Source organism: Rhinoderma darwinii, chromosome 9 (assembly GCF_050947455.1).
Source record: "Rhinoderma darwinii isolate aRhiDar2 chromosome 9, aRhiDar2.hap1, whole genome shotgun sequence".
Taxonomy (NCBI): domain Eukaryota; kingdom Metazoa; phylum Chordata; class Amphibia; order Anura; family Rhinodermatidae; genus Rhinoderma; species Rhinoderma darwinii.
The window spans coordinates 93,654,015-93,942,372 of NC_134695.1; the positions used below are offsets into that span (position 1 = coordinate 93,654,015).

At 44.0% G+C, this 288,358-nt stretch overlaps 13 protein-coding genes across 26 annotated transcripts in view; 5 read left to right on the top strand and 8 right to left on the bottom strand.

Moving 5' to 3' along the window:
- The first annotated feature begins 2,836 nt into the window (after positions 1-2,836).
- On the top strand, positions 2,837-21,676 carry TERF2 (telomeric repeat binding factor 2). 3 transcript variants are annotated; one of them, XM_075838531.1, is made up of 10 exons: positions 2,837-3,042; positions 4,988-5,083; positions 7,422-7,552; positions 9,458-9,544; positions 10,974-11,120; positions 13,008-13,183; positions 13,970-14,383; positions 17,118-17,203; positions 17,841-17,887; positions 19,490-21,676. In XM_075838531.1, the coding sequence occupies exons 1-10, from the start codon at positions 2,895-2,897 to the stop codon at positions 19,646-19,648; spliced, it is 1,491 nt and encodes a 496-aa protein (XP_075694646.1). In that variant the 5' UTR covers positions 2,837-2,894; the 3' UTR covers positions 19,649-21,676. The 3 variants fall into 3 exon arrangements, with proteins under 3 accessions (XP_075694646.1, XP_075694648.1, XP_075694647.1); XM_075838532.1 differs by having other exon boundaries at positions 2,838-3,042; positions 14,165-14,383; XM_075838533.1 differs by lacking the exon at positions 13,970-14,383.
- Positions 21,677-22,010: 334 nt separating this feature from the next.
- On the top strand, positions 22,011-26,012 carry TMED6 (transmembrane p24 trafficking protein 6). Its single transcript, XM_075837126.1, has 4 exons — positions 22,011-22,305; positions 23,975-24,101; positions 24,818-24,966; positions 25,438-26,012. The coding sequence occupies exons 1-4, from the start codon at positions 22,048-22,050 to the stop codon at positions 25,669-25,671; spliced, it is 768 nt and encodes a 255-aa protein (XP_075693241.1). The 5' UTR covers positions 22,011-22,047; the 3' UTR covers positions 25,672-26,012.
- Positions 26,013-28,104: 2,092 nt separating this feature from the next.
- On the bottom strand, positions 28,105-32,942 carry NIP7 (nucleolar pre-rRNA processing protein NIP7). The gene is made up of 5 exons (XM_075838537.1): positions 32,282-32,942; positions 31,471-31,557; positions 30,718-30,856; positions 30,404-30,544; positions 28,105-28,434 (listed from the first exon to the last, which is right to left on the bottom strand). Exons 1-5 carry the CDS (start codon positions 32,335-32,337, stop codon positions 28,315-28,317), a joined length of 543 nt encoding a protein of 180 aa, XP_075694652.1. The 5' UTR covers positions 32,338-32,942; the 3' UTR covers positions 28,105-28,314.
- COG8 (component of oligomeric golgi complex 8) lies at positions 32,474-51,039 on the top strand. 3 transcript variants are annotated; one of them, XM_075838534.1, is made up of 5 exons: positions 32,474-32,937; positions 34,703-34,910; positions 35,819-36,652; positions 37,046-37,214; positions 37,620-38,124. In XM_075838534.1, exons 1-5 carry the CDS (start codon positions 32,609-32,611, stop codon positions 37,853-37,855), a joined length of 1,776 nt encoding a protein of 591 aa, XP_075694649.1. In that variant the 5' UTR covers positions 32,474-32,608; the 3' UTR covers positions 37,856-38,124. The 3 variants fall into 3 exon arrangements, 1 of the variants encoding a protein (XP_075694649.1); XR_012850676.1 differs by lacking the exons at positions 32,474-32,937; positions 34,703-34,910; positions 35,819-36,652; positions 37,046-37,214; positions 37,620-38,124 and adding exons at positions 42,015-42,546; positions 44,711-45,286; positions 48,978-49,453; positions 49,786-51,039; XR_012850677.1 differs by lacking the exons at positions 32,474-32,937; positions 34,703-34,910; positions 35,819-36,652; positions 37,046-37,214; positions 37,620-38,124 and adding exons at positions 42,015-42,546; positions 44,714-45,286; positions 48,978-49,453; positions 49,786-51,039.
- Positions 51,040-54,059: 3,020 nt separating this feature from the next.
- Positions 54,060-67,991, bottom strand: VPS4A (vacuolar protein sorting 4 homolog A). The gene is made up of 11 exons (XM_075838535.1): positions 67,863-67,991; positions 62,072-62,183; positions 61,645-61,789; positions 59,741-59,802; positions 57,673-57,792; positions 57,156-57,312; positions 56,929-57,077; positions 56,399-56,480; positions 55,094-55,313; positions 54,876-55,016; positions 54,060-54,689 (listed from the first exon to the last, which is right to left on the bottom strand). Exons 1-11 carry the CDS (start codon positions 67,881-67,883, stop codon positions 54,588-54,590), a joined length of 1,311 nt encoding a protein of 436 aa, XP_075694650.1. The 5' UTR covers positions 67,884-67,991; the 3' UTR covers positions 54,060-54,587.
- A 3,920-nt stretch (positions 67,992-71,911) lies between these two features.
- Positions 71,912-92,476, bottom strand: SNTB2 (syntrophin beta 2). The gene is made up of 7 exons (XM_075837127.1): positions 91,896-92,476; positions 80,358-80,559; positions 80,048-80,243; positions 79,372-79,514; positions 76,000-76,196; positions 75,082-75,263; positions 71,912-72,713 (listed from the first exon to the last, which is right to left on the bottom strand). Exons 1-7 carry the CDS (start codon positions 92,434-92,436, stop codon positions 72,621-72,623), a joined length of 1,554 nt encoding a protein of 517 aa, XP_075693242.1. The 5' UTR covers positions 92,437-92,476; the 3' UTR covers positions 71,912-72,620.
- A 9,315-nt stretch (positions 92,477-101,791) lies between these two features.
- On the bottom strand, positions 101,792-115,867 carry UTP4 (UTP4 small subunit processome component). Its single transcript, XM_075838543.1, has 18 exons — positions 115,782-115,867; positions 113,320-113,480; positions 110,910-111,101; positions 110,735-110,819; positions 110,555-110,644; positions 109,346-109,557; positions 109,080-109,251; positions 108,911-109,002; positions 108,458-108,554; positions 107,756-107,820; positions 107,385-107,507; positions 106,975-107,136; position 105,942; positions 105,231-105,337; positions 105,055-105,150; positions 104,790-104,975; positions 103,402-103,512; positions 101,792-102,717 (listed from the first exon to the last, which is right to left on the bottom strand). Exons 2-18 carry the CDS (start codon positions 113,476-113,478, stop codon positions 102,601-102,603), a joined length of 2,067 nt encoding a protein of 688 aa, XP_075694658.1. The 5' UTR covers positions 113,479-113,480; positions 115,782-115,867; the 3' UTR covers positions 101,792-102,600.
- On the top strand, positions 115,867-121,354 carry CHTF8 (chromosome transmission fidelity factor 8). Of its 2 annotated transcripts, none has more exons than XM_075838541.1 (3): positions 115,867-115,973; positions 118,999-119,116; positions 119,830-121,354. In XM_075838541.1, exons 1-3 carry the CDS (start codon positions 115,951-115,953, stop codon positions 120,055-120,057), a joined length of 369 nt encoding a protein of 122 aa, XP_075694656.1. In that variant the 5' UTR covers positions 115,867-115,950; the 3' UTR covers positions 120,058-121,354. The 2 variants fall into 2 exon arrangements, with proteins under 2 accessions (XP_075694656.1, XP_075694657.1); XM_075838542.1 differs by lacking the exon at positions 115,867-115,973 and adding an exon at positions 118,108-118,161.
- A 2,617-nt stretch (positions 121,355-123,971) lies between these two features.
- On the bottom strand, positions 123,972-150,120 carry HAS3 (hyaluronan synthase 3). 3 transcript variants are annotated; one of them, XM_075838538.1, is made up of 8 exons: positions 150,023-150,120; positions 149,309-149,416; positions 142,000-142,107; positions 132,825-133,673; positions 129,719-129,778; positions 127,645-128,250; positions 125,414-125,515; positions 123,972-125,226 (listed from the first exon to the last, which is right to left on the bottom strand). In XM_075838538.1, the coding sequence occupies exons 5-8, from the start codon at positions 129,746-129,748 to the stop codon at positions 124,297-124,299; spliced, it is 1,668 nt and encodes a 555-aa protein (XP_075694653.1). In that variant the 5' UTR covers positions 129,749-129,778; positions 132,825-133,673; positions 142,000-142,107; positions 149,309-149,416; positions 150,023-150,120; the 3' UTR covers positions 123,972-124,296. The 3 variants fall into 3 exon arrangements, with proteins under 3 accessions (XP_075694653.1, XP_075694655.1, XP_075694654.1); XM_075838540.1 differs by lacking the exon at positions 129,719-129,778; XM_075838539.1 differs by lacking the exons at positions 142,000-142,107; positions 149,309-149,416; positions 150,023-150,120 and adding an exon at positions 142,148-142,193.
- An 11,820-nt stretch (positions 150,121-161,940) lies between these two features.
- On the bottom strand, positions 161,941-207,172 carry LOC142661210 (cadherin-1-like). Its single transcript, XM_075838544.1, has 16 exons — positions 207,052-207,172; positions 206,119-206,227; positions 178,445-178,653; positions 176,270-176,395; positions 175,911-176,066; positions 175,684-175,828; positions 173,844-174,019; positions 171,879-172,007; positions 171,609-171,791; positions 170,016-170,260; positions 168,398-168,540; positions 166,909-167,133; positions 166,304-166,516; positions 164,541-164,671; positions 164,312-164,455; positions 161,941-163,478 (listed from the first exon to the last, which is right to left on the bottom strand). The coding sequence occupies exons 1-16, from the start codon at positions 207,106-207,108 to the stop codon at positions 163,272-163,274; spliced, it is 2,598 nt and encodes an 865-aa protein (XP_075694659.1). The 5' UTR covers positions 207,109-207,172; the 3' UTR covers positions 161,941-163,271.
- Positions 207,173-223,571: 16,399 nt separating this feature from the next.
- On the bottom strand, positions 223,572-262,641 carry LOC142661213 (EP-cadherin-like). Of its 2 annotated transcripts, XM_075838551.1 has the most exons (18): positions 262,491-262,641; positions 261,641-261,755; positions 239,725-239,933; positions 239,503-239,646; positions 239,214-239,342; positions 238,427-238,576; positions 233,304-233,448; positions 233,047-233,219; positions 232,829-232,957; positions 231,775-231,957; positions 229,267-229,511; positions 228,750-228,892; positions 226,943-227,167; positions 226,629-226,844; positions 225,391-225,521; positions 225,137-225,280; positions 224,500-224,720; positions 223,572-224,084 (listed from the first exon to the last, which is right to left on the bottom strand). In XM_075838551.1, the coding sequence occupies exons 1-17, from the start codon at positions 262,551-262,553 to the stop codon at positions 224,514-224,516; spliced, it is 2,751 nt and encodes a 916-aa protein (XP_075694666.1). In that variant the 5' UTR covers positions 262,554-262,641; the 3' UTR covers positions 223,572-224,084; positions 224,500-224,513. The 2 variants fall into 2 exon arrangements, with proteins under 2 accessions (XP_075694666.1, XP_075694665.1); XM_075838550.1 differs by having other exon boundaries at positions 223,572-224,720.
- Positions 260,695-288,358, top strand: part of LOC142661214 (blastomere cadherin-like) — a 63,808-nt gene continuing 36,144 nt past the window's right edge. Inside the window, exons 1-3 of one of the 3 annotated variants that reach the window (XM_075838555.1) lie at positions 260,695-260,713; positions 263,745-263,816; positions 267,049-267,224. In XM_075838555.1, the coding sequence (XP_075694670.1) occupies positions 267,210-267,224 (15 nt within the window). In that variant the 5' untranslated portion in view covers positions 260,695-260,713; positions 263,745-263,816; positions 267,049-267,209. Of the gene's footprint in view, positions 260,714-262,766; positions 262,948-263,744; positions 263,817-267,048; positions 267,225-288,358 lie in introns of those variants that run through there. The other 2 variants (XM_075838554.1, XM_075838553.1) reach the window with 2 other exon arrangements.
- Positions 274,407-288,358, bottom strand: part of NUP210L (nucleoporin 210 like) — a 31,985-nt gene continuing 18,033 nt past the window's right edge. For 3 of the 4 annotated variants that reach the window (XM_075838546.1, XM_075838545.1, XM_075838547.1), the window contains exons 23-41: positions 285,732-285,859; positions 285,144-285,276; positions 284,984-285,046; positions 283,957-284,136; positions 283,598-283,678; positions 283,334-283,465; positions 283,076-283,228; positions 282,907-282,998; positions 282,659-282,833; positions 282,407-282,576; positions 282,034-282,254; positions 281,615-281,751; positions 280,996-281,122; positions 280,530-280,679; positions 279,780-280,021; positions 279,247-279,439; positions 278,783-278,887; positions 276,122-276,184; positions 274,407-274,590 (exon numbers count right to left, since the gene is read on the bottom strand). In XM_075838546.1, the coding sequence (XP_075694661.1) occupies positions 274,496-274,590; positions 276,122-276,184; positions 278,783-278,887; positions 279,247-279,439; positions 279,780-280,021; positions 280,530-280,679; positions 280,996-281,122; positions 281,615-281,751; positions 282,034-282,254; positions 282,407-282,576; positions 282,659-282,833; positions 282,907-282,998; positions 283,076-283,228; positions 283,334-283,465; positions 283,598-283,678; positions 283,957-284,136; positions 284,984-285,046; positions 285,144-285,276; positions 285,732-285,859 (2,640 nt within the window). In that variant the 3' untranslated portion in view covers positions 274,407-274,495. The remainder of the gene's footprint in view (positions 274,591-276,121; positions 276,185-278,782; positions 278,888-279,246; positions 279,440-279,779; positions 280,022-280,529; positions 280,680-280,995; positions 281,123-281,614; positions 281,752-282,033; positions 282,255-282,406; positions 282,577-282,658; positions 282,834-282,906; positions 282,999-283,075; positions 283,229-283,333; positions 283,466-283,597; positions 283,679-283,956; positions 284,137-284,983; positions 285,047-285,143; positions 285,277-285,731; positions 285,860-288,358) is intronic. The other variant, XM_075838548.1, reaches the window with a different exon arrangement.

Consider the following 288,358-nt stretch of genomic DNA (forward strand, 5'->3'; position numbering starts at 1 on the left):
TATATTTACCATATATGGCAAATGTACTCCCAATATATATTTATTTACATATGGATGCAATCCTGTATCTTCAAACAGATGTGAAATAAGGATCAATAAAAAAAAATTAAACTTAAAATTCCAGTTTTCGGTCAGCACAGATGCGTGTTAAATTTATTCTCGGTCCCGAAACTTGATTAGAAAAAAACAAAATAGTGGCTCATATAACGTGTCATAGCCATCATGGATCCTGTAAAAACGGAAGCCATGACGCCATTGAGAACAGAGCTTAAAAGGTCACAAATGCAGCGGCGCGCGGGAAAGAACTTGAAAGCCGCTTGCGACATTAAAATAGCGTGGAGACTGGTTCACATTTGACTTTCATATATGATCATGTCTGACAAAGGCAAGTGCGCCAAAACGCGGGTCCGGGTGGACGCCAATCCATTGCCCTATTTTTGTATTCCGTTATGGGTCAGTAGGATTGTGTATAGATGTTGATACCCGTATACTTTTCAATAATGCAGATTGTTATTTATTTGTAAGGGTATGTGCACACACACTAATTACGTCCGTAATTGACGGACGTATTTCGGCCGCAAGTCCCGGACCGAACACAGTGCAGGGAGCCGGGCTCCTAGCATCATACTTATGTACGACGCTAGGAGTCCCTGCCTCGCTGCAGGACAACTGTCCCGTACTGAAAACATGATTACAGTACGGGACAGTTGTCCTGCAGCGAGGCAGGGACTCCTAGCATCGTACATAAGTATGATGCTAGGAGCCCGGCTCCCTGCACTGTGTTCGGTCCACTACTTGCGGCCGAAATACGTCCGTCAATTACGGACGTAATTAGTGTGTGTGCACATACCCTTACTATCACATTGCACAATTTTTGGTGAATTTCTATCTGCATTGTTATGTCGCACTTGACACTGATATGATCTTTGTTTATCATACGACTTCATTATTCTCTACATATGAGCTGGTGTTTTGGTCGTCTTCGTCTGTGGAACTTTTAAATGTATATTTATTTCTTAGATTTGTCAATAAAGATTGTTTCATATTTTTTGATACCCCAAAATTGCATATTGCATCTTCTTAAACATGAATGGAAGTTTAGGAAACATAGTAGCCAATCCCGGCCACCTTGTCAGACAGTGGCGGGAGATTAGCGGCAGAAGGTAGTACAGAGGTCAAGGAGGCCACATACTAGAGATAGGTGCGGGTCCCAGGGGTGAGGGACCCGCATCTATAGGAAATTTATGGCATATTTTGTGGATATGCCATAAATGTCTGAGATGGGAATTCCACTTTAACTGAAAACATGATTACAGTACGGGACAGTTGTCCCGCAGCGAGGCAGGGACTCCTAGCGTCGTACATAACTATGATGCTAGGAGCCCGGCTCCCTGCACTGTGTTCGGTCCGGGACATGCGGCCGAAATACGTTCCGTCCATTATGGACGTAACATGCTCATGTGAACCAAGCCTTAGGACACATGTCTGACAGCATTGTTGAGATAAACTGCTGTCTGTTTCCAAGGGCAACCAGCAGAATTTTGAAAGCAGCTCTGAAATGCAATAACTAAAATTGGTCTGAATACCGTAAAGCATTTTGTAAATGGAAACTGTTAAATGTATAAAATTATAACGTCCATTTGCATAGTCTTACGTAGATATGCTGATAATGGGTGTATCTAATGTGATGAAACAATCGGTTCCAATCAATTGAAATAAGTACTTTGTAAAATTTATTAGACATGTTTTAAGTATACAATCCCACGTAGCGGCCAGAACCACGCCCATATGCAGTGGCGCATGGTCGAACGTTTTTGCCATTAATACCTGGCAAACCCATGTGATCAAAAACGATGCCGCAAAAATGCACACGTTTAACCGCAAATTGGCATAATTTTACGATTCAGTTAGGGCTTGTCCACACGTAGTGGAATTGCTGCGGATTTTCCATCTCGAATTGTGGACGGAAAATACGCAGCAGAATACAGTAGTAGCAAAGTGGGTGAGATTTAACAAATCTCATCCACACTATGCGGTAAAATTCCGAGCATAAATTGACCTGCGGTGCGTATTTTTTGTACCGCAGCGTGTCAATTCCTGCTGCGGAAAGTGGACACAATTCCTGTGTTTTTCAGGAGATGTCACCGTCTCCCAGCATTGTGAAAAACGCAGCAAAATACGCACCATTTTTGTCAAAAATTAATTTTTGACGCAGTGGAAAGTCTGCTATTTTCAACGGAATCGCGGCAGAAATTTTCTGCAGCAATTCCGTTGTGTGGACAAGCCCTTATTATTATTGATCGTTCATTTTTAAAATGAGAAATATGTTTTTAACCTATTTAGTCGGTAAAAAATGCATAGCTGCATGTGGTTTAATGACACTGTTTTTGACAAGCTGGCACACTACTGCAATGTGTGAACACAGCCTTAGTGTTTATTCACACAGCGCAGTTAAATTGCGGATTATTGTTGCGAAAACCGCAAAATTTCAATTTCACCTCACAATGTGAATAGACCCTAGCAAACTTCCCAAGAGCACCCTTTTTCCTACAAAAAGGGCGGCTATATGCAAATTAAATGGGCAGTTCTGGTTTTAGGGGCGTTCCTGGCGAAACGGGGGCAAAGCTTATATGTCCAGCTGTTGTAATATCAAAATAAATAAAACAGCAAATTACATCTGCGATTGTATCTAGTTGGTGTCTTTGTAGTTACTTATTGCAGAAAGTCGGGACAACTCAAGCCAACACATGCTAATTATCATAGATAATAACTTCATAGTCAAAATATGTACTTCCGCCCTTCCCATCATGGCTGATGTTTCCTTCCAGGTCATGTGACATCATCGCCGGAAGTGGGGCCCTTTCGCGGCGATTTTTTTCGTAATAGAGCGCAGAATGGAGGTGAGCTCGTATGACAGTGGTATTTCAGCTTTAGAGCCCGTGGTAAATCAGTGGGTGCTGGAATACTTCTTTCATCTTTACGTGGATGCCTTCAAGAACTGCCGAAATGAGGATTTCGTACAGATTCGTGATATCGTATCAAGTAAGTGGATGTAAAATTGTGCGCCAGTGCTTTACTAGCAGGTACCAAAAGGGGGCGCTCTCTGACAGTCAGATTTGTTTCAATTAATAGGGCAAGAACATCTCAGTAATTTGATGGAGACTTGTAGAACTTCTGTAGGATCCAAGTCCTTAAATTTTGCTCTTCACCCGACTCCAGCTCTGTGTTATCCAATTGATAACAAGGGGCGGGGGGGTACTTTTTTTTTTTTTTTAGATCTGACTGGTCATTATACATTTTCAGATCTAAGAAACTTTATAATAGAAATCCAGTTTGAGTTCGTCTAATATTCACACCGCCGTCCAAGACACTATCCGTGAGCGACCCTTGGCGAGTTTAAAGGAAAGAATAAGGATTCGGCACAGAGTTGTGAATGGACGCCACAACGCAGATGTGAACAAAGCCTTATACGCTTTCATGTAAAGGTGATGTATCACTAAGGCAGCTGCGTTACTGACGTTACAATGTATTTATTTTTTGCGGCACATGACCGTGGTTTCAACGGTCCGGTCCGTGCATTGCCCGGGAGCCTGGACCGCAAAAAGATAAGACATGTCTTATTACGGCCTATATTTTGTTCAACTTTGTTTACTTTTTACACTTTTTTTTTTTTTACCTGCAGCTCTGATCACTGCTAGAATACATTTACACTACCTAGGTAGTGTAACGTATTCCAACTGTCAGTGTGACGTCACAGTCACTCTGACAGTTAGTCTACGAGGACCAGTCAGAGGCTGATCCTTATAGGCTTCCTTACATGGCAGACCAGGAGGCCGTTGTCTGGCCCCCCGGTGCCATCACAAGCATCAGCAGCCCCTACAATTGCATGGGGGCTGCTGATGTGCTACAAACCCCCTACATGCGGAGATCGCAATCGAGCTCTGCATTTAACGGGTTAATTGCCAAAATCAGGGGCAATGAGCTAGGGACAGCTGACCTCCCGGTTCCCGATGCACACTGTCATCGACAGTGTGCATCGCGAATGGCAGTGACGTCCTCTGACTCTGACAGGAAGTCTATCAGGAGGCTGGTCCTGATAGGCTTCCGTACATGGCAGACACGGAGGCTATTACTTGGCCTCCGGTCGCTATGCTAGCCATATGCAAACCTCACGATTTCACTGTGAGGTCTGCCGATGTGCTAGAAACGCCTAAATTGCGACGATTGCAATAGATCACCGCAATTAAGGGGTTAATTGCCGAAATCAGCAGAAAATAAGCCGCTGATCGGCATACAGTGGAGTGTCAGCTGTCAGGGACAGCTGGCTTCTCGGTGCACACTGTCGCCGACAGTGTGCACCGGAAACTGCGCAGTAACTGTACGTCCCTGTGCGCTAAGACACTGGCCACATGGACGTGCAGTTGCGTCGTGGTGCGCCTAGTGGTTAAAGAGGACCTGTCACCTCTGCTGAGATGTCTGTTTTAATAAATAATAGTATTCCCTGTGAAATAACAATTCTGGAACGTATTTTATTAGAACTCTATGTTGTGCTGTTCCTCTGTTATTCCTCCTAGAAATATATGAATAAATTGACAACTGGGTGTTACTAGTTGCGGGCGTGCCCCTACATAGACTGACAATGTTCAATCAGTGGTGACAGAGTGAGACATTGCAGGGACACACCCCATTTATTCAATCTGTTCATTCATTCCCAGGGGGAATAACAGAGGAACGACACAACGTAGAAGTAAATATGTTCCAGAATTGTGATTTTTTTTTTTTCCATGGGGAATTCAAGTAAGTGGAGACCTGATGCGAGGCTGTCATTGGACAGTCCAGTTTCCCACTTTTTTGTGCGTTGTGGACGTGCTGATTTTCCCATTGATACGACGTGTTGGTCTGCGCTATATGGCAGGTAATTGCTGTGTATCTGAATCATCTATTTACTGTTTTATTTAATGTCTTTTTTTTATTTTTTATTCTCTAGTTTTAATCCAGCGGCGTTTAAGGTGCGTGGAGCAGAACTCCCAGGTTTTACGTATTATGCAGCTCCTGTCCTGTATTGAAGAAGGGGCAGATCCAGGTGAGAAAAGAGAATTTGCGGAAAAATCTAGAAGTGGTGCAACTTTTTCCCGAAGGAAAGGCGGGCGACTCCACGTCAAAGTTATACTTACTAGGTCCGCACTTCTCTTTTTTTTTTTTTATCAATTCTATATTTATAGAAAGAAAAAATTCACAATTCTTTTGCATAGCAAAGGAGATTACGACATTTTAGATAAGCTCCACAAGTCATATGGCAGCAAATAACCGGTACATACACCAGAGATGTAATAAGCAAATACAGCAATATGAAGTACGGAAGAAACAGAACATAAATGTAAAAACGATGTACCAAGGAGAGAACTGTGACCGTGCAAGTTAAGGGATTGAGAGACAATGGTAGAGAAACGGAGGAAGTAAGCAAGGGAATAGACTAGGTACATGGGGGGGGTAAATCAATCCAAAGCAATAGCGTCCCTGGCAGCCCTCCGAGGTCCTCTCAAATCTAGCATGATTCCTATCTTCCCAACTAGCAAGCTCCTCCATCCTACAGAGGTGATCAACCTTATCAACCCACATTCGAATAGAAGGTGGGTCAATAGACCTCCATTTAAACGGGATAAGTAATTTTGCCGCGGTAATCATGAAAGTCACTAGATTAGGGATGTCGCGATACCAGAATTTGGACTTCGATACCGATACTTCGTTTTGTATTGCGATTTCGATACTTTGCCAACAGTAATAATAATAATAAAAAAAAAAAAAGTTCTTCCATTTTCTGATGTGAGGCGCGTGGGTGTGATGATGAATTTTGAATGTGCCTCACATTAATAGTAATTAACACTATCATGTTTCTATGTCATAATGGGTTAATGTGTGAGGTACATGATGGGGTTAATTACTATTAATGTGAGGCACATGGAGGTTAAATTCATCATCGCACCTCGTGCCTCACAATAATAAGTGATATTTTATTTTATTTTTTTTACAGCGTACACATCATAAATGATGCAAAAAAATTGTCGTGCAGGTTATTACGGCCGCGCTTGTACTGAATATATGTGTATTTTATGTGTTGAGACTTATTTTAACGTTTATTGTAAAAAAGGTGTGTGTTTTTTGTATTTAACATTACTTTGTTTTTTACTTTATTTTGTAACTAATGTACTGGCATAGATCTATATTACAGTACATTAGCCTGTGTATGGATAGTACACAGGCAGTTGTTAGGACATACCCAAGTATGCCCTAACAGGAAATATGGTAGGACAGCCCTGGGGTCCTCCAATGGACCCTGGGCTGTCTGCCCATATATGATATGTCCCTCAATCGCGTCACAGAAATTCCCTGTGACGCGATCCAAGGGGCATCCCCCCTTCTCATTTTCCCCCTAAGTGATGCAGTCCGCTTTGATCACAGCATTCCGGGGAATAGCGGCGGAGATGAGGTTTAGCTGATCTCCGCCGTTGTAGAGCGGGGCTGCGGCTGTGTGATACAACCATTGCCCCGCTCCTGACAGGAAGTGCGTGTGCAGTCAGCCTGAGGAGATGCGGCCGGCACTGCACTAATGAGCGGCGGTTCAGGCACTGAGGACAGAACATGGGGGTGTATTGTAGTGCGCCCGCCATGTTCGGTCTTCAGTGCCGGCAGTCATTAGTGCAGTACCGGCCGCATCACCTCATCCTGACCCCGCGCACTTGTTATCAGGACTCAGGAGCGGGGCAATGACTATGACACAGCCGCAGCCCCGCTCTCATACATTCATGTGTTACAGTACTGAGCTGTGCGGCCGCACAGCCAAGTATCAAAATACATGAAATAACGGTATCGAACCGTTTGGGGATGCACAGTATCGAAGTTTCGTTGCGTCGTGCATCCCTACACTAGATCATGTTTTGCGGGTTGAATTGTTGGATCAGGTTTCCACAAGGGAACCAAAGCGGCTGACAAAGTCACATGTTTGTTGCATACAGCTAGAATGGAGGAGGAGATTGCCAGAAAGGAATAATCTTTGGACAGCTCCACCAGATGTGCGAGAGTGAACCAGTGTGGTCTCTGCAACGCCAACAGAGATCATCTGAGGAGAAACCTAATTTGAAGAAAAATTCCGGGGTCCTATGCCACCGAGTGAGGGTTTTAAATGAGTTTTTAGGTCCACACTTTTCTGATGATCAATAAGGGTCTTCCTACGCCCGCTTCCTTCACCGTGGCTACGATTTAAGGTCCCAAACAGCGATTGTCACAAGCTGCTCAGGAACCTGTACAAGTCATAACTTTCTGTGCATGCATAGAAGTAGGTTAGGGGTAAACTTTCTGTGCACTGGTAATAATGGAATGCATTTGTTGTTTTTCTTTATACCAATGCCCATCTGTATCTTCAGACTGTACGTTTGATGAAGACAATAATGAGACTCCTCTTGAATCGGCTATTGGAATACTGGACTTGATGAATCAGGAGAAGTTGTTCCCTGCTGATCTCTTCCAAACGAACAAGCAAATGCTTAAAGAGGCAGTAAGTTTTCTGGATGCAAAACCAGTTTTCCTATATTGACACAATGAAACTTTTTTTGTTCCCTTTTACAATGTGTATCAGCTGTTTAATGTTCTTTATCCCTTTCACTACTGCCATACGGCTATATACGTTCTAACTGCCGATGCTCCGTGCAGTTAGCACGTGTATAAACGTTGACAGCCTGGAACGGGTTTAATGAGAGTGCAGCGCTGCTCACACTAAGGCGGCACTGCACTCATGTCGGCCGGGGCTTTGAGAGCCTCGGAATACACTCCCCACTGTAGATAGTGCCACCCACAACCCCCTGTAGGCATAGCAAAACCCTCTGTAGATGGCGCCACCTAAGCTCCCTCCAGCATCGGAATCCCCGGCCAGTGCTCTGGCCGAGGATTCCCCTCCTAGTGGGAGCTCCCGCCGTCTCTCCATCCCCGCTGTAGATAGCAACCCCCCCCCCCCACCGTAGGTAGCGTCACCTTAACGGAATCTAGGAGCGGAATCTCCTGTGTCAGATCGCAATATATATATTTTTTTGTGATTTGTCTGCTCATAATAAAATTAAAAACACTGAATTAACTAAACTAATCTGGAAAATCAAAGCCTCAAGTCTTGTAAAAATAGTCGTGATATTCAAAGCGGTTCCAAAGATATTATCGTTTAAAGAAGTGCATATTGAGAATTTGACCTGGACACAGAGGCCTTGGTCGTGAAAGGGTTACTACTTTTCATAAACCACGCCCCATTGGCAAACATGAGGACCATGTACGGCATTCTACAATACACCACCTGATTCCGCTTCTTTACGTAGATGGTGGGTCATTTTTAGGGGCAGTAGGAAAAGTCTCATCCAGGACGTACTCCTCTGTGCATGATCGCTTAAGGGCGAATTTACATGTGTCGTTTTTGGCCGTGCAGTAAGAAAGCGCATCTAAAAATCCATGCTAAACAGTCTCGATTATACCGCGAATAGCCAGAGTTTGTGATGCGGTCTTCTCCTTGCGCGTTTTACAGATGAAGCATGCCCAAAAATGTGTCACTGTAAAAACCATGCTGCCGAAAACCGCATTGCAAAACTGTGCGGTATTTGCCATGGTTTGTTTATATGCGTTTTTTTACTGCCCGGCCCAATATCTCCTGTAAATGCACTCTATGTTGTAGAATACCCCCAAAAAGCTTTGTGTTTGATGTGGAGAGGCAAAATGAGGTCAAGATTGTGAAGTCTTCCTTTGTGAAAGAGTCTTTCATGTACACACCGGGTGGAGACTGAAATATTCGGCCGCAAATTTGACCAAGAATTTGCAGGAAAATCTACTCCAAATCGTGCTTGTTTTGGTGTCGCTATTCAGGCGGATTTCCCGCTACAGAAAACAGCCGATTGGGGAAAAAAATTCTATACTCTCCTTCCCATGGCGCTCCTGAAGCAATGCGCCCTTTCTCCCTCCGCTCGTATCTGTACAGCCGGCCTCTTGTGATGACATTTGGTCAGATGTGATCGCTGCAATCCCGCAAAATAAATGCAGATTTAAAATACTCTGAGTAAATTTATCCACAGCGTGTCGTGGGATTCGTTCAAATCTCATCCACTTTGCTATTACTGTAAAGGCTGATTTTTCACATACCCAAAATCTGCAGCGTATCCACCACGTGTCACCATTCCCTAATGGAGTTTTTCCATTTTTTGTGGAATAAAAGTTTTGAAACTCCTTTAATATATTTTCTATCAGTTCCTCAAATTTTCTAGATCTCTGCTTGCTGTCAGTAGATGGAAACATTCTTGTTTACATTTAGATAATTAAACCTAATCCACAATTATTATTATTATATAAGAACATCTGCTTGCATTACAGTAGGTTGATATGTATTGTTTCTTGTGACCGTCTTGTTTTAAATGTCTCGCTTCTTTTCAAGGCAGTGGTAGCCTGTATACAAAAGCAGCAGTTTACCAAAGCCAGGGGAATCCTGAAGAAGCACATTACTAGCAGCAGAAATACAAGAGTGAGTATCCGCCAGCGTTATTACCTGTATATACATTTTAGCAGATGTTTTAGGAGTGAAGTTCTGCCTTGTGCCCATCTTTCACGGTTTCATATTAAAGGGGTTGTCATGTCAGACTATTGCCAGTATATGCCATCAACGTCTGTTTGGCATGGGACCAGTTGCTGTGATCCCTGCTGATCGGTTTAATGAAGGAAAACGCTATTCCACGTCGTCTACCGTTGTACGGCTACATGGTCGGCCAGTTGTGGTCACTGACCAATCATGCAGGCTGTTGGCACTTCAATCTAGCGTTTGCCAGGGTCACTGATGTTGGACCCCCCACTGATTGGACATTGATGTCATCAATGTCCAGTCATGAGACAACCCTTTTAAATTGCTTAAAGGGGTTCTACGGGCATTTTTTTTAAATTAAAGGCTTATCCTTAGGATAGTGAGCAAAAAAGCAAAAAACACGGCGCCACATGGTGTAGGTCAATAAGTTAGGCGGGTGAAGGAAAGATAAAACCATGCTCACCAAACGCCAGAGATAAATTCGCATTAGTGGTCCACATGTGCTGCTGCCAGATCCGAGCCGGTTTACATAGGTAACCGCTTGATATGATGAGTAGGTAAATAGGAAGATAAGGATCTATTGGAGGCGCTGCTGCATGGTATAGTCAAAGGAAAATCACGAAGATTCCGTCCGATACAAATGAGTTTTATTTGAACAGGGTGGCTACGCGTTTCAACGCCGGACTGGCGTCTGTCTTCATCAGGCACTATCAGATGCCTGATGAAGACGCCAGTCCGGCGTTGAAACGCGTAGCCACCCTGTTCAAATAAAACTCATTTTGTATCGGACCGAATCTTCGTGATTTTCCTTTTGACTATCCTTAGGATAGACATCAATATCCGATCGGTGGGGGACTGAATCCCGGCACCCCCACTGATTAGTTGATTGCTGGGGCTGCTCCGTTCGTCGCCTCCACAGTTTATAGGCACCCGTTGTGGATGTGCCTGGGGTTGCAATTCCAATCCAGACACAGCCGGTACAGATGTATGGCGCTGTTCCTAGTAAACACTGAAATGGCTGCGGAAACTAACACACGGTCCTCGACGGGGGTGCTGAGAGTCGAACCCCCACCGATCTCCTATTGATTACTTATCCAAAGAAAAGGCCATCAATATAAAATGCCTGGGGAACCCCTTTAAATAACAATTTTTTTTTTTTTTAGACGGATCTGATCTAAATAGCGAAACTGCGCTTCTCCCGACCAGGATCGGTGTTGCCAATTTTAACATGGCCCCATTCAAGTCACGGTTTCTGTGTCCAGTTATTATAAGTTGTTCCCCTTTTTTCCATCTCCTTTTTAATAATCCTCGGTGCATATAGCTCTTTAGGATAATCTCCAGCATTGTCCTGACAGCAACTCATGTCTTCTTACAGCAACTGCGGGCGGATCTACTGAATATCATCCAGGAGAGGAACGTAAAACATCCATTGATTGCTAATTTTACCTTGTCTACAGTTAAAGAAAAGGTTTACGATATGTTCGAGAATCAGATTGACAACATTCCCTCCTACCTGCTGACAGTAAGTCCATGCTGATTGCCAGTATAACTGTTCATCAGGATAGAATTGCCCAATCCTTGCCCCCCTTTAAAGGAGAAATACAGCGCAATCTAAACTTTTTTACATTGTAGCTAGGTCGGTCCTTCTAGCCCCTTTAAGGGGTTGTTCACACTTTTGTAAAAAAAAGTTTAAGCTCTATGTAATAAAAAGTTCTTCAAGTTTTTTTTTAATGAAATTTGGGCGGGATTTACTAAGACTTTTTCATACTCCAGTCTTAAACTATAGTACGTTGGTGTGAAATACGCCTAATTTATTAAGAGGCCCACACCACTTAATAAATATGGCGCATCTTTGACTGGTCATGCGCCAGCAGTTCATATCTACGCCTGCTGTGAGCCGGCAGTAATTTGTGCCATAATTTACGTCAATTACTGGCGGAAATATTGATAAATCCGTCGGTCTGTGGAGGCCCCACCCCTCCGGCTAAACCGCACCCACTTTCTCGTCCCTTTTAAATAGGGGCTAGGTAAGTGAAAAGTTGCAAATATGATGTGCGGCTTTTTGACGCCATTAAAGTGGCGTAAAACCGTTGATAAATTCCCCTCTTTGTTCCTATTTCTTACCATGTTCAAGATGTCTGCTTGTGGTCGATGAATGAAAAATGTTTTGTTTATATCCGTAGAGTTAAAACCTGTTGAGATCCAATACTACGCACAGCTGAAGACTTGCTTCAATGTATCCTCTATGAGCTATACAGCTTGGATTCCAGATCATATATGCTGATACATTGTTTCAAACTATTAGTACAGGAGTAGAATCGGTGCTACTGCCATGTTGCTCTCAGGATTATTTAGACTGATACCCCCCTCAGCTGTGAGCAGTGTTAGGTCTATGTTTTCAGCCTCTGGATTTAAGCCAAAATGTTCACTGACCGCAAGCAGAGATCTAAGAAATAGTGAGTCATTGAACTTTGTATAAGAAAGCTGTCTGGTGTTGCATTATACAACAAAAATACTTGTATTCCCAATAAAATAACAGTTCTGTAGCATCTTTTCTTACAACACTGTATTGTGCTGAAAATTTATAACTGGATTTTTACTATTCACCTTGTCAATGGGCTGGGTCCCAACACACGCGGACACTGTCCAATCCGTGCTGACAGTATATGATTGTGTAGGAACACACCCAGTAAACAAGAAAAACCGTTACACCCGGTTGTAAATGTATTAATACATTTCCAGGAGGAATAACAGAGGAATGGCACAATGCAGAGTTCTAAGAAAAGATGTTTCAGAATTATTGTTTTATGGGGAATACAAGGATTTACTAAAATTGACATGTCAGGAGAGGCGACCGATCCCCTTTAAGCTTTATTTAAGACTAGACATCCGGTTAATTAATAGTTTCTATTCGTCATTCTCTAATGTATTGTTTGGAATTGCGCCTGCATGTATTGTGGTGATCAGAAAAGAGGGACTATACCACCAAACCATATATAGTCCAATAAGAGTATAAGGCTACATGCACCCGACCGTTGTTTTATTGTGTACTATCCATTTTTATAACGGATAGCACACTGACCCATTCATTTCTCTGGTCCCATTCACGCTACCACGGATCCGTGTAGGCACCGTGGGACCGAGTCGCAAAACTCAGCTGGTCCTATTCCTACCTGTGTTTGTGGCTCGGTCTCGCCCGTTCAAGTCTGGCAGCGTAAGAAAACCTATGAAGCATACAGAGCGGATGCGGAGAACGAACTGCTGACACACGGACAATTTCTGGTAAAACGGACAACGGATCCATTGTTTACGGGCTGCAAAATATAAACGGTCGTGCATGTGGCCCAAGATTAGAGATCAGATAATTATCCTGATTTATTTAAGGCTATCCTTTTATTCCTGTTTTAAGGTTGCACAAAAAGAACCTACAGATTTGCAAGGGGCGTCCAAGGAACCCCTCACCCCAGAAAAGCAAGCGGAGGGAAGCATGGGAAATGTATCTTCCCAGGATGAGATCTCGACATTAGAGCATGAGTTACCAGCATCCCAGAGCAAAGATCTCACTAGTCCTGAAAAGCAAGCAGAGTAAGTATAGTCCACGCATAAGAAAGGAATATTCCAGATTCGTTATTGTATTATCTGTTGTAATCTGGATTTAAAGGGGTTTCACATAATTATCACCTGTCCACAGGATAAATATCTGATCTGTGGGGGTCCGACTGCCGGGACACCCACCGATCACAACAACGGGCTTACTGTGCCGTTCCTGGGAGCTCCGTAGGAATGGAGCAGTAGATCGATCGCATGCTCAGCCACCGCTCCCTTCATCTCCATGGGGCTGCGGAAGATAGCACTCGGCAGCCCCATTAAAAATAAATGGAGCGGTGGTCGAGCATCCTATGGATTTCTAGGAACGGCAAGGTAAGACTGCTCTCGTGATCGGTGGGGGTCCCAGCAGTCGGCCCCCAACTGATAAGATATTTATCACCATTCTTCCAATGCATCTTAATGGCAGGCCAATTGATTTGCTAATTTTTATTTTAGTTTATATTCTGAATTATGAAGGGCATAAATTACATTTGTAAGATCCCATTATGGCAGCATCTCGTCATATCCATTTAACTAGGGTTATCCAGAAATAGATCCATGGAAATCCCAACCCCACCCCCGTCACTTCACCAATTAACTATGAGGCAAAAGATATCACAATGGACTACACATCCGCTCATTGGTTCCCCATTGATATTGAGATCATGTAGAGTTTTGACCAGCCTGGCGTGGTAGACGTCCTCTGCACCAGGTATTCTATAATAAGGTAAACTCCACATGGAAATGGGAATTTATGAGCTTTATGTCCTTCTTGTCCCCTAGGTCACAAATAGACTGTGGTCCCCCTTATAGCCTGTCTGCTATAAGATCTAAGTTCTTATTACTCGTTCAAGATGAGAACCCAGAACTTAAATTCAGACACCTATGTGAGACCTACTTCAGTAGGGAAAACACCTGTCTCCAAAGTGTCTCTACTAAAACGCAAAACAATAAGAGCCCCCGTGCTTGCTCCCCCAGAGAGGAGGCTTCAACCGCAAGAGAGACGGGACCGCAGAGAGGTTTGGTGACTCTCCACCAGTTGGTCATGGAGCAGGACAGTCAGCAGGAAAGCGAGAACGAAGAGGAAGATAACCAGGAGGAGCAGCGTGCAGAGAAGCCGCAGCAACAGAAGCGCCGCAATTCATCTGTACGAAAGTTGTTCAACACGCCCGTCACAAGCAAAAGGAGGAAGACATCGTAAGCACTGCGGCCATTACCTGGTGTGATTGCTATAGATTTAAGGGGAACCTGTCACTATGACAGATATATATATATATATATATATATATATAGTGTGTGTGTATAACCATCAATGTGGTTCCATAAAATAATGTTCAATTTAATTGTTTTCACTAAACTCCCCCCCCCCCCCCCCCCAAGTGCCAAATAAGGGTTTTATTTATATATATATATAAATTAAAAAAAAACTCACTTCTATTTTCTATAGTCACATGACCAGTTCTGAAAATTATTGTGACCTACACACCACAACTCAAGTACAGGGAAGATTGATGCTTTACCCACCGCTCTGGCTGTGGCGTTCCATCTTCTTCGCTTACATATGCGCGCTGTCCCTGTACTGCAGCGCAGTCCCGTTTACTTGAGTGCCACTGGCCTTTTGTTCTGCTGATTGGGGTGCCTTGTTGATATTGGGGTCCTGGTGGTTAGACCCTCACTGATGTAACATTGATGGCCTATCCTAAGAAAAGACCATCAATGTTTTACTTTTGTAAAACTCATTTGAATGGGTTGCGTCTCCACAGATATTTATGGCATATCCACAGGATAGATGCGGGTCCCAGCTCTGAGACCCGCACCTATATCCCGAACAGGGGAGCATAGATGCACAATAGGATGGGAATCTGGAGACATCCGTGCTGTGCTACATCGTTTCTGTAACTCACATTCACTTCTATGGGAGTTAAGGAAACCACATCGCTCGGGGAGCTGGGCTGTTTCCGGATTCCCATCCCACCCGGATGCGGCGGTTAGCGGCTGCTTCACCATGGGCTTCGCCTTGCACAGTAAATCAAATCTGTCTTTTTTTTTTTTTTTTTTTAATCATCTGAGCACCCCTTGTACATGATCAGGACAGGTTTTTTTTTTTTTTTTTTTCATTATCGAGATTTATTCGTATTGCAATAAAAATTACAGTAAAAATGTAATACAAAAACAATGCGTAAATGACAAGAAAATATCAATAGCATGCAAAGTATGCGTGAAGTATCAAGTAACAAGAGATCTAGGAGCATATACAAAAAATGTCCAAATATAATGACGTGTGTAAATAATAGGATACATACAGCTGTATTACAAACTGTGTATATATACAAAAAGACACCCAGTATCAATAATGATGATAGCATTAAGAGACCCAAGGAAGAAGGGGAGGAGGGAGAGGAAAAAAAAGCAGGGGAGACATTGCCAAGAAGTGATCATTTAAAGGTAAAACAGGTTCAGGTATTTCAGGACAGGTTTTTCATTCACTGACAGCAAGCAGACATCTTGATAATGAGGAGGAATTTAGCAACATACGGCAGAAAAACATTTTTTTTTTTTTGGGTTGGACTTAGTAGAAGGGGTAGGGATAGAAGGCGGCCTAAAATTTTTACTATAATTTATGCCAGTAAATGATAGCGTACATCTACGATGTCTTGTATCTGGCTTAGATTTCCCTTTCTAGTGCATGGACAGCCGAAGAGGAGACAAATCTTTCAAGAGGTGTTGGCCTCTGAATAAATTGATCACATTTTGCTACAGCGCGTTAATTCGAAGACTGGTGAATAAAACGCCAGTTTAAGTAAATCTCCCCCAATGTATATTAAAAAGTTGCAGAACTCAGAAAACCGGCTTTATGTCCGTACTAGACATAAAATTGAGGTTGTGTTTTTTTTGCGCTATTCATTCCAGGGCGCTGTGCATATGAAATAATGAAGGGTTTAAATACACAACGTGAGATGATAAAAAGTACAATAAACATTCGCTTGTGAGGGGGAAGGAGATAGTGGGGGAGGGAAGAATTTGCTCATACTACACAGCAGTGGCCGCAGGGTTATTGTAGGGCGTAAGCTTTTCTGAAGAGGGGGGTTTCAGGTTGTCTTTGAAGGTTTGGATGGTGGAAGAGAGTCTGATGTGTTGGGGTTGTGTTCGAGAGTACGGGGGATGCACGGGAGAAATCTTGAAGGCAATGATGTGAGAAGCAGAAAAAATGGTCCTGAGGACCTGCGATCACGTGCGGGTAGGTATCGGGAGCTTTGGCCGGATATCTATGACGGAGACCGATTGAAGACCGGAGAATTTGTGTGGATAGGTATCTGGAGATCAGGACTGAGATGTATGGCTAGGACAGATTAGGGACTGGAGATTACGCGTGCATAGGTATCAGGAGATTAGGACAGCGATATATGGTAGGGACCGGTGATTACATGTGAATGGGTATTGGGAGATTAGGTCTGAGATATATATTGGGGACAGGTTGAGGATCAGAGATTGTGTGGGTAGGTATCGGAAGATTAGGGAAGAGATATATGGTGTGGACCAGAAATTACGCGTAAATAGATATTAGGGCAGAGATATATGGGGTGGACAGGAGATTGTGTGTAAATGGGTATTGGGAGATTAGGGCAGAGATATATGGAGGGGACAGGTTGCGGACACTCTTGTAGGTCCAATGAAATTGGTTATGTAGTAGTGTATATGGAAGCTGCTGTATAGAAATAAGTTGCCTGCAGCTGCGGTCCCTGTGAGCGACACTCGGGGACTGCGTTTCAATATGATGTTTATTAGAAACCTTCTGTATGAAATATTTCTAACCCCCTGTATTACTGCAGCTATTGGGCACGTCACTTTAGGTCTTGTCGTTGTGCTGCTATAAGATGACTTTTCCTATGACTGATGGTATTGTCAGTATTGATGTTTGTTTCCTGTGCAGAACAGACAGTCGTGTCCTAGGCCAGGCGAGGGTTAATGAAGAGCAGGACACGTGGAGCGACGAGGATAACCTGTTTAAGGAAAACGGTGAGTGTTGTGCTCCACTGTTACTGTAAGAATCGGCTTCCTCATAGACATTTGGTAAAGGCCCTGACTGCTAGAAAGTGTCAAATATAATAAATGACTTGGTTGCCCATAGCAGCAGATCAGAACTGCGCTGGCAACCTGAAATCTGCATTGGGACTTGTTGCTATGGGCTATGTCTGAGACTTCCCACTTGTATCCACTCCCCTCCTTACACCATGACTGTCCTGTCACTTGCAGCTCAGTAACGTAATCACACGAATAAACAGGTCCCTACCTCCTGCAAGAGCAGAACTCTCCCCACCTGAAATACTCTGCACTGCTGGGTACATTCTATCCCCAGTTGTCCACATTCTAATGCAGCCCTGTCCTCACTGATCTAATCACATAAGTGGACAGGTCAACAAACTCCTGTGAGATCCACACACCTGTCCCCTGAAATACTCTGCACTGCTGGGACAAGTCATAACCACGAGTGGACAAGTCACTGCTGCCCGCAGGATCAGAGGACTACCAGTTGCTTTACAGACCAATGCGTCCTTAAATAAGCACGGTCTGCAGTGAACATCAGGAAATGTAACTTTTGTTCTTCGCGACTTTTCATTAATTTAAAAAAAAAATTGTGAATGTTTTTTTGCAGGATTGTCAAAATCTGTCAGCAGTACAAGCCTTTCTGGTAGACGGAAGGTAAGTTCGGCTGTGCTGCGGTGTTCTGCTCAGTCTAGATTGTGCTAGTAGACATAAGTATGTGCTTCATACTCCTATATGTTAGAGGATTGCATGTACAGCGATTGTGCTAAATCAAGGGCGACTCTTGGTACAGTGATGGGTTCGCTTTAAAGCAGCCTGTATTCTGACTATGGAGATCCAGGCACAGACTGTCCTAAAACTGCCTGTGTGATCGGTAAAGGTAAGTTTACTACTTTGTCCTCTTATTGGATGATCTCTCGTTCCCCATATTTTTAGAGAATTGCTATTCATTCAATTGTGTAACATGCGTGTAGGTTCACCATGAGTCACCTGTAGCCTTCATGACAGGTTTGTTCATGCCCCCAGTGGCAGCGGGTGGTGATGGCTGAATCCCTTGCTGTGTCTACAGGTGGATGTAATGCAGTGTTTGTATTAAGTGTTGACCATGCCACTTAGGCTATGCTCACACAGAGTTTTTTGCAGGCGGAATTTCTGGCTCAAAATTCAGTTTGGAAGTTTGAGGCAGATTTTCCTCTCCCTGCACGCCGATTTTCGCAGCGTTTTTCGCCCGCGGCCATTGAGCGCTGCGGGCATAAAACGACGCAAAATATGCTTTCTCTGCCTCCCATTGAAGTCAATGGGAGGTCAGAGGCGTAAACGCTCGAAGATAGACGCCTCCGCCTCCCATTGAAATCCATGGGAGGCATTTTTGGGCCGTTTTTGGCGCGGTTTCCGCGTCCAAAAACTCTGTGTGAACTTAACCTTAAAGTACGGTCCGCTGAGATGTCTCCTCAGTATTTGCCGCATGATGTTGCAGGTAAACAGAAGCTTTACTCCCAAAACCTTGCGGGCATTAACCATCAATTTTCAGCCGCCTAGCGCCCGCTATATGCCCTCATTCTCTAATCACAGTGTGGGCAATTTATTAACACTGGCTTTTCGTATGCCAGTCTTAAAAGTTCAAGTTGGAGTAACTGCCTCTTAATAATGTCTCAATTTTCGGTCAGGCCGCGCTCCACAAATGTGGCGCAACTACCGTAGCCATTTAGCCAACCCCCCTCCACCCCCCACATCGGCAATAAAAGGATAAAACTGCATACTCGCCCCGCTGCTTCACTTCTCTCCTCCGGGTCCTCTCGTCATCCCAGCGCGGCGCATACAATGTCCTGATGCTTCCCGAGGTCTGTATGCTGTATAAATCGTGCTGGAGTGATGAGAGGACCCGGAGGTGAGGGGAGTATAATTTATTTTGTTTTTTAATTTATACTATCAAATGGGGGGCGGGGAGGTGGTATTATGAGGGGGGCTCGGGCTGGGCCTCTACCTTGCTATGACCCTAGGAGTTGGCGTATATTTCCATTATAAGTTATGCCAGTTTTCTGGCCTAAATTATAATAAATTTGTTGGACCACTGTGGCCCTGCCCCCTTTTTGGAAGCCACGCCACCTCTACGAAGGTGTTGAGGGTCGTGTCAAAAGTCATAATTTGTCCGCAAATTGTGACTTTCAGGTTGTTTTGCGACTTTTCTACGCCAGAATGGTTGATGGTGTTTGTGTTCTTTTACAATGGAAAAAGTTTATTTTTCTTGTGTAATTGTAGAAATGGTCAGAAGAAGAAACTGAATGGATAAGATTGGGCGTAGAAAAATATGGTGAAGGCAAATGGTCTAAAATCTTGAGCAGCTATCCGTTTGAGCAACGCACGGCGACCACGATTAAGGACCGGTGGAGGACGATGAAGAAGCTCTCCCTGGTGTGAAGCGGCCTCCGCTATAAACGTGGACGTGTTTAGTGCCATTATTCGCCTCTGATGTGACTTCTGTAAATATCTGTTACATTGTCTCTGGGAGACTGTACTTCTCGTAGTGTGCTGGACACACTCTCCTCCGGATGACTACAAGTGCCAGCGAGCAGCCACCACAGGGCCACTGTTATTATTCTTTCTGTTATTAACTTTGAACGTTATGTTTTAGGCTGACGCTACAAAGCAACCTGTCAGATGTAGGGCGGCTAGTGATGTCAATATAGTCTTACAAGTCCCTGGCCAAAAAATGGCGCCTTGGCGGATACTTCCCTGTAACTTGTCTGACTGAGGTGTCACGTTAGCCCCTCATAAGTTATCCTCGTACATTATGTCACATTCAAAATCCTCTCCATCTTGTTTCTGGGAAAGTTGGGTGACAATCTATTTGGCCTGCATTACCGGTATTCACAGCGGTGGTCACTCAGCTATCCTAGAGTCCTGATGGTAACTACCCAGTTATTCAGCGGGACTAAAGTGGGAGATCTACTACATAGTCAGATCGTTTTGCCATTCAGGACTCTAGGAAAGCTGAGTAATAGTCCTTAGTGAACCCCTAAGGCCGATTCACACGAACGTGGGGAAACTCGGGCATGGAAAATGTGACTCTTTTTTTTTTTTACGTTCGAGGTGCCCCCGTGCGGGTTCCGTTTTTCTGTGCTTTTTAATTTAATAACCTTCAGTTCATGTCTAATAATGAATACGTTGCAAGGCTTACCCAGTGTGTTTGTGCTGCGTGACGTATAATACAGGAGAGGAGACGCCGGGCAGGCTCTGCTTCATAGGTGCCAATAGACGACCACGCTCTGCTCCTTGACTTGAAATCAATAGGAAGCGAATAATTAAAGGGATTGTCCCATCAGGACTACCCCTGCACACATGCCCTTAGTGCATGCGGATGTGATAGAGGGGGAAATGTGTAGAGGATTCCTGGGGGTGAGAAAAGCCGGACATGCTTCTTGGGTAATCTTCTTAAGACCAGCCTTTTATGGCGTTATCATACTGATGCTGATCTGCCATTGAACTCCGCAATAAACCCGTCTTCCTAAGCTCCCCCTAGTGGTGGTTGCAGGCAAGTAGAATTTTACTATTTAAAGGGGTTTTTCCGTGATCCAAAGAATATTGACTGAATGGAGGAAACGGCATAAAATAATGTATACACACCTGGTATACCCGCTGCCACTGTACCCGCTGCTCCGGTAGTCCCCACTTCTTTTAAGTGGCTTTTCAGCCATTAGTATTTTTCACCTATCCACTGGATAAAATGCTAGATCAGTGGGGGTCCAACCACCGGGGCCACCACTGATCGCCAGAACGGTTGGACCTCGGTCCCCGAATCCCACCCCATCTGCAAGATGGCGACAGAGTGGATAGGTGAATAATGCAAATACCCCTTTAATCTGCACAGAATTTTGCACCCAAAAAATTCAATTCTGTTTTTCCTGATCTAAGAACACCTTGACCTTGCTTTTGTAGTTTGCTTCTCGTGTAGGCGGACTGTATTGGATGATACAATGTTTTCGACTCATCCTAAAATCTTCTTATGTCTGTGTCCGGCTCCATAATCCCAAATAACCACAGTATAGAGATGATGATGCTGTTAGTTCAGGTCATTAGCGCTGCGGTCGGGTCGGGACTTGCGGTCATAATACGGGTGGACAAAAACGCCCATATTACCCTGGTGTGAAACTGGCCTTAAAAAAAATAAAAATATACACATTAACTAGTGACTGAGATGTTTTATGTTGCCTGACTATAAAATTAGAATTTGTATGGTCTCCAAATGTAAAAGTTGCACATTGCGGAAATGCATATTTAAAGCTATTAATTTTGGGGGAAGGAATGGGTACAGACTTTCATATTTTAGGATTTGTATATGACCAATTGCGATGCAGAATAACATTGGGCAGTGCAACATTTATTTTCTATGTACAAAATATTTTATAGTTATGTGTTCTTCAATAAACTTTAAGAGTTTATTGTCAAGGAATTACTCATTTCTTAATGTGTATTGAAATTCTAAGCAATTTTCAAGCGTGGTCTCCGACTGTACTGGGCATGTACAGTAAAACGCAACATCTTTCACAGCACACAAAGTACTTTATATCTACAGTGGATGTGACTGTCGTCACAGTCCAAGTGGAAACCATTTGAATCCGGAATGCATCTTTGGATGTAACTAGAGTATAAAACATGATGCAACTCCAGGACAAAACTGAACACTGCAAATTATGTGCATAGATAGTCAATGGTATATAGGCTTTACTACCTGATCAGTTCTAGTTTGGGTTTGTCGGAGAGGCCGGTCTCCTTATCATAACAGGGGCTGCCCTTCTGTCAGTGGGCAGGCCGGGTTAATGATTGCTGAGGTGTACCTAACCCACGGCACTCAGATGCTGCCTCTGCCCGTTTACATCATGCTCTATCTTGCTGTTCTCCTGTCCTTCTTATGCCCATGCTCGCTGCAGAAGACCGAACCATTGAGCAGTCCCAGCTCTGAACCTCTATTCCGTGGGGCGGATCGCTATGACTTTGCCATTGTGGTGGGTCCAGCAGGTACCGAATGCTTCTGGCACTTTGCACATCCGAACGGCTATTTCTACTTCGGGTATGAGGTAAGTGGACGGCTCTTCTTATATGTAAACTATTCCAGACCCATTAATAATCCATATACACCGAGCAAGTGCAAGATGGCAGAATCTTCAAATAATCCATATCGATTCTAAGAACATCATAAATGTCCATTCTTCATTAGCACTGGCCACATTTTAAGCCTTCAACTGGGACTTGTAGTGCCACAAGAGATGGTTTTGTCTGATCCCTTTTGTCCTCCATATTGAATTGGCCATTAGATAAACTGCTCAGGTTGAATGATGACTTTCTCAACGATTTCACGAGACGGATCTCAATTTCTTTATGCCTTTTGGGTGTCCATAGACATTAGATCAGCGATCACCCCGACTCCTTCTGCGTCTTCAGCTTGATCCATTTATTAATGAATCCTGTTAAAATTGTTGCCAAAATCGAATGTCCAGCTGAACTTGCTACAATAGACGTGTAAGGTAATGGCCTGCGTTTTAGAGTACGGAACTTTTCATTGCATTGTTACGTGTGCTGATGCAATTGCTGAAACCTTCGCATCTGCTGCCAACCAAAATGTTCTCAGCAGCACCTTATCACTTATAGCAAGGTGACCCTCGCCTGTCCCAGTGCAAACACCCTGTCAGGTCCTAAATGTGTAGCAGAGTCCGCAGGCAGCAGAATTCGGAGAATTCTACGTAAGGTTGGCCCAGGGCACCGACATCTGCCCAGTCTCATACAATGAATGTGCTGCCAGAACGTAGAGGGGGCATTTTGGGAGTTGTCCACTTACAACTCCTTCTACTTCTGCAGGTCCCGTGAAACTAGTTGTTGCTTTATCCCCACCCCCAATTGGTCGGATCGTTGACCGACCTGTACGATCAATAGATTTGGTCATTTTGCCAAATCTCAAGAACAATGGGTATATCCAATAATTATGTTACCGTCTGCCATCTTGAATATTACCGAAAGTGCCTGTCTGCCCAAATAATACAACACGCAATTGTGAATGTGGATGTTCCCCACTGAATAACGGACAGCACACAAGCCATGTGTGTGCTTTCTGTATGTTGCGGATACGTGCCTAGGAAATGCCTGGGAAATTTGATCACCTGACCTTCCTCTGGGTATGGAATGTGAAATACGGATAACAGCTGTTCTATACGGTTATACGATACGGTTTATGGAAGCAACTCTGAGGCGTTACAGACCCAAATACGTACACTAGGCTCTAGTTTGCGGTACAACCAACGATGACCGTTGTGTGGATGAGGCCCAAGGCAGAAGAGCTTACATGACAGCAATGCAAACACCGCCTTATGCGGTTTCCAGTCATTGCAATGGAAGGAGAAGTTGGGCAAGAATCCAGAGTGAGAGCGAAAACCACCAACTAGGCCCCATGCACATGACCGTAAAACCTCGGTTTCACGGGCTCATACAGTTCTATTGGCCGCGGGCACCTTTCTGTATCGCTACGAATGGCTGTCCGGGCCGTAGAACTGCCGGGAGTTATTGAGCATGTCCGTCTTTTTGTGTTTTACCGGCCATGCTCCCGTGCACGGCCCAAAAATGCGGGCGGTCGTCAGCAGATGCCCGTACCCGCAATCGTGTGCTGTGATTACGGACACAGTAGTGTGCATGGCACCTCAATAGGATCTGTATTTGTCTGATAGTCGCTAGTGTTTTGTTTTTCTTCTCCCCCAGGTTCAATGGACTTCTGGCATCATGCAGGACAGACGTGTGTCTGCCTCAGCCTACAATCCTGAGCGTTTTCTGATTGAGTCCTCCAAGGAAGTACGTGGACAAATCAACTTCCAAACCAAGGAGACCGGTAATAAGAAAAGGACCAGTCCGTTTAAAGGGAACCGGTCATAATTTTTTAGCCCCCTAATCCACCATCATGCCATAATACCTGGCGTGCATATGTTTATATAGATGCCCCTGCATTGTATGTCTAATGCAGCATAATTTAGAAAAACAATCTTTAAAACCATGCAGGCTGTATGCAAATTACCAGTGAAGAGTCAATTAGGTGTGGCCAAGATGCTTACGAGTCAGGCAGTCCGTACCCTAAACACACCTTTCCTGGCTTGATTGATGCCCTCCAGGCTTGCTTGTAATGCCTGGGGGGATGTAATCCAAGCCAGGAAGGGCGTGTTTAGGGTACAGACTGCCTGACTCTTCAGCATTGTGGCCACGCCCAGTTGACTCTTCACAGGTAATTTTCGCCCGCTGTTTTCTAGGTTATGCTACATCAGCCAGTACATACAGGGGCATCTTTATAAACCTATGCATGTCAGGTATTATTGCCGTTTAGGGGACTGAAATGTCATGACAAGTTCCCTTTTAATCTTTGTTTTCCAAGTGTTTGTCCAGATTCCCATTCCAACATTAGAAAGGTAAAGGGGAGACATGGGTCCAAGTATTACATAAGTGTGGAACATACAGGCTACTTTCATGTCTAATTTAATGAAGTTGTGTTTTTTTAAGGCTCTTCATGCAAAATGCATAACCCCCCCCCCCCCCCCCCCCCGTTTTCTTCCTTAGGGTTTTATCAGCTCTGCATAAATAACTGGCAGAATAACTTTGGTTCGGTCCAGGTTTACCTCAACTTTGGGGTGTTCTATGATGGACAAGGACCTGAGCACCCTCAGGACCACAATCAGAAGCTGAATGACACCCTGGTGACCATCGAGGTAAGCTCCGCAGCTAGCACGATCCAGATCATAGTGCGGACTACCCACGATCCAGACGACTGCCGGGGGTGCAACGCACTTCTGGCTTTAGGCCCTGTTCACACAGAGTTTTTTTGCAGGCACAAAATTCTGGAACTTTGAGTCAGATTTTGATCTGCCTGCACGCCGTTTGCCGCGTTATTTGTGCGTGGCCATTGAGCGCCGTGGGCAAAAACGCTTTCTCTGCCTCCCATTGCTGTCAATGGGAGGTCAGAGACATAAACGCCTGACGATAGAGCATGTCGTGGGAAAACAACACCTCCGCCTCCCATTGTCTTTATTAGTATTGCATATTTTCTGCAGAGATGGTGTCGTGCTGTGAGAGGGGAAGTAGAGGGGGCTTTTTTTTATATAAATAATTTTTTTTTTCTTTGCTAGCCCCTTAAGTATGGCAGTCTACAACTATTGATTCTGTTGTTTTCCGCCCTCCAGGAAAGTGCCCGTATTGTACAAGGTCGAGTTCTTCATATGTGGAGATATTATAACTTTGCTCGTATGAGGAAAGGCTCTGATTACTACATGCTGATGTCCAACTATCACTATGTGAACTGGTGGTCAGCGGGTACCAGCGTCCTTATTGTGGTCTCAGGCGTCCTGCAGCTCTATTTCCTAAAACGTCTCTTCAATACCAAACCAACCACAGAGACCCAGAAACCGCGCTGCTGAGGAGATCTCACTCACGCTCAAAGATTTCTATACCTTGTAATATTACCTGGACATTCACATAATAAGGGTGGGATCAAAATTAAGCAACTAAGACTTATGCACATATAATACAAATGTATATCCATGTTGTATGTACCATTGAGCTCGCTACACACCCCACCCCTACTATACCACAACCAGGGCCAAATTAGAAGATAATCTGTCCTGAGCCCCCTCCCTATTTTGTTGGCAACCGTAATATACTTGTATTCACTATTCTGCAGGCTTCAGAGCTGAAATCTTCCATCATGCCCAGTGTCTGCACACTTGCCTTACTGATTTGCATTCTAGGGTGTATAGTATTTAGAAAAAAGAAAAAAGAAAAAATGATCCAGGAATATAAATAGGCACTCTTGGGTTAAGTAAAATTAAATATAGTATTTTATTTTAGAATCCAGATAATACCAGCAAAATAAATTTTTACAACAACAAAAGTGTATATTTTCATAAAAAGAACCTCCTGGCCAGGAAAAGAGACATACAATGGCACCCTTAATACATTGGAGATATTACCAAATGATTATACAGCGTACTATTTATATACAGAACCGTTTTGAAAAGATAGAAAATTCCAAACGAAAAACCGCTGGGTAGTGTTCACACTTGCGGTTTTCAACCATATCTGTTATTTAAATCGCAAAATAGCCAGAGTTCCTATCAGGAGTAACTGGTAATGATGTTTTTTGAAAAGAGTCTTTTTATACGCATATAACTCCAAAGATAGGAAGGTTGCCCCTTGTATTAAGGGGATGTGGTTTACAGCGTGCTTTTTCCTCTCTTAAGAGAGGAAAAAGCACGCTGTAAACCACATCCCCTTAATACAAGGGGCAACCTTCCTATCTTTGGAGTTATATGCGTATAAAAAGACTCTTTTCAAAAAACATCATTACCAGTTACTCCTGATAGGAACTCTGGCTATTTTGCGATTTAAATAACAGATATGGTTGAAAACCGCAAGTGTGAACACTACCCAGCGGTTTTTCGTTTGGAATTTTCTATCTTTTCAAAACGGTTCTGTATATAAATAGTACGCTGTATAATCATTTGGTAATATCTCCAATGTATTAAGGGTGCCATTGTATGTCTCTTTTCCTGGCCAGGAGGTTCTTTTTATGAAAATATACACTTTTGTTGTTGTAAAAATTTATTTTGCTGGTATTATCTGGATTCTAAAATAAAATACTATATTTAATTTTACTTAACCCAAGAGTGCCTATTTATATTCCTGGATCATTTTTTCTTTTTTCTTTTTTCTATAATCTTTATCAGGAATGGCACCGTGCTATATTGTATTGCAATTTTGGGTTTGTTAGGTATGGTTTGGTTATAACCACATCTTTTTTCTGTATAGTATTTAGACCCTGTTCACTGATATACTGTACGTTTAGCGTGTACGCCAGGAAGGCTCCTGTCATACACACTAAACATGTCCCTAGGGTTACATTAGCTTGATGGTCCTTTTGGCCTCGTGTACTGCCAAAACAAAAAGTATGAAATGGCGCAGTAGACTGTTATCGTATACCACAGAATCCCGTAAAAAGAATGTATATGATACGTAATGAGCTTTTCCTGGCCTATACATTAAACGTATGCCAAAAATGTGATGTGAATGGGGTCTTACATAAGTAATTTTATATAGGGGATGCTAGCTGTCCCAATGCATTGTGGGAGCTCTGCTAAGGCCTGGTTCACATCACATTTAACATGCTCCAGAAAGTTCTTGATATATAGGTTAAATTGTCACGTATGCCTAACAGTGGCGTCCGTCATCATAGAACTTATATATGTAATGAAAAGAATATATGTTTAACGTATACCATACAGTGACTTAGGTCACCATAGGCTTCCATGTTAAACAAAACTGCACAGTATACATTTTTGCGTGATGGAATAGTATAGTCTACTACACTATTCCATTATTTCAAAAAATATATATATAGTAGTCCGACAGAGGCCAAGAGGACACTCTCTTAACCCCAGTCTGTCTAATAGACCCCTGTGGACAAGTTTTGCGTGTACGATGGGTGCTTTCCCGACACTCGCAAATTGTAGGGCATAAACATAACGTGAAAAGGGCTTGAGCTATTAGGGGTATGTCTTTCGGCAACTTGTCAATTATTTCCACTAGCAACCAGCAGAATTGTGAATACGGCTCTGAAGTATAATACAGGCTGTAACTAGCTCCGATAAGTAATGCCATGTATTTACAAAGTTACACAACATTTTAGGTAGATCATTACTATCTATAAATTGTAGAGTGAAGAATAGAAAACACATATGCCATGCTGCAGCTCTTATTAAAATGACAGATAAAAATCATCTGTGTCTTGTCTTCAGTATGAAAATAAATACGCTGCAAGGAAAACTTCATGGTATCAATCAATACAAAATGTGTTTCTAGCAGTCTGTTTAATACGATGGTAAAAAAGTGACAGTCTATAAAACAAGATACAGGTCCAGCTACGGCAAGAAACTGGGATCTTCCACACAGTAACGCAGATCGTGATGTCATTAGGTTGGTGATGTCATCCGGTCAGTCTCTTGTGCTGGTCACTATGGCAGTGGATGAAAGGGGCTTGTAAAGTCTTTATACAGGTCTGTGATTTAGGTCAGGGTGTCTTCATGTCTGATGTATTCTCCAACGTCTGCTTGGTGGAAAACGACAATCTGCATTGGATCCAGTTTCCTACATTCTTGCGTGGACTTTGCAGCTACACCAAAGCCCTGTAAGGAGCAGAATATGTAGAGAATGAGCAGTTACTGTAAGGCAAGGACTATTGAATAAGCGCATCACATTTTTGCCCTACGTTTAACGTATGCGCCGGGAAAAGCTCAATATATGTTCGGCTTCGTTATCTGCGCTAAGGTTCCGTTCCGACGGAACGGAGGACTGACAGACACAAACCATATGTTTTCCGTTTCAATCACCATTGATTTCAATGGTGACTGATCAGGTGTCAATGGTTTCCTTTTGTCACCGTTGTGCAAGGGTTCTGTCGTTTTGACGGAATCAACAGCGCAGTCTACTACAGTATTGATTCCGTCAGAACGACGGAACCCTTGCACAACGAAGACAAACGGAAACCATTGACACCTGATCTGTCACCATTGAAATCAATGGTGATTGAAACGGAAACCTGTGGTTTCCGTTTGTCTGTCAGGGCTCCGTTCCGACGGAAAGCTATGATGGAACAGAGCCCTAGCGCAGATGTGAACGAAGCCTTAAACGTAGGCGGTGACTGATGCCTTATCAGTGGCATTAGTCACCATAGTCTTTAATGGTATTAGTTAAACTGATACCATTATAGTCTATGGGTGACAGATGCCACTATTAGGCATCAGTTTAATGCACACATCGCCCATAGACTGTAATGGCACCTGTTTAACGTATAGGTCATGAATGGCTATTGGAAAATCCAAGACTTATATGTTAAATGTACACCAGGGACATATGCCATACATCACCCATTGGCTACCATGTTATAAAATCATATACTGCACAGTATCCATTTTGTTTTGCGCGATCTCTCGTGATGCAAAAGCCTAGTCTACTACTCTATTTCACCCTCCAAAAAAAAAGAAAAAAAGCTATAATAACGTATACCAGCCCAACAGGACATTCTTTTTGCCTCCATTGGGCTAACTAAGCCCTATGGACACATTTTGCGCGTACATTAGGAGGTTTCCCGATGTACACGTTAAATGCAGGGCCATATCGTGATGTGCATAATAGGTGATAAATGTTGATTTTGGGAATACCCCTTTAGTAGTCTACAGGGTTATTCCCAGAAACAAAATTAGTCACCTATCCACAGGAGTCAGCAGTGAGGAGGAGCTTGAATGGAGTAGAAGCTTTCACCTTGCCGCTTCATTCAATATCTATGGCGCTGACGGAAACAGCGAGCACTGTACTCCAAGGTGTCTGCCAGTCTCAGACATTGAATTAAGTGGTAGGGCGCATTCTTGTCTACCGCTCCATTCAAAGTTCTCACTGCAGCCTGGGTCTGGGCATGGGTGCGAGCTGTGGGGTTGCCAGTCCTTTGAATAGGTGGTGATTAAACATTAATTCTGGGAATACCCCTTTAAAAGGAACACTCCAGGCAAAACTGATGGCACTTATGAATAGTGCAGCGCCTGACTCAAGGATTCTTTTTGGTGCTCCTTAAATTTATTTTGTCATGCTCCTCCCCCTCCTCAACCCTTACACTATAGACCATAGTATATCAGTTTTACCTGGAGTGTTCCTTTAACAATTCGCATACAAATGCCAGTCCTTTATTAATGCAACACTTTCTGACCTCAGAAACTTTGATATAGAAAGGGAACAATGGTTGATAAAAAATATACTTTTGTTTTTACTCTAGAAACTGTCAGCAAGCTGCTGTTCACAAATCTTTCATGCTAAGCGCATATTCTTCTGATTTGGCCTGCACCCGGTTTAGGGAAGGAATACAAAGACTAACTCCGGCTGCTTGCCTGCGCCCTTATTATGTGTCTAGTACTATAAGTGAAAGTTGTCCTAATGTGAATGGGCTGTAAGAGTGAAAGGATCGGAATCGGTAACGCTCTATGTATATATCTTATGGTTCAGGATTTTAAATATTCCAGCACCTTGATGATCCCAATGATGGATTATGCAAATTTTACCATAGTATTTTAAACAGAAATTATATTCGGAAACGGCAATACTCACCAAGGGAACATCGGCCATGGAGTAGACGATCACCCCCTGGTATTGTGCCGTGTTCTCTGTTATTCTTCCCAGACCGGATTTAAGAACGTGGTTGCCATACAAGTAGGACTGTTCAGCTCCTGGCTTCACCCACACCTTGTACTAAGGGGGTAAAGAGACATGAATGAAATACAGGCAAAGCTGCGACACAGGATGATGAGGAGATTAACTAGATACTAAACAAATCTATCAAAGAATCCATACAAACGTTTCCACAAGAAATCTGAATGACTGCGACGGAAACACACATGGGTACATAATGCGTCGCCCGTCACCTTTGCATATGGTGCCAGGTAATCCAGAGCCGTAACGTGAAGACGAAACTTCTGAGTCTTGGTAAACTTTCCAAAACAGGTTCCAAGAGACACCAGTTTGTCGCGGGCGATATTTGTTGCCAGTTTCAAGATTTTCTCACTGAAAGACACATATCAAGTATTGGATACGAACAGATTGACAAAACGTCACTAACAATTTAAAGGGGTATTTCAGCCTTTAGCATTTTTCCCCCATCCATTGAAAATGCAAGATCGGTGGGGGTCTGACCACTGGGACCCCGACTGCGCGGCTATTTCCGTCAGCCTCATAGACTCTGAAGCGCATGCCCTGTCTCCTCGCCATTAAAACTCCTCCAAGCTGCCGTCTTGTGGCTGGGGGGCACGGGAGATCAGGATCCCCATTCTAGCGATCTGTCATACCCCCACAGATCTAGCATTTTTCACCTACCCAGTGGATCAGTGAAAAGTGCTAAAGGCTGGAAAACCCCTTTAAAGGACATGTAAATTTTTGCAATAAATTTGTATATAAAAAAAAAAAAAACAACTTCACAAATTGATTAAAATAAAGCTACTGTTTGGTGTATACAGCTCCTATGCACTCATTTGTCTTCATGGTTACAGACTACAAACAATCTCTGCATGTAGTCTAATCCTGTAGTTCATGTAATGTGAGGCCGGACAAGACTCAACCTCATCCCCGGGACAACCCCTTAAAGTGTTAAAACTGTACTTGCCCTTTAAATATCACATTACCTCACATAATATACACGGTCATTGTGTAGCCGGAAGCAATAGGTTCCATCAGGTCGGTCCACAAGAAGCTTTATATTTTCTCCAATGCTGAGGATCACAAGTAGGAAGAGGTTAAAAACATATTAATTCCAATAATACGAATATCAGTTCTGGAAGAATAAAACGGCTGACGACTAGGAAATATGGACGTCATAGAGGAAGGGGTCATCAATTAAAGGACTGATCCATTTCTACTTAAAAAGTAACCACTGAACAGTTCGGCAACATTCAAATCGACTTTGTGTTTCAGTTTCAACATTCTCAAGATCTATACTTGCTGTCAGGGAATGGTAACATCCTTGTTTACATCCGGAGGCTGAAAAACTGTACAGACCAAATACTTTTCACTGATGAGGAGTGTCTGCTTCATTTGTATCTAGTCTAGACAATCCTCTGTGCTCTCTCTTCTCTGCTGATAGTTTGCTACAATGTATCAGTGCAGGTAAAATGTATAGTTCAACCTGTTTAGATCAGAGATTGCCAAGACTGGATGGTGAGGCTTATAGGTCTGTAAAAGATTTCAACCTTTGGATATAAACAAGAATGTTTTCATTCACTGACAGCAAGCAGAGATTTTGAACATGTTTTAAGAATTGAAACACAAAGTATATTATAGTATTATTCTATGAAGGGTAAATATAGGATCTTGACTATAATCACTGAATCTAAGATTTTAAAAAAAGGTAAATGAATGGACGTCGCAGTGCACCATGGGCTACACTATTAATATGCCAATACCCTCAAGAATTTAACCCTTTAGGACAGCACTCACTATTTGGAGAGCTTCTCGAACATAGTCTTAGTTTCCTCCTCGGTGAGCGGCCTCATCTTTCCCCCACGTGTGACACAAGCGGATACTCAGGGAAGCCTCGCTGTGCACTCTGGGAAATAACTACACAGCCAATTGGGCTGGACAGTGTTAATTTTCAATAAAGTTTATTGACTAGTTATGCCTCCACCAACATGGCGCGTTTTGTCGTCGTCGCAACCAATCAGATTGTCCCTGTTTATTTTCTGTATGGTCTGTTGACGGGAGTTAGTGTCTACGTCAATTTTGATAAAGTTTTGTTGAAATCAGATTCTGTCCACCTTCAGGAACATGGCGGCGGTGGACGTGGAAGAGGAGAGCCTCCTGGCGTCGGTGTTTAGGAATAGTTTTCCGGAGAGCTGGAGGGACAGCCCGGACTACGCCGCTTATCTGCTGGAGCTGAGCTCGTTCGGGGTAGAGAAGCTGCGGAGGGAGCCGGAGAGGCTGGCGGAAGAGCGGGCGCAGATCCTGCAGCAGACCCGGGACCTCGCGTTCACTCATTATAAGACCTTCATCCGTACAGCCGAGTGCACCGAGCTCATATACCGGGACTTCGGGCAGGTGGAGGACAGTGTGTCCCGGCTACTCGGCAAACTGCCCGGCTTCCAAGAGAGCTGCAGGTCCTGACATCACTTCTATGTGTCCGGTTATCTAATGTCATCTCTACCACCCCCATCCTCCTGATGTCACCTGTGTCACTACTTCCCCCACCCCCCTGATGTCACCTGTGTCACTACTTCCCCCACCCCCCTGATGTCACCTGTGTCACTACTACTCCCACCCCCCTGATGTCACCTGTGTCACTACTTCCCCCACCCCCCTGATGTCACCTGTGTCACTACTTCCCCCACCCCCCTGATGTCACCTGTGTCACTACTACTCCCACCCCCTGATGTCACCTATGTCACAACTACTCCTACCCCGTTACCTGTGTCACTACTACTCCTACCCCCTGACGTCACCTGTGCCACTACTGCTCCCATCCTCCTGATGTCACCTGTGTCACTACAACTCCTACCCCCTGATGTCACCTGTGCCACTACTGTTCCCACCCTCCTGACGTCACCTGTGCCGCTACTCCCCCACCACCCTCCTGACGTCACCTGTGCCGCTACTCCTCCGCCACCCTCCTGACGTCACCTGTGCCGCTACTCCCCCGCCACCCTCCTGACGTCACCTGTGCCGCTACTCCCCCGCCACCCTCCTGACGTCACCTGTGCCGCTACTCCCCCGCCACCCTCCTGACGTCACCTGTGCCGCTACTCCCCCGCCACCCTCCTGACGTCACCTGTGCCGCTACTCCCCCGCCACCCTCCTGACGTCACCTGTGCCGCTACTCCCCCGCCACCCTCCTGACGTCACCTGTGCCGCTACTCCCCCGCCACCCTCCTGACGTCACCTGTGCCGCTACTGCCCCGCCACCCTCCTGACGTCACCTGTGCCGCTACTCCCCCGCCACCCTCCTGACGTCACCTGTGCCGCTACTCCCCCGCCACCCTCCTGACGTCACCTGTGCCGCTACTCCCCCGCCACCCTCCTGACGTCACCTGTGCCGCTACTCCCCCGCCACCCTCCTGACGTCACCTGTGCCGCTACTCCCCCGCCACCCTCCTGACGTCACCTGTGCCGCTACTCCCCCGCCACCCTCCTGACGTCACCTGTGCCGCTACTCCCCCGCCACCCTCCTGACGTCACCTGTGCCGCTACTCCCCCGCCACCCTCCTGACGTCACCTGTGCCGCTACTCCCCCGCCACCCTCCTGACGTCACCTGTGCCGCTACTCCCCCGCCACCCTCCTGACGTCACCTGTGCCGCTACTCCCCCGCCACCCTCCTGACGTCACCTGTGCCGCTACTCCCCCGCCACCCTCCTGACGTCACCTGTGCCGCTACTCCCCCGCCACCCTCCTGACGTCACCTGTGCCGCTACTCCCCCGCCACCCTCCTGACGTCACCTGTGCCGCTACTCCCCCACCACCCCCCTGACGTCACCTGTGCCGCTACTCCCCCACCACCCCCCTGACGTCACCTGTGCCACTACTGCCCCCATCCTCCTGACATCACCTGTATCACTATTTCTGAGATTGCATCAATTCTACTCCCATCTGCATTACTACTACGACCATTATTTTGCTGTCACCTGTGACACTACAACTCCCATCCGCATCACCACTAATTACATTCCTCTGCTGTCATGTGTCAATATTACTCACTTTCGCCTACGGTCATGTGTGTCATAACTTTACACACAACTGTACCACTACTACTCCCATCCTCTGCTGCCTTGTGTGTCACCCTGCGTTATTTCTCTCACTTTGCAGGTTGCTGCTCCTATTCGCATATAATGTGACCTGTAATATGAATGTTGTTTCTTATAAATCGGTAGGGGGTTTGTGAAGCAGGCGGAGGACATCAGCTCCAGCCGGCGGATGAACACACTGACTCTGAACCGTCACACAGAGATACTCGAAATTTTGGAGATTCCTCAGCTGATGGACACTTGTGTCCGCAATGGCTACTACGAGGAAGCGCTGGAGCTGGCGGCCTATGTGAAGCGGCTGGAGAAGAAGTTCTCTACTATCCCTGTCATACAGGTGCGGGCCGGGCCCTTACCATTTACATGTATCCTGTATATTCACTAATAAATGGTGTCATATGAGCAGAGGTATAACAGAGGCGCGTGGATATTACATACAGTTTCTTGCTGTGGGAACCGGGTTGTATTACCTTGACCTGCTCCCTGTCCAAAGCAATTCCATGCTGTTCAGGGTCCCGGACAGTGTTGCAGACATTGCTGATTCCTATAAAGCCATTATTGTTTAGAAACTGGATTCAATTGGAAGTCTGACAACTATTTTCTCGCGCTCTTGCTGTAGAAGAGGAGGACAATTAAGCCCCTATTACACTGACCGATTAAGCGAGCGCCGATCAACGAGACATCGTTGATCGGCGCTTGTTTGCTCCTGTCACACGGAGCTATGGATGGGGTTGAGAGGTCGTTACTCCGATCACTCGTCCCCATACATTATTATCATGTCGGCAGCGCGACTCCCTGTTTACACCGGGAGATGTGCTGCCGACAACGATAATATTTTACTTTTCTAAAACGATACGACCAGCAGATGATCCAGCGTTTTCTCGTTTATCTACTGATCGCTGACCTGTTTACACAGGGCAATTATCGGCAACGAGGGTCCTATGGACGCCCAGTGTAAAAGGACCTCAAGTCAATCATCGATTTATGCAAATTTTAATTGTTTCCTAAGCAGTTTTTACGTGTCTTGTGATCTGTGAGGGTTGTGAATAGATTGGGGCAGATTTACTAATGTGCCTGCGCTGAGAACGTGTAGAAAAATGCATCAATCCACTGACCGCAAACAGAGATACTGGAGAACTGAAACAAAGTATATTAGAAACTTTCAGATCTTTATTATTTTTTATACAAAAGATAAATGTGTAGAATTTGAGCCTCTCATGCTGTGTGTATTCTCCTTCTCTGTAGGGCATTGTGAATGAGGTTCGCCAATCTGCGCAGTTGATGCTGACCCAACTACTCCAGCAGCTTCGCAGTAACATCCAGCTGCCGGCCTGCTTGCGGGTGATCGGCTACCTACGCCGGATGGACGTGTTCACTGAAGCAGAGTTACGCATAAAGTTCCTGCAGGCCAGGGATGCCTGGCTCCGCTCCATGCAGAGCTCCATTCCTCAAGACGACCCTTATTTTCATCTCACCAAAACCATTGAGAGCTGCCGCGTGCACCTGTTTGATGTCATCACCCAGTACCGAGCCATCTTCTCCGATGAAGACCCCCTCCTCCTCCCACCTCCTCCTGCAGGCTCCTTGCCGGTCAGCGAAGGCGCCATATTCCACGGGTGGGTGTTGCAGAAAGTCAGCGAGTTCCTGCAGGTTCTAGAAAGCGACCTTCAGAGAGGAGTGGGCAGCCGCCTGGACTCTCTCTTAGGCCAGTGCATGTACTTTGGACTTTCCTTTAGCCGTGTGGGTGCAGATTTCCGTGGGCAGCTGGCACCCATATTCCAGAGGGTGGCTGCAGAAAACTTTACACGGGCAGCAAAGGAGGCAGTGGAGAAATTTGGGGAGGAGATGAACATGTATACACTGATCTCTACTACTGCAGTCCTGGGTTCCAGCATCCCACCTGTACCAACACCTTCTTCCCAGCCAGGGACCCTGCAGCCGCCTATGGTCCTCCTGGACTTCCCGCCCATAGCATGCTTTCTTAACAACATCCTAGTGGCCTTTAATGACCTGCGACTTTGTTGTCCAGTGGCTTTAACTCAAGAAGTGACCAACGCATTGCAGGATGCTTTGGAAAAGGTATGTGTACGTGTCATACTCCACAGCAGATAATAGAAAACATACTGGGATACACTTACAATACAATGATTACAGATTTTGGCAATTGTATTTTCCCACGGTCATACTGACTGTTTCCTAATCGGATCAGTGCACAGCCATCTAATAGTAGGGACAGTATGCAGACATTCATGTTAACTTCTCAGAGCATTGATTTTTAACCTGTGGATCTCCAGCTGTTGCAAAACTACAAATCCCATGTTGGGGCATGCTGGGAGTTGTAGTTTTGCAGCAGCTGGAGAGCCAAGGGTTAGTAACCACTGTTGTAGGGTCTTCGGAGAGCATTTGTTCACTTCAAATATGGAAGAACTTTACTTTTTCTATATTTTATCGGTCCTTTTGTCTTCATCGTAGGTCGTTAAATCCATCCTGGCGTTCCACCGAGCTGAGGAAGCTGCTTTCAGCTCCCAGGAACTTGAACTCTTTATCCAGTTCTGCACTGTCTTCCTGGAGGACCTGACCCCATATCTGAACCGCTGCTTGCAGGTCCTCTTTCCTCCGGCACAGAGAGCCCAAATACTTGGTATAAATATATTTTTTAATAATGTTTGCTGTAGGAGATGCCAAATAATGGGTTCCTATACTAAATGACAGCCTGTTTTATACCCCATTTTCCTCCTGTGCTGCATTCAAAGTTTTATAGGCTCCTGAGCTAACCTCTCGCCACACCACCTGCTTGTTCAGTGTCTGTACAGGGCTGATTGTAGTAGTATTGTTTTCCTTCCAGGCATTATACAATAATCTAAAATTAATCTCCCAGAATATCATGTAGCAGGTAGCATTGCATATTAGGTTCTCTGCTGAGCTTGTTGACTGTTTCCAATAGAAAGCATAAGATTTGAGTGCATCTCTGGACTAAAAAGCTGTAACTCAGGACCGGTATAAGTTTAGTAATTTATTCATTTTATTACTTCTCTGTCCCCCTTAGGTGTCGCCCCTACTCAGCTCTCCCGATACGGCAAACTGGGCTCTATCGATGTTACTCCACTACATAAAGCCTTGGAGGGCATATTACCTCAGAAGGAGCCGGACATTGTTCCCCCACCTCAGACTGACCCTGAGCCAGAGAAACGTCAAGAGACCATAGAGAAGGTGGAAGTGCAGACACAGTTAGAAGCACAGATCGTGTCGCTAGAGCCAGACCCCCCGGCAGGAGAAGCGTAGTGACCGCACTACTAAAATGATCGTGAATGAACTGTACATTGGGCAGTGGGGTCTATGGTGTCACTCAATAATCTAATTTAATGTCAGGCCTTCAGCCATTCCCTCCGACGTTTGCATCCAAATATTATCAAATGTCTGTTTTAATAATTGATTAAACAATACTTGCACTTACACTAATGAGACACCATTCAGAACCTGACGGTGCCCTAGCAACCAATCACCAGTGATGTATCTAAAGCTGCATTTCATAAATGAGAGCTGCAATTTTATTGGTTGCCACGAGTATCACGTTTTCCTACCCTCAAATTCCTATAAACGTCCAACATCCAAAGGTGTCCAATCAAAGCTATTAAGGGGAAATTAGACGTCCCCTTGTAAGGTATAGAATAATTATATGTATACACCCAATTTGATCAAAATGTGCGCTAAGAACCTCTCTATTGTAAGTAGATTTATCAGTAATGCAGATTTATTTATATTTAGTGGCTTAGGTGACATTAGTGTTCGCAGTTTGCGGTCGCCGTTTTCTTGTGTGCTGTATCAATTTGCAGTCACAGTCGTTCTTGCACCCGTATACACGTTTTGATGGAATGTGCTGTTCAAACTTTTGTGTTTTATGTTATTCATATATGTGGGGTTAGTGACTGCCCCCATTTTTGATATTGCACTCCTCCCATTCTGCCCTGGGTGATTTTGATTAGTTTAATGTGGGCTTAGTCCCAGTTCTTAGTCCCAGTTCTTAGTCCCAGATATATGTGGGCTTAGTCCCAGTTCTGGGTGTGTGTGCAGCTTAGGTTCCCACCTCAGAGGTCGCCTTGTCGTGGCAGGTGGGCTCACGCAATTTGATAAAAATGTGCGCTAAGGACCTCCCTATTGTAAGTAGATTTGGCAGTAATGCAGAGTTATTTATATTTAGTGGCATTAGTGTTCGCAGAGTGCTGTCGCCATTTTCATATGATTATATATATATATATATATATATATAGATATCTCTTACATTTATTTTTGCCTCTTCATTTTCTGGGCTCCATGATCTCAGGCATTGGCATACAATCAGTGTTGGGGGTGCATTTGGTGGCACCCCTTTATCTACACAGCACCACATGGTGTAAGATAAAATGCAAGGAGAGGTGATTGCGGTCACCTATAAGGGTTGTACAAGTCGGGCACAACACTGATGAAAGCGTGTACAGTTTAAAAACAGCTGCATCTCCCCAATCCAGAAACCGGTAGCGTAAGCACGGTACCGCAATAGGAATTAATGTAAAAGAAGTAAAATGTATGGATATACAGGAAGGCGCTGCTGGTCAGAATTAAATGGCGATAAATTCCTTGAATAGTTTAATATAAGGCAACGCGTTTCGACACAGGACATGTGTCTTCGTCAGGCCAAGGAAAACTTACAGGTCATCAGTATATCATCGGTGTCGGTCCGACACCCGGACGCCGCACCGATCAGCCATGGACTTCCGTGCCGGAAGCAGATGGCTCCTGTCACGGAATAGCCGACCTGCAGTATTCCAGCTCTTTTCCTATTCAAGTGAATAGGAGCAGAGCTGCAGTTTGGCCGCTATGCAATGTACAGAGCCAACTGCTTCCAGCTCCGTAATTGCATATTGTGCAATGACATCTGGTGCCCGCAGTCTGAGCAGCTGATAGGTGTGGGGTCTCGGTGTCGGACACAATGATTTGTGGACAGTGGCATATTTTCCCAAACACAGCATGCTCTGGGTATGGTGTTTTGTCAGGTGTTTTTCCCCATAGTCTTCTCTTTAAACAGAACCTTTCACCTGCCCTTATATGTGCGGCTGAATGCAGCCTGTAATAGGGTTTGTACAGCCCTGCCTGTCTCACTATAAATTGCCGTTATATATGGCGCCAGTTATTTAAATAACACCCCGAACTGTCAATGTGGCATGTAATTGGCAAGGGGGTGTATAACATTGCTGCGACACTATCCAATCAGCTACGGACAGTAACAGCAAGAGCTGGAGATGAGAGCGTGCACGCGTAGCTCTACCGCAACCACGGAAGAGGAAAAGGTGGTGAATTCTTCTGTCCATGGCAGCGGGAGTATCTGCGGCATCAGAGCTGGGCGCACGCGCACTCCAGCTCTCAAGGACGACAAGACTGATCTCTTGCGAGAGATCACGCAGTCTTGTCATCCTTGGCTGAAGAGTGCTTGCCCTCTAGTTCTTGCTGTGACACTGCCCGTAGTGGATTGGACAGTGCCACAGCGATGCTAAACGCCCCCTTGGCAGTTGAGGGGGTTATTTAAATATCGGGCGCCAAATACAACAGCACTGATATCTAAATAATGGAGAATAGGAAAATGTGTAAAATTTCCCCAGGGTTTGTGCAGCCCTGCCTATTACATGCTGCACATGTATGCGCAGGTGAAAGGTTCTCTTTAAGGCTGGATTCACACGAGCATGTTCGGTCCGTAAAGGACGGAACGTATTTCGTCCGCAAGTCCCGGACCGAACACACTGCAGGGAGCCGGGCTCCTAGCATCATAGTTATGTACGACGCTAGAAGTCCCTGCCTCGCTGTGGGACAACTGTCCCGAATTGTGATCATGTTTTAAGTACGGGACAGTAGTTCCACGGAGAGACAGGGACTCCTAGTGTTATAGATAACTATGTTGCTAGAAGCCCGGCTCCCTGCAGAATGTTCGGTCCAGGACTTGCGGACGAAATACGTTCCGTCCTTTACGGACCGAACATGCTCGTGTGAATCCAGCCTAAGACTTCAATATGCCAGAAAAAAAAATAAGCACACGTACAATATTACACTAAATGAAAAACGCCTTTAAAATGCATGCTACATTTTAACAATGCTAGCGTATTGTAATGTTAGTGATTACCTCAAGGCTGCTGGAGTCTGCTGGAGAGAGTGTGCACGTAAACCGCAACCCCAAGTCCGCAACAACTCTGATCGACAGCGTCTGAGGCGTTTGCCAGAGCCGACCGCAACGTGGGATGGACTTTGCTGCTCAGAACCTGGGTTGCCTTAGCAGAGTGTAGTCAGGGACGAGAGGTCCAATGGAGGCAAACCTGAGCTGGAAACCAGATAGCCAGAGGGTACTGAAAGTTCAAAACAGAAGGCAAGCGGATAAAAGGAATAGCAAAAGGGCTAAACCGTCCGGGAGCAGATAATCAAAAATCAGTAAACAGGAGACAAGCTGCGGTCAGTGTACACGAGGTGCAGAATTAGAAGTGCAGGTGATGTCAGACGCTTGATCAGAAACCAAAGGAGGAAATTCTCAAGCAAAGGACAGGTGGAAAAGACAGGCATAAATACAACCCCACCGCTGATTGGCAGATGGACAGGGAAAAATAGATAGGCCCAAGGCAAAGGAAGAACCGCCCGGAAGCTAGAGAAGTCGTCATAGCGACCTTAAAGGAACAGGTGTTTTCCTAACATGTATTTAGAAGCATTTTTTTCTGCTGTTTTAATTGCCAGAGAAATTCTGTGTGAACGAGTTAAAAGGTGTGGCAAAATCCTTTGGACATACATAAAGTTTATCTGCTGAGCTGCAGTTAGGACTCTTCACATCACGTTATTGCCCTATGCTTGTTGTGTATATCAGGAAAGCTCCCGACGTACGCCATAAATGTGTCCATAGGGCTCCGTCTGCCTGACAGAGGCCAAAAGAGTGGCCTTTTAAACTGTTGGGCTGGTATACTTTTTCTTTTAAGGATGGAATAGCATAGTAGGCTACACTACTCCATCCACAATAAAAGTATGTCGGGAAGCTTCTGACGTCACCGTCCTTAGATGGATACCCTGTACATAGCATCAGGTAGCCCTCTGCCGAGGGGGGGGGGGGCGTGTATCCTGTTGTATTCCAGTGGGATACGTAGCAGCCTTCCTTTAGAGGTATACACCGGGAGTTCTCCCAACGTATACCTGTGATGGAAGACAAAGCCCAGACGTGAAGGGGGCCTTAGAGCGTCCTAAAAATGGACGGTTTCAAGTTGCTCTACAGCAAACGACATTGTAAAACTGCATATAAAAGACGTGAATACGTATTTTTCTTTTGTGCAGGTGTAAACGTGGCTTGGTCTTTCATGAATACACAGTTATGTATGAACACCATTTATTTAATACAATTACGCCGGAATCTCCAGCAGCAAGCTTCTATGTGACCCAAAACAAGCAGGGCCTGCTTGTACAAAAACAAAAGGAGACATTACTATACCAATGGCAGCCAATCAGATCGCTTCTCACATTTTCTAACCTGTTCCAGAAAAATCTAAACTAGACTCCGATTGGTTGCTAAGGGAGAATAATTTTAGACTTTAATCTCGCTTTCCTTTTCTCCAGGAAACTTCAAAACCGGACCCGCAGGCTGTGAGCCCCTGTACCAAGGCAGCCAGCAACGCAAATACGATGCAGGATTAATATATATGCAGGATCAATATGTCTACACGGGATAAGAGAAGAAACATCCACGCTAGTATCGTATATATAACACACATACAGGCATTTTGTAGTCCTGCAGTAATATACGAACACAAGAATAAACGCAGAGCGGCAGCATTATCACAACCGAATAGGCAATGACAAAGTTACGAGAGAACTGTAAATACATAAAGAAGGAGGAGTCGGGAAACTACATCTCCCAGCATGCTTCGCGGCATGATGACGTGTAATGAGTGCGCCGCAGAAGCGTGGGAGCCGCACAGGTGAGGTTGTGTGTCAGGGTCAGTCCCGGTGCTGCTAGTTTGGTAAAAAGGGAGAATGGCTTCACAATTAGAAATTCTTGTATGTATTTTCTGTATAAGTTAGTACGTTATTGAGCCTGCTGTAGACGTACATACACGTTTTTTTTGTGAGGTCACCACTGTGATTACAACAAAACCCAATGAACTGTGGGAGAGGGTGCATTTACAAACTACTTACATACATAATTCTGATGTAATTGCATGAAATTTGATAATCATATTTACTAGGCTGGTGACAGTTTTATAAGCGCAAATGAAATTGATCTCGTCTGACATAAACCAGCCTGGCTTTCTAGTCGCATCGGGATTTGATGACCAATAATTTGTGAAAACTTTCGCCACTTTTCCTTGAGGTGTTTTCAGAGATCTGCCCCAGCGGTCGATGGGACGCAAACTGCCCTAAATATAAATATATTCCGACATGTAGCTAGCTCGCCGTAGACATCAGATTTTTTTACTTAGTTTTGGATCTGATAGTTTGGATTTTAACCTTTCTGACCTGTTGTTTTCTGAAAGATAAGCGGCAGCCTGGTACAAATGATGCCTCTTCTCTCCCTCCCTGCATAGAAATAAACCAAGCCAAAAGATTTCATGCAAATAACGGTTGTTCTACAACTCCCTAATATACTTTGTGTATTAATTCCTCGCCGCTTTAAAGATCTCTGCTTCCAGTCAGTGAATAGGAACATTCTCGTTTACATCCAGGGGCTGAACACCGTCCTAATCATGTGCAGTGCTTTGATAACCCCTTAATGACCTGGCCTGTTTGGGCCTTAAAGGGTTATTCCCATCTCAGACATTTATGACTTATCCACAGGATATTCTATAAATGTCTGATACATTCGAGTATCAGGGGTCGCCCGGTGAGATGGCTGTTAGCCACCGATTCCAGGTGGGTACTATGTGGGGAGGTGGCCACCTATATGTTCTTTGGGAGATATGGGAACGGCCAAGCGGAGACTACCCCCTAATCAAACATTAGCCCCTAGATACAAATAATAATGTTTTAATTCACCAAAAGCAAGCAGAGATAATGAAAATAGGGAGACACTTAAGCACAAATGATATATTAGAGAGTTGCAGAACTCCTTATACAATAAGTAATCTACATAGAAGCTGAAAAACCTTTTAATGGGGTGGCGAGCGGTCAGCCAGAGCCTTTTGGCTTGGTTTATTTCTATGCAGGGAGGGAGAGAAGAGGCATCATTTGTACCAGGCTGCCGCTTATCTTTCAGAAAGGTTAAAATCCAAACTATTGGATCCAAAATAAAGCCAAAAATCTGATGTCTACGGCCAGCTAGCTGCATATCGGAATATTTAGGGCAGTTTGCGTCATATTGACTGCTGGGCAGATCTCTGAAAATACCTCAAGGAAAAGTGGTGACAATTTTCACAAATTGTCATCAAATCCCGATGGGACTGGAAAGCCAGGCCTGTTTACGTCAGACGAGATCAATTTCATTTGCGCTTATAAAACTGGCACCAGCCTAGCAAATATGATGCCCTGTGGGCAAATCGACTACAGTGAAGTTTATCCAGTGCCCTTAAATGCAGATTTATCAAGGTGATGTAGCTTTAAGGCCAGAGCTCCGCGGTGACCTACTACTTGAGATGTTATCACGTGATGTTCTCTCAAAAAATCCAATGTTTTTTTTACGATCGCAAAATCACGGACACACGACATCAATGTCTACGTACAATGTCATGCGTCCCCATAGACTCCGATATCGCACATAATTTTAGTTTGTACAATAATTGTCCGTAATATGTCACCTGGCCTAAAGCTGACACAGTCAAATCGCCTGTAAATATAAGTCCTTGAATATTCTTCTTTTTTTCATATTTGTCTCTGCTTTTCTGGACTCCTGAATGGCAAATCTGCCTCCATCCAATACCATATCACTGCATAACTGGACAGATTTGCTGTTCAGGAGTCTAGGAAAGCTGAGTGACTGAAAAATGAATGAATATAATTTTTATCAGCTTGATAGACTAGGATGACTTGAGGGTGATTTTTGATGGTTTGCAGGGAATTGCTACAATATGGCTGCTGAGTAGACCGGAGCTCTTTATGTAGCGCTCTGCGTTGCACAGTCAAGGTCTGTCATTGGTTGTTTTCTTTTAGCAGGTGAACCGATCATGTTGTTTTCAAGAGGTTGCAGGGTCTTCAGTCTCCTCCTGTCTCGCTCCTACTCTCACGGTCCCCGTTTTGGTGTCGTCCAGTCTTTCCGCCTCTGTTCCTCCTGGGCTGGAGTGAAGAGACGCAGTTATTGGAAGTACCTGAAGAGGTGTATCCTGGGAGCCCCCTCCCCACCCTACAAGCAGGTAGCTCAGACAGGAGATCCAGTTTTGCGGGTCCAGGCTCAGAAAGTTCCCCAAAACCACATCTCACACCCCGATACTCAGGCTGTTCTGAAGCGACTTGTGCAGCTCCTGAAGTCCTGTGGTTGTGTGGGGCTCAGTGCGCCTCAGTTGGGAGTCCCTTTGCGTATTATGGCTTTGGAACTCCGAGAAGAGATGTGCCAGTTGGTGCCTCATGATGTGCGGGCACAGCGTGAGATGGATCCCTTCCCACTCAAGATCTTTATTAACCCCACCATGCGTATCTTGGACTCTCGAAAGCTCAGCTTCCCAGAGGGCTGCAGTAGCGTGCATGGATTTTCAGCTGTTGTGCCCCGATACCACTCCGTGGAGATTTCAGGTAACCTATAAGAACGTATATAAAATTACCATTACTTAACCTTCATACTACTTTTCATTAATATTTTCACTTCTGGTCAACAAATTGTTCCAGATTTTAGATCCTTGACTTGGCACACTGTTTTCAAATGCCTGCTTGCTGTCAGTGAATGGAGTCGTTCTTATTTAGATATAGATATTGAAAACTGGTTCTGTACATGTCCAGCTGACATAAGTACAACTAAGTTTATCAGAGCTTTCTCGTGCAATGAGTCCTGCGCCCCAGGGTGTGTTTTCAGCGGCTGAATGTAAGAAACAAATGTGTCTGATGTTTAGTTGACGGTAAGCAGAGATCTTTAAGCCTTACTCCATTTAAAGTTGGAAAATTCAGATGAGACTGTAGTGAACCCCAATATCCCACTCCTCAAATTGTAGATGTTCTCTTTCCTTTTTATCTCAGAGAAGATGTCACCTGTGAGCCACTGGATTTATATTAGAGCTGTCACCTCTCCTCACAAGTCTGTTATAGGAAATCCTTGTGTTTCATATGAGATAACAATTCTGTAGCATCTTTACTTAGAACTCTGTGTTATGCCGTTTCTTTGTTATTCCACCTGGTAATGTATGAATAAGGCCTGGTTTTGTAATGCAATATTTTAACTATAGTGTTACACCTGTCTTGTGGCCTGCAGCAGTCACTAATTAGTTAAAATAAATCAGTAGGGCTACAAAAAGTCTGTGTAGCCCAGAACTTATTGACAACTGAGTGTTACTATTCCCTTTGTCAATAGAATGTACAGTGAAGGAAATAAGTATTTGATCCCTTGCTGATTTTGTAAGTTTTCCCACTTTCAAAGACATGAACAGTCTAGAATTTTTAGGCTAGGTTAATTTGACCAGTGAGATATAGATTATATTTAAAAAAAAAACAGAAAATCACATTGTCAAAATTATATATATTTATTTGCATTGTGCACAGAGAAATAAGTATTTGATCCCTTTGGCAAACAAGACTTAATACTTGGTGGCAAAACCCTTGTTGGCAAGCACAGCAGTCAGACGTTTTTAGTAGTTGATGATGAGGTTTGCACACATGTTAGATGGAATTTTGTCCCACTCCTCTTTGCAGATCATCTGTAAATCATTAAGATTTCGAGGCTGTCGCTTGGCAACTCGGATCTTCAGCTCCCTCCATAAGTTTTTGATGGGATTAAGGTCTGGAGACTGGCTAGGCCACTCCATGACCTTAATGTGCTTCTTTTTGAGCCACTCCTTTGTTGCTTTGGCTGTATGTTTCGGGTCATTGTCGTGCTGGAAGACCCAGCCATGAGCCATTTTTAATGTCCTGGTGGAGGGAAGGAGGTTGTCACTCAGGATTTGACGGTACATGGCTCCATCCATTCTCCCATTGATGCGGTGAAGTAGTCCTGTGCCCTTAGCAGAGAAACACCCCCAAAACATAATGTTTCCACCTCCATGCTTGACAGTGGGGACGGTGTTCTTTCGGTCATAGGCAGCATTTCTCTTCCTCCAAACACGGCGAGTTGAGTTAATGCCAAAGAGCTACATTTTAGTCTCATCTGACCACAGCACCTTCTCCCAATCACTCTCAGAATCATCCAGATGTTCATTTGCAAACTTCAGACGGGCCTGTACATGTGCCTTCTTGAGCAAGGGGACCTTGCGGGCACTGCAGGATTTTAAACCATTACGGCGTAATGTGTTACCAATGGTTTTCTTGGTGACTGTGGTCCCAGCTGCCTTGAGATCATTAACAAGTCCCCCCGTGTAGTTTTCGGCTGAGCTCTCACCTTCCTCAGGATCAAGGATACCCCACGAGGTGAGATTTTGCATGGAGCCCCAGATCGATGTCGATTGACAATCATTTTGTATGTCTTCCATTTTCTTACTATTGCACCAACAGTTGTGTCCTTCTCACCCAGCGTCTTACTTATGGTTTTGTAGCCCATTCCAGCCTTGTGCAGGTCTATGATCTTGTCCCTGACATCCTTAGAAAGCTCTTTGGTCTTGCCCATGTTGTAGAGGTTAGAGTCAGACTGATTCATTGAGTCTGTGGACAGGAGTCTTTTATACAGGTGACCATGTAAGAGCTGTCTATAATGCAGGCACCAAGTTGATTTGGAGCGTGTAACTGGTCTGGAGGAGGCTGAACTCTTAATGGTTGGTAGGGGATCAAACACTTATTTCTCTGTGCACAATGCAAATAAATATATATCATTTTGACAATGTGATTTTCTTTTTTTATATAATCTATCTCTCACTGGTACAATTAACCTAGCCTAAAAATTCTAGACTGTTCATGACTTTGACAGTGGGCAAACTTACAAAATCAGCAAGGGATCAAATACTTATTTCCTTCACTGTATATCTACAGTTTGATGCTGTCAGAAATGATTGGACATTGTCAGTGTGCAGGGACACAAGTCTTTGACAAGGCAGCATGGTAACACCCAGTTGTCAATTTATTCATACATTTCTAGGAGGAATAACAGAGGAACGGCACAGCGCAGAGTTAAAAAAATATGTTTCAGAAGTTATTTCATGGGTAATACAAGTATTTACTCAAATTGACACATCAGGAGAGGTGACGGGTCCTCTTTAAGTATTATGTATCCTGCCTGTTCATGTGTCTGATCAGTAGTGGATTCTCTTGTACAAAGCGTCAGTGTAGACCTGGTAACTTACCGCTATCTGGTCACTGTATGGTGATATTATTGGTGTTGTATAGTGTTGCGTAAACTTGTCCCTGACTTAGAAAGCAGATGAAGGCCTGTCCTTCAGGCCCCCTGTACACGGCCGTGCTCGTAATCGCAAACCGGTGATTACGGGCACGCCCTGCCGCAGCCAGTCACCTGCATTTGCGGGTCGTGCTCCCATTATAAAGTATGGAAGCACGGTCAGTAAAATCAAAATATAGGACATGTCCTATTTTTTGCAGGTCGTTTCTACGGCCCGGACACCTTCCCGTAAATATATGGGAAGGTGTCTATGGGCTATATAAATGATTGAATCCAGTATTTTGATCTGTAACTACGGAACATAATTGCAGCTGTGTGCGTGGGGCCATACTGTGTGATTAGTTCTTTCTATGTTCCACTTTACCTTTCCCGTTTATGATGATGGTTTTGCAACCCCTATCTCCTATTGCAGCAGATCGGCGCTGCAATGTAGATAAGAGTAACGTGTTTTTTTTTAAAAAACGAGCATTTTTGGCCAAGTTATGACCATTTTTAAATGTTTCTAAAGTACAACTGGGCGTGTTTAAAGTAAAAGTCCAACTGGGTGTGTATTATGTGCGTACATCGGGGCGTGTTTACTTCTTTTACTAGCTGGGCGTTCTGACGAGAAGTATCATCCACTTCTCTTCACAACGCCCAGCTTCTGGCAGTGCAGACACAGCGTGTTCTCAAGAGATCACGCTGTGTCGTCGGACGAGCGAGGACACATCGGCACCAGAGGTTACAGTTGATTCAGCAGCAGCATCAGCGTTTGCAGGTAAGGAACTACATAGACTTACCTGCAAACGCCGATGCTGCTGCAGAATCAAATGTAGCCTCTGGTGCCGATGTGTCCTCGCTGGTCCGACACGATGCAGGACCTGGGGCAGGAAGTTATTGTACTGTCTCTGTTTATTTGACTGCTACTTTGTTACTGAGCTTGTATTCACTGTGCTTCCCATCTGTTCTTTGTAGGTCTGAATGAGAAAGGAGAACCCACCAGCTGGAAGGCACAAGGCTGGGCGGCCCGGGTAATCCAGCATGAGATGGACCATTTAGACGGAGTTCTTTATGTTGATAGAATGGATCCTCGGACCTTTGTGAACGTTAAATGGATGGAAGTAAATGACTGAAAAACTTTGGCCATACTCTTGTGAATATAGCAATGGCAGGTGGAGGATGCCCTCTAGTGGTAAGGGGAATCACTACAGTTTCTACAAAATAACTGGTGCAATTCCTTATATATTCCCCAGCACAACCTGCTTCTCCAGACAGATAACAGGGCTTGGTTATGAAAAGCAAATCCTGGGTGTCTCATCCTTTATCCTTCCTAGATTTACTTTTACAAAAGCTCTGTGATGGGTGCGGAGAGTCAGAATCTGGATGGGAAATCTATTAAAAAGACCTAAGCCTGATGAACGCCATATCGTTACAGTGTGGGATCCTTTAAGGCCCCATGCACACGACCGTGTTCGGTCCGTGATATACGGTCCGCATGTCGGCTGCATGTCCCGGACCGAACACAGTGCAGGGAGTCGGGCTCCTAGCATCACACTTATCTATGACGATAGGGGTCACTGCCTGTCCGCGGAACTACTGTCCCGTACTGTAATCATGTTTTAGTGTGTGACAGTAGTTACGTGGATAGGCAGTGACACCTAGCGTCATAGATAAGTATGATGCTAGGAGCCCGGCTCCCTGTACTTTGTACGGTCCGGGACAAGCGGCCGACATGCGGACCGTATATCACGGACCGAACACGGTCGTGTGCATCAGGCCTTAGAGCTGTAGTTTGTTCTTAATTCATGTAACTTAAGTGTCATTCATTTTGTGATATTGATTTTAAATCTAAATGCACCATCTTTATTCAGTTTTGATAACTGGTGTGATAAATATGGACTGTAATCCAAAAGTGGTTTTCCTCTAATCATTATTTATCACCTATCCACAGGATAGGTGATAAATATCTGATCGGTTGGGGTCCGGCCGTAACCGTTATAGGCTTAGCTTGACGTTCCTGGGAGCCCCATCGGAATAGAGCGGTACTGCGCATACTCATTCACCACCTGCTAGGAGCTGGCCTAGATTTTTACCATGCTTTATGCCAGTTTTCTGGCGTAAATTACAATAAATTTGTCAGGACACTGTAGCCTCACCCCGTTGTGAAGTCACGCTCGCTTTCCACAAGAGAAGCGAAGGCGGCGTAAAGAGGCCAAAGGCCACAATTTTGATAGAATACTTGGAGGGTAGAAATGTTGATAAATTCCCCCCATGTGCTCTGCTGCTTGTTCTGCCTACAAATTGGGACCCCCTTTATTATACTGCATTAAGGGTCACTGATTGTGCTGCTTTCATGGGTGATTCCAGACATTAGCGCCTCATGCACACGACCGTTGTGCCACTTGGGCCGTTTTTGACGACATCCGAGTGGCACCCGATGGTCTTCACGGACCCATTCACTTTAGTGGGTGAATTGGGTCTGTGAAAAATGATCTGAGTCTCCGATTCGAGGAAAAAAAAAAAAAAGAACATGTTCTATCTTTCCTCAAATCGGAGATTCAGATCATTTTTCACAATCTTTCCTCGGATCACTGATGGGACTCGGGCGGCGCACATGGTCGTCTGCATGAGGCGTAATACTTTTGTTTGTAACAGGCGAAGATTAATTCGGTGCCATTAACAAAGATTTTAAAAATTATATTGTACATAAATTGTCTTCAAAATGACAGAAAAATACTATAGCGCTATGGTCAAAGGTCACGTACACCTTTTGAAAGGCTATTTTTTTTTTTTTCTAAAAAGATCGTCATTCAGTGTTTTTGGCGCAACTTTATAAATACTTTTTATTACAAATTCGTTTAACTTATATGAGATAGAGCTGCTTTGTATTCTCTATAGAGAGCAGTTGTATCTAGCGCTATTCACAGAATCAATCAGTCCAGCGGACCTGGTGGGTTCTGGGACAGCGGGTCCTAAATGTCTGACACGCAGGATCTTCCTGTAATATATCACATCTATGTTATGAATACAGAGCAGCTGTACCTCAAAAAGTAAAATTTATTTTTAATAAAAAGTATTTACGTTTGCACTAGACACACGGATACACCTTTTTATTAAAAAAAATTTGCCTTTCAAACTTTTACATAGCCTTTACCACCACGGCCAGGATAGTTGCGTCAGATTAAATTTAATGTGTTCCACCAACTATGAACATTATTTTGTTTCCTAAATTTCATAATATCTTTACTTTCCACTTACAAAGTGCCAAATCCCCTGCATCTTCTCCTACGGCTAAATGATACAATTATCCATGTCTGCAATTACCACTAGAGGGAGCTTTGCTGCATATGGATTTATTATTGCATTTATTTAAAGGGTTATTCCCATAGAAGTGATGGCAGATCGCTAGGATAGTATCGTTTTACGATCGATGGAACCCCTACCGATCCCGAGAATTAAAGGCCGTAGGGCTGCTTTAACTCTGCATCCCCCACCTGGCTTAGCAGGGAACTGCAGCACAGGCCCATTCACTTGACCTCTAGGATCCTTAGCTCTGCGTCCTAGCCATATGCCAGCACTTTATAAGATAGGAATAACTCAAGCTTTATAGCTGTGTGAAAGGATGCAAGGAAGTTGGAGATCTGCATTAGAGAAATAAAATTCTAACCACTATAGAGATTTATTATGAAATGGACAGACAAAAAAACTTACATTCATAGTTGGAGGTACACATTAAGGGTTTTCCAGTAAATGTATCATCAATATCACCAGGTAATCTGTATTATCTTGAGAACCAGGCTGCAAAATTGCCAGTCCATTCAATCATGGCTCTGTTGGGGCCTGTTCACATCAGCGTTGGGTCCCGTTGATGGGTTCCGGCAAAGGAACCCATAGTTTGTTTGCATTACCATTGATTTCAATGTTAATGCTTCCATTGCTTGTGGTTTCCATTTGTTTCTGGTTTTTTTTTTCCGGAATAGCGCAGTCGACTACCCTATTGTTTCTGCCAAGAAAAACCGGAAACCTTACAGAACGGAAACAAACAGAAACTTACCAACAGAAGCATTACCATTGACTTCAATGGTAACGCTAACGGAAAGCTATGGTTTCCGTTGATGGGTTTCCCTGACTGAAGCCATCCAGGGAACCTAACGCTGATGTGAACAGGCCTTTACAGTATACGTGCACCAAGGTGCAGACTAGCCCTGTAAGAATTTATTTCCATGCCCCTGAGGATGAAGATTACGCCTCCGGGCATGGAGTACAAATGATGGTAAGGAGAATGAGAAACATTTTGTACTTGCAACCACATTAAAGGCAATGTAAACCTTTGAAAGCAATTTAAAAAAAGTCAGTATGTTTTGTGCAACTTTATAATTCGTTTTTATTAAAAATAATTTAAACTCTTTGAGATACAGCTGCTTTGTATTCTGTATATAGAGCAGCCGTATCGTGCGCCAAGTCCTGAATCCGTTAGATCCACCTGTAAATCTATCACATCTAGCAGGTGCATCCTGCGTGTCGGGGATACACAGGACCGGCTGACACTGAACCAGTCAGTCCCGTGGACCTGATGGATACAGGATTCAGCATAAGATACAGAGGCTCTGTATACAGACTACAGAGCAGCTGTATCTCAAAGTTTAAAAAAAAAATAATTAATTGGAAAGTTGCACAAAACACACTTTTTATTAAAAAAATATGTAATTTTGAAGGTTTACATAGCCTTTAACCAGTTGTGCCCCTCGATAGTAGTGTTGTCAACCAGTCTCAGAAGTGCAATCTTACTGCAAGCCTCTGGTTCACGTGTCTCTGGAATAGGGGAGCAAGGATAAGTAGAGGCATCCTGCTCCCAAAGACCATTCCCTGGAAAAGAAGCGTTAACGTATTCGCTGTAACATTAAATCTTCATTTTTAGCCCCAAGAATCAATGCAAGTCTATCGTCGGCCATGATCGTATATTTTTGACACATGGGGAGCATTGATGCACTTTTTGACACTCTACAATCTCATTGGTTACCCCTCTGCTGTTGGCGCAGATAGCAGCGTTATTTAACCCCTTAATGACCGCCGATAAGCCTTTTCACGGCGGTCATTAATGGGCTTTATTCTACAGCGCCGCCATTCTACGGCGCTGCTGTAGAATAAAGTAAACAGAGCAGGGAGCTGTCAAATCTCCCTGCTCTCAGCTGCCAGAGGCGGCTGGGGGCGTCCCTGCTCTGCCGGGTGAGATCGATATTAGTATCGATCTCACCCGTTTAACCCTTCAGATGCGGTGCACAATAGCGTGCACCGCATCTGGGTGGTTTTGGAGAGAGGGAGCTCCCTCTCTCCCACCGACACCCGGCGATAAAATCGCCGAGTGTCAGTGTCTTCTATAGCAGCCGGGGGGTCTAATAAAGGCCCCCAAGTCTGCCTGCTAGATCATGCCGCAGGCATGACCTAGCAGATGCCTGTCCATTTTAAACGGACAGGCAGTAATACACTGCAATACAAAAGTATTGCCGTGTATTACAATAGCGATTGGAGGATAGTGAAGTCCCCTAGTGGGACTAGTATAAAAGTAAAAAAAGTTTAATAAAAGTTAATTTAAAAAAAAAAGTGCAAAAAAATAAAAATGAAAAACCCACTTTTTCCCCTTACAAAATGCTTTACTATTAGAAAAAACTACAATAAAGCAAAAAAGTTACACATATTTGGTATCGCCGCGTCCGTAACGACCCCGTCTATAAAGCAGTTACATTATTTAACCCGCACTGTGAACGCCGTAAAAAATAATAAAAAACAATGGAAAAATTGCTGTCTTCTGTTAATCCTGACTTTAAAAAAATGTGATAAAAAGTGATCAAAAAGTCGCATCTACTCCAAAATGGTACCAATAAAAACTGCAAGTCGTCCCGCAAAAAAACAAGACCTTATACAGCTATGCCGACGCAAAAATAAAAAAGTTACAGCTCTTCGAATGTGACAATGGAAAAATGTAAAAAATGGCTTGGACATTAGGGCCCAGAATGGAAGCAGGGGGAGGGGGTTAAGAATGAGCATCAGCCTCGGACATGATTTGAAAGAGACAGATAGGATATATTTACACAGCTGAACACATCCCCAGTAATGCACACATCAGATACCGGCAAGGAAGTAGGGGGGGGGGGGGGGGGGAGGATGCGGATTGCAGTTGGGGGTAGAGGGACCTGGGATTGGCAACATATTAAAACCAACCTGCCAATGCACCCAGGAGGGACTGAGGGGAAAGGGACGTTACAGTCAATTAGAAGTCAGTTGTAATTGTAAATCAGGCATTGAGGGAAAGTTGGAGCCCCCAGCAGTTTGTTAGAGGGGGAGGGTACAGGGAAGGCCATCACGTTGAATGTCTGATGACAGATGAATGTAAACCTCAGATACAGAAGCTTCTTGAAGGAAAGTGGTGCCTCCCTGGCAGTGCACGGCCCTAGGGAAGGGTAGGAGTCCAGGATATGGGAGAGGGTGAGCAGAGCCTGCATGTTCTTGTGATGTTATTGGTGGGGGCACTTAAGAGATAAGAAGGCAAACCTGATGCCCCCCTCCCCTCGCGGTGCACAGAGCACCTCATCCCTCCTGCCCAAAGTCTTCTGTAAATTTCTTGACTTTCAGTAGGTCCTCCGAGTTCACGGTGGGCCGGGTGGTAGCCAGAGATCTCAGCATATCAGACTGTAAGGGAAGAAAGGGAGTTACTATAGTACGATGTCTGTATCCTTAGCCCAAGATAGGTTTGGGAGACATGTAAATAGCTATAATGACCCTACGGCCACCCGCAAGGTCCAATTTCATAGATGGCTGTATGGAAACTATTTCTTTGCATTGGTTAAATGTATTAGAACACAATTGCTTACTCACCATGCATACTATAGGCTCCAGCAGTTTATCGCTGGGGACTTCCATCCAAGTCATCTCCATAGCCCCTGGATCTCCAGGAGAACATGGTGTTAGAAGATCATCTACTGTGACTCCAGGGTTGGTGCGAGACGGACCTCGTACCTAGCAACAAATGCCACTACATCAGTACACTCCACACCAAAACGGCTGCACATGTAGCACGGTCGCTGCACTTTTACCTTTTTGAAGTGAGTGGCTGATTGCACCTTGCGCACAGGCTGCATTAGCGCATCTCTGACAATAATACTAATATCTGCTCCTGAGTATCCGTCGGTTTTGTTGGCCAGCTCGCGGATGTTTGCGTCACTCAGGTTTTGGATCGTATTACCTAAATGCAGCCGGAACATCTGAGATCGAGCGCCCTCTTCTGGCAGAGCGATGTATATCCGCTTCTCAAACCTGAAATTCAAGACCTCTGCGTTATTGCCAGGCCGGTCTTCAGTGAGGCAGGTGGCTCTACGGCTTCATTGCCTTATTACAGCATCCAGGTTTGTCATTTTTCAGATTACACCTCACGATCAACATGATACCCACTCGTGTCTCCAAGAATCCAGACAAGCTCATCTTTTCTTCTGAAATGCACAGGCTCATTTACAGGAGGTCAACTGACTAGGAGGAGCCCTTTTCTCAGGTGAAGAGGAGTTGTATGGAGTGGCGGTCCATAAAACTCTATGGTAGGTACGAAAACAGCCAAACGCTCTAACTTAGTTGAAAAATTCCTGAGGACCTGTCTGCTCTCCTGACTTGTGTATTTGAGTAAACACTTGCCTTCCACATAAAATTTCTTATCTTAGAACTCAGTGTTGTGCTGTTCCTCTGTTATGCCTCCTGGAAATGTATGTACAAATGGCCGTTAACATTCTTCGTGTGTATGGGGCATGTCCCTACACACTGATTGTCCTTATTGACAAGAGGAAGGGTAATGGCCATTTTACTCATTCATTTCCAGGGGGAATAACTGAGGAATGGAACAATGCAGATCTCTAAGCAAAGCTGCTGCAGAATTGGATCACTCTGTTTTTTGTAAATACTTGTATTTCTGATGAAACAACAAAGACAGATCCTCTTAGAGCGTAACAGGAATAAACAACCTTCGGTACTCAAGCTGTTGTAAAACCACAATTCCCAGCATGCCCTGACAGCCTGTGGATGAAATAATAAAGCCATTAACTGTCAGGGCATGCTGGGAGTTGTAGTTTCACAACAGCCGGAGTACCAAAGGTTGCTGACCGCTGGTCTAGAAGATGCATAAAACCGAAACTAGATTTATTTGCATTAGCCCTCAATTGGCACTTCTGCGGATATATTGCACCCAAATGCTAGAGCATTATATACAGAAACCCTGATCTGTTCTAGTTAAAAAAAACCTTTTTAAGACATAACTAAACAACGCCAAAACACCACCTACTTGTAACCGGGAAAAGTAACTAAGAGGTAGGCAAGATGTAGCTAATAATCATTTACCCAATATCCTGTATTCTCACCTCCTCCTGATGGCAGAGTCCAGCACCCAGGGTATGTTGGTGGCTCCTAGAACCAGGATACCATCATTGTTATTCCCAACACCTAAAAAGCAAAACATAATGTCAATTAATGTAGAAAAAAATGTATCCTGAATAATAGACTGTGACAAAGGGAAGCTCATGCTTGATGACCAGAAGGCCTAGCAAACTGAATTCAGCCTGGCATGGGGGGCAAACAAAGCCATCAGCAAATCTGAACTAGAACCTGTTTTTCTAATTAAAATTAAGAGGATCGTCTAGGATTAGAAAAACATGGCTGCTTTCCTCCCAAAACAGTGCACGTCCCTCCACAGGTTGTGTGGGGTATTGCTGCTCAAGACCTTTCACTTCAATAGAGCTGAACTGCAATACAAGACACAACCCATGGACAGGCGTGGCGCTGTTTCATGCAGCCAGGTTCTACTAGACCTGTGCAACTCCATTAAGTGGAGACAATAGAATAATAATCCAGTGTGATGTCAATTCTAGGCGTCATTTATACGGGTCCTCACCTTGCATCTGCACCAGGAATTCTGTCTTGATTCTTCGAGCAGCTTCACTTTCATTTTCATTGCGGGAGCCACAAAGTGAGTCGACCTCATCAATGAAGATAATGGAAGGTTTGTGCTGCCTCGCCAACTCAAACAGGTTTTTCACCAGCCTGTAAAATATCAAATTCAAAATGACATGACGCCAGCCTCAACCCCCTGCCGGTATCTGTACTACGCGTTTCACTCACTTCTCACTCTCTCCCAACCACTTGGACATCAAATCAGAGGAGGACACAGAGAAGAACGTAGAGTTATTGGCTTCAGTTGCTACAGCTTTGGCCAGGTATGATTTTCCTGTTCCTGGGGGTCCAAAAAGCAAAATACCACGCCAAGGGGTACGCTTACCTAGAAAAAAAAAAAAAAAGGGGAACACCGGTCAAATCTGTACATGCAGGAAGACAAATAGTGGGTTACACTATAATCACAAAAAGAACCCCTGCTCTTCCGAAGAATATGGCCCATTTATTATGTACTTATTTTCCGGGAAACATTATTAAAAAGTGTACCGGTCATTATAATTACTTTAGCATTGATCAGTAATGTGTGTGAATATCTACGGCTGCAGGTTTTGTTGCCAGCGCTGTGTCCACTATGGCCGACTAACAAAAAACAAACAAAATGTGGTCCATAAAATAAGACGTCATTTTTTTTAGGAAAAAATTGCCCCGAGGTGAACCCACAGCACAAGATATCAGACTGACTAACCTGTGAAGAGATGGGGAAACTTAATGGGTAAAATCACAGCCTCTTTCAAAGCTTCTTTTGCTCCTTCCAGACCGGCCACGTCATTCCACCGCACATTTGGCTTCTCCATTACGATGGCACCTACAAATATTGAAAACGGGCAATAATGAGATGATGGTAGAAGTCGCAGGCAGCAGAGAAATGATAACACAGAATGGCTGCTATACCTCCGCATTAAAAGGGTTCATTGTAACTCTGCCCTCTGGTCCAATCTTACAGCAGCATGAGGGGGGGCGCTAGTCCACGCTGGAGCCGTATCATTCCCTTAGCACCTGTACGGTCTAGCGCCTACTAGTGTCTCTTCATGCCGATGTAACTGACACTTTAAGAATGACAGCAGCGTTACAAGATAAATGTGGAGCTGAACGCAATAAACCCGAGGAGGAATTTGTAATCTTCCCCTTTCAGCATTGACAAAAGTTGCACCTTCTTCTCCATCACATCCCTCGATCACACAGGTCCACCTGTATTCTATGCACTTTGCTTTCCCTCAAATCCGGATCTCTCCGCTCCACAAGTCTTCTCTCACCTCCATCTACAATGAATGGCCACTTTATTAGAGATGCCCATCTAGTAGCGCGTTTCCCCTCCTTTGGCCTTCAGAACCGCCTGGTGCCACAGAAATCTTGATCCATCTGAGCCGCCAATGTTTTGCCACTGCTTAGTGATTTTTGCAGTCTTTTGCCCACTGGCGTCTTGCCGCTCTGTTTCCCTTAGACATCAATGGCACTCGTACTGGTCGTCTGCGGTTACAGCTGGTCGGGGCTAAGGAGCGAATAAGAATTGCGCGTTCAGACACGTTAGTTGGAGAACCAGCGTTTTAATCGGCTGCAATTTGCTTGATTGCGCGCCGCCTTATCGCCAGAACGATTCTTGACATCCTCCTCTGACCCCTTTCGTCTAAGAGCTCTTGATGTCCACAGGATCCCCTTTTGCTGGATGTTTTTCCTCGATCACTTCACTCTTGACACCATTGCACGAGAAAAACCCACACGGTTGGCAGTTTTTTATTTTTTGAAATACTGGCCCCCGTCTCGTCTAGCTCCGATGACGATGCCCTTTCCAAGCCGCTCAGATCGCTCGTTTTTCCCATTCTAACGTGGATTCACACTGAAAGTGATCCACCGAAAAAGCGCTCGCTTGATTTTATGCTGCATCCGGGATCACGTGTCTTATTTCCATACAGGGAAGCTCCAATCGGAAAAGGGCAAATGTCTCTAATAAAGCGACATGACAACTCATACTGCTCTAGACTAAGATCCACCTCTCCTACATTCAACACAGCAGACTGCCAGGATAGACCTACATGACTAAAACCAGTAAACACAGGGCTACATATACTCGAATAAATAACCTACAAAAGCTGCGAACAGACAAAACCCCTAAAAAAAACATTATTTGTGAAAGTTCTAAGTAATTTTTCTAAATACGCAGGTGCTCGTTTCCTGGACGTTCAGGACCTGCGCGGGTGCAGATGAAAGATCGGTAAGTAGATGACGAATACTTTCATCTGCGCTTACACAGGTCCTGGCCATCCATGAAACGAGAGCACGTGCAGTGTTTTTCCATGAAGAGAGCAAGAGATCACTGATGAATATATCGGGTCACATGACCCTCTGTCTCCGACGGCAGCAGCGTGCCATCAAGGCAGATAGCTTGGCTTAACACATTTGTAAAAACTATCCCTAAAACAGCCAACCCCTTTAAGATTTAAAAACAAACAAAAAAAAAAAAACTTGGTATTTTTCTTCCAGAAACAGCGCCACACATGTCCATAGGTTGAACCTGGTATTGCCGCTCAATTCCATTAAGTGAATGAGGTTGAGCTGCAATACCACACGTAACCTGAGGACAGGTTCATGGAAGAAAGCAGCCATGTTTTCCTAACCCTGTAACACCCATACTGATCTCTGGTACTCTTTCTATCATGCGTCCACTGTTCTCAGTCTGATACCCTCTGACAATTCGCCTTCCCCCACCCAGTTTTTTCCTACATTTCAGAGAAGCTTCCTCACCCCACTGGACATACCCATTAGTTGTTCTTGTAGTTTCTTTTTTTCTGGATTCTCCCCTTCGCTGTCACTGTCACTTCTGTGGAGACACAAAATAACAACATTGATGAGTCAAGGTTAAGTCTATGGTCCATGAAACTTAGATTCCACCCTTGACCCCCACCGAGTGACTCACAATACATTTAGTTTGCAGCAGAGAAGTGGCTGTAATGCCCAGTTCCTGTGGGAGATCCGGTGGCGGAGCATGCTCACTTCTGTATCAGAAGTGAGCATGCTCAGCCACCGGATCTCCCATTCATTGTAATGTGCTTCCACTTCTCAACAGAGACACGGGACCCTGCTCTGAAGATCAATGGGGGTCCCAGAGGTTGGACTGCCATATACACACAGTCGAGTCCCATTATTATGACCATCTGCTAATATCCAGAGTAACCGGCGTGTGCAGCACGGACAGCAGTAGACGGGCTGGGGGTGACTCAATGAGGTGCTGGTCGGTGGTCTCCGGTATCTGGAGCCGTGCGGACTGCAGAGCATCCCACATTTTCTGGAGGGTGCGTGGGGGAGGATCCATAGAGCGAACAAGACGATGGAGGTCCCACAGATGCTCAATTGGGTTCAGGTCTGGTGAATTAGGAGTACAGGGAAGTATTTGGAAGTCTTGGTCGTGCTCTTCCAACCACTGTCGGACATTTCTAGTCGTGTGACATGTCAGATTCTCTTGCTGGAAGATTCCAACTGCCCCAGGGAAGACAAACCGCATGTATGGGGGGGGACGTGACCTGCAACAATGGATTCATACCCAAATCGGTTCAGAGCCTTCCACATGGATGAGTGGCCCAGAGAATGCCATGAAAACATCCCCAGACCATAACGCTGCCGCCACCGGCTTGTGTTCTTCCAGCAATGGTTGCCGGGTGTTTGTTCTCTGATGTTTCTCATCTGACACACCAACATCCATCCGTTCGATGAAGCAGAAAACGTGATTCATCGGAGAAGGCAACCCTTTACCAATGATCGGTGGTCCAATTCCGATACTACCGTGCAAATTGAAGCCTTTTTTTTTAGATGCACCTTTGTTACATAGGAGCCGTGACCATCCGCCTGCTTCGCAGCCCCATAAGCAGTCTGGTTTGGTGAACTGTTCTTTTAGACACACATGTGGTGGCCCCCTGGTTGATTGTCACGGTGAGCAGCTCCACTGTAGTGTGTCGTTCGGCCCTCTCGCACCTTCGTAGCCGACGTTCACCTCTCACATCAATAGCACGTGGTGCTCCACAGTTTCCACGTTGGTTATTCCCAATGGTGCCATTTGTCCACTCACGATACACTTTCACCACAGCAGCACCCGAACAGTTCACAAACGGAGAAATGCCGCCACCCTGGGCCCGAAAGCCAATGATCAGCCCTATTTGCAACTCCCCTTTTACCCATGGGAACAACGAGTGATATGTGTTCAGACAGCCTATAGCACACCGTATATACCCAGCAAGCCCACGACATCACTTCCTTCATGGGCTACGCGCTGCGGACGTCAAAAGTTGGCGGTGGTCATAATAATGTGACTCGAATGTGTATATGTAAAGCAACAGAGTGTGCACAGAGGTGAGTATTGTACAAAGATGGAAAAAGAGCCAGGGGCCTGCGGGGAGAACACTTAAGGGCTTTATGTGGCTCCTGGGACGCTAGTCCCCAATATTGTCCTTAGTTGTTTTTACATATTAGGAGGGAAGGATATTTGTGACTAGTATAATACCAGGACAACCAGTATTACTTGGTTGCCTGTACGGAGGAGTCGGTGGCATGCTGGGACATGTAGTGAATGTTACAAGCCCCGAACTATATCCTTGTGCTAAAACCTGTGAAAGAGTGTTTTATATAAAAGAGGGATCCCCCCGAAATATCCCGTACATGACGAGCTCACCCTTTCTCATTATGGGATTCTTTCACAGGTTTCTTGCCTTGCTTGTCCTTCGTTTTTAGATAATCCTTAAGCTTCTCGGCTCTGTCCAGGTACTGCATGCACTTGGCTCGGATGCTCTCCTTGGCCTTGTCACTGTGAGCTTCATCTGTAGACAAAAAAATCAATCAATCAACGTATTGCTATGTAATTCACTGCCCTAAAGCAACTCCCCGTGTGATCCATTAAACCAGGACCAGCGTATAACCCTCCAATAATTTTCTGCATAGTGTGGCAATCCCGGCACCGGTCAACATTTTCTCTTCTCCACCCTACAGTAAACATTGCAACATGCGACTCCCATGGTGGTGCTGCACCCGCGGCTGCAACCACAGAGGTGCCCATATTTGTATCTATGGTCAGCACCCCCACAATGTACCCAGAGACTCACACTTGATGGCGTGCAGGAAATACTCCACCGCATGCTGGTATAACCTCAAAGCCTCCTCATAGTTCTTGTTCTTGTCCTCCTCTGTGGCTTTCGTCACCAAATCAATGGCTTTCTAGAAGGACGAAGAAAAGTTCTGATTAATGAACATTCCACGTAAAAGACAATCCAAGTGTCCGCAGTGCAGGAGGCCGTGTGAAGAAAACACTGGAAACACCATGTTATGCTCCAATAGAAAAAGGGAAGTGGTCGCGGAGAATCATAGAGAGAACAGACAATTGCAGAACATGGAGGAGACACCAAGAAGGTAACAAGGAGGTAAGAGACCGAGACAAGAAGGACGGAGACCTGGAGAAGTAAGAAAATAAAGGTTAGGCCCAGTTCACTTGTTCCAGATTTGATGAGGATTTTGGCGCATATTCCGCACTGAAATTCTCATCAAATCCACGAACATTCCGCCGCCAATGCATGTGAATGGCGTTTTTGTAACTCCGTTCACATGCTCTAGAAAAAAATCAGCACAGATTTTCTTGTCTGTGCCGTGGAGGAAACATCACCTGCGAGAGGAACGAGCACGTTTATTTTTGTCGTGGACTACGCACGGGAAAGCCGCAAATGAACCCGATTGAATGTGGTTAATCCTTGTGCGGATCCCGAGCACAGCAGAAATCTCAACGTCAGCCTCGGATTTCTGCAACAAATCCTCTTGTAAATACATGTGTCATATGCCACTGGCAAATCCGTGATGTGTGAACAGAGCCTAAGGGTGAAGGACGGAGAGGAGGTAAAGAACAAAGGCCGAGGAATGGACCCGAAGGAATAAAAATAGTGACCGAGGTGAGAAGCAGGGAAGGAGAAAAGTAGGGAAGAGAGGAAAGACAGTGGGAGCACAGAAGGAAGCAGATAAAAAAACAAAGGGAGGACAGAGACAAGGAGCAGAGATAGGAAGTTAGGAATAGAGTAAAGGCCCTTTTACACCGCCCCATTTTGGCGGGTACAACGAGCGGCGATCAACGTGACAGCTCGTTGATCGGCGCTCGTTTGCTCTTTTCACGAGGATCTATGTATAAGGACGAGCAGTCGTTACTCCGATCACTCGTCATACGTTATTATCATCATGTCGGCAGCGCGTCTCCCGGTTTACACATGCGCTGCCGACAACGATAATATTTAACTTTTTTAAAACGATGCGATCAGCAGATGAATGAGTGTTTGCTCGTTGATCGGCTGATCGTTGTCCTGTTTACACAGAGCAATTATCGGCAACGAGCGTTCTGTGATCGTTTGCCCGTGTAAAAGGGCCTCAAGGGTCCTTTTAGACCAACAGTAAAATTGTTACGATCGAACGAATAGCAATTTCTTCAGAGTTGAACGAGCTGTGTGTTACCGTGTATATTATCGTTTAAATATTGCGATCAGGAGAAATAACAACACGCTTACTGGTGTGTTGTCGAAAAACAAGCGATTCCTTTTTACACTTGCAAATTTATTGACGACAAAAGATAATATTTTTGTAAGCAAAAAAGATACAATCGCTGATTTACGAATGAGAGATCGGTGTTCATTCGATCGCTGATCGTGTTTACACCAGCTCTGATTGATGGAGCAAAAGTGCACAAACGATTTTTCGGATGAGGATCTACACATCTAAAAGTGCCTTAAGAATAGAGGTAGAAGCGGAGACGGGGTAGGATGCAGAGGAGGAAGAGAGCGGAGATGGAGGAAGTAAGACAAGAAGATAGGGAGCGGAGACCAGGGACAGGGAGCGGAGACCAGGGACAGGGAGCTGTAGAGTAGGGAACAGAATCAGTCCGTCCTGTATTTAGAGCTGTACAAGGAAGCTATATGACCACACTGCACTGTAATATGGTGATTATTCATAGATAAATCCAACATCAGTGACATTCAGCAGATCTTACATTCACCCCATTAGGTTATCGCCTGTCGTGCCTGTGATATCACCAGACGGTCATCATAAAGCATGTGACTCCGATACTCACTACCTGAGTCACCAGAGATATATTTAGCGAGCTCACATGACATGTCCCTTTAACTAGATGTCTGGATGCAACCAGATCACTATGCGGTCAGACAACTGGAAAAGCAGGAATTCAAGTAACCAATGAGTCTGAACGTCGCCCAATTCCTATAGGAGGGTCTAGCCTCTTACTCCTGGAATTTCTAGCACCGCCAATAGATAATAACGATATAATAATACAGGGGTCCATACATAGTTCTACAATGATCTACATCGAGGATCTTGTGTATATCAGTACGATCACACCATATAGGAGAGACTATAAATGCCTGGTCTAACAGGCCCTAAATTACAGAAGACATGGAAGGTTTGTTTCCAAAATCTGGCCCCCTGAGAGCTAATCTTGAGGGTTTATTAACCCCCCGGAGCCCCACATTGCAAGTTCTTCACTACATATACAGTCCCTACAATCACAGGCAGGAGGTAAACACAGACGACAGTCCCTCCTGTTCATCCTGCGGAGATTCTCCAACTACGGTTCACATACCCGGCCCATTGATGGCAGCCTGTATTCTGTAAATGGTGTTTTTTGAGCGTTTATACAGTTGTATTAATAATTGTATAACACCCCTTTCTGTATATGACCGATTCATCAAGACTGGCATCACGCAAATAGTGCGCCAGCCTTTTACCCAGTGCAGCGTGCAATAGATTCATCAACAGAGCGCGCGCCCTAACCCTTCAGGGTTCTGTTGTAGGGGATATACGCCTGGTCGCAACATCATATTTATGAATTTACACCCAAAAAACAAGCACAACACATTTCTAGATCTGCCCCATTGTTATAATTAAAGTAGATGGAATGTATACTAGTCACATGACATAATATACCCCTCCTGCCCAAAACTCATTGAGACCCAACTGGCCAAGCCTTTCCCATGAAGGCCACGTAATGATTTTTGATCTTATGGCAGAATTATCAGAACACTTCTCCGAAATCTATCCATCATTTAAAGGGTAACTAAACGTTTAAAAAACTTTTGATGTCATAGTGACGTGTCAGAAGTTTTGATTGGTCGGAGTGCGAGCACTGTGTTCCCTGCAGATCGCTAAGACGAAGCGGCAGAAGCAATCGGGAGAGCGCTGTTCCGCTTTGTTCCTGATCGGCTTTCCTCAGAAATCCGAGCGAGCGGTGTACGGACTCATGGACTTTTTAAATCGAGCCTGTACATTGCGCCGAGGAAAGCCGATCAGAAATGAAGTAGCACAGCCCTCACCTGAGCTTCTGTCGCTTCTTTTTAGCGATTGGTGGGGGTCTCAGTGATTGGACCCTCACCGATCAAAACTCTGACATGTCAAAGTTTTTTTGAAAGTTTAGTTACCCTAAGAAAGAGGAGGGTCATGTGACTTTCCCCCAAATGCTAGAAAATGACACCATAACTGAATGTCAATAGAGCTGGGACTCCATGTATTAGGACATCTGCCATAGGAGCGGTCACGGCTGCTGGCTGCAGTACGTTCACAGCGGTCACTTGATATATTTGTGGTGTGAAGATCTCATGAATGTTGCATGTACACACGACTCAATGGATTCCTATATAGCGTGGCTGTCAGATAAGAAGTCATAGGCCTGAGCTACATGACCAGCCACGTCCACAGGAATACACGGAGTACCACTTAAAGAGGATCTGTCACTCCTCCTGACACGTCTGTTCTAGTAATTACTTGTATTACCCATGAAGTAACAATTCTGCAGCTTTTTTTTTTTTCTTAGAACTCTGTGTAGTGCCGTTCCTCTGTTATTCCTCCTTAAAATTTCTGAATATATTGATGACTGGGTGTAATCAGTTGGAGGGGGGGGGGGTCCCTGCAGTCTGGGAACGTCCAATCAGTGCTGACAGAGCGAGGCTGTGTAGGGACACACCTCTTTGAATAGTAACACCCAGTTGTCAATTCATCAATTTCTAGGAGGAATAACAGAGGAACGACACAATGCAGAGTTCTAAGAAAAGATGCTACAGAATTGATATTTTATAGGCAATACAAGTTTTTACTAAAACAGACGTGTCAGGAGAGGTGACGGGTCGTCCTTAAGGCTATGTTCACACGGAGTATTTTGGGGGAGGAATATCTGCCTCAAAATTCCGTTTGGAACTTTGAGGCAGATATTCCTCTCCCTGCACGCCGATTATCGCGGCGATTATCGCGCCGTTTTTCGCCCGCGGCCATTGAGCGCCGCGGGCATAAAACAGCGAGAAATACGCTTTCTCCTGCCTCCCATTGAAGTCAATGGGAGGTCAGAGGCGGAAGCGCCCGAAGATAGGGCATGTCGCTTCTTTTTCCCGCGAGGCAATTTTACTGCTCGCGGGAAAAAGACGCCGACGCCTCCCATTGAAATCAATGGGAGGCGTTCTCGGGCCGTTTTTGCAGAGTTTTGCGACGCGGTTTCCGCGTCAAAAAACTCGGCAAAATACCCCGTGTGAACATAGCCTTATAGAAGCAAACAGGATAAACTGCTCTCATGCCACTGTGGGGCGTCTTTTTCCACACTCTCCCGGGCTGCACTATGACCGCGGGCAATTTGCGCGGCTAAAATAAACATTGGTATATAAGGGGTGTCGCACCTTACAGCTCCAATGGAAGTATAAAGCTGCACGACGGTTTTCTCATTCACTTCCATCAACCGCTGCGCGTTGTATCAAGAGGAAACGTCTGTGCGTCACAAATACAACTCAATTGGCGCAGCCACAAATTCACACACGACTAAAGAGGCAGCGTCGTCCTGGCGTTTGCTCTTCTGGATCACCCGACAGTTGTGCGACTCGTCGCGGAGTGACCTCAACCAATGTCCAGGACTAGACTGCGACCTGTGCGACCCCAGTCAGACAACACGCGACGCAAATTGCACGACTTTCGTTCCTCCGATAGAAGTGAATGGTAAAAGTTACGCCTCCGACCCCGCTCACTTCTGTAGAGTCACGTCTACAAGTCATCGTATAGTCCCGGCCTGATCCTGCTCTGCAGGCGATCATCTTCCAATATGGATTCCCAGACGTGGAGACCTTCTTAGCGCACCACTGGCCGTCCTGCAGGTTACTACGCGGATCTCTACATGAACGGGGTGCTGCACCTCCAACATAATCAGCACCGCACAACCAACACAGCACACACCCATGTGTTTATTATGGAGCCTGAAGGGTTAATTACTACAGGTAATGAATGACACGCGGAGACTGAACACTGCGAGCCCAGGGAAAACGGTCATGGACGCAGAATATCTTATCTTGGGAAAGCTGGGTGACAACCAACATGGCTAACCACTGCTATAGGGGTTATCACCCAGCTTTCCCAGATTCCTGAATGGTCAGAGAACTTTTCATTTACAGAGTGCAGAGGATATTAGTGAATATTACGGCAGATGTGACACTCAGGGGTCTGGGAAAGCCGGGTGACAACCAATATAACCTCCATCATAGGCAGCTAACGTGGGACATAACAGTGAATTACTTGGTAGATTTGCCAGTCAGGAATATGGAAAAGCTGGGTGACAAGTCTCGTGTAAATCGCCACGGCAACCATATTGTCTGTAACCCAGCTTTCCCAGAAACAGATATAAATAAATGGGGTTTCTGCAACCGAGGGCGGCGCAATGTCCTGTGATTACCGGGGATGTTTGGTGTTTAGTATTTCCCCGCCCCGGCTCTGTACTTATTCACTTTAGATCCATCATTCTACCCCCCACGCCTTGCATGTGATATAGAGCAGCCCGGCCGCCTCGACACTTTAATATAACGCCTCTCCGGTCCCCGCCATTACCTGCAGGGTTGACGTTGTCATCTCATCTCCCGGTCCCGGTGTCTCAAGGGTTTCTGTGGATTCCGGGGCCTGTCACTTCACCGGAACCGGAAGTGACGTCCCGTCGAAACCATTAAGAGACAGCGCCATACGAAACCGGAAGCAGATACAAAGATCATGTGATAGGTTGCGAGAATACTGCAGCTGTCGTCATGGCAACAGTGACGCGCTGGTCATGGTTAAACTACATTTCCCGGCATTCTTAAAAAATAAAAAATAAAAAATCAGACAGTACAGTTTGGAATAATGGGAGCCCTCCTCTCCTAGAGACTACTGTAAAAAAAAACACCAAATTATCTAATGTTCAGAATCTGTCATAAAACAGATGTTATAGTGGAATTAGAAGGGAAGACTCAACAATTCTATTATGCCCTCCAACCTGTAGCTCTCCAGCTGTTGCAAAGTACAACTCCATACCTCGTAATTTTCAATAATCATAGAGAGACAACTCAGGCGTTGCATGCCACGTACCGCAATACATTTTTTAACATTAAGTCACGCCTCAATCCCCGCCCAATCCCTGACCATACACTCAGTTCCCTGCGCGCCCCCACACGGTAAGTGCCCTTTTTTGTATGGCACACAGTAATAATGTTCACACAGTAATAATGCCCCCATAGTGCCCCCCACAAAATATAACACCCCTACACAGTTGAATGCCCCCGCAGTGCCCCCCACACAATATAATGCCCCACAGCAGTGGCGTAGCTATAGGGGTCGCAATTGTGACTGGGGCACCAAAGCCAGGGGGTCCCGCAGCCCTCCGCCTATAAAAAAATTACTATAGTAACACGGGGCTCTGTTACCATAGTAATAACAATATACTTACCCTCCTCGTTCCCGAGCGCAGCGTTGGTCCTGACGTCTTCCTGCGTCATGACGCTGTGGGCTGCTCACAAGCTTGCGATGCTGGATGGCGTCAGGACATCTGCTGCACCCGGAGTCGAAGAGGAGGGTAAGTAGAACATAACTGTCTGTGTATCTAAGCCTACCACGAGGTAGACTTAGATACAGGGCCCAGCAGACAGGATCAGACATGGTAGGCTTAGATACATGGCCCATGTGTGATCCTGTCTGAAAGAGGGCCTTTAGGCCCTGTTCACACTGAGTTTTTTTACACGTTTATTGACGCGGAAACCGCGTTGGAAAACGCGCCAAAAAACGTCCGAAAATGCCTCCCATTGATTTCAATGGGAGGCGGACGCGTTTTTTACCGCTCGCGGTAAAAAGAAGCAACATGCCCTATCTTCGGGCGTTTATGCCTCTGACCTCCCATTGATATCAACGGGAGGCAGAGAAAGCGTATTTCGCTGCGTTTTTTCCCGTGGCACTCAATGGGCGTGAGCGAAAACCGCAGTGCAGGCAGATCAAAATCTGCCTCAAAATTCCAAACGGAATTTTGAGGCAGAATTTTCCTCCTGCAAAAAAACTCAGTGTGAACAGGGCCTTATAGAGTAAAAGGAGGAGGCAGGTGAACAATGGGGGTCCCTTTTGGTTTTTAGATTTTTAGGTAAGAAAGTTAATGGGAGAGAGGAAAGGTAAGGGATAAGAGACTTATTTTCTTTCTGGGGGCCATATGACATTCCCCTATGGTTCCTTACAGACATCACTCCCGTTCACCCCTCTTAGGCCTAATTCACACGAATGTGTCAGTTTTGTGCGCGTAAAAAAACGCAGCGTTTTTCCTGCGTTGCAGTTCCGTGTGACATCAGTGTACGGTGCTTGTCTGCGTTTTTTACACACGTATGTCATCCGTATGTCACGCGTATCACGTCAGCAAAATAAACTGAAGGTGTTTTTCTATTTTTCAGAATTTCTTTAACAACTGTTGCGTAAATCACGGACAGCACACTTCAATGGGTGCGTGATGCGCGAAAAACGCTCAAGTATAGGACAGTAACTTTCATGCAGCAGACACACGCTGCGTGAAAAACACAATGTCTGAAAGGCCCCATTGACTTGCATAGGTCCGTGTGACGTGCATTGTTTTCACGGGCGTATCACGGACGTGAAATACGCTCGTGTGAATAAGGCCTTAGGCCAGATTCACACGAGCGTGGGGAAATTCAGACATGATAAACGTGACATTTTTCACATCCGAGGTGCCCCCCAATGCGGGTTTTGGGAGGGATCCATGAAAATGGAACAAAATAGGACATGTTCTATTTTTCAACTGACAATTCACACAGTCCGTTGAAACAAAGGCCGTGTGAACGGCCCCATTGAAATACATGCGTCCGTGTGAGGCCTTAGTGTGGGCAGAAACGAGCACGTGTGCAAGAGTCCTTAGTATACATGTAATATTTTTCTCACTAGTGGTCCACTTGTTTGTATAATGTATATGCTGCACTTATTGGCGAGCTGGTAAAGAGCTTGTGTCCGTATACAGCAGTCAATTTGAATAAGCAGAGCCGCAGTGTAAAGCACAGGGAAGGGACAGAGCAGCAGCTTGTGGCTCTAATGAGGCGGGGAGTCGTTTTCAGACTCTCTCAGACTCCTAGGACGATAACTTGATCGAAGATCTGCAGGACTTGTGTGTGTAAATGTGCTGAAACCAATAGCAACCAATGAGAAACTAGCTCCACCCATCTGGTGCGAGTTACAGAAAAAAAATACATATTACAGGTTGCTTCACTTTCAATTGGTGATTCCTAAAAACTGGCCACTAGGTGGCACCATGACACTACTGCATCAGGAAAGCAAAGGCAACCATCTTATGAATGGCCCCCGAATCTATAAATAAGAAGCGATGGACACGACAGAACCCTGTGCAGAGTCTGTGGCCGGATTCAGACGAACGTGTTTTGCGTCCGTGCAGCCCGCGTGGTTTTCACGCGACTCAATACAAGTCTATAGAGCAGTGCAGACAGTCCGTGAGTTTTGTGCAGCGTTAGTCCGCTGCGTAAAACGCACGACATGTTCTATACTTAGGCGTTTTTCGCGCATCACGCACCCATTGAAGTCAATGGGTGCGTGAAAATCACACGTGCCTCACGGAAGCACTTCCGTGGGACCAGCGTTATTCGCGCAATAACAGTAAAGGAATGACTGTAAACAGAAAAGCACCACGTGCTTTTCTGTTTACAAACATCCAAACGGAGTGTCATAAAGATGGCGGCTGCGCGAAAAGCACGCAGCCGCGCATCCATATGAACAGGGCACACGGAGCTGTCAAGTGCCATCAATATTAGATCGGTGGGGGTCTGACTTTCACCCCCGATGATCCGCTGTTTGAGATGGCCGTGGTGCTGAATAGGACAGTGCAGAAATTCATTGAACAGCAGCTACGAAAGCAACGGTGTGTGCAAGCACGAACAGAAACCTGAGGTAAACTATGAAGAGGCTGCAGCGCTTGAATGAGGGCCACTGCCCCTTTAAATAGCTGATCTGCGGCGATACCGAGAGTCAAACCCCCACCGATCTTAGGATAGGCCATCAATTTTAAAATCCTGGATATCCCCTTTAGTGATTGTATAATGACAAGTTCTGCTACTTTCCAATAAAGTGTTTCAATGTGTCTTCATATTCAAGATCTCAGCTTGCTGTGAGTGCATGGGAACATTCTTGTTGCATCCAGAGACTGAAAACCCCATAAAAGACCAAAACTTCTCACAGCTGTGAGCTGAATATATCCAAGCACAAATCTCTCTTCTGTCCTGATAGTTTGCTACAATGTATCAGTGCAGGTAAAATGTATCAGTCTTGAGTCCAGACTGTCTACCTTACAGAGGCTTGTCTAGACTGGATAGAGTATTAAGTCTATTAGTATTTGTTCAGCCTTTACAGGATGTAAACAACCATCTCCACATTTACGAACAGCAAGCAGAGATCTTGAAATTTTGAGGAATTGAAGCATAAACTATATTAGAAAGTTGCAGAACTTTTCATTCTACAACGATTACGTCTTATTGACATAAAACTGGATGTATAGAGGAGTAAATGCGAAAACACGATTAACATAAGTCCTAAGTTTTACTGGGGAGTTCTAGAAAAAAATAAATGAGCATAAATCCTTTAAATGACGTATATTTTCATTTAAGCGAGTCATCTTTTCCAGAATACATAACAAATATTCCGGCCCAGTATAATCTTTGGTCAAACTTGACGGTCATTTGGTCAAAACTGAGACCCGGGTGCAGCCGTAGAGTCCTAAAATGGGCGTAAATGGCCGCTCGCGAGAAACCTGCGTCTAGAAATAGTATACGGGTTATGTAACCGTGCAGATATATGTGTGCGTAGATCTATACATATGTGTATATATATATATATATATATATCTCTCTATATCCTCTATAAATATGATTTGTGCGTAATAAAAATTTAAGGCAGCAATAACATAAAAGGCACTTTGGTCATAAAAACAATATGGCTTCATATTCCCAGAGGAAAACTTCAGTCATTGTAGTGAATAAGGACACAAGGCGCAGTGTCAGTAATTCTGGGGTAAGGCGGCCTCGCAAACAGATAAAACAAACCGCAAATGTCTCATTACAATGTAGAATTCTGATTGGTTGTCACATCTTTGGGAGGAGGGGGGTCCCGTTGGTCTGTGCTGTCACTGGTGAGCGGCGGACATGAGACCGGATGACTCCTCAGTTAATATATGTGTAACGAGCGGACATTACATGGTCCCTCCTTACGTGTTGTGATTGTCGCTGGAAGGCACAGATTATAAGGACAGCCCCGTGTGGTGGGTGTCCTGTTGAGGGCAATATAGGGTCACGCCAGCAGACCCATCCTGGTGACCTTAGCCGAAAGGAATGTGTGCAACAGGAAAACAATGGGCTTCGGACATGTGTGCAGATCCAATGCCTGAAAAAGAGGAAAGACGAATACCCTATTATTTATGTACATGACAGAAGGTACAAGAGTACAGATGTAGCAGAGTCAAGTGTGTCAGGTGCAACAGAACCTAGTCAGATGTAAGATAGCGAAGCGTGGCAGAGCTAAGTGTGTCAAATGCAGCAGTGCTAAGTATGTCAGGTGAAACAGAACCAAGTCAGGTGTAACATAAATAAGTGTTCTGAATGTAGCAGAGCCGAGTTAGATGTGGCACATCTAACCATCTCTAATGTATCAGGGCCAAGTGTGTCAGGTGCAACAGAAGCAAATCAGAGGTTAAAGAGCTGTGTGTGTCAAATGCAGAAGATCCAAGTATTAAAAAAAACAAAACGTTTTTTTGGACACCTTAGGCCCTGTTCACACTGAGTTTTTTTGGCGCGGAAACCGCTTCGCAAAACTCGTCAAAAACCGCCCGAAAATGTCTCCCATTGATTTCAATGGGAGGCAGACGAGTTTTTTTACCGCGAGCAAAAAAAACACATCGCGGTAAAAAGAAGCGACATGACCTATCTTGAGGCTGTGTTCACACTGAGTTTTTTTGCAGGAGGAAAATTCCTCCTGCAAAAACTGCTCCAGAGGTTTTTTGCACAGCGGTTTGACAAAAACTCGTCAAAACACTCGTCGAGGCGTTTTTTTCCCGTTTCTGACTGATTGAAATGGGGTTTTGGAGGCAGAAACCGCCTCAAGATAGGTCATGTCGCTTCTTTTTACCGCGACGCGTTTTTTTTGCTCGCGGTAAAAAAACTCCTCCGCCTCCCATTGAAATCAATAGGAGGCTTTTTCGGGTGGTTTCCGCACCAAAAAACTCAGTGTGAACAGGACCGGAGGCGGTTTCCGCCTCCAAAACCCCATTTCAAATCAGTCAGAAATGGGGAAAAAAACGCCTCGACGAGTGTTTGTCAAACCACTGTCCAAAAAAAGTCTGGAGCAGTTTTTGCAGGAGGAATTTTCCTCCTGCAAAAAACTCAGTGTGAACACAGCCACGCGGTGTGTTCACACTGAGTTTTTTGCAGGAGGAAAATTCCTCCTGCAAAAACTGCTCCAGCCGGTTTTTGCACAGTGGTTTGCCAAAAACTCGTCAAAACACTCGTCGAGGTTTTTTTTTCCTCTTTCTGACTGATTGAAATGGGGTTTTGGAGGCGGAAACCACCTCAAGGCTATGTTCACACGGGGTCTTTTGCCGAGTTTTTTGACGCGGAAACCGCGTCGCAAAACTCGGCAGAAACGGCCCGAGAACGCCTCCCATTGATTTCAATGGGAGGCGTCGGCGTCTTTTTCCCGCGAGCAGTAAAACTGCCTCGCGGGAAAAAGAAGCGACATGCCCTATCTTCGGGCGCTTCCGCCTCCGACCTCCCATTGACTTCAATGGGAGGCAGGAGAAAGCGTGTTTTATGCCCGCGGCGCTCAATGGCCGCGGGCGAAAAACGGCGCGATAATTGCTATTCACACGGAGTATTTTGGGGGAGGAATATCTGCCTCAAAATTCCGTTTGGAGCTTTGAGGCAGATATTCCTCCCCCAAAATACTCCGTGTGAACATAGCCTAAGATGGGTCATGACGCTTCTTTTTACCGCGACGCGTTTTTTTTTACTCGCGATAAAAAAACTCATCCAACTCCCATTGAAATCAATGGGAGGCATTTTCGGGCGGTTTTTGAGGAGTTTTTTGGCGCGGTTTCCGCGTCAAAAAACTCGTCAAAAAGCTCTGTGTGAACAGGGCCTAAAAAGAAGCGTCATGACCCATCTTGAGGCGGTTTCCGCCTCCAAAACCCCATTTCAATTAGTTAGAAAGAGGAAAAAACCGCCTCGACGAGTGTTTTGATGAGTTTTTGTCAAACCACTGTGCAAAAACCGTCTGGAGCAGTTTTTGCAGGAGGAATTTTCCTCCTGCAAAAAACTCTGTGAACATCCGACGCGGTATTTTTGCTCGCGGTAAAAAAACACGTCCAACTCCCATTGAAATCAATGGGAGGCATTTTCGGGCGGTTTTTGAGGCGCGGTTTCCACGTAAAAAAACTCGTCAAAAAACTCTGTAGTGTCTAACATGCAGCAGAGACAAGTCAAATGATACAAAGCTAAGATGTGTCAGATGTGTCAGATGCAGCAGAGCCGAGTTCTCCAAAAGCAGGTTTTTTGCAGGGTTTAGTTCATCATTCACCGCAATATCATGATATACCAGTTATGTTAGTGAACACAAACCCCACTATGACGACACATTCAGCTCTGCCACATCTGTAGATCTAAAATAGTTCCCTGTGATATTAGAAGTAGTGATGCGATATCAATACTCCCCCGTGTATGTCATATACTATTTATTGCTATACTTCAACATCTCTTACCAGTTCTCCTTCTGGTCCACCAAAGTCCAGATAAAGAAGTTTGGTCCCATCGTCTGCTGACATACGGAGTTTCTCGAATGGGTATCTGTGCATGACGGGACCCGAGGGGCCCCCCCGGCACACTGTGAACCCTGTGTCATAATGGATGGAGAGCGAGACGGTTTCCCCGCGTAGAGAACAGCCTGGTAATAGAGGCGATACCAATATCCATGACGTTACATTAGGACATATTATAGGACAAACGATCATTACTCAGCTTGGAATATTGTAGATTATTTTTTCCATTTATAAATTATATTTTGGATTATGCAACAGCGTAAAGGGTTAAGAATGTTGTTAAATATGCACCATATGTCTTAAAGGGAACCTACATATTTTTCCTATTAAAGTGGAAATAGTATAATAATAAAGTAATTAGAAATCCGAACGTATTACGCTACAGATTAAGTCACAACAAGGCGCCGGGAACTCTTTCAGTATTCCCAGCATCCTTTGCAAAACGAGGGAGTACTGGCCGGGAGATCGCTGTGAAGCCAGAAGAATGTGCGCTGGTATATTCATTAGCAGTGAGCATTTAAAATGCTGGCCGATTTGGAAGAACTCACAGCTGAGCGTTTGCTACAATTGTATCCAGTCTAGCCAATCATCTCAGGATTAAAGAGCCGAGACTCCAGACAAATACATTTTACCGGCACTGATACATTGTAACAAACTATGTGAAAAAGAGAGAGTTTTGCTCTGACGTATTTAACTAGACTGAATACAGTTGTAGCAAATCCTCTATTTTCCGCATATGCATGTAAACAAAAATGCTTTTATTCACTGGCAGCAAGCAGAGTTATGTATGATAGTCTTTGCATTCTTAAAAAAGAAAATTCAGCTTTTTTCTTACACCCCCCGTAGTATAAATGGACTTACTAATTGTGACCTCTCTTGTGAGTTCGGCTGACGCGTGACATCCCTGCACCAGCGCTCTTGTCCAGGCAGAGAGATCCCGCTGATTCTCCACGCGGAAGACGCGCATATCGATTCCCTGAGGACACCCCGTACGAGTGGCAAACGTTAGATGTGGCCCCAGAGGGGGCGAGTTGTGCCCGGGTCCTGAGTGTACTAATCTGAGAGGACAAAGTGAGACAATAATGCTACACGATAACACTACTATATAATATACTACATAACTATGCAAGCAGGCCTGCTGCCCAATCAGATCGCTGCTTTCTTCTTCTAACCTGTGATCCAGCTATGTCAATATAAATCCGATTGGTTGCTTTGGGCAACTTCATCATTTTTTCTCTCCACCGGTCATTTAACAGGCCTAGGACGGGCAGACTCACGTCAAGTCTAAGGCAAATTCTGATAATCCGGGACAGGACTACAAGACAATCTGAAATCTCACCAGAACAGAATCTGGACAGAGAGATCCAATCATAAGGCTGTGTTCGCACATGGCGGATTTGATGTAGGTTTTCCATCCGGATTTGCGAATGGAAAAACAGCAGCGGAATAAAGCAGTAGCAAAGTAAATATGAGTTGAATAAATCTCATCCACATGCTGCGGACATTTTCCACGCAGAAATTGACCTGCGGTGAGGATTACATTTTTGCTGTGGTGCCGCGAAGCCCATGACATCACGGTCCATATATAGACAGTGATGCCAGGAGGAGAGGTGTCCCAAGCAGAGCGCTGGAAGCGCTCTGCTCCGGGACGCCATCTCTGGGGAAGCCCCTGACATCACTGTCCATATATGGACAGTGACATCAGGGGCTTCCCCAGAGATGGAGTACCGGGGCAGAGCCGCTTCTAGCGTTCTGCCCGGATATCACTATCCATATATGGACAGTGATGTCAGGGGGCAGAGCAGGAGTCAGGCTTTATTCAGACGAACGGGAAAAACGTCCGTGCAACGAGCGTGATTTGCACGCGCGTTGCACGGACCTATATTAGTCTATGGGGGCGTGCAGACATGTCCGTGATTTTTACTCAGCGTTAGTCCGCTGAAAAAAAGTCACGACATGTCCGTTCTTTGGCCGTTTTGCGCGAATCACGCACCCATTGAAGTCAATGGGTGCGTGAAAACCACGCATGTCGCACGGAAGCACTTCTGTGCGAATAGCGTGATTCGCGCAACAGCTGTCTAAAGGATGAATGAAAACAGAAAAGCACCACGTGCTTTTCTGTTTACAAACATCCAAATGGAGTGTCATAATGATGGCGGCTGCGCGAAAAGCACGCAGCCGCGCATCATATGCTGCTGCCCCACACAGCAGGTAAGTGGCTTTTGCGCACGCAAAACGCCGCGTTTTTACGTGCGCAAAAACGCCACGCTCGTGTGAGTGAGGCCTCACAGGGAGAGTGCTAGTAGTGCTGTAGGCTGTGTGGTAGTACCTGGGAGGGGGGGCTGTGTGGCACTGTCTATAGTGGGCACTAAATCTATGGTTGTACAACCTGGTGGCCTAACTTCTTTAAGGGGGCATAAAGTGACGTTTTCTGCCATTTTACTGCCGCCGTGACCACATAGAGGAGCTGAACGGAGCCTATGTATTGAAAGCTAGATGAGCTCGGTGAGGAAATAAATATATACATGTACAAGATGCCTATTACAAATGGGCGAAGCAATAACAATTTTCATGGTAGTTCTTCTTTAAATCATCTCTTGGTATTTTTTTGAGTTTATTTACTAGAAATAAGAAAATTGAGATTCAAATCGAAAATCGCTCATAGGGTTGAAAAAAATCTAGATTTTATTTTTTGGCAAAATCGCCCCTATAGATTGTCATTTACCGACACCTTTAGGTAATTCCATAACAAAACACAAAGAGACGATAGAAAAGAAAGGTTCTTTGTAACACAAGGGATTTGTCAACACTACAGTTCCTGTTCTGCGGAGCAGGAAATCTCTTCTATAAATACTGAGAAGTAGAGATAACGCATTATGTGCCGCATCTCACATTTATCTTTTGAATCCCTGTGTCCCCCTTGCTGCTGCTGCTAATCTGTGCAGTTGGGGGAGAGACTCTGAGTAAAATCAGTCTCCTTCCCCCTCCGGCAGCTGACGATCTAGTCCCTCCTTAGTTTACCTGCTGACGGACTTTCTTGGCTATACATGTTCTGGTTAAGATGTATGTCCACCTTTGAACTCCATTTTATTTGAAGGATTTAGTAATCACTGGACAGCGCGATTATCCCGTCCATAGCTTTCAAGATGGCAGCTGTCAGGTGATTTAGTCTCATGACTGCCACCCTGGCTGCCTGCTCTTCTGCGCCGGTGCTGAACACATTAAGCGCATAAGCAGATAGAGGCAGCAGAATCTTCTGTATCTGCAGATACACTTAAAGCATTCTGCGCCGCCGCAGAAGAGCAAGCACTCTGGGAGGTGGTCACATGGCCAAATCACCTAATAGCCGCCATCTTGAATGCTATGGACGGAATAAATGGGCCGTCCACTGTTTACTAAGCCATTCCAGGGGGAGCAGGTGGCCCTGAAGTGAAGCGCAGGGGTAGGTGATGAAGATATTTACAGTTGCCTGTGTCAGAACACAGCAACTTAGGGCATTTTAAACATTTCATTAGACAGTGGCCGACCCCTTTAATCTATCTAAAAAGTTGAGTCGCTTTGTAAATATATTACTTATCCTGCACTGATCCGGAGTTATATCCTGTATTATGTTCCAGAGCTGCACTCGCTATTCTGCCTGTAGAGTCACTCTGTACATACATGACATTACTTATCTGACACTGATCTTGAGTTACATCCTGTGTTATACTTCAGAGCTGCACTCACTATTCTGCTGCTGGATTCACTGTCTACATACATTTCATAACGTATCCTGAATTACAGCGAGTATTATACTGCAGTGCTGCAGACACCGTGTACATACATTACATTACTTATCCTGTACTAATTCTGAGTTACATCCTGTATTATACTCCAGTGCTGCACTCACTATCCTGCTGGTGAAGTCACTATGTACATATATTTCATTACATATCCGGAGTTACTGCAGAGCTGCATTCACAATTCTGCAGACTTTACGGCTAAAATCTCTCAGCGTTCTCTGTGGGCCCAATGCCTGTACAGGGCTTGCTCTAGAGAATTGAATAAGTGTTCTTTTTACACTAGGCTCTGTACAGTCATCTGACAACTTGGCTGACTATTTCCAATGGCAACCAGAAGAACTGTGAGTGCAGCTCTGGAATACAACACAAGCTGCAAACCAGTATAATAAATGCAATGAATTTACAAAGTTACTCAACTATTTATGAATATTAAGATCTTAAAAACAATCACCTTGTGGAGATAAGAGGCAGCTTCTGCTTCGGGTGCGCCCACTCTTCCCGTGTCCTGGGCATTGCCTCAAAGAGAAGAAAATCCCTCTGCGAAACAACGGCAAGTGTTGCACGCCATAAAGCCCGTCCATCATCCTGAGAGCCCTGGGAAGGAGAATAGTGGGGTCAGGACAGAGCGTAGGATCTTCCCCCCAAAATACTATAGGGAAAATACTATCTAGGGTATATAAGCAGGACAGTAAATTATTACCTAGCTGCAGGATAGGTGATGATTGTTTGATCGCTGGTGGCCCCTTTGCTGGGACCCCCACCGATTGTGAAAGGGCGGGTCAAGGATCTGGAATGGAGCGATGGTCGAGCAGGCGCCCGCTGCTCCATTCAATGTCTATGGAAATGGTGGAAACAGCCAAGCGCTGTACTCAGCTGTTTCCGTCATTCCCATAGATTTTGAATGGAGCGGCGTAGCGGATGCTCGACCACTACTCCATTCAATGTCCTCCTCATTGCGGTCGAGTAGTGAGAAGGAGCAGAGGGTTCAAGACCCCTGTTCTCGTGATCGGTGGGGCCCCCAGAGATCAGCCAATTATTACCTATTCTGTTAAGAAGTGATAAGCGTTGATTCTAGGAATACCCCTTTAAGTCTATGACCAGCTTTAGATAGAGGGTTGTATATTCACCTGTTCAGCCACCCAGCCTAAATATCTGAGGTCATCGGTGGCTGCTCCCAGCATGCACTGGGTTTCTGCCAGGACCTGCGGCAGCAGAGCAGTGATGTTATTGTGCAGGGCCTTTGACCAGGACAGAGTGGAGGCTGAATCTCTACAGCGGAGCACCAGGGAGTGACATCCATCCGGCGAGCGCAGTTCTACCAGCCTGTAAGAGATGTAGACATAAGAGGCATGGAGAAGAGGCGCGAGGTACACGATTACATGCACCTCGTACAGGGACAAACAGGAGCATTGGAGTCACGCACACATTGTCACTGACCGTCCCTCGGGGTCGTACATGCTCAGATTTCTCGCAGCGTAACACATTTTTAAGGGAATGACCTTGAAGTCCCTGGCGCCGTGTTTGGGAGAACCAGATGTATCACTGTGTGCTGGACTACTGAGGTCACAGTCGTCCCAGGGAAGATCACCCACCAGGGACGCTTTCCGAATATAGGGGGACACATCCTGCAGGAAACGCACTGTATGAAGAGAGAAAGAAAATCATGTCACATATGGCAGCATCATGGGATCAATATTGTGCAATTATACTGCTGTGCCATTAAGGTAAAGACGAGAGCAGATTTTATTTTTAGAGGACCTGTCTGCTCTAAAGTCATGTCTGTTTTAGTAAATACTTGTATTCCCCCCATAAAATAACATTTCTGCGTTCCTCTGTTATTCCTCCTAGAAATTTATGAATAAATTGACAACTGGGTGTTAAGATTCCGTTTATTAAAAAGGTGCGTCCCTACACAGTCTAAGGCCTTATTCACACGAACGTGTCAGTTTTGTGCGTGCAAAAGTTCAAATGTGGAATCCGCATATGGTGCGTGGCTGCGTTATTTTCTCGCAGCCGGCATCATTATGACACTCCCTTTTTATGTGACGACACAGTAAAGAAGGAGGGGATTTTATGTTTCCCTTCTCTTCTTTACCAGCTGTAGCGCGAATCACGCGCGTCACCTGGAAGTGCTTCCGTGTGCCGTGCGCGATTTGCGCGCACCCATTGACTTCAATGGGTGTGTGCTGCGCGAAACACGGGCAAGTATAGGACATGTCGTGAGTTTTACGCAGCGCACGTACGCTGCGTGAAAATCACTGACAGTCTGAACGGCCCCATTCACTAACATAGGTCCGTGCGCGTATCACGGACGTATAACACGTTAGTGTGAATATGGCCTTAGACTGCGAGCACTGATTGGACAGTGGTAGACTGTGGGGACACTCCTTCAACTGGTAACACCCAGCTGTTAATATATTCATACATTTCTAGGAGGAATAACAGAGGAACAGTACAATGCAGAGTTCTAAGAAAAGATTCTCGAGAAAGAGTTATTTTATAGGAAACACTAGTATTTCCTAAAACAGACATGTCAGGAGAGGTGACAGGTCCACTTTAATAAGCATTTCCATCTAAAATGAGTGACATCTAATATGACCACCATTACATCCTCCGTATAGGGTGCCATCTCGCTATCCCATTCCCTTGAATGGCAAGTCTACCTGGCGAAGCAGATATATAGCGTAGAGGGATGTATTACTGCATAGCAAAGAACATTTGCCTTTCAGGAACCTGGGAAAGCTAGGTGACAACTCCTGTGACCGCTGTAATGGTGGCCACATGGATTGTCACTCGGCTTTCCTACACACAGATATTACGGAATTGGATTTTTTTTTATCCACTTGAAGCCTCAAGAAATTTAAATTTACGGGGGATTTTTGGACTCCATGGGGAATTTCTTGTTAAATATTTTCAGTCATAATAAATGTGAAGCTAATGCGAGACAAAGGGGAAAAAAGGAGGTTGTAAAATTCCTGCTGTTTTTTCCTTAAATGGGGTCCCCAGCCTAAATAAAGCATGAAGTGACTGCCAGACGTCGTCCTCACCCTTCTCGCCCCTCACGGATGTCAGGGGTTAATCTGGCCTGAAGCTGCTATCTGACGGCAGATTATATTGCTGCAGAATAAGGCAGGATTAGGGAGAGTCGCCATATAAGGGAGAAGGATCGCATGGCGTAATAAACGGAGAGGCGCAGAAAAGGGGAATGGGGAGCATAGAAGGGTCTCTCTCCAGGACCCGCTGCCCCTGGGGACACATTTGTCAGGTGAAGTCATGAGAAAATAATGCTGAAAACACATTACCACCAAAAAAACTAAAAGAAAAAAAAAAAAAAAAAAGACCACAACTTGCTAAAAATGCCATTTAAACAGTTCATCTGCTCCCGGAAAAGCTGGGTGACAGGCAACATAGCTGCCATTACAGTTTTTATATCGGATGCCACACAGCTTTCCAGGACTCCTGAAGGGCAAATTGCGTAGTGAAAGGGAAGCGAGGGATCAGTGGGCGACTAGGCGAAATTTGGATGGGCTTTCTAAGTGCTGACATTGGGGGCCACAGCTTGGCAAAGATAGGAGGGCATTGTTTGTTTTTATTGTATTTATATAAAAACTACAACTCCCAGCATGCCCGGACAGCTGAAGGCGACCACTCCTGCAGCATGTCCATACAGGGTAACAGATGTCTTTAAATCTTGATCCTTTGCATAGGTGTCACCCAAGAAACCTATTTTAAATTAATGGGTCTGCCCGATTAAGGCATATAGAGGTAATGAAGGCGGCGGGGGGGGGGTCTCCTGTTCAGGACCCTCAGTTTAGAGCGGTCGCTTACTCCGGGGGATCCATTTATTTCAATAGGGGATGTGTAATATAAAAGTTTCCCTTCCGATGATTACTTAGGAGACTGTGGGGTCCCACTGATGGGATCAGCTCATTGTTGGGGACCCCGTACATCACAACTAACGCCTTTGCCTCCATTTTCTTATTGTAACTTTATAAGGTTGTGGTTTTTAAAGAAGAACTCCGACAGGGAGACATGCTGTTCCTTGCTAGATATCAGGCCCTAATTCCCCTCCCAATCTGTTGCCATTATTTAAAGGGACAGAGGCCCCATAAAGGTTTAAAATAGGGTCCAAAGAGTTCCCAATGTACAGCACCCCAAATCAGAGTTCAGGGGTGCTGAATGCAGACGACAGTCCTTCTCAAAAGGACGTGTGGGTCCCCTGACTGACAGGACGCTCTTCTAGAAGGTCCACAGTGTCCATTTCAGAAGGACAGTAAGTGACATTCAGCACCCCGGACTTGTGAAGCTGCCAGCGGGCACTCCGTATACAATATGCCCAACCAGAACTTCTACTGAAGAGTGCAGAGATCCGGATGTATCACTTGTTGGCCACAGTCGTTGTTGCTAAGCAACCGTCTAAACATATTCCGGATGCTGATTGGCTGTCACTAAAATGCTCCACGTGTGGTCAGGGATCGGAGGCTTCACACCGTACAACCAGAGATGTCACGTCAGCGTTCCCATCACACAACTGAGTATCTGTCATAGGTTTCCGATGACCCCACAGATGCCCCTGTAGGAATTTTCAATAGTGTTGACTCACCGGCTAATCCCGTTAAAAGGAAAACAGATACCTGCACAGTAAATGATGTGGGCACAAGACGCGGGCATCGTAACCCAAAGACAGAGGTAAAAGGATGGCATTAGACAGCAGTAGGGCGATGTTCAGAAGAAGAATATCCGTTAAGCTGAGGTGTCCATAATATTGGCCGTTATAGTCGTACAATGTGCCCATACATGTGCGATCAGACAAGATCACCGGCCGATGTATGGCCTGAAATGTAAATATAACGACGTCGCCTCCACTCCTCCTATGTGGGTTGCTATTTACAGAACGATCGTCCGTGATCGCCCGAGTGACCCATATACATCCAACTTCTTTCAATAGTCGAACAAAAATTTCCATCACAGCTGACCTGTTTTTTGTAGATCACTGTCGGCCATCCGTCGGATAGAACGGCCATGCGATGAAATTTATAATCGACCATCGTTCGTTGCGGTCAAAATCGTCCACTTTCATCTATGGTATGTGGCAACATTTACGCCAGGGCATCGATACGATGCCCTATCGATGTTGAACAAATTGGCACAACTACACAATGCCAGTCAGGAGGGGGGAAAGACTTTAGCACCAACTTGCAAGGAAAAAGGAATGTGTATGGAAATTTATCGTTCCGCTTATAATGAACGCACCAATATCGCTACTTGGCGGTCAATTTGTTTCAACCGGCCTGGAAATATTTATTATAGAGAGGATCAAAGTACAATAAATAAAATAAATGTACAATACAAAATCTCTAAGGCAAAAAATTACCTTTCCCCCAGAGGAGACGACACTGGCGCACAAACCCGAAACGGCATGGGGTGTTATCAGAGAGGGTAACACCCCCATTACCTACAAGCCAATATAGTCAGGACCCCCCCCCCCCCCCCCCACTATTCGCCTCTTACTCTGGAGGTCTCACGGCAACCATGCAATACTACATTTTGTCTGCAGCATTCCTGTGAACGTGCGTGCAGTTTTAAAATATGGGATAGTTGCCAATAACTCTCAAAACCACCGAACATGGAAAAACACTTTATTTAGAACTTTTTTTGCTTCAATGCGTCTTAAATAAAAAAAACATGCAAGCAATTTTGTCTTGATTAGGAAAAAAACACATTTGTTTCGGGTATACAGCTCCACTGCAGATTTAGGGTATGTTCACACGCAATAATTACGGACGTAATTCGGGCGTTTTTGCCCCGAATTACGTCCGAAAATAGCGCCTCAATAGCGCTGACAAACATCTGCCCATTGAAAGCAATGGGCAGACGTTTGTCTGTTCACACGAGGCGTATATTTACGCGCCGCTGTCAAATGACGGCGCGTAAATAGACGCCCGCGTCAAAGAAGTGACCTGTCACTTCTTTGGCCGTAATTGGAGCCGTTATTCATTGACTCCAATGAATAGCAGCGCCAATTACGTCCGTAATGGACGCGGCGCTCAAGCGCCTGCACATGCCGTTACGGCTGAAATTACGGGGATGTTTTCAGGCTGAAACATCCCCGTCATTTCAGCCGTTACGGACGCCCTCGTGTGAACATACCCTTAGGTTTGCAACGATCATTTGCTCTATAAATATAAGATCATTTACATATTACAAATATATTCAACACTTTTTATATACGTCCCCCCCCCCCTGTGTTTTTTATGAACACTCCCAAACTTGAATCATGTACGAATGTTTTACGGCGCTGAATAAACACGAGCATCTTGTTACGTTTATGGGTCCGTCACATGCAAAGCGCATGCTGGCTACACACGGGCACCACACACCCAAGTGCCAAGAGACCCGGCCGCTCCCAGCCTGCCAGAGGCTAAGCTACCCGTCTCCAGCTGGGGGAACACAGAGTTCTGTAATCATTCATCAGACCGGTGGTCTCCAACCTGTGCAGCTCCAGTGGCGCTGAAACTACAACTCTCATCATGCCCTGACAGCCTGCTTGTATGGGCAGCTTAAGAGAAGTCGTCTGTTTCAGTCTAGTCTAAGCTGTAGGGGTATATTCAAATATTGTGGTCAATTCGCGGTTAATTTCCGTAGTAGGAATTTTGACGCGATTTTGTGGTAATCAAGGTAATAAACCAAGATCGCCGCACTGTCTGATTATATACATTTAGGGTGGCTTCACATGCAGCGTTTTTAGGAAAAATTTATAATATTTTTGCGGTAAAAACCCGGCGGCCAATGCGGAAATACAGAACAAACTGCAAACATTGCATTTTTTTAAGTCACATTTTTTTTTATTTTGCCTTATGTTTTTTTTCTAATCACAGCAAGTCTTGGTTTGGCGTTTTTTCCAGCAGTTAGTGGAGTTTTTTTTGCCATAGACCTCCATAGGTTTTATTTCCCTCTCCAAAAAAGAACGCCTCTGGCACGGCTTAAAGGGGTTTTCCACAACCGGACAATTGATGATAGGATAGGTCATCAGTATATGATCATTGGGGGTCCGACACCCGGACCCCGCACTGATCAGCTGCTCCAGCTGCCGGATGTTATGCAGTATTCGGTGCCGGAAGTAGATGGCTCCGTACATTGCATAGGAGCAGAGCTGCAGTACTGCTCCTATTCTGTGACAGGCGCCATCTGCTTCTAGCATGGACGTCCGGTGCCCAGAGGCAGCCGGAGCAGCTGATCGGTGTGGGGTCCAGGTGTCGGACCCCCACCGATCATATACTGATGACCTATCCTGTGTATAGGTCATCATTTGTCCGATAATGAAAAACCCCTTTAATCGTAGGACCAAGGTGGCAACCTATTGGCACCCCGCGATCACGTTGCAGGGAAGCAGATGGTGTGACAGAGGGGGTCTAGCGGTTTAGATGCAGCAGTCACTATGATTGTGGTATCTAAGTGGTTAGGCGGCCAGAAACGGCATTATATCCGATCCCGGCAGCTAGAGGAGGGTGTCAGCTGTAATATACAGCCGCCGCCTATGGAGAAGTTCGGCTCCTGAACCTGCTCCATACTTTTCCTTCCGACTTCTGCTCTACAGATACGGCGAACATCGGAAAGGTTTTAACAAGCATTGTGCTTCCATTTTTTTTATCATTTTCAGAATCTCTGCTTGCTGTGAGTGAATGGAAACATCCTTACTTAGATCCTGGGGCTGAAAACAGCCCTAATACTTCTCACAGCTGAGGGTTTGCTACAATTATGAGCTAAACAGCCTTGGACTAAAGGATGACATATTTTACATATACTGATACACTGTAACAAACTATCATGACAGAGAGAGATATGTGCTGCTGATATATTTCGCTTACAATGAATTGTCTAGACTGGATAAATTGAAGCAAACTCTCAATTGATTTGCAAGACCTATGGATACATTTGAGGTTTATGAACCAATTCCCATTGCATTCTTTAGGGTGTCAAGTCGCCCCATGGGGTGGATCAATCGCCTGTCTGCCTTAATTCCATTATTTTCTAAACCTTTTGTCTCGATGGAACAAACGTGCCACAATAACTGAAGAAATTGCGTATAATTCTCGATACGTGAGCCCCATAGCGGTCTACTGCTACTAAAAGATTTTATTATAGGCCCCCAAAAATGTATTATAGGCCCCACAGAATCCACCAAATCAGGCAGCGGGGAACTGGATAATGAAATAATCCCCTAATTAGGATGTAATAACTCGTGTCTGCGTTACAATGTAACAGCACGAGCACCCGAAACGTCCGACTTTTCAGCCTCAATCATTTTTCCTTCACCTGAATAACATACAATGAACCAGATTATGCTGTATATAAAGGTGACAGCGGGGGATGGGGGGGGGGGGGTGTTAATATTAATGCCGGGTTAAAACCGATTAGTATTGTCAGAGCAGACTCAGCAAATCCCTCAATTCTGTGAGGCAAGTGGAAAAAAAACAAGGGACAATTCTGCACACAAGGGGTTAACATGACGGCAGAAAGTTCTGTTTTTTTGGCAACTCCGTGGAGCCGGGAGAAAGAGGAGACTAAAGGAAACACGGAACACACCCCGATTTCTGGAATGAACCTGTCCATAGATATAAGACAGAAGGCTGCCGGATCGGGGACGAGCGGTCATTCAGCCTAAAACCCCTGAGAACTTATCAGCCCCTATTAACCTTTGCGGTCGTCCCATAAAGCCCTACACAAGTAGGAAAAAGTCAACCCAAAAGTAAAAGGGCGTATGGCCATTTACATGAGAGCAGTATTAGGTCTGTACATGATTTTCAGCCTCTGGATGCAAACAAGAACGTTGTCATTCACTGACAAATTGCAGAGATCTTGAAAATAGTGAGGAATTGAAACAAAATATATTAGAAAGCTGCAGAACGTTTCATTATACAGCGATTAAGCGTCAATATTTATTCCCTTTTTTAAAATGCGTGTCCACCTCTAAACAGTTTACACACAGAATTAATCTACTTAAAATTAGGCGGCGTTCACACTACCGTCAAGATGTCACTTTTTCTGACCCGTCATAAGAGAAGAAAAAGTAAAATGATGGCATGCCGAAACGGTTGTATGACGGACACTAAAGGCGCCAAACGGGGGCCATTGACCCAGTGGTGCGAATCGCGAGGAATAGTGCTGAATGCTGGGCTATTCTCATCAAATATAACAGAACTGCGGACCGATGCTCTGAACTGAGCCTCTGACCATAGTGTGAACAGTGTCTAGCTTTCTAAGTCCATGACAATACTTATCTTCGACATATCCTGAGTTACAGCCTGTATTATACTCCAGAGCTGCATTAACTATTTTGCTGACTCCAGAGCTGCAATCTTCCAGCATTCCTTGCTACCTTAATGTCTGCACAGAGCTACAGAGCTTCCTCTGGTCATTTATACATCAGTCTCTGTAAAATAATCTGCTAAAAATTAACTGTTCCCTGTATTATAAGGGTAAGTTCACACGTAGCGTAAATACTGTGGATTTTCCGCAACGGATTTAGTTGCGGAAAGTCCGCAGCATAATACAGTAGCACCAGAGCGGATGAGATGTGAAAAACGTTGTGGAAATGATAAGTGGAAAAACGCTCAGAAATTAACCTGCGGTGCATTATTTTTTTTTTAAAATCCGCAGCGCTTCAATTATACTTGAGTAATCACTGCTTTTGTGTTGCAGGTTTTCCCCAATGAATTCAATGAGGAGGTAAAACCCGCAACAAACAGCAGATGTTGCATTTTTGTCTGTGGAAAGGCAGCGATTCCGCCGCAAAAAAAAGGAACTAAAAAAAAAAATCTTATACTAGGAATTCAGTGTTTCTTCGTCCAGGCCAGCCGAGGGATGCGTCGCCATAGCTACGGGTATGTACAAAACGTTTCTTTCTTTTTATGTGCAGTTTTCCGCAGCGGACATTCCGGACTAAAAAAACTGCACCAAATTGTGCGGTGCAGTTTTTTGGCTGGAATTCGCTGCGGCGCCCAGGGCGAATACGCTGTGTGCTTTCACACACATAGCCTAAGTGTTCCGCTAAGTTGTCAGGGAGTCTGACAACAAGATTGTTGACTGTTTCGAATAACAACAAATAGAATTATAAATACAGCTCTGGAGTAGAATACAGGATGGAACTCAGGATCAGTACAGGATAAGTAATGTAATGTACGTACACAGTGACCCCACTAGCAGAATAGTGAGTGCAGCTCTGGAGTATAATACAAGATGTAACTGAGGATTAGTACAGGAGAAGTAATGTAGTGTATGTACACAGTGACTCCACCAGTAGAATAGTGAGTGCAGCTCTGGAGTATAATACAGGCTGTAACTCAGGATCAGTACAGGAGAAGTAATGTAATGTATGTACACCGTCACTCCACCAGCAGAATAGTGAGTGCAGCTCTGGAGTATAATACAAGATGTAACTCAGGATCAGTACAGGATAAGTAATGTAATGTATGTACACAGTGACTCCACCAGTAGAATAGTGAGTGCAGCTCTGGAGTATAATACAGGCTGTAACTCAGGATCAGTACAGGATAAATAATGTAATGTATGTACACAGTGACTCCACCAGTAGAATAGTGAGTGCAGCTCTGGAGTATAATACAGAATGTAACTCAGGATCAGTACAGAATAAGTATGTAGTGTATGTACACAGTGACTCAACCAGCAGAATAGTGAGTGCAGCTCTGGAGTATAATTCAGGCTGTAACTCAGGATCAGTAATGTATGTACACAGTGACTCCACCAGCAGAATGGTGAGTGCAGCTCTGGAGTATAATACGGGATGTAACTCAGGATCAGTACAGGATAAGTAATGTAATGTACGTACACAGTGACCCCACCAGCAGAATAGCGAGTGCACCTCTGGAGTATAATACAAGATGTAACTGAGGATCAGTACAGGATAAGTAAGTTAGTGTATGTACACAGTGACCACCAGTAGAATAGTGAGTGCAGCTCTGGAGTATAATACAGGCTGTAACTCAGGATCAGTACAGGATAAATAATGTAATGTATGTACACAGTGACTCCACCAGCAGAATAGTGAGTGCAGCTCTGGAGTATAATACAGGCTGTAACTCAGGATCAGTACAGGATAAATAATGTAGTGTATGTACACAGTGACTCCACCAGCAGAATAGTGAGTGCAGCTCTGGAGTATAATACAAGATGTAACTGAGGATCAGTACAAGATAAGTAATGTAGTGTATGTACACAGTGACTCCACCAGCAGAATAGTGAGTGCAGCTCTGGAGTATAATACAGGATGTAACTCAGGATCAGTACAGGATAAGTAATGTATGTACACAGTGACTGCACCAGCAGAATAGTGAGTGCAGCTCTGGAGTATAATACAGGATGTAACTCAGGATCAGTACAGGATAAATAATGTAATGTACGTACAGAGTGTATATACAGATTATATCTAAATCTAAACTTCATAATGGTAGTTTTCAAACACATACAAAGATATTTTTTTTTTGCTGGGATCTGAATACATATTTCGGTCACTAGGATAAGAATACCTGAAGAACTGACAAGACGAGTTTTCCCATCACAGATAGATTAGTAAGAGAAAGCCTTAGGGCATATTCACACGCAACATATTCAAACGCGGCAGATTTGTTGTAGAAATTTCGACGACTTTGCCATTCATCTGAAATCTGTGTGTTTGCAGAAGAAACGCCCTAATACAGATCTATGGAGCAAATTTTCAGCCGCAGAAATTTCTGCAACAAATCTGCCGCGTGTGAATAGACCCTTACAGGAAAGCTGCAGGGGTTTAACTAGAAGTCAGGCATTCACAAAAACTAGGGAAATCTTCTATGCAATCTGAAACCAGTAACTCATGGGTGTGGACTCCTTCATACAGACTTCATTTCATGCAATACAAAGTTGCAGAAACAAGAATAATTGTTAAACATTATGTTCAGTCTCTCAGTTATATCTGTTTCTGGGAAAGCTGGGTGACAATCAACATGGCCACCGCGACAAACCTATAAAGATAAACCCAAATGCTATTTAATCCTTAGGTACAGTCACAGTTTGTCAGGTGACAGTGGACACAGCGGGAAAGGTGGAGGACACAGGAGGTGTCATCAGACTACGTTATATTGAGGCGACTATAAGATGCTCTAATAGCGCTAAGCTGGTGGACGCCACCCAATGGCCCCTGAATACACAATTTGGTGGCCGACAGGAAGTGTTATCAGGGTCAAATGACCTGTTCAGTGATTGGTTAACTGGTCAAGTGATCCCTCCTGGCAAATCAGAAGATATTATTACAGCGACTGTCTAAGGGTACGGTGACTTAGCAGCAGCTGCATGTGGACGAAACCATACCCATATGTGGTGGTGGGTAATCGCCGCACAATTTTTTCTGGTAATACCACCGTGTTACCGGCAAAATTGTGCGGACGTTCGCCGCCTCTTATGGGCGTGGTTTCGTCCACATGTATCCGCCTCAACGTGGGAATGTACTCTTAATGCTATTAGGATGGTCTGGTGACTGTTCCTCCTTCATGGGGTTGTCTATATTAGGAAAATATGGCTGCTTTCTTTCAAAAACAGCACCACACCTGCCCACAGGTTGTATGTGGTATTGCAGCTCAGCCGCATTTACTTCAGTGGAGGGAAGTTGCAATACCAGACTCAAGCCATGGACAGGTGTGGCGCTATTTTGGAAGAAATCAGCCGTGTTTTTCTAATCTTGGACAAACCCTTAGGGAAAGTGGCAAACAAGACCCCAACCGAGAAAGATTTTGATGCATATGGAAGAAGTGATCCACCGGATGGAACAGATTTCATCGGAAATAATCGCAATAATTGATCAATGCCAGTTACCAGCCAAAGATGGGAGAGAAAGTTACAAAAGACAACCAGGGAAAGGTGCCGGGCACAGAACACAGCAGGGAAGTTTCCTAAAGTTGGCAAAAACAACTTGTAGCATCTTACCTTCTAATGTTACCTCCTTGCCAGCTTTCTTCAGAACTTGCACAGCCTGGTCATGGGTGGCATTCCTTAAATCTGCCCCATTGACGGACAGAATGGCATCCCCTACCCTGAGTGCCCGGCTCTTATCTGCTGCCAGTCCTGGGAAGATCTTGGAGATCAGGATGGGCATACGGTTCTCCTGTCCGCCCTTGATGCTGATGCCCAGTCCTCCAAACTCTTGTTTCACCACCCTCACCTTTCTCACTGGCTCTGTGCCCAGCTCCGGGCTGTCCAGGGGGAACCTGGCACCTGGGCTTCCCAGACCTGACTCTGAGCCACAGTCTGAGCCTGGCTGGGGGGAACTGGCACCAGAGCGCCCGGGGCCCCTGCGGGGACTGCCTGGGGCCAACTCCGTGCCATTGCTCATGCCATTGAGTGCAGGGTCCTGCTCCGAGGTCAGGCTCAGGGTCTCCCCGGAAAGCTCAGCATGGACCCGCACCCAGTGGTCCTGCAGCAGTAACTCCAGGAGCCCAGACTTGGAGGCTCGGGTCCACACAGCCATGGTGAGAGGAGAGACAAGCCGCCTCCTGTGTACACTTCCTGCCAGTGTCAGCAGCAGCAGCTCCCCTCCTCCCCGGCCTCATCCAGCGGCACACGCTGCGCAGCGACACCTAGCGACTGTTATCACTCATGACAGCTGCGGGGCCAGTGCCTGGCACAAGTCACCCATCGGATGTAATGATGGAGCCCCCCCCCCCCCCCCCCCCCCCCCCCACATATTGTCATCATCTTCACTGCCACCCATGAGGAAGAGTATTTGGTTTTTACAAAACATTTAGGGAATTTCCTCCTAAAATTAAAAACAAATCAATAAATCTTAGATTTAACGTTCTATTCTACAAAATGTGTTTCATCAGATATATGTACCGCAGGGACTGTAGGTTTTGTAAACCAGACAACCACTTTTTAAACAGGCTCTGTCCACTTCTCTGACTTGTCTGTTTTAGTATATATTTATATTCACCATTAAATAATTCCAGAACATCTTTTCTTACAACTCTGCACGGTGCCGTTCCTCTGTTATTCCTCATGGAAATGCCCCTACACAATCTAATACCACATCGGGTAGCGTGTCGGTGCGGTTTTCGGCCTCATCATAGCTGAGTCAATGCCGCTCCATGGTGCCTTACCCGTACACTATCCAATCATCCCTGACAGTATCACACTCTGTAGGTACATATCCTATTGACAAGGGGAATGGGAATGACAGATGTATATTTATTCATACATTTCCAGGAGGAATAAAAGAGGAGCGGCACAACGCAGAGTTCTAAGAAAATCTGCTCCAGAATTATTATTTCATTAAAAGTACCAGAATTTACTAAAACAGACATGTCAGGAGAGCTTGCGGGCTCAGCAATCATCAGTAAAGCTGCTTCTGGCTATAAATATATATATATATAAAATGATGGATAGGACAAGACTTTGCAGCTACGAGACCCTGCATGTCCTGCCAGCTGGACGGGAAATAATGTAAAGACAATAAGGACCTAGATAAGAATGATCCCAAGAGCCACGAGGGGCTACTGGTGAAGTCAGACTGAAGCCCGAAAAGGGAAATTGGTTCATTTAAAAGATTTTCCAGGAGAGTAAAAATACATTACATGATCAAACGAATGGCCGACCGTGTAATATATGGACAGGGGGAGTCTGCCAGAACGGGCTCCAAGAGGGGGGTCCTGGGCGTCAGACCCTTCTCTATGACATCCATATGTTTTAATAGAAACAAGCCACCAGATGCTACCCTATAAGAAAGCGTGCACCAAATGTTAAGTAGCACTTCCCTCTCAGCGGACCACATGGCAACATCTATGGCAAACGTCGTCCTTCTGTTCAAGGGCCCGGGGGTCATTCATCAAGTAAATGCCTGTTTCTGTTAGACTATGTTCACACATCGCGATTTGTTGCAGATTTTTTAGATAAACCCAAATGTGGATCCAGGAGAAAGGAGAAGTAATAGTTTTACCTTAATATCTCCAATTCTGAATTTTGAAACCACTTCTGGCTGTGGTTAAAACTGCATCAAACTCTGTAACAAATCCCGATGTGTGAACATAGTCTTAGAGCATAGTCCCAACGGTGTATCACCATGGCGGTTCCCTTCTACCGCCACCAATCCATCAGTGCAAAAAATTGGGAACCGTAGCAATCTCAGTGACGGAAATCTTTACATGCGGCCAGAATATCTGGTTAAGGGACACATACAGAACTCCGCAAAAGCATAGACATCCGGATGTGCCACCCAATGGCTCTGGCTGGCATTACTAAATACCAGTCCGAACATATTCATCTTGCGCCCAGCGATCTGCAGGGCCACAAAATGAAATCTCTAATGAAAAATTCCAATTTCTTATTGGAATTCCCCTTTCAGATTAGTCCTGGGGCCCGTTAGTTCTGGACATGACTCCACTGACGTATCTACAAAATACCCCATCAACGATATAAAAGTATGTGAGAACCACACATGTCTCTCCAGTGCCAAGAAGGACGGAGAAAATAATCCAGACACATAGGCTGGGTTCACACTTTTTGCAGGAGGAAAATCTGCCTCAAAATTTAGTTTGGAATTTTGAGGCAGATTTTGCTCTGCCTGCACGCCGATATTCGCGGCGTTTTTCGCCCACGGCCATTGAGTGCCGCGGGCAGAAAACGCAAAGAAAAACGCTTCTTCTGCCTCCCATTAATGTCATTGGGAGGTCAGAAGCGAGCCGCGTTTTCCCGCGAGCCGGTTTTTCCGCTCACGGGAAAAAAAAAAGCCTCCGCCTCCCATTGAAATCAATGGGAGGCATTTTCGCACGTTTTTTGGCACGTTGTTTTGATGCGGTTTCCGCATAAAAAACTCCACGTGAACTGGCCCTTGAAGCCGACATTCTGGAGGTATCAGGTGTTTCTTTTCAGCCTGAAAATTCCAGATGTCTGTGTTTTACTGAGGACCAGATACCGGAAACTGCCTCGGAATCAGCACCCAAAAACTTCCAAAACCGCCTCCCATTGATTGAGGCGGAGGCATTTTTCCCGCAACGGTTTGCTCTTTCTTGTTGCGGCTCCGCTTTTGACCTCCCATTGAAATCAATCGGAGGCAGAGAAAGTGTTTTTCGCTGCGTTTTTTTTGCCTGCGGCGCTCAATGGCCGCCGGCAAAAATGCCACGAAAACTGAAGGAATTTTGAGGCACATTTTTTCTGCCTGCAAATTCCTCTGTGTGAACAGGGCCTCAGACTGCACAAAGGGTCACTCAGATTTGATGCCGCAGACGTAGACCATGCTATGCCACGGCGGGCCCACTGCACCAAACAAAAGCACTGACTCCACTTATCAAAGCCGCCAATGCAAAATATGTAACAGTCCCCCCAAATATCATGTGTAAATTATAGTACTGGTCTCCTCATTTCCCTAAAGAACAGGCTTTTGTAACTTGATGGAAGTTTTGGAAATAATGGAAGTTTTTTTTAAATAAATAAAACGCAGAACAGAGATACGTCTGTGTGAACGCGCCCCTACACCACTCCATTATTCTTCCAACCAAATCCTCCACATGACAAAGTTGCCACAGTCGTAATGCCGCCCTGTTTACCTGGCACCGTCCTGATTACGTGTCACATTCTCCCAGGTAGTTTATGAGAATTTCTTGTAGTGGAGCCTGAAGGTCACGTACAATCATAAACCGAGCAAATGTTTATTATTTGCATTGCTCTATCTGTGTAGCGCTGGCAAATTGCGGCTACGTCAGAAGAACCACAGCCGGTGTACGGGCTCGGGTAGAATTCATCTGTATACTCCCCAACAAATATTTGCATTGCTGCTAAAGAAAACAGATATAGCGCTGAGCGGAGGAAGCTTCCCAGGGAATCAGCAGAACACTGGGCTATAGACTAGATCTATGTGACTACAGGACCATCGGCAATTAAATGAGAACACGCTTGTCAACAGCGCCACCCTTGTCTATAGGCTGTGTCTGGTATTGCAGCTCAATTTAAGTGACTAGGGAGGGACAATTCAAGGGACGAATACTACTACACAATGCGCAAGTACTCACTTTGATAATTACAAGAAATACTAAAAATCAAACCCTCCGAACACAGGAAAAGGGAAGTGGTCCGTTTTTTAAGAGACATATACTATGCATATTTACTTTTCATTAAAGTGAAGCTCTGGTTTGGAACAAGATTAGGGAATTGCATAACTAGCAATTGCCTAATACAATCTCCCCTAAGGCTAGGGCTACTCGGCGACTTTGGCCACGATATGGGTTGCATGGCCGAAGATCGCTGTGTCACGCCGCCTGCATCACAAGTCAATGTGGTTACGAAACCAAAGTCGCTAGGAATCCAAACCCGCGAAGAAAATCTGTGGGGTCGCGGTAAAATCTGTGGGGGTCACAAAGCGACCACATTCACTTTCTGCGATGTAGGCGGCGCAACACGGCGATCTTTAGCCGTGCGATCTGTATCACAGCCAAAGTCACCGTGTAGTCCTAGCCTTAAAAGTGGAAGTAGTTAGATCAATGGTCTGCAGCTTTATGGCATGCTGGGACTTGTAGTTACAGAACCCTCAGACAGCGACAGGCTGCAGACTACTCGATGAGGTCATAATCTTGTAAGGAATTCCCGATGCTTTCCTTGCAGGAGCTTTCTACAGAAGCCTGTAATGTCTCAATGTAACGCCCCCCGCACACGGCCATAGCCGCGGACTGTCATTTGCAGGCCGGGCTCACATTACAAAGTATAGGAGCACGGTCCGTAAATGCAAAAAAATAGGACATGTACCGTAATATGGGAAGGTGTCCGTGGCCCATAGAAATGAATGGAGCGGTATTTTTATCCGCAATTACAGATCCGTAATAAATTACGGTCGTGTGCATGAGGCCTAATACGAAATAATCAGTTTCCTATAACAATATATTAGGTAATTGCTACTTATGCAATTTTCTTGTATCTTTAAAGTGACTCCGAACCAGAGATTCACTTCACATTCAGACTAGAACACGAGCATGCTATAGATATACATTTAGAAAAATAATCTTAATTCATACCCACAATGCATTGCTCAGTATGAGACTTTCGCACCCGGTTAAACATGGAGATCTATTATCTGCCAAGTTGCATTCTTTCTTTCATAGCAACGCTTCCTGTGAGGTCAGCAGAGTCGCAGATTTTGCAATCATTTTGAAAATTCTCAGTTCTCCTATATAAATATTTACCGCAGTTTTACTGCCAGATTTTTACACTTCTTTTATATGGCGGCAATTCCATCACATACAGAAATAGGACAATTCTCCTACCTGTTCAGGCCCACATTATTGTCCACAGGGGGCAGTATTATCATCATTAGTACTGGTGTACTAAATAGGTTTCTACTTGACAACCATGTTTAGAAATGTGCAGTTGTCACGTTCCCGCCCCCTTGTCTGCATTACTCAAGTTTAACCTAGTTGAAATAATGAGACTGGACACGATTGATGCTTTCACGTTACTCTATGGAGAAAAAGTTTCATAACTTTACATAAATCTAGCTGTATGAAGAAAAAAGTGGCACCATAGTCGCATGTAAAGCGCAAGGCTGCTTAATGTACGGCCGTGTCGCAATAGTCGCATGGCAGTTTTCGGTTTACACCAGAGACCTTGCTGGCATATTGATAGGATATGTCGATGATATCTGACTGGTGGGGGTATGACTGCTGGCCTTAGATCCCTAGAGCGAAGGGGCGGTTGCGCTAGAATTCCTAACCTAGTTCTTTGTTGGAACTGCAACACAACCCATTTACTGAAATGGGTCTGTTCTGCAAAACCTAAGCAGAAGCAGCCCCTTCATTCTCAGGACCAGCGGGGTCCCAGTGGTAGGACACCACCTGATCAGACCTTTATGGCGTATCCGATCATTAGGCCAGAAATAACTCTGGTGGGAAAAACTTCTTAAAGGAACAGTCCAGGCAAAAAATTATCATTGATATGAATGTCTCTGTTTAAAATGTTATGTCAGAGATTTCCAGTAATTGAAAGCTCCGTGTAGTGCCAAAGGGTTTTGGGTGGTCTATAACTTGAGAAATCAGCAGACGTGATGCACCACTGGGATCTTAATTGCGGTAATTTTTAGGTGGATATCGCCTTCAAGAGAACTATCATAACCTAATAGACAGTAATAGATACAATCCGGGCAAACTATGCCATGCCTAGTAAAAGGCCTGAGGGGGCGGAGCATGACACCGAAATTCCAAGAATAAGAGAATCCTTGTGTCAGGCTCCACCCCTTATGAAATATCCAAAGAAATAATGTTTTCGCTTGAATTCCCCCAGTTGGGACAACCTATACCCATGTATCCCCTATTAGGACCCCCCCCCCCCCCACTAACCATCACAAGTGCCCCTCTGGCAGACACACTGTCACCAGCTCATTGACTGGGGACCCTTGAAATGAAAAAAGGTTTTCCAAAGAACTGGACCTTCCCTTTAAGAGCTTGAACACATCTGGACCAGGAGTTAAATACATTGTTATGACACTATTGTGTACAAGACCTTAGAAAATAATACAAATTATTTCCCTATCAGGTGGAGATGCCCTTTAAGGAAAACTAGAGGTTAATCCTCCCTTAGGGGCATAGCTATAAACTCCCGCCAAGTCTTTCTCGAACACTCAGCGTACAACAGCTGGTTTCCCAGATATAATAAATAGGTGGATTACCCACAGTGGGTATCTCATATGTCAGAGCTGCTTATCTGGGAAGCCCGGCACGGACATGAGGCGTTTCTTCCTTCCTTCCTGAGGATGCACTGGCTGAGATCTGTGATGTTTACTTCATACAAGACCTGCCGCCATGTCTACTGATCACTATAAACATGGACGAGCTGGGAATTGTGTATGAGAACGAGAGATTCCTGGATCTCCGAGATAATATTAAAGACGCAGCCAGCACAATATGGTCCCAGTCATTCCTATGGAAGACTATGCCAGTAGCCCCTTACCACACAGTCCCTCACCCATGTAAGGTATCTTCGGATACACCTTAGTGGGTGCGGACCCACATCTTTCGTTATGTTTTTTTCTGGCATAAAAATGCTGCAGCCAGATGTTAGCTGCTGAAAGTCAAAAGTGAAATATTATTTTTTCAGTTCTCTTTCTTTTGTTTTGCATTTTTTGGGTTAATTATAATCGCAGCATACGACTGGTCTGGTGTCTTTTCGTCAATAAGTGTTTTGTTTTTTTTTTCCCCATTGACCTCCATTGTATTTTTTTTCCCGAAAAAAAAACACGTTTATGCGTTTCTTCATGGCCGGTTTTTTGTTGTTTTTTTTTTAGAATAAATCACGTGTTCCAAATCTTTGAGATTTCCAGCAAGGGAAACTAAATCTCGTTTGCCTCGTAATCTCGCGAGCTTACGCGTGGCTTGCTGGAATCTCACAGAAAAGAGTCAGAAGTGTCAGGATTCTGAATACACATGACGTCCAGGCTGGAGGTCATGTGTATTCATTATCAGGACACTTGTGTATGTGGCTGCACATCGTTCTAGTAAGAACACTATGTGCTGTGTAAATGAATGGAGAGGAGTGTATGATGCTGATTGGTCACTGATTGGTCAGCGTCATACACGTAAACACGCCCAGTTAAAAACACAATACACGCCCAGTTGGACATACGAAAAAAAACACACCCAGTTGTCCATTTCAAAGCTCATTTGCATATATATAAAATAGCTCATAACTTGGCCAAAAATGAACGTTTTTCAAAAAAAAAAAACAAAACGTTGCTGTTATCTACATTGCAGCGCCGATCACATGCTATAGGAGATAGGGATTTGAGAATCTGGTGACAGAGCCTCTTTGAACAAGGGACGTCTCACCGGTTTTAATTTTAGGACTTTTATTACATTTTCCCATACATAGAGGGTTAATAGCGGTTACCATTGCCAGTAGGATCACAGGTCCCTATCGGAAATAATAGTTTTCTATCAATATTTCGGGCTCACTTCTGCCTCCCATAACGGTCGGTCCGCTTGCCGGGGTCACTGCACTTACCGACCACTAATTGTTAGTAACCTCCTCATTATTTATTTACAGCAGTTACGTCACACTGGTTTCTTCATTGGGATTGTAAGCGGACGTTCCCCTTCACAAACAGGAATAATGGCATCTTATGCGGTGATTTATATGAGCAAATGTCAGAGAAGAATCGGCATCAGGCGCTATTTATGGGAAGATTATCACCGGTGACCCAATAATAGAGAACAGTCTTAAGTGATGCAGCGAAGAGGAAGAAACAGATAAAGGATTGAATGGACGCTCGTAGTTTCAGTCCGTCTTCTCATTAAAAACCCCCCACAGACACAGAACATTGAGGTCTTTCTCTCCCAAACCACATAACAGGTTGCCGAGGAAAAGCTGACCACAAGGGGTGCCACCAACATCCGCCATTATTGCCAGGGAAAATAGCGGAAATCATTTTCCCTGCAACGTTAAACAGAAATCACCGTGCTGCCCCCCAGGAGAGATTTTGCAGCAGCTCTCATTTCTGCTAATAAGGGGAAGGGGGTAATGGCACTAACAAGTGCAATCTAATTGGTGAGGTTTGTTTGAGAGCTCGTAGACGTCAGACATCCAGGCCCACTATGGAGGGTTTTATATGGCCATATTTTAGGGTTTGTATTACAGTTGCTGCGGATCTGCTGTACTTAAATCACAATAGAACCCCATAGGGGTCCATGTCCGGTAGCGTGGGGGAAGGGGTGTTGGGATTTGTCAGCATTTTGCAGATTTAATGCTGAAGTTATAATGTGGCCGCACAAACAATAAGCTGGAAGGAATCCGGGATGCAGGAAAAACACAGACCTGTAAGGCCTCATGCACACGTCAGTATTCCGGTCAGTATTTTGAAGCCAAAACCAGGAGCGGCTCCAAAACACGGAAGAGGTGAACATCTTTCCGTTATAGGTTTTCTCTGTTTATCTTCCACTCCTGGCTTTGGCATCCAGATACTGACGCAAAATACTGACGTGTGCATGAGGCCTAAGCCATGCTAGAATGGTATAGGCCGGGCTCCCACGTAGCGTAAACGCTGCGGAATTTCCGCAACTAAATTCTATGCTGAAATTCCGCAGCATTTAGAGTAGCGACAAAGTGACCGAGATTCAGAAAATCTCATGCTCACGCTGCGGAAAAAAACCTCACAAAAGTAATGCGGAAAGTGTTCTGCGGTGCGTTTTTCAATTCCGCAGCATGTCAATTTATTCTGCGTGTTCGGTGCGGCGATGCTGCGTGTTTGGCCCATAGACTTCAATGGGGAGCAGCGTTTACGCAGCAGAAACGTGGGAAAAACCGCTGGGAATCCGCAGGTGCACATATACTTTCTTTGCTATAACCAATGTTTAACACTAAATTCGCAGGTAAAACCGCTGCAGAAAAAAACTGATTTCTGTGACAGATTTACCAGCGTTTTTCTAGAGATTCTGCTGCAGATTTTTCGTTGCAGAAAATCTGCAGCGTATCCTATGTGTGGGAACATAGCCTAAGGGTATATTCACAGTGCGGTATTGCCGCGTGGCCAAAAACCGCACTGCAAAACCGCATGCGTTTTTACCACGGTTTTGTAGTTAGCACGGAAATCGCGGCAAATCGTTTTTTAGTGCAGTTTTCGGCTGCGCTGCAAAACATGCAGTAAAACCGCACCGTGTGAATACACCCCAAGGGTGCTGCCACACACAAGTATACGTGCCATCCCAATACCTGGCCCTTAGTGCTTCAGGTAGATATTGATTGACCACAACTGCACACGCTAGTTTTCTTAAAAGATCCAAAATCCTTTAACCGTTTCCCTGCCAGGATAATTTTGACAATTTTGATATACACAAATAAAACGGGAATACTAAAATAATAAAAATCACTTTATACCTGGCATACCCATATATTTACAGACTGTAGACACCTGGCACATTGTGAAAATGCCACCCAGTCCTTTACAATCTTGAGCGCCTTCATGCAACTTTACATTAAATCCTAACATTGTGTAAAAGAATGCAAACGTTCACGCCTGTGGGTAAAAGTCTGACCCAAGCAGAGCCCGAGATGCCCAACACCTACTGAGAATAAAAGTTCAAGATGTGCAGCGCTCATACCTGCCACTTGTGACTACGTCTACATGCACAAATCTTCCCATTATCACCAGAAATCTCCCATAAAGGTCCTGAATAGGCTCAGGGGGTGATATATATGAGCGTTTATAGTCATGTCGTAGGTCACACGTCCTTGGCAGTGAAAGGTTTAATCTGCACCTGGTCGTGCTCTTCTGGCGATGATCAATGAGCTATAAAAATGAATCACAGACGTCGCGGTTTCAGACACTGCGGTGCTAAATATTTCCCATTAAAGTGTTAACACATGGAACTATTATTCGTCAATGAGGTCACAATCCTTCAACCATAGAAAGGCCACATTTTAATAATAGATATTTACTGTTAGAAATGGATAAAGTTGAAATTGTCAGTCCACGAAAAAAAACAACAAAAAAAACAAAAAACATGCAACGTTTGCCATACTGGGTCCATTCCTGAGCGGTGCCGCGTCAAAGTCCATTCACCTGCAGTCCAATCTCCGGTCTCCTGAGCCCCCCCCCCCCCTCTCCATTACAATAAGACAATATTATTATAAAAGATAAATCTGTATAGAGAATCTGGAAGGAGCTTTAAGTTGCAAACTTCTTCTGTTTCATTGGTGGAGGCAGCTGAGCCAGGATGTCATGGAGCGGCCTCTCCACCAGGACCAACTCCCCATCATCCAACAAGTCCATGAAAAGCAAGGGCTGCAGGGCGTCCAGAAACCAGCAGAAGGGGTAACATTTTAAACAAAAAAAAAGCAAAAATAATAAAATTAAAACATGAGATCAAAATAAATGTATATAATAATAATCCTTAAATAAAGGTGTTTCTGGTTTTATGTAACTTCAGCTCAATCATTGTATAATGGGAAGTTCTGCAGCTTTCTGATACACTTTCCAATTCCTCCTAAATCTCCACTTGCTGTCAGTGAATAGGAACATTCTTAGGGCATCCAAATGGAGCGACCCTGACCCGGTCACGACACGGCCAACAACCGTGCCGGCACCATGTTCGGTGCCCGTTAATGGCCATGCGTTATTGCGAATATAACGGCCCTTTACCTGAAAAATTGTGCGGCATTCATGAATAAACCCTTTATGGCTGCGCGATTTTGCAGCTGAAGGGCCGTTTTACCTGCAATAACGCATGGCCATTAACAGGCTATTTGACAGCCACTCCGAACATGGTGCCGGCACGATTGTTGGCCACGTCGCTACCGGGTCAGGGCCGCACCATTTGGACTTCCCCTTAAAGGGACTGAAAACCCGTAAAGAGTCAATACTTCTCACAGCCAAGAGGTAGTTGCGTAATCAATGTTTTTTTTTTATCTGCCACCCCACAATTAACATTGACGCCTTAAAAATAATAATTAAGGATCAACGTCCTACCTGAAACTTTCTGGTTATTTTGAAGGCATGGGCCTGACTTCTCCTTGCACTCTCCGAAAGCTGCTTTAGTGACTTCTGGTTGACCAGGGGTGTTTTATCATCCGGTAAGGGCTGTGGAGATTCAAAGAGGATCATATATAAATGTATGATACAATGCTGAAACATAAAAACCACTTGGGCATACTTTTTATGACGCCACCACCGCCACCCCCCCCCCCTTAAGGCTGGGTTCACACGTGGCGGAATTTCACTTAAATTCCGCCGCGGACACTCCGCAGCGTTAATCCGCAGCGGTGCCGTTTGTCCATTGACTTACACTTTAATTTAGCAGTGTTCGTTTAGACGAGGCGTAAAATTCCGCTGCGGAGCATAGGCTGCGGAGCGGAATTTGGTGTCCGCAGCATGCTCTGTCTGTTGCGGAGCAGTGGCGGACTCATGGCGGAATTTCTCCATTGACTTCAATGGAGAGTCAAAATTCCGCAATGAAGTCCGCAGATCTTATGTGTGCTGCGGAGCGTATTGGTTTTACTACCATGACATTTCTTCATTCTGGCTGGACCTATGTATTTCTAGGTCTACAGCCAGACTGAGGAAGTCAATGGGGCTCCCGTAATGACGGGAGCGTTGCTAGGAGACGTCTGTAAATAGTCACTGTCCAGGGTGCTGAAAGAGTTAAGCGATCGGCAGTAACTGTTTCTGCACCCGGGACAGTGACTACCGATCTCAATATACATGTATCTGTAAAAAAACATATAAGTTCATACTTACCGAGAACTCCCTGCGTCTGTCTCCAGTCCGGCCTCCCAGGATGACGTTTCAGTGTAAGTGACGGCTGCAGCCAATCACAGGCCAAGCACAGGCTGCAGCGGTCACATGGACTGGCGCGTCATCCAGGGAGGTCGGGCTGGATGCCGAAAGAGGGACGCGTCACCAAGACAACGGCCGGTAAGTATGAAATTCTTTTACTTTCACTAGGGAAAGTGCTGTCCCTTCTCTCTATCCTGCACTGATAGGGAGAAGGGAAGCACTTTTCCCGCAGTCCGCAGCAGCTAGTCCGCATCAATTTTCTGCACATTTTGTGCAGATCCGCAGCAGAATCTGCGACGCAGATTCTGTGCGGCATTGATGCGGACAGTTGCGGAGGAAATCCGCCACGTGTGGTCATGCCCTTAGTGTTGCATTTAGGTTTGTGGTTTGGTCAAATTGTCATATGTGTGAAACTTACAATGAGTTCTGATGGGCGGACGAGAGCAAAAAATCTTTACATATAAACCCATTCTACCAAGCAACAGTCTTAATAAATGACAGGCTAAAAAAAAATAAAAAAAAAATATTATATTTTTCAGTAATGCAGATTGCTATGACGGGCCTCAAGTTCTGCTGCTTACCAGGGACTTATCCAAGATGCAGAACATATAGTTATCATGCATAAGGATGTCTTCAGGCCTCGATGGGTTAAATGTGATGCCGGTGATGGGCGTATCGCGTTCAAGCCAATCACAATGGAGACCGTTCTGCAGAACTTTTCGACTCCAGTCTGTGTACTGTTTCTGAGTGACGTTGAACTCCAGGACCTAGAAAGTGAGAGGCGCAACATATGAATTGTGTCCAATAAATAGAGAGGAACACGTCTCAGTCCCGAGCAGAACCCACCTGCTGATCGGCGTGAGCAATGACCAGGTTATTCGTGGATGGGTGGATACTGATGGCCGTAGGGGGAGACGTATATTGAGGAACTGAACATTCATACTGGAAGAAAGACATCAAGAGGTTAATATAAAAAACGTTGAGTCCTTTCCTAAAACCGCATCGATATCGATTCTTCTCACCTTTTGCTTCTTCACGTTATAGATGTCAATCTGACAGTTTACAGAAGCCACCGCCAGTAATGAACCATCTGAACTTGCAGTCAAAAGATGTACAGGGTGGGAAGAACCTGCCGAGACAAATACTTTCTTGTTAGACGGTTCTACAAGGCAGCTGTACTTACTCGCCAGATAGTTAACCGGCTTTAAAGGGTAACTAAACTTTTAAAAAACTTTTTGAAATGTCACAGTGGCATATCAAACGTTTGGATCGGTGGGGGTCCGAGCACTGAGACGCCCACCGGTCGCTAAAACGAAGTGGCAGAAGCGCTCGGGTGAGTGCTGTGCCGCTTTGTTTCTGATCGGCTTTTCTCGGAGAGTCATACGGGCTCAATAGAAAGTCTGAGTCTGTACACCGCTCAGCTTACCGAGGAAAGACTATTAGAAAAAAAGTCACACAGCGATCACCCAAGGGCTCCTGCCGCTTCATTTTAGGGACCATATTGGGACCACGGCTTCAAAGCCGTTAGAAAGAGGGGGGCATGGCAGCGCTTAATAGGAGTCGGTAAAAAACACAATATACTGGAATACATAAGTATTGCAGTATTATTGGGCAAGCGACCCAACAATCACTTGTACAAGTCCCCATGGGAAATAAAAAGTGTAAAAATAAAACCATTAACACTTTTTTTTATATAGACAAAAAAAAGTAAAAATAAAAGTTAAATGAAAAACACTTTTTGCATTTTTCCTCCAGAAGTTACGAAAATAAAAAAATGAAATGAAAAAACATAATTGTTATACCCGCGTCCGTAAAAGTCTGATATGACATAACATTATTTAACCCACAAAGTGTACACCGTAAAAAAAAAATCTAAAATTACAGAATTGCTGTTGTTTTTTTGTCACCTTGTCTCCCACAAAAAAATGGAATAAAAAGGGATCAAATAGTCGCATGCACTGCAAAATGGTACCAAAAAAAAACCAAAAAAAACTACAGCTCGCCCAGAAAAAATAAGCCATCACACCACTCAATCAACGGAAATATCAAAAAGCTATGGCTCTCAGAATACGGCGGCATAGAATTTTTTTGGGTTTTAACAATTCGTTGAAGTAGTGAAAAAAAATAATTTAACTATATAAATTTGTATGGACTCACAGAATAAAGTTAACATGTCGTTTTTACAGAACGGTGAACGCCCTAAAAACAAAACCCAAAACATAATAGAGGAATCGCAGTTATTTTCCCATTCCACTCACAAATATTTTCTTTTTCAATTTCCCAGTACATTATATGGTACAGTAAATGGTACCGTAAAAACCGCAACTCGTCCCGCAAAAAATACAAGCCCTCATATGGCTATATTGATGGTAAAATGTGTTATCGCGGGGACGCCCTTAAACTCCAACTCAATCATCTCCTAACATTTAGAACCAATTAAAGGGATTTTCCAAGAATCCTAAATTATCATTAATCCACAGGATAGGCGATCATTTTCAGATCGCTGGAATCCCCACCGATCATAAAAACAGGGGTCCTCCGGATCCCAGCGATCAAACAAAAATGAACACCTATCCTGTGGCTAGGTGATAATTTATGATTCTGGGGAAAATCCCTTTTTACTCCGTTGCTACACGAAAACCGTCACCAATAACGCCTCAGTTATCCCCTAAGTGCAAATGTATCAGCTATACACAATACCCAGCTCAGTATTTACAATTATCCCCCCAAAAGTAGGAACAGGTTATTTTTCTCTACCCAGGTGACATTGCCAGTACCTGGTGGTGGATCTAGTGTGTGACTATGCTGGCAGCCGCCCTCAGACAGCTCCAGAACATGGACACATCCCCGCTCCGATCCCACATAGAGCTGTTTGGAGTCCGGAGAGAAGAGAAGATGCAAAGCTGCAAGTTGAGGCACTTTGGGAACCTGCGTGTGTATAGAAAACACATATTAAGTGTACGTATACAATATCAAGAACGTGACGTAAGAGATGGTACATACAACCGCTAGCCAATGACCAAATGAAAAAAAAAAATATTAAAAAATAATAATAATATTAAAAAAAAAAAAAAAAAAAAAAAAAAAAAGAAAGATATATATATATATATATATATATATATATATATATATATATATATATATATATCGTTCCAAGATTCAAGCACATGACTTACCCGGCTGATATTTATATTATTGTTATCATAACGCAGCCTATGGAGAAAGAGGCGGGAAGATGTGGCATATGAAACCCATGAACCACAGCGGGAGACTGTGCTGCATCGGATACACTCCGATCCCTGAAGAGAGAAAAGAATAAATCAATAGTGTGAACAACCCCAATAATCTCTTACATAAGAGGCAATGCGTTTTATTAGTATACCTGACCACCAGCAGGCCACTATTTTTGTCAGAGAATACGTGCAGGACTCTGGTATTTTCCTGGATTTAGTATTAGTCCTGTCTCTGGATGTAAGAACTATGCAAATCCTCCACCATAGCCCTAAACAGTGGAGACTCAATGCTGCCCCCTAGTGGCACTGCTCACCTTTCTCTTCAGCTGCAAAAGAAGTTCTTGTTCCTGGCTCACTGTAAGGTGGTCCCCATCGACCCCTATAACACACAAATTATATATATATTTACAACATGGTTCCAAACGCTAACACTTTCATAAGGAGGAAACTGCACAATTCATTCGTAACCTGTGCATAATAAGAATTATATAACTTATTGCAACAAAACTGCTTTCTAAAGTTTCGTAATCTCCGTATTTCACCCTGCAGAAAACTTTTGGGCAATAAAAACTGTCATGATGTAAAGCATTAAATCTGATCTCCAGGATCCCTGCTTATTATACGTGTAGCAAGTATCTGATCATCTTTATCCAAGTGTTAAGTTAGTTGTAGTTAGTTTATTCCACTATATTGAAAATAAGCCCTCTCTCCATTGACTCCCCTTTCAGCTTGTGCTTATACGTAATTAAATGCAAACAAGCAGAGCTGTAGTGTAAAGCATGGGGGAGGCAGGAGTTGTGATGAGGCAGGAGGTGAATTTCAGACTACCTCAGACTCCCATTATACTAAGCAGCTAAGACTATGTTCACAGCTAGCAGAAGTCTTTTCTTACGTTGCTCGATTCGTTTTAAAGATAAAAATAAAAGTAATGTCGAATTTCTTCCGAAGTTTTAAAAGCACAACATCTTCTTTACTATGAGTATATAGGTTATCTAGTCTATAGCAACCCCACATACCTGAATCATTTGTCTGTCCGAGTCGCCACAACTCTAGATGTTCAGGGAACTGGAAGAGGAGCAGTCGGGAGGATTGAGCGCAAGACACCAGATGGCGCTGAAGAAAGATTTGTATTTTTAATACAAAAACAAACTCCTTCGAAAAACCACTGAGCTTATCTAAGGACAGCGGAGGTGATCTATGGTAATTCTTGCGCAGAACTAGAAATCTCGTCATATAACTTAGGAAAATCGCCACACTTTGAGAGACATTGGAACTACAAGTCTCAGAATGCCCTTAGACGGGCACAGTATGGCAGACATTTGTACCTTTACAATATATGAGACCATCAAGAGTCTTGCCTGGCATGCTGGAACTTACAGTACTACACAGCATGTTACTTAGGCCTGGTTTACAATATACGTGTCACAGACCGGAGGTTATATCCCATTTCTAGTTATAATGAGACTTACATGTGGAAATGTGATTTTTCTCAGAGCAGCATCATAGGATTTTGTTTGCACCTTTTCCATCAAAGGCCGGGAGACAATCTGACCGTCGACACCTGTAAACACAAGGAGAATCTTTAGAAATGAGACAGAGCCGTGTGATATTTAAACTAATCTGTAGGGGGCGACATACCACCAGAGATGAGAGCGGTGCTGCTGTGCGCCACGGCTCTTACGTCGTGAGTGTGATATCGAAATGGCTTTGTGCAAACCCACTGCTGCTCTGGTTTCCCTGCTTGAACAGCCAGATGCTGGAACTGGAAGATGACCCCCTGAGCCGTGCCCACCAACAGGCTATCCTCCGTCTGCCATGACAAATAAGCAGCACAGGTCAGTAATTTTTTTTATACAGCACTTTTGCCGCTTACAGAACACATATCTAATCAGCCAGACTATCACCTTGCACACCGCGAGGCACAGGAGGTCGCAGCTGGCCACCGTATAAGTGCGGATAAGCGTTCCATTCTCCAAGTCCCAGAACTGGAGTTTTCCTGTAGAATCCACGCTGATTATTTCTCCACAGGACAGGACGGCCACGCTCCACACAACGCACTCACGCTTCTGTCCACTCACTGGCCGGCGGTCCAGCTTTAGTACGTGGAGAAGACGACCTGATATAAAACGACAGCACAAAGATGTCAGACCAACATGAAAGGGTTAACTAAAGGCCTGGTATAAAGACAGCAAAGCTGCACGGGAAATGTCCAAAAAAATTACAAGATCTAAAAGTCTATAGGTGCAACGTGCTTGATTATTATAATCAGAACGGTCTGACAAAAGGATCTACTAGAGACCAGCGATATCATAGAAACACAAGTTTGCATGGTTGTGGTCTTTGAGTTAAAGGAACCCTCCATTCAAAACAGAGACTGTGTTATGCCTAGTGCAGGGCACTAGGGGGCGGTGCATGACACCTTTCTCTCGGATACCATTCTCTCTGTGTCAGGGGTCATGCACCACCCTCTTTCAGGACCTGCGTAGGCATTACAGTCTCAGTTTTGAAGGGAGTGTTTCTTTAAAGGGTAACTAAACTTTTAAAATGTGATAGTGACATGTCAGAAGTTTTGATAGGTGGGGGTCCGAGCACAGAGATCCCCCACTGATCGCTAAAACGAAGCGGCAGACGCGTTCAGGTGAACGCTGTGCCGCTGGTTTCTGAGCGGTGCACAGACTCAGATTTTCTATTGAGCCCATACGCCGCTCAGAGGAAAGCCAATCAGAAACTAAGCGGAACAGCACTCACACGAGCATCTCTGCTGCTTAGTGATCAGTGGGGATCTTAGCGCTCGGACCCCCACCGATCAAGACTTGTGACATGTCACGATCACATGGCAAAAGTTTTTTAAAAGTTTAGTTACACCTTTAGATCCACTCAACTGTAAGAATGAAGGGTCTCCAGCACTTTTCTGGGCCCTATGCCTCAGTCTTTTTTGGCAAGAGATCTGTGATTTAATGTTTAAGTTCTGACCATATCTGCCCCCGAACCCACAAAAAAGTATAACCCCCACCTTATACCACATTGGTCTGGCATAAAGTGCCTTCATCAATGTGGGTACACAGCCCATCCCCCAATACAGAAGCAATACTCTCTCTCTCTCTCTTACTGACCTGATGAAACATTGAAGACTCGAATGACATTGACAGAACCAGTGATAATCTGAGATCCCAATGGATGCCAAGCCAGACACAGGATCCGATCTGTAGAGAGACACGGAGAGAAGAAACAAATGACGCTTGTCCATCAGTCAAAAGCAGCCGACTACATGACATGATCGATAATTCCATCACCTTTCTGCCGATCCAGGGTCTTCTCAAACACAATCTTCTCGGGAGTGATGCTGAACAGCTTTACGGCGCCATCTTCACAGCAAACCTGCAATGTAACGAAACGCGGCAACATGGAAGTGAGTAGAGATCGCACAACCACTGGAATATTAATCACTGGTGGGGAGGCGACACTTACGGCGAGTTGGGTGCCGCTGGGATTGGCTGCGATGCCCCAGATGGGTCCTCCGAATGCATCCAAGGAATATTTAACACAAAGCTTATCCAGGTCGTACTCAATGATCTCCCCATTCAGACCGGCAGAGAAGAGGCGGTCACCAGCGGCCCAGCATATGGATTCTGTGGACCTCCTATCATCACCAGGAATAATCTGCACAACAAAAACAGATGCAAAGTATTAAAACTAAAAGATAATTTACTATAAAATTAACTCATTAAAAAAAAAAAAAAGTTTTTAAAGAGGCTCTGTCACCAGATTCTCAAATCCCTATCTCCTATTGCATGTGATCGGCGCTGCAATGTAGAGAACAGTAACGTTTGTTTTATTTAAAAACGCTCATTTTTGGCCAAGTTATGAGCTATTTTATATTTATGCAAATGAGCTTTGAAATGGACAACTGGGCGTGTTTTTTTCGTTTTTTCGTTATGTCCAACTGGGCGTGTATTGTGTTTTTAACTGGGCGTGTTTACAAATCGGTGACCAGTCAGCGTCACACACTCCTCTCCATTCATTTACACAGCACATAGTGTTCTTACTAGAACGATGTGCAGCCACATACACAAGTGTCCTGATAATGAATACACATGACCTCCAGCCTGGACGTCATGTGTATTCAGAATCCTGACACTTCTGAATCTTTTCTCTGAGATTCCAGCAAGCCACTCGTAATCTCGCGAGATTACGGAGGTAAACGAGATTTCGTTTTCCCCTGCTGGAAATCTCACAGAAAAGATTCAGAAGTGTCAGGATTCTGAATACACATGACGTCCAGGCTGGAGGTCATGTGTATTCATTATCAGGACACTTGTGTATGTGGCTGCACATCGTTCTAGTAAGAACACTATGTGCTGTGTAAATGAATGGAGAGGAGTGTGTGACGCTGACTGGTCACTGATTGGTCAGCGTCATACACGTAAACACGCCCAGTTAAAAACACCATACACGCCCAGTTGGACATAACGAAAAAAAAACGCCCAGTTGTCCATTTCAAACCTCATTTGCATATATATATAAAATGGCTCATAACTTGGCCAAAAACGTTACTGTTATCTACATTGCAGCGCCGATCACATGCAATGGGAGATAGGGATTTCAGAATCTGGTGACAGAGCCTCTTTAAAGGAACAGTGTCATCACAAATTATTTTTTTATATGTTAAAGATGTTAGTGCTTTATTAAAAACGTTTATATTTATTTGTGTGTTTGTGTTTTACTTTTTCTTATTTTTACACTTTTTCTTCCCTATGGGGGCTGCCATTTTTTTTCCATTTCCATTAACGACACATACAGACATGGAATACGGCAGCCACAGTCCCATAGGGACTGCGAACGGCTCCCGTCCCATTCACTTGTGTGTACGGCGTCTGTGTGGGAACTGCGCATGCGCCGCTCCCACACAGTCCAATTCGAAATTGGCGCCGTCCGACGCCATTTTCCTGTGGACCGGAAGTCGCGGCCGGACAGTAATATTACTACTTCCGGTCGCGGCTTCCGGATTTGTGCACTTGGACCAACGGCAGCAAACGGAGCGGACGGGCCGGAGGGAGCCGCGGCGGCAGGAGCAGGTAAGAGATTTCAATGTATGCTCGTGTTTGTGTGTGTTTACTACTGTATGTAAACCTACTACACTGTGTGTTAGCTCAAAAAATGGCGACACACAGTGTAGGAGGTTACACCGTTCAAACCCCTCGTTTATCCTGGCACTAGCCAGGATAAAGGAGGGGGGGATGCTGAGAGCTCACTAGAGCGAGGGCTTTTAACCCAATGTTGCAATGCTGCAATTTTGGGAATAGCTCCATCTAGTGACCAAAAATGGGTAGTATTATAAATTTAGAATTAATTTATAATATTTCCTGACGCGTGAAAAAAAAATAAAAAATTTGAACAATGTTTAATCACCCACACACTAAATGTTTAATTTAAAAAAAACAAACATGTTTTTCTGGCAACACAATGCCTTTAAGCATAAGGCCGCATCATAATTACGGACCCATTCATTTCTATGGCCATCGGACACCTTCCCGTATATTTACAGGTAGGTGTCCGTGCCGTAGAAAGCTTCCGTAAAAAAATAGGACATGTCCTATTTTTTTTTATTATGCGGTCCGTCCTCCCATACTTTATAATGGAGCACGGTCCGTAAATGCGGACATAGACCGTGATTACGGGCGCGGTTGTATGCATGGGGCCTAAGCTGTTTCTTGATTATATCCATATCTGGGAACATGGAGTCTCGAAACTCTTCACGGCAAATCCACTTAGTTGTAGAGGTTGTCAGGTTTTGAAAACGGATGATGGGGGTTGTAGTTTAGAAACAGCTGGACAGCCACAGGTTGGAAACCACTGCTATACGCTTTCATCTTCGTACCTTTTCCTGGTAGTAGTTGGCAGGAAAGTTGTAAACTTCCACAGATCCATCGTTACGAGCCACGGCGAGCCTCTCCCTGTGTTCGGAGTATGACATACAGCGCACGCCGGACGGCACATAGTCAAAGAACCGGACGCGGTGCACCTTAAACTCCCCCATATCTGTAGAACGACACAAGAAGCAGAATTTAGCACAGATGTATCAGCCAATGAGATCACGTCAATGTAAAACTGTGTCCGAGCGAATGACCTGAAATACATCGATTATCGGCGGCGTTGTAGAAATACTAGGGCAGAGGCGTTGCCCACAGCAACCAATCCTGGATCTTATTTTTCAGAGCTGCTTTGATCAATGAAATCAGCGACCTGATTGGCTGCTTGAAAACGAAACAATTTTTTGCACTAGTTTCGATAAAGCAACCGGTGGCTTTCCAGCTACTGTGTAACTACAACTCCCAGCATGCTATAATTGATTAACCCCTTAAAGACAATTTTGACCTTAAAGGGGTTGTCCACTACCGGACAGGTCATCAGTATATGATCGGTGGCGGTCCGACACCCGGAGCGATCAGCTGCTCTGGCTGCCTCCGGGCACCAGATGTTGTGAACGGTATTCAGTAGTCGGAGCCAGAAGTAGAAGACTACATAGTGGCTATTCTGCAAAACTGCAGTTCTGCTCCTATTCACTTGAATAGGATAAGAGGTGCAGTACTGCAGCTCGGCTGCTATTCCGTGACCAGAGTCATCTGCTTCCGGCATGGACGTCTAGTACTCGTTGGCAGCTGGATCAGTGCAGGGTCCAGGTGTCGGACCCCACCAATCATATACTGATTACCTATCCTGCAGGGGAGCCGTCTGGCGAGTAAGTACAGCTGCTTTGGAGAACTGTCTAACCAGAAAGTATGTATTTTTTTTTAACTTAAAGTAAAAATTAAATTTATTATGTAGGTTGTCACGGTCATGACAATACTATATATATATATATAATGTTATTTTGTTTTGTAACTTAGATCTAATAAAGTTTATTGTAAAAAAATTTACATTTGTATGTATTTTTTTTTACTGAGTTTTTTCATTGAAAGGGGTTTTCCCATGAGACATTTATGACATATGTCACAAATGTCAGATAGATGTAGGTCCCACCTCTGGGACCCGCACCTATCTCCAGAACGGGGCCCCCTAAACCTCGTTCAGTTGCTCTGTGTTCAGCTGAATTCCAACCATGAAAAAGGTTATGTGGTCGCGAGTTACGTAAACAGCGTAGCTTGGTGACCTACTCTGTTTCCGTAACTCCCATAGTAGTGAATGGCAGTTACGGAAGCAGCGGTGGGACCCGCATCTATCTGACATTTAAGACATGTCCTGTGGATGCCATAAATATCTCATGGGAAAACCACTTTAACATCACTTTTTGATTTTTTTTAAATTCATTTTACATTAAAAAAAAATTTTTTTTTTTTTTGGGTTAGACAGTTCTCCAAAGCAGCTGTACTTACTCACCAGACGGCTCCTCCATCTTTAAAGGGTAACGAAACTTTTAAAAAACGTTTGACATGTCATAAGTTTTGATCGGTAGAGGTCGGAGCACTGAGACCCCCAGCATCGGCTTCCCTCAAACATTCTATTGAGCCCGCACATCGCTCTGAGCAAAGCTGATCATAAACTAAACGCCACAGCGCTCACCCGAGCGCTTCTGCCGCTACGTTTTAGCGACCGGTGGGGTTCTCAGTGCTCGGACCTCTACTGATCAAAACTTCTGCCATATCAAACATTTTTTAAAAGTTTAGGTACACTTTAAATCCCATAGGAGTATTTTTGAATTTAGATTTTTTTTTTGTAACTATAATGTACTGCCATATATCTATATACTGAGAGGACACAACTGCCTGTATACTAACAACAGGTAATATGGTCAGACAGTCCTGAGGTCCTTCAATGGACCCTGGGCTGTCTGTCCATATATGGTATGCCCCTCATCGTGTCAGATGATGCAACCTGAGGGGAGTCCCCCTTCTCATTTTCCTTTTGAATGCTGCAATCAGCTTTGATCAAGAAGTTAATGGCAGAGATTACATGTTTCCATGATCACCGCCATTGCCCCGCTGTGCTCGCGTTATCAGGACGTGTATGCCCGTCACTATGCGACAACGTCCAGCATCGTTAACCAGTTAAACCCCTCATGAAAGTTGCATTATGATTGGCTGTTATGGGAAAGAAAGATGGTTTTTATGAATGAGGCCCAATAAGCACTACCCTATACAAACACACTATATATATATAAGACAGATTGGTTGTGTGTGTATGTATGTATGTGTATATATATGTGTATGTATGTATGTATATATATATATATATATATATATATATATATATATATATATATATACACGCTAAACCGAAGCGGCAGAAGCTTTTGGGTGGGCGCTGTCACGCACCGGCTTACACGGAGTACATCACACTCACACGGTTTCTAGCAGCACTGTCCCCGGTTCTCCTCACGTTGCTTCTCTTCCTTCACGTGTGTGGCACAGGGAACCGGAAGCGGAAACACGTCACGCTGCAGGATCCGCCCCCTCTCCGCTGTAGCGCCAAGTTCAGTTCCTGCTGGAGCGGCCGGTAGTCACTCAGGAGAATGGTTCAGGTTGTCGTGTGTAGGTCAGTGCGGCTCAGTCCTGGTATCCCGCTCCCCCGAGTCTTCTCACTGCCTAACGAGTCATTCCGGGGCTGGGGTAGAACTACTATTTCCAGCATGGCCGGTCAGTCTGTGGTAGATGCGGAACTACAAGTCCCAGCATGGCAGTCTGATTTGAATTTGCTATAGAACTACAAGTCCCAGCATGTCACGTCTGATTTTGCAGCTGATGTAGAACTACAAGTCCCATCAGGTTATTTGATACTATTATTATGTATATGTTATGCCCACCAATGTGTCATTCTGTGGGTGGTGTGGAACTAAAAGTCCCAGCAAGTCCTGTTAGTCTGAGATCCTGCACAGAGGGGGACACAGGACATGGTGATGCTTCTATTCTGCATTGGATGCTTCTTGGCATTAGAGCAGACCGAAGCTTGCTGTCAGTGAATGGAAGCACAAAAAATATTTCTATGAGTGCAGATGCCCCAGTCCAGTGGTTCAAACTTCTTCAGGCCAGGGAACCCCAAACCAGCTAGAGACCCCACTGTGGAGCTCTACCCCTGCTCTATACAGGTGACATCACAAGACCGCGGCAGTCGTTAAGTCTACAGTGACGGCAACTCTGCGGGCTGTGATTGGCCACTGTGGCGAGGTGACGTATGATCGCGTAAAAGGAGAAAGAAGCTGATGATAGGCGGAGAACGGCGGTGCTGGAACACAGTGGGGAACCCTCATAAACACTAGTGATGTGTAGTTACTGTATAGCAGGATGTGGCGGTTTACCCAAGATGGCGTACGTTGAGGAATACGGCACAGCTACTCCACTACGCCAGTTAATAGCTTGTTCTCACCACCACTAATCTGCACGGAAAAGTGGTGAAAAACTTTGATAAGACGGTCCCACACAGCGCGGCCGGGTTCCCACGTAGCGTAAACACTGCGGAATTTACGCAGCATTTACAGTAGCAGCAAAGTGGATGAGATTTTGGGAAAAAACGCCCACACTGCGGGGGTAAACCGCAGCGTAAACGTTAATAAATTGACCTGCGGTGCGGAATTTAAATCTGCAGCCTGTCCATTTATTCTGCGTTTTTGTGGATTTTCTGTTGCTGGTTTTTCCCCATTGAATTCCATAGAGATGCAAAACCCGCAACAGAAAGACAAGTGTTGCGGCGGAATCGCAGCGATTACGCCGCAAAAATCGCAACTCCAGAAAGTTAAAAAAATATATACTTACCCAGAAGTCTCTCCTTCCTGCAGTCTGGCCTCCTGGGATGACGTTTCGTCCCATGTGACCGCTGCAGCCAATCAAAGGCTGCAGCGTCACATGGCCTGCAACGTCATTGTAGGAGGCCGGACTACACGCAGAAAAGTGGGAGGGGATAAGTATGAGCGATTTTTTTTAAGTGCCGCTTTTTTGCACAGCAGAAACTTTATCAGAAATGCGATTTTTCGTACGGAATGTACTGCGGGTTCCAGGTCGGATATGCTGTGTGATTTTTACGCATCTTATCCGACCCGTGAGAACCAGGCCTAAAGCCGCTCCACTTTTTTCCAAGGATGAGCGTTACCTCTCCTGACACGTCAATTCTGGAGCATCTTTTCTTGGATCTCTGCGTTGTCGTTCCACACGTAACGGAATTCCTGCAGAAAATTTCTGCAACAATTCCACAGAAAGTAGCAGACTTTCCGCTGCGGAAAAACCGCACCATTTCCTGCGTGTTTGGCTGCAGAAAATGGTGCGTATTTTGCAATTCTGCACATTTTCCTCAGCGGGGATTGACACGCTGCTCTACGAGAAATACGCACCGCAGGTCACTTTCTGGTCGGAATTTTTACGCAGCGTGTGAATGAGATTTGTTGAATTTCACCGACTTTGCGGCTTCTGTATTCCGCGTATTTCCTGTCTGCATTTACAAACGAAAAATACCCACCAATTCCGTTACGTGTGGACAAGCACTTGGGCTGGGTTCACAAAGGGCGGATATGTTGCGTAAGAGCTCGCAGCGTATCCGCCCGGTGCGCCGCATGGAATTCCAGGTAAAAAACCGCACCAAACTGTGTTGCAGTTTTTCACCTGGAATGTCCGCTGCGGAGAAGTGCAGCACTTATCCGGCCCGCTAGCAGTCTGTGATTGGCTGCAGTGGCGGTCACATAGGATAAAACGTCATCGCAGAAGACCGGCCTGATGGAAGAAACAGAGACTCCTGAGTAAGTATAAGATTTTTTTTATAGAGTTGAGTTTTTTGCGGTTGAATCACTTCAAACCCGCCGCAAAAAAACACAAGAACTGCTATTTGTTGCGGGTTTTACCTCCCCATTAAATTCAATGGGGAAAACCAGCAACAAATAAGAAGCGATTACGCAAATACAATTGAGACGCTGCAGAATAAAATTCCGCACCGCAGGTCCATTTCTGAGCATTTTTTCCGCTCATTATTTACGCAGCGTGTGGATGAGGTTTGTTCTATCTCATCCACTTTGCTGCTACTGTATTTACTGCAGATTTTCCTCAACTAATTCCGTTGCGAAAAATCCGCAGTATTTACGCTACATGTGAACTCACCCTTATTCCTCAGAGAAATGTATGAAGGAATTGATAATGCGGCGTTACCAGTTGGGGGGGTGTCCCTACACAGTCTGACACTGCCCAATCAGCGCTGACGGTCTGACACGCCCCTTTGACAAAGGGAATGGTAACACCCAGCTGTCAATATATTAATTCCTTTCCAGGAGGAATAACAGAGGGATGGTATAAAACAGAAAAGATGCTTCAGAATTGTTATTTTATGGAGTGTAAAGCAGACATGCCAGGAGAGGTGACCGGTCCTTCTTGATATTCATATATTCACTGCAGGGCCCACCTTTTGGTGAAGCTTCTGCATTGCGCATTCTCCTTGCGGTCACGGACGACCACCATTAATGGGAAACAGTTTGTGGTACCGCATAGAGCCACTGATTCTAGTCCAACAATAACATTGCGTCCGGCACTGATTGATTGCAGACAGCAGCAGACGATTCCTCTGTCTAACACTCCTGTCATTACAGAGATGACCAGGGGCAGCCTGCCGAGTGGTTACTTATGGAGCTGCAGGGAGAGATAGAAGCCCGGAAACAGGACGGACTAGCCGGGAAAGTGATGGGGGATCTGCACTACACCAAGGAGGTGAGAAGTCATCACATCGATCAGCGCTAATGTGAATAATCTTACAGGGCATTATTGTGACAACATCACCAGGAACTAAGCAGGTCGGAAATCGGCATAGACCAGTTGTCTTCAACCTGTGGCTCTCCAGCTGTTGGGCAGCTACAACACCCAGCATGCACCAATAGCAGCAGGTCGTACTTACTATACAATAAGCTGATCATCTCAAAGAATGGTTGGAGCTGCCAAGGCGACATCTGCATTATGTTTGTATGATGTTTATAGATTTCCCCTCATTCTCCAAAAATTAATTCATTGGCATCTTATGAAGTTGTCCCTTAAAGTATTTTTAGCGTTTTTTTAAGCTTTTAGATGTTTTGATTGATTTTGTTAGAATAATTACTCAGTGTAGACTTGTAATGAAGTTGGAAAATAATTAATTCTTTGGATATATTCCAAACCATGTGAAATGCAAAGCAATAAATAAATAAGTGGCAAGGCTGGGAAAACCCAGACTGCAATACTCAATAAGGCCACAAGGTGTCGCACATGATCCGGAATCTATGGAACTTTAGCTAGGACTAGTTTTTACCTGCAGTAAATTTAAAGGGCAATCTACATAGCTACACTGTCAGGTCACGTTTTGATAGAAACTCTATAGGCTGACGTCATATATTACCCCCAGAGATTATATAAAATATACCTGATTTCTGTGTTTTTCTGTTCTTCTCCAGGGGATCCCTATTCTTATCATTGGGCATCACATCTTATATGGAAAAGTGGCACGTCTGGAGAAGCCGTTTGCTGTCCTCGTGAAGAGTAACATTCCCTCCTCAGAGGACGCCATGGACACCGGAGATGTGACCGAGACAAAGTACAATGTCACCGCAATGATTAAGAGGAAAATCATTTTTAAAACCCGACCAAAACCCATCATCACTAATGTGCCCAAGAAGGTATGAGGAGCCGGAGACAGTCCTTGTGCCGTGTATTTTGTTATTGGGGCATCTGTAAAATGTCCACATGCAATGGGGCTACTCCGGGAAACAGGTTCCCTTTAAGCACAATCATTTTTAATGGGAGGAAGAGGTAATGTGGATTTCTCACAGCAACCAATCAGTTCTTTGATCCCGCAGGATCTATTAATCCCCCACTGACCCTCAGAAATGACACCCAGGAGTGGGTAATAATTAGCTGAGTAAATCCAAATGTCCATTGAATATTCATGTAAAAAGTTTCAGATTTTGGTTTTCTCTTCAATGTTTTGATATTTCTGTACATAAAATTTCGGGGTGTATTTTTCTAATTATAAAGAATGGCAACCCTCACTTTTTTTTCTGGTTCTGTATGAGGCAGCTGTATAGGAGATGTAGTATTACATACCGGCCAATCAAAAAATGGCCGACCACGTTTTAGGTTGCCAGGTCCGCTAGAGCAAGAGCTGCTCTAAATGGGGGTCCGGAGAATGACATGTATAGGGCATATAGAAAGGAGTTGTCATAATGAGCCCTTTAAAGACGACCCCCAGTGATCAGACGTTGATGGTATATCCGATTGATACGCTATGAATGTCTGTCGTGTGAAGACCCCTTTAATGACTGAACCGACAGCAGATTAAAAAAATCTTGCAAACTTGGAATCCAATAATCACCTTTAATGACAAATCAATGGCTCGCAGCACAAGGACGTATCTTATGGAGTCCAGATACTGCTGGATGTGCAGATATGAGTCCATGGTGTCCCCTTCATGACGTGGGAGCTCCTACTCCAGCATAGGGTCTGTATCAAAACCTCCAAGTGCAGTAAAGCGAATAATACTTCTAGAGATGGTCGTCATTTAGTATTTGAGTATAGTCTGGAGGTCCGAACCTGCAGACCCCAGGCTTTATATGCCGCAGGAGCGCCGAAATCATGGACGTTCCTTCGTTACTGTTCCATTGGATCGATCTGATAGCAAGCATCAAAACGTACAGGTAATATCACCCAGCTTTCCTAGTATCCCAAGGTAAACTCATTCAGGACTCTAGGAAAGCTGGGTGAGAATCTCAATGGGAGGTTGTAGTATATTTGTGGATTACTTACTTTAGCAGTCTATACAGAGGGAAGAAGTTTTTAGAATGTACACATAATCTATCGAGAGGAACGTCGTAGCTACTTGGGTTCTGAATTGGTTGTTTTATTCTATGAACGTTTTATAAACAACAATTTCCGAAATGCAATTCACAAAATAAATTAAAACATTTGTAAAAGACTTCAAAACTGTACAAAGCCGACCTGGAACTTGTTCTGTTTCATGCTACATGCAGAGACTGGGCCGAGCCCTGCCATGTGCAGAGATTTTGCTTTATGGCACATGCTGCAAGACGACCGCTGACCGGTCTTACTGGGCTGTGTATGCAGCAGATGACAATGGAGCCTGTAAAACAAGACGGATCACTCCAAGACTTTGGCCATCTACATATTTAACCTGATAAGCGGAGTCTTAATGCTGGGGAACCCCTACACGCTTATCTCTGGGGGAACCTCAATGTTAGTGCCTGTATTCCCTACAGAGCAACCATTCATTTCCATTAGAAGTCCTAGAGCCATGTTTGGTTGCTCTTGGCTATAGCCAATAGAGACCCCCCCCCCCCTCCAATGATGGGCCACACTTGCCGTAATGGGTTAAATTGAGGATTGAGCAAAGAAGAGTATATAGTAGATAACCTCTTAATTGAGGATTTAGTGTCAATGAAATGGCTTTTCTGGTTCTGTAGACCTAAAACGTGGGTAAATCACTCTATAGGTACTTATTGGTAGTCCACTTACTAACATAAATTATATATATATATATATATGGAGTAGGATGAACGCCGAACCTTTCTTGTGTCTGCCTGTATTACTGTAACCCTGAGAGCTGGTAGTGTCCTGTATAGAGATATAAGAGGTGGCTGGTGTATATACACCAACAATACGATGCACATTATAAAGGGACGAAGTACAGGGCATGGGATATAAGTCAGAGGCCTGAGCAAAGGTTCAAGTTGCGTTCTCTTATGGGGGTCATTGCATAGCCACAGTGTCACATGCTAACAAGTCCATTAAACCATCCCAATATTATTGGCTACGTGACCAGCCAATGAAAAGAGGGGTTTGAGTGGATCCACCACAATGTTTTATCCTTCTGAATATATCCATGTAAGGCGACCATAGGATTAGACTTGTCAGCAGATCTTGATGGTCTGCCCATCCATACACATTAGATTTACGTCAGACATACTGATTTCAGCGGGATAGGCCAAACATCTAATGTGTATGGGAATGTCCCGACTCCTCCAATGGAAGATGTTGGAGGAAAGAAGGATCGGGCATGTTGGATTTCAACATGCCCGATCCTTTGTTCTCACAGACATAAGCCTCTGCCGAGTGTACGTGTGTATCGGAGGGTCAGGAAAAATAGCTGTCGGTGGAACGAGCGGTCGGCTAACCGCTATCTAAGGTGTATAAAGCTGCCCGATCCTTGTCTGTCATCTCAATCTGGGTAATAAAAATGAATTACCTGCGTTCTTAGATTCAGCTAGCTGCCAGAGATGTCCAGAACGGGTGGAGTCTAGGGGTGCTGGTTCTGAAGACACTGGTTTATATGTGGACTGGGAGATCTCGGGGGACTAGGCAAAAGATCCCTGGGCACGTGCCCTGTGCTGGCAAAGCTTTTGGTGGAGTCTGTCACGTGGCTGTCCAGCGCTTAGTGCCAGTTCTGAAAGACACTTCTAACTAACCAGTGCCGCTGTCATATAGGGACATGGTCCTCATACATCTTTCTCCGCTAATGTTTATTGGCACCACAGTGGACCTCATCAGAACCTGAGAGATTTCCGGACTTCTCCGCACTTTGATTTCTCACCTAATAGGTCTCCAAGGTTGTCACCACTCATATACACTTTCAACCTCTAATTTAAAGGGTCTCTCAAAATTCTTACAAGACCATCTTAGTGAAAGAAGCAAAGTCAGTGAGCAATTGTCAGGGACCCTACTTGTACCTATACACTATGTAACACAAGGGAATTTATCAGCTATAGTGTAACAGGATTCAGATCAATACACCTGCTCTATGGATAGGATACAGATGTGTCCATAAAGCACTTTAGCTATATTTTTCTATAGAGCAGCCTGTATACAACAATAGTGATCTCCTTTGTGGGAGCTGTAATGGCGGACATATTGGTTGTCACCCGGATTACCACGGGCGTGTTTCGTCTGTGAGATACAGACCGTAAGTCGGCCGCATTTCCCGGGCCGAACACAGTTCAGGGAGCCGGACTTCTAGCATCATAGTAATCTATGACGCTAGGAGTCCCTGCCACCCCGCGGTAATACTGTCGCGGACTGTAATCGTGTTTTCAATGGGGGGGGGCAGTGACTCACAGCATCATGTGTTCGGTCCAGGAATTGCCACTGACGTACAGTCCGTATTTCATGGACCCAATAGGGCTGTGTGAATAAGGTCTAAATGAAAGCCAGTTGTGCCTATATTATATATGGACCATCCAGAAGTAAGGGCGGTATTATCAATCATATATGTATCTTATTGCACTAACCCTTATATCTTAATAAATCGATCACATCTGGACTGAATCAAACATTTCAGAAAAAATAACCTTCAATCAATGCCATGCAAATCTCATTGACGCTCGGAATAATCACGACTACAGATTTGTCAGTAGTCGCAGCCTTGTACGATAGGCTCCATTGTATTGTGTCGTGTCCTTTGATTATTTTGACATCCAGGCATTTAACCATGTAGCACTTGTTATTTGGTGTGGGTTACGTTTGCACCTTTTGGGCATCATCTTCATTTAAGTAGCCTCTTCCCGCCGGCGGTCGGGCTCTATAGAAGTTGAACAGGTTGGTGGCACCATACCATCAGAACGTTTATGGATATGTTAAGGCTATGCCAACTATGGCTCTTATTGCTTTGGCAAATTGCTTTATTTCTTTAGATTTGCCTGAGGTATATGTTTGCATAGTAAGGTCTCTGTAAGACATTGCTGGTGAGAACTGTCTCCTGTCACACGGACCCTCCTCATATTGTCCAGAAAGAAGACCTCATAGGACCCCACTTTACCATTTTCTATCAGAAGCAAGGCCTACAGGTCTTCTATTTGGTAGGCTCCGCCATAACCCCCATAATCTATCGAAACTTTTTCGACTGTCCCCATCATTCACACTTCTGATAATGCCAAGCTGTAGAGCTCCTGCTTCTTCCCGCAGCGCCTGGCCACTATTGCCAGATACAAACTGAGCAATGCCAGCCAGTAGCAGCCATAAAGGATTGCTCCAGTCACCAGGAATAAAAGTTCAGTCTCGGTGAAGGGATCTTGACTTTGGCAGTATGCTGTATACACAAGACCACCCAGAAGGACACAGAACCAGACTGACACTGGCACCATACCCATGAAGTTCACCACCAGCTTCTTCCTGCCCGAGGTTCCCCATCCAGACTTATTGATTGTGAGCACCGCAAACATTTTAGCCGGTAACAGGCTGGTCATGTAGAGGAGAGAATACAAAGACATAAAGATCATTTCGGCATTGCCACGCAGGAAGCAGGCATAGGTTGCCTTGACTATGCCAACTAGCTGGACAGTCAAAAGAAAAAGCATGATGTTCCAGATACGGCCACGGTAAAAGAGTTGGACTACTGTCGCCACCAAAAAGAAAGGGAAAAAGCCGGTGACCACAGACTCGTAAGTCATCCAGAGGTGATGCTTGTGGAACCACAGTGCATTGTATAACCATTCCCGAAAATATGACTTACTCCACCGAGTTTGCTGATTCAACCAGCGCAAATACTTGGTGGGGGTCTCAGTCAGGCACTTGGAACGCGCTGTGTATTTAGTCCTATAACCCATGCTCAACACCCGATTGGTGAGATGACGGTCGTCTCCAAAGCTACACTTCTGACCCAGGAAGGTCTGATGGTACCAATCCTCCAAGAAGTACTGCAGCAGGCTGTTTCGATACATCCCCAGTGGGCCGCTAATGCACTGTACACAACCAAAGTAGGACTGGCATGCTCGTTCAACGTTAAACGCCATCCAATATCGGACGCTGCTCAAGAAGGAGATCCAGGAGTCGTATTTGTTTAAGATCTGGAGGGAGAACGACATTTCGAGGCAGATGAGTTATATCTAGGTTGAGGTCACCAAAGTGCATAAAAAGCAAATCCAAGAAAACAAAACACGTGGAGTACCAGTGCAATACACTAGAGGAATTTTTGGATGGGGATCAACCATTAATATATAACATAACTGGAAGAAGCGGACGACTAAATCTTACCTGCACGTCTCCTCCGACTCCACCGACTTTAGTGTCCTCTTCCAATATACGCAGCATCTCTGCGGTGCACGCTGGATCAAGTACTGTGTCAGAATCCGAAACCTACAACCAGAGAGAGGACGCACGTAATGATAATGAGGAATAGCACAGAGAGTGAATGTTTTATTAATAACAATCTGGTGCAGAAAGATGGGTCCCAGTGGAATTGAAATCGTCAATTTTTCGAGTTTTTGACGATCGAAGATGTGTGAATTATCGACAAATCACTAAGTGCTTAAAGCCTCATGCACACGACCGTAAGGGTGTTTACTGTCCGCAAATACAAGTGCACACCCGAAGCCGTCCGCAATTGCGTACAAGAATAGGACATGATCGATATTTTACAGATAATTTCTATGGCCCGCCCACACATCCGTAAATATATGGAAATGTGTCCATGGCCTGTAGAAATTAATGGGTCACAATTTTATCCGTAATTACGGATGAATACTACGGTCGTGTGCATGAGGCCTAAGATAGTAGTAGGATCCGATATGGAGGACTAGGCTCTACATGTCTGGAGACATATGGTGCCACTATGTTGACATTCATGTCTCACAGAACTGATTCTCCTAAACACTCGCCAACAAAATGAACACCTGAAATGTGTGTAGATGCTTTACAAGGTCTGAGTGTTAAAAGTAAATCCTATACTAGTTCCAGTGGGATCATATAGTGAAGGAATCGGCAACATTCAGCTCTCCAGCTGTTCCGGAACAACAACTCCCATCATGCCCTGACAGCCTAAAGCATTATTCCAGCCAAAGCCTGTCAGGGCATGCTGAGAATTGTAATATTACAACAGCTGGTGTGCCGAAGGGTGCTGACCATTGATGTAGTGTGTGAATGGCGCCATACAGTCTCCAAATAATAGGTCTATACAGTGCGTAGAGAACACTGCAACATATTACCAATCATAGTGCCCAGAACCATACGTATGGGGTCCAGCCAGATTGGTGACCATTTAGACATGACAGCCACAGTGCCTCTATAATAGTGCCTGACAATGTACACATTTAATGCCAGCCACAGTGCCCATATGAGAGTTTAGGATATTTGGTTACTGATTGGGTAGCACGGTCCTAACAAAGTTGGTTCTGTACCGCGCACACTGGTATAGCTGTAAAGCATGCGATTATTATTCGGTGACCTCCTGTTGTATATTGGCGACCACTCATACTAGAAAAAAATGTGTGTACGACCTGCAATATCCTATATTAAAAACTATTACGGAGCATCGCATCACTCGGTGATATTCAATAACATTTTACACCATTAAAGCAGCAGATACACATTTTAGTGCGGTAGTGCCAGAAATCAATATACAGCGACATAACCGCGTATGATCCAAAAATTATCCTACAGAGAAGGATGTTCAGGGCCGGAGACGTCATGTTCATATACTAGGAAATATTCCTCTAATCTGTTATCTTTCAGTGAAGGGCAGGACGTAGAGAGCGCAGGACTTCACGGTCGCTATATCTATATTTTGTCTGACATAAATGAGAAATCGGAGCTTTCTGGAAACGGTCTCAGGGTCAAAATACCTAACAAGGGGCTGACAACTCACATATTAGGACTATACTATAGTGACACGTAGTGGACTCCAGAGGATTTGGGCCCCCGGATCCATACTGGGGTGTTCTGGTTATAAGAAATACAATTCATTCTCCAGGAAAATGCCTAATTTTAGGTCCGAGAGCGCTGTCCTGTCCCATCAGGAAACAGATCTGCTATGCACTATGCCCCTGGAGCTGTTTAAAGTGTCTGCGGGGTTCCTTCATGCTACTACTGACTACTTGTGTTTTTAATTTGCACCTCTTCATCATCTCAAAGAACAGTTTCGGACCCCAATTTAAGTTTTAGGGCAGAGGGTATTTAAAGGGGATGAATGAGACTAGAGAAGAGGGCATGCCTTTTTGCCAGAAACGGCCACCCTTGTCCATGGCCGGTATTACAGGTCTGCCCCATTCAAGCTGCATTACCAGACACGCCCCATCTGCAAGAGTGGCGCTGTTTCGTGAAAACAATGGATATTTGCAGCACCTTTATCGAGAAGAATTCAGCCATCAGAGACGCCAGGTAAGTACTAAAAAGGGAATTAGTCCTTAAAATATTCCACCCAAAACAGAAAGGTAAATTGAAGGTTAAACGTTAATAAATGCATGAAAGGAACCTTCTTTTTTTCTTACCTGCACATAGTCCACGCTGTCCGCAAGAGCCCGGAACGCAGTGTACATCACTTCTCGCTTCCCTCCCCATTTCTGCATTATACAGGTATATGGGAACTTCTGCACCAGCTCCTGGACACCCCGCTCGCCCTCCTGCCTTGCTTCTTGTGTATCATGGTAATTGTTGTCCCAGATATAGCAGCAAGTGCCCTCTGATCCCATGACCTCTCGGAATATATCCATCATGTACCTATCATCCTCTGAATTCCCGTCAATCACCATGACGACTCGGAGGTGAGGATAGGAGATCCGTCGGGCTGACTGCAGACATTTCCTCAGGTATTCTGGGTCTTCTTGATAGGCCGCAATGCATAGTGCCACCCTGGAGGTTCCTGGAACGCCCTTCCCATCTTTCCGCATTTGTTTGTGCTCCAGATAAGCGAAAAGGCTCTGAGTAAGGAGATGCAGACCCAAGATCGCTCCGTACAGCCCAAAGGAGAGGTGATGGCGGTCAGTGTGAATGAACTGGTACCCGGTCACATAAGCCGCAAGTATGCCCCCCAGCACCAGCACAGCAAATAGGCTCGTGCCTAGGATCTTCAGGGCCGTCTGCAGCCGTCCAGGCATCTGTGCCACAAGAATAAAGCAGAGATCAATAAAACAGACACGCACTGACAGATAACTCCTGCACCAAGTCAATACATGCCACTCTACCAGTCTACGTGCAGCGTCTACCAACTCTCAGTGCGGTAATTGTTTTAATTATATATTCATTTTACTTCTTACTTTGCAAAAATTTGCGCACACAGAAAACTTATGTAATACAAATGGCGCCCCCTATGTCCTGAAATAGAATTACAGGTGAATTTAACAAACAAATCCCTTGAGCTCTCCTACTTGTATGTGAAAAAGCCATGGCGGAGATTTTTTTTTTATAATTTTTTTTTTTCATGGAAACCTCAATTCCCAGATGACTGAGCTGCACAGGACAATTGCAGCCACCGTGTAACCTAACATTAGCAGTCAGGCAGAGACCTGTCATCCAGCAGCCATGCCTTCAATCTTGTGTTATTATCAGGCGATTTAGGTCAAATTAACTCTAGAAGTGTTAATTTACTGAGGACGCTGATTCTAGACACATTATACAACTCCTACAACACTAAATGAGGTCAAAAGAACAACTAAAGCAGGAGCAGGCTACTGTGGAACTACAAGAGCCAGTATATTCAGTCCATGCATGCTCAGTTAACCTCTATCTGCCAATTAATGGTTGCAAAGAGTTGACTACAGAAGTGCAAATAGCTTATACTGCTATACGTTATACTCAATTATAAAAGTATGCAGTTGGCTCCTAAGCTCCCCCTAGTGGTGGCTGCAGGCAGCCAGAATTGTATTATTTAACTCTATGTCTATGCAACGGAAAAACGTAGCCCCGACTGCTATAAAGATATTTTAAGATATGAATCAGCGCTGAATGTTAGACCTAAAAATTACTTCACATGTATTTTCTTGTATCTTATTTGATTATATGCAAGATCTAAACAACTTAAAGGGGTTGTCCACTACTGGACAACTGATGACCTATCCAACGTACATGATCTGTGGGGGTCTGACACCCAAACCCCATACCGTTAAGCCGCTTCGGCTGCTTCCAAGCACCGGATGTCCATGTTGGAAGCAGATGGCTTCGGCCACTAAATAGCGGCCGAGCTGCAGTGCTGTATTCGAGTGAATAGGAGCGGATCTGCAGTTCGGCACCACGGCTTCTATGCTATGTATGGAGCCAACTACTTCCGGCTCCGTACATCGCATAATGGGCCATAACATCCGGTCCTCAGAGGGGTCCATGTGTGGGGTCCGGGTGTTGGACGCGCACCGATGATATACGGATGACCTTTCCGGTGGATAGGTCATCAGTTGTTCAGTAGTGGACAGCCCCTTTAAGACTGATGCAAGAAATTTTGTGTTTCATAGGATAATAATTGACCATCCTCTTGTGCGGTTGAATCGTTAACTTTTATTGTTCCGTCTATGGCGGATTTATATTTAGTGGGGTTTTATTTTGTCCTGTAGGAGTTAAAAGATCTAAAGTTACCTCTGGGAATGTCATAAGTATAGGGGTCATTAAGCAGTCGGGTCCTCACTGACCCTTTCCCTGTAATGGAAGAAAGAAAAAGAGTTTTGTGGAATAGACTTAGTAATCACCGGGCCTTAAGGAGGTAATGAAGAAGTAGAGGAAATGAAAAGGCTACCTGTAAGGGAACATCCTGGGGAACAAAGAGACTTCAAACGCCTAGTATGACGAGGAGGGGGACGAGGGTTCCTAATGACAGGTTACATGTGAGGGAGTCTCCAGCTTCTCTTTAAATGGGACTTCTAAAACATCTAAAGTTCGGACGAGTAGCTACAAAGCCTAGAAACAGTAGTGCTTAGATGCTGCAGGGTGCATCAAATGGGGACATGGTCACCCCTATATCCCAGATATGGAGAAGAGGCTTCTTCAGGACTGTATAAAGTTTATTGAAGAGAGTATAGCGCGTGCCAGGGGTCAGCAACCTTCGACACTCCATCTGTTGTAAAACTACAACTCCCAGCATGCACTGACAGCCAAAAACTTTATTATTCCAGCCAAAGGATGTCAGGGCATGCTGGGAACTGTAGTTTTACAACAGCTGGAGTGCCAAAGGTTGCGCATGCTCATATGTAGTAATTTATGTGTATGCATTCCTTGTCCATTTGTAGCCTCGACATGATAGATTGTAAGGCTATGTTCACACATAGCGATTTGATGCAGATTTTTGAGCCAAAGCCAAAAGTGGATCCAGGAAGGGAGAAGAAGTATAAGTTTTTCTTTTATATTTACCATTTCTTTTGAAACCACTTCTAGCATTGGCTCAAAAATCTGCATTAAAATCTGCAGAAAATCGCTAAGTGTGAACATAGCCTAAAATTTGAGCATGTACTGCGATCCCTTCAATAAACTTTATATATTTATGGACAAACCACTTAAGGGGGCTGTCTCATGAAACTAATCACTGCAGGCGAGACTTACGAAATACAGGTGATCAGCTGTTATCACCAGGGGAAGCTCCGGCTCGAAATACATTTCCATTATAATATTCAATGTCTGCCATTGAAATGAATGGCTGACCATGTAATACATAGACAGGTAAGCCGCTCTTACTTAGCAGCTTATGAACTGGATATTAGACAGTAGTCCAGAGCAAGTGACACCCCCTCTATGACGTCCTATAGAGGGCACATGTGTAAGGGTTGTCTTTATGAGACCATCCCTTTAAATTTATCCCCATTCTAAGCAGGAATCACTTGATTTAGATCAATAACCCCCATGTTAAAAAGAATATAAAAACCATCCCCTCTTAAAATAGTCGTCCTCTTCTTGATTCTGGGTGACAACCAGTATGGCTATAATGGTGGCCATACTGGTTGTCACCCAGCTTTCCCAGCAGATATAACTTAGAAACCTATATGTAGCAATTAGATGGATTTTACGGGGAAATACAAAGACAATATTGGAAGAATAATACAAATTCCAGGTTGGCATGCTGGTCGGTATAACTGGATTTCTAGCTTCATTCTGTAACTGCTGTGGATGGGTTTGATTTTTACAATTATTTTATTCAATTCTGTCCCTGCAGTGCATCTCGGATAGTTTTTCAATATAGTAAACTACTAGAAATTCTCAAATTCTGCAGAGAACGTGACATAGAATATCCCAGCGCCACCATATCATACGCAGGCTGGGAATTCACTGTCCGCTCAAAGGCACAATTTTAGGCAAAGGTCACAGATAGGAAAATGTTTTATAGAATGGCTAAAGAAAGGCAATTATAAAATCTGTTAAATAATATAACATAAATATATATATATATTATAATAATAGTAAGTAAAAATAATAAATAACGTAATAAATAATCATAATAACATTAATAATGTAGAAGTAATAATCATAATAACAACGTAATAATAAATAATAATAATAATGCAATAATTATTAAAATGTTGCTATGAAACCCAGAAATTTCTATTTACATCCAAAGTACTATTTTATATATATATATATATATATATGTTCTATGTATACGAATGGAAACAATGGACCCTCTACTTTCAGTCTCTAAAACTTTTTAAAACTATTTAGAATTTCCCTAAATCTGAGAAATGAACTTTGCAGGTTCCAACTCAACCTATTTAAAGTTGACCTCAAGTCTATTGTGAGTACATGCTGAGACTTGTAGTTCTATAACATCTGGTTTTATATTATATAGGGATTGCACATTCAATTCCATGCTAGAGACTAATATTGAGTGCAGGGGAGGGGGTGATAAGTATTGCTTCTCTTCAAGGACATCAGGCTAAATATTCTCTATACATATAGCTGCAAGATTCCAGCTCTGTCCTTAGTGGCTGCTGTCCAGGACACAATGCAGAAGAGCAGGGAACACAGTGTCAGGTCTAGATCTGTCAATGCCTATACACTGGCAGTCAGCTATATCCCATCATGGCATGCAGCAAAGAGCCCATTCATTTACTCCATCCCATACACTGCACCCTGATGGTCTCACCTTGCATTTGCCCCTCTATGTGGATCAATTCTCAATTGCAGCAATGATCCTCTTCTATCTCCCAGCAGAAGACAAGAAGTCTGGGTGTTATGTGGCTTTCTTCTTCATGCATCCTGGATCCTCTCATCACTACTGGACCTATTTATGTCACCTCTGCCCTACTGCAGCTCCAGCAATCTCTGCACTTTCTGCATACACTGCAGCACTCTACATTGCACATACCTCTTCTCACAGGGATCTGTTTAATTCTTGCCTTGCTCTATCCTTCCTTATAAAAATCTTCTATCCTATGCTCTATATACAGTAATCCCCCTGCACTCCTCCGTAATCATCTATCAAGCACTCTACATTGCACTCTAGTCTCATAGGGATCCATTCATTTCCTCATCTGTCCTCTATGTATTGAATAGTCTCATCTTTCCTGCTCTCCGCACTCTACATTGCACTCTTCTATCCTCATCTCCCCTGCACTCACCTCTCATGTGCTCCTTCTCCCCTCTTCTTTCCATCAGCAGGTTGCTTTAACCTTCAGCTTTCCACCCCCACTCCCAGCCCACCACCTACAGAACAGTCACAGACCTCCCTTACCCCCCTTCCCATCTTTGAGTAACTCACCTTATGATCAGGCACCTCCTTTTCTCAGTTCCATGTGCTGCGCTGGGTCTAGGAGGTGTAGTAGTACTGTGCACACTTCTCCATGTGATGATGCATCTGATCTAGGAGGTGTAGTAGTACTGTGCACACTTCTTCTCCATGTGATGATGCATCTGATCTAAGAGGTGTAGTAGTACTGTGCACACTTCTCCATGTGATGATGCATCTGATCTAAGAGGTGTAGTAGTACTGTGCACACTTCTCCATGTGATGATGCATCTGATCTAGGAGGTGTAGTAGTACTGTGCACACTTCTCCATGTGATGATGCATCTGATCTAGGAGGTGTAGTAGTACTGTGCACACTTCTCCATGTGCTGCGCTGGGTCTAGGAGGTGTAGTAGTACTGTGCACACTTCTCCATGTGATGATGCATCTGATCTAGGAGGTGTAGTAGTACTGTGCACACTTCTCCATGTGCTGCGCTGGGTCTAGGAGGTGTAGTAGTACTGTGCACACTTCTCCATGTGCTGCGCTGGGTCTAGTTGGTGTAGTAGTACTGTGCACACTTCTCCATGTGCTGCGCTGGGTCTAGGAGGTGTAGTAGTACTGTGCACACTTCTCCATGTGCTGCGCTGGGTCTAGGAGGTGTAGTAGTACTGTGCACACTTCTCCATGTGCTGCGCTGGGTCTAGTTGGTGTAGTAGTACTGTGCACACTTCTCCATGTGCTGCGCTGGGTCTAGGAGGTGTAGTAGTACTTCTCCATATGCTTCTTTGCCTGCAGGATTGAAGTCAGTTATAAGATCCCAGTGTGTGAATCTGCAGGCACTTCCCTCATGCAGCCACTGGATGCTGGAGATCATCACATCCTATGGGAAGATTGTCATTTATTAGGCAAATGCACATAAAATGTTATTTTTAGAGCAGGGGACAGGCAGCTGTCAATAGAGGGACTTTGACAGCAGGTGTTTATTTTATTGCAAGCAAAGTCTGAGAGTATATAGGATATTTTCGGATTGTTAGAGGACTGGTCACCTCTCCTGACATGTCTGTTTTAGTAATACTTGTATTCCCCATGAAATAACAATACATCTTTTCTTAGAACACTACGTTGAGCCATTCCTCTGTTATTCCTCCTAGAAATGTTTGAAGAAATTGATAACTGGGTGTAACTATTCCCCTTGTCAAAGAGGCATGTCCATACACAGTCTGACACGGTCAACGCTGATTGTGCAATGTCAGGCTGTGTAGGGACACACCCCCAACCGATAACACCTAGTTGTCAATTTATTCATACATTTCTAGGAGGAATAACGGAGGAACGGCACACCGCACAGTTATGAAAAGGTGTTCCAGAATTGTTATCTCATGGGGGTACACGTATTTACTAAAACAGAAATGTCAGGAGAGGTGACAAATTCTCTTTAAGGATAGATAGATAGATAGATATAGATATTGACCAATACGGACACCAAACATCAAGATTATTCTGAAACGTTTAGTAACTCATATTTTCCAAAAGTGATATTACCCTTTAAGATTTGTATCTTCACATTAATGTTCATATGAGGCATATGGAGGTACAGTATGGGCCCATAGAGATCTACCGGTGCCAGATTACGGCATATATAATTGTAGCAAACCCTCAGCTGAGAGCAAGATTAGTTGTCATTCATTGACAGCAAATATATAACTTGAAAATGTTGAAGTATTGAAACATAAAATACAGTATATGAGAAAGTTGTAGAGTTTTTCATTTATACAGAAAATAAGTTTTATGAATAAAAAAACGGAAAACAGAGCATTTCCTGGAATGGATCATTTCCTCACACCTAACAATTTGGGATTTATGGAAAGGGCTGGTCATGATCTTCCCCATTACAAAGCAGAGCTCCAGTTTTGTAAATGTACCGCACCCTCCTGTATCACAGCGCTATGACATAACATTGGGGTTTACATCTCAAGGCCTGAGGGGACAAATTAAGATTTCAATTGATGCTCCCCTGTGTTTTAACTCTTACAGTTACAACATTGGTTGGCACCAGCGCATGCCAGTGATTAGCCAGTACATTCGATGGCATTTATCAGATGGCAAGATATTTCATGAAATAAGGAAACACCCAGTTACTGAAGACGAGGACTGTAGCTAAAACACGCTGTTCATGCTGTTCTGCGATCAGGAATGGATCGTATTCTGACATGCATTTGCCCACATAATTTATGTGCATTTCTCTCATTTAACTTTATTGGGTGAAATCCGCGGTGAATCCGCACCACGATCCGCTGCAAAATGTAATGAAAATGTGGAATTGCGGTGAATATGGAAAAATTCTGCTGCATGTGGACTTAGTGGAGCCTTTAATATTTCATAAGTGGGGGTCATACTACTAGTTTCCAACAACTCATTGGAAGTGGCCACGTACATATGGTCACTATCCATTATAGTGAATGAGAGATATGGAAACAGCCAAGCATGCGCACAGTTTCCTCCATTATCAGATTTGTTGTGGGACCAGCGGTCGGACCCCCACCGATCAAACATTTATGGCATGTCCATCGATGTCTTATATAAGAAAATGCCATTTAAATAAACGTTCTGCAATGTGTCCCTAAAATTCAATTTAAATGATCAACAATTAGTTCATTAAAAAATGGCTGCCTCCGTTGTGAGTAGTTGATCTTAAGAAAAACCTTGAAGTGAATGTCCACCCTTGAACACTATTTTATTCAGTAGTTGAACACTATTCCGCAGCAAAATCCATAGAGAACACATGCAGGTTTTGACATGGATTTTCGAGCCATGTCCACAGCGAAAATTGCTGAGTTTATCTACTTTATAGTATCATGTAGTTTCTAGGTCCAAAATTCTGTACTGATTTCCTAATATATCTTTATAGCAGTCAAAACTCTGCAAAGATATATAAAGTGAAATAACGCAATTCTGACTGCCTCTAGCCACCACTAGGGGGAGCTTGGGAGCTTACTGAATACTATCAATACATTGAACTCAATAATAAAACAGTATGCAGTAAGTGGCGGCTGCTAGAATCCAGAATTTTATTATTTAACTCTATGTCCATGCAGGGAATTTGGAGCTTTGTTTTAGAAGGAGCCCTGACCACTATAAATACTTGTTGAGAACTTAATCTGAACAGAAATTTTAACGTAAAAAAGCTGGATATTCACTTTAAGCATCCCTTCTAAAGTCATATTAAAGGGATTGTTTACTTTGGATATCCTTTTTTCAAACCGTTACACAATACACTGATATACAGATTACGCCATTACATCTTTTACGCTTATTTGAGCTGTAAACAGTGCAGGAAACGTGATACATATATAACTATATAACACTAACATTGTCAGGTTTTTATCTATCAGAATTGCGTCCATCCCAGCGGTGCAGAATTAATCATTTCCAAAGATAGAAACAGGTTTTGATTAACTTGCACTTTACAGCTGAAGTGTTTGTGTCTCTTTCACCATGCAGGTTTATATTACGAGATTTTGGATATATAAAAAAAAGTCAAAATCTCAAACTCCTAAAGTAGGGCGTTTTTTTCTGGTCTTTTAATGGAAAGAGAAATAAATTACTTCAGTTCCCTGCAATAAACTCTTGACATTCAGAATTATAATAATAACCTTTCCGCTGCAGATACCCTAATGTAGGCGTAACATTTATTAATACAGTGGAGCGGCCATGTATGTTTAACAAATCACTCGCACAAAGGAAGCCTGGTGTGGTCTCCATGTGGACAAGGAGATGCAGTGTGGTCACCCACTAGCTTTGGCTTCTGTTGCTTGGCAACACATCAGATATATTCAGGCAGCTACTCAGTATACTCAGGGCATTCTCTACTCTCAATGGATTCTCTACTGAATGTTTCAAATTAAAAACTCAGTTTTCGACTGGTTTCCCTATAAGTCATATATTGTACTCTTAAGGTCCCATGAACACAGCCGTGCCCGTAATCACAACCCGCGATTGCGGGCACGACAGGCTGCTGACGGCCGCCCGCATTTTCAAAAGTATGGGAGCACGGCTTGTAAAATAGGGAGCACGGCCTGTGAAATATGAAAAATTGGACATGCTCCATAATTCCCGGCACGGTTCTACGGCACGGACACCCATCCGTAGCGCTACAGAATGGTGTCCGTGGCCAATAGAACCGAATGGGTCCGTAAAATCCCGGACCGTAGTAGGGTCCGCAGTTTTACGGTCGTGTGCATGGGGCCTTAGGATGTTACATAACTTGGGTTTAACTATAATTAAAGTTCTGTTCTTGAGGGCCGTCATGTTATCAACGTCAAAAAGATTTATAGAGGAGGCAATAAAGGTTCGCCAGCAGAATTTTGACATCTTCTTGGGATATACTCCTGTACAGGAGGTATCAGGTGTAGGGTGGTGGTCATCTGAAGTATCAAACGCATTAAAAACAATAATTATAATAATAACAGCATTACAGGTCGTGCGTAATACAGAACGTAAATAAAAACAAGATACGCAATTGGGTCATTTGTACTTCAGTCACATTTTGTAACCCTGGATCTGACATGTTGGGGCCTGAGGCTTGGAACTTGACATTAGGCTTGTGATATTATAATCACGCTTGGTCCAGGTTCACACAGGGAGATATAGTGGGATGATGAAGAAATAAACCAACACTGTACAAAAAAAACTGCATCATGTGATTAACTGGGACCTCTGCTCTGGCCTACATATTTGACCCTCTGTACCCTAGAGGGGTATTCTGGCAACTAACACTGGCGGACTATCATTAGGTTGCGGCAGCATTGTCAGATCAGTGACCGTGCTGCAACACCCACCGATCTCTAGGAAAAAGGGCCACAACTTCTTTTACTTTCTCCAGACACCGTTTCACTTTTGACCTGGCACTATGCCTGGTATCGCAGCTCAGCCTCATTTAAGGGGACTGAATATTATTATCAGTGTAGTCACTGCAGTATGTGAGTACACTCGCTAATATACATTCCGGTCCTCCGTTACCCTGATTATGAGATTTTAATAGACTTTTTATAGCGCTGGCGGGGGACCGGAGGAAGCTACATCGATTACATAGAGTACAGCGGGGTCGTTCACATGACGAAACGTGTTGTCATGAAGAAAGACTGTGCAACTAGACTTCTGGTCCCCCGCCAGCGCTATAAAAATCTCATAATCAGCGCGACGGGGGACCGGAATGTATATTAGTGAATGTACTCACATACTGCAGTGACTACACTCAGCGTCGGACTGGCTCACCGGAAGAACGGAGGATTCTCCGGTGGGACCAGGCAGCGAGCTGCTTTTATCCTGCAGCATCAATGATCCTGCAGTGGAGCAGAGAGATATTGTCTCTCTGCCCCGCTGCTTACTCTTGTAGGCAGGGCCGCCAAGAACATAACATTTATGGGCCAGGCGGCACATTGAACAGAATGGAGAGAGCTGCGCGCATGCTGGGACCCACATCTAACAGACATTTTTGGCATTTCCTGTGGATGTGCCATATATGTCTAAGATGGGAAAACTTCTTTAAGTTATATGGTCTGCAGAGTGCTTGTGTAGGACTGGTGTCTACTATATGGTCACTATATGGTGGTGGTAATTTTGGTCTTTGGTTTACTACACAATTAAGAGTGGCCGCATTACTTCTATATAGCTGATGGGTGGGCCCGAAGAAGTATTTCCTCTGGTGGGCCTAAGGTACTCCAATCCGACACAGAGTACACTGCTAATAATTTTCGGTCCCCACATAACCCCTTTAAAGTGTAAAGGAGGAAAGGCAAAGGGGATGCCACCTTACCCAAGCACCATGCCCTGTGGAGTTGCCAGGAGTTTCCTAAGATCACATATAGATAATACCATCTCTGCTGGTTAACAGTGACAACTCTAGTGAACGTGGCTTGGCAGACGTGGCTTGGCACAGGCTTCAGCCGTGATTTAGAATTGGATAACATGGAGCTGGTATAAGGCAAACGGCAGATATACTTTAATGCAGTGCTCTCCAATCTATGACTCTCCAGCTGTGATGAAACTACAACTCCCAGCATGTCCTGCTGGAAGTTGTAGTTTCATAACAACTGGAAATCTACATGTCGGAGAGCACGGTTTAATGAAGCTATTCGAGGATATGTTACTGAAACAGTTTGCAATTGAAAAGGGCATTAATGATGGCAAATCCCAATTTTGCAAATAGCTGCGTGTGAGATGACCTTCAGAGAATGAAGGTCATCAGTTCATTACACATCGTTGCACTGTAACAGGGATGGAATAGAGGAGCATGGTCTATAGACATTCATCCTGATAGGGCATTTGTTGAGCAGTTCAGAGAGTTGCACTTGTATCGCACCAAAAACTGCAGCTAAACTGGGCATATGGACAAAGATAGTCCTGATGGAACAGCCCCTTTAATTGAATGGCATGGATAATTTATTTCCACAGTGATATTGGATGCGAATATGTGCTGGGCCAGTCTCTGTGCCTCTAACTTTAGGCCTCATGCACACAGCGGTGCATTTGTGTCCGCAATTTTTCAGCATTTTTGCAGATAAATTGCAGACCCATTCATTTCTGACACAGGTCCATGTGGGGGCCGCAAATCCGGACCACAAAAACTCAGGATAAGGCTATATTCACATGACCGGATGTCAAATCCGCCGTTTTTGCACGGCCGATTTGCACCTGTGTGGGACCAGTTTTCAAGGATCCCTCATAGACTTGAGTCTATTGAGGGATCTGGGAAAACGGGCAATAATAGAACATGTCCTATTCTTTCCCGGGCCCTTCATACGGTCCATTTAAAAATGGCTCTATAAATAGCCCCATAGACATGCATTAATTTTAATGCAGCCGTGTGACGGCTAGTAAAAAAATGTCCGTCACACGGCCGACTTTCCCTGTCGTCTGAATAAGCCCTAAGTCATTTTATGGTGTGGATTTGCGGGTTCACTAAACTGGTGAAACCATTTTTTTTTGTGGATCCGTGAATCCTGTTGACACACGGATGGGCAACAAGTGTTTTTTGCGGTCAAATGGATCGCAACGGATCCGTGGTTTGGCATACCGCAAAACCACTACGGTTGTGTGCGTGAGGCCTTAGTCTATATATCTTTATCTGTGCCAATCACATAGTTTGTGTGTACGGGCATGTCATGCCTGACAACTCACCTAAGGCATACCTCCCAATGACTGCTGGCTATAAGAAGCTCAGATACATGGTATGCAGGTGCGGTGGATTTATAGAGATGATGTCTGATTATACTGTAACCAATTCCTTGACAGAATTAGCATTTAATGGTGCACCCTTACCCTAAGTGAATGAACCAGCCTTGTAGATCTGATCCTGCTGTGAGCGCTACGGATTTCTGCAGCCATTGTACAAGGAGATATCTAGGTACAGCCCAGCCAGGACCTTTCCCCTCGATCACATAAGCATAGAACTACATTTCCCAGCATTCCTTTGTGTGGGGGGGCATTTTCTTCCAACACAATGTGGCGGCGACTTGACTCTAAGGCTAGATCCACACAAACGTCCGACTTTGTGTGAATGCGTTTTCACGGATCCCCATAGACTTGAGTCTATCGAGGGATCATGGAAAACAGAACAAAATAGGACATGTTCTACTTTTCAACGGACGCTTCACACGTTCCGTTGAAATAACGGCCGCGTGAACGGCCCCATTTAAATACATGCGTCCGTGTGATGGCCGTCGTTTTAACGGACGTCACACGGACATATTCTACGTTCGTGTGAATAAGCCCTTAGTCCGCACATGTCTTACTGTACCTAATAAGAAGCAGAAGAGACATGAATGTGAGGGCTGACTGACTGATAGAGAGGGCAGAGGTGTTAGGAGATCCCACAGACCGGGTGACCAGACCGCAGCTCCATGAGATAACAAGTTTGACATACAAAACTTTATATAGATGTGGATTCTGGAGCAATGGGAAAATTTCATTTGCGGCTGGAGGAATGTTTCATAGCTAATATTATGAAGCAATAGGGGAATACGCAGTATTCATCCCGACACTCCGGTAAAGTTACTGTGGGAGTAAGTGACAGCACAGTGTGATCTCGCGAGATCACACTGTGCTGTAAGTACAGCTGAACATGAATGAAGAGAAGTGTATGACGCGGATTGTCAGCGTCATACACTTCTCTTTACAACACCCACTTGGTGAAAGGTAAAAACACGTCCACTTGGGCATTAAGAACAAATTTGCATAACACTTAAAATGCTCATAACGTCAAAAATAAACGTTTAAAAAACAAAACAAAAAACATCACCACATTACTTCTCTACATTAAAGCGCCTATTAGATTAGCTAGAAGATAGGGCAGTTATAAACTGGTGACAGAGCCTCTTTAATTTAATGGGGCTGCACTGCAATACCACACACAGCCTGTGGACAGGGGTGGCGCTGTTTTTGGAAAAAAGCAGCCATGTTTTCCTAATCTTGGACAACCTCTATAAGCATTGTCCATCTGCCCCAATCCTAATACCCCTCACCCTAACCCCCCCCCCCTGAATTACAGCACCATTGCTTTCACTACTTCTGCACCCTTTATGAAATGGACACTGGAATGTCATATACTACATTTGCTTTGTACATATATTAATTGTATTGTAATCATACAGGGTGTACTGTATGTAACTTTCCATAGTAAACACTGAGCAGTCCACCGTGTCTTGGCTTTCAATACTGAAACGTGGCATCGAATACCCGCTCCCCCAGACAAAGCAAAGCATCCGAAGTGAAGGTCTTTTGCGTCTACACAAATTTAATCGAGAGCTCCAACCTAAAAGAACTCCAATCAGAAGCACAGGCAGACGTGCAGTAGACAAAAAAGACAACTATACCAGGAGCTCCGTGGTAACAGCCCAACAATAGCCACAAATCCAAGACGTCAACACCGGACCTGCTTTGCATGCAGAATAGACAGGACCTGGCACAAGAGCACGGCCCAATAATTGTAGGGTGTAGGGGACAGATAGAAGAACTGGGTGACCCCAGATAGCCTTTGTATATAGATTTACTTTTCAGTATGAGTATATTGTATTCTACCTCCCGGTCTGGTGGAATTTGTCTACCAGTGGCTGCCAAGGCATGCTGGTACTACTAGTGCACCAGCGGCTAGATCCAAGAGCTTTAACTTATAGTAGTATAATTCAATTTGTATCGAAGTCACTTACCATTTGTGGCACACGGTGGGTACATATGCAGATTTTTCCTTATTTACTTCCGTACCTCATATCCCTCCATACTGCACAGTACTTGATATAGAGAAAACATCTAATAATCTGTAATAAAAAAAAAAGTAGTATTTTTTGGTTGCCTTACCTTCTGCATGGAGCGGCCCAACTTTCATTCCCTCCTCCTACTTTCCTACAGGGATATAAATAAAATTATTTTCTTTTTTTTTTTTTTTAACACAAAAATCTCCTTGTTCGGAGTCTGAAACTGGATCCAGGAGAGGAGAGAGGAACAGGCAGCTCATTCTCTCATCCTCCTAAACCTGGAAAAAACCCTCCGTCCATCTCATCCATAAACATCAAGACATACACCTCCAGTGTATGACAGCGAGGACAGCGCCGCTGCTTGAGGAATAAACGAATAGTCTACAGGAATCACAGAGCCGCTTGTCTAAGGAGTGTTAAGGACGTGTGTCAGACTCCTCGCTGGAAACTGTGGGAGCCAACGGATTAGGATTAACATTTTCATCGGCGTTCTGAAACTAGGCAGGCAGAATATAAAACGATGGCGGACTAATAGTCCCAGCATGTGGGTGCTCGGTGGTTAGCAAGGCCACCTTATAGTACTGAAACTATGACCTTGAATTTGACCAGGGTCACATGCATAAAGTTTGTATGTTCTTCCCATGTTTGGGTGGGTTTCTTCTATGTGCACATGTGTCTAAGATAGGGAGTTATACTGTAAACCCTACTAGGGGCAGATGAAACACAATCTATGTGCAGCACTGCAGAACATGTTGGTGCTATATAAATAACAGAATTCGTTTTTGACTCCACACACTTTATTATTGCTAGACCACTGATTATTACTTCTTGGTCAGCAGGGGAGTAACTATAGGGTCAGTCGCATCGGCACTGGCACCTGAGGAGGCTTAAAAGGTACCTCTGCCCCATGAATGTGAGACCAGTACTACTAAAGACACGGGATAGTTCAGTGGCCCTGTTACAAACTTGAATCGGGGCCCTGGCACCTCTCTTGGTCAAAGTATCATTTAACTAAACACTAAACCTAGAAATGCATAATAAAAGAAAACAGGAGATAAACTTGCTTGCGCTGTTTGTCAATCTGCAGGATCCTCTGCCTGTTCCTGTAAAAATCCTGCAGAAAACACAGGGGTTAATTTTATGTTGATCTGTTCCATTTTCAGCTAGGGAACTGCTCAAGGGGCAGGGCTTAATAAAAAATGAGTGTGTTTTATTGATCTTTGTGTCCTACTGCAGACAGGGCAGAGGGAGAGGCTCCTGCTACAGCCAGTTGTCTTTTCGACACACACAGGAAGCTTAGAAGGAGGAGGGTAATGGCTGATCTCCTGGGACACATTTAGAAGCATTTATATGTTTCTCAGTATTAGTTGCAATATGAGACAAAATAGGATCAAAGGAAAAGAGAAGATTAAGCGAGGAATCTGGAATATTTTTTTTCTTTTTTGTGCATTCTATATGTGTAAAGGATCTGCCTGACACAGCTTCTGTGTCGACGCCCGTGGTTACTCATTCTGCACCTGCTCCTAAGTCTGGTCGAGTGACCCCTTCTTCCACCAATCAGTCGGGGAGGCTGAGGAGTGGGAGAGCCTATCACAGCCTGGCTAGACGGAGCTAGCTCCCACCCTCTGTCTATTTATACCTTCACTTCCTGCTCCTCCTTTGCCTGTGTTTCTTTCAGTCTGTTTCCTGGCTCTGCTGCTGCTGCTTACTACTTGTCTTCTGCTTCATATTGACCCTGGCTTGACTGACTATTCTCCTGCTCTGCGTTTTGTACCTCGTCCACTCCTGGTTTGACTCAGCTCGTTCACTATTCTCCTGCTCTGCGTTTTGTACCTCGTTCACTCCTGGTTTGACTTGGCTCGTTCACTTTTCTTGTTGCTCACGGGGTTGCCGTGGGCAACAGCCCCATTTCCCTTCGCTTCTGTGTACCCTTGTCTGTTTGTCTGTCGTGCACTTAGTGAGCGTAGGGACCGTCGCCCAGTTGTACGCCGTCGCTTAGGACGGGCCGTTGCAAGTAGGCAGGGACTGAGTGGCGGGTAGATTAGGGCTCACCTGTCTGTCTCCCTACCCCGCCATTACAATGTGTTTAGTGTTCTACATAAAAAGGTGAGTAACTTTTTAAATACATGACATTACATATCTTGTACTGATCCTGTGTTACAGCCTGTATTTTACTCCAGAGCTACATTCACAATTCTGCAGGCTTCAGAGCAGCAATCTCCCAGTTTATTTCAACATGATACCATATAAAAAATAAAACCCATGCAGTGGCTACCCATATCTTCCATTAGTGATATCAGTTTATCGCCAGCAGGCACTTATTTAGAAAAGGGTTTGCACGGATGAGACAACCACTTTAATATCATATTGTATCAGACGAGTCTCATAATCGCGTCGAGATTGCAGATTATGCTGAAAACAGACTTTCTTGATTACTCAATGCTGGAATAAAGAAAATCTACTTAAGGCCTCATGCACACGACCGTAGCCATGTGCACGGCCGTGATTTTCATGTCGGCCGGGGGCAGAGTGTCACCCGCATGCCGCCCGCAAATCGCGGGCTGTGCACATTTGCTATGAGCCTGGTCGTGTGCATGGTCCCATAGGGATGAATGGGACCGCAATTCTCCCGTGGATTTTCGGGGTAATTGCGGCCGCAGAAGCACATTCGTGTGCATGGGGCCTTACTGTCTATTTGGAAGTCTATATATTGTATCCCTGAAATTAAGATTAAGGAAAAGGTTCCATATACTCCCTACATAAAATAGGCAAGCATTTACCGGAAATGTCTGCGGGTGTCAACACTAACACAGAAGTGTCTTCAACCCGGGTTATTAAGAATATGCAAATATAAAAGTCTTCTTCCTGTAATGGGAGAACAGATTTACTGTCATTTTATAAACAAAAAGCCTTTACATGCCAATACACATTAGACAGGTTTTAGTTGCTTAATCGTGCTGTGGTCTTAACTCCTCCTATTAAAATGCCTGTAGGTGATGAGCGGCTGACAGACACATTTGGTACCACTTATCTCCAGGAGAAACAATAGGATGATGGATCTTACTCCATAAAAATTTGGATTACTGGCAGGATCCATAAACAGGAATTTATGTCTACAGGCAGCCTTACTGTTTCTGGTATTTTGCAAATCTTCCAATTATTTTGCAAGTTAAGGTCCTCTTATATGGCCCGTCCTGGGCTGTGTAAATGAGCGCCGATCAACGGGACATCTTGTTGATCGGCGCTCATTTGCTTTCGCAAGGAGCTAATATGGAGACGAGCGCTCGTTACTCCAATCGCTCGTTACTCCAATCGCTCGTCCCCATATGTTATTATCATGTCGTCAGTACGTCTCCCTGTTTACACAGAGAGATGTGCTGCCGACAACGATACTAATTTTAAAACGATATGATCAGCCAACGAGCCTTTGCCCGATTATTGGCTCGTGTAAATGGGCCTTTTGGTAACCAATTAAAGTTGACTTGACAATAGCACAGCTTATATGTAAATTAGATGACTCTCAGTACTCTCTTAGGGTATGTTCACACGGTCTATTTTCGGCTGATAAAGCGGAAGCAGAACGCCTCCAAACATCTGCCCATTGATTTCAATGGGAAATACGGCATTCTGTTCCGACGGGGCGTTTTTACGCGGCTGTTTTAAAAAAATGGCGCGTAAAAAAACGAATGCGAAAAAGAAATACATGTCACTTCTTGAGCCGTTTTTGGAGCAGTTTTTCATTGACTCTATTGAAAAACAGCTCCAAAAATGGCCGTAAAAAACGCAGCGAAAAACGCAAGTTGCTAAAAAAAACTACTGAAAATCAGGAGCTGTATTCCCTTGAAAACAGCTCCGTATTTTCTGACGTTTTTTGTTACCCGTGTGAACATAGGTAGGTTTCTGGTTTTATGTAAATTGTGTTTTCAACGGGGAGAGAGGTATAAGCCACTGCCAGACACCTCTGGCAACGGCTTATCACCTGCGGGAAACCGAGGATCGGGAATATTGAAATCCAACGTTCCTAATCCCTTTTCCCCTCTGACTTCTGCCGTCAGGACATAGTAGGGACACCACCATACACATTAGATATATGGCCTGTCCAGCCGAAATCGATGAGTTTGGCCGACTGTCAACTAATGTGTATGGGCACTTTAAGGCTCCTTACGCATCTTTCATTCACTTAAATGTCTTAGAAAGGAAAGTGTGATGGAAAACACGTGTTTCTCCAGCTGGAACAGATTACATGCGTTGTCATGGAAACAAGCAAAGAACAGAAGCTTCGGCCTAGTTGTCACTGTGCTCTGCTACTATGACAACTAATCAGACAGCGTGGCTGTATAAGGTCGACAAGTTGTAATAACCCTGGATGAAATCTGTCCTTGTTGCCAATAGCAACTAATCAGTGACTACATGACAACTGAAACAGCAGAGCACTGCACTTGGCTGTTTCCATCAGCCCCATAGATATTGAATGGAGCTGCAGGGCACATGCGTGACCACTGCGCCAGTCAAACTCCTACTCACTGCGGTCATGCAGTAAGGAGGAACGTGGGGCTCGGGACCCCCGTTCTACTGATTGGTGGGGGTCCCAGCGATCGGACATGTATCATCTATCCTGTGAATGGGTAATAAATTTCCTTTGTGGAATAACCCCTTTAATTTCCCATGTGGTGGCACTGCAAGCAAATTAAACACTGGCTTCTTGGGGTCCAGGCAGTGGGGCGATCTGCTATCAGATCATTTTTGACAGGCCGGGTTTTTAAAAAAGCAGAAACCCATTTAAAGTTGTTTTTCTTGGAAGAAAGGTTCTCTTTAACTGAGCGTCTAGTGACCTCTAGAAAAGTCAGGATTTCTTTATTGATCGCATCCAATGTCAACAAAGAAACTGCAGACAATGACTGAAAAAATAATCATTAAGCGCAGAAGATGTAGTATCCCATTTAAGCAGGGAAGATCGATCCGATAGTAAACATATCTTTATGTGCTCACAATCTCGGTAAGACACTTTACTGAGACCACCAAGAACGCAGAGGGTTTTAGGGGCACTTATAAGAGGTGAGAAACAGATTTATTACTGGCTTCAATTGTAAAATATTTTGAGACTCCAACATATTATTAAAAAGGAGCATCCACAGTGTGGCTATCATTATGGGGGCACTATGGCTGTGCTTATAGGGGCACTGCAGCAGAATTTTACTAGAATGTCTATAAAACTAGCCTATGTGTATGGGGTTCTCATGTCTCTACCCGGATGGCAGGTCGGGAAAAAAAGGGATTAGGCACGTTTAAGGGCCTGTTCACATCACCGTTCTCTTTCCGTTCTGGGGTTCCGTCGGAGGTTTCCGTCGGGTGAACCCCGCAACGGAAAGTGAAAGTGACAGCACAGCTTCCGTTTCAGTCACCATTGATCTCAATGGTGACGGAAACATCGCTAATGCTTTCTGTTCGTCACCATTCCGGCTGGTTTCCGGTTTTCCGACGGAATCAATAGCGTAGTCGACTTTATTGATTCCGTCGGAAAACCGGGAACCAGCCGGAATGGTGACGAACGGAAAGCATTAGCGATGTTCCCGTCACCATTGAGATCAATGGTGACTGAAACGGAAGCTGTGCTGTCACTTTCACTTTCTGTTGCGGGGTTCACCCGACGGAACCCTCCGACGGAACCCCGGAACAGAAATGAACGGTGATGTGAACAGGCCCTAACTTCATCATTCCTAATCCTTCATGTTAGACACTCACCTGTTCCAATTGAAATAAATATGCACCCTCGGCCGAGCATATTAAAGGGGTTGTCCAGCCACAGACAACTAATGACTTATCCACAGGATAGGTCATCAGTATTTGATCGGTGGGGGTCCGACACCTGGACCCCATACCGATTATCTGCTCTGGCTACCTCCGGGTATCGGATATCCATGCCGGAAGGAGATGGCTCCGGTCATAAAACAGCGCCCGTACTGCAGCCCTTATCCTATTCAAGTGAATCGGAGCAGAGTTGCTGTTCTGCAGCACGGCCACTACAACCTGGAAACGGGACAAATAGCTGTTGGCCCTACAACCTTTCGGCTCACAGTTATCTCATGTGTATGGTCGGCTTGAGACTCATGTACTATCAAAATTAAACTATGCAGGGGGGGCACTATGTAGCGCTACAATGGCAGCAATTTACTATGAGTGGGCAAATGGACATCAGTAAGCTTAGACTGAGACACAGTGGGGGGGGATTTATTAAAACAGTTTTTTTATACGGCAGTCTTAATAGGAAACAAGTTGGCGTAAGATGCGAAAAATTTATTAAGAGGTCTCTTAATAAATTTGTCACGTCTTCGGCTGTCCGTGCACCAGAGGAGCTGGCATAGATTTCCGCTATAATTCATGCCAGTTTCTGGTGTAAAATCATAGTAAATACCGCACGCCACTTCAGCTATGCTCTGCCACTGTTTTAAAAGTGGTGAGATGGCAGAAACGGCCCAAAAGTCAAATTTTTGTGAATTTTCTATGCCAATTTTCTGGCATAGAAACGTTGTTAAATTCCCCCCAGTGTGTTCTAATGGGTGAGACTAGAAATTGTGGGGTCATGTCAAGCAATATAGCAATCTTCAGCTATTTTATAATGACATAACTACAGGAAGGGCTGAGTACTGGATAGTTCTACCCATTTTTAAATAAAATCTGTCGGGAAGATCTAAATTCAGGGTAAGGAAACTGCAGCAAGAGTCCCCCGAAATAATGGTTGGGGGTTGACTTCAGCTTTTCAAGTTGTCGCTACACTTCCCCAATCTAAATTGATGGTATGACTATATTGTCTTGGTGCAAAGCATTGCGGTCCCGGGTTTTCGGACAGCAATACAGATATTTAGTGGCATTATTTTACAATTCTATACTTGACGACACACTCTATAATGAAGAATCTATAGTGCGTAAAGCAGATATTTGACCGGCAGTATTTGCTCTTGGAATGACACTTTCCTTGTAACAGGGATTTACTTTTCTAATCTCATCCATCCCCGCAGTGCACCTATTAATAGAACCTCGGGGAGCCCCTCCTCTGCCCCCCTCATCCTGAAGAATGAACAGAGCGGCAGAAATTGGCAGTTTATCACAGTGGGTAATTAAGAAATTGAATTTGCGCAGGAGTCGAGCTTAAAATACTCATACACAGGCTGCTGCATACTACAGGAACGGAATTAACCCTAAGTGGGCCCTTTAAGGCTAGTTCACACAGGTGCATTTTTCCTTAGTAATATACATTTTTACTTACATCGTATGTCTTTTTGTCATTTTAGGTGTTTTTGCGGCAGGTTTTCTATTAAATCGCGTGGGATTATAAAATCATACTGAATATGACCTTAAAGTTTTGTACCAATACCTAAATTATAAAATAAGACACGTAGATAAGAATGAATGGAAGATAAAACTGGCCACGGCCATCTGTATTAAAGATTTAAAAAATACATAAACTCGGACACTTTTTTAACCATATAGATAGATCAACTCAATACATCCAACAACTTTTAATTTTATTAGAAATCCAACCATATGGAAAAGTTGTTATACTGATTTTTTTGTATTTCCCTGATATAAACAAATAAAAATGTAATGTTTAAAAAAAAAAAAATAATTCCAGCATCTCAGTCCAGCCATAACCTCGGACTAAGGCCCCATGAACACGACCGTAAAAAAAAAATCTCTGTAATTGCGGACTGTAATATGGTCTGCAATTACAGACCCATTCAGTTCTATTGACCGCGGGCACCTTTCCGTATCGCTTTGGATAGGTGTCCGTGCCGTAGAGCTGTGCCGGGAATTATGGAGCATGTCCTATTTTTCGCATTTTACGGGCCGTACTGCCATACTTTGTATGGGAGAATGGCCCGAAAATACGAGCTGCGGCCGTGATTTCGGGCACGGCCGTGTGTATGAGGCCTAACTGGAGTAAGGAACTACCTATCCAATCACGCAGTAAGCGACTTACCTAACAAAGAAGCTTTTACAATACAGTAAAACAAAAAAATAACAACAAATATTCAAAGAGACCGATAAAATTACGGGAAGGGAAAACGGGGAACATCAGACCAGCAGTCCTGAGTTTAGGAGATAACAAGTCCCAACCCCAGGACCGCTCATTTTATAGATGAACCTGAGGATCTGTGGCCTTGTACAAACCAATGAGCCTTCTGTTACTGGGCAGAGGAAGATTTCTTCCTCAGCAACAGTCACATGGGTCAAAGTTCTTGACCCAATCAGCTGCTTTTGCTAACCTTAAGCAAAACTGCCCACCATTAGGCGGGAAAAGAAAATTAATTTTGGCGGGAAACTTCACACCAAAACCAACTTACCATAAGAAAGAATCCACTATGGTGAATAAAATCCCATGTAGATCCCTCCTTATTGTTTGGGATTCCTCCAGTATGTTGACATGCAGCAGCTGGGGGAAATCTCATCACATCGACCACATTGTGGTTTTGAGGTGTTTTCTGGAGCCTGCGTCAAAAGGTTCTGTCAACCTTTCCAGTATTATTGACGACAAGTATAGGGTGTCAGCAGCAAAAAAAACTGCAACCCCAACGAACGACATTAAAATCAATGGAGTCCGCTTGGATCATTTAGAAAACGGACTGGTCATGGCGTCTGTTACAAATTAAAGCAATAACGCAAATGTGAGCAGAATCGTTGGACAACCCTTGTCTGTATGGACTCTCACTGATAAGGGCCTGGCGCATCCCTACATTAGCGTGTCCCTCATTATCAGCCTGTTCCCTGGAGGATGCGCTTACAAAACCAGGGTAATGCAAACCTGTGAATTTCAGGTGTGACATCTTTATGGAATTTCAGCTCGCGGGACATAGCGGCCGCACCAGTCGATCAATATTTGCTGATTCCCTCATGTGATGTATCTATGACACCTCCAACGACTAAGCCTTCACCCTTTACTAATAGGACGGTAAAATAAATAAATAAATATATATAATATATATAATTTTGTTTTAAAAATATAAATTATTTTTTTAAATTTATTTATTTTTTAAATTACTTTGTTAATAATAAAAGTCACAATAGTTTGGCGATAGACAGGTATTTACTTTATGAAGCTAAAAAATATAAGTTGAACAATTTTGTAGGGTAGAGATAAGGATAGACCTCGACTTGTGCAACTTCTTTGGAAGTGACATGAGCCGCCATATTATGTTGCGTCCTGTTGTATGTTGAGTCATACAAAACATCACAAATCTGGCCATGGATGAAAGGCCAAATGACAAAATCCAATCATAAAGCTTAAAGGGTTTGTCTATCTTGAACAATCCTATTCTATATGCTGTATTAGGTAATATCTAAGCAATGGAAGTAAGGGGTGTCTTCTGATCGGGACCCCATATTTCAGCGGAGCAGAAAGCCACTGCATAAAGTGACTTGCTCTGGAGGACCGCTATCATCCATGCATTAGGGCTCATGCACAGGGCACTGCTATACAGGCTTCATCTTACTCCATGTGTAAGTACATAGTCTCTCCTAGATACAAAGCTTGATCGTGGAACATGCCGCCATTTTTTTTCTGTCGGGTTGGTACGAAATCCAATAGAAAAAAACCTCTGTAGGCCTTCATATGACATCAGAGGCATACAGAAGTGTAGTAAAGGGCTTGTGCACCTCTTTGGAAGGCCTATTTCCTACAAAACTAGCTGTAATATGCCCATGTACATGTCCTGATAGGCAACCATTGATCTCAATTATAGCTGTATAGAAAATCACTTTCTAGGGACCCTAAAGAAAAAAAGTAGCGTTGGCTTATACGGCTTACTATATTCAGACTTCCAATCTGGACAGACTTTTGGACTGGGTTTACAGGCTGTAGGTAGAGCAAGCATATGAGTGCCATGTTGTGCCCAATGCCCAGTCCGATTTGGCGGCATTGATGACCCCCTTAGCCGGGAGACTCTCTTACAGCTCTTAATACGGTCCACACGGCCAAAGGGGTTACTGAGAGGGAAAAAAATGATGGTAATCGTTTTCAAATACTGCTAATATAACTATATAAAAGATAACAATAAAATTATATTGGATAATAAAAGCTGCACCGATCGACCTAATGAAATACACTGGTACACATTCACATATATTGATTTGACAATATCTTGACCACTGCTTTCCTGTACCGTCTTACTCAGTTATCTTTTTATTTTTATATCTACATCCCATATAAGAAGGAGTATAGCAGCCAATAAAGATTCCCAAGGCCGAGCAATCTTTGCTATTATAATTGGTGCAATGAGCCAGTTTCATCCGATCCCATTACCACGGTGTTAAAAGGGCACCGAATACAATTCTATGGATAGAAAATGCATGAAACGCTAAAAGAACACTATCAATGTGTTTGATATAGTGTGTTATGGGGGATTGATAGATTATTTATTACCTATAGATTATTTATTACCTTCCATCCTGAGTCCATGTATAATCTTGCAAACACTTATTGAGATCATGCAGCACTGTCTGTACGCTGCCGTGTAAGTTCTTGGAGATATAAATTCATGAACATTGGCACCTACAGAATTACTGGCCCCTTAAACACAATGTCAAAAAGGCAGAGCATTTTTTTTTTAATACAGTTGTGCGCCCCATCTCAATGGCTCCCTAGGCAGTGGCCTACCGCACGTGCCAGCCCTGCTGGAGCCCCCTTCACATGTATGGGTGGTCTCCTTCTCATTGAAATTACCGGGAGCTGTAAAGACCGATGAGCGAGTGAACCATTCAGATTCTTGCTGATGGATCCGCTTTACGTGGCCTGTTGTAGCCTCGGGTCAGACAGATTATTGGGATATTAAGTGCAGGCACTTCTTCATCCTCCACACTCCTTGCTGGGTGACTAAGCATCAGCATGGGATGCTGTTGGTATCACACCCAGGATATTACTCCGGCTACCATCAAAGCTTCTTCCCCCACACTTCCTCCGGCATTTCTGTTCTTACTTGCTATTTCACAATGTCCGACGCGCAGACACGTAGAGAAGATGACAAATCCAAAAATGTGACGATGCAGCAAAAACGGAGCGGGCTGCTTGTTGAGCGATGCTGAGGTGGACAATTTTTTGTTTTTCAAGAAAGTCAAAAGTTATGACTCCAAGACGTCTTCCCATGTACTATAATGGTAACGGAAAGCCAAAACATGAACCTAATTTCACGTGTATATGCCTTTAAAATCTTTATATTCATTTTATAGTAGGGCTTCACCATTTATGATGATCCATTCGTGGTCAGATTGGCATACTAGCGGGCTCAGTCCCTGAAAAATTTTAATTGTGCCGAAAAGGTTCAACAGGACACCCCGCTCCCATTTGAAGCCAATCACTTGCCACTAGGGTCTTCTTTATTATGGGTTTATTCAATGCCAAGATAAAGTTTACAATGCAATTAAAAGTGGATGTGCACATGTTCTGTACGGATGGAAGGTGGGCCTTCAGAATCATTTTCCTTGGTGGGCCCAGTCCACCACTGCTCCAATCTTCTATCTACTGCTGATTCTGGGTGTCTCCTCCTAAAACCCATTTTGTCTCTCCTTTTATCGGCCAAATTCCTACCTTGTCTCATGCCCCACGCCATTTCCAGATTGTCGTAATATGGTTGCATTTTAGCGTCCATATTACGGACACCTTACCTGGACCACTTGTGGTTTTACTGAACCAAATTTTTTTTAAAGAAGTTTAGAGCAAGTAGTCTGTGCATATAGGGGGTGGGCCTGTGGCAATTACTCATACTATAATCCAGCCCCAACTACGTTCTTATGGTCTGCATTTTTATTATAGCAATTACCATTTAATTTTTTTCATCAGCTTCCAGTAACTCCCAAAATTGAGAAAGGGAAGCATGCAGCAACTGGCACAAGATGAGGAGAAGGAGGAGCGTGCCACAACAGGCTGGGGAAATACCGGTTCATTTTTCCGGTGAATATTAGTAAATTGTAGGCATCAGGCTTCAAGTTCTAGAGAAATATGTATTAATCTAAAAAAATAAAAAAATAAAAAAAAAACATTCCAAATAATGTATCCCAGACATGACCATTTCGACACTGTGGGGATTTCTGATTTATTCTGAATACCATAGTTGTGGCTCACGATGTACGCAACCTCCTTAAAGAGGCTCTGTCACCACATTATAAGTGCCCTATCGCCTGCGTAATCGGATCGGCGCTGTAATGTAGGTAACAGCAGTGTTTTTTATTTTGAAAAACTATCAATTTTGACAGAGTTATGACCTATTTTAGATTTATGCTAATGACTTTCTTAATAGACAACTGGGTGTCTTTTTACTTTTTGAGCGTTGTGGAGAGAAGTGTATGACGCTGACCAATCAGCGACCAATCAGTGACCAATCAGCGTCATACACTTCTCTCCATTTATTTACTCAGCACATAATGATCTTGCTAGATCATGATGTGCAGTCACTTACTCACACATTAACGTTACTGAAGTGTCCGGACAGTGAATAGACATCACTACCAGCCAGGACGCGATGTCTATTCACAATCCCGACACTTCAGTAACGTTTGTGCAGGAGTTAATGACAGCAAGCGTGATCTCGCGAGATCACGCTTTCTGTCTTTCCTATATACGTCCTCTTATGATCTCCTCATTGTGGCTTATAAAACGGCATCATAAAACTGCACTGTGTGAATAAGGCCGAATACCTTTTCTAAAACAGGCACAAGCTCAGTTAAGCATCTGTTCTATACGTGCACCACAGCAGCAATCACTACGACAATCGCGGAAATAAACTGCGATTTAACTGCATCGTGTGAATAGAACCCTAGACAAAATTGATAATTATATCGCACAGCAATTTCTGCGGCAAACTATACTACCGTCAGAATGAGGAGATGTATCAGAACTAGGGAAAACTGGAACGGTTGCCCATGGCAAACAGATTTCAGCTTTCATTTTCTAAAGGGCCTCTGAAAAATAAGAGCTGGGATCTGATTGGTTGCTATGGGTAACTCTCCACTTTTCCTTTGCACTAGTTTTGATAAATCTCTCCAATGTTCAAAAGATGTTTTTAGCTGTATGAAAAATAGTCGATAAATATAGCGAAAGTCACGTGACCTATAAATGGCTGCACGAGGCAAAACCATAGACAAAACAGGTGACGTCTCCTAAACTCTTATACAAGACATAAAGTGATTCTAAGCTCATAATAAGCACACGATGAAGGTGAACTGAGCGCCTCCAGCACCCCTTATACACCTCACGCTGGGCAAAATGCCCCTTACGTGCCTCAGTAGGTTCCTTTGAAGCCAGACGCCGCCCTGAGTGGATTTTATTAATGATTAGTGAGAGGCCTCTCGGCTGCAAGATGAAAGGCTTCTCTACAACCTGGGAGGACTTCAAACATAGGTTGTATTGTCTCACTGCCACAATGGGGGCTCTCACGGATCTCCCCTTAACCGCTACTGCGTGAACGCCCCACCTCCTACCCCGCTATTACCAGTGAAGCTGATCAATGTCTGTGTGTGTACACAAAGTCACCAAAACATTCGTAAGGGTGTATTCAGACATTGCGGTTGATGTGCGGTAACAGCCACGTCCGAAAACCGCATGCAATTTGTACGGCGAATTTGAATCACTGGAAATGCGGTTGCCATAAAAAAGTAGACACATAGAAAAACGCATCAATTCGCAGAAAGGCCGGGTTCACACGTAGCATAAATACTGCAGATTTTCCTCATCGCGGAAAATCCGCTGTGTATTACAGTAGCAGCAAAGTGGATGAGATTTGAACAAATCTCATCCACGCACTGCGCAAAAAGCAATTTTTAAATCTGCAGCATGTCCGTTTATCTTGCGTTTCCGTCTCAGAATTGTATCTGACAAGCTTATAAAAAAAACGCAACAAAACCCGCTACAGATAATCTGCGCCTGTTTCCGTATGAAAATGTAAAATATGCATCAAAAAACGCATTAGTGTGGATTTTACCTGCGGAATTACCTGCATTTATCTGCAGATTTCCGTAACGTGTGTATGAAGCCACAGAGGTCCCGTCTGAATTTCTACTTTAACGCAATTTATTCAAGTGAATGGTCTTAAAGGGAAAATCCCATAAATAACATTTATCACAGGATTCATACGTGAACACAATTCATAGTCTATGGTACTGACGGAGATAGCCAAAATATAATGATTGGTGAGGGGTCCAACCACTATACTCGGGTATCTCGGGCAGTTCCATAGATAGTGAAAGGATCGGTGGCGACGCATGCGCACTACAGGGGACTTTGGGACCCAGGTTCTCGTGACCGATTGGGGTCCTAGTAGTTGGACCTATAGGGATCAGACATTTATCACCTGTCCTGTGGCTATCGTTCAGCCCTTTCATTCTGAGGAGAGGTGGGGGGGTCCTGGCATTCAGACTGCCACCGATGATGATCACTTTCTTTAGTGGGAAAAGCCCATTTTTTTTTACGTCTCCACGAGAATACTGCACCTTACACAAACCAGCACCTTCTAATTTGCGTGGGTGATTTTGCAGCCGGACATACGTACTCTGCCGCTTACATACCACGTAACCATATGAATGTGCCATTTCAGAAGGCACCATCTCCATCTTGAATACCATTGTACAATAACGCCAATGTACGACTGCACAAAATGTTTAATCACCATGGTTCCTATCTGTTCAGTGACAAACACATTTGGCAGAGCAGAGCTAAAAGTGCGATGCCAGATCATTTCCCTTTACAACCATGAGGTTTAACCATAAGGCAATGTTCACACGCTTAACAAAAAACGGCTGCAAAATACGGAGCTGTTTTCAAGGGAAAACAGCCCCTTATTTTCAGCTGTTTTTTAAACCACAAACGTTTTTTGATGCGTTTTTTTATGTCCGTTTTTGGAGCTGTTTTTCTATTGAGACAATGAAAAACGGCTCCAAAAACGGCTCAAGAAGTGACATGCACTTCTTTTTTTATGGGGCATTTTCTTACACGACGTTCTTACAAGTGGCGCGTAAAAAACGCCCTGTGGGAACGAAACGCCATTTTTCCCATTGAAATCATAGGCAGATGTTTGGAGACGTTCAGCCCCCGTATTTTCAGCCATTTTTTGGGGTACTTACTGCCCGAAAAACGGCTGAAAATAAGCCGTGTGTACATACCCTTAAAGTGTAATTACATTAAGGCCCACGTAGTGTAAATGATGCGGAACTTCCGAAAAAGAATTTTGTGCGGAAATTCCGCAGCATTTACAGTAGCAGCAGAGTGGATGAGATTAAGAAAATCTCATGTCCATGATGCGGAAAAAAACAGCAGCGTAAACGTTAATAAATTGAACTGTGCGAAATTGTCAATTTATGCTGTGTTTTCGTTGATTTTCTGTAGCGGGTTTTCGCCATTGAATTCAACGGGGATGCAAAACCAGCAACAGAAAGCCAAGTGTTGCGACTTTTGCGGCGTATTCGCAACTATGGAAAAATAAAAAAAAACATACCCAGAAGTCTGTGTTTCTTCGTCCAGTCCACAATGTGGTGCGGTTTTTCAGACAAAATGTACTGCGGGTTCCAGGTTGGATACGCTGTGCAGTTTTTACACAGCGTATCCGAGCCGTGGGAATCCGGCCTGAATGTGACCCAGTTCTCCTGACACATGATCAGAGGAAATGTTAGTCTTGTCTGTTCACGCCATAATTTATCTGACTCATTCCTTATTCTTCTATATTAACCTTTTAGCACTTCTTACATTATGAACCCAGAAAATAAGAATAAAAGATAAAGACCAAGTCACACTCCGGGGTTGGCGAAGTTCATGCAAGTTAGTGCCCCCCCCAACGCCCATAATATTATGAATGGCTGTTTCCATCTCGGATATTTATGGCTTATTGACAGAATATGCCATAAATGTCAATACATACAGGGCCCACCTCTGCGGTACCTATCTCTGGAATGAGACCCCATGAGCCCTGTCCTGGTACCCGGCCAAGTGGGATGAGGTGGTTGGGAGTACGGAAACAGCAAAGCTTGTGGAGCTACGTTGTTTCCAGAAGTCCCAAAGAAGTAAATGGGAGTTACGTATACAGCGTAGCACAGCGAGTTACACTGTTTCCATAGCTCCCGAGTTCCGAAAACAGCGTAATTCACTGTGATACGCTGTTTCCGTAACTCTTATTCACGTCTATGGGAGTTCCAGGAACAGCTTTACTCAGCAAGGTTGGCTGTTTCCATACCCCCGGCCACCTTGCAGCTCAGTGGCTGGGGACCAGCGACAACAGGAGAAGGTAGGATGAGGGTCAGGTGGCCCCGTTAGGGTATGTTTACACGCCCTATTTACGGACGTAATTCAGGCGTTTTACGGTTTGAATTACGCCCGAAAAAACGGCTGCCAAAAGACGGCGCGTAAAAAGACGGAATTTCAGACGTAATTGGCGTTGCCGTGTGAACATACCATTAGAGATAGTTGTGAGTCCCAAAAGTGAGACCCGTATCTATCGGATATTTATGTCATATGTGGATAGGCCATAAATGTCCACAATGGAAATACCCCTTTAAGTAAGATGGTACCTTCCGTTGGCGCCCCTCCCCCATATGGTGTACCGTCATACAGTGTATGAATACCTTTACCATAAAGCACCTAATTATAAGCACAATACAGTATGGTGCCCAAATAATAGTGTCATACGTTGGACAAATAACACTATTGCCTAAATACCAATGCTATATAATGCTGCCACCATTATACGCTGTAAAAATTATATACTGTACAGTAGCCGTGCACACAATATAAATACTGCCATATAGTACTAAAATAATTCCGATATACAGGGACCAACTAACAGCTCAATACATAAAGTAACCTAAAAACAAGGATATATAATGCCTAAATAATACTGCTATACAATTATTTTTAAGATTCGTAGTTGTAACAAGCCTTGGGTGCCAGGCAAGGCACACCCCAAAATCTGACCCTGCCTGGTGTTAGAGCAGGAAAGTGTCCAGTGAAGTCTAGTACTCGTAGTCACCACTAGGGGAAGCTTAATGCATCTGTATAAAAGTGTATGCAGTGAGCTCCCTCTGGTGGCTGCAGACCCTCCTCTCAACTGAGAAGTGGTAAATTATATGGTGTCTAGCGTAAAACTCCCAACTTTCCGGTTTTTGGGTTTTTTTGTACATGAAATGCAAAGTTGGAGGTGCTTATGACAATTTGCATAGAGGTGGGCATTTTTTTGGGTTCCTACAAGGGGCTTTAAAGTGTTTTACGAACCGGGATGCAAATGTTGGGAGTGAATTGATCTAGGCAATGCTCTGTGAGCTAAATACATTAAGGCCTTATTCACACCAACGTGTGCGTATTGCGCGCACAAAAAATGCAGCGTTTTGCGCACGCAAAAGTTCATTGTGGTATCTGTATATGGTGTGTGGCTGCGTGATTTTCACGCAGCCGGCATCATTATGACACTGAAACACGGGCAAGTATAGGACATGTCGTGAGTTTTGCGCAGCGGACATACGTTGCGTGAAAATCATGACCTGTCTGAACGGCCCCATTCACTTACATAGGTCCGTGCGATGCGCGTGATTTTCACGCGCGTTGCACGGACGTAATATACGTTCGTGTGAATAAGGCCTTACAGATGGACAAATCTCTCTTGCAGTTTGCTACAATGTATCAGTCTGAAGTCCAGGCTGTTTTGCTCACAGAGCATTGTCTAGACTGGATACAATTGTATCCACTTCTCAGCTGACAGCAGAACTAGATATGTAGGGGTTTGCAGCCTCTGAACGTAAACAAGAGCGTTCTCATTCACTGACAGCAAACAAATATCTCGAAAATAGTGAGGAATTGAAACACAAAGTATATTAGACAGTTGGAGAACTTATCATGAATTAGTGATTAGGCTTTATAAACTTAAAACCCCTTTAATAGTTGCCGTATAAAGGTCTTGTGCACATTTGAATTAACTTTATTTATGAAAATCCAGAGGACCCCTTTAATTGTTTTCACTGTTGTAGTCATATGCATGTATGAGACTAGATCGCCATCTTGTGGTAAATAAGAGCACTGACGATGACTATGTCTTGGGGTTCACACAGGATTTCAAGGCAGATTTTGAAATGCCAGTGTTTTTTGACACTTTTTTTCCCCACGTTTTTTGACGCATTTTTTTAGGCGCTTTGTAAAATTAATCGAATGCAAAAACCGGGGCAAAAAACGCTTTAAACGAAAGTTTGAAGTATATATTTATTTGTGAAGTACGTGTTTATGTTCATACTTACCAACAATTAAATCTGAAATTGCACAAGATTTAGGCCGTATTTACATGTCGCAGTTTTGCACCGAAAAACGCATGTGTTGTGCTGTGATTAGCTGTGATTTTGCAAATCGCTGTAAAAACTCATGCGTTTTTCGATGCGGTTTTTGGCCCCGCGGCAAAACCACACCGTTGGAATACACCCTAAACCCCTGAAAAGATTCGTCCTGAAAAAGCCTTAATGACCCATAACTTTTGTATTTTTTCAATTACAAGCCTGCATGAGATTTTGTTTTATGCTGGAAATGTTTTTATTTTTTTTATTTTCTGGCGCAGTTTGGGGGGGGTACATATATATTACTGTGTCATTTCTATAATTCGTTTTTTGCCGAGAATATAGCAAAAAGCAATTTTAAGCAGTTTTTTCTGTTTATTTATTACACTGTTGATGTTTTACACTAAATAACCTGGTAATTTAATTCCACAGGTTATTACGGTCGCGTGGATACCTAAGATGTTTTTTGTTTTCCGGAATAGTATTCACAATAAAATGTATTTTATACTAATTAATCCTTTATTTTTGCAGACTTTTTTTCTTTCATTAATTTATGTTTTTATTGCATTTTTTTTAAATTCCATAAAAGGATTACTATTTGACAACTTTTTTTTATACGTACAATGTATTAGTATACTCCTTTATACTAATACATTATCTTCTGTGTCACTGTAAGGGTATGTTCACACGCAGTGTTTTCAGACGTAATTCGGGCGTTTTACACCTCGAATTACGCCTGAAAAAACGCCCCTAATACGCCTACAAACATCTGCCCGTTGCTTTCAATGGGAATTACGATGTTCTGTTCCCACGAGCCTTTATTTTACACGTCGCTGTCAAAATACGGCGCGTAAAATGACGGCTCGTCAAAAGAAGTGCAGGACACTTCCCGGGACGTTTTTGGAGGCGTTTTTCATTCACTCCATTGAACAACAGCTCCAAAAACGGCTGTAAAAACGCAGCAAGTTGCTACAAAAACGTCTGAAAATCAGGAGCTGTTTTCACCTGAAAACAGCTCCATATTTTCAGACGTTTTTGGTCACCACGTGTGAACTGTCCCGGGAAAATCGTGACTGTTGGCAAGTATGGTGTGTATAGTGTCTGAAGTTGGATTGTGGGAGTGCTGTCTGTATAATCTCCGCATTTCCAACTAATAGCAATCATCACCCATCTATAGGATAGGTGATAACTTTTAGACTGATAGAGTCCAACTGCTGGGACCCACACCAACCGCAAGAATCGCAGTGGGAAGGTGTTAAATGAAGCGATGACCGAGTGTGCGTACAGCATTCTCCATACAACACTATTGGCGGTACAGCCGAGCCCTTTAATGTTGGAGTATGCACAAATGCAGACAGTCTCCATTCTTTTTTATGGCGGATAGAACATCGGGAAAATGTTTCATTATTATCATCATTAGTCAATAATTAGCAAAAGTCGTAATACCACTTTAAGGCCACATTCACACTCCGCAGAAGGCTTACGTTGTGGACATGGCCCGAAAATCCATTGCGAAACCCACATGTGTTACTTAGGGATTTTGCCTTTGCTTTGGTCGCCCTTTTTTACAGCTGGAGAATAAAGCGGAGACCTAATGATCACTGTAAAACATTTTATTTTATATAAACAATTTTATTTTTGTACAAAAAAATATATAGGCGAGTAAACACAATTAATGTCTGGGTTTTTATACGCTAGATATGGGGAGCAGTGAGACCCCAACCAGCATAATATAGTGTTAATTTAGACTTTATGTTATCACCAAGGATGAAACCAGGAGAACTCCTGTCAAGCATCAGGTAAAATTTACAGTACTGGTCCCCTTATATAGGCCCAGCTCCAAGGCCTGGATGTGACTGCTACCTCTGCACCCCTATAGTTACGCCCCCGCTTTGCGCTGCTTGTATTCACGGTCACAGTATGGTTTCTACATTGTAGCAGCTATTGGTTGTTATTTCCATGACTCATATTTTCCCATGCCACCAAAAGTGTCAGGCTCCACCCACTTATGTAAGCTTCTTATACCTAAGAAACGGTGCAGGTATTGAGGGGTCTCGCTTAAGAGGGGCCGAAACCATTCCGACTGTTTGCTTAGAGGAGCTTTGCTCCAGTTATTGTGATGGCTGCCATTTTGTGCAACCATTTGACCATCAGAAAATGTATGAGGGATTAACCAATCAAATCACTACTCCTGTTTCCTAAAATGTCAGCTGCCGTCAGTCGCTATGTGTGATCACTCCAATTTTTGTTTTTGTCATGTACAAATCAGAATGGCAGTGTTACCCACGGCAACCAGCACCCAATCAGATTTCATTCTAAAAGTAAACGTAGAATGGTTGTCAGGGACAACTGCAGTATTTTTTGTACATAATCTCCAGCCGATACATCTATTTTGGATATGCATAAAAATATAGTTCTCTGGATAGAATTTTTTGAAGACTTCATTAACATATTTAAAACATCCTGAGGATAAATTACAAGAAGAGACTAAATCACATTGTAAAAAATAAAATAAAAAAAAAGATATAAGCACAATGTAGACAATCTGTATACTTTTGGCAGACAGCATTGTTATAAGGCACTGTTGTCCAACCTGTGGCTCTCCAGCTGTTGCAAAACTACAACTCCCAGCATACCCTGACAGTTGCAGATTGATGGGGGTTGTGATTATGCAACAGCTGGAGAGCTACCGGTTAGAGAGCACTGCTTTAAAAGCATAAAAGGACAAAGAAAATAAAAGTATTGAATAGAATTTACAGCTGTTTCTCATAGTAGCACAAAAGAAGACGAGCACTGTCCTGTGACGACACCTCAGCTTGAGAAATTGGGCAGCAGAACTGAGCAGCCTCCTGTCCAGGGTCTTTTTACAGTGCAAACTAATGGAAAAAAAAAAGTCATATTTTCTGCCGTTTTTCCCCTCAGATGTCAGCTGTTGCCACATTTTAGTCCTCGTCTCCACCGTACATGTCCGCCAGTTTATTGAAGCGTGGGCCCCAGTTCTTCAGACCGCTGTAATCCTGGTCACCATCTGAATTAGAGGAATTCAAAGAGCTGAGGGAGACGGCATCCGATCCGCTACCTTCATAATCGAACACCAGGAGCGAGTCGTAAGGAGGGGCTGTTGGGTCGTTGTCAGCCGCATTCAGATTCTGGGTAATGGAGGAAAATGCATTTTATTAGATTCACTTGTCATTATCATTCGGCCCATGTTTCTGCATTACACAATGGGCTGAAGCTTAAAGCGACCCTCCGGTTCTAGGACAAAATTATAAGTAATGACAATGTATATGGAGATATATTACCTGGTTTCCTCCAGTTGCGTCTCTCTGCCGTCGATCTGCCGCATTGGGGTCCCCTCTGTGTTGTCCTAAAATTGCCACAGCGCTTCACAGATTGAGTCTAAGACACTCCCTTTGTTTTCAGATTGGCCAGAACTGCTCACCTGAGCAGCTCCGGCCAATCCTAGAACAGTGGGAGTGTCTCAGACTCGCAGTCTAAGAAGCGCTGTAGCCATGTTTCTGACAACATAGAGGGAACCCCAGTGCGGCGGATCCACGGCAGAGGTGCGCAACTGGAGGGTATCATGTAATATAACTCCATTAACCCCGTAATATTTAAAATGTTGTCGCTGGATTGGAGGGTCACTTTAATTATAGAACAATTAGAAGTTATGCAACTTTCTAATATACTTTGCGTTTCAATTCTTTACCAATTTTAAGATTTCCCCTTGCTGTCAATTAAAAGAAACATTGTTTAGATCCAAACCCATTGCTCCATCTTACACAGGTGCAGAGTTCGTTACACTATATCAGAGCTCTATGTTGTAACAAGTCATGCACCTGTGTCAGTTGGACAAGGGGGCAAAGAAGGGAAAATTCAGCTTGACTGGAACCGTGACCATCCCTTACTGCCAAATTAACCATATTTCAGAACAAATCATTGCAGGTGGAGAAGCCCTTTAAATACAGCTGTGCTACCCTACCTCTTCAATAAAATTTCCTATTTCATCAGGATTGGTTGGGCGCGGCCGGTACTGCGGAGCGGGCATCAGTGTTGGTGCAACGTCATTGCGCATTATTTCTGGGCGGGCATCAAGACCACGGTGTAGTTGACTCAGATCAAAATCCTTTAAGAGAAGGTGGTTGTTATAATCAGTTATGTGCTCAGTAATAATTTGATATTTATGACAACAGATCCTCATGGTACAGTACCTGATCCTCCTCTCCTCCACCCTCTTCATCGTAATGATACACATTATCCCGCGTTTCATCTTCAGGAGGTAATAAGGGCTCCTTAACAACCTTCTTCTTCCTCAAGAACATCAGAAGAAGTAACAGCAGTACTGCAAATAGAGAACCAGGGATATAAATCGAGCAGTGTATTATAATGTTCATTAATTGATTATAATGTACTATAATTACCGGTGCACATATTGACAGAGCACTCCATTCTATACAGGGTAAGCCAAAAGTCAGAAAGCACCGAAATATCACTTTATGTTATGCACATTGATCTCTTCCATTCCATAGCATATTAGACCAATGAGTGTCCCTATATATATATCTTCCCCTACCCGGCTACAATCTTGAAGAAACACTTCAAAGAAACGCTACGAAGCAAAAATCATATAAACCTTATACCTACAGCAGGGTCTGAGGGGGCGGTGCCTGACTCAGATTCAAAGATGATTCGAAGAAAATCCCTGTCATGCTCCGCCCCCTCAGGTCCTGCACTAGGTATAACACAGTGTATCAGTTTTGACTGTATTGTTCCACTAAAAGGGGTTGTCTCATCTTTTAGGACGTATAGACGTCATAGAGGGAGGTCCCCTACACTATTAGGGCTGATTCAGACGTACGTGGCATTTTTGCGCACGCAAAACACGCGGCGTTTTGCCTGCGCAAAAGCCACTTGCCTGCTCCGTGAGGCAGCATCGTATGATGCGCGGCTGCGTGCTTTTCGCGCAGCCGCCATCATTATGACACGCCATTCGGATGTTTGTAAACAGAAAAGCACGTGGTGCTTTTCTGTTTACATTCATCCTTTTGACTGCTGGTGCGCGAAACAGGCAGTTCGCACGGAAGTGCTTCCGTGCGACCTGCGTGGTTTTCACGCACCCATTGACTTCAATGGGTGCATGATGCGTGAAATACGCAGAGATATTGACCATGTCGCGCTTTTTGCGCAGCGGACAAACGCTGCGCAAAAAGCACGGACTGTCTGTACTGCCCTATAGACTTGTATTGGTCTGTGCGTGGCGCGTGAAAACCACGCGGCCCGCACGGACCCAATACACGTTCGTGTGAATCCACCCTTATCCACAATGGAGAGCCAGTAACTAAGAGTAATTGTATATTACAACTGCATGGCACCATGGGAGCAATGAAGTGGTGGATAGGTGCATGGAAAGGGTTTTATTATAGGGCCCGAAATGGGCCATGTAAATGAGTGCCAATTAACGAGACCACTCATTCATCAGCGCTTGTTTGCTCCATTCACAAGGAGCAATGATTGCTTATGTATAGGGACGAGCGATCGTTGCTCCAATTGATCATCATGTCGGCAGCCCGTCTCCCTGTTTACACAGGACGATATGCTGCCGAGAAAGATGATTTTTAATTCTACATAAAGGAGCAGATCCACCGATGAAACGGGCGTTTGCTCATCCATCAGCCGATCGTTGCCCTGATTGCACAGGGCAATAATCGGGAACAAGCATTCATATGAACGCTCGTTTGCCCGATCATTGGCCCCTGTAAAAGTGCCCCTTAGGATAAAAAAATATATTAACTGGATTACCTGGGATTATATGTTATAACAAAACATACTAAATGCATTACCAACTCCATGATATTTGAAAATTTGTGTCGCCTGTAAGTACTATATATGAGCAGAATCGGTAAAACGCCGCCTCACGTTACACAATAGCATACTGCAGCATTATTACTGAGTGTAAACTGAAAGAATGACTTACTCAATAGCGCCAAGATGCCCCCAAGTATGCCAAGTATCATGGGGATTCCCAGCCCTCCAGCCAGTGCCTTTGGTGCATTACACGTTGTACCCTCACATTCGCATACTTGTATCTTTAGAATGGATGTGTTTTTCAGCCCCTGGCTATCGCTGATGGTGACAGTGACTGTATATATGTCCGCATCCAGATCCTTCTTTGGTCTTATCTCAAACTCTGCAAAGCACAACGTAGATAGTCAATGGTAATGGATTTCACAGCAATTTGTTGACTTGCTCACACCTAGATACTTTCTTCTAAGCTTTTTAGCCATCAGGTGGAACTGACATATCCAAAGAGTATTGACACTATGGGAAATGGGGTACATGGCTCGGGCAGCCGCTCCTCATTAGGTAGGACAATGAGCTGATATGGGGGGGGGGGGGGCACTTGACCGAGCTACAAGTATTGAATTGTTATTGTGGCATGGCAGGGGAAAGGTATATGGTGCCCACTGACTAAAAGCAGTAAATGGTACCATCTGTGTAATGCAGAGAGGTACTTTTGTAGCAGCTCTCGGCTCTGGTAAATTTGGGACTTAGAATAGCCTTTAGGCATTCTCTACTTACGGTTATTCACCACAGTCGATGTCCAGTTGTCCCGGGCCTCTCTGTTGATTTCCGCTGCATAGGGGTCTGTAAATGGTTTTTCATCCCTGTCAGTTATGTTGATAAGAAGAGGGTTGGGGTCCCTCAGGCACATTACAATTTCTGGTTCATCCAAAAAGGGACCATTATCATTTACATCAAGAAGAGTAAGCTGGAGGGTCCCTGTTCCGGTGGCAGTCGGAGATCCTGTATAGACAAGCATAGTGTCAGGTACAACCATAGATCTAAGGCGGAACTACGCACAATGTAGATCTTGCATTTTATTGCTTTCTTGAATCCGTTTGATAAGTTCTTCACATCACAACTCTACAAATTCCTAATATACTTTTGTGTTTCCTTCTTGACACGTTACCAAACATTTCTCTAATATACTGTAACAAGCCGTGCACCTGTGTCAGTTGGGCACGATCAGCCTCTGGATGTAAACATTAATTCATCCATTCACTGACAGAAAGCAGAGATCTTGAAAGTGGTGAGGAATAGAAATAGAGAGTATATTTGCAAGTTGGCGAATGTTAAGCTTTATTTAAATAAAACATGTAAACTTCTTTAAACTCCCGATTTGTTGACTGATCCGTCCAATTCCGATGTGATCTGCAGACAATCTAATGTATGTTCCGAGCTATGGACATGGGAGTGCTGACAGATCCCTCCAAAATTGTCAGGATCTGCTGACAGATATCTCATATCTATGGCCTTACAATTGGACAAAGTTGTTACCTTTCCTTTATAATTTAGTAGTTGTTCTGAATTTTAATAAAAACCCGTCTGCTAATAAATTATTGTAGGTAGTCAGATCTTTATAACGACATTATGTAGTAAAATAGCGCCACTCTTGTTCACAGGCTGTGTCCGGTATTGCGGTTTAGCTGCTCATCAAAGAACCCATTTGAATGCGTATACATATTGCGGCAGATTTCTTCAAAATGGTTTATAGAAAGATAACCTAAAACTAGAGGAGCTAGGCTGAAGATGCGACAAATTTTTCAATGACTTGCACGCTGTTAGATAGGTTTGGCGCATTTTGGCGTATGTGAGACTCCTTTCTCTACTTTACACCACCTATTGGGTGGTATACTTTAGACCAGTATTCTGCGCCACCTAACTGGCACATGCAAGAGTTAAATCTGGCGCATTTAACAACTTGACAAATCCAAGGCCATATTCTAATTATGCGACTTAACATGGCGAACATGTCGCAGATCAAGGTTCTTTCTGGCGCACGCCTTAATAAATTAGGCCAACAAATTATGCGCCAAGAAAATAGGCGCCCGAAACGCCAGAACTGGGAGACAATAATAAATGTGCCCTACTAACTTGAATGTAACATATATATATATATGTATAAATTATGAGATCAAATGGCTGAAAGAAACATCCAATTACATTTGCTTCCATTTTCTAAGCTTCAGGTATACATATATATGACTCAGAGTCGTTCAGTAGTTACCATTGTCGACAGCTAAGATGATAGCTTTATATACGTTGTTCTTGACAAACATCGACTCTCGATCCAGCTGGCCATTTCCAGTGATAATGCCGTTCTCTGGGTTCACAGACAACCATCCAGCTGGGTCATTACCAATATAATACCTGCAGAGTACATACGAGATCATGAATGACCTGTCTGAGCACAGGATGGAGAAAAAAAATATATATACAGTCCAACCTTAAAGGGGTTTTACCAGTCAGTAAAAATTGATGGCCTATCCTCAGGAATGGCCATCGATATGTGATCGATCGGGGTCTGACTCCCGAGAACCCCGCCGATCAGCTGTTTTGAAGGGGCTGCAGCACTTGTAGGAGCGCTGCTTCCCCTTCATTCCTTATCTGCTCGTGCTGTGAATCGCCGACACACTTGTAGCGGAGGTTCACAGTATTACAGCCTTCTGCCATTCACTTCAATGGGAGAAGTCCATAGTACTGCAAACCGCCGCTACAAGTGTGCCGGCAGTGATAGGAAGGAAGGGAAAGCAGTGCTCGTACGAGCGTTTTGGCCCCTTCAAAACAGCTGATCGGCGGGGGGTCCAGAGAGTCGGACCCCGAATGATTGGATATTGATGGCCTATCCTGAGGGTAGGCCATCAATTTTTAGGGACTGGATAACCCCTTTAAGTTTCCAACATTTCTACCAAGCCTGAATACTTTAATGACAAATCAAATTGTATCCGGCATCTGGGACCATCATCAATGTGTGAAGGAGACTCCATGAAGATATGACCCACCGTGTTCTTTAACCTCATCACTGGAATTTGTAACCTGCACGGTTTTCACCCATAGATATCTATAACTCCTATTGATTTCAATGGACAATTGACCATTGACCATAAAGACCCTGATTGATGACTATACACACAAGCCAACTGAGATACCAACCAAATCCTTGGGGCTACATAACATGTTGAAATACAGAAGAGGCGAAGCATCTGTGCCATGGCCCCCCCCCCACCCACCATGTGCACTTTATAATACTGGTGTCTTCTTATGTTTCAAGGAGGGCCTCTGTGCCCTCTCAGACACCCGGGAGGGATTGTTACCTCTGCACCTCCTATAGCTGTGCCCCAAAAATACCCTATTGCAAATTTGTTATTTAGAGGGGAATCAAATCTTCAGGACCCTCATCTATTACCCAGTGTGGCGAACAGTTACAAAGATTGTCTCTCTCTATCTGGAGGACCCGGCACGTCCGGGCAGCCCATTGGTTTCAATCAAAACTGTGTAATGCTTTGTTTCCTCTGTGGTGGCGCTGCAGAGGAATTGAACACTTGCTGTCAGGTTTCCCCACAGATCACAGCTGATCGCTGGGGGGTCCCAGCAGGGGGACACTTTGTGATCAGCTTATTGTCAAGGGAACCTTCAAACAGGTTGGAATTGTCCAAAGTGGAGAACCGCAATTATCAGAAATGTTCCCTTTCACCACAAGAGCTTGGCTTGGTACACCCTGTGATCAGGGATTGTCCAAAGAAGAGAATCCCTTAACACTCAGTGTCCGGCTCTTTATATAACTATAGTTTTAGGGTATTTATGATAAAATGGTTTATCTAGGCAGGAATATAAGACCAACTTACATAATTTTTTGATTCATTGCCTTGTCAGGATCCCGAGCTGTATAGGATGCGACTTCCTGGCCACTCGGCAGATCTTCTGAAACTGAAACATTTTTCTGTATTGGATCAAACACTGGAGCCTCATTGACATCTAGAACATTCACAGTCACTGTAGCGGTGGAGATCACGAGAGGCACCGAAAAGTTAGCCTTGTTTGTAGCCGTTACCAACAGAATGTACTCCCTCTTCACCTCAAAGTCCAACCCCTGCAAAAATAAACAAGAATACATTACATTTCCTGGCACCGAAGAGCACTGTCCATATTTTAAGGCCTAAAAGGGGGCTGAGCTGCAATACCAGACACAGCCCATGGACAAGAGTGGCGCTGTTTCTGGAACAAAATGCTAACTCTTTTTTCTAATCTTATACAACCTGCAAGTTGCAAGCTGTGCAAGTTCCAAAATAAAATCAAAGACCTGCGTTTAAAAATAAACCCCAATGTGTGGACAGGGGAATACAAGAAATGTTGCTTCAGCTATATGGGGCAAATCAGGTGATTTAAGATTATGGCTAGTAAAAAATAGCACAATACGTGACTATGTACTAACACTCAAACCTCCCAACCGTCCCGATTCCAGCGGGACAGTCCCAGACTCCGGGTGGTGTCCCGCTGACACAGGTGCCCGGTGGTATTATGTCCCGGTGTCAACTGTATCTGCATCCTCAGGACGCAGATACAGTTGAATCCAATGGTGGAGAAGGGAGCCATCAGCTCCCTGCTCCATCATTCGCTACATAATACCAGCCATGTGCGGCCTGGCACAGACAGGCGCAATGCATCATGCCTATCTACATCGAGCCACACAGAGCACAGACCGGAGAAGTAGAGAAATCTACACTCGTCGTGGGAATAGGGTTAGGTGAGTATTTAGTTTTTTATTAGGCACTGTGGGGGCATTATACTGGGTATGAGGGGCAGCTAAGGGGGCATTATAAACTGTAAACTGCATTGGGGCAGCTAGCGAACATTATACTGTATGGGGCAGTTATGGGGGCATTATACTGTATGGGGCATGATGAGGCACTATACTGTTTGCAGGGCAGTTGTGGGGCATTATACTGTTTGGGGGCTCTATGGGGCATTATAATGTGTGAGGACAGCTATGGGGGCATTATTCCATGTGGGGGGCTCTATTGGAGCACGATACCTTGTGGGTGGTCGGGGATTAGAGGCTTGGCTTGCCTCATCAGTTATCCCTCTTTGCAATACTTGAAAGTAGGGAGGTATGTCACATTACATTCTCAGATAAAGCCATATTCCAGAGAAGTGTGCTGGCTTTTTAAAGATCAGCAAAGCCCCACCTGAAATACTTTGTGCTGCTGTTCTTTTTCTGCCTGTCTATCACTCCGCACGTGTTTCCATGCCCCAATTACATTATGTCTGTCACAAGCAGCCGTGTCCTACAATCACGAGTGATCACTGCCGCCCAAGAGATCAGCGCACCCCTTTTCTGAAATAATCTGTGCTGCTGTGACATTTCACATAAGTGCTTGTGACATTTGTTGGTGAACTCATCCGCTACTTTATAAAGATGCAGAATGTTGGCACTTTACCTTCACAGTTGTCAGGAGACCCATGTTGTCTTCGGTGGTAGTGATCTTGAAAAAATTGGCTTCATTGCCTTTGACGATATCGAACTTCGCTATCGTGGCATCTGTATTGGGAGCGTCATCATCTGTGACCGTCAGTCGTGCAACTTCAAAGTTAACCTCATTTTCAGGAACCTGCTCTGTGTACTGAAAATTAAAAGAAAAAAAGATTAACCCCTGGCCTACCAGAAAATGTCTCGTCATTGTGACAAGGGTGGGTTTCTCTTTACTTACTGTCTTCGGATTGAAAATTGGAGGGTTGTCATTAGTGTCTGTCACAGTGATCACAGCTGTAGCCGAAGTCACGAAGCCTTTGCCCTCTTGATCTGTTGCTGTGACGATCAGAGTGTATTGAGGATATTTCTGTAAAAGTACAAAATATTTTATGTATATACTCTGATATATATGCACACAGGGGATTGTATAAGGGTTTCATGGAGTGAATGGCAACCCAGGGTAGTATATCGATCTCTCTATATTTCTCGATTAGCAGTTTGGAACCCAGAGATAGACAATTCTGGCCTACAATCTCTCCTGTGCTCATTGTCGCCCCCTATCAAGAAGAGTATGTGTGTTAGGCCTCATGCACACGGCATGAGCTGTATGCATGGTCCGTGATTATGGCACCAACGACTGCGGAGTGTCATCCGCGGGCCGTCTGCAATTCACGGACCGTGCACACTTTGCTTTTAATGAGCCCGGACCGCAAATCTGGACCGTATAAGGACATGGCCTATTTTTTTGTGGTCGTGTGCGTGAGGCCTTAGTGTGTGTGTGTGTGTGTGCAGCAACTCTTTAGTTCATACAAACTAATCAGAAATATTGTTGCCCTTCTCAATACCACGCAAACTTTGGCATGACACAGTAATTTGAATGTCTTTACCAGTAATATCAGATATTATACTGCCCCCTATGGGCAACAATGAGTAGAACTACAAGTATACACAATTGCTTCGGCCCCATGCACATGACCGTATTTTTCGTCCCTAATTACGGACCCATTCATTTCTATTGACCACGGACACCTTTCTGTATTTTTACTGATAGGTGTCCGTGTTGAAAAAATTATAGAACCTTTTCTTAGCCGTAATTACGGCACAGACTCTCCCATAGAAGTCGATGGCCGCTTACTTAAATTTGGACGGCTACGGAGGTGCATCTAAAAACAGTCTGTATTTATGGAACCGTTGCTATGCAACATGTTGGTGACATCATTTGCAGCCTCCCTCTTTTTTATGGATGCACTACGGACCATATTTGCAGATACCGTTCCGTATATACGGATAAGTTTCGGATGACTACAAATCCGTATTTACGGACAGATGAAAATACAGTCGTGTGCATGGGGCCTTAGTTGTTCTACCAACAATTGACTCTGTTGCCTAAAGATTATTACTGGACGTGTCGTTTTGAGCCCATATAGAAAGCAATATAAGGACCATGATGATTCCTTACGTGTAACATACATGGGAAGTTTTATAAAAAGTAGTGAATAGGCCGTAGCAGACAATCAGGGCGCTGCTTAGTAAAATGAGAGCTGGAATCTTATCATTGCTATGGGTAAAATCTTCCCTTATACACACTTTTGCACTCGTTTTACAAATACATTATGGCATTTACAACACTAGTGGGCGCTTTAACCCTGTGTTTTGAAAAAAACAAACAAAAAAAACATGTAAAATATGTTAATAACAAAATGTAAGATATGTTAAAGGGATGTCTGGGCACGGGACAGTTTTTCCTACTGATGACCTTTTTATAGGATAGGTCTTCAGTATATGATCGGTGGGGGTCCGATACCTGGACACTGTACTGATCAGTTGTTCCGGCTGCCTCCGGCACCGGATGTCCGTGCCGGAGGTAGAAATCATCCGGTTATAGTATAGCGGCCGTGCTGCATCTATTCTCTTCAGTGAATAGGAGCACAGCTGCATCACATCCACTATACTGTGGTCGGAGCCATCTGCTTCCGACACCGGCCACTGTATACACCCGGTGCCCAGAGACAGCCACAGCATCGGATCTGTGCGGGGTCCGTTTGTCAGACCCCCACCGATCATGCACGGATGACCTATCCTGTGGATAGTTCATCAGTATGAAAAACCGCCCCATGCCTGGACAACCTATTTAATTATAAAACATATAGAACTTTTTCATGTCAAGGAAGAAATGTAGCATACGTCAATAAAAATCACGTACCTCACGATCGAGGCCAGTTTGCAAAACGCTGATCATACCAGAAAGGGGATTGATCGCAAACATGCTTGAGGAGGGGAATGGTGGATCCTGACTGGTGATATTGTAGGCGACAATCCCATTATCCATAGTCACTGAATCGTCGTCATCCAACGCGGTCACCGTCATCACAGTCGTACCTAAAAACAGGGATATAAAGGTGAATCTATGCAGCAGACCAGACTGGGGTAGGAGCACTGGGACGCAGCCTTTGTATTAGGCCAGGGCTATATGGCGACTTTAGCTGCGACAAAGTTACACTTCAGTAACCTTTTTCAAGGTATAAAAGCAACCTTAGCAAAATCGAGGGGTTAATTAAGAGTGGTCTGGGCCCCCGGGCAACATGGGACCCTTGCCACCCATTATAGTTAGAATACACTGGAGCTGGGTTAAGATGTTTATTATGTTTCCCTTCTTTTGTTTGTTTTAGTTTATTTTTTGTTGCGAACCCCGTACTTTAAACCCTTGAAGACTAGTCGATTGCGCTAGTCATCCCTTCAAAACGACGAAACCCTTGCACAACGGAGACAAACTGAAACCATTGGCACCGGATCCGTCACCATTAAAATATATGGTGATGGAAACGGAAACCTATGGTTTCCGTTTCTATCAGTCAGGCCTCCGTTCCGACGAAAAGCTCAGACGGAACTTTGGAACGGAGCCCTGACGCAGATGTGAACATAGCCTAAGGGCCAGAAGATTATATTTTAGTTTTTGCCTCTCCAATGGTCATAACTTTTCTAAATTTAGGTTGATGTGCTTTTTACGAGGCTTTGTTTTTTTTCAGCCTTGTACTTTCTTTTTGTTAGTAATTAAGTTATATTAGTTTATATTTTGATGAAAATACAGGAAAAAGTGATATTTTTTTTTATTTAATTAATTTATTCAATCACCAATCACCTTAAATATTGTTATAGGTTTATAGTGCAGATTGTTACGGTTCTGGTGATATGAAATATGGTTACATTATTTGATGTTTTGTAACTGCTCTGTAATATTTTTTAAAAAATTATATATATTTTTTTTTTTTTACTTTTTTCCATAACTTTTTAATTGGAAAAAATCTTACGCCAGGGATTTTTCTATTACTAATGTTTTTACACTGTAATGTACTTGCATATATATATATATATATATATATATATATATATTGAAGTATGTACACATTCCTAAGTATGCCCCAATACCAGGCACCATAAACAGACAGTCCTATGACCCTGGGCTGTCTACCGATTAAAGGTATTGGCATAGATCCCTACTTTGCTTTTCTCCTTGAATGCCGCAATCAGCTTTGATCGCTGCATACAAGGGGTTAAATGACGGCGATCAGAGGTTTCTCCTAGTTTGGCTCAAGTCATCTAAGGACTCTTGCCTGCGCCGTACTATTATGTTGCGGGTCGTTAACAAGTTAATGCTTCTGACTGAGGGGCTATGGGCTCTCGGACATTGCTCTAATGCTGAATAGTCAGTCCACCCCTTGCAAAATCTGCTGTGACTGTTGTACAATAGTCGCCCTGTAGACTAAAGATCCTTTTACACTCGCCAATTATTTTTTCCGTATCTGACCTCCCATTGACATTAATGGGTTTTCAGAGAAAGCATTTTTTCACGGCGGTTTTTGCCCACAGCGCCCAATGGTTGCGGCCGCAAACGCGGCAAAAGAGTATTCCTGAAGGAATTTTGAGGCAGATTTTTTCCGCCTGCAAAAAACTCTGTGTGAACTAGGCCTTACTCTTAGGGTTTATACCAAGTTGTGAGCAGTGTGGTCCTAGATTATGGAGACGATGATATACAGGCTACTTACTTGGCTTGGATCCCTCAGCCACTGTGCCTTGAAAGACTGGCTGGGTGAAGTATGGACGGTTATCATTCTGATCCGTGACTGTGATAATAATGTCTATCGGATTCTCCACTCTATCTCCACTTGCGGATACGGCATGAACAAATATCTGGAAATACAAATACTCATCAGATATCACATGGAAACATCACTCTCACAGTCCTCCGAGTTATGTTTCATGATGAACTCACTCTGTAGTTTGGGATTTCTTCTCTGTCCAGAGGCCTGGTGACATTTAACCAGCCAGTTGATTTCTCCATGGTGAAGATTCCCTCGGGTGGAGTATCGGCTCCCTGTCCTGTGATGCTGTAGAATACCCGCGTCTCGTCGGCTCTACTAGATTTAATCTACAATAGGAGAGAAGGAATATATCTAATATTATAAGTGTCCAGTCGTCCTAGTACTTCAATGGAATATGTATACCTCCATGTAAAGGCCATATCTCGCGGAGCTTTACGCACTGTATAGGCCCCAGCCGTAGAACACAGCGGACGCGGCAGCTAAGTACATAATATTCCATCTGTAGCAATGCTGTTTGCGTAGAACCTACCTGAATAATCTTTTTGGGAAATGGACCCCTTTCATTTTCAGGTACTGAGATCGGAGGAATCACCCAGTCTCTCTTCTGTCGTCTGTGGCTGTGCTCAGAGTTTTTGTGGTGGTGGCCATGTTCAGACTGGAAAGATAAAAAAACAAGAATAGTAAATCAATCGATCGATCTTATCTCTATCTAATATTTATTTATCTATCTAATATCTAATAATATCTATCTTTCTATCTATCTAAAAAAAACAAAAAACTATCTATCTCATATCTATCTATCTATCTATCTATCTATCCTCATATCTATCTATCTATCTATCTATCTATCTCATATCTATCTATCTATCTCATATCTATCTATCTATCTCATATCTATCTATCTATCTATCTATCTATCTATCTATCTATCTATCTATCTATCTATCTATCCTCATATCTATCTATCTATCTCATATCTATCTATCTCATATCTATCTATCTATCTCATATCTATCTATCTATCTCATATCTATCTATCTATCTATCTATCTATCTATCTATCTATCTATCTATCTATCTATCTATCTATCTATCTATCTATCTATCTATCTATCTATCCTCATATCTATCTATCTATCTCATATCTATCTATCTCATATCTATCTATCTATCTCATATCTATCTATCTATCTCATATCTATCTATCTATCTATCTATCTATCTATCTATCTATCTATCTATCTATCTATCTATCTATCTATCTATCTATCTATCTCATATCTATCTATCTATCTATCTATCTATCTATCTATCTATCTATCTCATATCTATCTATCTATCTATCTCATATCTATCTATCTATCTATCTCATATTTATCTATCTATCTATCTCATATTTATCTATCTATCTCATATCTATCTATCTATCTCATATCTATCTATCTATCTCTCTAATATCTATCTCTCTCATATCTATCTATCTCATATCTATCTATCTCATATCTATCTATCTATCTATCTATCTATCTATCTATCTATCTAATATCTAACTATCTCATATCTATCTATCTATCTATCCCATATCTATCTATCTATCTCATATCTATCTATCTATCTCATATCTATCTATCTATCTATCTATCTATCTATCTATCTATCTATCTATCTATCTATCTCATATCTATCTATCTATCTATCTCATATTTATCTATCTATCTCATATCTATCTATCTATCTCTCTAATATCTATCTCTCTAATATCTATCTATCTCATATCTATCTCATATATCTATCTATCTATCTATCTATCTATCTATCTATCTCATATCTAACTATCTCATATCTAACTATCTCATATCTATCTATCTATCTATCTATCTCATATCTATCTATCTCATATCTATCTATCTATCTAATATCTAACTATCTCATATCTATCTATCTATCTCATATCTATCTATCTCATATCTATCTATCTCATATCTATCTATCTATCTCATATCTATCTATCTCATATCTATCTATCTCATATCTATCTATCTCATATCTATCTATCTATCTATCTATCTCATATCTAACTATCTCCTATCTATCTATCTATCTAATATCTAACTATCTCATATCTATCTATCTATCTATCTATCTATCTATCTATCTATCTATCTATCTAATATCTATCTATCTCATATCTATCTATCTATCTATCTATCTAATATCTATCTATCTCATATCTATCTATCTATCTATCTATCTATCTATCTATCTATCTATCTCATATCTAACTATCTCCTATCTATCTAACTATCTCCTATCTATCTATCTATCTATCTATCTATCTATCTATCTATCTATCTATCTATCTATCTATCTATCTATCTCATATCTATCTATCTCATATCTAACTATCTCCTATCTATCTATCTATCTATCTATCTATCTATCTATCTATCTATCTATCTATCTATCTATCTATCTATCTATCTATCTATCTATCTATCTATCTATCTAACACATACTTAGATCAATTCAGTGTCTGTGAACTGATCCCCCCCACTAACTTCTCTACCATTCCATCTCAGTGATAAATCAGAAAATAATTAAAATAGGTGTCCTTTGTTATTTGAAAACTAGAAAAACTTAGGCGGAATAAAATGTAATTTCTAGAGTATAATTATGGGTTGTTCCCAGAATAAGCTCCTCTTACCTGTCTGTGGTGACCATGTTCCTTCTTCAGTGTCACAGTGGTGGAGGACAGAAGATTCTTCTCATGAAATGCAAGGACCTGGAACTGTCTTAGTGTATGAAGCTTTAAGTGATTCTTTACTGCGACCGAACCGTCTGCAAAGACTTGGAAATTGGGGTCTTCTGAGATATATTTTATCACCGTCTGCGCCTCACACTTCTCAAAATTTACTGGAAACGAAAACAGAAAAGATTGATCAGAGACTGAGTGATAGTATTTCATTAGTAAAATATCCACATCAGCACACGGGAAGGTAGATGGGTATGACTGGCACATGCCAATTCATTCATATTCTCGCCAAATCTTCAATCAGGTGACACCCCTAGACTGTGCCATATAGTAATGTCTACACAAAGTCACCCTGCAGGGACAAGCCGTTGTAATGCCCATAGTAGTGCCAGCACAGTAATAACAGCCAGATATTGATGTCAAAAATAGTGGCAGCCACATAGTAGTACCAGGCAACTGTGCCAAGTAAGCACCAATACTGTAATGCCAGCCCTGTTCGTGCCCATACAATTGAACCAGCAACTTATCAGTGCCCGTGCAATAGTTCCATACGTAATATTGCTGCAGTGGTGCCCATCCAATAATACCAAAATGCCCATAGATGACTTAAATAGGATCTGAAAGTTCTCCTAAAATGTCTGCGTTAGCAAAGACTTGAATTACCCATGACATAACCACCTTTTCTTAGAAGACTGGATTGTCACGTTCCTCTGTTGTCCCTCCTGGAAATGTATGAGTGAATGGATAACTGGGTGTTACCATTTCCCTTGTCAATAGGGTGTGTCCCAAAATAGTCTAAAACTATGGCACTGATCAATCGATGTAGGGAAACGCCATTTTGACAATAGAAATAGTAACACCCAGCTGTCAATTTAGTCAAACATTTCCAGGAGGTTTGGTACAATGCAAAGTGGTAAGGAAAGGTGCCCAAGAATTGATATTTCCTGGAGAATACAAGTATTTACTAAAAAACACACGTGTCAGGAGAGGTGACGGGTCCTCTTGAAGAAATCCCTATTTTCCATTTGGCAATAAAAACGGAAAAGAAAGCAATGAAAGGATTTCCCCATCGCCGGGGACTGATGTCAGCGTGACCGGGCCGCGTGTGATCCTGCTATTATTAAACTACATGAAACCAGCACCTCCCTTACCACAGGATTCTATTGTCTAAATTTACTCCCTATCATTAGGTGTTACTCGACCGATTACATGCTGCAACATTGCCGGCCATACCAAGCAATAACCTTGATATAAGGACCATCACCCCGTAACGTAAAAAAACGGAAAATTACGTCCTTAAGTAGCGCTCATACACATATGTTTAATCACCACCAGTCAAAGCTGCAAACTCCCTTCCACTACCACCACCATCATGCACAACAGATCAGTGGCCTGCAACCTGTGGCTTCCCAGCCGCTGCGACACTACAATTCCCAACATGCCCCTGTCAAAGCATGCTGGGAGTTGTCGTTTCACCGCATCCAGGGACCAGTTTTGGGACCCCTGCATTAGATTATCTATAGATCCCGTTAAAAAATGCGAGATCCTTCAGAATGTCTTTTAAGTAATATCTGTTTTATCTCTCAAATGGGTTGTCACCCAGCTTTCCCATAGTCCTGCATGACAAATCTGCCTAGTTATGTAGCACTATGTCATTGGTATTAATAGACAGATTTGCCATTTGTTTTTGAGTGGGTGAGAGCTGTAGCAGCCATATTGGTGGTCACCCAGCTTTCCCAGAAACGGATAGAAGGGCTGAATAGAATTTCCAGGAACGCCATTTTTAACCATATGTGACAATTCCTCAGAATCCTTTTCCAGTCAAACACACAGAAGACGTAATTACAATTGGCGTTGTTGTTGTTGTTGTTGTTGTTGTTGTTGTTGTCTCTGCATCACGACTGGGGTGTAATGTAAGAAGGTTAAATACAGGCTTTAAGATTAGGCATCCCGGATGAGAAATATATATAATTATTTGATGAGGTCCACCTAAAATGGACGGATAATTGCAACAGCCCGATCAGGGGATTACATGGGGTGGGGGCGCTCCGCACTTACTGCTAATCCTATTTAATATTTTCTGGGTCAATAGCAGTGAGTAATAATGGGGCTCCCCCGGGGATGCTGAATATAATGGGGGTCCCTCGGGGATGCTGAATCTCTCCCTAGCATGAGACAAACTTTGTCTATTCCCAAACCCTGTCGCACTTGTTTATTTAGTCCTTCAACATCCTCGAAGTAGCCATTTTGTGGGCTGGATCCTTAAAGGGGCATTCTCATTATATAATGTCATGGCATATCTCTAGGATATGGTTTAAAATTATGATTGATGGGGGTCCGACCAATGGTAACCCCGATGATACTGAGAATAAAGGGGCAGAAACCCCTTTGGGTGTATCTCTGCACAGCGAAGCTTCAGGTAAATGGGGCTGTGCAGGGAAAAACTTTGCAATCTTTTGAAATAGTGGGGAATTCACTTTATTGTGCCTTTTTCCTGTCGTTTTTGTCGTTTTTTTTTCAGACAGGATGTTAGCTGGAAGTCAATAGGGAAATTTGAAACGCACTACAAAAAAATGCAGATTTTATTTTGGTAGTGGTTTTTTTTTCTTGCGTTTTTTGAGTAAGCGGTATTTAAATTTTTTTTGCATTCGCAGTAAGGGATTGGTTTGGTGTTTTTTCCAGCCAGTTAGTGTCATTTTTCTCCCATTGACCTCCATTGTTAGTTTGTTTGTCTTGGCTGAAAAACGTGTCTTGCATATTTTGTGCCGTTATTTTTGTGCCGTGATGCAGAGAGGAATATTTTTTAAAAAAGCTACACAAAAAAAACACAGGTACCAAAACACACTTTTTTTTAAAAAAAAATGGGCTACCAAAAAGCCCTAAAAAATGCATGTACCATAAGAAAAAAGCAAAAAAAAAACTGTCAGTTAATGGGGGATGGGTAAAACGATGGGGCAAAACATCTCAAAATGAATGCAAAGGAAAAGTGGAGTAGTTGCCCATAGCAACCAATCAGATTCCACCTTTCATTTTGAAAATGAAAGCATAAACCTGATTGGTTGCCATGGGCAACTACTCCACTTTTCGTTTGCACCAGTTTTAATAAATCTCCCCCTATGTGTGCAGGAAATCTAAAGGCGTTATCCATTGATATGAAATGACGGCCTATTCTTAGGACCAACATCCTGGACCCCCACCAATTAGCAAAATAAAGGGGCCGTGATCTACGGCCCCTTTATTGTTTTTTCAATCACATCAAGCACCCGTACATGGTGCTGCAGCTCAGCCATTCATCTATTTCTTTACCAAATCTGATTCCGGGAAATCTATGCCACCAACCAAAATGGATGACAAACTATCACCCAGCTTTCCCAGACTCCTGAATGACAAACCTGCTTAGCTATGCAGCTGTAAGCGATATATCACTATATAATTAGTCAGGCTTATTATTCTTGAGTCACGAGGCCGATTGAGACTCCCCCCCCCCCCCATGGGGAACAATAGAAGTCGCCACTTGCGATTTCACGGACTGTAAGTTGTTGACAACGCCACTACATTTTTGCAGTCCTTGTGGTTTGTGCTCCAGCTCACCCAATGATATTTCATAACGTACAACCCAGACGAGGAAGGAAATAGTTGCAAGTTGCATATGCGAGTTTTTAATAGATTCTTATGGAAACACAGTGTAAGGCCTTATTCACACGAGCGTATATTACGTCCGTGATAAGCGTGTGAATTTCGCACGGACCTATGTTAGGCTATGGGGACGTTCAGACTGTCAGTGATTTTCACGCAGTGTGCCCCCACTGCGTAAAACTCACTACATGTCCTATACTTGCCCGTGTTTCGCGCAGCACGCACCCATTGAAGTCAATGGGTGTGTGCAAATCGCGCGCGGCACCCGGAAGCACTTCCGGGTGACGCGCGTGATTTGCGCTACAGTTGTTAAAAAAGTGAAGGGAAACATAAAAGCCCCTCCTCCTTTACTGTTTCGTAACATAAAAACAGAGTGTCATAATGATGCCGGCCGCGCACCATATACAGATGCCACACTGAACTTTTGCGTGCGCAAAACGGACACGTTCGTGTGAATAAGGCCTAAATGTGCAATCTAATCGAGCGAAATAATATTCAGACGCTATAACATTACCAAAAAGTTACTGAGACACTGACCATGCTCCTGCCAGCATATAGGCTGTTCACCCTCTCATCGATCATATTTAGGAATCTATTTAGCTCCTCTATTTCTACATTCTCATGGCGACACTGTGGACACAAATCACCATCCACCTCAATGCCTTCATACACATATCTGCCGCCTTTCAAGCCAACTTGTATATATATGAAATAATGTAGATACACATAATGGTTCCAAGTCTAAAACAATAGAGCACAGAACAGGAAGTGTTGTCATGGGGACAGAGCAGCTGCAGACATTGGATTGATTCATCCTGAATAACTCTTCTGCCAGTTCTCATATCCTATTTTGTTTTTGGACAACAAACGCAGCGTCGGTGACACCACAATCTCTATGTACCTGCGTCCGTACACGTGTAAACTGACACCCCAATCAAAGCTCCCCGTTGTAATAAGACACGTCGCGGCCACAATGCTCCACTTGTCTTGGCTTTGTTAAGCCTGCGGTGATCTAATGGCATCAAGCAGCGTTTGCAAGAGAGCGAAACAAGATCCAGTCAGGGAAAGTTTCTGGGCGCGCACAAATAGTTCATTGTATCCAAAATGATGGGGAGTAACAAAATATCTACGGTATATATGAATGAGAGGCGTGTAAAATAGATCTGATCTTCCTATTATACATAGGTGGCGGCGCTCTATAGCGCACCTGTCACCTGGAAGTCATCATTATTCATGAGGATGCGGCCTATTAAAGGCATTATCCTGTTTTATGTAAATAAAAGTTCGGAAACGTAATAATATACTTTGTGTATCAATTCCTCACCTTTTTCCTGACATCTGCTTGCTGTCAGTGAATAGAACAATTCTTGTTTACACCTAGGGACTAAAAATATGCACAGACCTAACTTTTCTTACAGCTGATGGGCTGTTGCAGTTGTCTCAAGTCATTTGTTGGGGTGCCAAGGTGACACACGTATCCTTGTACACATCCTTGTCTGCCCTACTCTTAGGCCCCTCTTATATGGCCCGACGTGGGCCGTGTAAACGAGCGCCGATCAACGAGACAGCTCGTTGATCGGCACTCGTTTGGTCCATTCACAAGGAGCTTTGTATGGGGATAATTATCATTACTACTATCACTCGTCCCCATACATTTCTATCATGTCGGTAGCGCGTCTTCCGGTATATACGGGGGATGTGATGCCGACAACGATAATATTTTTGGCTACATAAATGATACAATCAGCCGATGAACGTGCGTTTGCTCGTTTATCTGCTGATCGTTGTCCTGTTTATACGCGGCAATGATCGGGAACGAGCGTTTGCCCGATAATTGGCCCGTGCAAAAGGGCCTTTAGTGTATCTCATTTATCATGCAAACCTTTTTATTTAATGGCGGAGATGTCACGTAAAGGTGATTTATTTATAACGTCTGGTGTAGCTGACAGGACTGGTCACATTTTTGGAGACAGAACCCCGAAACTCTTTGTGATTTATGCGTCCCGGGGTTAACTGTGAATATCAAGAGGTCACTAAAGCATCAATTTGTTCTGGAGACCAAAGGTCATCATGCAATCAGTGATATCACAAAGAGAACATTGTAAGCTGCACCTCTGTCGGTCCTGTATATAAAATTCCTTTTGGACGCCATTTTTATTTATTTTTGTATCAGAGAAAATGCGACATAAGCATGAAAACGTCTCACATTGTATGAGAAATGTACGGTATCACACTTCGGACCACCTATGGCTGCTGTTAAACATTAGCGTAACTTAATAAATGTCTTCAACTTTCCATTTAAAGTCCTACACCATTTTGAAAGCTCCCGGCTTGCTGTCAGTGAATGGACCTTTATTGTTCCAGAACCCATACCAGACCGAGACTTGCTCACAGTTAAAAACAACGCCTTTCTCATATGTAGCAAACAGCTGATAGTAGGGGGTCCAACTGATGAAACCCCCAGTGATCAGCTGTTATCAGGGGAAGCTGCTGGCGTCTGCACATTGCCTATTGTATCTTATAGTGCCTGTGGGCAACCACGTAATACCTGGTCCATGTGCCCTAATCGACTGTTATCAACTAAAGTTAGGAATTCACAGCGCTATACAATGGAATAACCTCTATGAAAATATCTCTATCGTTTCGTGAGAGGTTTAAAACCCCTTAAAACAATATTTATATTGTGTTGTCGGCGTCTTCACCCAATGGAAGAAATCAGTAGTAAAACAGCGGCATATAGACACAACGCTTTCAAGACAATTAAGAAACCGTAACGAACCTCTCAAGGGTCCGTGCGTCACAACATGCAAGTTCGGACAGCACAACTGAAAATGTACTTTGAGAAAACCACAATTATTAGGGGTTGTCACCCTGGTCCTGGACTGCCTTTTATGCAGCAATATGAGCAGGGGTGATGTGTTACTTTATAAGGGTGGGTTCACATGCGGCAGATTTTGTTGCAGAAATTTCTGCAACTGAAAAGGAGTTCCATTCTTATTCACAGTCCCAGAAATGTCTGCAATAAATTCTGCTGCGTGTGAATTCACCCTAAGGCTGGATTCACACGAGCGTTGCGCATCTTGGACGTGAAAAAAGGTCGTTTTCACGCCCAAGGTGCATCCGTGCTCTGCGGGACGCATTATCACGCATTCCCCATAGATTAGAGTCTATGGAGGGATGCGTGAAAAAATAGGACCCTTCACACGGTCCGTGGAAACAACCACGTTCGTGTGAATTGGGCCTATGGCCAACTAATTTGCCATTCAGGTTTCTGGGAAAGCTGGGTGGTTACCCTTGTGGAGCCATGTTTATTGTCACCCAGCTTTCCCAGAAGCAGATATAAATACACTAGTAAGAGGTGATTGTCTTTGTTTCAGGGGGTAATGCTCTTTAAAGGGGTTTGTTGGGGGAAAAAAACCTATGTTCAAATATTGTATTAGGCAATTCTGTTAATAAAGGGGGGTCCCATCATCCTAATCTCTCAACCCAGTGTATACATAGCTCCTTGTGACAGGAGCAAACGAGCGCCGATCAATGAGCTGTCTCGTTGATCGGCGCTCGCTGCACCGGCCAGAATTGGCTTGGCCAGTGTAATGGGGCCTTTATTGTGCTGAGCTGCAATAAAACACACAACCTGTGGACAGGTGCGGCACTGTTCTTGAAAGACAGCAGCCATGTGTTTCTAGTCCTCGACAACCCCGAGATGTGTTACCGTCCTCCCGATTACATGACCGCCATCGCGTCTATAACGGAGAGGCCTTACAAAGCTCCACATAACATTTCACCGATATGTGAAAATCAATAAAACAGCGGCATCTTATTGCACGCGGTGCTTGGGTTGGAATAACGAAAGTGGAGACGTAACACAGAATTGTTTCAGACACAGGACAGAAATCTGCAAACGGCAAAGAATGCCAGCTCCGTGAACAGGACTGGCCTCCCCCTCCCCACCCACTGATACACAAGCCAAGCAATACAAACAGGCAGAAACAAGCAGTTACAGATAATGAAGCTACATGCCTAGGGCAGGCACACCCAGAGAGCGGGCACCAGTATCAATATTCAGCAGGTAACCACACTCAGCCCCAATTACAGGCTTATCCAAACGGCCATTTACATAGAACAATTACAAATAAGCATAAAAAGAAAAAAAAGCAACAAAACACGTCAAGAGATATCAATTTACAGCAATAATTCAACCGTTCTATTGCCAGTAAAAGAGCTGCAATGCTCTGCAGGAAGGGTCCTTGTGTAACCCAGGGCCAGAAGAACATCTGTGGAGGGCCCAACTACCATTTATGGATGGGAAAAAAAGTAAATGGGAAGTACAGTACCGGTAATTCTGCCATAATACGGCAATAGTGACCACAGTGCCTAGATACCACCATACCATACACTGCTAAAGAGACGACCACAGCACCCAGGCCAAGTGCTGAGACCTCTATCTTCTATTTGAACTGCGGGCATCCCTTTGAGGCCGAGGCTTCACGTACGTATGCCATTATCGCGTAAAACAAATTGAATACCCCCCACTGACAAATATCACATATATAGCATGCGAGTTTGAACTGCGATATTGTGGGATCTTGTCGCTCTAGACTTGGGTTCCCACGTAGCGTAAACGCTGCAGAGTTTCCGCAACGGAATTGTGTGCGGAAATTCCGGAACATTTACAGTAGCAGCAAAGTGAATGAGATCTAGAAAATCTCACGTCAACGCCGCGGAAAAAAAACAGTGTAAACGTTAAAAAATTGACCTGCCGTGCGGAATTTAATCAGTCAGCATGTCAATGAATGCTGCGTTTTTGTTGATTTTCTTTTGCGGGTTTTGCCCATTTAATTAAAAAAACACAGTATATGAATACAGAAAGCCAAGTGTTGCGACTTTTGCTCTGTAATCGCAACTCCGGAAAAAAAATGCCTGCAAAAAACTGTGTGTGACCTAGGCCTTATATGTGATTGTGAAGGGATTTGGGACAGATCAGCTACATCCGCACTGATGTACATCTTCGCCATCTAGCAGGGCCCACATATTAATGCCATACAGTACCCACATAATAGTGTCAAACAGTACCCACATAATAGTGTCAAACAGTACCCACATAATAGTGGCATACAGTACCCACATATTAGTGCCATACAGCACTTACATAATAGAGCCATACTATGACCAAATACACCTAGTGGCATACAGCACTTACATAATAGAGCCATACTATGACCAAATACACCTAGTGGTATAGAGTGGCCAAATACACTAATCTCGTAATAAACTACCCACCAAAGAGTAGGTTTGGGGTTAAGATTAGTGGACGCTGAGCCCGCGCCTAAACAAAGGCAACTACAACTTTTATTTCCTGTTTATGTCTCTTTGAATGTGCGGAGGGAATGGCGGATGACGGCCGATCACACCTGTCGCATTCCCTGTCCATATTTGGCCATTCCTGGGACCTGTTGATGAAACTGTCGCGTTTCACTCTGATTCGAGTTTCCAGGATGTTTGTTTTGTCATTTTTTAAACTTCCCAGTAACCGGTTCAGGTGAGACGATGACATCAGCGCCCGCAGCTCACGTGGCCAGGTCTGAATCACCGCAAACCGAGGGAGGGGGAGAGACAACACACCAGGAATTTCATCCTCCCTCTGGACTGAAACTTTAGTATCTCACTGATAAGAAGAGACATGGTACGCAGAAGGCATTTAACCCTTACCCTACTGTTCCTTTTCAAACAATAAGGGAGATTTACTAAGTAAAATGCCCCTGAATTCCTGAACAAATTGTGCCAAAAAGCGGAGTACATGCACTACAATTTATTATGTGTTTTAGGGATTTTTTGTACTTTTTACGACAATATTGAAAAATCTCTCCTAATGATTCTGGGAGGTTTTATTACATTTCCACTAAAACTGCAGCTACGTAACCACACAACAATTTTATATATCTAAAGGCGTTATCCAGTCCTATGTAAATAAAGCGTCAACATTGTATCATGAAAAGTTAGAAAACTTTCACTACTCTAGAAAAAATGAAAGCTTAACTCTGATTGGTTGCTATGGTCAAGAAGGCCAGTTAAATTAGGCCCTTTTTTATATAACTTTCTAGGACTCTGCTTGCTGTCAGTGAATAGAAACATTTTTGGTAATTTTTTTTTTTTAAATTATTCACATTCAGAGGCTGAAAACCTGTACTGACCTAGTCCTACCTAGCGGAATTTTTTTTAATCACAAAGCTACTAATTCTTAAAGGGTAATTAAAGTTTTAAAAACTTTTGACATGTCATAGTGACATATCAGAAGTTTTGATCGGTGGGGGTCCGAGCACTGAGACCCCCACCAATTGCTAAAATGAAGCGGTGTGACATTTTAAATTATTATATATTTTTTTAAAGTTTAATTACCCTTTTATCTAAGCAATCCTTTATAACCAAAACACAGCTGCAGCACCCATCTCTCTCCTGTTCTGGACTCCAGGCTGATGGCTCTTTCTTGGGCCTCATGCACATGACTGTTTTATAAATCTGCGTTGCACAGATTCAATAGAATGGCGGCCATAGATATCTATGGGCCCATACTGTACCTCCATTCATATGGCATCTGTATTCTTTTAGGGGCAATATGGACTGCACCGGGCACCATATGGCAGCACATGGAGTGCCTGAAGCTTCGTAATATGGAAATGTAGGCATTCCGTGTGCCACCGTACAGGCCTTACATCGATACAATGTAACAAACTGCAACAGTGTAAACAGAGAGAAGTGGGCATATGCTACAAATGTCTACCCCAGTTGGGCACCATATTTGGTATTTACGTACTGGTTTGAATCGTCCCATTACCAGTTTAGCACTTGTGCTGGCCGCACCTTTTCCCTCCTACACAATATATGGCTATTAAATATTTATGGTCCTGACTGACTCATTGTATAGAGATGGCTGAGCGGTGGCAAGGAGCTTTGAAGATAAACAATAGAGGAAGTTTGCATATGTCTGAGAGCTTGTATATATTTATCCGGCAGCTAGGATCGACCAATCACGAGTGCTGACAGAAGTCGTCCTCAGGGAGTCTTAACACCATTTATTGTGTTTCATAATGAATTCATAGCCATGAGACATTGAGAGCGGTGTTTGAGTGTTTGCCACTTCTTTTATGATATTAATAAATGCTGCCCGGCAGTGCAGTCTATAAAGAGTTAAACTCGTGGGCAATAAGAGTGATATACACACCCCCTCCCCACACGGGGCTCAAACTATGCCACCAAGATGACAAATTAAACCACATGGGAATAAAACCCTCCTGAACCCCAGTTCTACAGTTTATAGGTATCGTTATTTATGGAGGTTTATGGCTTCACAAAGGCCAGCAAACGTAACGTCTACACTCATTACCTTTGTTCACTTATTTTTTAGTTAGTTTGTATTCTGTGCGACCTAAAATAGTCTTTGCTGCTCCCGGAAACCGTCAGCAAGCTCCTGTTGACATGTCTGTTATTTATGTCATATAGGCAAGTATAAGACTACATGGATGTGCATGTGTTAATGAGTAGAGCAGTAGGGTAAATGGAACCATAATTTATTCTGCCTGCTTGTTGGTGGTTTCCAGGTAGCAATAGATGTTTTTTTTCTACACTATACAGAAAATAAATGAACTGAAATGTAAAGAAAATAACAATATTTGCTGACTATGTAATTGCATTTCTCTAATTCTTCTCCATAAGCGGATATGTCTTACAGGACTTCCCTCTTAAGTGCACACATCAGTAATGGATTATATTGCATTGATCCCAATAACGTCCTGTAATATGTATTTCTCAAAAGCACCATTACTTGTCACCGATAATTGATATTTTCAGATACAAAATCACATTAAAATCCAAATTATATATTATGTCTGCTTTTTTTTTAGAAACTTATATATATAACTTATATGTTTGGAGATATTTCTTCATGGGGATTTGCCATTGAAGGACAGCGCAGTCAGCCCCTCCTCGCTGGTTGATAACATGCTCCCGATTCAGTCGCAGATTTTTCTTGGACAATATAAATAATATTCAGACAAATCTCTAAATGATTGCTCCGAAAGCTGAAAACTATAGAAATGGGGTAACATTTTTGCAGCTTTTATAGACTTTACACAATAAGGTTCACATATATTTTTTGTGAACTTGGCCCTTTAAGAAATTCCAATGGTACTTTATGCAGACAGTGTGGTTGTTGAATGAGTAACTTGCAGCCAGACAATGGACAACGTCGTCGTGCAGAATTCCATCTTACTGGAATTTAAGTGACCGAGACAGGAGAGGCGTTTATGGGGCCAGAGCACAACCGGCTGCAAAGTTGACCATTTTTGTAATGAACCGTAACAATAGGAAGAGTTTGGGCATGTTCACACAGAGTTTTATTGCAGGCAGAAAAACCTGCCTACACTTTCTTTGCCGCATTTTTCGGCCACGGTCATTGAACGCCGCGGGCAAAAAACGCTTTCTCTGCCTCCTATTGATTTCAATGGGAGGTCATAAATGGAACCGTGGGAAGAAAGAGAATGTCGCTTTTTTTCCCCGCAAGCGTTTTTTCCACTCGTGGGAAAAAAAGACCTTCGCCTCCCATTGAAATCAACGGGAAGCGATTCGGCCGTTTTTTTTTTACGGGGTTTCCGAGTCAAAAACAGCGCCAAAAACCGCTGTGTCAACTGGGCCTTTAGGTTTGTAATGCAATAAATAAAAAGTTGAAACGTAATGGGTTAAATAGATCTGCATCCTACAACCCTGCGAAAACAGGTTTTACCAGGGAGGCAAAGTGAGAACTTTTTTTTAAACATCAACCATCAAGAGGTTAATGATTAATGGCGGCCATACTGAGGATAAAGGATACGTGTGTACCTGACCAGGGAGCAGCAGGGACTTTATCAGCCTATAAAAATAGGAGGGTAAAGTCCACAGACTCATATGTGAACATTACACATTGTATAAACCCTTTACAACATCAGTGGAAATACCCATTCCTTTGAAAAAACCAAAGGGAAATGGGGCCCTGAGTCCTATACGATCCTATAAGATCTAGTTACTAGGACGCAGACACCTGAACACCTGCCGATTATGAATATTGAGGACAAAGGGATGGAAAACATCTCACTCACCATTATGAGGCCTTCTGGTGACGCTGTGGTCCGGTGGTTAGCGTTTTTGCTTTGCCGCAAGTTGACCATGCATTTAAAGGGACCCTCCGGCCAATTTCCCATGTGCTTTTATTATGATATTCCATGTGTCAGTCTCTCACCTGTTATTTATCTCTATATATCAGACTGGGATGGTTGCTTATCAGCAGTGTGAATCAGGCTCGGTGACTACTTTCTCTACTTGAGTCTAGGGAGATCACCCATCACAGGCTTCAGCAGTTCCTGTACCAAACTAGCTGCACGGCGGGGACGGGGGGGACGGACAGAAACTTCTATCATCAGCTACCACTGATACTTAAACAGGTTCCTGTCACACAGGTATAATGTAGAGGAATACAGTGCAGCCCCCCTGTCTGTATTCTACTGATTTCTCAGCTGATTTAGAAGAATATATAAAGAATGATAATCACGGTGTCCCCCAGCATGCAGAAATGGTATGGTCTTTAGCTGGTCCTGTGATGCTGTGCTGAAGCATTTTGGGGTTGATAGCAAAGCAGAGAGGAAGAGAAAGCTGGGGAAATCTAAGAATCAAGATGGAGACTTTTTTAAATCTCAGGCAAGACAGCAGTTCAAAAAGTAAGTACAGTATACATAAAAGAAGTGTAGTTTGGTATAGAGTCAGGTGGGGAAAGCAGACATGGAAAATTGTGTTTCCATTGGAGGTCTTCTTTAAGACCAACCAAAGCATAGGCTTTACATGTTGTCATGGGTTCCTCCTGGTTATCTTGCACAATCCATAAAAATATGCTTAGAAAATCAATTTTCTGATAAAATATTGGCCCTAGATTGTTCGTGCATGCTTGGAGCAAGATATATGGACCTTTATAGGGATCAGCTTGGCACAGGAACCAATGTGGGCACACTCTCTATGTAGGGCTACAAAATATGTTGGCGCTATATTAATACTATGTAAAAATTATTTAAAAAAATTACTATCTATCGTCTTTGTGTGAGAAAGGCTCGGATTGGGTGACCGCACAGATATTTTCTGTATACAGTATCAATGAATTATGATCACTGGAAAGTCTTATTATTTTGCTCTACATGGTCCAATTCCCATCAAAACATCAGATTGAAAAATCTGTTCTAAATATCAATTTGACCATAAACACATTCATGATACATAGCCTCCATATCCAGTTAGATCACCATGGATGGCCCAACCAGTAGAGACTGACCCCCTTGCCCTCGGCTTCATTGCACCCCGTTTCTATGATCAGTCCAGGCTTCCAGCATTTGTTATCTGACCCCATTCTGCATCCTGATCTATAATGCTGTCGGGTAATGACAGATTATCAGATATCAGCTGCAATATTGCACAATATATAGACGATTTCACAAAGTTTCTTTTGATCCTAGATGAAGTCCCTCCTATCAGTGGTCATTCAGAACTGACGTATCTTGTCATCATACACATCTATAGTGTGAGCACAGATACTTCACAACAGCTTTGATGAGCATTTCCTGCTTACACAGCAATTAGTTAATTAACATAGGAGCGGTCCCTTTGAAGTGGGGCAACTTGGCTGGAGATGTGTTGTTGCCATTATAACCCATGGGCTTGGCCAGAACAATACCCCTCCCTGTGCCTTTGGGCACAATTGCATCATGGTATTGTGCAATATTAGATATATCACATTCCTTTTCAGCCCATAGCTTAAAATAGTCCAGTACAGCTATACATAGATATATTTGCATGGTTTCATATGGACTGATTATAATCAACCCCTTAGGCAACCCGTACCGCCATTCTAGGGAGAGAGGGTACAAGTGTCAGGATGTCCTCAGCTAAATACATGGCCGGTAGAGGGTGCCCATATTGGTAGTAGCTGCCGAATACGAGCCAGCCCTAGGAGGGGAAGTTAATAGACCTCCAACCTCATATAACCCTCTGGATAGCTAAACAGCAAATCATCCACAGTTTCTACTGTCTGGATCTGCCAAAAAATCCATGCACCTGCCCTCCCTACTTCTAAACCAGATCCTGAAATTATCAGAATATGCCAATGTAGCAGTTGCCAGCCACTTTGCATGTTCTCCCCCATGCATTTCAATCTATCATCTCAGCATGGCGGTAAAGGATTTGTTTTCTTTTAGATGAGTCTAGTCTAAAGTTGTAGCAGACGCTTCCATAGGTTTGCATTGAGTTGTACAATATGCGCAACTCAATGCTACTGCAATGTAACTGTACTTTATGTAACTGACAATGTCATAGGAGAGACAACTACTGCCCCGTTGCATGGCAGGATAGTGCCCCTTTGCATGGCAGGATAGTGCCCCTTTGCATGGCAGGATAGTGCCCCTTTGCATGGCAGGATAGTGCCCCTTTGCATGGCAGGATAGTGCCCCTTTGCATGGCAGGATAGTGCCCCTTTGCATGGCAGGATAGTGCTATGAAAGTCACAGTGCAGAACGACCTTTATAATCGGCACAATACCAAGTTGGTAATCATTCCTCCCTTCACCATCATCATCCTCAACTTCCAATAGCACCTAAACAGTGGCATATAAAAATGATGGTAAGGCCCTATAACAAAGATAAAAATAAGGCTCCTTGCAGGTGCTGCTTGACACCAACATGTTCCTAATCACCCTCAACAAGAGGTCCTGGTGTCTCGATCCCATTTTCATAACTCAACACATTTTCCGCTTATAACATTGCTCCACCTGTGCAGATAAGATCCCGGCAAAGGTTCTCACCAACCATTAAATTGGGGAGAATACCCTAAAGGCCCTATAGTATGGGCTACCTCTATGGTTCGGATGCCCTTTCATCTAAAACTGGTCATATCCATAACATAGCTGTTGGGTGAATGATCATCTGGTCAACATCGATCTTCTCCGACTCCTCCGTTATGTTTGGAAGAAACAAAATATCTGTCTAATCCCCATTTTCCCCCTTGGGAGACAAGTGGGGGACATGTCAAACTATCCCGTCTAAATCGGCAAGATCCGACAACAAAGATCTCTTGTCCATGGTCAGCTCAAGTCCGGTAGTGAACAAAAAAAAAGCCTAATCGTACGCATTATCGAAGCTTGTAAAAGCACCCTAACTAATCATGCTTAGGGCCAGGAGCTAATCTGCCTTGAGATCAATGACAGTAATAAAATAATTAAAATCTAATAGTATCTACAAGTAAAAACAAAATAAAATAAAAATTATTTCGGCACTCATGACCCTGATCATTCTAACAACCATGGGTTATTTTATGTTTTTCCAATTAACTTTTTTTTTAGAACAGAAGAAACATTCAATTTAATTTTCCAGCGTCCATAGACGATACAGTGTCTAGAACTGCGCCGGAATCACTTATTTTCGTTAATTATTCACATGTCTGACTCGTCTAGGCAGCAGTAGGAGAGATTTTGCAAGAATTTAGAACAAAAAAGTTCTTAGTCTAAAAGTTAAAGCGTGACAATAGTTTTGAACATGCAAAAAGTCATTAAATATAGACGAGGGGAAATTTATACAAAAAGTGCTGAAGAAAAGTTGTTGTTTCACTTCCTAAAATCTGCAACCAAAACAACGGTGTCATCTGTAGCAACCAATCAGATTTCAGTTCTCATAATTTACATCATACAGGGTTTTTTCCCCTTTAATTCCTCTTTTAAGTTGTGGGAAAAAGAGAAGAAAAAAAAGAAGTAAACCTAAATAGTAATATTTCCTTTAGGTGGTTTGTTCTTAGGATTGGTGCATTTAGAAAGTTTTGGCCGGCAAGATTTAAATACTGAAAGATGATTGGTCGGCCATTTTTAAAACCAAAAAACCCTTTAAGTCCCGGGTTAGACAAAGCCCTTTGGCTGGTCCTGATCCAGAAGCATTGCAGAAGAAACACAAGATTCTTCCATAGTTTAAATTTAAACAAAATGACTGTAGATACTTTGCTTCATTCAACAAACAACTACCCGGATTCGAGACGATTGTTTTAGGCTATGTTCACATCTGTTTTGGAGGCTCCATTAGGGGCGCCTGTCGGCAGATCCGGCAGGGTTTACCGGAGACAATTGTGCAGCATGCTGCGCTATTGTGTCCGATAAAATCATGGACACTCCTACGGAAAGCCGAAGGACCCTATTAAAGTCAATGGGTCCGTTGGCAGGTCTCCGTTGTGTAACGGAACCGTTGGTTCCGTTATTCCCTTGTTCTGCTCCTCTGATGGAGCGGAACAACGGAACAGCACAATGGAGGTGTGAACAGAGCCTTATTGCCACAAACGCAGATTATTGGTATCTGTATCATATTATGTGTCCATACTAAAGCTATTTATACTGGCAGCAGGAAGATGTATGACGACAAGTGGAGACACGCTGTGTTCTGGGCAATTTACAGGAGTCTTTTTTATGCTGAGGAATTTGAGGCGCTGCTGGAATCCCCCCCGGGAGACTTTGTTACTAATAAACCTCATAATTGTTTTCGGTCTCAGGTGAACAAAATCCTTTCACTATATCGGCAACTGAAACAATCTTTTACAAATATTAGAAAATAAGAATTCCACTTTTTTTCCTGTGTACTTATTACGAGGTCTGTAAAGTGTTTAAAAAAAACAACTAAAAAAACTTTCAATAAAAAAAGAACAAAACAAGATATGTATAAAACAGATTTTCTTTTGCAGTCAATGGCAGGTAAAATAACGAATGACAACATAAAATGAGTAAAAAAAAAAATGCAAGTCAATGTGAATAATAATAATAATAAAATTATATTTATAATCCAAAAAGGAGGAAAACCACCTCTGGGTGACGATGTTTGAGAGTCCCCCTCATTCGCTTCAGCACAAGCTATTTATTAATCCATGTTCCATCACTTCCCTTAAATGCAATCTAATCTATTGCTCCCAGTTATCAGTCATTCCATTGGTAAACGGTTTACCATTTCTTGATGTAGCAAACTATCCAATTTTTGAGAACCTCTAGATTAACATAAATATAGAAGAACGATATAATGCTGCTATTTTCTCTATTATGGTGCCATATTTTGGGTTAGTGACCCTCTAATTTATCTGTTTTTAGTGTATTATTAAACTTCTAATGCTAAAATCCCGCTTTACCTCATGACGAATGACTATCCCAGTTACGTTTCCACCTGCACATCAATTTACCAGGTGTACATGGCTATAGAAGATGAATAGAAGTATAATAGATATCAATAACATGGGGTAACAGCCAGATTATTATATTCTTACCTCTAACTGATATTCTTGAGGTAGAAGGTGGAATGCCAAAGTAATAAGATCAAGAACCAAGCCGGCCAGAATTAAAGAAAAATGCAGGACAATGCAAAATCTCCAGACGCAGGAAAGTCATTATATCCAGAACATTGTGTAGAAATGGGATATAGATATGGACCTGATAGGGTCTTGGTCACACATTGGCCTAATGGTGAGAGTAAAGCCAGCCATATACAGTATATTTCTGCAGACTACTGTATTTAATAGGGTTGGCTGACAACTTCTGGTGGCGGTATATCCAGACGTTTGTGGGAAAAGGACCAGCCATCTTGGATTCTTTTAGCTTCCTGCCTATAGTTATACTATGTCCATGGCCGGTCTGCAGTGCAGGCCACCCTAGAAATGTGAGGAGGAGGGGAATGAGGTGCCATATTGTTGTCACTTTCTTTCCACCATATGGCCGACCTGCCCAGGCTAGGAGGTGGCTGAGTTTTGCACATCGGGAATGGGGACTATGAAGGAATTTTAATAGAAGACATTCCCCAAATGTTGCATTTATACATGGAGACTGAATTACTTGTCATAGTCTGCGGGAACGTAACGCTATACCAGAGGCGGATTCTAATGAGCGCAATCTGGGTAAGTGCCCGTGGCCCGAGGCTGTACCACCAACTAAAACAAGACACTGCAGGGTGATCTCAAGTCCCTGCGTGTTACCAGCCAGGTGAACAAGATAAATATTCTCTGCCCTTGAAGTAACTGGAGTTACAGGAAACACAGGAGGGGAGAAAGGTAATCCTTTATTTACACAGTGAAATTGAGGTGTGAGGTATTTAACTATTTACTCACAGTCCTTAGTCACATTGACTCATCTAGACCTCCTGGGTTCATTTATGTTCCGTGAATCTGGAACCCGGTTATTATAATGACTGACAACAAAGAGTTTTACACGCTACGATTTAGCTGTTAAAATGCGAAGGATTGTAGAACGTAGTCTGACATTGGGACGCCGGTCACTCCTGATGACGGAGGTTTACAGAATGATCACCAAATGATGATCTTCACCCTGTGGGAGCCAAGTGCACTGAATTCTCCTCCTTAGGTTGATTCTAGAACATACAGAACATTGAGACAAACAAAAAGTGAAACGGAGGACTTCGTTACGCAAGAAGAGGATGGGCCACCTCGAGGTTCTCCCTTGGAAAGTTAGCAGACGCTTTAGATCAGTGACACATTTCTCATTCAGTCATCACTTCTAAAGAAGAAAATCTCTGATGTCGGGACATTAGGTCACAGAGACATTCAGGAGAAATAACTTTACAAGTCTGTGCTTATCCTCAGGGGCGTAGCTAGAGGCTCATGGGCCCCGATGCAAAAATTCTTACTGGGCCCCCCCCCCCCCCCCCGCAAACTTCTCATGGCCGACTCCACTTTCAGCTGCATCGCTGGGTCTCCTAAGTGACCCAACAATGCAGCACTAGCAGCCGGGGGCGTCACTAAGGCTGGGTTCACACACACTATTTACGGACGTAATTCGGGCGTTTTAGCATTGAATTACGTCCGAAAATGCGGCTCAAAAGCGTCGGCAAACATCTGCCCATTCATTTGAATGGGTCTTACGATGTTCTGTGCCGACGGTCATTTTTTTTTACGCGTCGCTGTCAAAAGGCGGCGCGTAAAAAAGTGCCTGTCACTTCTTCAGACGTAAATGGAGCCGTTTTCCATGGACTCCATGGAAAACCAGCTTCAGTTACTTCCGTAATGGACGCAGCAAAAGACGCCTGCACATGCCATTACGGCTGAAATTACGGTGCTGTTTTCTCCTGAAAACAGCACAGTAATTTCAGCCGTAACGGACGCTGCCGTGTGAACATACCCTCAGGGCTTAAAATGTCTGGGAAATAGCCCCAATACATATGTGTCCGCCCCCAAAAACATGTGTGTATAGGATACAGCATAGCATATCTATAGCACTACGACCCTATAAACTATGGATAGGATTAGATACAGTGGCTGAGCAGACAGTATCACACATGATAGGATTAGATACAGTGGCTCAGAAGGCAGTATCACACATGATAGGATTAGATACACAGCTCAGCAGACAGTACCACACATAATAGGATTAGATACAGTGGCTCAGCAGACAGTATCACACATGATAGGATTAGATACAGTGGCTCAGCAGACAGTACCACACATGATAGGATTAGATACAGTGGCTCAGCAGACAGTATCACACATGATAGGATTAGATACAGTGGCTCAGCAGACAGTATCACACATGATCGGATTAGATATAGGGCCCAGCAGACAGTATCATACATGATTGGATTAGATACACAGCTCAGCAGACTGTATCACACATGATAGGATTAGATACAGGGCCCAGCTCGCTGACATTGCGGCTCCAGCGCTGGACCCAGGATAGGTAAGAATAATAATTTTGCTTCTTTATGTTACTGATTATTTTTGTGTTTGTGTTTTTTTACAGGTTCGGTTGTTGGACTTCGGATACGAGGACTTCAATGACGGCGTTTTTTTTATTCTCAATAAAATGGTTAATGAGGGTTGTATTTTTTTATTTCAATAAAATATTTTTTCTATGTGCTTGTATCTTTTTAAACTTTATTATCACCGCCTTAGTAATGGCCGCCGGCTGATTGACAACCTCCATTACTAAGGCGAGGCTTAATGTTAGTCGGTGCAGAGGCTACACTAACCCCCATTATTACCCCGGTACCCACCGCCACCAGGGGTACTGGGAAGAGCCGGGTACGAACCAGTACCCGACCATCTGTAGTGACGGGCAGGCACCGGGGTGGCCGCAGGCTGGTAGTATTAGGCTGGGGAAGGCCAAAAACAGTGGCCCTTCCCACCCTTGTAATGCTGCCTGCTGCTGCTGTGTTGTATCTGGCTGGTTATGAAAATTGGGGGGGACCCGACATAGTTCTTTCCATTTTTTTTTTTTATTTTTTTTTTAAATGACGTGGGGTCCCCCCCATTTTCATAACCAGCCAGATACAATAAAGCAGCAGCAGGCAGCATTACCAGGATGGGAAGGGCCACTGTTTTTGGCCTTTCCCCTCCTGATAATACCAGCCTGCGGCCACCCCAGTGGCCGACCATCACTACAGATGGTCAGGTACTGGATCGTACCCGGCTCTTCCCAGCACCCCTGGTGGCGGTGGGTACCGGGGTAATAATGGGGGTTAGTGTTAGCCTCTGCATCGGCTAACACTAAGCCCCGCCTTAGCAATGGATGCTGTCAATCAGCCGGCGGCCATTACTAAGGCGGTAGTAATATAGTTTAAAAAAAAAACATAAAGACATAGAAAAAATATTTTATTGAAATTAAAAAAAAACCCACACAGCCCTCATTAACCATTTTATTAAAAAAGCTGTCATCGAAGTAGTCCTGGAATCCGCCGTAGTCCAACGACCGAACCTGTAAGAAAACACACAAAAAATGATTAGTAACACATGTGTTAGGGTATGTGCACACACACTAATTACGTCCGTAATTGACGGACGTATTTCGGCCGCAAGTACTGGAAAAAACACAGTGCAGGGAGCCGGGCTCCTAGCATCATACTTATGTACGACGCTAGGAGTCCCTGCCTCGCTGCAGGACAACTGTCCCGTACTGAAAACATGATTACAGTACGGGACAGTAGTTCCACGGAGAGGCAGGGACTCCTAGCATCATACATAACTATAATGCTAGGAGCCCGGCTCCCTGCACTGAGTTCGGTCCGGTACTTGCGGCCGAAATACGTCCGTCAATTACGGACGTAATTAGTGTCTGTGCACATACCCTAAGGCTTAGATACAGGGCCCATGTGTGATACTGTCTGTGGGACCCTGTATCTAAGCCTACCACAAGGTAGGCTTAGATACAGGGTCCAGCAGACAGTAATCTTATACAGTATAAGATTACTGTGTGCTGGGGCCCTGTATCTAAACCTACAGTGTGGTAGGCTTAGATACAGGGCCCAGCAGACAGGATCACGCATGGGCCATGTATCTAAGCCTACCATGTGATTGGCTTAGATACAGGGCCCAGCAGACAGGATCACACAATCTGTGATCCTGTCTCATGGGCCCCTAAGCCTGATACATCGTAGGCTTAGGGGTTGTGCAGTCCCTAAACATTGATGGCCTATCCACAGGATAGGCCATCAATAGCTGATGTGTCGCCCGGGACCCGCAAATCAGCTGTTTTGAAGGGGCCGCAGCACTCGTACGAGAGCTGCTTCCCCTTCATTTCACTACTCGCTCACACTGTGAATCGCCGACACCGATTCACAGTGTGACCGGAATGAAGTGACAGGAATGAAGGGGAGCAGCTCTCGTACGAGTGCTGCGGCCCCTTCAAAACAGCTGATTGGCGGGTCCCGGGAGTCAGACCCCGCCAGTCAGGGCTAACCTTACCTTCCTCTTCGGCCGCGGCGGGAGTTCTGTAGTCTCGATGCTGTGCGCGGCGGCATGGCGCTGTGACGTCATGCGCTGCGCACAGCGCTTGACGTCAGGACCTCCGCTGCGATCCGGAACCAGGAAGGTAAGTAAAGTATGTTACTATAGTAACAGGGGCCCGCGGCCCGAGTTACTATAGTAAGTTTTTATTGATGTGGTGCGGGGGGGCCGTGGGCCCCCCTGGCTTCGGGGCCCGGTCGCAATTGCGACCGCTGCGACCCCTATAGCTACGCCAGTGCTTATCCTCCCAAACTCTGTGACCTGACCCTAACTATGACCAAAGTTTCATCATCATCATCATCATCATCACAATGTCCTGAAGCTAAGGCTTTCCCAATGAGAGTTCTAGATCCTATAAGGGTATGTTCACACGCACTGTTTTCAGACGTAATGTTTTACGCTTCGAATTACGTCTGAAAAAACGGCTCCATTACGCTTACAAACATCTGCCCATTGCTTTCAATGGGTTTTACGGTGTTCTGTGCCCACGAGGTGTAATTTACGCGTCACTGTCAAAATACGGCGCGTAAAAAGACGCCCGCAAAAAAGAAGTGCATGTCACTTCTTGGGACGTTTTTGGAGCCGTTTTTCATTGACTCCATTGAAAAACAGCTCCAATAACGTCCCTAAAATACGCTGTGAAAAACACGAGTTGCTACAAAAACGTCTGAAAATCAGAAGCTGTTTTCGCCTGAAAACAGCTCTGTGTTTTCAGACGTTTTTGGTCACTGCGTGTGAACATACCCTTAGGGTATGTTCACACACACTAATTACGGACGTAATTCGGGCATTTTTGCCCTGAATTACGTCCGAAAAATGCGCCTCGATAGCGTTGACAAACATCTGCCCATTGAAAGCAATAGGCTGACGTTTGTCTGTTCACACGAGGCGTATATTTACGCGCCGCTGTCAAATGACGGCGCGTAAATTGACGCCCGCGTCAAAGAAGTGACCTGTCACTTCTTTGGCCGTAATTGGAGCCGTTATTCATTGACTCCAATGAAAAGCAGCGCCAATTACGTCCGTAATGGACGCAGCGTTCAAGCGCCTGCACATGCCGTTACGGCTGAAATTACGGGGATGTTTTCTCCTGAAAACATCCCCGTAATTTCAGCCGTTACGGACGCTGTCGTGTGAACATACCCTTAGAGTTCTAGCTTCAATAAAGGTTCTAGATCCAATACGAATTCTGGCTTTAATAACATTTCTAGATTTAATAAGTTCTAGCTCTAATAAAAGTCTTGCTTCAGAAAGGTTCTAGATCCAATAAGAATTCTAGCATCAATTACAGTTCTAGCTCCAATAAGTGTTCTAGATCTAATAAGAGATCATTCAGGAGAGATACCTTGACCAAAGTCTTCTCTCATCCTCTCAAAGACCTTAAAATATAAATCAGTTCTGACCACCACAATATCTTCATTGTCACCATGAAGATGTCCTGGTGTCCCCTTATATCAAGATACAACAACCTTCGGCACTTCAGCTATTGTGAAACTACAATTCCCAGCATGCCCCGACAGCCTTTGGCTGGAATAATACAATCTTTGTCTGTTAGTGCATACTGGGAGTTGTAGTTTCATAACAGCTGGAGTGCCGAAGGTTGCTGACCTCTGCGCTAGGAGTTTCATCCATGATATGGGTAATTTGCTTTCATGCTTGTTCCAGAAGAGATCCTACAAATAACTCGTAGTGTAATATCGCTCTCAAGTTCTATATGATTTCCAAATTTCATTTGTGCAAAACCGAACAGACTTTTTGCTTAGATCTGGGATTTTAAGCTTCACAAGCTGCTGATGCGTCGCCACCTGACACTCCAAAAAAAGCTAAATTATAGAGGTCAATGAGAAGAAACAATACAAAAAAAAAAAGAAGAAAAAGAATAAGCTAAATCAACGCTATGTGTATCATAGATCTCAGGGACCACAGCTATGGGGGTTATGGTCTCCATATGTTTTTCTATAGTAGCTCAATGGACAGGATACAAATATCTAAAGAATATTTCCCCTGTAAATATAAGTCCTTGCATTCTGTTAAGTTGTTACAACCTCGTTTCTTAATTTTATCTGTTTCTGGGAAAGGTGGGTGATAAAATGACTACTTTTACAATTTCCACAAGCATTATCACCCATCTTTCCTAGGCCCCTGCATCCAAAACTGTCCAATTCTGCTACTTCTGAGCTACAATATTGGCCATATGGGTTGGTCATTCAGCTTTTCTACAGCCAGATACAATAGTTGAATAAGATGTTTAATAACTTACATACTATAAACTTTTGTTGCATATAATGAGGTGATAATATGCTAATTTATGCTGTAATAACACCGCTGTAAAATATTATTTTTTGTACTGTACACATTGCACTCGGACTAGGGCAAGGCAAAGACTAATTCCCAGACACCCAGGAAAACAGAATGTCATACAACTGGTTTCTACAATTGTTCCAGCACAGCCCACAATACACACCCGTGAGCGCAGCGGGCTTGTGATAACAAGTCACTGTACGCACCGTCACCAGAGAAATAAGAGGTGTGGAGGGACAGGCCGCCATGTCGAGAGCATTCCCAGAAAAGAAACCGAAATGAATATGTCAGAGGGGATTTATAAAATATCCATCATTTATTATATGTTTTTATCAGCTGGGACTTTCCATGGAAAAATCCCTTTGTAATTATTCTCACAGTAGTTGTACAAAATGAGAAGCGGTCACCTTGGACTGAGTCTTACGGGAAAAATACATTTTAATAGAAATGACACCAGTTTCATCACACGATGTCGGGAGACGCGCTGCCGACATGATAGAAATGTATGAGGACGAACGATCGTTACTACGATCGCTCGTCCCCAAACATAGCTCCTTGTGAAAGGTGCAAACGAGCGCCGATCAACGATCATCTAAGAAGACCCTTAGATGACATGCTGTATTCTTGTCTAGCTGACGGTGGGTTAGATAGGAGGCCCACTATGTCATTAAGTGGCACCGCACCTAATACACCTGGCGCCGACCCAGGCTTTATTTATGGACTTTATAGACATGGCCATATTAAAAGCAGGTGGGCTGGTTCCTTAAGAGCTGTATGTGACTACTCCCTAATTTAGGCAATTGGGTTGTGCCAGATGGCCCAACAGGTGATGAAACCCACAAGCCCTTGCTTCTGCTCCACACACGAGACCAGGCCCAGCAATGGATCCTAGCCCCTTAATTTCTACCAATACCATTTACTAATGGGCCCGTGACCCAATGACCAAGCATTTCATATTGAGATATCGGGCGTGATGACATCACCATTCCTTGCCCAGGAGCATGGGACAGTCTCACTCTAGCCCCCATGTAGCTCCTCTCCCCCCACGGTGAAAAAACATAGGATATAATACAACCCTCTAGAGCTGTATCTTATAGAGTGCTCCATACATCAGTTCCTGCCATCATTAACGATGGAAATAGAAACGGACACAATGTATCTAAGGCACAAAATGAATTATACATGTAAACCACGTGATGAGGCTTTTTACAGCTGCACTCTGTCTCATCAATGTCCTAATGACATAATTATCCTCAATTACACAGATCCTCCCTGGTACGATGTACGATGAGGCTATGAAGCTATGAAACTGTAAGTAATAAATACTAGGCCCACCCAAGCCTGGGGATAGAAGGCATACAGGGGAACTGAGCAATACTGCACACCCTACTGAAAGCACTTTCAACCAATACATGGAATTTGATTGTTGAAACTACCGCAGAGAGGAAAGGGGAAGCTAGAACTGGCCGCAGACGAAAGAGGAACGTCTACAAGTTCATAGATGATCAGTCATTCAACCGGCACCTCCAAGAACAGAGTCTATAAAAGCTGCCCTATGGTATGATGCACTACACAAACTAGTTCACACCCAAGGGAAACGCTTGCATGCCAATTTTCACAAACACGCGCTTCTTTCATTGAATATCTGTTGGGCGGTGGCCTTGAGAATAATCAATTGTGTAAAAACATCACGATAGCTGGCCGAGACTGTTGAAATTACTTGTTATAGCAGATCCATTGCTATAGAGGTGTCAATTCCCAACCAAACCGCTGCTTGGGGAAGTGTAGTTTCGGCACCAGCCGTGACTCCTGCCACTGTCCCCAGGTGTGCCAAATTTGGGCTCAGCGGAAGAAGGAGGTGGTGGCCATATCTAGGAAATGATGGCTGAGAGAGCAAATGAAGGAAGGGTTGGTGAATGTGGGCGTTCATGGGTGTTGTCATAGGATCAAACGCTCACATTAGGGATACCTTATATATTAGAAGACTTTTATTTAACATCGTTGAGCTACCTCAAAAAATATCATGAATTCAAAGTAGTTTGTAGGGTGGACCGAGGCTACATGTAAACCACTGAGCATATTAGGTTTTATCTCCCCCCCCCCCCCTGAATATTCAGTGTTGTCAATAACAGAGGAATTTGGGCAATCAATTGGATACCAGAGGGCATTAAGGAATTCTTTAGTTCCACAGAGGTGACAAAGAAAAGACTAATTCGCAGATAACATTCCCAATAGAAGTAACATAAACACTCTCCGTATTGTAAAAAGGGACAGTACTTATCTCTAGAGACCTGAGACATCCCAACTGATCACTGTCAATCAATATTCACTATGAAATGAATAAACGCTTGTGGCGCGGTCACATGATTAGTATTAGAACGCATATTTTTCTGGTCGGTTTGTGTGTGAATAGACTTTAATGCACTACATTAATTAAAGGGACTGTCTGCTTTCAGGTCACCTTATCTCATATGCTCTTTTAGTCATGTTCAGCTGGTAGGGAGGGTGACCCTATTGGAGGAACTCAATGTGAAAAATGAACGGCAATGGCGCACTCCAGACAGAATGGGCATATACATTGCTGTTCCTCTGCCCCAAATCTGGTAGGGATGAGATTTTGGGGTTGATCTCGCCTTTAAAGGGTTTGTTCAATGTAAGCAACCAATTCCCACATGCTAATCCCCCAGCCAATGACATTAAAGCATGCCAGGGTGCCCATGGAAACTTTTTGTTTTCAATAGTAGCTTGTGGTCCTTGAGTACTGCATCCAGATAAGGGGGGGGTCCTGCGCTATTGGTAGAATTACATCTGTAATGTCTACGTGGGATATCAACCGGTTAACTTGACCAAAAGTAAACCACTCAAAGATTCGTTCTTACCTTGACCCAAAACCGTTCCTGCTTTCAGAGACCTGGGCACGGTAAAATGATAATTGTTTTCCGTAAATCCGAAAACGCAAAGCTCCCATTCTGCCAATCCTCCAGCAATCTGCCACAGAGACGAAAATGGGTTTGCAATGCAGAATTAGTATTCAAAGTCATATGTAGTGTGTGTATATATATATCTCACTATACAGTACATCTGCTACTGAAAATCAAGGAGAACGATACAGAAAGACGTATGTAGTATTCAAATGGATGAATTTGGGGCACACTAGGCCATACAGGATGGTTGGATAACTGGAGAAAAAAAAATAAGAACTGCTGGAAGTTGTAGTGCAACCGAAGATAGGGTACCAAAGCCGGCTCTTAGTTTGGTCTATGGAGTAGTCACTCGGCTATGTCACTCCTTTATAGCATTTTAATGTCACGTTCACGTTCAAGGGGTTCAGTATAAATATAAGACTCATACAACCGAGCTCATTTAATTCTTCAGTATACTCTGAGTTACATTTTAGTCCCCAGGAGCTGATCTTGGGGTTTCCGAGGTGGCATGGGCTTGGGGTGGAGGGGTGCTGTCTTTCTATGGTACGGCAGTCTATATGTGCACCTAGAGCACATGGTCTATATAGACTTGAATGAGTTACATTAGCGTTATTTGTATCATTAAATAGATCTCTGTTGGGAATTATCTTCCAAAAACATTGAATATAACAATAAAGGGGGATCAGAAGTCATATTAGAAGATGCTACTTTCTGGAATCAGCAGTAGATACTTGGTGCCGACTTACAGCAGATATACCGGGAAACACAACAGTGACTATAAAACATTTGAGCAGACCTGACGGAGGACTTGTCAACAGTGGAGGGTCCTAGGGTAATAAATAGTTAATAATCAACTCATTTGGGACAATTGTAAGTTACATGACTGACCTGCAGGAGAAAACACAGCAGCACAAGTCCACGGTTGCTTCTGTTTTTCATCCCCATTGGGGACTCCAGTTGAGAGGATATTCCAAGAAAGTCTCCTCAGACGGTGATGTAGTCCTTGCAGAGTTCTGCTTACAGTAGGACTGTGCCTGGTGGGTGCGCACTGATCTCCTGGGCTGGGCAGGGCTTCTTCAGGTGTGGTCACCTGGGGGCGGCCAGGTAGAGCAATCAGTGGGTGGTGACTTCACCAGTTTGTATCAGGTTGGGTGAAACATAGTATCAGTGAGTGAAGTTTAGTCATAGTTTAGTTCTCCGTCACATACAAGGAAGAAGTTTTGGATATTGTGGGAGCAGTATTGATAATCTGCAAGGTGGTTGGGGTGCAATCTCATGTCAGTAGCAGGGACAGTGTCCATGGAGCCTCCTCGTCTCACGACTCTGACTTCTCCATTAGTGGTAAAAGCAGGGAGTGTCCAAACTAATAGTGAATATAACCGAGGAAGGTTTCTAATGACAGGACATCTGCCTGTTTGTTAACAACAATGAATATAGCGCAGAACTGACACATTCTACTTTCAGACCCACTCGACGTCTCGACAATTCATTATTTAAACCGCTGTCTGAGCTGCTCCATTATATTTTATAGGTTGGAAATAATTTTACAGGAAAAAAATTAGTTTCCATTGCAGTAAAATAAATCTCGGCTATTCCCCATATTGGCGTTTTCTGATATGTTTCTACTCTACGTGGCATTTAGATCATACATTTTTAGCTTACTTTTTTATCCCATGTATTAGATCGTTACACCCGATTAGATATAAGGATTATTGCTACGTTGGGTCATTTTTCAGTTGGATCTTAGTGAAAATTAATGAGTGAACCCGGTCTTATATGATATCGGTCATTTATAATACGTTTTCTTGTCACAGAGGTTAATTGTACTGTCCTATAGGATATATGGAGGCACAGTGTAGCGGGTTTTATTGCATGCTGTATCACGCCGGTTACTCCCCTATGGCGAACCATGTAAAAGTCCACAGAATGTGTGTACAGCTCCGTAATACAGAACTGCAGGGGCGCTGTGTGCCGCTGTACAGGCTCCATACACACAGCTTTGCCAGCACACCTCAACTGTCCGGCTCCCGAGTACGACCTCTGCATGCTGCCATATAGGCTCATTCAGACCGTGAGGTGCCGAGAAAAATTACTCCGCATTGTTCAGTACATACGGCATCCGATGGAACATGCGCCAAACATGCCACTGTTTTCCCCCAAAAAACAACAACTTGGTATGCCGTAATATGAAATCGGAGAAATAGAAGGTAAAGTAAAGCCCCATGCACTGGAATGAAAGCCCTATTGAAGCATTGCTCAGTGTATACGACTGGTGGGCAAAATAAAAATGCAATAGTAAATCTTTCCACATGTAAAAAAGTTTGGTTGTAAGATTGTAAAATTGTTGCATTTAAATCCACTCAATACACAGTCTTTACAGGGAACCTGGTGTGACCCTATAAACACGTTATTAAGGACGCCTAATAAACCAGGTGACCACGATCACCTTTTGATGCAAAACTAAAAAATGGCTGCTCCAGCTTCACCCGGAGCAAAGCTAAGGGTGGCTGGTGGTCCATGTGCCTCGGGTGCGAGCTGCCAGGAGTTCGCCCACATGTCAATCTGCCTTGACCAGAGTTTTTACATTCCGGGGTAGGGCAGTGAACTAAATTGTGTTGCAGAATTGCACGCATTATTTCAAAGTGTAAAGCCAACCTAACATAAACTGATAAATTTTAACAAAGATATGTGAGCCGGACTAGGTTAGGGTAGGTTTTCAGCCTCTATTTGTAAACACGAATATTTAAATTCACTGACAGCAAGCAGAGATCTTGAAAACAATGAGCAATTGAAAGACAACGTGTATTAGAAAGCTGCATAACTATTATACAATGATTAAACTTTATAAATATAAGACTGGATGAGATTATTATTATTATAAATCAGTGGCACTTTGTATGATGGAAACCACTGATGTGTAATGCAGAGGTGGAGCTCGGTTTTTCAACATCTAAGGAAAAACATTTAATTCACTGCCCTGGTCTTGTATCTTAATGCCCTGGCCTCGGTAGAGTGGCTTGAGGACCCCCATACTTGGCACTCTGGGCACCCAGCAAGCTACACCCCGGAATAATGTGTTATAATTGTGTCTCTTTTGTGTGTTCTTAGTAACGTCTCCAGGACACACGTCCCTCTCGTTTCGCAGTAATTCTTGGCTCCCCATAGTGGGTGTATATAGACATTTAGCTATGCCAGTAAATAAGTAGTTGCAGTTATTTTTCGATCCCGGGTGAGACTGGAGTTTTCTTTGCCCCATAGCCAAAGATTTTAACTTACACCTCCATTATACCCCTGCTAAAATAACACAATAAATCCAACGCAGCCCGACCCCATAAAACACTCAACGTTCCCTGATCATATTTTAGTAAGATTTTCTGTGACGAGGACGGAGAAACCAACCTCTCGGGCACATATTTGATTAGTTGGCGCTCAGTTCTAGTGTACACTGCTTACTATTTGTGGTGTGGACTTTGGTCTGTAGATTGATAACAGGCTAAGTTTCCGCATTGAACTGTATTCAGACCTAGTTCATATTGTACTGTTTAATATATGGGTGTTAGAGGGAGATGCCGTTTTTAGGGTTTGCAGTGCGTCTGGACTGGGGTGAGCAAAAATCGTCAGCCTTAGGCCGGATTCACAGGAGCGTGTGCGTTTTGCGCGCGCAAAAAAACGCAGAGTTATGCGCGCAAAAGGTCCTCAAAAGCTCCGTGTATCATAAGCATATGATGCGTGGTTGCGTGATTTTCGCGCAGCCGCCATCATTATGAAACTCTGTTTTTATGTTTGTAAACAGAAAAGCACGTGGTGCTTTTCTGTTTTCATTCATAGTTTTGACTACTGTAGCGCTCATCACGTGCGGCACACGGAAGTGCGTCCGTGTGCCGGGCGCGGTTTTCACGCACCCATTGGCTTCAATGGGTGCGTGATGCGTGCAAAACAGGCAAATATAGGACATGTCGTGAGTTTTATGCAGCGGATATACGCTGAATAGCCCCATTGACTAACATAGGTCTGTGCGACGCGTGTGAAAATCACATGCGTAGCACGGACGTATTATACGTTCGTCTGAATAAGCCCTAACTGGTGAATAGTGGTTAATTAGGATTATATTGTCAGAATAGATAACGTATCTACCAGACTTCTTGTAGTCACTTTACAAGCCATTTATGCAGTGGCGTTACCAAAACCTGGCACCAGGGCATGTGCCCTTGGTCTTTTGCCTGTTGCCCTAGGTCTCTTGGCACCAGCGATAACTACATCAATTGTATCTGTGTGCATCCCCTCCGTCAGTTCCCCAAGCGTCATCAGGGTCTTCTACACCCCTGGATCTAGGTGATTGTGCTAGGTAGTCATGAATGACCCTCTCTCCCATAGCCGTAGCAAGACTTTCCTTCACCCAAGGCATAGGTTTAGTTTGCAGCCCCCATCCCTGCATCTAAATATGTTCGCCAGATGTTTGTTTGGTGGCCCCCTGGAACCCAGAACGTGGGGCGCATGCCACGGTAGCACCCCCTTAGCTATGTCCCTGCTCTCTTTATTCATAGAATACAGGTGCTGTAAAACAGGGGGAATTTATAAAGCTTGAGCATTGTATAATAAAAAGTTCTGCAACAGTCTAATTTGTTTTGGGCTGTAATTTTTTGTCATTTTCAAAAATGTTGCTTTCTGTCAGCGAATGGGAACAAACACCAGTCCAGGAACGAATTCTGCATAACAGCTGCAGGTTGATATGATGTATCAGTGTATGTAGGTAAGATTTATCAGCCTGGAGTAAAGGACAAGAGAGATTAAGGGTATGTTCACACGGCCTATTTACGGACGTAATTCGGGCGTTTTTGCCCCAAATTACGTCCGAAAATAGCGCCTCAATAGCGCTGACAAACATCTGCCCATTGAAAGCAATAGGCAGACGTTTGTCTGTTCACACGAGGCGTAATTTACGCGCCGCTGTCAAATGACGGCGCGTAAATAGACGCCCGCGTCAAAGAAGTGACCTGTCACTTCTTTGAGCGTAATTGGAGCCGTTATTCATTGACTCCAATGAATAGCAGCGCTAATTATGCCCGTAATGGACGCGGCGTTCAAGCGCCTGCACATGCCGTTACGGCTGAAATTACGGGGATGTTTTCAGGCTGAAACATCCCCGTAATTTCAGCCGTTACGGACGCCCTTGTGTGAACATACCCTAAGGGTGCAGTCACACAACCTTCTGTGCAGCTTCATAGCCTAGACGCATAGCCTTACACGCATAGACATCAGTCGCTTACCAGTAGTGATTGCCATGACTTGGATTTTCCTGGTCGTCCGATTTCTGCTGGATCAAAGTCTGAAGTTAGATAGAATATTGCTGTAATATAATATGATAGGGGTAATTCAGCCTCCGCCCATTATAAAGACTTGCTCCGGCCCGGCTCCACACAAAACAACAGCTCCAATTTACTCACTGCTCGTTTTCTACACATTTTTTATGATGTGGGTCGTAAATATGCCACAAACACATACCAGTCCTACTGTGAAAATGACATGATACTGAATATTCTATTGGGTCAGGAGAGGAAAAGATAGAAAACGGCATATGGCCATGTGTGAGGTTATCTGCTTTCTCATAATGACGGCCATATTGGTTGTCACCCAGTTTTCTATAAACTGTATAGAATATTGACAAAACAATGTTATCTCAGCAGTTCCTTTATGCAGGAGCTAATAAGAAAGCTGCAAAGATGAGCCCAAGGGCTTGTTCACACGTAGCGGAATTGTGGACGGAAATGACGCAGCAGAATAAAGTAGCAGCAAAGTGGGTGCGAATGAACAAATCTCATCCACACGCTGCGTAAAACTTGCGACCAGAAATTGACCTGCAGAGCGTATTTTTCGTACCGCAGCGTGTCAATTCCTGCTGCGGAAAGTGGACTGAATTGCTGCGTTTTTCAGAGGAGATGTCACCATCTCCCAGCATTGAGAAAAACGCAGCAAAATACGGACCATTTTCTGCAGTAACAATGCAGCGGTAATCCTGCTAGGTTCTGCGGAATTCCGTTGTGTGGATAAGCCCTAAGGCCTCATGCACACAAACGTGATTTTGCGTCCGCAATTCACCCACAAAAATGCGGATGAATTGCTGACCCATTCATTTCTATGGGCCAACGCACGCGACCGTGGTTTACACGGACCGTGTGAGAACGCAATCGCGGACTGTAAAAGCTCAGGACAAGTCATTTTACAGTCTACAATTGCGGTCCAGTCCCATTGAAATAAATGCACATCTTCTGTGTGCACAGTCCGTGACTGCGGACGGTTGGCGGCACTCCGCAGGCCCTAATCACGGACCATGCACGGTTACGGCCGTGTGCATGAGGCTTTACGGTCCTTTTATACAGGCCAATTTTGACCGTAAAAACGAGCGCCAACCAACGAGACAGCTCGTGGATCAGCACTCATTTGCTCCTTTCACAAGGAGCTGTAATCAGTAATGTATGGGGATGAGCGCTCGTTACTACGATCGCTCGTCCCCAAGCATTTGCATAATTTCATAAGCAAATGTCCCTGTTTACACAGGGAGATCTGCTGCCGACAACGAGAAAAGTTTGTGCTGCATAAACGATATGATCAGCCGATGAACGAGCATTTGCATGTTCATCGGCTGATCTTTTCCCTGCTTAAACAGGGCAATGATCGGTTACGAGCATTCAAACACTCATTCGCCCGATCATTGGCCCCTGTAAAAGGGCCTTAACTTTAAAAACGCCAGCAGGAAGAAATAACGTCTCATGCCAGATCTCTTCCTAATGCCCCTTTAAAGTTAATAGTCCCCAGACATCCTCACTGTAGCGCTTGGAAGTGGCGGACAGTTTGCACATTATCTGTTCTCCGCTTTGGGCAATGCCCTGTTAGAAGGGTCCCTTGACAATAAGCTGATCACAAAGTGTCCTCCTGCTAAGACCCCCAGGGATCAGCTGTACTCTTTGAAGAAACCTGGCAGTAAGTGTTCAATTTCTCTGTAGCGCCACTACAGGGGAAGATGAGAATTACACAGTGTCCATTCAAATCAATGGATTGTCTGTGTAATGCAGGACACGGCAGAACAGCTCCTCCAGAGCGAGAGACGTTCTTTGTGACTGCTCTCCATTCTGCCCAAGAGATAAGAATCCTGAGCAGAAGACCCCCCTCTATCAAATTAGAATTCCCTAATAGGGGGTATGAAAAAGTATTCTCAAACCTGGACAACCTTTAATGGTGGTGGCACGTGTCATACTAATTGCGAGAAACATATCCAGATCCAGGAATTTTTTAAGGTTGTGTCACCACTGATCTTAGCATACATTGCTTAGGACACCCTAATGCAGTGGTGATCAATCTGTGGCTTTCCAGCTGTTGCAAAACTACAACTCTCAGCATGCCCTCTCAGCTGGAGAGCCACAGGTTTAGAACCACTGTCATCAACCCAACTGAAGTGAATGAGTCTAAGCTGCAATACCAGAGACAGTCCATGGACAAAAGTGGCGCTGTTCCTGGAAGAAAGCATCTATGGTTTTTTAATCTAATCTTCGCCTTTAAGAGAACCTTTTCAGCAGTTCTTATTTTATCCTTACACTGTTTTTTTGCGTTCAGCTTTTGCCTTTGTCAATTGCTTGCATGCAATAATCAGGAATCATAGAGGACATAGATATAATCATCACATAATAACCTGTTTGGTTAATTTATCGTATGAAATTCTTTCAAAATCTTGAGGCAGGAAGCATCGTATAACCTCTTCCCTGTGATATGATGTCATCTGCCTGGGGCTGGGAAAGTAAACATCGGGGAATGTGACAGGGACAGATACCACTCCTTACACCCGCCATCCAGAAAACTGCACTAAAACGCAGTATGCTGCTCTTATGCCCTGTTCACACGGCGGATTTTGCGTGGCGGGACCTGCCGCGGAATTATTCCTGCTAACAGCAGGAAGATTCCTCCCATTGACTTCAATGGGAAGTTCAGGCCCAGTCTGCCCGAGGATCGATCAGGACAATTCTTTTTCCTGCTAGCGGAATCCGCCGCAAAATAATTTCGCGTGTGAATAGGGCCTGAAATTTTTTCCAACAAAAAACATTTATGTCATATCAGTTTTATATTCCATAAATGTCTAATCGCTGAACGGGGATCTGACCACTGAGACGCCCAGTCTCCCCTTCCCTATGAAAAATATGAAAGCTTCCAACTTTTCACCAGGAATGGGGCACTTTGCACCCTCATGATCTGAATTGTGTGGATCCCAGTGGTCAGATCCTCACCAATCAGAAATGTATGTCATATTAAATTGACATGTTCATAGTAGGAAACCCCTTTAAGAAAAAGCTGCACCGGCTCCAAACGACGCAATTTGCTTCACTACCACATGATGTGACCCAGAATTCATTCTGATCAGTAACATGACATCAACTGGTGCAATATTTTACATGTTAGGGCAGATTCAGACGAACGTTGCGTTTTTGCGCGCGCAAACAACGCGGCGTTTTGCGCGCGCAAAAACCACTTGACAGCTGCGTGTGTCATCCGTGTATGATGCGCGGCTGCGTGATTTTCGCGCAGCCGCCATCATAGAGATGAGGCTAGTCGACGCCCGTCACTGTCCAAGGTGCTGAAAGAGCTAACTGATCGGCAGTAACTCTTTCAGCACCCTCGACAGTGAATGGCGAACACAATATCGAGAAACCTGTTAAAAAAAAAGAAAAAGTTCGTACTTACCGAGAACTTCCCTCCCGGCCGTTGCCTTGGTGACGCGCCTCTCTTGACATCGGGCCCCACCTCCCTGGATGACACGGCAGTCCATGTGACCGCTGCAGCCTGTGCTTGGCTGGAGCTGTCACTTGGACTGAATTGTCATCCCGGGAGGTCAGACTGGAGGAAGAAGCCGGGAGTTATCGGTAAGTCAGAACTTCGTTTTTTTTTTACAGGTTCATGTATATTGGGATCGGAAGTCACTGTCCATGGTGCTGAAACAGTTTACCTCTTTCAGCACCCTTGACAGTGACTTTCTCCTGACGTCGCGTACCGGAATTTTTTTTGCCGAACCCGGTGAAGTTTGGTTCGGTTGTCCGGGTTCGCTCATCTCAAAGACACTCCGTTTGGATGTTTGGAAACAGAAAAGCACGTGGTGCTTTTCTGTTTACATTCATCCTTTTGACAGCTTGTGCGCTGTTTCAGTCGGTTCGCACGGAAGTGCTTCCGTGCGACCTGCGTGGTTTTCACACACCCATTGACTTCAATGGGTGCGTGATGCCCGAAATACGCGGAGATATTGAGCATGTCGCGCTTTTTGCGCAGCTGACAAACGCTGCGCAAAAAGCACGGACTGTCTGTACTGCCCCATAGACTTGTATTGGTCTGTGCGTGGCGCGTGAAAACCACGCGGCCCGCACGGACCGAATACACGTTCGTGTGAATCCCCCCTAAGGCAAATGACGAATGCCCCGTCTGACAACTGTGGCCTACAAGCCAAGATAAATTCATACTTACCATACCGTGCAACTACTATGGGGCCAATGAGAAGCAAGGACCCAACACAGGTTGGCACCATGCCCTTCCTATGGGATGTGTGAACCTGAACAAGGTTATTCCTAAACCAACGCCATGGATCCACCAATGTCAGATTTTATGCATTGAGCGCCCTTAATTGGTTTTAATGAACAGCAAAATCAAGATGTGGATTTTTGGTAGAAGAGCTAACACTCTACATTGATGATCTCCAACCTGTGGCGCCCTAGCTGTTGCAAAGCTACAACTGCCAGCATACTTTGACACAGGGAATGCTGGGAGTTGTAGTTTGACAACAGCTAAAGCGCCATAGGTTGGAGATCACTGCTTTACGAATCCATAATTGCGGAGAACATACTGACCCATTCATTTCTATCGGCCACCTTCTCGTATATTTCGGCGGTGTGTCCGGGCTGCATAAATGACCTGCAAAAAATAGGACATGTCCTATTTTCTGCATTTACAGACTGTGCTCCTATACTTTTTAATGTGAGCACGGTCCGCAAATGCGGGTGACACTCCACGGCCCACCCGTGCAGTATTTACTGACCGTAAATACTGCACGTCGTGCGCAGGGGGCCTTACAGAAACTGAAAAAGCTGATGACTCAGTTCCCAGGTGATGCTGCAAGACGAAAAACAGCCAAAGGCATAGAGAAAAGGAGAGACAGGAAGAGGGGGCAGGGCAGACAGAAAACTTTCTTATCCAAAATCAAACATTTAGTCATGAAGATCAGACAGTCGAGCTACTTTCTGTTTCAGACTACACAATTTATTACAAGAAAGCAACAAGAACAAAGTAAAAATAAAGTAAGAAAGCCCAGACAACTTGGACTACGATTTCTCCTGTACGCTGCTGGACTGAGGTCATGTGACCGATGGCCAAAAAGTCTGAACATAGGACCTCATGTACACGTCCGTATTACAAATTCATGTCCATATGGCGCGGTAGCGTACTATGGGCTTATATTGCACCTCTGTGTGCCATGCTATGCTCCATCACATGCCGTGTTATGGTGGTATTATGCTCTAAAGTGGCTATGGGTTCATAATACAGTCCTGCAGGGAGTCAGTGACCAGCCCATAGAGTCCTAGCAATAATATCAACTAGCTTGGTTTTATTGTACGGTCGCATTTGTCATAGTCATTTGAACATATCTACGGCTGTAGAATAACTAATGACCATACATCTTAGGTGAAATCCAACTTGACCAATCCCTCTTTTGGCCAATATTGGCTTTTGGGGGACAACCAGGAGACCCCCATACAAGATCATTGGGTTCGGCCCACAATGTCATTTGTATGGTCAGTGTTAGGCCTCCTGCACACGGGATGGAAACGCTGTAGAATTTCCATCCAGAAATTGCGCCGCGTATTACAGTAGCAGCAAACTAGATGAGATTTGACATCCTGCATCTTACCAATTTAGTTTGCGTAAACGCTGCAGAATTTCCGTCCGGAGACCTGTTTGCCGGAGACCTCAATAGCTTTTTCACAGAAGACAATTGAGCTGTTCACCTCCAGGACATTGGCTTATGTCAGGGTATAACAAAGGAACAGTTACCGTGCAGGGTGCAATAACTTCTGCGCATACACGGATATATATTTTATATGTATCTGACAGATTTCAGGGTATTGTCACATAGACGATGTATTTTCCTACTGAAATCATATTCATTAACGTGCTCAGTATTATGGCCGTCCTTGTAATGTATAGATGAGCCGGGTATCCGTGCTGGCTCCTATAGAGGGGTCCTGCGTAGGGGACTTTAGGGAAATTATTCCTAAAACTGTTCCTATGCAGTCTTTCCCCATCAAAGTCAATAATGAAGAAAAAAAAGGACCTAAATCTTGGGGCTCGGTTTATTCACTTGTGGACTAGATCCAAGAAGTCCAAACATCTAGGGAATTTCTAAGTTGCGCCAATCAAGCGTAAACGTGCGGGAACATAAAAATTTCATGAAGTTGAACCCCCCCTGACCATCCATACATCCACCCACCCACCCACCCACATGCTGCTAATCATAAGATCCATCCTTTGTATATTTCTATGTATTTGCCCAGACCCCAGCATAACCGAATAGACATCCCTTTTGGCCGAGGCACTTACTCAATGGATTTAGTGGGGGGGGGGGGGGGGGGAAGACACTAAACCGGTTAGAGGAGTCCTTAAAAAAAAATAAACAAACACCTCGAAGTGGAGGAAGAACAACCCCCCACACCCTTCCTTCTCACACCTGAATTCCTAACAATCCTCAGTCTCAGTTTACAGCACCGTGGATAATGACTAGAGAGGAGCGAATAGGTTTGCCGGGCCTTAGAATACAATTGATCCGCCAATATGTTCTACGTAAGCAGGATAAGGGTATGTTCACACGGCGGGGGTCCGTAACGGCTGAAATTACGGGGATGTTTCAGCCTGAAAACATCCCCGTAATTTCAGCCGTACCGGCATGTGCAGGCGCTTGAACGCCGCGTCAATTACGGCCGTAATTAGCGCTGCTATTCATTGGAGTCAATGAATAGCGGCTCTAATTACGGCCAAAGAAGTGACAGGTCACTTCTTCTACGCGGGCGTCTATTTGCGCGCCGTCATTTGACAGCGGCGCGTAAATATACGCCTCGTGTGAACAGACAAACGTCTGCCCATTGCTTTCAATGGGCAGATGTTTGTCAGCGCTATTGAGGCGCTATTTTTCAGACGTAAATCGGGGCAAAAACGCCCGAATTACGTCCGTAAATAGGCCGTGTGAACATACCCTAAGTGTATCATATGATAACAGATACTAAAGAGGTTTCAACGCCACCTGGGCCTGATGACTGGGGGGTGTCCATAGGCCCTTCTTCCCCTTGGAGATCAGTAGTGCTATATGCGAGTGGTGCCGATCATCAACGACACATTACTCTAGCGAAGTCTCATATATTGGAGGATGTCGTCTTTACGCTAGAGCTGTAAAACAGCCTCTCACAAGATAATAGAACAGAGCCACCTAGTGGCTAAGGTGAGGCTAGGTCATCAACACACAAGTGCCAGTGACATTACATTTCCATTGACCTCATTTTAGATTTATAGAATAGCTTTTTCTACTATAGGGGGCAGAATTTCTTCAGTTTTAGGAATAGATGTCTATGTACAATAGGCGAGTACTGATCTATGCAATTGGCACTTAGGATACAGGTAAGAAGCAGTATTTAAGCCACCTCCACAGCCTGTGCTGATGCCCTCTATTAGACATCAGTCCAGAGGGCAGTTGGAGGAGGAGGGGGAAGAAAAAATAAAAAATAAATAAAAAAAGTGGCTTTATGTATAGGCTAAATCACAGACTAATTTTCTAATCTCATACAACCCTTATAAAAGGAATATTCCAGTGATAAGTTATCACCCATGTACTGCATTAGTTCTACCGGTGGGGATCCAACTGCTAAGAGCCCCACAGATCACCAGAACAGGGATCCAGTGTCCCAGGAATTAATGCCTGTGGCCTAGCACTTCGCCACAGCTCTTTTCAACAACTCCCACCAGCCTTGCTGCTAGTGTGAACAGGGGAGACGCTGTGCCCCCATAGATCTTAGGGTATGTTCACACGCTTTGCAAAAACAGGGAAAACAGCTCTTGATCTTTAGACGTTGTTTTTTGTTTTTTTTTAATCAAACTTGCATTTTTCCCAACACTTGCTGCTGTTTTTCTATAGAGTCAATGGAAAAACTGCTTCAAAAACAGCTCAAGTGACATGCACTTTTTCACAGGCGTTTTTTTATGCGGCCGTTCTTCAAAACAGCTGCGTTAAAAATGCCCTGTTGGAAAATAATGCAGTTTTTTCCATTGAAATCAATGGGCAGATGTTGAGGCATTCGGCTTCCAATTTTTCAGCCGTTTTTGGCCCGAAAATAAGCCGTGTGAACATACCCCTAACAGTTATCATCTAACCGGAATACCCACTTATGTCATCCAACACATTTTATATCCACATCATTTCATGAATTATCGTTTGAATGACGTAAAATTAGGCGTACAAATATTGTAGATGGGTCAAGCAAAGGGGGGCGCTTATTACCTTGGGCTTATATCTGCTCCATCATCCCAGCACTGGGATGAATTCAGTGGTGGAAGCCTTCATCAATGCTGATAGCACACCATTGGAATAACTAAGACCCCCTACACAGCGTTATTGCTTGGGGTTTAAACAGCATAAAAAAAAAAAAGACATATTTTAAAGTAACATACATTTTCTTATTTAGTACCATTTTGTGCAGACGTTTGATGTTCCATAGAGAAGCTGAAAGAGAGCCGGGGGTCTGATCTGTATAAGGGTATGTTCACACGAGGTCATTACGTCCGTAATTGACGGACATATTTCGGCCACACGTACCAGACCGAACACAGTTCAGGGAGCCGGGCTCATAGCATCATAGTTATGTACAAGGCAAGGAGTCCCTGCCCGACAACTGTCCCGTACTGTAATCATGTTTTCAGTATGGGACAGTTGTCCGGCAGCGAGGCAGGGACTCCTAGCATCGTACAGAAGTATGACGCTAGGAGCCGGCTCCCTGCAGTGTGTTCGGTCCGGTACTTGCGGCCGAAGTATGTCCGTCAATTACGGCCGTAATGACCTCGTGTGAACATACCCTTAGTGTTCCAACGGTGCGGCCTGAAAACCAAAACACGTGTTCTTACTGCAGTTCCCACGCCAACTGTAAACCAGCACATCACAGTAAACGTTTTTGACTGGGCAGCAAAACCGCACCCCGTGAATACAGCCTTACGACTAAACTATTTAACAAAATGTCATATGATTACACGATGTGGCGGTAATAGCAGCAGTAAACCACAATTTGACACCGTGTAAATAGACCTTATAGCTTGTAGACTTAAAGGGAATGTCGCTAGACATTTTTTTCAGTTAATTAATATTTGAGTGATTACACATTGTTTTAATTTTTTCACAAGTCAGGCAATATTATAAATTAGATTCTAATTTAGAACATTTCCATGTGCTGGCCACTAGAGGGAGCAGTTCCCAAAATTGCAGCATGGTCACTGTGGTAAAGCAACCTCATTGATTTATGCTGCAAATTTGGGGTGGACACAATCCCTCCCCCTCCTTCTGGCTAGTGCCAGGAGAAGGGGTTTGAATCTTCAAACCTTCTACACTGTGTGCCGCCATTTTCTGAGCAACTGCAGTGTAGGAGGATTAGATACAGGGCTCAGCAGGCCGTATCACACGAACATACATCACATACACGAACCTAAATTACCTGCTCCTGCCGCCGGTCTGCGCTCCTATTCCTTGCGCCTTCGCTTCATTGAACATATGGCCGGAAGTAGTCATCTTACTGTCCGGCAGCGGCTTCCGGTCCACATGAAAATGGCGCCGGATTTCGCTCTGCGACCGCGCTTCATTTTGGTCTGTGTGGGAGTGGCGCATGCGTCGTTCCCACACAGATGGCATACGCTGCAGAGAATGGAACGTCTCCCGTTCGCATTCTCTCTGGAGTTGTATGTGCCATATTCCATCTCTGTATGTGTCGTTAATCGCCACATACAGATTGAAAAAAAAATATGGCAGCCCCCATAGAGAAGTAAAAGTTTGAACACCGTAAAAATGAGAAAGTGACAACACTAATAACATTTGTTTATATTTTATTAAAAGCAATATAAGTTTAAAAAAAATCATGACACCCTCCCTTGAAGGGGGGGGGGGGGGGGGGGGGGGGGAATCTCCATTGCTTTAGTTTAAGCCTCCATCATCCATCAGCATTAGGGCCTGTTCACATCAGCAGTCGGTTTCCAGTGAGGGGGGGGGGGGGGGGGGGTTTCAGTCGGAACTTTATCGGAGGAACCCATAGCTTTCGTTTGTATTGCTTCCATTGCTAAAGGCTTCAGGGTTTTTTTTTTTTGTGGAAACAGCAGTCGACTGCTATTGATAGTTTAAAAAAAAAAAAAAAAAAAAAAAAACTCCACAAAAACCCATACCAAACGGAGACCATTAGCAACAGAAGCATTACCATTGAAATCAGTGGTAATGCAACGGAATGCTATGGTTGCCTTTCATGGGTTCCTGACGGAAAGGTCTGACAGAACTCAATGGAAACCCACCGCTGATGTGAACAGGCCCTTAGCTTTATTGTAACTGTACAGAAATTTTTTTACCACCCATTTAGTACAATTTATATTAACCCAAAACTAAGCTGCAGGATATCCACATGCAGATTCAGACTGGTTTCAGGACATTAGTAAATACCATCACAGGTCCCTCTCCGTTCTACTAGACCAAACAAACACCATAAAGCCGGTAGCCATGGGTAGCGGACACTATACAACTGTAGTTTTTAATGACTAGTGCCAATGTGCCATGATATAGTATCAGGACAGACAAGTAGGATTCCTCCCTTCACTATGGTTGCTGGAAGAACTACCAGAATTCACATTGTTTCTGTTCTTTTGGCGCATTTAAACAAGTTACTGGTTGTATTATTCCCCATTAATCTGAACATTTCTTGGTAAGGACAAAATAAAATCCACTGCAGATCAGGCCATGCTGTAGATTTAGGTTATAACGCAGGTACACAACACCGGCAAAAGGGTCATCTAAAATCGCATTACTTCAATGCAAGATATTGGCAGCATGGAGATGGGCACCAGCTCTGCCACATCTGAACCACTCGTGCAGGAGATTGACACTTGCAGGTCATTAACTGAATAACTGGAAACAGAAGTACCGTGCACCCACATGTGTCAACAGGGTGGATATTGGCAGCAGGCACAGCATAAGATACGAATTTGGGTGGATGTCTAGGTGTAATCCCTTACTCATTAGCATGTAGAAGTTCCAGCCAGGTCCAAAGACCACGACCATATGGTAGCGTAGGGGGGAGATAAGTCGGTTGTCACTCAAAATAGCAGCTCCCCCTCCCCTATCTAGTCCAAAGTTAGCAGGCTAGGATAACCACATGAAAACGTGCACCAATTCCAAAGGGCTTGAAGGCAATATGGCTTCCAAAAACTCTGCAACAATTACAGCAGGTTTCAAAACCAGTTCTTTAATTTATACATAGTGTGTAAAAATAAAATGTCATATATAGTGTCCAAATGTACACATCATAATCAAGTGGATGCTGTCCAACCAGATTAAAGGGTTGGGGACTAGAAGTCGTTCCCACCATCAGAAGCATTAGGTATTGCAGTGAGATTAGGGAAAGCTCCGTGTGATGAATCTGCTCAAGCACAGCTGATGGGAGGCGTTGTCCTGTTGGTAGGGGGTATGAGAACAGTCTCAAATCTCAGACACTTTGATTTCCACCCATCAATGGCTCCCGCCATCAGTCAAGTAGGCGTCACGTAATCCATCTATAGATGTGGTTAAATCTTGAAGGCGGTTATCCAAGGAGCCACACATCACGGTTTTTTTTCCGTGATATGCGGTCCGTACATCAGCCTCATTTCCCAGACTGAACACACTACAGGGAGCCGGTCTCTTAAAATCAGTTTACAAAACACAATTACCGTATGGGCGAGTAGTCCCGCAGCAAGGCAGTGACACCTAGCGTTGTAGATAACTGACGCTAGGAGCCCGGCTCCCTGCAGTGTGTTCGGTCCATGAAAGAAGGCCGACGTACAGACCGTATATCATGGACTGAACACGCTCGTGTGAATCTTATCTAAAGCCTCATGCACAGCTTCCCTGCAGCGAGGTACAATCCAGCCCCAAATACTTGGGTGCTCCATATTAAGACTACAAAAACAAAAGATGAATGGAGCTGTAATATGTTGTATGCATGAGCCCTTCGACACCCAGATGACCTTTTTGTTGCTTCTACACCCAGACAGGTGAAGAACCCCTTGAAAAAAAATTATGATCCCCATTTCCCCACAAAATTTAGAGAGCAGGTTAGTAAAAACAAAGACAAAAACTTTAATAAAATGTATTTGGGTATTTTACATCAACTCTTTTTTTTGCAGTTAGAAAAAAAACACAACAATTTATTCCTATAAATAGTACACAAAATTTAAAAAAAAAAAAATCACAATATAAAAACCTGCTGTAATAACCCAAATTGTGAAGGAGAGAAAAAAAAAAAAAGGCAGATCTTTAAAAGGAAAAAAAAACAACGGTACTAAGATCTACCCTACCAAGATAATCATCTGCCATTAAGTTTGGGAAACCAAATGAAATAAGTGGTCTCTGGATAAAGAGATCCAACCGAAGCTTTATTGGCATCAATGATTTATAGCCGTAAAAAGGTGGTCATTTCTTTTCCCGCAGACTCTCCTGAGTTTAGATGGCCATCGCTAAACCTGTGCGGTGGAAAGTCTTAGTCCACGAGTCATCCCAGTGTTACGCATTTTCCATTTTCGTGTGGCCAACATCCAAAAGAAAGTCAATGGATTATGTGAAAAGAAATATCCTAGTATAAAGGAGATGGGTAGAAAGTCTTATTGGTGCAAACTCAATGTCAACATTCAGAAAAGCGTGGTAGATCAATTTCTAAAAACAAGGCAACCATGACTACGAGTACCGCATCAGTCGAACCGTCTGAGTAAAGGCACATTTGAGCCATATATAAAGGCGTATTCTAGTTCGAGAATCGCTTCAGGCACAGGATTTTGGTTCTGACCGACATTCTGGACAAACTTTGGTTTCATAACGCACATAGATTGTCAAGCAGAAAAGCCAAAAATAGCACAAAACATGCGAGTAGTGGTTCAAGGTACAATACAAGGAGGATATTCTTCAGTACCATCTAGAAATATTTTTTTTGGACCAGTGTTTAAGGCGATGTGGTAGAAGTTCTAGTTTGGACAGACTACCGAGTGTCCCACCTGTATCCAGTAAACTAGTCTTCGTCTCCTCCATACATATCTGCTAGTTTCCGGAAGCGAGGACCCCATTGGTGGAGACAGTCATAATCCTGGTCAGCGTCCGAGCTGGAAGAGTTTATGGAACTAAGAGAAGCGGCTTCAGATCCACTACCCTCGTAGTCAAAAACAAGGAGCGAGTCATATGGCGGAGCAGTTGGGTCACTATCAGCTGCATCAAGGTTCTTTAAAAGGGAAAACAGAAAATGGGAAAAATGGATTAAAAATGAAAAAACACATTAGAAAATATAAAATAAGTGTAGCTTTAAAATTAGAATTAAATGTTTGTATCACTCCAGCAGATTTAGTATCAAATTATAAAAATAGAAGAGCAAAGTCCTCCAGAACATTAGTCCGGTAATGTTCCGTCAGCTTGTTTAGAGGTAATTTCTGCTTTTAATGAGCTTGAGAATCCATTAAGCAGCTTCCCGTTATAAGAAGCCGTGGAAGCTCACTAATGTCCACTCACAGGAAATTGTCGACTAGGCAATTTAACCCTAGCAGGTAGACCCAACATCTCATCGCTGAACCCGGCATTTTTATAAGGTGTTGGGTCTACTACTTTTTACCCTACATAAAAATTCCCTCCTTCAAAACTTACCTCTTCAATGAAGTTCCCAATTTCATCAGGGTTTGAGGGTCGGGGTCTGTACTGTGGAGCAGGCATTAGGGTGGGGACCACGTCGTTCCTCATTACATCAGGTCGAGCGTCTAGTCCGCGGTGCAACTGACTCAGGTCATAATCCTAAAATTTATGGGATACCATTAGTTTAACTCTGAAGAGTTTTGGCACAGATATGGCAATCAAATACAGTACATTATTGCACCGTTCACACCAAACCCCCCCCCCCTCACCTGATCTTCCTCTCCTCCTCCCTCTTCACCATAATAGAAAATATTGTCTCTGGTCTCATCCTCCGGAAGCAACAAAGGTTCTTTTACCACCTTCTTCCTCCTTAAGAACAGCAATAGCAGCAGGATGAGGACTGTAGGGGACAAATTAGAGAAATTAAAGCAACCACCTAAGGCTGGGTTCACACGACCACATTAACGTCCGTAATGGACGGACGTATTTCGTGCGGAAGTCCCGGACCGAACTCAGTGCAGGGAGCCAGGCTCCTAGCATCATACTTATGTACGATGCTAGGAGTCCCTGCCTCTCCGTGGAACTACTGTCCCATACTGAAAACTTGATTACAGTACGGGACAGTTGTCCTGCAGAGAGGCAGGGACTCCTAGCATCGTACATAACTATTCCGGCCGAAATACGTCCGTCCATTACGGACGTTAATGTGGTCGTGTGAACCCAGCCTAAACCTTCTCCGTTGTTTTAGTCATCATAACCTTAGCAACCCTACTTTAAGGAACCAGCCTTATTAGTAAGGCCTCATTCACATCTGCATTGGATGCTCCATTGCAGATAAAGCGGAAGTTACCGAAAATGGTTTAATGGTTTCCATCGTTCATGGTTTTACCATAAAGTCAATGGTTTCCATCGACTGTCAGTTGTGTCCGTGGTGCAATGGAAGCGGTGTGTCCTGTATTTTCGTTGCTCTGCGCTTATGACTGAGAATTGGAAATACCGAATGCAGATGTGAACATTGCTTTAATTTTGAACATCCTAAATATAAGGCTGACATTGAATCCATAGTTTAGGTCACATGTCTGATCTGATCATAAACCACTGTGCATTGGTGAATACAGAGTTTCTAACTAGTGCTTCCAAATCACAGCTGTACAGTTAAATACCATTGCAAAATACAGCACTTAGGCCAGATCCACACGGGACGGAAATTATGCAGATTATCCATACGATTTGTGGTTTACACTGCCCAGCCATGTGCAAATCTCATCCACATGCTGCAGGACCTTTTTTTTTTTTTTACACTCTGATCAACCGCAGAATGAGCATGCTCTGATTTCAAAGGGAATTTTACATTTTCGATGTAGTAGGGGTGAAATCCGCACATAAAAAAGGGTGGATTTGTTGTGTAAAAATCTACTGTGTAGGTACATCAAGAAATTTTAATCAACCAACGATGGCTGAAAAAAAAACAGCAAAGGAAGCAAGTTTTAACTTTTTAACTACTTACTTAGAAGTGCGAGAACGGCTCCCAAAATGACCAGGATAATCGGCAGATCAAAACTATCTACATATTTGTCTTGACAGGAGACACTACTGCCTTCACAGTTGCATACTGTAGCATTAAGGACAGTGACCTGTGCCAAGTTCTGTGCGTCAAACATGCGAACGTACACATGGTAGTCCCCAATCTTCAGCTCTTCTTTGGGTTGGAGAAACATGGAATCTGATAACAAATATCAAAATGTTAGAGTCCCTCAAAGCCCATGAAAAACAGAGGATACTCTAGTATAGAGGTATTACACAATGCCTAAATCCACTTACTTATTCCTCTAATCTCAGCTGTCCATGTCATGTCAGAGCCATGCGTGAGCTCTACTTTATAAGGGTGGGTGTTTGGTGGAAGGTCGGCATCAGAGATTGTGAACTCATAAGGCTCGGGGCTCCGGCTGCATATGGTGAAAGCACGAGGGCTAGGAATAGGACCGTTATCATTGATATCGAGCACTTGCAGGACAAGGGTACCGGTACCAGTAGCAAAGGGAATTCCTATAAAGACAGATATACATTTTTATTTAAAGCAATATTTAGATATAGTCTGCTTTCAGATACTTGGAATGCCAAGTCAGATCCCCACTAAGGGCCTGTCCACATCAGCGTTAAGTTCCCGTTCTTGGGTTCCGTCAGAGGGACATGAATGGAAACCAAAGCTTCCGTCTGCATTTCCATTGATTTTAATGGTAATGCTTCCTTTGCAAATGGTTTGTCTGACTAGTTTCCACAAAAAACGAAAAAAAAACACGCCATTGTTTCCCCTAAAAAAACAACCACCCGGAAACCTTATGGAACGGGGACAAACAAACCATTTGCAACGGAAGCATTACCATTAAAACCAATGGTAATGCAAATGGGAGCTATTGTTTCCGTTTGCCTTTCCATTTATGGGTTCCTCCAACGGAAAGCTGCAACGGAACCCATGCTGTTGTGAACAGGCCCTTAAAGAGAAGGTGTTGTAGTTTTTTTTTTATATAATATTGCTTTTAGTATTATATGAAGATAAAATTTTATTTGTGTTCTTGTGTTGTACTTTTTTCTCTTTTACTTCTCTATGGGGGCTGCCATTTTTTCTTCATCTCTGTATGTGTCGATTGACACATACAGAGATGGAATACGGCACATACATCCCCATAGAGAATGCGAACAGGAGCCGTTCAATTCACTAGAACGTACGCTGTGTGTGGGAACGGCGCATGCGCCGCTCCCACACAGACCATAAAGGAATGTCTTTGGCAGAGCGAAATCTGGCGCCATTTTCATGTGGACCGGAAGCCGCAGCCGGACAGTAAGATGACGACTTCCTGCCATATGTTAAAGGCAGCGAAGATGCAAGGTATAGGAGCGGAGGCGGCAGGAGCAGGTAAGTTATGTTTGTGTATGTGATGTGTATATTATGTTCGTGTGATACGGTTTGCGGAGCCCTGTATCTAATCCTCCTACACTGTGCAGTCGCTCAGAAAATGGCGACACACAGTGTAGGGGGTTTGAAGATTCAACCCCCTCCTTCTCCTGGCACTAGCCAGAATAAGGGAGGGGGGGGGGGATTGTGTGAGGACACTAGAGTGAGTGTGTCTACCCCAAATTTTCAGCATAAAGCAATGAGGTTGCTTTACCACATTGCCAATGCTGCAATTTTGGGAATTGCTCCATCTAGTGGCCAGCACATGGAAATGTTATAAATTAAAATCTAATTAATAATATTTCCTGACTTGTGAAAAAAAAATTAAAAATTAAAAAATTAAAACCGTATATAAAAGTGATTCCACATTAACTGTTTAACTGAAAAAATTAATTTAAAAATTCTAGCGACACATCCCCTTTAAGAGGACAAATAAGAAAAACTCACAAGATTAAGCCCAGGCTACGAACAAAAAATGACAGCGAGCCGACAATATGACCTAAGATGGGGAACTGCCAAAGTTGCTGCCTGTGTGTGTCAGTCCTGAAGCCAAGACCAGTGTATTGTTAGATACAGAAATTAGATGGTCCAAAACTACCACATAATAAATCAGTGTAGGACTTACCTGCTGTAGACAGTTTTGGGGCATTAAAAAAAACAAAAAAAACAACTTACCATCATCAATCACCATCACAATGATCGTGTAATTATTATTCTTGACAAATTCAGACTCTCTATCCAGGTTGCCATTTCCAGTGACTATGCCAGTTTCCTCATTCACAGTGACCCAATGAGCAGGGTCATTACCAATTTTGTACCTGAATTACAAAATGAGAAATATAGGTTAAGTTGTTGTCAGGACTGCCGAACACAACACAAAAATCTATATATCAGATATATCAAATATAGAGACAGCGCCACTCTTGTCCCATGGGTATTGTCTGGTATTGCACAGTAACCCCATTCAAGTCAATTAGGCTGTCTGGTATTTGCTTCTGAGGTGCAATACCATAGTGTTGTTTTGGGAAAGAAAGCTGAGCCTCTTTCTAATCTCACGCAATTTTAACATGTAGACTGGGGTAGTATCAACCATGACCATAGATACTGAGCTCATCTGTTACTAGATTTATGAAAAAAGGTAGAAATGTTCATATTGTCCACGTCAGCATCTGCTTTAAGGTTTCTGACCTACCTGAGCCTTTGGTTCTGCTGCTTGTCGGGATCCTGGGCCACCAGAGCAGTGATCTGCTGCCCACGTGGCAAGTTTTCCGACACATTCACCAGGCTGACATGTTGGATGAAGAACGGAGCCTCATTCACATCTTCCACGTTCACAGTCACGGTAGCCGTTGACGTTGACAAAGGGACGGCAAAAGGCTCTTCATTCTTCACCGTGATCTGCAGCACAAACAGCTTCCTGGTCTCAAAATCCAAACCCTGTCGAGAGAAAGACAAGAGGTAAGAAGTAAAAACTGTTAAAACTCAAAGTAATGTCTTCTAGTTGTCACAACTGCTCAACAAAAAAAAAAAAAAAAAAAAAAAAAAAAAAAAAAAATTCATGACACCTTCCCTTTATCATATTGGTTTTGGTAGGATATTAAAATAAATTTTATTTATGTTCTTGTGTTCTACTTTACTTTTTTGTTACTTGATCCCTCCGATGGCCCAATCCTTATATCTTTTCATACACGAGAAGGATGTTGTATAGTATACAAACATCCAAAGATTTCGGGTACGTTCACACATCGCATAAATACTGCTGATTATCCGCAATGTATATCGTTGTGGAAATTCCACAGCATAATAATACAGTAGCACGAGAGTGGACGAGATCTGAACAAATCTCATCCACAATAAAAAAAATCTGCCCAAAAAATATTGATTGCGGTTTTATAGTCCGTAGAATGTTAATTTATACCGCAGAACCGCTGCTTTTCTGTTGGAGGTAAAGCCTGCAACAAATGTTGCAGCGGAAAAAGTTGTGAGTCGGCGCAAAAAACGTGACTCAAAAACCTTACTTTTTGTCAAGGCGATGCTGCGTCCCTCTGATGTCCGGCAGCCCAGCCTCCTGGGATTAAGTTTAATCCCATGTGACTGCTGCAGCCAATCACAGGATGAAACGTCACCGCAGGAGGCTGTACACAAGAGGGATGCGTCGCCAGGACGTTGGGTAAGTATAGAGTTGTTTTTTTAACATGCTTTTTACCGCAGCGGACATTCTGCCCAAAAATAAAAAATAAAAAAGGTGCTGCACAATTTGGTACTGTTTTTTTGCCTGGAATTCCCTGCAGAATCCAGGGCGGATAGGCAGTGGACTTTTACGCAGCGTATCCGCCCTGTCTGAAAATACCCTTAGGTTTCATGTACACGTTGCGGATTTTCAGCACCAAAACTACAGGTATATGCAGGTATTGCCACACCTAAGACTACATGCACAGGTTGCAGAATGTCTGCAACTAAACTGCAGGCAAAAGCCACACCCAAGTGCGTTTTTTGATGCGGTTTACATAAAGATGCAGAAATAGGTGCCGTTTTCATGCGGTGGATTTTAGGGTGTTTTTTTTAAACTTTTAGATACAATTCGCAGGCGAAAACGTGAGAAATTTACGTGCTGCGGATTGAGACACCGCAGGTCAATTTTCATGCAGAAAAATTCTGCAGTGTGTAGATTACTGGAAATCTCATTTACTTTGCTGGTACTGTATTACACGGCAGGGAAATAAGATTTGCCGCAGGAAAATACACACTTAATACGTATAGTGTGCATTTGGCCTAAAATTAGAGGATTAGTGCAATAAGTGGTAGTAAATATGTCCAATCTGCAAACAGAGATACATAGCCATAATCACTCATTAAAAGGAACAGTCCAGGAAAAAAAAAACAACTGTCTTGCCTAGTGAGGGCAGCGCACGACTTCTGTAATTTGAATCCGTGTCATGCACCGCCCCCTCCTTAGTCACTAGGCATAACCGTATCAGTTTTACCTTGAATTCTCCTTTAATGGGTCATCATTGTACCCTTGATCACGTGTAAAAAAAATAAAAAAATAAAAAATTAGAGATATATATGTATCTCTCTCTATCTCCTGGCTCCATTTTTGCCCTTATTCTAAGAAACTGATGAAATTACAAATCCCTGCAAGCATACTTTAAAATGTGACTACAATATCCTACTACATTTCCATTATACAGGCAGCGATACACATGGTACTGCAAACTTTACATCGACTGAAGACATTTCAAAACAGAATTGAGATAAATCATGTTGAATGGATTTAAAAAATAAAAATTTAAATAGACAGAAGTCAGCTGTTTATCCTGTCGGAAATAGCGAACATAATGCAATCATCTAACCACAAGCAGCTTTTGTTCAATACAATAGAGGAGTTACACACTTTGTCCACTAGGGGCAGCGTTTCAACAAAGATAACCATGCAACCTTGAATGGATCAATTTAAAGCGTTCTAATTTTTTGTTTTAATAAACATCAGCAGGGAGCGTACAGCAAGGTCACAGGCGCTAGAAAGTCAGGTGGAAGTCAGAAGATACCGGCATCACAACGGACAGAAACATAAACGACTTAAGGCAGGAGGATGAAATCAGACACCAAACAGCTCACTGTTTTGGGTTTACATTCCGCCAAACAATAAGACTCATCATAAAAACCTTGCAGCCTTCTATACGGGAGTGCTGGCACCAACCTTGACTGTCGTCAGGATTCCTTCATTGGTCTCTTTGTCTGTGGTAACGGAGAAGAAGCCCCCTTCGTTGCCTTTTATCTCGTAAACTGCACGCCATGCGGGAGAATTCACCTCGTCGTTGTCAGTGACCGACAACCTCTGAACTTCAAATCCCACTTCGTTTTCTGGCACAAGAGCGGTGTACTGGAAAGATGGAAAATGTGGATTAAAGTTACAATTTTCATGCAAGATTATTATTATTTATTTTTTTTAATTACTACTTGATCATCTTCATGTCTTCTCAGCCAACAGCCTATTTTAGGTGCAAGAAGGCTCATGCAGGTAGCAGAGCTGTGCGCACAGAGTCTATACGGCAGCGCATGGAGGCCATATGGCTCCATAGGACGGAACTGCAAAGCCTCCATGTGCTGCCGTATATATGAAGCTATCCTCCCATAAAGACAAAAAAACATATGCATCTATATGAAATTGGAGGCATAAGGAGTTAGAGCAGAGGCATCATGCACCTCTATGGTCGCCCTATTCTGGTTCTGTCCAAAAAGGAGCCATAATACAGCAGTGTACAGAATGGGTGTTTGAAGTCCATACATTCAGAGCACCATTACAGAGTGGGTGTAAGCAAAACCTGGTTGCAACACGGCAATAAATAGCGCCACTCTTGGCCATGGGCTGTGTCTGGCATTGCAGCTCATCATTCGAGTGGAGCTGAGCTGCAATACCAATCACAGTCTGTAAATTAGAGTGGCACTGTTAGCCATCCATTATAAATTAATGCATATTCCTAAATATGTGGGCTTGTAAATTTATGCAAAGGACCAATGTAAATACAATACTAAATTGTGCTGGAGGATCCATCATAAAGTATAAAATCTTATAATGTTGGCATTCACAAAAGTGCATCAAGGATAGTTCTAGGGTATTAGACACAGGAGCGAAATATTTACAATAGACAAGTTACGTCCAGTTGCATAAATAACGTCTAATGTATAAGTAATCTTTCTACCCCTTTTGTCGGTGACTACTGTATATTATAAACCTCGATATGAACTTTTACCTTCACAGGATTAAACACTGGGGCGTTATCGTTGGCGTCCGAGATTGTGATAACTGCTGTTCCAGTGGTGGACAGACCGTTACCATCCATGTCAGCAGCCTGTACAGTCAGTATATACTCTGGTACTCTCTGCAGATACAAAACTAGGGTTAGGTGGCTGACAAAAACACCTTTAGTTATTAATTGTATTAAAAAAAAAACAAAAACAAGGCACCCACCTCCCTGTCCAGTCCGGTCCCAATCACACTGATAACACCGGTCACGCTATTGATGGTAAAGAGCCCAGCCGCTGGGTCTTCAGGTTCCTGCTTTAGAATGGAATAACCAATAGCAGCATTTGATGTTTCCGGGTCATCATCATCTGTTGCAGTTACGTTCATTACAGGCGTCCCTAAGAAAGGATTCATTTATAGCCAATAAGAAACAAATATGGGATCACACAAGACAAGTGTGCAGACAGTGATGTCAGCCTCACCTGGTGGGACTCCTTCTCTGACCGATCCTCTGAACACCGGTTCTGTAAACTTGGGTCTGTTATCATTCTGGTCAAGAACTTTGATGATTATGTCCATTGGTTCCTCCACAGGCTGCCCGTTCACGGAGACCGCATGAGATTGGAGCTGTGTTGAAAATAAAAAAACAGGTGAAAAACTACTTTGGGGAGATCAGTCTTACGCCTGATGCGCACGACCGTGCCACTCGGGCAGTTTGATGGCATCAGTGGCACCCAATAGTCTTCACGGACCCATTCACTTCACCGGTGAAATCGGGTCCGTGAAAAACCATCAGAGTCTCCGATCCGAGGAAAGATAGGACATATTCTATCTTTCCTCGGATCACTGACAGGACTCGGCTGGTGCACACGGTCATGTGCACGAGGCGTTAAATTTAGACGGACTAGGTCAGGCAGGAGCGCCAGATTGGTCATATTGGCACGTGCTGTGTGATAGATTTGGTGCATCTTGCTAGTTATGTTAGACACTTCTCTTCCTTATGCCCCCACTTAGTGAAGGTTGGATTCTGGTGCAAAATTTTACTCTAAGCACAGTAAAGCTTTATTCAGACTAAAGTATAAGACGGCCGTGCGACTTTTTTTTTATGAACGACCATCACAAAGCTGCATGTAATTCTATGGGGCTATTCACACGGCCATTGTTTTAACGGACAGTCAAGGGCCCGTGAAAAATAGGACAAGTCCTATTTTGTCTGTTTTTATGGATCCCTCAATAGACTCAAGTCTGAGGGATCCGTGAAAATGGGTCCCGCACGAGTGAGAGACGTTTTTATGGATTTGACACGCTTGTCTGAATAAAGCTTAACACTAAGTGAAACCCCCTTTCTAGACACTCATCTGTCCAGTGATGTGCAAAACGTGTGTAAAAAAATAAATCTGGCGCAAGTTTTTGGGCACAAATGGAGCCAGAATTCTGGCACGTTTAGGGTAGGAACACAGCGTATTCAGGAAAGATACGCTGCCTCAAGCTGTGCAGCATATCCGCCCTAAACACCACAGGGAATGTGGCATTTTTCCGGCAGAACTTCCGCGGTGTAAAGCAGCGCCAGAAAAAATAAACACAAGAAGTTCATACTTACCCCCTCCCTCTTTTCTGCGCGCAGTCCGGCTTCCTGGGATGATGTTGCAGGTCATGTGACTGCTGCAGCCTGTGATTAGCTGCAGCAGTCACATGGGATGAAATGTCATCCCAGGAGGCTGGACTGGAGAAGCAGGGAACTCTGGGTAAGTAGAACTATTTTTTTTCTTGAGATTTTTTGCGGCGGAATGGATTTGATTACACTGCAAATGTCGCATCGCACACAACTTTGTTGCAGGTTTAAGCACCATTGAATTCTGTTGCGGGTTTTTCCATTGAAGAGCTGCGATTCCGCAGCATTAATTGACAAGCTGCGGTTAAAGAAACCACACGTCAATTTATGTGCGTTTTTTTCGGCTGCATTTCTCCGCAATATGTGGACGAGAATTGTTGAAATCTCAACCAGATTGCTGCTACTGTAATATGCTGTGGATTTTCCGCAATCAGTTGCGGAAAATCTGCGGGGTGCATTCCTACCCTTATCCTTGTTTAAGCCTCATGTAGCGCTGGCTTTCCTAAACACATTTGGATTCTGATGCCACATGGAGAAAGCCCAGTAAAAAACTGGGTCAAGATCTCTAGTTAAAATGCCCTATAGCCCAGAAGTGACCCATTTTTACTAATGTGAAGACCATAAACTGTAGAACACATGCCGAGCCCACATCATACATTAGAAACGCCCCACACACACGTGTCATGGGGTTGCCTTGACTTAAAGGGGTTTTTCCCATCCTGGACTTTTATGGAATATCCATAGGATATGCCAGAAATGTCCGATAGGTGCAGGTCCCGCACCCATCTCTTTAATGGGGCCCCGTGTCTTACCTCTTTCTTTCATTGCTCGATTGCCACTGACTGACAAAGTCTTTGGGCGTAAGGAAACAGTCAGTAAACGGGAGTTACGGAAACAGCATAGCTCAGCCATTTCCATACTCCTGACCACCTTGTCAGTGGACAGAAAGCAGCAAAGGGAGGTAGGATGGGGTCAGGGGTCCCTGTTATAGAGTTAGGTGTGGGGCCCAGAGGTGGGACCCGCATCTATCGAACATTTGTGGAATATCCTGCATATATGGCATAAATGCTCAAGAGGGGTTGTAGTAGGAGATTACAAAGACAAATCGTAGCTTTCTTGTAAAAACCTTGCCACCTATGGTCTATGAATGGTGTCTGGTATTGTATGGACTTAAATGATGCTGAGCTGCAATACCAGACAACCCCATGGACTAGAGTGGCGCCGTTTCTGGAAGAAAGCCTCCAAGTTTTGCTTATTTCATACAACCACTAAGTTTAACATGCTTACTAAGCACTTATATGTTGATTTACCTAAAGATGCCTGAGGAAGTTCCTGAATGACTGAATGTTCTGGAATATGGTATTTCTTGATACCAAGCTCTTTCCTTTGGATTCACCTACCTATTCATTTTTTTTTTACATGAACCCTTTACCTTAAATTTGGTGTGCACAGTGGCGTAACTACCGCGGTAGCAGCAGTAGCGGCTGCTACGGGGCCCGGGGCTTGAGGGGGCCCGTGCCGCCAGCCGACACGCCCACCCAAATGCCCGGTGGCGCCGCTAGCAGCCGTTATGGCTGCTACAGCGGTAGCGCCGCTACTGTGGGGCCCGCGCTGCCGAGCCTTACACAGGCCCTCTCATCATGCCTGTAGGTGTCGCTAGCACCGGAGGGGGCCCCAGTGCTAGCGGCAGCTAAATACATGTGTTAGCAATGAATGGCCGGGCATGTTCCGTGCCTGACCATCCAGTGCCTTACAATGACACTGATTGGCTAGCGGCGCGATGACATCATCGCGCCGCTTCCATGCTTGGAAGGTGCTGATTGGCGGGGCAAGTCATTCTGCCCCGCCAATCAGCGTCATTGGAGGACGCTCGTTCAGCTCCTGCAGACATGCTCAGAAGAGAGCATGTCTGCATCGCCAGTGAACAGTGTGGGAACGGGATCATGTGAGTATGCCAAGTTTATTTATTTTTTTCCCCTCAAAAATGTGAATGGCATTATCTATAATGGGGGGGGGGGGGGTCATCTTTATGTGGGCTATTATATATAGGGGGTCTATATGTGGGGCAGTAGCTACAGGGGGTCTATATGTGGGGCAGTAGCTACAGGGGGGTCTATATGTGGGGGTGTGGGCCACTATATACAGGGGGCTCTATATGTGGGCCACTATATACAGGGGGCTCTATATGTGGGGCACTAGCTACATGGGAGGTCTGTATGTGGGCCACTATATACAGGGGGGGGGTCTATATGTGGGGCACTAGCTACATGGGAGGTCTGTATGTGGGCCACTATCTACAGGGGGGTCTATATGTGGGGCAGTATATGTGAGACACTATACAAGGGTGGGCTATATGTAGAGCACTATCTATAGGGGAGCTATTTTTAGGGTACTTTCTATAGGGGTGGGCTATGTGTGGGACACTATATACAGGGGTGGGTTACCCGTGGGGCACTAGCAACAGGGTGGCTATATGTAGTGCACAGTCTACAGGGGTGGGCTATATGTGGGACACTATATACAGGGGGAGCTATATGTTAGACACTATCTACAGAGGTGGGCTATACGTGGAGCACTAACTATAGGGGAAGCTATATGTAGGGCAGCACGGTGGCTCAGTGGTTAGCACTATTGCCTTGCAGCTCTGGAGTCCATATGTGGGCACTATCTACAGGGGCTTCTGTGTGACCGTTATATTTAGATGTGTTGAGAATTTTAACTTTGTTTATAGGTGCAGAAATGTTTTAAAAGTGAGAAGCTGAAGACATCTAAACGGAAAACTGCAGAAATGGGTCATGGCCGGGAGAAATCCATCATAGATGTCTGAACCGGAGGGAGAAGAAAAGAACTAGAATCTGAGACGTCACCGGTGAGTCACTTAATGTAAGTGTTTATTCTGCCTCTAATCAGTATTGTAGTCACTGTATGATCTGCAGCGAGATGATGGGTGGTATGATTTTTTTTTTGTGAAACCGCATCTCCCAGCATATCCTTACCATTGTTCCGGCCATGCTGGGAGCTGTACTTTTACACCGTACAAACCTACACGCAGTGGCGTAACTACCGCTATAGCAGCCGTAGCGACTTCTACGGGGCCTGCAGCATGAGGGGGCCCGTGGCACCCGCCGGCACGGCCCCCTCCCATGGCCGCAGGCTCCGCTAGCAGCCGCTATTGCCGCTACAGCGCGCCGCCACTGATTGGGTTGTTCCTACAAAAGACATGCATCCCCTATCCACAGGATAGGGGATACATGTGGGATCGCTGGGATGCCCAGCGATGAGGAGAACGGGGGACCGAAAGTCCCCCCTAAGTTCTCCATGACAAACCTCGGACTTCCGGGGTCTGTGTCGGCAGCTCCGTAGAAATGAATGGAACGCCGGTCATGCTTGTGCGCATGCGTGACCAGCGCTCCTTTCATTTTTATTGAACTGCGCAGACGCCAGAAGTCCGAGGTTAGTCATGGAGAACTTCGGGGGACTTTCGGTCCCCCGTTCTCCTTATCACTGCCAGCGATCACACATGTATCCCCTATCCTGTGGATAGGGGATGCATGTCTTTTGTAGGACAAACTATAGGCAGTTTTTTTTGGGGGGGGGGGGGGGGGGGTCTGTATGGCGTTATCTACAGGGGGCTGTGTATGGTGCTATCTATAGGGGGGCGCTGTGTGGTGGAATCTATAGGGAGGCACTATCTACAAAGGGGGGGGGGGGTTGTGTGATACCCAGCAGAGGGGGGGGGCCCCAGTCAAAAGTTTGCTATGGGGCCCAGTCTTTCCTAGTTACGCCCCTGGGTGTGCAGTTTCCTTTTTTCTTATGGCATGGAGCGGACTCTAACTTGCTGGTTTACCTATTACTAAGAGTGCCAACTGTTCCTTGGTATTAACCTTGCACATTGGTACAATTACACTTAGCATTCAGTTAAGATCTAACAGTTTTAAAGGTGTGAAATTCATAAGGTAAAGTCTAATGAACAGGCCAAGAACAGATACTTACAGTATAAGTTGCATATTCTTCACGGTCCAGAGGTTGGTTCACCATCATCCAGCCGGTCTCCTTCTCAATACTGAATACTCCCTCTGGAGGGGTATCTGCACCCTGCCCGGTGATGCTGTAGAAAATCTTTGTTCCTTTGTTGGATTTAATCTGCAAGATAATAATAAAACGTTACATTTGACAGCAAATTGTTAGCATGCCATGCATAAAGGGTCATTTATACCCCATAGCTTTGGAGCAGGGGCTCTTTTAAATAGCTACTCTGCCCTCAAAGCATACGTCCACCTCTTTACAGCCGACACTATAGACCTAAAGAAAAAATTACTTTGTAAAAACACTGCATTACTTATCTTGCACTGATCTTAAGTTACAGCCTGTATTATACTCCAGAGCTGCATTTACAATTCTACACACTTCAGAGGTGAAATCTTCTAGTATTTCTTGGGGGACCAATGTTGGCAAAAAGCTTCTTCTGGTGACTTGTATACTGGAAACTGTCTATACACCAGGCACTGGTATGGTCAAAGACGGAGAAAAATAACTGTTCCTGTGTAGTCTAGGAACTCTGTTTAACATGCTTGCTGACTGTTTCCATTGATTGGTGAACTGCGATTCCAGATCCGTTTCAAATAAGCAAAGCAATGCATTTTTAAAGTTAGAACATTTTTAGAGAAATTACATCAATTGCTGTAAATGGTGTCCAATTGTAGACACTTTTAAATGGAGGACGACACATCTCATGGACTGGTGAGGTCATAGGTTTGAAGTTTAGGGGGAGATGCCTTACCTGTACCAGTTTCTTGGGGAAAGTACCCCTCTCATTTTCAGACACATGGATGGGTGGGATGACCCAGTCTCTTTTCCTTCTGTTTAGGCCGCTCTGCTTGGCGGCTACTTTGCCTTTTCGGTTAATTTCCTACAGAAGACAAATTAGAGATTAACAAGAATAAAAAACATTAGGGAAATTACATCAATTACTGTAAATGGTGATCAAATGTGGACACCCTTTTAAATGGAGGACACATCTCATGGACTGGTGAGGTCGTAGGTTTGAGGTCTGGGAGAAGATACCTTACCTGTACTAACTCCTCGGGGACAGTACCGCTCTCATTCTCTGACACTTGGACGGGCGCGATAACGTAGTCTCTTTTCTGTCTCTTCAGGCCACTCTGCTTCTCGGGAAAAGTCAGCAGGGCTGTTTTGCCTTTCCGGTGAGTTTTCTACAGAAGACAGATTAGAGATTTAACAAACAACCACCCCATATAAAGTCCATACAAAATCTCACCCAGCTTGCTTACCTCTTTAGGCCGCTGTATCCTTTTTATAGTGACCGCTGTGGAATATTTCGTCCCCCGAGCATCCCACGTATTGACATGAAACTTTATATCCTGGCCATGAAGCTTTACATGTCGTTTTGCAATCAAGCTGCCATCCGTGAGCAACAAGAATCGGGGGTCTCCGACATCAAATTTACCATGTTTTCGAGCGGTGCAGTCAACAAATGTTACTGAAAAACAGGGGGGGGGGGGGGGGGGGGGGGGTTATAGACTGCACTTCACTGCAGGGAGGGAGGTGTAAGGGGTTTTTGATAAGGGTGGCCCTTTTTTAATTTGCACTAACCAAACCTGGTCACCAATTGCAACCTCAGACTGGCCTTGTTGCTATAGCAAACAAGGTTCCACTTTCAATTCTAAGGCCTCATGCACACGACCGCATTGTTTTTTCGTTCTGCAAATCCACGGGTCTGTGGGACCGCAAAAAAGCCTTCTGCATGTCATCCGGACTCCCGAATCCACCACAGTTCACAAGTTTTGGCGATTCTGCCTTTCCAGACTAAGATGTTTTCCTTAGTTTACAGTCCGCAATTGCGGCTCTGCACAGATCAGTGTAAGTTACAATCGTGTGCATGGGGTCATAGAAGGGCATGGCTTTGTAATTTTTTAGGAAAAAATTAAAATCAATAAATTGCGGTAGCAAAAATATGGTCGTGTGCATGACTCCTAAGGCCTGCTTCACACAGCTGTGTTTTGACCATGACACGGCTCGTATGTCTGCAGTGTTTCCCAGAACAAACGCAGTTCAGGGAGCTGGACTCCTATCATAGTGATCCATGATGCTGTGAGTCTCTGCCTCATGCATCACTGATGTTAGGAGCCCGGCTCCCTAAACTACGTTTGGTCCAGGAACCACGGCAGACATACAAGCCGTGTCTCATAGACCGAATACAGCAGTGTGAAGTAGGCCTTAAAGCTGGTATTTCCATTGCAGAAAGTGATGGCAGATCACTAAGATACATCACTTTGACTGGAGGGTGTCCAACTGCTGGGACCCACATACTGATCCCAAGGTAGGCTAAACCAGCACCGTGGGTGGCTGGAAGTGGCCTCTGCTCTAAAACCTATTCATTCTCAGGATTAGTGTGGGTCCCAGCAGGCAGACCCCCACCAATAAAGGAGATCAAATCTTAGCAATATGCCCTTACTTCATGATAGGAATGCTCAGAAATTAAAGCCTGGTGCCAATTGGTTGCTATTGGCAACCAGGCCAGTTTTGCCATTAGACAAATATGATCGACTAGGCCTACAGTTAGTACTAGTACATGTTTTCTGCTCTACATTCGTCTAGTAGTGTCTGAGGCTCGCTGATCCTGCCCTATAAGCTGCATAAGACAGATGGGGTAGAGTAGAGGTGCCACGCTAGTTATCACACTGGCGCTCCCTTTGCTAGGCAGGAAACGAGTCTTAAAGAGGCTCTGTCAACAGATTTTGCAACCCCCATCTGCTATTGCAGCAGATCGGTGCTGCAATGTAGATTACAGTAATGTTTTTATTTTTTAAAAACGAGCATTTTTGGCCAAGTTATGACCATTTTTGTATTTATGCAAATGAGGCTTGCAAAAGTACAAGTGGGCGTGTTTAAACTAAAAGTACAACTGGGCGTGTATTATGTGCGTACATCGGGGCGTTTTTACTACTTTTACTAGCTGGGCGTTCTGACGAGAAGTATCATCCACTTCTCTTCACAACGCCCAGCTTCTGGCAGTGCAGACACAGCGTGTTCGAGAGATCACGCTGTGACGTCACTCACTTCCTGCCCCAGGTCCTGCATCGTGTCGGCCACATCGGCACCAGAGGCTACCGTTGATTCTGCAGCAGCATCAGCGTTTGCAGGTAAGTAGCTACATCGACTTACCTGCAAACGCCGATGCTGCTGCAGAATCAACTGTAGCCTCTGGTGCCGATGTGTCCCCGCTCGTCCGACACGATGCAGGACCTGGGGCAGGAAGTGAGTGACGTCACAGCGTGATCTCTCGAGAACACGCTGTGTGTCTGCACTGCCAGAAGCTGGGCGTTCTGAAGAGAAGTGGATGATACTTCTCGTCAGAACGCCCAGCTAGTAAAAACGCCCCGATGTACGCACATAATACACGCCCAGTTGGACTTTTGCAAGCCTCATTTGCATGAATACAAAAATGGTCATAACTTGGCCAAAAATGCTCGTTTTTTAAAAATAAAAACGTTACTGTAATCTACATTGCAGCGCCGATCACATGCAATAGCAGATAGGGGTTGCAAAATCTGGTGACAGAGCCTCTTTAATTCAGTTTGTAGCCACTGGGTGAGTGAATCATCTTTATAGGTGGCAAAGGGGACAGGTGCAATACAGCAGCCCCATAAACCGCATCAATCGTGTAATGGAGAAGGTGTGGTAGAGAATGGAAAACTAATACATTTCACCCTGGCATTTGCAATCACATCGCTCTATCATGAGGGTAAGAAAAACCATGACGCAGAAATGACAACAGCTGGACCTCCATTTACAGCAGGGGTGCACAACTTCTGCTCCAAAGGCCACATAGTCAGCTTGTGCCACGCCCAAGGGCTGCAATAAAACATGAAGTATTCCCATCTGACGTATGGTATATAGCAGTATATGCCATCAGTGTCTGGGGGTTCCACACGTTGATCAGGTTTTGGGTGAACACTGGAACAGCCGAGCGCTTCACATAAAACTACAAATGGAGAGCAGCACCAAACAGGGGATCAGGACATATGGGTGTCCCAGAGAAGGAACTATAACCCATGGGCAATGCCATAAGTGTCTCAGATGGGAACACTCCCTTATGGAGCATAAGTAATCAAACCGTGGAGCGCTTGCCCCCTCAGGCCCATATCCGTTTTTGACCTTAAAGCCCCTTTAGGCTGCAATCCCACATGCTGTTTTTGTGGACGTTTTTGAGCCAAACACAGGAGCTGGACCAATCTTTATACCTTGTCTGAATTTTGGATGCGGTTTCTGGCTTTTTTTTTTTTTTTTAGCCAGTCTTAAAGATCGTGGACATTGTGAATGCATGTGGCTCTGGCTGCAGATTGTTAAACCTAAAAGGAACCCTCCATGCCCGTAATTACAAAGTCATGTGATTGGCAGTTCAGAGACTGACACAGGAAGCAGCACAGGATTTTCTACCTCAGTGCGTTATCCCTCACCCAAAACATCCTGAAAGTGGACTATTTTTAATAGGATCAGCAATGAATCATAGAAGGGATGCAATAGCCCGAGGCCAATGAGCTGCTGGTTAATTACATGGCTGTGTGAACCAAGGAAGGAGCGGTTTGCACTACAAACATATGAAGGGGGGGGGGGGGGGAGGTTTAATGAACCATCACAGTGATATCCAGTTCTCTGAAAGCCGTGACAACCAATATGGCAGCCAAACTTGTCTCCCAGCTTACATAGACAAGTTGTTGGGGGAACGCTGGGAGTTGTAGGCCAATAGTAAAGCAAAAAAAGGCTGTTCCAGTCTTATGGATGCCTCTGAAAGTTCAGGCCACTTAAAGAGGCTCTGTCACCAGATTTTGCAACCCCTATCTGCTATTGCAGCAGATAGGCGCTGCAATGTAGATTAGAGGAACGTTTTTATTTTAAAAAAAACGAGCATTTTTGGCCAAGTTATGACTATTTTTGTATTTATGCAAATGAAGCTTGCAAAAGTCCAAGTGGGCGTGTTTAAAAGTAAAAGTCCAAGTGGGCGTGTATTATGTGCATACATCGGGGCGTGTTTACTACTTTTACTAGCTGGGCGCTCTGACGAGAAGTATCATCCACTTCTCTTCAGAACGCCCAGCTTCTGGCAGTGCAGATCCAGCGTGTTCGAGAGATCACGCTGTGACGTCACTCACTTCCTGCCCCAGGTCCTGCATCGTGTCGGCCACATCGGCACCAGAGGCTACAGTTGATTCTGCAGCAGCATCGGCGTTTGCAGGTAAGTCGATGTAGCTACTTACCTGCAAACGCCGATGCTGCTGCAGAATCAACTGTAGCCTCTGGTGCCGATGTGTCCTCGCTGGTCCGACACGATGCAGGATCTCGGGCAGGAAGTGAGTGACGTCACAGCGTGATCTCTCGAGAACACGCTGTGTCTGCACAGCCAGAAGCTGGGCGTTCTGAAGAGAAGTGGATGATACTTCATAATACTTGCATAAATACAAAAATGCTCATAACTTGGCCAAAAATGCTCGTTTTTAAAAATAAAAACGTTACTGTAATCTACATTGCAGCGCCGATCTGCTGCAATAGCAGATAGGGGTTGCAAAATCTGGTGACAGAGCCTCTTTAAAGTAGTCTCAAATAGGCCTTGTTCACATGCTGCAGATTTTCAATGCAGTTTTTTTTTTATTAAAGCCAAAACCCAGTAGCAGATTTAGGCGGCCTTCCTTTATATAATTTTTCTCTTTGGCTTTAAAAGTTACATGCAAGATCTGCAGCAAACCAGGACTGTGTGAACAACGCCTTAGGGTGCAGCTGGCGCCCGTCTCAACACATTTAAGGAATGATGGAAAGTTCTGCTTTAGTGTCGGATTTGATGAAACTTTCAGAATAAACTGTTGCACAAACTAAATGTTCCAAACCAGTAGCGACATGAACTCGTGCCTTGAAGCCCACGCATATTACACATACAGTACTAGGCCAAAGAAACCTTTTCCCTAGGGGAAATCTATAATACCACGATGCGCCATAGTAACGGTTTATGAGCTGAAACAATGGTGGAGAGCATTATGATGTGACAGCGAGGAGATGCAGGCAGGAAACTGGTGAAACCGGTCGGCACAGTACCATCCACGAGAGATGTTTTTGGAGAAACAGGGCTTGCAGCAGATTAGAAATAAACGTCTGTATGCTTTATTTTAAAAGGGGGAGAGGAGAAGAAAAAAAAAAAATCAAAAGAAAAAAACCCTGCCACACCTTTTCCACTGGTTGTATGGGATATCGCAGCTCAGCCCCATTCCCTTCAGTACCAGACAACCCTTGGAAAAATTGTACAATGCTGCAAACTGCCACCCCCCCCCCCCCCTCCAATATTTATAAGTTGTGATCAACTTATGTATATACAAATAGAAGAACTATATACACACACCAACATAGGATGTCCATACAACTGGAGTCTGCTGGAGGGGCAGTCCATACAATAAAGCAATTATTGTGGAACCAACACAAATGTCCCTCTTGTAAATGTCACATCTGTCCATGTCACACAGGACACTTCAGGAGATCATAAATTGATCAGACTCTTGCCCTGCATAATGAGCTGCTGACAGGACAGAAGACTCATTACAGTAGTATCAGTCAGCAGCATCCTGTGGGTCCCATTGTAGTAGAGGACGGGTGCTCATGCTTTGTGATCAATGTTCACTGCAAACGGCGACCAAGTGTAAATTTGAGGCAACCGAGGGGGGGTGAGGGATGGAACGTTACAACCAGAGGAAAGGTCACAATTATCCGTCAATGTATATCCCCCCCCCCACCCTCAAGCCAATGTTCGCAGAGATCTCATGAATATTCTCATTGCTATGATGGGGGAACGCATTGCCCGATATGAAAAAATTATAGGAAGAGAACATGAAACAAGCAAATCTGATAACCCTTTCCATAATGCTGCACCACTCAGAAAACCCTACCCCCATTTCACACTCAGGCAGCTGAGATATGAGGAGCTGTTTGGTGAGGTCCTTACATGGAGCCGCTTTGACCCTTTGACACAAAGGGAACAAGCTAGGTCTCCAGTGAATTCCTTCAAGGTCCACAGCAAGAAATGAACAGCTAAAGCAGCAGGTCAAGTACCCATGAAACATAAGAAGTCCACGGAGCTGAGCTATAGGATAAGCTATAGGATAAGCGTGACATGGGGGATATTGGATCAAATCAATCACCCCACTTGTTCACTGACAATTAGGGCTTTATGGCCAATGCTTGACAAGATCTTGGGTCACTCAACTTGGACTAATCTAAAAGGTCCTCACACGGCCCGACGTGGGCCATGGAAACTAGCGCTGATCAACGAGTGCTTGTTGATCGGCTCGTTTGCTCAGAAGGAGCGATGTATGGGGACGAGCGCTCGTTACCATACATTTCTATCATGTAGACAGCATGGGGGGGGGGGGCCATGCACATTCACCCGTCCACTTTGCCTGCTGAGGCAGCTGCTGGCAATTCTAGGCAGGGACTAGTGGGGACGGGGGACGGGACGGACATGCACATGGCTCTCTCCATTCTGTTCTATGGAAAGTACAGAAACAGCCAAATGGAAATTTCTGCAACAAAATGGTATGCGTTTGAGTGCACCCTCAGCCGCCCCCCACTGCACACATTCACTGTGGAATTTTACATTCTGCATCATTTTTGCAATACAGATTGACATGCTGCAGATTCAGAATCTGTACCACAGGTCAGTAATCACATCTTTGATTTTTTTTCTGCTGTGTGTGTAGGGGGGAGAGGGGGGTGGGGTGGAATTGTTCATATTTTGCTGTCACTTTACACCCTTGAGGTTAATCCCGGCGGAAATTCAGCATCAAATAGAACATAAAAAGGGATCTGGTCTGAGCATTTCCAGCCCATCAGTCCCATGAAGGGAGGGGGTGTTTAGCAGCAGCTCTATGATGAATGCATGATAAGAACAATTACCCCACAGCACTGACTTTGAAGTTTAAAGCGTGAAGAGGAGACTGAAGCACGAAACACCCAGAACTTTTCTTGCAGTGTTTTGTCAGTAGCCTAAGAGCCAGCAAATATAAAGTCTAGTTTATAAACCCTGGCATTTTTATAAGTGGAACTACTTAATATAGTAGTTTCCCAACATTTTCAGGTACAGGGGAGAGAAAATAAAATTCAGGGCACCAAAGTTTTTAAAAAAAAAAAAAAAGGGGAAAGACAAATGGCTAAAAAAAAAAAAAAAAAAAAAAAAAAAAAAAAAAATAAAAAAAAAAAAAAGAAAAAAAGCACTCCTCTTATGATTGTTTCTTTGCAGGTTGAAAAATCTGCCTCAAAATTCCTTTAGGAATTTTGAGGCAGATTTTTGACCTGCCAGCACTGCCGTGTTTATTGGCCGCGGCCATAGAGCAGTGCGAAAATCACATTCTCTGCCTTCCATTGATGTCAATGGGAGGTCAGAGATAGAAATGCCTGAGGGGGCATGGATTTTTTTTCTTGCTGGGGGGGGGGCAGAAAATTCCTCCAGGAATTTTGAAAAGACAGCGTTATGACACTATTTTTGCTTGTGTTTTTTTTTTTAGCTGTTGAAACTACTACAAAAAAAACAAAAACACAAGCGCCACAGGTTATTTGTGCCTCCTATTACATTTCAATGCGAGGTCAAAGGTGAGAACCAATCGAAGACCATTAGTCCCTTCCCCAGTAAATTGACAAGACATGAATGGCAGAATGAATACTCGCGCTGCCCAGGACCGCAGCGTTAATGGCTCCTCAGTCCGGCTCTTCTGGCAGGAAGCGGTGGGCGGCACTTCTAGCAGACGTACGTGCGTCGCATCTTCTACAATAATTTTTTTTTTTTTTTTAGGGCAGTGGATGAGCAGACTGTTGGGAACCACTGCAATATAGTGATCATGGGTGCCAATGAGTTCACGGTTTTCAGTTCATTATCCCTACAGTCTGTTCCCAGGTTGAAATGGTTGATAACAGGGAACAAAGGAGGATATTGAACCGCACAACTAACGTAAAGTGAGCTGCAATACCAGACAACCACTTTTGCCCATTGGTTAAGTTTCTTTATGGTGGGGGGGGGGGGGGGGGGGCACTGGTTATTGGCTTTCAATATCCTATTTAATCCATATTCCCTTAGTCAGTGCCCCTAGTGCACAATATATACATACCATAGAATAGGGTCCTAAATACCACCCTACATATTTTCTTTTAAAGACACGATCCTGTATTGAGAAGTTCTTTATGATGCAGCGTTCCCTACCAATGTAAGACGTTTGATCGAGATCCAGATTTACAGCCAAGACCTGCTGACCACTTCCCTGCGGGCAGACATGTGACAAACGCAGCGAAAAGGCCAACAATGAAGTGTTTTACCCTGCGTCGCCATCTAAAAACCCAGAAGGGGGAGGATCATCAGTGACCATGCATCATGCACAAAGAAAGTTCAGGCGCTTCCAAGGTGCTTGATTTTTTTGCTTCAAAGGCCAAAAAGAGTAGTTTAGAGGGGTTATTTCAGCGTTAATAGGTAGATCCAAAAACTAGAGATTAGCAGAAGTCATTTACATTCTAATTCCAGTTGTTACAATGTATTAGTTTGCAAGCTAGGGCGCTGTTCACATTAGCATCATGGCTTCCATCCTTAACGGAACCATGACTGCTCTGATGGGAACCATTTGAAAAACGGATCTAACAGAATGGACTTAGAAGAAACTAGATAACCAAAAGAGCCCCTCCCCCCCTTGCTACCACAGCTTGCATATGTGTCAGTCTTCACTTACTGGCATTCTATTCATGACCAGGATAGAGCTACAGGTTCTTGGATAAAAGAAGACACGCAGATTATGTAATTGTGAATTTAAGCAGCAAGATAATACAAAATCATATCAATGAACAATGCTGCACCCTATAGACCCTCATCGAATTACCTCAAATGTGGTCTTTACACGCTAGATTTGCACTTAACGCGGCTATATAAACTTAGGTCATGGTGAAAGTCACATGTATCGTACGTCTCAGCATTTTTTTTTTATTCTAGTTTGATCAGGACGCCTCCTAATTTCCCAGAGAAAGTTTGCATAACAGGTTTCACTGTAATAACATTAAAGGCTTGGAGTCTCAATAAAAAGCCCCTGTTTACTCACCTATGACCGGCTCAAGCCAAGTATCAATGATATCCTCCCCCACAGCTCCCAGGAAGGAGAGACGACGCAGTAAAACAAATGACAGTCCTGAGCAAATCCGCAGGGAAGACACAGCCATTGACATCGCACATCATTGAGAAGAGGAGATCACATCCTGCTGGTGCGTTTGTTTCATCAGATTAAGTACACAGATAAAATGGCAGTCAGGAAACGTAAAAGGTAAGACAAGTAAACAACCAACAGGAGGCCAGAAAACCAAAAAGGTGTCAATTTCATAGATCACCTACAAGGCATTGGAAGGGCCACACTAGGGCCTCCTTCACCTTAGTAGGAGAATCATTTTATCAGCTGGACACTAAGTCCTGTCACTGACCAAGGAAGAAGAATTTACATGGAAGGGGGAAACAAAAAAAAAAAAAAAGTTCAAAACTGCTTCTTAATGGCTTCTGAATCACTCAAATATCCAAGACATGGCCTAAGCCTCACCAGAAGGCCCAAAAGCAGGCCATGTAATTATGGCAAAGAGGAGGGGGCGCGGAGAAGAGATAGATAAAAGTTTTAGTATTTCAAGATAATTGGTTGTTATCTTATTAACATGGGGTTCACTAATAAAAGATCATGTCCACCACTCAACTGTGAAGGACCCTGGGAAGTTCATCCTGGGAATTTTATTGGACGGCGGCCGAAGAGAGTGGAGCGCTTCGGAAATCATGTCCATAGGCAATACATCCAACATGTAATAGGAGATGGTGGAGGGTTGTCGCCTATTAGTCTCAAAAACAATGTGGCAAAAGTGCTACGGTGTCTAGAACGTGCCAATTTTTGGCTCAATCTTTAACATTTCAATTTAGAGAAAAGGGCAGATGTTTCCGCCTCACTAGACTTTAAAAGGTGTCTTGAAAAGGGGAACGTAGCTTAAAAAACACACCAAATGAGAACCGAGAAAACCAAGAGTTGGTAGAAGGAGAAAAAAAATAATTAAATGCAAGATGTGCCAAATTATATAGCACATGATGAATTTGGCACATCTTTAAACAGCGTAAACTTAGACCTGGCAGCTTGAAGCTTCGTAAATCTGCCCCGTTGAGCCTCCAAAAAGCCAGTTAATGAAGGACAACCTGCAATATGGTTTTATTTATCTGGGTATGGTTAGCAATTGACCATTTTGAGAATCGCTACAGGAGATTGTGGTCTTTTACAACCGGCTACGATCATAGACAAACCAGACCAACACTCCGGCTCGGAGTGTTTTTTGGTAGCAAAACCAAAAACAGGACCATAAGAGAATTTTTTTAGCAAACCCAAAAGCAAGAACAAACAAGGATGAAACGTAAACTTCAACGTGTAGACGCGCCAACGCTGTGGAACCAGATCTTGGATGCAGATTAGCAGTCGTATGTGCCATCATTTATTCCAGCAACATTAATAAAGGAGAGGACGTGGGCGGCTGCCTTACACTGAACATACAGGTAAACCTTACAGACCTCCAGGGCTTGTTGTCAGAGCTTAAGTAGATGGGGAGGGGGAACAAAAACAAAAGAAAAAAAAAAAAAAAAAAACAAAACACCCCACAGATGGATAGAAACGTGTTAATTATTCATAAATCCACTTAGATGTGGACTCTAGAGCTTTACAACTCTTCCATTAGATCCATGACTTAGTATAGGGGTTATTTAGATATGTCAAAGCCTTTGCAGCAATAAATACACTTACGGGAAAGAAAATATATCTGCTCCAATCACAGCGCACAATAAGGTCTTGATATAGTGTCAGAGAAAAGTTAATAGCAAGAGGTTCCAAGTTCTGAAGAATAGAACCCATTGGTTGACATTGTGAGCAAGATCAAATGATGAGATGTGCATCAGCGCACCCAATAAACCTGTATCCAGGAGGATGAGGATGATTGGACTCGTGTTAACTCCGACATGGAAGCAAGATGCCATATTTTAGTCCTCCAACATAACTTGCATGCTTCAGTAAGTGCCAAGAAGCGGAGCATGATCATGGCAGAGTAAGACAAAACACAGAAGAATGGCGCTCGGCCTGTATAGAATGGAATGTGTTTGAGTTATGCAACAGTCATCAGTTAACTATTCCAAAAGCAAGATGGAAGACGATGCACGTAAAATGCAGATACGTTACACCAAGAATGGGAAGAGTCTGCATTAAAGCATTTTAGGTGCATTGGGTACATGGGTTCTGTCTGCCAGCCACTCGAGCAAATACTAACTTACATGACCATCTTGGCATCAGAGCACTGACCAAACAAACTCACTCTAGCAATCTTTGGTTTAGGCTAGGACTACACGGCGACTTGGGTCACATGAAAAGATCGCAATGACGCAAAGGATTGTGGTCAAGTTACGACACTTTATTTGACCTGCAGAGACTTTAATGGAAGTTGTGCGACTTAGGGCTTGTCCACACGTAAAGGAACTGAAGCAGAAAATTTCTGCAGCAACTCCGTTGAAAGTCGCAGAAAATCCTCTGCGGAAAAAAAGGCACCATTTCCTACAGAAAATTGTGCCGATTTTTGCTGCGTTTTTCTCAATGTTGGAAGATGGGGACATCTCTGAAAAACGCAGCAATTCAGTCCACTTTCTGCAGCAGGAATTGACACGCTACGGTACGAAAAATATGCACAACGGGTCAATTTCTGGTCGGAATTTTTACGCAGCGTGTGGATGAGATTTGTTAAATTTCACCCACTTTACTGCTATTGTATTCTGCGGTGTATTTTCCATCTACAAGTCTGGATGGAAAATATGCAGCAATTCCGCTACGTGTGGACAAGCCCTAAAGGCCCTTTTGCACAAACCAATGACGATACGAACGCTCGTTCCCGATTATTGCCCTGTTTACGTAAACATGGCAATGATCAGCCAATGAACAAGCAAATGCTTGGTCATTGGCTGATCTGCTTGTTTATGCAGCTATTAATATATAGGGCTGCCGACATGATTTAAATGTATGGAGATAAACGACTGCTCCTTTCACAAGGAGCAGTGCTTAGATATGTATGCGGGCGAGCAAACGAGCGCTGATAAACACTAATTTCACACCCCATAATAGGTTGCGTAATAGGACTAATTAATATTGGGGTGTTGCAATGCTTAAATCACACCCTAAAATAGTCAAAGAAATTGCAAACATGTTACGCAACCAAAGTCGCCCTAGCCTAGACGGCCAGACATCACAGACCCAGCCTTACAGGGTTATTTCCACACGCTATACACTAGGTATAACCGTATCAATTTTTTTGCCTGCTGTATTAGTTTAAAGTGTTATTTCCATCTTCTAAACTGACGAGAGCACAAGTATATGCCATCACTTTTTGATCGGTAGGGATCTGATCTCTGGGACCCCCACCGATCCCGAAAAGGAGACGCAGCACTAATTTAACACTGCGTCCCCTTCAAAGTTTTCCCTACACAGCAGTGATCCTGGCCACCTGGCTGTACAGGTAACAGGTCTCTGCACAGTCGGGTGGCCACTGCAGTGAAAGGGGCCGAAACACTATCACCGTCGTCACAGAGGTTGGACGTCTACTGATCGTAAAATGATGGCATATCCTAGAGACATCACATTAAGATGGAAATAGCCCTTTAGAGAGAATGATACACTAGGTTATGCCTAGTGTGTAGGTTGCGGGGGCAATGCATGACTCAAGGAAATCCAAAAAGAATGTCACGCTCCGCCCCGCAGGCCCCGCACACCACAGTATCCGTTCTGGTCGTAGTGCTCCTTTAATTCCTAATAAAGTCCAGGAAATTAATTTAAATCGGGAACCAAAATAATTACGGTAGTTTTTGGACAGTGTGAGAAAACCCACAAGAACAGGGAGACCTGGCATATCAACCCTACATCCCCCACAAAGTGACCCAAATCACAGCAACAAGCCTCAGATAACATTGCAGGCCTTCCATTATTGAGAACATCTGTTTCGTCAACTATAGGAGACCATTAAAAATATGTTCTTGTGAACTGAACAATTTAATTAAAATCCATAACAGTGCTTTCTGCTAGTAAATATAGAGAAGGTCATTAGATAACATTTCCTGTAACACTCACTCGGCACGTCAAGGTTAATACGCTGCTGTTACTGTGCAACAATTCCCCAGATTAGGACTCCACAGAAAGCTTCAACCATCCAAGCAAAACCCACCGCCCGGCACTTTACTTCATATCATCGAACCCTCTATCAATGAGCCTCTAAAACCAGATAGTGAAACTTTCAGCAAGTCACTCAAGATACAGCGTCAACTTCTCTGTAATTCTCCAGAGATAAACATTTTACAACTGAACAGTATGGCCGAGCTACTAACAAGTCTGTCAAACTAAGGCAATAGACAATATATAATGCACGGTAGAACGTGACTGCAGGATCATCCACCACGGCTATGTTTGGGAATTGGTGCGGAAATTCGTCAAAGTGTCTATGAGTATTTGGCGGGCACCCAAGAAGACAGGGTAATATGGCAATTAAAGTATAGTTTAGAAGAACTGCAGGGTGGTTCACGGGTTGAAACTATATTATGGCCATATGAGGCCAGCAAGATACTACATCTGACCGTGGGCCACAAGCAGAGGGAGGTTCCTGTTGCCCGGTAACCCCTTTGACAAGGGCCGGGTCATTGGAGTCCTCGGAACTACAGGCTCCGATAGCCACCTGGCTCAGTGTGCCCCCGGCGGGCTCTGCTGACTAGGGAGGCCGTCGAATGCATTTGTACTTAAATGTATCCCAGTCCTGAGAATGCAGATACAATTGACAGCGCTAACGAGTCAAGGGAAGCATCAAATCCCTGCCATTCTGCGCGATCTTGTGATGCAGGCGGTGCAATGACTTCAACCTGTCCCTCTCGAGCAGGGCAATAGTGCCCCAACAAGCACACTTACCCGTGCCCCATCTACGCTGGTTTTTATACTACGGATTGTAGTCAGCACATATCTACTAGCCTAGCCCTTCATATTAGAGCTTGTAATATAGAGTGCTAGGCTGGTGGATATGTGCAGACCAATACCCATAGCATTAGAACCAAAGAATACAGGAACGTGGCAAAAATAACTTAGTTTAAAAAGTATGCATTTAGAAAGAACCCCCCCCCCCCCCTTAAAAAAAACAAAAAAAAACGTGTTTGCCCCTATAACCAAGGGAAGAGATTCTAAGTAACGTCTGCTGACCAAGACATTCCTCAATGAGATTTTAATGAGTACAGCCAGCTGACACTTCTTCCAACTCCACCATAACCATGCATGATCTGGAAATGGCTCATCTCCCATAGGAATCAATCGGGAATAATGAAATCCAACATGGCCTATCCTCACCCCCACTCCTGTAATCAGTTGGGAGGCACCCGATACACAGTAGATAGTCAACCGACGTTTATTTAACGTGTATGACCAGATTATATAGGTCCCAAACGGAGGAGACATCCATTAAAAAATAAAAAAATTATTAATGAATGGAACCACCAACAGATCCCATCAATACTTGGAAGTCACATATTAGATGACCCACTGAGGACCCTCGCTCTCTGCGACTAACGTACGATCGTGACTGCAACTCAAGAAGTCACAATAAAACCAAGTGTAATTTTGTATGTCGACAGAACACGAAAATGAGCAGCAGTGCTGCGTACAAAACAAGATTCTTATGTGTGGTTAGTCAGTAAAACAACGAGTAAAAACTCTGACCAACTCAATTATTAGGGTCAAGTCCTAAAAACCAAAAAAAAGCACCTCTTCCTCAAAAGTTCCTAGACAGAAAGGAGCTGCTGCACTTATACCCTATAGAATAGGAAAAAATGATCCGTTTTAAGGAGGTTGTGATAGTTTTCACATGACCAAAGAGGTTCCTCTTTGCCAGTGCATGACCTATTCTGTAATCTAGTCTCCTGTACGTTTGTCAGCTCCATTTTATCATATGACTGCATGGATGAAAGACGGGGGTGAAGTAGAGACCTGCGCACCCACATAGATGGAAAAATGTTGTGCTTCTTGTACATTATGCAGGTACCCTATACAAAGTCACAACCACCTTAGGCCGTGTTCACATGTTGCAGCATGTTTTTTGACAGCATTTTGCCAAAAAGACAACTGTAGCATTAGGGTCAATAACATGATTTTCTCCACAGGCCCATAGCAACCAGAGCACAGCTTTCATTTCTTAAACTGATGTGGAAAAATGAAAGCTGGGCTCTGATTGGTTGCTATTGGCAACCAGGCCGTTTCTCCCTCCCCGTTAAGGTTATTACACAGGGTAATAACCGCGAGAACGAGCGTTCGTACAAAACGCTTGATCATTGGATCTATTATAGGGCTGGTCTCGTAACTGAATTGTTGCATTCGATTTCTGCGGCATTTCCACTAAAACTAGCACACATTACGCTGCGGAGAAACTGCACCATTTCCTGCGTTTTTTTTGCTACAGCAGATAATGTGGATTTTGCGGCATTTTTCTAAAACTCTTGAGATGGTGATATCTCCTCTGAAAAACGCAGGAATTGATATGCTGCGGAACGAAATACACACGAGAATTTCAGGACTGGAGTTTTCCGCAGCGTGTGGGTGACATTTTCTCGTTCACAACCACTTTACTGCTACTGTATTCTGCAGCATATTTTCCGTCTGCAACTGTGGACGGAAAATACATAGTAATTCCATTATGCGTGGACAAGCCCTCGTACTGCCATAAAAATGGTCGCTTGTCAGCAGCACATCTCCCTATTTAAACAGGGATGCGCTACAGACAAAAATGCAAATAAATAAATGGCGACAAACGATCATAGTAACGTTTTTCTCCGTACTCCCGATTACTACGTTTGAATGGAGCAAATGAGCGCCGATCGATAAATTGTATTGTCGATAGGCACTCGTTAATGGTGGTTAAACATGGGCCAATATCTTTATGTACCGCTGAATGCAATCTATGAGGGTATGTTCACACTGCTTATTTTTGGCTGTTTTTCGGGCCGTAAAAACCAAAACACCTCGAAACATCTGCCCATTGATTTCAATGGGAAATACGGCATTCTGTTCAGACAGGGTGTATTTTTAAAAACTACCGTGTAAAAAAAAAAAAAACTCCCGCAAAAAAGCACATGTCACTTCTTGAGCCGTTTTTCATTGACCATAGAAAAACAGCTCCAAAACCAGCAGAAATCAGAAGCAGTTTTCCTTTGAAACCAGCTCGGTATTTTCAGATGTTTTTTGCGAAGCGCGTGAACATAGCCTTACTGTTACAAGCCATGAAAGGCTGGAAAAAAAACAAACCTGAATTGTTCTACAAAGATTGCAGTCAGGAAAATCTGACCCCATGATCACGAATTGACGTCACATCTCTAGTGCAGAGAAACTTCATAAACCTTCACATACAGATTGGTCAACGAGATCAGCAGCTCTTACATAAACTTCAGATTTGTGTAGTGGCCCTTTAAGATATACATGAACACATTTCTCTATATAAATATGGACATAAACCGTGCCGCATTCTGCCGCATTATTCCTTGTGATGCGGTGACACTAATGCTGTAAACCAATAAAACCTGGTCTTCATGGCTGAAGTAATTGCCATGACACAGGGAGTGAGACACAACATGTAGGCTGTTTCTCATCGCCTGTCAGGCCTCTTAGATGGGGCAGAGTGGGGTTACCAGCTGTAATGAGACCCAAATGATTGTTTATGGAGAACGAATAGCAACTGTCCAAACACATTAGGCCTAACACCGCAACATTAGTCAGCGCAAGAGAAAATAAAGCCCAACATGAGTGACCTAGCAGATTTGCATGTATGAGCTGCACAGCCCCATCATATACATCCAACCACCTGGAGCTAGAGGAACGCCTGGGACTGGTTATTTGCAAGATATCCAAACGCTCCAGGGAACATACCCAATATTTGTAGCAGTGCAACTAATATTCAGTCACTGTATCTGAACCACACATTCCTTTTTTCATACGGGGAAATTGCATACAAACAAAAAGTCCCCAATAGGACCTCCAATGATCCAGAGAACAGAGTGTGTGTGTGTGTGGGGGGGGGGGGGGGGGGGTTGTGTGTAGTGGTGCTTTTCATGCTCTATGGGTGATACATAAAGTAGGACATAGGAGCATTACCAGGATCAGTCAAGTTCTCTTCGATCAGACGGATGTCAGCCAGTGCCAAGAACGCTTGTGGTGAAGAAATCCCTTAGGTCCTAGTTCAGAGTTTTTTGCAGGCGGAAATACCTGCCTCAAAACCCCTTCAGGAATTTTGAGGCAGATTTTGACCTGCCAGCAGAACATTTGTCGTGTTTTTCCACTGCGTTTTTCAGGCCACGGCCATTGAGCACTGCGGGCAAAAAACTTGACCTCCGCCTCCCATTGATGTCAATGGGGAGTCAGAGATGGAAACACCCAAAGGGCAAGTCACTTTTTCCACAAGCATTTACCAGGTGTTTTTTGGCGCTGTTTTCATGTCAAATAAACTTGCCAAAATACTCTTGTGAACGGGCCCTTACTGTAGGTCATGTGAAATATTTTTTCTTCATTAAAACTTACAGGAAAAATATTTTCCTGTCCTTTCTACCCAAAATGAGTTGCAATTTACATTTTCAGTGAACTCATGTACGACACTACGCAAAGCACTATTGCCGCGAGAGTTAGGCCTAGGGTACACAACTGCGGTGATTTTGCCATATGCAAAACCACAGACCTGTCTGTATTTGAGGTCCATTTGTTTGCAAAAAACCTTCCGTAGAACGTCTGTCATCGGTATTCACGGAGCTGCAAAAAAAAAAAAAAAAAAAGACTGAACACCGTTCAATGCTTGTATAGAGAACTGTAAACCACAGGCCACCATACTGCACTCCTCTCAGACCCGGAGATCACTCAGCCGCATGAATAGTAACTAGGCTGATACTCGATATGGTGCTTCCTTGAGAGGAGGAGCGTATTTGAACAGGTGAAGCCGCAGGGATGGGGGTGAAGTTCTCAATGCCTTGCCAACACAGACACTGCATGCAACATAAACACACAACGAGGAGGAGAGAAAAAAAAACACCAAATAAAATATTTAAAAAAAACAAACAGGACAGGAGACTAAGTAGGTGACAATCTCAATTTTAAATACACACCGATTACAATGACTAATATTAATAACTTATCACATACCAGCGATAAGCAAATCATTCCTTCTAGTGATCAAAATATGAATAAAAAAAAAAAATTGTTTGGATAAGATTAGGAGTGGAGCTTACAGTCCAGACCTGTACAAAGCACTTAGATGCCAGACAAATGTGCAACCACTGCATACTATTAACCACGCATCATCTCTGCAAATAATCAATGGGCCTTTTCTGGACAACGGCAAGAAGGAAATAGAAACCACCACATATATCCGACACAGAACTCTTCAGATACAGCCATAGACACCAATATGAATGACAAAGAGGAAGCTCCTCAGATACAGTAGGACATACCCCGGTGAGAGGTTTCATCAACACCTCCCAGTTTTAGGTCACCGACAGTGGGAATTCCATTCTTCCATTGACCATTACAATACTGAAGGAACGGGTCATCCAACCCCCATTAGAAAATCTCCTATGGTAGAGCATTTCGGGTTGTCACAGTCCACAACAGCTACCATGTATGGTCCCACTATGGGCCTGATCCTCAAAGATGTCAACACGTTTGACCATCTATAGAAGCACAACCAATTCTATCCTTGGCAGCCATGTAAGACATGGCTATGACTGAGGACTTCAGATCCAACATGATCTAGAGATAAGGGTTTGTGTCCATAATCCAAAACATCTGATAAATGTTAACTGTTCCATACATTAGGGATTTCAGAAGGCCGTTTTCTGAAGGACTTGTCGCTCACGGTTGGTCAGGGATGATTGTAGCCTTGGACAACGACGCCATAAATTAGACAAATCGATCTCTGGCTTTATCTGTGGCCTGGTCTTGGCTTCTAATCTATCGTTTGAAAAATTTTATCTGCCAAGTTCGTGCTAGATATCTGTAAATATCCGTCTTCGGTCTGTCACGCCAGTTCTCTTTACAAAAATGTGCCAACCGTTGTCAGAAAACTAACTAAATTGGCCTTTTTGGGCATAAAAGAAGAGTCTGTTGTATGGTCCGTTATAGTCACATGGTGCGGTTCAATCTATTTTATTGCTAAATTAATCGGATTTGCTGAAATTTTATTCTTTGCATTGCATAAGGTGAAATCCACATCCGTGGCGTAATATCATGCCATCTGTGAATCCACCCTAAGGGAATCTGTTTGGAAAAACCACGAACATACACCAGCCACTCGCTGACATCTAAAGTTGGTGGGACATTCACCCATCCTCCGTGCCGAGTGGTATCACCAGTCTCTCAAACTAGACCTTCCCATATCGGCTGCTTGCTACAGAATTCTGATAAAGATCAGGGAAGTCAAAGTCTATGTCTAGCTTCAGTTGACCAGTGTACTACAGTTCTCATCTACAACCAAAGTAGACAAACCCACAGGGCATGGAGTAACCCAACCTGATCTTCCTGTCTACAGGCCTTGACAAATGACCTTGAGAAAACAAAAACCACTTGCAGAAATAATTTGGATGAAGAACTTTTAATTAAAAGTACAGTGTTAGATCAGGATCTTACCATCCACTTAGCTTATTAATAAAGGTGGGGCCATGACAAAATTAAAATGACACTTGTTTTTGGGTGGAGTTACCCTTTAAGCTTTTCAGCCAACAAGTCCCCTTTACATGTTTCCAAATCACGTTCTAGGAGGAGAAGTTATAATTTAGGATGTGCAGAATATGGGATTGGGAGGTGTTTGTTACACTGAACTTCTCCTGCACCTGGGCAAGAACAATAACCCTATTGTTAAGCCCCAAGGAGAAGAGTCGAGTACTAAGTAGAAAAAAAAACTAAAACAAAAAACTGGAGTTTCAGTTAGTCAGATGCATTAGCAGCACACAAGCCCTGTACAAACACAGACACAATGGCACAGCTCACGGGCCAGGGTAATGACCACCACCAGAAGCTATTCACACCTACAGGAGGATGTTCTGCACCCACGGAGAGGCTGTGGGGGATGGGAACAAGACCTATACAGGACTTATCAGAAGCGAAGACAATGGCTCCCTGGTGATTGCCTGGAACTATCTCAACTATTAACACTTCAAAAGGATAGGACCATTCACATGGATTTACTATTTCTATGTAATATTAGCATGGCAGGGACAATGGGCAGACGACTTCTATTACTTGTACCTTTGGGGCTACACGAAAACTAATGTCATTTGAGCCTATACCCGAGCGTCGCATTACAATAGCTCCAAACCAATTTAGTATTTTTATACAATCTGATTTGCACTTTTTCCCCATAGAAAACTCCCGCTACTGTTTTTACCAACTCGTTTGGTATACGAATATTCTGGATTCCATAAACGTTGCCTTGGTCTGAAACTTTTGCTGCAGGTACATCAAGGGGCAAAACCCTAAACTTCTAGCGGCTGCACTAAAATGGGACTGGAGGACAACCCTTTTTTCTAGAGATCCATGTTCTCAGACCTATATTATACAATGTTATGCTATATACATTCAACTTATGTAAATTTATATTGTTTTACTTGTTATAAGTCTTCCGCCTAAACTGGAAATGTTATCACAAACTGTTTTACTTGCATCTTACTAGTTCTGTAAAACCAGGAGAAAAAAAAAAAAAAAGTGAAGGAAAAAAAAAATATAAAAAAAAAAAAATGCATGGTCAAAAAACACTTTCAAAAAGTGTGAAATTTGCTACATTGTAACACTGAGTATTTGCAGCACTACACAACAACCTTTCCAATTATTTACAGACACTAGTCGTATGTAAAACAGGCCATCAACTCAAATACAATTTACTACATTCCCAAACAATGATAAGATAAAACCAGTGCAAACATCTCACAAGGCCGGAGACTCCTAACCTGACCCCGGCACATACTGAAGGAATGTAACCAGGACCCTCAGGAATTCCATTTTATTTATATTAAAACACACCAGAACACAATACCGGATGTCACAACCCGAGTATAACGTATCAAGCGAGGAAATAAGACACGACAGAAACTAGGTGACAAAACATGTGTTTATAAAAGGAAGGAGAACATAAGAAAAGGCCTCGCAGGTAACCCGAGCCCTGGTATGCAATGAGATGAAGGGGGGGGGGGGGGGGGGGGGATGGGTGTGATCCATGCAGGTTGCGATGCCCTATAGTCAACGGTGAGAAATAGACAACCCACAATGCATCATTTCAATATTTATTTTTAAAATTACCCTAACGCTCATCACACACGAACGATCCAAAGTGTATTACTCTGCGTTGACTATACCACATACCATAGCGTAGTACTGTACCACAACAACCCTGCACACCGATGATCCCTGGAGCACAAACTCCAAGTCTTAGTCACTTTTTTTTTTTACGTTATGGAAAAAAAATGGAATATGGGAGGAAATAATTAAAAACCTATTACACACACGCAGATCTGTATATAGAGACTATAGACTCCACCAAGCCGGATGCAGATCAATAATTAAATGGACGTCTAATTTCTTCCTTTGCTCTTTGGTGGCTCATTATAGCAGAATATCGTACACGGCACTACATTCAATGGAGGGAACCACGTAATACAGAGAGCAAAGGAGATCTGCACATAACCCAAACTCATCCAACTGTGAAGGACGGCAGAAGAGAAGCACCTACACCCTCAAGGTTCACAACTGAATTATTAAAAGGCTACAAGTAGTAAATGAGCCCATACTACAAATATGAATACACCGCAATGCACACACAGCATTTCTACGTGAGCCTGAAAACGACAGGTATGGCAAGGATAGAGTTAAACGTTGCATCAGAGAGAACCAGAAGACCATTAATTAACCGCTGCACTGCCAGGTACTTTGTAGTACTAGATCCCAGGGCTGGTCTAAAAATTAACACTTAGGTGGGTTTTAAAATGGAAAAGAGGGGGGGGGGGGGGTCTATCAAGCAGACCAACCACAGGTTACACTAGATATGGGGGGGGGGGGCAGTTAAATACAACCCCATTACCTGTTCCAAGTTTCTTATCCTTCTTTAGTTCCCTGCGATCCACAGCAAAAATATTCTCATGCAAAGAAAAGCCAGGCTGACACGCTGAAGAGCCAACCCGCTCAAAGGTCAACACCTAGAAAGAAAAAAAAAAAGTTTTTTTAAATACAAAAAGCCAAACAAAAAACACCCTTCTATACAAACCCTATAGCAAATTCAATTATACACACCGCCCGATATAGGAGAGACTTCTAAAAGACATTACGCACCAGAGGAAATTAACAAAATACATTTAGGATGCCAATAATTTAATACATAAACAGTGAATAAAATATTTTAATTTGAATATGTACTAAAAATATCAATAAATCACTGATAATAGAAATATATATATATATATATAATCTCAATTACTTGTTATGTATGTATCTTTTTGGAAGAAAAAAAAAGTGATAAAGCTTAGAACACACAAAGAAGTTTCAGACATCCCCCACAAAATGTGAGGGTAATACAGAACGTGGAGTGGGCTTACAATCCAACAGCTAAAACACCCGATGTAAAAAATTTTTTTTATATAAACCGCTTCTCTAGAGCGCCGGAAGATTAGATTCACACCCGGAGAAGCTCATACTAGTTGGGCTGCGCGCTAAACAGGGCGCAAATACAGTCTCCACACACTCAGGTTTTAAAAGGCTACACCCGAATAAAAACACACAGCCAATAAATTGTACAAAACAAACGAATAAACTTTAAATGTACGAACTAAGCAAACATCCCAACAACGTGCACGAGAAGCCTGCCTACTCGCCCCATCAGGGGTAAGGAGTGGAAAACGCCCCAATTCGTGTAAAACTAAAATATAATAACTTACCTGTAAAGTGCAGAGTAAAGTCCACACCCAGAAAGCCGGGAAGGGTAACTTGTGGCCCCCCATGTGTGTGCCGGAGCCCGCGGTAAGTCGCACTGAGTGTGTAATACACCCGTCCTACACTTCGCTGGCTTTAACTCTGAATCAAGACCAGGTGAGCCCGGCCGAGAGTGACGTAGGCAGGTGAGCCTTTGGATTGGCTGGGTTCGCACGTCAATCATCCCGCTGGAACTTCTGCCCGCCCATGGGTGTGAGGAGCACGTGACTCTCGCGGCTGTCAATCAAAGCAGGAATCAGCGGAGCGCGGGACTTGCCGCAGTTTCTTGTGAGGAGATGTCTTGTTTTTTGGTCACATGCTGCGCTGCTCGTTAATTTCCTTATTTTTTTACTAATGTTCTTAATCACCAAATATAATTCGTCCATCAATCGTTTCAGTTTAATCTGGCTCTGGGAAAGTTGGGTGAGTACCATTATGTCACACGTGTTGTCATCCAGCTTTACCAGAGTCCTGAGCATTCACCGTGCCTTGTTGTGCAGTAATTTGGGGAAGGGATTGTATTGCTATATAACTGCCAATTATCTTATCAGGAGTCCGGGAAAGCTGGGTGGTTTAGGAAGCAATATTTGAAAAACCGGGCCGGTTCCTCTCAGGTTTGGTTCACACGACCATGTTACGTCCGTAATGTATGGAACGTATTTCGGCTGCAAGTACCGGACCGAACACAGTGCAGGGAGCCGGACTCCTAGCATCATAGTGATGTACGACGCTAGGAGTCCCTGCCTCTGCGTGGAACTACTGTCCCGTACTGAAAACATGATTACAGTACGGGACAGTTGTCCCGCAGCGAGGCAGGGACTCCTAGCATCGTACATAACTATGATGCTAGGAGCCCGGCTCCCTGCACTGTGTTCGGTCCGGGACTTCCGGCCGAAATACGTTCCATACATTACAGACGTAACATGGTCGTGTGAACCCAGCCTTACGTGTAATATAGTCGCATCTTTGCGTCCCGTCTGTATAGTGATCATGGGTGATTAACGAAACGGTCGAGCCAGGATTTGGGACTGTAATCCGAACGCCAAATTTACTGTGTTACCCTTGTATGAAGCCGATCTTATTGAATTATTTTTATAGTAATAATAGTCCCCAAGGGTAGGGCTAGACAATGACCCAGCTTTCCCAGAATCGGATATGACTGAGAAATGGCGGAATGGAATTTATAACCATTAATTTTTTTTATTTTATTTTCATTTTAGGCGGCAATGGTGAAATCCCACAATATGGACGTCTGCACTCGCATAGTCTGTGCGGAGCTGAGCTCTATGGCGGTACGTGTGGAGTCGATCGCCGTGCAATAATGACACTTGGGGGGGTCCGGAGATTTCAGATTCTGCTCTGTACATATGGAGCTTTGCCAATACAACGAAAATCAGCATGTGATTTAGGCTACGCTGCGACTTTGGCCGCGACAAAGACCGGATGACCAAATATCACCGTGTCACCCAGGTAATGAAAGTAAATGTGGCTGTGTTGTGACCCATTGGTTGCCGCGACTACAGTTACAAGAAATCCGAACCTGACGGATTTTTTGCAACTGTCGTGTTACGGCAAGCCGCTGGTCGCAGAGCGGTCAGATTGACTTTCATTATCTGCAATGCAGGCAGGGTGACGCAGCGATCTTTGGTCATAAATCGGCCGTCACCCGGCTGCATTAGGAACAATAGACCCCTAATGGGGCTATTCACACGACCGATTTTTTTGACGGCCCGGGAAACCTGGCCGTCAAAAAATGGGACATGCCCTATTTTCGGCCGTTTATCCGGCTCCCATAGAAGTCTATGGGGCCGGGTAATACACGGCCATCACCGGATTGTGTCCCGAGTGATGGCCATGTATTCCGTCGCTCGCGCTCTCTCTCCTCCTCCTCCTCCTCCTCCTCACAGTGCAGAGTGCATGTGAGGAGGAGGAGGGTCTTTTTTTGCTCCCTGTAGGAGTCGGAATCCCCAATCCCCGGCCGGGGATTGGGGATTCCGCTACAGGAGAAGTCAGTGACTTCTCCTGGAAGGGTGGGGGGGGATGGGTGCAACCTACAGGGGGCTGTGTGGCATTACCTACAGGGGACTTGGTGGCATTACCTACAGGGGACTTGGTGGCATTACCTACAGGGGGCAGGGTGGCATTACCTACAGGGGACTTGGTGGCATTACCTACAGGGAGCTGGGTGGCATTACCGACAGGGGGGCAGGGTGGCATTACCTACAGGGGGGCTGGGTGGCATTACCTACAGGGGGGCTGGGTGGCATTACCCACAGGGGGGCTGGGTGGTATTACCTACAGGGGGCTGTGTGTGAAATTCATCCGATTGTAAAACGGACAGGGAAAAAAACGGATGCAAAACGGGTCAAAATCGGCCGTTAAAAACGGCAACACGGCCCAGAATGGAATCGGAACGGATGCAAACCGACCAGGGAAAACGGCCGATTTTATCGGCCGACACTCAGACCCTGTCGTGTGAATGAGGCGTAAGGGTATGTTCACACGGAGTGTTTTTAACTGTAAACGTCCTGAAAAACGGCAGAAAAATTGGAAGCAGAACGCCTCCCAACATCTGCCCATTGACTTCAATGGAAAAAACGGCGTTCTGTTCCGACAAGCCGTTTTTTTAGCGGCCGTTTTTCAAAACGGCTGTGAAAAAAAAGTGCATGTCACTTCTTCAGTACCCTAATAAGGCTTATGGACAACCCCTTTAATTGGAAAGGTTTTGTTTACGTCCAGATTTTTGCCACTCACTCTCAGACTGACGGGTACAATTTCATATCCATGAGTCGTAAAAATGAAAATATAAATACATTCAACCAGATGAGGAAGTGAGGAACATAAAGCAATGATAAAGGGGATGTTATAAGGAGCAAGTCTAAACCATAAATGAATGCTGGTCAGATGTGGGAATTTCCGGTGCTTCCTAACAGAGGTTTATATACTTTTATTAATTGTCTATTTATTTTTAGCCATTTTGTAACAAAATATAATTAAATTATTTCCATCTGGCACTCACTTCTATGGGAGTTATGGAAACAGCGTAGCACAGCGAACTTGACTGTTTCTGTAATTCCCTGGCCTAGCGGGGTGGGTCCGAGGGACCCCTGTTTGGGAGATGCATCTATCAGACATTTATGCCCAATCCTGTGGATATGCAATCATTATGCTGTCCTTACCCAGGACAGCATATTTGGGTGACAGGTTCATTTTACGGGATTCATTTTATGGTACCCGAGGGCTGAATTACGGAATTTTCAGAATTATTTGACAGTCCTAGAAAAGTATGTTAAGCTTACCGGTTACGCTAAAGAACCTCCGGGATGGCCTGTAAAGGTGCCCATACACATTAGACAGAACTCGGCCGAACCAGATGATTTTGACAAAACCGAATGACAATCTGATGTGTATGAGGGCTAACCGACTCCATTTTAAAGGGGTGGTTTTTCATATTGATGACCTATCCACAGGATAGGTCATCAGTATATGATCGGTGGGGGACCGACAGCGGGACCACGTACGGATCAGCTGTTCCGTGTGCCTCTGGGCACTGGATGTTATGCAGTGGCCGGTGCCGGTAGCAGATGGCTCCGTATACTGTATAGAGGCCGTGCTGCAGCACTTCAAATCTGCTCCTATTCACTTGAATAGGAGCATATCGTCAGTACTGCAGCACGGCCGCTATACTGTGACCGGAGCTATCTGCTTCTGGCACGGACATCCGGTGCCCAGAGTCAGCCGGAACAGCCGATCGGTGCGGGTCTGGTTGTCAGACCCCCACCGATCATATACTGATCACCTATCCTGTGGCTTGGTCATCCGTATGAAAAACTGCCCCATGCCCGGACAGCCCCTTTAACATGCCTGATCCTTTATTCACACAGGAGATAAGGCGATGCCAGAGGTGTCCAGAAAGATAGGTTGATAGGACACCTCTGGCAGTGGTTTATCTCCTGCGAGAACAAAGGTTTAGCCATGTTAAATGAGTCGGGAGACCCCCATATACATAAGATAGTCGTCCAGTCCTGCTGGGTTCGGCTGACTTATCTCATGTGTACTGGGAGTTTTAGTAAGAAAATATTGTTTTCAGGGAAATTTTGGAGTCGCCAATGCTCTGGGAATTTACACTTGGTAATCCAGTAAATTAAACCTAATTTATATTGAGATTATGATACGGCCTGAGTAGCTGAGAACACTTTTTGCTGTGAGTCTCATTTTTACTCTCAGTTCCTTCTTGACTCTAAATATAAAACACATGATTATATGAAATGCTGGGGACGTGTCTCATCAACTGACTGCTGTAGGAGTTTGGGCGCCGTGACTTCTTAGGTTTTGGAATTTGAGGTAAAAGCGATTGATTTCACGTAACATCTCTCATAAGATAAACATGTCATTTTTCATTTTTTTACCCTTACTATTAGACACTTTATTCCAACGCTTTCTGGTTCCCGTGTTCTATAATAAAGGAAGCCAGGACGTATATGATGGATTTGTTGTCTAATGAATCCTCCGTTTTTTTCACAGGGAAGACAAGCGCATCGGACTATTCTATTCTGGCCATCAGAAAACGGCAGAAACATGGCGGAATGGAGCGTAATACCAGACTGGACAGAGCCGTACCTGGGTGATGAGCCTAACGTGTCTCGACTCTCATCACTTGTCATGTGCCACCTCTATCGCCCCATATGGGATATATAAAGGTATATTCACACCTTCCTTTTTGCTGCATTTTGCCTGCTGCAGTAAGTTGTTGCAACGGCCACAGTTATATTGTAGCAAATGGGGTATTAAAAAAATAAAAAGATTAAAAAAAAAATACCATTCCCAAATAAGCCTCATTTTTCCCACGAGCAAAAAAAAAAACACTCACGGGAAAAAGAAGCGATATGCCCTATCTTGAGCCGTTTTTCGCCTCAAAAACTCCATTGAAATCAATGGGAGATGGGAAAAAAACGCCGCAAACGGCAGCAGCGTTTTTTGACTTATTTTATGGCAAAAACTACTCGCGTTTTTTTTCTTTTGCCTGTTGAAGAAAGAGGTTAAAATACGCGTCAAGAAACGCGGCAAAACCACTTAAAAAAAACGGAGCTGATTTTTCCAGGCAGAATTTTCTGCCTGCAAAATACTCTGTGTGAACAGGGCCTAAGTGGAAAAACTGTCCTTATTGCCTGTAGTAACCAATCAGAGCTCCGCTTTCGAAAAATAAATAAAAAAGCTGCGATTGGTTGCTATTAGCAACATAACCAGTTTTTTTGTTACGGTGGTTTTGTTAAATGATGCCCAATATATTTAGGGCATGCTTGATTTTCAAATCCACAGCATGCCCATTCTGTTGCAGAAAGGCAGTATGTATGATCGCACCTGCCTGGTGTTTTATGGAGGTGGGTGGTGAGGGTACAGGACTAGGTAGGGACAGTGGGTCACAGCTATGCTCTCCTGTTCTATTGAGGCCTGGTTGCAGTTTTGACTAATACTGTGACCCCAGTGTTTATAGCGCTGCTGCGTGTGACATGTGACCGCTGTGAATGTCCCGGAGCTTGTTTCCATATTACTTCATTGTTCTCTTTGATATGGAAACACTTGTGATCTCATTAAAGGGATATCAAACCTAAATATATGTTGAAATCCCCTTCCCACTAAAATGAAAAAATCCTCTGTAAATAGATGTCCTTGAGTCGTCTTCGTCATTCAAATTGTTAAAAATTATTTTCATTTCTTTCTTAATTATATCTGTTTCTGGGAACGCTGCGTGACATTTCATATGGACATACCACACCTTATCATCCAGCTTTCTTAGTGGTCTGAAGGGCAATGAATCAAGGATTTAGAATTTATTATCATGTTCTTTACTTAAAATGCATTTGCTGCAAAGTTTAATGTAATCTGTTGTTCTCTGCTATCGGCCATTTCAGCTTACTAGATGCTGACTGTGGTATTCTTAAATGGGATAACAGATTAGACATTCAGAGAAGTTTCTGCCCCCATAAATACTATTTCACCTCCCGTATTTCCAGTTCTGAGCATCTCCATACATGTGACTCATCAGCGCTCCTCTTCTAATGCTCCTCTACTTTTATAAGCCATTGACTTTTCATGACCCTGTAATTCAGCTTTTTCCACCCACAGTATGTAACATCTATATATCACCTATACTTACATGCTCCTGCCGGACATATTGCATGTTAGTCATTTATGGGCAATGTCTTCAATAATAGATTAGAACAAGAGATTACAACATTTGTCTAACAACCAGTAAATCTACCAACCGTTCTGCAGTAAGAAACTGGTAGAAAAACAAGTAATAATGCAGAGATCAACCCATCCACACGGGAGCAGCACATGTGACACCGGGCATCAGATGTGCCCATAGAAGTACAGGGTGGGCCATTTATATGGATACACCTAAATAAAATGGGAATGGTTGGTGATTTTAACTTATTAAAAACATCAGGTTGCCAAAAGTTGCACCTTTAGGGCACGTTCAGATGTGGCGGAATTTTTCAGCTGCAAATGTTGGTGCAGATTTGGGGCAATTACGCAACAAATCTGCATCAACATTTGCATATTTGACAGGTAACTCAGATGTTGCAGATATCACAGCGGACTTGCCACAGATTTCAGTTTTTGCACTACAAAGGCTGAAATCCGCAGTGAAATTCCGCTTCTTCTCCGCAGCAGTCAGTGCATGCTGCGGAGGGGAAAATCTACATCGCAGCCTAATTTCCGCAAAGTAATTTTCTGCAACGTCTGAACTAAGTTTCCTAAAAATGTATAGAAACAAATGAAAAAAACGGCCGCTGCAGAATTTCACTGCGGACTGTCCGCAGCGGAATTCCACAACAATTCCGCCACGTCTGAACGTGCCCTTAGAAGAGAATAGAAATTAAGTGGAGAGAAAAAATATGAGCCACTTGCATTAAAAATCTGTGTTGAGGCTGGGGCTACCTGTTAACGTCTAGTGCCTGCAAGAGGTGCACAGTCCACGGGGTATTGAGGGAGCCATAGCAAAAAATACAAACACACCCCTTTCCTTCTGGTGTTGGTTTACAATTCTATACGCCATCTGTGGCTGGATTTGTTGTGGGGGCACTAATATGCGGGCATCTTTCTTGCCATTTTTATGGGGTATTGTTACTGGCTATATTATTCACAGGTGGCTCTGTTATTGGAGCACTGGTTGTCATTTAAGGGCAGATTCAGACGAACGTTGCGTTTTTGCGCGCGCAAAAACCATTTGACAGCTGCGTGTCTCATCCGTGTATGATGCGTGTATAATGCGCGCTGCCATCATAGAGATGAGGCTAGTCGACGCCCGTCACTGTCCAAGGTGCTGAAAGAGCTAACTGATCGGCAGTAACTCTTTCAGCACCCTCGACAGTGAATGGCGAACACAATATCGAGAAACCTGTTAAAAAAAAAAAAGAAAAAGTTCGTACTTACCGAGAACTTCCCTCCCGGCCGTTGCCTTGGTGACGCGTCCTTGGTGACGCGCCTCTCTTGACATTGGGCCCCACCTTCCTGGATGACGCGGCAGTCCATGTGACCGCTGCAGCCTGTGCTTGGCCTGTGATTGGCTGGAGCTGTCACTTGGACTGAATTGTCATCCCGGGAGGTCAGACTGGAGGAAGAAGCCGGGAGTTATCGGTAAGTCAGAACTTCGTTTTTTTTTTTTACAGGTTCATGTATATTGGGATCGGAAGTCACTGTCCATGGTGCTGAAACAGTTTAACTCTTTCAGCACCCTGGACAGTGACTTTCTCCTGACGTCGCGTACCGGAAATTTTTTTGCCGAGTTCGGCCGAACCCGGTGAAGTTCGGTTCGGTTGTCCGGGTTCGCTCATCTCAAAGACACTCCATTTGGATGTTTGTAAACAGAAAAGCACGTGGTGCTTTTCTGTTTACATTCATCCTTTTGACAGCTGGTGCGCTGTTTCAGTCGGTTCGCACGGAAGTGCTTCCGTGCGACCTGTGTGGTTTTTACGCACCCATTGACTTCAATATTGAACATGTCGCGCTTTTTGCGCAGCTGACAAACGCTGCGCAAAAAGCACGGACTGTCTGTACTGCCCCATAGACTTGTATTGGTCTGTGTGTGGCGCGTGAAAACCACGCGGCCCGCACGGACCGAATACACGCTCGTGTGAATCCCCCCTAACTCCGATATGGGAGCACTCAGCTATTGTATGGGGGCATTGTGGTTGGCTCTGTTATAGGAGCATTGTGGCTGGCACTGTTATGAGGGCATTGTGGCTGGAACTGTTATGGGAGCACTGTGACTGGATCTGTTATGGGAGCACTGGGTTAGCTTAGCTGTGGTATGGGAGCACTGTAGTGGGCACTGTTATGGGAGCACTTTGGTGGGTACTGTCATGGGTCACTCTGGCTGGCTCTGTTCTGGAAGTGTGGTTAGCTATTGTGTCAGGGCAATGTTGCTGACACTGTTATGAGAGCACTGTAGCCTGCCACTGTTATGGGGAACTGGGTTGGCTATTGCGTTAGAGCATTGTAGCTAACCCTGGTATTTGAAAAGGGGCATTGGGAGAAATTACTATGTAAGGCTATGTTCACACTACCGTTAATATACGTTTACCTCTCTACCGTCAGAGGAAGAGAGGATCGAAAGATTAAACGGAAAGCGACGGTTCCGTTAGAATTACCGTTGATTTCAATGGTAATCCTTTTGTTTCAGTTGCTTTCCGTTTGTCTCCGTTCGCTAGGTTTCCGCTTTTTATGACCGAAGCAAAAGTGCAGTCTGCAGAACTTTTGTTTCCGTAAAAAAAAAACGGAAACCTAGCGAACGGAGACAAACGGAAAGCAACTGAAACAAAAGGATTACCATTGAAATCAATGGTAATTCTAACGGAACCGTCGCTTTCCGTTGAATCTTTTGATCTTCTCTTCCTCTGGCGGTAGAGAGGTAAACGTATAATAACGCTAGTGTGAACTTAGCCTAATGGGTATAAATGAACTGTACAGAATAGCGTACATGGAGCCGTATGATGGATTAAGCCTCCGACACTAAAGGTTGTGCCGTGACCTGTATTTCAGGTTCTCCGCTTTAGAATCAGGGGCACACATGGAGATGAGGGGGCCCCATAGACCATCTTAAAACGAACCCCCCTACCCCCTATCAATAAGTCAGGATGATTTGGCATCTTTTTTTCCCCCTTCCTTCCCTTGTAGGAGGGAATAACCTGGTATCCCACGCACCAGATCCTCCCTCTCTTTCCTAACATTAGGATTCTTGTAAAAAATCCTACAATTGTATTTCCATGAAAGCAGAGGCAGAAGGGGAATACTTGCTTAAACTTAATCGAGACGTTATGACTTGTATCATTTCCAGTTGATATTTCCTCATTTTGAACTTCTATCCAACACATTGTAAATGTTATATTAATATTGCTACTCGTGGTTATACTCGTATGAGAGCCATTATAATATTTTTCCGCAGTAAATAATTCTTAGTAAAAACATACACATCTCTATATCGACTATACTCATATCTTTGTGTGTTTTGTCTGGTGTCTAGAGACTCATGCAGCTACTGTGGCTGGAAATTATATTGCGTACAGTGGCTGTCAATTATAGGGGTACCTGTGGCTTCACATATATGGGGCACCTATCTGCAGCTATACACCTATGGGGGCACCTGTGACTGACAATTATGGGGAAATCAGTGGCTGGACACTTATGAGATTATCTGTGTGTGTGTCCATTGATACACAATTGACATTTAGTAGAGTACCCCGCTATGCTGTTAGGCACTGCAAAAATAACTAATATTTCACATTTTCTTTTATATAGATAGTGTCATGAAAAATAAAAAAATGTTTCACCTAAAAATATAATTTAAATAATATGTAATTTTGTGGTGATGGATATATTTTCTGATACATGTACAGTAGCATGCAATGTCGGGCTCCTGTAAGTAAACTACTGTCCCAAACAAATGTCCTAAGAGCCCCCCCAGTGTGAACACAGTCAGCGGCGTACATAGAAAGCAGGACCCATAGCAGGGATCAAAACAGGCCCCTTATGGTGCTGAGTAATGGCGACCACTATCTCCCTCTCGCTCTCGTTCTCCCTCTCGTTCTCCTTCTCGCTCTCCCTCTTGTTCTCGCTCTCCCTCTTGTTCTCGCTCTCCCTCTTGTTCTCGCTCTCCCTCTTGTTCTCGCTCTCCCTCTTGTTCTCGCTCTCCCTCTTGTTCTCGCTCTCCCTCTTGTTCTCGCTCTCCCTCTTGTTCTCGCTCTCCCTCTTGTTCTCGCTCTCCCTCTTGTTCTCGCTCTCCCTCTTGTTCTCGCTCTCCCTCTTGTTCTCGCTCTCCCTCTTGTTCTCGCTCTCCCTCTTGTTCTCGCTCTCCCTCTTGTTCTCGCTCTCCCTCTTGTTCTCGCTCTCCCTCTTGTTCTCCCTCTCCCTCTCGTTCTCCCTCTCCCTCTCGTTCTCCCTCTCCCTCTCGTTCTCCCTCTCCCTCTCGTTCTCCCTCTCGTTCTCCCTCTTCCTCTCGTTCTCCCTCTTCCTCTCGTTCTCCCTCTTCCTCTCGTTCTCCCTCTCCCTCTCGTTCTCCCTCTCGTTCTCGCCCTCCCTCTCGTTCTCGCCCTCCCTCTCGTTCTCGCCCTCCCTCTCGTTCTCGCCCTCCCTCTCGTTCTCGCCCTCCCTCTCGTTCTCGCCCTCCCTCTCGTTCTCGCCCTCCCTCTCGTTCTCGCCCTCCCTCTCGTTCTCGCCCTCCCTCTCGTTCTCGCCCTCCCTCTCGCTCTCGCCCTCCCTCTCGCTCTCGCCCTCCCTCTCGCTCTCGCCCTCCCTCTCGCTCTCGCCCTCCCTCTCGCTCTCGCCCTCCCTCTCGCTCTCGCCCTCCCTCTCGCTCTCGCCCTCCCTCTCGCTCTCGCCCTCCCTCTCGCTCTCGCCCTCCCTCTCGCTCTCGCCCTCCCTCTCGCTCTCGCCCTCCCTCTCGCTCTCGCCCTCCCTCTCGCTCTCGCCCTCCCTCTCGCTCTCGCCCTCCCTCTCGCTCTCGCCCTCCCTCTCGCTCTCGCCCTCCCTCTCGCTCTCGCCCTCCCTCTCGCTCTCGCCCTCCCTCTCGCTCTCGCCCTCCCTCTCGCTCTCGCCCTCCCTCTCGCTCTCGCCCTCCCTCTCGCTCTCGCCCTCCCTCTCGCTCTCGCCCTCCCTCTCGCTCTCGCCCTCCCTCTCGCTCTCGCCCTCCCTCTCGCTCTCGCCCTCCCTCTCGCTCTCGCCCTCCCTCTCGCTCTCGCCCTCCCTCTCGCTCTCGCCCTCCCTCTCGCTCTCGCCCTCCCTCTCGCTCTCGCCCTCCCTCTCGCTCTCGCCCTCCCTCTCGCTCTCGCCCTCCCTCTCGCCCTCCCTCTCGCTCTCGCCCTCCCTCTCGCTCTCGCCCTCCCTCTCGCTCTCGCCCTCCCTCTCGCTCTCGCCCTCCCTCTCGCTCTCGCCCTCCCTCTCGCTCTCGCCCTCCCTCTCGCTCTCGCCCTCCCTCTCGCTCTCGCCCTCCCTCTCGCTCTCGCCCTCCCTCTCCCTCTCGCCCTCCCTCTCCCTCTCGCCCTCCCTCTCCCTCTCGCCCTCCCTCTCGCCCTCCCTCTCCCTCTCGCCCTCCCTCTCCCTCTCGCCCTCCCTCTCCCTCTCGCCCTCCCTCTCCCTCTCGCCCTCCCTCTCCCTCTCGCCCTCCCTCTCGCCCTCCCTCTCGCCCTCCCTCTCGCCCTCCCTCTCGCCCTCCCTCTCGCCCTCCCTCTCGCCCTCCCTCTCGCCCTCCCTCTCGCCCTCCCTCTCGCCCTCCCTCTCGCCCTCCCTCTCGCCCTCCCTCTCGCCCTCCCTCTCCCTCTCCATCTCGTTCGGTCTCTCTCTTGTTCTACTGTTCTCTCCACTCAACAAATAACCAATAATGGCAATGACCAAATAACTTTTAATTCCAAGTTAGACTTCTCTGTAAGTAACATAACTTCCATGTATGTAATATAGTTTCTTTGCGGTGTTAAGGTCTTGAGTTCCAGAGTCGTCCATGGATGTTGGATCTTCTCCTGACTGTGTTGTAGGGGATGTCCTGTGAGCTTCTGATAGGATTGTATCCTTGATTTAGAAGGAAATAATTAAAGGAGTTGTTTTAGTCCGACAATCCCTTTCAGATAACAGTTGCCGCAGCGATCCTCTGATCACCACGGGTCTAGCTTCCAACACCCCCAACAAACCGCAAAATTTTGCTGGGGGAAGCCTTAGCCAGACTTTTCCCTGCAGTGGCCGCTGCCGGGAGAATATAATATTACATGGCGGCCATTCAGATGAAAATCTATCAATGTAATACATGGATGGCTTGAGTCCACCAGAGCGGCTCTCCGTTCTGGCTCATAGAGGGGGGTCCAGAAGGATAACATCCTCTTTAACCTCAAATTAGTCACTTAATATTTCATATATGCTCTCAGTGTTTGGCAGAAGACCAAGGCAGCAGAATCTTTCTTAGGAAATATAAGCAATAAAGCTATATACAGTCCTCATTAAACTGAAACGTCCCCGCATTGCTGAATAGATGTGCTGTACCCCCAGGGATTTAGTAAGTTATGGTTAACCTCAATGAATCTCTTTAGTATTTCATATAAGATTTCTGCATTTGGCAGCAGAATTTTTCTTTGGAAACATGTACTTGAATCTATTGAATATTGTAAGGATACCTAATACCGATGCCTAAGTCCTGTGTATATAAATTTCAGTCATATTGTAAATACATCGCATTAATTATCTTGTACCCACCCTGAGATTCAGCCTGTATTAACTCAGAGCTGCACTCACAGTTCTGCAGGATGTTGTTGGAAACGGTTAACAAACTTGAGACGCAGCCCCCAAACAGCTCTGTTCACATCACGGTAGAGCCTACGTATACCTCTTGACGTAAGGTTCTGACGTATGCCACTGTATAGGCATACCCTGCCCATAGGCTCCCCTCATAATAAAAAGTATATACTGGTCTGTATACTTTTTATTTAATGCCTCTGTATTGAATAGCGTAGATATCTATGATATTCCATACAGTAAAAAAAAAAATGGTATGCAGGGCAGACTTATACCTCCACGACGTATGCCAAAGGTACACTCTTGGCATACGTTGGGCAAATGGGACACTGGATAAATTCAGCGCATGCACAGGGAACTTGCCTGGCACATACACCGAATGTAGTGTTAAAATGTGATGTGTACAGAGCTTTAGCTAAGCTCCTATAATGTGGGGCAACACATACTATCCCTACACCAGATGACTGTACAGTGCGTGGTGTAAAGACTACACTTCCCAGAATGCAAATCACCAGAGCCAGTGCTTTGCAGACCCTGTACCATCAGGGAATGCTAGGAGATTTCAGCTTAGACATCAGCAGAACTGTGAATGCAGCTGTGAGTGAGCAAGGACTATAATACAGGCTGTAATTCGGTACCGGATATGTAGATCAATGTATTTACACGTTTTTTAACTGTTTATTGGAAATCTAAGCTTTATGTTCGTGGTGAATCTAAACTGTAAACTCACATTGTGGAAATAGTTCATGCAATCTTTGTGCATCTCTCTTCATACACAATCAGTATCTCATGAGTGAGATGACTTCTTGTAACTCACCGTTTGAAGTTGACATATAAACGATGGGTGTTGTCTGCAGACGATCAATGAATGCGTTGTATGCTGGAAACAGAGACATATTGAGAGATTCATCTTCTATAGATTAGTAAGAGAAACTGAGGCGGAACCTGACGCTCCTGGGCCCCGATGGGGACTCTGTACCAGGGACCCACAACAGTCACATCCTTTTTATAATATTGGTATTCCCTTATTTTGGCAGAAGAGGCTGACCACAACCTTTCGATCCCCTCTGCCACTGAAGGGAAACCTGATTGTTCATATTTAAAGGGGAAATCCAGTCCAAATGATCCTTCGATATAACATAGACACACATAAGAAGATCACATTAGTGAAGTCTATGATCTCCAACCACCATTGATTTCTAGAATAAAAGGTCCCTATAAAGAGATTATAACCCTTTGGCACTACCTAAAAATTTCTGTTACTGGAAATGTGACACAACCTTCTAAGCACAATACAAATCAATGGCTCTTTGCTTAGAATGTATTTTCACAGCACCCTAAGGCCAGGATCACACACACTCGCTGTTTTGATGCCGTTTTTGGGGCTATCTATGGCTCCGTTTTTTTGAGCCAGAAACAGAAGTGACCACAAGAGAAAGGAGCTGCATCAGTCTTTTTTTTTAAAATTTTATTATACCTTTCCTTTAGAGCTGGGCGACTTTGCCAAAAAATAAAATCTCTAGATTTTTTTCAATACTTTGGGCGATTTTTTTATTTATTTTTTTCTGTTTATTTAAGAGTAATACCAAGAGATAATAATACATTTTCTTTATATAAATAACTTTTTAACATATTTTGCTATAATGATTGTACGTAACTTCACAACTTTTAACCTCTGCAAATACTTTATCAGAAATACAATTGGAAGAATGTCTATATAATTGATCATAAATTCTGTGTTCCCCAGCAGGGAACAGGTTAACAGAATCTATAATCTACTATGCGCTGTGTGCACTAACATCCCCCTCTGCCCCTCACCACCTCAGCCGGTCTCCGACATTGCAGTGAGCGCAGTGTAAAGTGCAGCAGGGCTTGGCAGATAGCGCTGAGCGGCCACTCTGGGGCGAGATTACATTATATTATAGTGTCTGAAGTGTGAGCAGGACCCTGTGCAGCACCGGCCCCACTATGGGGATTTAAATAAATGACATTAAGGCCCGATTCACACGACCGTGATTGGACCGTGAAAAACAGTCTGTGTGTCAGCCACCAGCCCGACCACGGTACATGTGAAAGGGACGCCTGGCATCATAGTCATTTAGGCACATCACAGTCAGTTTTTCATGTCCATTTTGCATCAGTGTCTCCAAATTTTCATTCATTTGCCATCCGTTTTTCATCGCCGTTAAAAAAAATTACAATTAAATGGATTTAATTTGTCAGGGTTTTTTTTTTGTCCCAATCCCCTGAAAACACCACAGTGCACATGTAGATAGGGCCTCAATGTCCCTGTAGATAGTGCCCACATATAGTGCCACAGTGCCTATGTAGATAGCGCTGCAATGTCCCTGAAGATAGTGCCCACATATAGTGATCTATCAGTGCCACAGTGCCCACATGTAATGACTGTGCCCACATAGTGCCACCCCCCCAATATAGTGCCACAGTGCCCATGTAGATATTGCCACACCCCTAGAAGATCGCAGCACCTCCTTACTTGTAGATCGCGCCGCTGTAGCTGCCACTAGGAGCTGAATCCCCGGCCAGAGGTTGCCTGGGATTCCGCTCCTACTGGGAGATACAGCCGCGCGATCTACAAGGGAGGGTGGTGGTGGGGGGTTATGCAAGGGGGGTATGGCTATATACGAGGAGTCTCTGCTTCCCCATGGAACTGCTGTTCCATGGGGAAGCAGGGACAGGACGAGGCAGACCAGGCAGTGACGAGGCGCCACTAGAGAATCGTGAGATTTATTTAATTAATTTGATTAATCGCCCAGCCCTACTTTCCATCCTTTTGGATCCACTTCGGACTTTGGCTCAAAAAAACGAGCTAAAAACTGCACCAAAACTGTGTGTGTGATCCTGGCCTAAAGGAATTTTCCAGTTATAAGAAATTGATGGCCTATCCTCAGGATAGGCCATCAATATCCAATCAGTGGGGTCCGACTTTGAGCATCGCCGACAATCGGCTGTTTTGCGAGCGCTGCTTCCCCTTCCTTCCTTACCTGCTCTGTACATCACCAACACACTTGTAGCGGCGGTTCACAGTATTACAGCCTCCTACCATTCACTTTATTGGGTGAAGACTGTAATACTGTGAGCCGCCACTACGACTGTGTTGCTGATTTACAGTACAGAGCAGGTAAGGAATGAAGGGGAAGCAGCGCTCGCACAAAACAGTTGATTGGCGGAAGTGCTGGCAGTCGGACCCCCACAATCAGATGTTGATGGCCTATCCTGAGGAGAGGCCATCAATTTCTTATAACTGGAAAACCCCTTTAACCCGAATCCTTGCAGAGGTGGTCTTGGCACTTGTCCTTCCTGCCATCTTCCCATCCCATACAAAGCAAAGACACCCCAAGAGGAAAGTGCACCCTTAAATTTGGTGCCCAATAGAATTCTGAATGTAACTGTCTTGGATGTGAATGGTAGATGGGTTCAGTACACTATAGTATATTAGTACTATAAAATAACCTACCAATGAGTATGGCGCAGCTGAAAGCAACAGTAGCAAACATAGTGAAAATGATAACATAGATGGAGTTGGCGAGTGGTGATAGAGGCCTGCGCTCATCCCCCTGACCTGTAATGGAAATGATAGACAGTCATTGGATCAGTTCTTGTGATAATAAAATGAAAACCGGAAGTAACATTAACTAGTACTGTGAGAATACAAGAAAATGCAGACTTTGTCATTGAAGTATGAGTGAATCTTCACCTTTATATTACACAGTTGAATAAACAACAATAACATATACATATATATACACATTTAAAGCGTGGATTGGAAGGATATGAGTTTCGAGCTGTTGCGTCCTCAGAATTGTAGGTTTTGAGGACAGCTGGGACTCTACTGCCATCTAGAGGCAATTTATACATATAGCATTAGGTAGAACTTTGTATTTGCACCTACACATCTATATATAGTGTTATGATACTGACCTTCCAGCGAAGCCCTTACTGGCAGTGCCAGGTCCTGACCCGTCAGAGAACACGAGATATTAATAAACAGGGGCACTGGGGATACCTTGATGGATTGAAGGTCCAAAATAGTGATGGGGAAGAGAAACAGTCCTGGGTGCTTCACTGAAACAATGGCTTTTCCAAACAAGATGTCTGGGAAACTCGATACTATCTGCAGGTTAAAAGTAAGTGAGATTGGTTATCTGTATATCCAAGATGTAGGAAATGGATCTCTAAAAAATAAATCACCAGTAAAGATATTATAATCATTCCTAGAAAAAGTGGCAGCCATTACAGCAAACCTGCATTGTCAAGTAATGAAACATCCCATTGCCATTCAGGACTCCAGGAAAGCTGACTCGCCTTATTTCACCTAAATTGTTCTGGCTGTAAGTGGAGAAATCCTTTAAGGTCTCTCATTGTTTTATATGCCCTGGGGTTGATTACGCAATGATTAATTATATAACACATTCGAAAATAAAACTGAAATGGTGCAGCTGTACAGCAGATACCTCCACTTTCTGTATAACGGCGCTGGTCCCATAAATCCTGATATGACTGTCAAGCTCATGGCTGCTGAAAATCAGCTCAGACTGGTTCACATGAAAGGCAGGGAAGAAAGGGATGTGAAGAAACCCGGTCCCTCCATGTTCGAGTAGAGATGCTCTTAACTCCACCAAAGTCTCCATTGTGCTCAAGGTTTGCATCTCTACGTCTGTCACTGGCCTGATTGACATCCTACAAGTATATTGCCCTGTAAATACAACATATTTTACAGTTTAAAGCCCAGTTGAAAGTAGATTAACTTGTCAAATACTTTGCTTTATTGTTTAGGTGCCAATTTGGAGTTATTTCATTACTTTTTCTCTATTCATGCCAAGTGCTGCTGTCAAAATTCTGCTGGTTGCCTTTGGAAACAGACAGCAATTTATCTCCCCTCCGCTGTCAGACATGTGACCTGACAGCTGAGCTGTAACTGTGTATCTGTCATCTGAAAGCCCACATTGTATGTCTGTTGTGGTCACAGGAACCATTCAGAATTCGAACTTTTGACGTGAACATAGAAGAAAACATCATGTGACTCGGCATTGGTACCAGACAAGTAAAGAATTACTTTAGAGCTCCCAACAATTGTTCTAGATTTTTAATTTGGTAAATTACCCAAAAGTGGAGTCATTCTTTAATATATTGTAACCCATACTGCCGGACTCTCCTATCTATGGCTGCCGCTGCCTATTCAGACCGTTATCAAAACCTCATACCTGTCTCCAAACTGAACTCTGGCTTGATCTGGAACACCTTTGCGGCTGGGATGTGTAGGGATTGGTTACTGAACTGCACAGAGCACAGCAGGTGATTGGCAGATGCCAGCATAGCCTTTGCCACCTCTATCTGTCCGCTACTACATGGACCTGACGAATAAAAATATACAGACTGGAAATGCGAAGACCTTTTTGTGCAATTAAAATAATTCACCCCTATTCATTCCATGACTATACAGGAAAATGTATTCAAAAAGTACTTTGGCACCATCGAAGGGAACGTGTCTTCAGCTGATGATTTACTTCAATGTCTGGTGACTATTGGTGGATGGAACCTCCGAAAATTTCTGAGGAGGTTTTACACAGTGGAAGACTGAAGCCAGATCGCTAGGGGCCTGACTAGGAACAGAGCATTGAAACTTCTGCTGATCTCGTTGACCACCATGTAGACATTTCCCCTCCTTACCTTTTATGACAGGCTCCGTAAGACTGAGAGAGACGAGCACGTTATAGTGACGTGTAGCCGGGAAGTTAGTGATATGACTTTCGGATGAGAGTCTCATAATGAGGGACTCAGAGGATTCAATTGTCACCTGAAATGAAAGATCACAGCATTGTTATCCTCTTCTATATCGTGACTGGGCCCTTTTAAAAAAAATAAAAAAATAGTGAAGACGAATTAACGCAGTGTTGTCCGAAGGAACCAGTCAGAATTTGGCGTCAATCTTCTATCGCAACTCCACCTCCGCTGTTATTGGCGACTTGACACTGCCGGATTGACAATATGACTACTGTGGTTTGTGTAATTAGACCCATGGGATTTCTGGTTAAAGAAAACCGTCCTATACAATCCACATATCGACAACCATGGTAGTGGGCAGCAAAGTAGAGGTTCCTAGATGAAGAATGACCCTGGACAATTACCCCATTTGCCCCTCATAACTTAGTTCTACAAATTCTGGAGCTTCCCTTTAATTCCGCCACAGACGCAGGTTGCTCATATATTGTAGCTCCAGCCTTGCAGTTTTCATATATGACCCTTGTTATTCAATTCAACATATATTTCCTATATTCCCGGGACTCACCTGCTTGTATGTTGCAAACATCCCAGTAATGATATAGAAGACATTTGTGATCCCTTTACTGTGAGCCACAGCCACACCTGTCACTCCATCTACCTGCAGAAATGGACCCGGTGACGTCTGCCAGATCCCCGGCTCATCTGGTGAAGAACAAGAAGAGGACTTGTCTGAGAGAGTCTGCATGAACTAAAGCCTTGACGTGGAAATCGCACGTTATCAAACAAGTATTGTTAGCGGCTCTCTCCATTTTTCATTATACCTGCCTAAAGGTAGAACTCTCTAACCAGGCAAGTTAGCACAATTATCAATGTATGTATGCCAGTTTTTTGGTGAGTGCCGTTTATTATCAAAACACTGGGACCTAGACATCTGGAAAATGACTGCAGGTAGGAGTAATAATGTCTTACTGGTAAAGATCTCACCATTGCTGTTGACTAGTTCTGTACTGAAACAAATGACTTCTCCAACGACAATGGGCCGTTTAAGCTCTGGCGATATGGCGTCTTCTACAGATATTGGCATGAAATCTGCCATTCCTGGATGTGCTTCATCCCAAACTCTCAGGATTGTCTCTCCTTGCATCACTGTTGTTACCAGGAAGGTGTAATTCTTAATACCAGGTTCAATTAGTAGAAGATCGTCTCTGTAAGGCAGAAAAATGATAGAAATGCTAAACTAAGTGAAGACCAGCGTCCAGCCCTGGGGCATGGGTCTTTGGGATCAGATGACCAATATCTAATGTTGATGACCAGCTTAAGTAAATCTTTTTTCATGGAGTATACAATTTGCAGGTACCGGTTTGTTGCGAAACGAAGTTGAGTTTTCTGGGCGTGGAATTTTTCCCCAATTCCAGAATAAAAATGCACAGTGAACTCCAAGGTTATACCGACAGGAAATGATGCCAGGACACTTCTAGCATGGAGCTTGGGTTTGACTTCAATTCTTAGGTAGGAGACCGGGGCCACCTAGAAAAGGTTTTTCAAAAACAAAATAGTGTAAAAGAAATTTGCCTCATATGCGGTAATGTACTCGAGCGTTCCCTCCTACCTGAACGCCAATGACAAGATTCTGAGTAATTCCAAATGGTTCCACCGCTGAGATCCTCAAGATGCTGGATCCTGTAATACCACCAGCTCTTAGATGTCCCTGTCCATCATCTTCAATCACAGAAGAGTTGGGAAAAGACTGAAGGATGTAAGAGGTAACCATAGCTCCTCCATCTCTAAATAACAAGGTAGAATTACTGGAATAATCTACAACCATATAAAGACCTGGAAAAGTTTGGCGTCTCTTACTTGTTTGTAGTCACAGTGAGATGAGAATTTGGAGCCATAAGGATCTGCTGAACTGGACATGAAGGAAACACCAGAGAGAGTCCACGTAAAACCTGTTTCAGAAAACAGTCTAAGCATTGGAGAACCCAACAAATATGTTGGCATCAAGTATCTGAAGAACTAGACTTACCACTACTTGAACTTGGTCTCTTAGCTCAGTGGTATTACCCTCAAACTGGCCACCAGACACAGAGCGTACGGTCACTTTAATGCTTACCCGACCAATGGCCCAAGTCCGAACAAACTGAGCAAAATTTAATTCGGGTCGCAACTGTAGAGATGCCTGAAAATAAAGAGAACAACTTTCTTTTTGCTTTTTACAAATATTTTCCTGTGTATGATGAAGAGATGTAAAGAGGAGCTTTATTTCTAAACAGATGATTATCACCTCAGTCATACGTGGCTCTAGGGTCACCACATCCCTTTTATTTAGTGACCAGTAGAATTGCAGAGGAGGCTTTGAATTGCTAAAGGAAAATGGAGTCTGCGTGCTGGAGATCCCCATCACATATACAGGCATCTGCAACATAGAAGAGATATCGTGTATTGCCGTCGCCGTTGATGAGAACCAATGAGAGTCTAGTCTAAAGTTGCCCATAGACGCACTGGGCTCTACTAGAAAAGTACAAAGATGAGGAGCTGCTTGACAGACCTCAGATGGTGTAATAAGACGGGTCACAGGGACATGGATCCTGATTGCTTTCAGATGAACGACCTCAACCTCTATCTCATCCTATAAGATAAAAAAGAAGATGGTGTTAAAGACTATGATGTCCTTAATAAAAGGGGGAAAAGGCACAACAAGGGAAAATTACCTCCCAACTGAACCACTAACATGCATGTTTGAATTGACCAAATACAAATTTTATCCAGTATATGGGCTTACGGGGTCTCAGAGCAGAGCAACCCTCCAGACCAGACAATAATACAATACAATAAATACCTCTAGATGGGAATTGAGAATTCCTTAGTTCACTTTTAACTTTTGAGAAACCTATGAAGAATGGTTACCTGAGAAAATACCATGGAGCGACCCATATCTTCGCTTATGGCTTGGACAGTCCCTCTGATTTTGGTGGTTCCGACAGCTAATCCAGTCACCTGACCCACTTCATTTATGGTGGCCACGCTGTCATTACTAATGGAAAATTGGATAACGGACTGTGGCTGTGGCCCTCCCTCAGACGTAACCTAGAATGATCAATTCATAAGAAGATCTATGTAAGATGATAAATGGATATAATCAAGGCTATGTACACTTTTGTACATTTTAGTTTTTTTTCATTAAATCAATGTTTTAGGTGTTTTTAAAAAAAAACTGAACAGACGGAATTGTCTCATAGCAAACCGTACAGCTTCTATGTGTAGATACATAGCAGCTGTATCTGAAAAACTAAGCAACATTTTTAATAAAAGTCAATGTGAAAAATGTTGCTTACCTAAAACATTGATTTAATAATAATTTAAAAAAAAAAACAAACCTTGCCAAAGTGGACATAGCCTTTAAGAGACCTGGTTGTTGGAGACACAATCCGTTATGGGACAATCTTGACAAGCTACTGCTTTTTCTGTCCAGTAGTCATGTCTTACTAGAGAGTGACTTTGCAACTGCATGCAACTTGTCAAAGTTTAGGGGTAGGGGATTCCAAATTATTGCCCCCAGAGTGGTTAGTTTGCCCATGATCTGTGTATTACAGGGGCAGCCATAATATGCACCCTATGTAAGGAGGGCCACCATTACAGTGATGATGAGCCCTTCACTCTCAGCCAATTATCTGTTGGGTGTCAAGGAGCCTTCTTACTGTTCTAGCATAGGGGTCCTCTGCTTTATGTTTCTGTATATAAATTCAAATATACAGCACATAAGTTTTTGATTTTCCATGTGTTTTTGGAAGGGTGTAGCTAGTTTATGGCACAAAAAAGATCTCTTACAATCCATGCCTTGGTTGGTTGGGCAGAGAGACAACGCCTCTATCTACAGTTCTACAGAAGATAGTCTATATAATTGAGCTTACAAGTATGTGACAAAACTTCATACCTGAATCATATTGTAAGGGATTAGTGTAATTTTGTCTGGGACGAGTCGGAATGGTGCAAATACCTATAGAGAAAACCAAGCGTGTGTGAACTGTACATAATAAACTAATATTGGACATTTAGTTGAACATGTAAGACGGCACTAGTGATGGTCATCGCACCTCTACTGGATGAGAAGCTGATGTTATCTTCCTCCCGATTTTGTCATATGCAGTCAATACCAGGGTGGTCTGTGCTACCTCAGTACCATGAAGGAGGTAACTCCAGGAGATCGTCTCGTTTTCAGGTAGTCGTCTGAAAGAGAAAATTATAAGCAGAATCTAAAAATACATCAAGAGTTATATTAGATATTGCCCTTAGGTTGCCCATTATCATCTCAACCGGGGTGCAGATGATCAGAAACTGGTACAGTTTCTGTGTAAAATCTTATTTCCATGGCATTAGCCCCCACCAATCTCTAGAATGACGGTGCCATGACACTCAGACAGGGGTCCTATCCCCTCGTCTTCTTGGTCAAAGGTCTTTGGATCTCTGAGCCTGTAGTCGGAATCTCCCATTCACTGCAATGGGAACTCCATGCACATTAGAGACCGGGCACTGACCCCCACCAATGACTTCTTCTGACATGTCTGAACCTTAAAGGTGCTGAACATTATATACAGATTTAACCCGTACATTGTGGTTGAGCGTGCAGCTATGCTTTATGCTGGATGTCAATAAAGGATTAAGGTAGTAAAGAGATGTTTTACTTAAGAATGACGATAGGACTGGAGCTCTGGACGCTTAGTTGCATTATGCTGAAATATTTATTCAGGAATGGCTTATGAGAAAAATCCAAAACTTTCACTAAGACTTCTACGGACTTTCCCACTTCCACCTGGAGAAAAACACAAAAATGATGAGTTACAGGTAAGGAACGCGTGTAAGGCTACATTCACACGGGCGTGACAGATTTACGCACGTAAAAATGCACGTAAATATGTCCGTGTGTGTGGCATTTTTACATCAGTGTGCTTTGCGTGTGGTATGTATTTTTCATGCACTTGGCAAGCACTTCTTTTTATTTATTTTTTCAATGTAATTAATGCGTGAAACACGGACAGCACACGGATGTGGGTCCGTGTGCTGTCCATGGTTTTCATGCACCTATTGAATTCAATGGGCGGCTAGGTGCGTGAAAATGCACCAATATAGGACATGCAGTGAGTTTCACGCATCGGACACTCGCTGCCTGAAAAACAACGCATGTGTGAATGGCCCCATTGAAATCAATGGATCCGTGTGCTGTGCGTTGTTTCAATGCACAGCACACGGACGAGAATCACGCTCGTCTGAATGAGCCCTAGGGATCACACTTTTGATCAAGATTATCAGTAACTCACGAGCTGCCATAACATTAATGGTTTTCATACATCTAACTAAGCTAGGTCACCTCAATTCACTACAGTACGCAGTGGCCAGAGTGAAATGGTCATGACTTTTTATAACCTATTTATGAACAATTATTTAACTTCCTTCGTTCCTCTTGGAGTTCTTTTGTAAGCTAATGTGTTGGGATATCATATTATTACGTACGTCTCTTGTAAAAAAAAAAAAAAGTGATAACGGGTTAAGGCCACGTTTACATCTGCATTGGTAATGTACTTGGGATTTCATATATTATTATGTACCATTAGGTCCAGAATTATTTGGACAGTGACACAAGTTTTGGCATTTTAGCTGTTTACCAAAACATATTGAATATACAGTTATATAATCAATATGGGCTTAAAGTGAAGACTCAGTTTAATTTGAGAGTATTCACATCCTAATTTCCGGAAGGGTTTCGGAATTACAGCTCTTTAATTTGTAGCTGCCTCTTTTTCAAGGGACCAAATGTAATTGGACAATTATCTCAAAAGGTATTTCATGGGCTGCATGGGCTATTCCCTGGTTAATCCATCATCAATTAAGCAGGTAAAAGGTCTGGAGTTGATTCCAGGTGTGACATTTGCATTTGGAAGCTGTTGCTGTGAACCCACAACATGAGGTCAAAGCAGCTCTCAATGCAAGTGAAACAGATCAGCGTTAGGCTGAAAAAAATTAAATCCATCAGAGAGAAGCACAAATGTTAGGAGTGGCCAAATCAACAGTTTAGTATATTGAAAAAAAAGAGCGCACTGGTGAACTCCAAAAGGCCTGTACGTCCACGGAAGACAACAGTGGTGGATGATCGCAGAATCCTTTCCATGGTGAAGAAAAACCCCTTCACAACATCCACCCAAGTGAAGAACACTCTCCTGGAAGTAGGTGGATCAGTATCTAAGTCTACCATAAAGAGAAGACTTCATGAGAGCAAATACAGAGTGTTCACCACAAGGTGCAAACCATTAATCAGCCTCAAATATAGACAGGCCAGATTAGACTTTGCCAAACAACATGTAAAGAAGCCGCCGAGTTCTGGAACAGCATGAAACTAAGATCAACCTGGACCAGAATGATGGGAGGAAGAAAATATGGAGAAGGCTTGGAGCGGCTCATGATCCAAAGCACACCACATCCTCTGTAAAACATGGTGGGGGCAGCGTGATGGCATGGTGGAGGCACTGGGTCATCAGTGTTTATTGATGTGACTGAAGACAGAAGCAGCCGGATGAATTCTGAAGTGTTCAGGGATTTACTTTCTGCTCAGATTCAACCAAATGCAGCATGGATGATTGGACGTCGCTTCACAGGACAGATGGACAATGACCCAAAACATTCTGCGAAAGCAACCCAGGAGTTACGGCAAAAGTGGAATATTCTGCATTGGCCGAGTTACCAGATCTCAACCCGATCGAGCTGCATTTCAGTTGCTTAAGACAAAACTTAAGCAGAAAGACCCACAAACAAGCAACAACTGAAGACGCTGCAGTAAAGGCCGGGCAAAGCATCACAAAGGAGGAAACCAGCGTGTGGTGATGTCCATGGGTTCCAGACTTCAGGCAGTCATTGCCTGCAAAGGATTCTCAACAAAGTATTAAAAAAACCATTTTATTAATAGTAATGCTAATTTGTCCAATTACTTTTGAGCCCCTGAAATGAGGCGGCTGTGTAGAAAAATGGTGGCAATTCCTAAACATTTCACAGGATATTTTTGTTCAACCCCTTGAATTAAACCTGAAAGTCTAAACTTCAATTGCATCTTTGTTATTTTATTTCAAATCCAATGTGGTGGCAGCAAAACCCAAATCATGAAGATTGTGTCACTGTCCAAATAATTCTGGACCTAACTTTGTTTCCTGTAAAAAAGGTGATAACAGGTAGGGCTTTGTTCACATCAGTATTGGAGGCTTCACTAGAAGCATCTTTCGTAGATTCCATAGAAAATCCCAGACAAAATAGCACAGCACGCTGG

What these genes read in the sequence shown, in the direction of transcription:
- TERF2 (XM_075838531.1), top strand. Translation starts at nt 2,895, where the DNA reads ATGGAGGTGAGCTCGTATGACAGTGGTATTTCAGCTTTAGAGCCCGTG. An exon ending in AGCAAATGCTTAAAGAGGCA is followed by an intron (nt 7,553 to 9,457) that starts GTAAGTTTTCTG and finishes CTTCTTTTCAAG; the next exon opens with GCAGTGGTAGCCTGTATACA. An exon ending in TAACCTGTTTAAGGAAAACG is followed by an intron (nt 17,204 to 17,840) that starts GTGAGTGTTGTG and finishes GTTTTTTTGCAG; the next exon opens with GATTGTCAAAATCTGTCAGC.
- TMED6 (XM_075837126.1), top strand. Translation starts at nt 22,048, where the DNA reads ATGATTGCTGAGGTGTACCTAACCCACGGCACTCAGATGCTGCCTCTG. An exon ending in ATTTCTACTTCGGGTATGAG is followed by an intron (nt 22,306 to 23,974) that starts GTAAGTGGACGG and finishes CTTCTCCCCCAG; the next exon opens with GTTCAATGGACTTCTGGCAT. An exon ending in CTTCCAAACCAAGGAGACCG is followed by an intron (nt 24,102 to 24,817) that starts GTAATAAGAAAA and finishes TTTCTTCCTTAG; the next exon opens with GGTTTTATCAGCTCTGCATA.
- NIP7 (XM_075838537.1), bottom strand. Translation starts at nt 32,337, where the DNA reads ATGAGGCCGCTCACCGAGGAGGAAACTAAGACTATGTTCGAGAAGCTC. An exon ending in TTCGAGAAGCTCTCCAAATA is followed by an intron (nt 31,558 to 32,281) that starts GTGAGTGCTGTC and finishes TGTGATCCTCAG; the next exon opens with CATTGGAGAAAATATAAAGC. An exon ending in GACCGTGTATATTATGTGAG is followed by an intron (nt 30,857 to 31,470) that starts GTAATGTGATAT and finishes TGTGTCTTTCAG; the next exon opens with TGAGAAAATCTTGAAACTGG.
- COG8 (XM_075838534.1), top strand. Translation starts at nt 32,609, where the DNA reads ATGGCGGCGGTGGACGTGGAAGAGGAGAGCCTCCTGGCGTCGGTGTTT. An exon ending in GGCTTCCAAGAGAGCTGCAG is followed by an intron (nt 32,938 to 34,702) that starts GTCCTGACATCA and finishes ATAAATCGGTAG; the next exon opens with GGGGTTTGTGAAGCAGGCGG. An exon ending in CTACTATCCCTGTCATACAG is followed by an intron (nt 34,911 to 35,818) that starts GTGCGGGCCGGG and finishes CCTTCTCTGTAG; the next exon opens with GGCATTGTGAATGAGGTTCG.
- VPS4A (XM_075838535.1), bottom strand. Translation starts at nt 67,883, where the DNA reads ATGACAACGTCAACCCTGCAG. An exon ending in ATTCCTGGTGCAGATGCAAG is followed by an intron (nt 56,481 to 56,928) that starts GTGAGGACCCGT and finishes TTTGCTTTTTAG; the next exon opens with GTGTTGGGAATAACAATGAT. An exon ending in GACTCTGCCATCAGGAGGAG is followed by an intron (nt 55,314 to 56,398) that starts GTGAGAATACAG and finishes CTTGAATTTCAG; the next exon opens with GTTTGAGAAGCGGATATACA.
- SNTB2 (XM_075837127.1), bottom strand. Translation starts at nt 92,436, where the DNA reads ATGGCTGTGTGGACCCGAGCCTCCAAGTCTGGGCTCCTGGAGTTACTG. An exon ending in TAGGCTGGGTGGCTGAACAG is followed by an intron (nt 79,515 to 80,047) that starts GTGAATATACAA and finishes TCTCCTTCCCAG; the next exon opens with GGCTCTCAGGATGATGGACG. An exon ending in CTGCCTCTTATCTCCACAAG is followed by an intron (nt 76,197 to 79,371) that starts GTGATTGTTTTT and finishes TTGTCCTCTCAG; the next exon opens with ATTAGTACACTCAGGACCCG.
- UTP4 (XM_075838543.1), bottom strand. Translation starts at nt 113,478, where the DNA reads ATGGGGGAGTTTAAGGTGCACCGCGTCCGGTTCTTTGACTATGTGCCG. An exon ending in TTTTGCAGCTGAAGAGAAAG is followed by an intron (nt 107,508 to 107,755) that starts GTGAGCAGTGCC and finishes TTCTCTCTTCAG; the next exon opens with GGATCGGAGTGTATCCGATG. An exon ending in ATAACGTGAAGAAGCAAAAG is followed by an intron (nt 105,151 to 105,230) that starts GTGAGAAGAATC and finishes TCTTTCTTCCAG; the next exon opens with TATGAATGTTCAGTTCCTCA.
- CHTF8 (XM_075838541.1), top strand. Translation starts at nt 115,951, where the DNA reads ATGGTTCAGGTTGTCGTGTGTAG. An exon ending in GTTCAGGTTGTCGTGTGTAG is followed by an intron (nt 115,974 to 118,998) that starts GTCAGTGCGGCT and finishes CTGTCATTACAG; the next exon opens with AGATGACCAGGGGCAGCCTG. An exon ending in ATCTGCACTACACCAAGGAG is followed by an intron (nt 119,117 to 119,829) that starts GTGAGAAGTCAT and finishes GTTCTTCTCCAG; the next exon opens with GGGATCCCTATTCTTATCAT.
- HAS3 (XM_075838538.1), bottom strand. Translation starts at nt 129,748, where the DNA reads ATGACCCCTATACTTATGACATTCCCAGAG. An exon ending in ACAGCGTGGACTATGTGCAG is followed by an intron (nt 125,516 to 127,644) that starts GTAAGAAAAAAA and finishes CTCTGGTTGTAG; the next exon opens with GTTTCGGATTCTGACACAGT. An exon ending in GAGTCGGAGGAGACGTGCAG is followed by an intron (nt 125,227 to 125,413) that starts GTAAGATTTAGT and finishes TTCTCCCTCCAG; the next exon opens with ATCTTAAACAAATACGACTC.
- LOC142661210 (XM_075838544.1), bottom strand. Translation starts at nt 207,108, where the DNA reads ATGGGGATGAAAAACAGAAGCAACCGTGGACTTGTGCTGCTGTGTTTT. An exon ending in AGGAACGGTTTTGGGTCAAG is followed by an intron (nt 178,654 to 206,118) that starts GTAAGAACGAAT and finishes TTTCGTTTCCAG; the next exon opens with TAAATTTTGAGAAGTGTGAG. An exon ending in CATCTTAGCTGTCGACAATG is followed by an intron (nt 167,134 to 168,397) that starts GTAACTACTGAA and finishes TTGTCTATACAG; the next exon opens with GATCTCCGACTGCCACCGGA.
- LOC142661213 (XM_075838551.1), bottom strand. Translation starts at nt 262,553, where the DNA reads ATGGGGGGCCACAAGTTACCCTTCCCGGCTTTCTGGGTGTGGACTTTA. An exon ending in AGCCGTTCTCGCACTTCTAA is followed by an intron (nt 225,522 to 226,628) that starts GTAAGTAGTTAA and finishes TGTCCCCTACAG; the next exon opens with TCCTCATCCTGCTGCTATTG. An exon ending in GAGGAGGAGAGGAAGATCAG is followed by an intron (nt 225,281 to 225,390) that starts GTGAGGGGGGGG and finishes CATAAATTTTAG; the next exon opens with GATTATGACCTGAGTCAGTT.